This window comes from Sitophilus oryzae, unplaced genomic scaffold (assembly GCF_002938485.1).
Source record: "Sitophilus oryzae breed Bouriz unplaced genomic scaffold, Soryzae_2.0 scaffold_576_pilon_pilon, whole genome shotgun sequence".
Classification (NCBI taxonomy): domain Eukaryota; kingdom Metazoa; phylum Arthropoda; class Insecta; order Coleoptera; family Curculionidae; genus Sitophilus; species Sitophilus oryzae.
Genome location: NW_022147169.1, coordinates 1,277,928 through 1,566,285, shown reverse-complemented (window position 1 = coordinate 1,566,285; position 288,358 = coordinate 1,277,928). Strand labels below are relative to the sequence as shown.

At 32.2% G+C, this 288,358-nt stretch overlaps 10 protein-coding genes and 2 long non-coding RNA genes across 20 annotated transcripts; 4 read left to right on the top strand and 8 right to left on the bottom strand.

Annotated features, from left to right (window-relative positions):
* Window positions 1-27,917: 27,917 nt before the first annotated feature.
* LOC115887490 (biogenesis of lysosome-related organelles complex 1 subunit 4) lies at window positions 27,918-28,920 on the bottom strand. Of its 2 annotated transcripts, none has more exons than XM_030906947.1 (3): window positions 28,750-28,920; window positions 28,395-28,688; window positions 27,918-28,240 (listed from the first exon to the last, which is right to left on the bottom strand). In XM_030906947.1, exons 1-3 carry the CDS (start codon window positions 28,822-28,824, stop codon window positions 28,166-28,168), a joined length of 444 nt encoding a protein of 147 aa, XP_030762807.1. In that variant the 5' UTR covers window positions 28,825-28,920; the 3' UTR covers window positions 27,918-28,165. The 2 variants fall into 2 exon arrangements, with proteins under 2 accessions (XP_030762807.1, XP_030762806.1); XM_030906946.1 differs by having other exon boundaries at window positions 27,918-28,243; window positions 28,750-28,918.
* Window positions 28,921-32,452: 3,532 nt separating this feature from the next.
* Window positions 32,453-67,833, top strand: LOC115887525 (putative fatty acyl-CoA reductase CG5065). The gene is made up of 9 exons (XM_030906985.1): window positions 32,453-32,616; window positions 53,427-53,637; window positions 53,744-54,052; window positions 63,306-63,501; window positions 65,470-65,665; window positions 65,747-65,983; window positions 66,128-66,236; window positions 67,323-67,471; window positions 67,550-67,833. The coding sequence occupies exons 2-9, from the start codon at window positions 53,437-53,439 to the stop codon at window positions 67,719-67,721; spliced, it is 1,569 nt and encodes a 522-aa protein (XP_030762845.1). The 5' UTR covers window positions 32,453-32,616; window positions 53,427-53,436; the 3' UTR covers window positions 67,722-67,833.
* A 1,442-nt stretch (window positions 67,834-69,275) lies between these two features.
* LOC115887491 (CCR4-NOT transcription complex subunit 3) lies at window positions 69,276-88,275 on the bottom strand. 2 transcript variants are annotated; one of them, XM_030906948.1, is made up of 13 exons: window positions 88,050-88,275; window positions 87,638-87,870; window positions 87,432-87,587; window positions 87,198-87,377; window positions 86,920-87,058; window positions 82,086-82,270; window positions 79,544-79,652; window positions 78,345-78,488; window positions 78,177-78,286; window positions 77,585-77,734; window positions 76,184-76,528; window positions 71,211-71,420; window positions 69,276-69,389 (listed from the first exon to the last, which is right to left on the bottom strand). In XM_030906948.1, exons 1-13 carry the CDS (start codon window positions 88,072-88,074, stop codon window positions 69,291-69,293), a joined length of 2,085 nt encoding a protein of 694 aa, XP_030762808.1. In that variant the 5' UTR covers window positions 88,075-88,275; the 3' UTR covers window positions 69,276-69,290. The 2 variants fall into 2 exon arrangements, with proteins under 2 accessions (XP_030762808.1, XP_030762809.1); XM_030906949.1 differs by having other exon boundaries at window positions 79,550-79,652.
* On the bottom strand, window positions 82,491-84,475 carry LOC115887493. Its single transcript, XR_004051092.1, has 2 exons — window positions 84,348-84,475; window positions 82,491-82,584 (listed from the first exon to the last, which is right to left on the bottom strand). It is a non-coding gene; the product is annotated as an uncharacterized LOC115887493 (long non-coding RNA).
* A 294-nt stretch (window positions 88,276-88,569) lies between the features above and the next one.
* On the top strand, window positions 88,570-92,115 carry LOC115887531 (NAD-dependent protein deacetylase sirtuin-7). The gene is made up of 5 exons (XM_030906991.1): window positions 88,570-88,796; window positions 88,896-89,209; window positions 89,295-89,555; window positions 89,615-89,748; window positions 91,032-92,115. Exons 1-5 carry the CDS (start codon window positions 88,644-88,646, stop codon window positions 91,931-91,933), a joined length of 1,764 nt encoding a protein of 587 aa, XP_030762851.1. The 5' UTR covers window positions 88,570-88,643; the 3' UTR covers window positions 91,934-92,115.
* A 10,010-nt stretch (window positions 92,116-102,125) lies between these two features.
* LOC115887487 (putative uncharacterized protein DDB_G0291812) lies at window positions 102,126-145,632 on the bottom strand. 3 transcript variants are annotated; one of them, XM_030906939.1, is made up of 14 exons: window positions 145,571-145,632; window positions 123,230-123,350; window positions 118,038-118,176; window positions 117,853-117,982; window positions 117,608-117,797; window positions 117,287-117,464; window positions 113,996-114,197; window positions 110,065-110,203; window positions 109,689-109,923; window positions 108,224-108,513; window positions 105,841-106,019; window positions 104,326-104,587; window positions 103,707-103,859; window positions 102,126-102,656 (listed from the first exon to the last, which is right to left on the bottom strand). In XM_030906939.1, exons 2-14 carry the CDS (start codon window positions 123,320-123,322, stop codon window positions 102,489-102,491), a joined length of 2,358 nt encoding a protein of 785 aa, XP_030762799.1. In that variant the 5' UTR covers window positions 123,323-123,350; window positions 145,571-145,632; the 3' UTR covers window positions 102,126-102,488. The 3 variants fall into 3 exon arrangements, with proteins under 3 accessions (XP_030762799.1, XP_030762798.1, XP_030762801.1); XM_030906938.1 differs by lacking the exon at window positions 145,571-145,632 and adding an exon at window positions 123,572-123,686; XM_030906941.1 differs by lacking the exon at window positions 145,571-145,632 and adding an exon at window positions 123,572-123,686 and having other exon boundaries at window positions 110,065-110,200.
* LOC115887488 lies at window positions 129,636-140,212 on the top strand. Of its 3 annotated transcripts, XM_030906944.1 has the most exons (9): window positions 129,798-129,993; window positions 134,176-134,244; window positions 134,303-134,495; window positions 135,044-135,196; window positions 135,253-135,391; window positions 136,267-136,427; window positions 139,507-139,562; window positions 139,622-139,699; window positions 139,941-140,163. In XM_030906944.1, exons 3-9 carry the CDS (start codon window positions 134,386-134,388, stop codon window positions 140,141-140,143), a joined length of 900 nt encoding a protein of 299 aa, XP_030762804.1. In that variant the 5' UTR covers window positions 129,798-129,993; window positions 134,176-134,244; window positions 134,303-134,385; the 3' UTR covers window positions 140,144-140,163. The 3 variants fall into 3 exon arrangements, with proteins under 3 accessions (XP_030762802.1, XP_030762803.1, XP_030762804.1); XM_030906942.1 differs by having other exon boundaries at window positions 129,636-129,993; window positions 134,176-134,495; window positions 139,941-140,212; XM_030906943.1 differs by lacking the exon at window positions 136,267-136,427 and having other exon boundaries at window positions 129,636-129,993; window positions 134,176-134,495; window positions 135,253-135,315; window positions 139,941-140,212.
* Window positions 145,633-148,908: 3,276 nt separating the features above from the next.
* LOC115887495 (glycine cleavage system H protein, mitochondrial) lies at window positions 148,909-154,811 on the bottom strand. Of its 2 annotated transcripts, XM_030906953.1 has the most exons (6): window positions 154,604-154,811; window positions 154,419-154,541; window positions 154,221-154,300; window positions 152,731-152,794; window positions 152,543-152,674; window positions 148,909-149,187 (listed from the first exon to the last, which is right to left on the bottom strand). In XM_030906953.1, exons 2-6 carry the CDS (start codon window positions 154,534-154,536, stop codon window positions 149,087-149,089), a joined length of 495 nt encoding a protein of 164 aa, XP_030762813.1. In that variant the 5' UTR covers window positions 154,537-154,541; window positions 154,604-154,811; the 3' UTR covers window positions 148,909-149,086. The 2 variants fall into 2 exon arrangements, with proteins under 2 accessions (XP_030762813.1, XP_030762811.1); XM_030906951.1 differs by having other exon boundaries at window positions 154,419-154,805.
* Window positions 154,812-155,263: 452 nt separating this feature from the next.
* On the bottom strand, window positions 155,264-161,591 carry LOC115887494. The gene is made up of 4 exons (XM_030906950.1): window positions 160,884-161,591; window positions 160,689-160,821; window positions 160,504-160,633; window positions 155,264-155,620 (listed from the first exon to the last, which is right to left on the bottom strand). The coding sequence occupies exons 1-4, from the start codon at window positions 161,489-161,491 to the stop codon at window positions 155,535-155,537; spliced, it is 957 nt and encodes a 318-aa protein (XP_030762810.1). The 5' UTR covers window positions 161,492-161,591; the 3' UTR covers window positions 155,264-155,534.
* A 978-nt stretch (window positions 161,592-162,569) lies between these two features.
* LOC115887519 (prefoldin subunit 6) lies at window positions 162,570-164,102 on the top strand. 2 transcript variants are annotated; one of them, XM_030906983.1, is made up of 3 exons: window positions 162,570-162,777; window positions 162,838-163,173; window positions 163,251-164,102. In XM_030906983.1, exons 1-2 carry the CDS (start codon window positions 162,714-162,716, stop codon window positions 163,152-163,154), a joined length of 381 nt encoding a protein of 126 aa, XP_030762843.1. In that variant the 5' UTR covers window positions 162,570-162,713; the 3' UTR covers window positions 163,155-163,173; window positions 163,251-164,102. The 2 variants fall into 2 exon arrangements, with proteins under 2 accessions (XP_030762843.1, XP_030762842.1); XM_030906982.1 differs by having other exon boundaries at window positions 162,577-162,777; window positions 162,838-164,102.
* Window positions 164,103-165,986: 1,884 nt separating this feature from the next.
* On the bottom strand, window positions 165,987-275,086 carry LOC115887460 (dynein heavy chain 5, axonemal). Its single transcript, XM_030906895.1, has 66 exons — window positions 274,997-275,086; window positions 269,329-269,466; window positions 267,578-267,868; window positions 266,396-266,585; window positions 266,026-266,229; window positions 264,554-264,798; window positions 264,373-264,480; window positions 261,899-262,223; window positions 260,938-261,309; window positions 258,145-258,326; window positions 257,882-258,088; window positions 257,052-257,240; window positions 255,226-255,337; window positions 254,371-254,538; window positions 253,646-253,885; window positions 252,683-252,846; window positions 251,223-251,315; window positions 245,292-245,486; window positions 236,805-237,046; window positions 234,291-234,477; window positions 232,178-232,459; window positions 227,437-227,694; window positions 226,958-227,379; window positions 226,655-226,899; window positions 220,367-220,809; window positions 218,857-219,081; window positions 218,628-218,800; window positions 218,194-218,372; window positions 217,402-217,589; window positions 217,153-217,347; window positions 216,223-216,519; window positions 215,944-216,062; window positions 215,727-215,854; window positions 215,429-215,625; window positions 214,152-214,356; window positions 209,588-209,853; window positions 209,277-209,492; window positions 208,997-209,215; window positions 203,978-204,206; window positions 203,248-203,420; window positions 202,860-203,068; window positions 202,205-202,443; window positions 200,502-200,905; window positions 198,599-198,825; window positions 197,590-197,822; window positions 197,082-197,270; window positions 196,867-197,012; window positions 196,618-196,765; window positions 189,595-189,695; window positions 188,827-189,170; window positions 185,245-185,516; window positions 184,952-185,185; window positions 184,614-184,774; window positions 181,500-181,808; window positions 178,959-179,207; window positions 177,331-177,499; window positions 177,113-177,265; window positions 175,463-175,723; window positions 174,147-174,293; window positions 173,898-174,091; window positions 171,917-172,100; window positions 171,507-171,733; window positions 171,326-171,445; window positions 170,171-170,323; window positions 169,751-169,933; window positions 165,987-166,439 (listed from the first exon to the last, which is right to left on the bottom strand). Exons 1-66 carry the CDS (start codon window positions 275,084-275,086, stop codon window positions 166,236-166,238), a joined length of 14,061 nt encoding a protein of 4,686 aa, XP_030762755.1. The 3' UTR covers window positions 165,987-166,235.
* LOC115887461 lies at window positions 223,069-223,782 on the bottom strand. The gene is made up of 2 exons (XR_004051084.1): window positions 223,549-223,782; window positions 223,069-223,484 (listed from the first exon to the last, which is right to left on the bottom strand). It is a non-coding gene; the product is annotated as an uncharacterized LOC115887461 (long non-coding RNA).
* Window positions 275,087-288,358: the final 13,272 nt, after the last annotated feature.

The window sequence follows — 288,358 nt, the reverse complement described above, 5'->3', positions numbered from 1 at the left end:
CACAATAGGAATTGACCTCAGATCCAAGGAGGCAATAGAGAAAGTCAGATATATCCTCTACTATAGATTCGGGACAATACCGGTATTAGGTCTAAGGAGAGACCAAGTTAAAGAGGTGAAGAAAATGGAGACAGATCCTCCATCCTCCACCTCACGGGTATCCCAGCCGGATACAAGCTTTTCGACTGTGAAGGGAGTGGAGGTCGTAGGAGGTAGATTTCCACTCCTCAGAGGATGAATAGTTGTTGTCAGAGGAGAATGGGAAATACTCTGTCCCCCTGCAACAGGAAGATCCAAATGTATGATCTCCAAATGTATGATCAGTCATAGACTGTATGATGAGTTATAACGCAAGAAAGGGGGATACAACCCCTCTTCCACTTATTCTACATTCTAGCCATATTGAAACTCATTCGCAGAGTCACTAATTTTGATGATACTCACTCCTTAGTCATTTTATCCAATGCTTTAAAGTAGTACAATTTGTAAGAGCATTTTTAAATCCTAGAGTAAATTATCCTTAAATAATGCCAAGTGTGGCGTATAAAAATATCAGTATATGTCACTGGCAGGCTCCATTATAATATTTATAAACTTGATATGCCCTAGTTGTGTCATAAGCTGAAAATATTCTGTTAAATATCCACAAAGCAGGCCTGATTTTACAAATCCGATAACAATTTGATACGAACGCTACTAATTTTAGCATTAGTGCCTGCTTTCGCATTCTGGTTTGCAAATAATACGCGCGTTCTTGTATTACAAGATCGTTTTTCAAGCCAGTGTTTAACCTACTTTATTTACAATTAAAAGAAACGTGGAATAAAATAGTTGAACATATTTTACAAAGAAAAGGGAGTACGTGGGAAAGAGCAAAACAATTGGCACAAGATAGGAAGAAATGGTCTGCATTTGTCTATGACAAGAAAACATGAACACGTAACCCAGACACCCTCAGGGGTAAAATGGGTGTTTTTCGATTATATATTTAACAAGCTTTAACTCATAATTTTAAGAGATAGAACATGAAATCCAGGACCTGCAAAATACAGTAGTAGTACACAAAAAAAATGAACAATAAAGAATATTCCCATAAGTTGGTGAGAGATATACAGGGTGTCATTGAAATGGTGTAAAAAAAATGGGGAAGTGATAGTACTCCTAATATGAGTAAAAAAAGTTCCTATAAGTCTAGGGCGGAAAATGCATATTAAGGGAGCTAGGGGCACTGAAAGGGTGAATTTAAAAAACGGTTGTTTTAAAATTGTAGGCTTAAAGAAGGAGATAAAATTTCGAAAAAAAATCCTCTGCCATAAATTTTGACCCTAAATCAAATGGTGATACTGAAGAATTATTTGGAAAAGCGGAAAGGGCAGTTTTTGCAAGGGTAGGGGGTTGTTTCGTGAATAACTTTTTTGAGGTTATTTTTTTTGCAACGTTTTTGAAAACTACATACGTTTTCCTATAAAAAAGGTACTCTTGTTGCACATCGCCCAGAGCGATGGTTTTCGAGAAAATTGAAGGCAAAGGGTTTGCTATGACGGGTTGCTAACTGGTTAATCAACATAAACTTAGAAAGTTATGGCCGTTCAAAAGTAACCAAGTAGTTATTAAATAATTATTGAAAAATCAAAATTTCATGATTTTTAAAACATCTTATTGTTTTAAAAACGAAATAATCTTTTTTGGTTTTAAAAAAAATTGTTTTTCCCAGTCGATTAATACTGAAGAGCAACTACGGCAACGCATTTATTGACTGTTCCAATCAAATCCGGACAGCAACAAGGATATTCCACAGGGTACGCAGATCGTGGAGAAGAAGATCAGATATCTACATTGAAATGAATGGTGGTCATTTTGAACATTTACTATGAATGAATTAAGGAATGCATTATTTTAATAAGAAATTTTGGTAATTGGATTATTTCGTTTTTAAAGCAATAAGATGTTTTAATAAAAGTCATGAAATTTTGATTTTTCAATTAATTATTTGGAACTTTTTTTACTATTTTTAGGAGTATTATCACCCCCCGAGTTTTTTTACACCATTTCAATAACACGCTGTATGTATACTGAACACTTTAAGATGGAGCACAAAAACAAGCTTTTTGACGTCTCTCTGTTTTGTTCTTAACGAACTTTCAGCAAAGGGCTTTTTTGGTCTGCCCCTTTTTAACGTTGACAACTCTGTTCAAAATGAGTATGAGTAAATCAATCAATATGAGTAATTTGAGACAGCTTGAAACTACCTTTTAGCCACTGAGCATTCCTTTTCAAAGATCTTGGAAAGTTCAAAAAGTAAAAAAAAAGTTCAAAGGTAGGTAAGTTCGGCCACTAAATTTGTCTTTTACATAGTTTAAGATTCGTTCTTTGCACTTTGAAGAAGACAATTTAAATAAATTTTCTCCTTACAGCACAAGAAATAATTTCTCTCTATTTGCAGATAGTAATGTCAGACCAGGATCGTCACGGCTACCTGGAAATAAAAAGACTTTTATGGAAATAGGTTCAATTGGGATAGCTAATTTTTTGTATAATGAAATTTTAAGAATTAAGTAAAATTTTGAACCCACAATGCAAACGGTACTCGGTGGATCTTTTTTGTACCTCTTCTTAGGCAATAGGTATTAAAAATGTACTTAAAACTATACTTATTTACTATCAAACCCCATCTTAAAGATTAGCTAAAAACTGATTGTGTAAGAAAACATACCATGATTCAAAAATTTTCAGAAGTTTATTAATTTTGAGTTGTGCCGATTTTGTAGGAAAGCAGCGATATATACATTTGCTTTATCATTATAATCATTAGCGTTACTTTACGGCACCTAAAAGATCCTTGTATATAGAAAAAATCCGCACATGCACACACTTGAGATTTCATCATCGTCGACATAACAATTTTTCCTATCCGTTCTGGAATACGCAGTTTGCGTACTTGCTCGCTGTGCGCGAATACGAACCGTCAATGGTGTCAAGGAAAGCAAAATTAAATTTGTTCTATAGCTAAGCACCAAGGTGCATTCACGTGGGCTCGTTAATATTCTGCATACATTAGAGATTTCTTTAATACAGTTTGACATGCGATTTTAATTTGAAAATGTACTTAAATAAACTTAATTTTAAAGAAATTGAAACAATTTGAAGGAATATTAAATGAAAAGGAAAATCAAAAATTGTTAAAGCAGCTTTTTAAAAGTGAACAAACAGGTAAAAATCTCATTTGGCTTGGGGGCTGGAGTGTGCCAGGGATGTATTTTATCTTCCTAAAGCTTGATTTTCATGCATCCGTTATCCGACGATACGATATTAATTTTATTGATTGAATTTAAAGACTTCGATTGTTCAGAAAATTACGCAGTTTTTTGCATTTTCATGCCTCCGTTCATCGCATGTACGATTTGCATGTGATTGGTGTCATTGTATATTTTCATTTCCAAAACGATTTCACTGTTTTACTTATAGTCTATGAGCTAGCAACGTTTTTTCGAGAGAGGATTTTAAGAAAGCTGGTTCTTTAATATATCTTTTGCAATGCTCTCCTAAACGGGGTGTGGATCATCGGGCTGCCGGTAGACGTTGCATTCACTACTGCTTATCATATCTGTATTTTGTTCACTACTGCGCATCACAAATTCACCCTGTATTTTAGAAACTAAGGAGGCTAGGACAAACATATGTGTAGCATATTTAATTTCATAAAAAAAGTAGCAAAGTAATATGAAAATCGCATCATTGTATCTCTACTCATAAACGAGAAATCCCACAAATCCCACACACGAAAATGGGATACCCTGTACAGATGTGATGCGCAGTAGTGAATCCCAGTAGTCTACCGGCAGCCAGACGGGCCGCACTTTGATCAGGACAGCACAGGCACAGGAGAACGTAGCAAAAGATATTTTAAAGAACCCTTTCTTAAAATTATCATGTTCCCGACGTTGCTAGCATTTGTACTATTATATTTTTATTCTTATTTATAACTACAACTGGTATTCGCCAAGGCGACAGTCTAAGCCCTTTGTTATTCAACACAATCATGGATCAAGTAATAAAAACCGTCAAGAATACTGGATTAGGATATCGAATGGGAATGCATAAAGTAAACATATTATGCTATGCCGATGACGCAGTACTTATTGCAGAGTCAGAGGACGACCTCCAAAGAATGCTACAAGCTTTTAACAGACAGGCAGAAAAACTTAACATGCAAATTTCCACAAATAAGACCAAATCCATGACCATTACACAGGAGCCTCTACGGTGCAAATTGGTAATAAAAAACAAAACTATTGATCAGATAATGTTATTCGAATACCTCGGATGCAAAATTACAAGCTCAGGATTCCTGGAAGAAGAAGTAAGGAAACAAGCCAATAAAGCTGCGGCAATATCAGGACATCTTAAATATCCCATATGGAAAAACAAACATTTGAGTACAGAATGTAAGTCAAGAATATACAAAACCTGCATACGACCAGTGATGATATATGGTGCGGAAACCAGAGCTGAAACATCAGTAATAAAGAGAATCCTACGAACTACTGAAATGAAGACCTTAAGAATGATAACTGGATATACATTGAGGGACAAACAGAGAAATGTAGACATAAGAGAAAAGTGCCAAACAAACGACGTTGTCAGATGGATAAGGCAGAGAAGAAGAGAATGGAACCAGCATGTCAATAGAATGGGCCCCGACAGAATGGCCATAATACTTCGCAACAACGTATCCCATGGCAGAAGACCTACTGGACGACCACCTAAACGTTGGCAAGACAGTTAGCAGTCAACCTCGCAAGAGTTGCTTAGACGATGAGGAAACCGGAACTAAACAGGCAATACGCCTTCTAAAAGAAGAAGAAGAAGATTAAATTTATCAAAAAAGCGTCAAAACGTCCGTTATCGTACGATCTTTCTCCGTTGACGGGCTAGAGTAAAAAGTTTACTGATGAAAAGTGGCGCGAAAGCGTTATGACCAATCAGAGAGCCGTTAGACCATCGTATAAACGGATAACGGACGCATGAAAATCATGCTTTACTCTTCAATATTCGAAAATGTGGCTAATCATATAATACTGAGGGGGGAATGAGGGATAATCATATATATATAGATCATATATAGATATCTCGCTCGCTTCGCTCGAATGGGCAATCGACAACTTCGCACGAGTTGCACATATTATTTTTTATTACATATGCGGGGATAATTAGAGTAGTAATTTTAGTAAAAAAAAATAAAATAATGAAAAAGTTAAAAGATATTCATTTTCTCTTTTAAGAATTTCTGGGGATATAGATTCATCATTATCACTTTCATCAGTTTCCGGAATCCAGTCGGGATTATTACTCATGTTTTCTTTCTTTTAATTTTTAATTTAGCTTATTAAAAAGCGAGTACAAAATAATTTATTTAAAGGTCAACCTCACTTCTTTAATATTGACACTTCGAGACTCTTTTTTGCTTGTCAATTTGCGTGTGCCAATGAAAATTTGGGTGCGAGAAGTTTACTTGTCGCACTCAAATCGACATTAAATTTGCTCAAAACTCCTGTGGTAATTGTGAAGTGGGCAATTAGCGTCTTTTCGACTCCAAAAGGAAGCCAAAAGATACTACTTTCCCCGCATGAGAAATAAAAACGAATTTAATGTACGCAGATGATACACTTATACTCCCATCCCCCATGAATTAAAATCCATTATGCACAAGTTAGAGGTGGTCAGCGAGAGATCTGGGTTAATAGCAGATTTCGAAGCAGAAATAGTAGGTTTCAAAGTTGTAGATCAATTCATATACAGTACAGTACGTGTATCCGTTCTGTAGCTACCGGGCATCCGTAAGGGGGGAAACGATATTCTCTGTTACCGTTTAATCGATGTTTCGCGTAAAAAAAATTAGACGACGCGTTCCATCAATAAAAATTCAACAAATCTGCAAGTAGGCAATGAATTGAGTGGGCGGAGTGTTTTGCGGTGATATACTCGTTAAGTCCACGTGGACTCTCTGCCACTTCTATATAGTGAACAAAAACAATTGAATACGTCAATAAATCCTAATTTATGTCATATACTAACAGACCAAATCTCGTTTTTTATCTAAAAAAGTTATAGGGGTGAGCCACTTTCGAGACGCACCCAGTATTGCACTTATTCGAAAAATTCTTTTTAATGGCATTATCTATAAGAACTCATATGTTAGAGAGCGACGGAGAAGAGCTAAATTCTTGTTAAGTAGGCTACATTGTTTTTTTAACAGTGATGCATAGAAGTCGAAACGTTGTTTAATTTTATTTTGATATTAGAATATCAAAATAGAATTAAAAACAATTTCAATCCAAGATTTTATCTAAAAAATGACATATAGGTACATATTAAATCAAATTTAATATTATCCATGCTTTCTTTTCAGTTGATTATTGGTTCTAAAATATACAATACGGGTTTTACAGATGTCGTCTACGAATTCATTATCATTTATTACGTATGTAACAACGTCCCGTTGTATCTCATTAAGATTTCTCTTTAAATATGGCAACTTTTTAACAAACACTTGATAATAGATAAATTTTATCGTCTCAACTCTTCAAGCTACTTCCTCTATTTGGGACAATTTTTTCAAGGCAAACTTCTGGCATATTTTTGATTTATTTATTAATTTATTACATCATTACATTTGTTATATTACTATTTAACTCAATTACTTTATTTTTCACATAAGTATTGTAAATAAAAAGAATAATTAATATGGTTGACTCAAATTCTGGCTTATCTGTACCGTTCATGTTTTATTTTTTAAAACGTCCAAAAATATAATGGAGAGTACCTCACAAATTTTTTGGTAATATTTTACGTTGCCAATAACTATGATTAGTTATTAAAATTGTTAAGAAATTTAGTTGTATTAAAAATAGATTTTGCATTGTCTAGAAAAAATTGAAGAGATAGGTAAAAATGGTATAATACAACTTAATATCAAAGCAAACCTTTGAAGGAGGGTAAAAGGACAATAACTCACAATCTTTAAGTTGTTTAATTTAAAAAATGTTTAATACTTAAAAAAGCAAGGGGTCGACATGTTTCGGGAATTTAAAATATTCCGTCGCACATGTCGCCCCCCCTTGCTTTTTTAAGCATTAAATTTTTTTTAAATTAAACAACTTAAAGATTGTGAGTTATTGTCCTTTTACCCTCCTTCAAAGGTTTGCTTTGATAATATGTACTCACACTGGGTTAGAGAACGTTTAGTATCACAACTTAATAGACAATTAAATTGTGCTTCTGATTTACGTAAAATATACAGGGTGTTCTGTTTAAATTAAACAAGTTATTGCCGTTTAAAGCTAGTAATCTATACTAATATATAAAATCCTTAAGTGACTGACATACTGATTAATCATGATACTGCTCAAACCACTCAACGTAAGAAGCTCAATTTTGGCATACAGGTTGATTCTAGGATGTAGAGGTTCGATAAGAAGGGATTTTTCGAAATTCCAGTTCTAAGAGGGTGAAACCACCCCTGAAATATTACAATATTTTTTATTTAAAAAACGGGCAAGTTTCCGAAAAAACGCTTAAACACGTATATTTTATTTTGTTTTTTTACATATTTTAAGATTTTTTAAAAATGTATACAGTGTTTCGAAAAATCTGGTCATTGATTAATCACGATCCTGCTTAAAGCGCTTGACGTAAAAAGCTGATTTTTGGAAAACAAATTGACTTTAGGATGTAGAGGTTCAATAAGAAGGGATTTTTCGAAACTCGAATTCTAAGGGGGTGAAACTATCCCACAAATATTAAAATATTTTTGTATTTAAAAACCGGTGAGTTTTTCGGAAAAACTTCTTAAACACGTATATTTTATTTTGTTGTTTTACATATTTTAATATTTTTTATAAATTTATACAGGGTGTTTCATAAAATATGACCATTGAGTAATCACGATTCTGCTTAAACTGCTTGACGTTTAAAGCTGATTTTTGGCAAACGGATTGACTGTGGGGTGTAGAGGTTCGATAAGGAGGGGTTTCTCGAATCTCAAATTCTAAGAGGGTGAAAACGCCCCTCAAATATTACAATATCTGTTATTTAAAAAAACGGTTAGTCTTTCGGGAAAACGCTTGGACAAGCATAATTTATTTGGTTTTTTTACATATTTTGAATTTTTTAAAAAAATCATACAGGGTGTTAAAAAATTTGGGTAATTTCTTAACCACGATTCTGCTTAAACTGCTTGACGTAAAAAGCTTATTTTTGACAAACGGATTATTCGAAAGTCAAATTCCAACGAGATGAAACTACCCCTCAAATATTACCAAGTTATACAATATCGCCATATTGTTTTTTCTTATGCTGCCATAAATGTGAGAAAATTTTATCCAATTTGTATGTTAATGGAAATTCTTGCTTTGCTTTATCATCACTATTACAAATGATTAATGCGACGCGAACGAAGTCGCTGGTACACGCTAGTTAATTAATATATGATTAATATACATTTTTAGACTCTGTATACGGTAGTATTATGTTTATTATTGCAACACAAAATTTAGTAAATAGAAAAACCTCAGTACAATATTTGCTTTTAAAAACTTAAATACGCCTAAAGAAATAAAGCATTAAAATTGTTACTGCATTTTCACAAAATCGTAAATATTTCAAAAACGGTAAGATTAAAGTGCGGTAAACCTTAATCAAATTTACCTTTATTTTAATCGTAGAAACTAAAAATCTAATAATATACAGGGTGTTCCATTTAAAAAAATACAAATTTGATATTTGTTATTTATTTGAGACCCTCTCTGTACCTTTTGAAAATCATTTTAAATTGCAGCTTCTAAAAATCCAATCATATGGCTACAATACTCCGTGTCGAATGAGGTGAATAACCCTGTATACTAAAATAATTTTAAAAATCAAAAGAGACATTTTGATTAGTTAAATGTTAAAAATTTTAAAGGCGACACAGTAAAAAGATTCATTTTGATATTCTCTAAAGTTTTTGGTTTAGTTTCAGTAGCAATATTAGCCCACAGAAATGTATATGCCATGCTACTAGTAAAATATTATATTAATATTTAGAAAAAATCCAATTCTTTATTTCTTACTACTCGTTAACTTTTATATTTGCATCTAGGTTGATGCAATAACTAGTCTAGAAATCAGAACTACATTGAATTTATACCAGCAGTAGTAGCATTTAGAAAAAAAAAGACCTTCTAAATGACACCGTTAAGAAATTCTGTTAAATGTCAATCTAAAAACCTTAAAACCAATACAGCATAATCACATCATCTAATAGCCTAAAAGGAATTTCCAATCAAATAACATGTAACGTAATTAACCATAAAAAATCTTGTTAAAATACCAAAATTACTGAGTAACGTAATTTTTATGGCCATTCTTTTTCGTAAGTGATCATCGTATATATTTCGTTGTATACGACCCTGTAGAGTTAAAACCAACAAACAACAAAAATACCAATAGAGAAAATGCCTAGAATGTTGTTATTATTGCGGTGATGTATCTTTTCATGATATTTTGACGACGTTTCGTGCACTGGAAACCCCCGTCATCAACGGCAAAAAAATCGTCCGATTTAATGTGTCTTGGAAGCGTCGTAACCCGGGCCCTATGTGAACTAAGGGGCTGAAACTCGGAATGTAGATGGAACTTGAAGAGCTCCATCTTTTCATGATATTTTGATGACGCTTCGTGCACTACGAACCCCTTTAATCAATGAATCAAATCAAAAAAATCGTCCGATTTAAATGAAATTTGGTATGTCGATAGACTGGACCAAGAGCAACCTAACCTAACCTAACCCTGTACGACACGTATCACTGTGAAAGTTAGTTTTGACGTAAGAAACGTCAAAAGTTAATGTCGTCCGATCACGACTAAATTTGGTGGGTGGTGCACACGGTCCCATCCTGCAAATTTGGATACGTTTCGTTTACATCTTCATCGGGGTGGGACTAACGATTTGATATTGAAGAAAAATGTGGGTCGATTTCGGCATAATTGGGGACGGGCTACAGGATGACGCCCTCGACGTTTCGAACCGATGCCTCTAAATGGACGAAATCATCGGGGCATTGCAGGGATCATCGGTATCCTATCTTGGTCCAGAGCCAGTACTGGGAATACCCAAATGCCCGTAGTGCACTAAAACTCTGAATCAGGGAAAAGCACAATGTCCATTGAAGAAACATACAGGGGTACAGGCACAGCAAGGCTTTTATCCAAGGACCTAAAACCGCAAAAGAACTGCTAATGCTTAAGGCCGATTTCCACTAGGCGATCAGGTCACAGTACGCTCATGGTCCGCTCACGGTCAAGATTTTTCGACAGTATTTACACTCTTCAATCAAATGTCGTTCAATTTTGTGTGGTCGCGAAGTTGTAAAACTGATTTTAAAAAATGTTTAAAAGCTTTTCGAATAGTGAAATGGCTGCTATTGCAATATGTTTGGATGAAAAAGAGTATGAAAATAAAAAAAACGGATGATATGGGTCCATGATATGTTAAAAAAAACCGAAGGTGAATTTTTCACTTTACATAAAGAACTTGTCGATGACGAAATGAAGTTTTTTCAATACTTTTGTATGACGAAATGCGCATTTTATTATATTTTAAATAAAATTTCGTCGGACTTGATAAGAAAAAATACCACCTTTCGAGAATCTATCACACCACTGGAGAAATTATGTGTTTGTTTAAGGTAAGAAAATAATTTATTTTAATAAATAAAATTATTGTTAAAAACCAAATTGAATACAAATCGGATTATAGGCACCTACAAAACCCTTTTATTTTTAATAATACCTACAAAGCTGTGAAATTATATTTGTTCTTCACACGAGAAATCTTCATAATATGATGACGCTGCTGAGGAAAGTGGGGTAGACGTAGTTACAGAACCATCAGTGTTTGTTTGAAGTGGTAATTTTTGGTATTCTCTTTGGGGCTGCTCGATTCTATGAAAACTAGGACCAGAAGTAGACTGAAAATCACGAAGAGAGTCTTGTTGGTGTCTTTGGAGACGCTCGATGCTGTTAAAAGTTCGACCGGAAATGGATTGAGCAATATGGAGGGAGTCTTGAGATGTCTTTGCGGCTGCTCGATGCAAATGAAACTGGAAGTGGATTGGAAATCATGGACGGAGTCTTGTTGGTATCTTTGGGGCTGCTCAATCGTATTAAAAGTATGACGGGAAGTGGAATTTGAAGCAGGTTGATCAGCACAGCCTCGATCATTATTAGGGCGGCCACGCATCCAAATATATTTGTCTCCAATATCGGACACATAATTAAATATTTGTTTTTTAGTCGTGTGAATATCGGCGGGTGAAAAATTACGCACCGTTGCCTTAATACTATCGAAAAATAGACTAAATGATCTTTTTCTTTTTTGATTTTTCCGAATTTTTGCGTTCAACAATTCAATACAATTCTGCATTGTCACGCACTGCCTCTATCATTTGTTCGTCCATTTTATATTGAAAATTTGAAAAACACATTCACAGGGAAGAAAGTATTTACCCCAAACGCAGAATCAGAACAGAATTTGGCCGGCACCTGATCGCACTATATTCACACTGCCGTCCAGTCATCCGACAGTCAGGTCTCGATCTGTTCAAAATATTGTCTCCGAGAAATTACGCGGTCAAAGAGCGTGAGCGTACCGTGAGCGGATTTGCAAATGTGGATGCTCCGTATAAATTACATTGAATAATAAATTTTGACCGTGAGCGGACAGTGAGCGTACTGTGACTTGAGCGCCTAGTGGAAATCGGCCATTAGCAGGAATAAAGTGCGGATTACAATAGGCCTCTTGACAGGACACATGGCTGTCAAGTGTTACCTGAACAAGCTCAAGCTGTATCAAGGAAGTCTTTGCTGTAGACTCTGCGATAAAGATCCTGAAACAGCGGAGCACATAATATGTCGTTGCGAGGCTCTGGATCGCAAGCGATACTTTTTATTTGGGAAAGCTAGGCTAGAACTGGAGGAACTATGCTTTCATTCTATCAAGGACCTGCATAAGCTAGTGCAGGGCACAGGGATAGGAGAATGGGTGCAGATATAGAAGGGGGACAAACACAATAGGCCTCACAGGTCGCAGTGTTCCCGGCAGAGGACGGCCCCTTGTTATGGAAAAAAATGGACGAAATCATCAGGATTTTTCTTAATTATGGGTCTATTGGAACCAAACTCGGCACGTGGATAGAGGAACTCGAATGGAGTCCTCAGACGGATAGACAGACAGACGAAAATAGGAAGTTTCCCTTCAAATATGCGCATATAGTGCACACACAATTTTTTTTAAATAAATGGTGTTTGGAATGGTGGCTTTGGCCATCTTTGGAACAATAATTGACAGCTTATGTCACAAACATTTATAGATTATTTGTAATAATTGATGTCCACTGCAAATCAGAGACTTACTAGAATAGAAATTCAATAGAAAATAATGGAAAAATAGTAGAGAATAAAAAAAGAATAAATCTAGAGAAATATATTGAAATCAAATAAAAATGGCTTTAATTGAAATGTAGAAAAAAATAAAAAAAATTAACATTTTTATAAAAAATATATTTTTTAAAGGTAAACAATCAATTCATAAAATATGAGAATGCTACAAAGGAAGTACACTCAGATGCAAAAAAACGCAATGAAGAAATTTTTAGATAAATTTAAAATTTTATATTTGAGTTATTTTTAGCCCTATTTCCATGAAATTTTTAGCAAGCTGTATATAATTATATCAACTATAACTTATAAACTCAGTTTTTTATAAACTTTAGTATTTGGCATATTATACAAGGTTAATCGAGGAGTTATTTTTTTACACTAACTTTAAAACACCCTGTGCAATAATTTCGTTTGTAAATTTTCCTAAAATATAGTTTTTTGATTCATGTCAATACATGCTTTGGTTAATTTTTAAGAGTGAAATGAACTGATCACGATCAATTTGCAATTTTTTCAATTATCATTGATATCGACCATACCAACAGGTATGGTAGGCTATGATGATCGGCAAAAAAAAGTATTTTTAATTTCACTCAAAATGAGTTATTTGGCAAAATAAAAACACTAAATCACCACAATACACCAAAACACTTTTACTTTTACACTGGACGCGCGTTTAGCTAACCATGTTAGCATCATCAGCAGATGATTATAAACTAAAGTACAATCTACAAGTTGAGCGATTTTATACTCGCTCAGTGGGCACCGAGTGGGCGTGGCAAAATCTAGCCAACCGAGTTAGACCCCACTGAGCAGTGGATGAACAGTTAGATTTCCGCCACTAGAGTAGTAGGAACAAAGAACTTGAAGGAACTGGACCGTTGACTCTGTTCATACTATCTTTACATTTATTAATTCTGATGCTTTCATATGCATCTAATTGCCTGTAATTTGAGACTTGTTTAATTAATTTTAAATTATTAAGATCTATACAATGTTCTTTATCAACAATATGTTCGGCAACGCAAGATTTATCCGGTCTACCATATCTTATCTGAGCTAAATGTTCTTTAAATCTAGTTAATATTGATCTTCTAGTTTGCCCATCATATTTCTGATTACAATCTTTACAAGAAATTTCATAAATACCCGACCTTTCCAGTGGAGGTGTTTTATCTTTGGATTACCTAATAATTGTTGTAATTTATTATTAGCACTATACACAAGTTTATAATTGACATTCTTAAAAATTCCTTTTAGACCACGGGATAACTCTCTATCAAACGGTATCGAAAAATATTTAGACGTATCTTTCTCCACTTAAAAAGTCGAATTTTCAGAAATCATTAACCTATACCTACGTTTTCTAATTAATTTATCAACTAGTGCAGGAGAATATCCAATACCACTCAGCTACATCCTAATGTAATCTCTTTCTATTTCATATCTTTCGTTGGAAAGTCTATGAACTAAGAAATTTAAACTAGCCATTTTATGTTCAACACTTCAACTTCAAGTTCTTTGTTCCTACTACTCTAGTGGCGGAAATCTAACTGTTCATCCACTGCTCAGTGGGCTCTGACTCGATTAGCTAGATTTTGCCACTCGGTGCCCACTGAGCGAGTATAAAAAAGCTCAACTTGTAGATAGTACTTTGGTTTATAATCATCTGCTGATGATGCTAACATGGTTAGCGAAACGCGCGTCCAGTGTAAAAGTACAAGTGTTTTGGTGTCAAAATCAGTCAAAGTCGCAGTTTTTGAGATATTCCGTGTTTCCGTAGTACGTTTATGAAAAAATCCGAAACTCCAAACTCCCATCGGACGCGACCCCAGGTGGCGGATAGGGTAAATAAAATGCTCAGGAGACATGGTTATGATCATAAAGTTATATTTTAGGAAAATTTACACACGAAATTATTGCACAGGGTGATTTAAAGTTAAGGTAAAAAACAACCCCTCGATTAACCCTGTATAAAATATGCCAAATACTAAAGTTTATAAAAACTGAGTTTACGAATTAAAGTTGATATAATTATATACAGTTTGCTAAAAAATTCATGAAAATAGGACTAAAAATAACAAAAATATAACACTTTAATTTGACCAAAGAATTTCTCCCTTGCGTTTTTTTGCATCTAAGATTCCAAAACAATACATATTTTAATAGGGAATATATTTTTCAAATGCAAAATAAATTCATAAAATGTATAATATCATTTTATTGAAAATTAACACAATCCAATGTAACACAACACAGTAGAAACAATTGACTAAAACCAAATTACATCTTAATATATTTGTAAATCATGATTGATTAACCGAGACAAAAAACATGCAATAATACAAGGGAACATCATAAGTGATGCAACTTGTGTGAACCGATCACCTTCTACAGATTATGTTTCCAAGGCTCAATAGTGAGCGCATAGTCGTAAAATGCATCTGCCATATAATAAAATTATTCTAAAAATTTACGACGACCTACATATTAAAATATTGATTATAAACAATAATAAATATGTCTGTATAGGTTAATAACAAAAATGTGTAAATTTATATTACTGTAAGTATAGTCATTTTTTAAGTGTTCGTTGAATGGTTCAACAATACGCAACTTTTCTCTAATTCTAATGTAATCTATGTATCTCTTCAAGCTTGCGAGGTGCCTGTAGTGTGCATTCTTATATAATAAATACAAAATCAAATAAAAAGACTGTCATAATGTCATTAATTTTATCACAGTAGGTGAGAAATTGATAACTGATATGTAACTGAGTTTTTTTGTGATGTGTTTACAGTTGCTTAAGTTCTTGACACTGACAGCTATTCGTAATTGTTCTGAAGTTCTTGTTAACTGTTAAAACTACAATACAAGTTTTTAGAATATTTGTTTTCAAATTCTATACCCTACAACCATATGATTATAAAAAAAGGTGTCACAGTGGCCTTTGACAATTGATGACAATTTCGGTCAGGCTAACCTCTCTAAGGGATATTATGTTATTGATACGAAAATCTATTTTAAAAAAATATATATTTTAAAAAGAATATATATATTCTCGTCTACAACACTTCTACATTTTCTAAATTCTATATTTTTTTTTCATTTCCAGTAGTCTTTTGAATTTTATTCTCATTTCTGCTCGTGGAGGTATCAGGTACTTGTTTTTCACTTAAAACTCTTTTCCGGAATGTTGCTGCGAAGTGTTCAGTACACTGGTACTTAGTTTACATGTCAGATTTGACAAATTTTTACAAAAATTTGCAAATTGTCTCTTTAGTTAAACTCATCACTAATAATGTCAAGGTGTTTTTTGCACTAGTGCAAATAGTTATTAGTTATTTTTTGCACTAGTGTACAGTAGATGTACTAGTGTACAGTAGTATGTTATTAGTTATTTTTTGCACTAGTGTAGTGTAAATAGTAGCTACTTTTTGAACGATCGTAGAAAAAACTATACTTTTTTCAAAAATATATTTGCGTCTTTCCTAAATTAAAAAGTAATTTAAAAATACTAAAAATACTTTAGAATTTTTTTAAAAATGACAAATAAGGATTGGCCTGATTATTCTCGATTGTCACTTCAAAGACCATGTGACGCCATTTTTTCGAATATATTGTATTTTCAAAAAAGCAGTGAATTATTATTTTATATCCACATATTTCTCTCTTAATTTTTAAATTTGAAAAGCAGTTATAAGAAATTATATCAAATCCAAGCAGAAAATAAAAATGATTTTATTATAATTAAGATTCTCTGTCCAATGTATATGTTTCGAATTGTTTTTCTAGAGTTTTCAAAGCTTTTTTCTAGAGTTTCTTAAAACTGAAAACACTTGAATTTGCTTCTTTTGTTAAAATAAAAATATTTCAACGATGTTACACATAGAATCAACCACAGATTCAACATATTTTTCAACTTTGTTTCGATTTTTGATTGCTAAAAATTATTATTTGGAAAAGATATTGTATTTTTAATTACAGTATCAAGAATCATTATGAGTTCTTATTTTAGCTTAAGTCTTATTTTCGGAATTTTTGCCTAAAAATAAATCACGATCAAATGTCACTGCCAAGGAGAACTTCACGCCTTGGCATGAACATTTATATTTATTAAGGATTTCTACGGTACTATATTACAGTTGAGGGTTGGAACCTCTGGTGTTACAACAGCAAAATAAAACACTCATACACTACAATACACTAAAATATTTTACTTTTGTACTGGACTCGCGTTTCGCTAACCATGTTCATGGTTAGCAAAACACGCGCCCAGTGCAGAAGTAAAGTGTTTTGGTGTATTGTGGTGAATTAGTGTTTTATTTTGCTATGGTAGGTACTATATAAAATATAATCCCAAGTAAAAACTCGAAAGATTCGGTAAGCTTGATGAAAAGTAATTTTGAGCTTAGGCAAAAAGGCAAAAAATCATCAAATGAAGAAATAATTTTGGTTTTTTTCTAAATGTGTTGTTTTCAGATAAACAGATTTTTTGCTTAAAATTTCTAAACTTGATGTATTTTAATTATGTCAAGAGTAAACTGTAGTAAAATGTATTTCTTCACATGCTACCGCCAATTTTTTACGACTCTTTACATACAACAATCTATTTTAAGACATATTATAAGGTTTCGAAAAACAGAACGCTGCATGGAAAAGTTCAAAAAACGTTTCGATCAGAAATCAGAATACTGACAATATCTTATAAATTTCTTGTAATTTATACTTTTCTTTTGAGATTTAGAATATCTTAAGTAAAGAATATCTGTTAATTCTCTTTGCATAATTAAAGAATATATTAATCTAAGGGCGGTATTAAGTGCAACAAACTGAAGATGGTTGACTACTACTACACTTTTTTAAAATTAATCGTGGTTTTCTTTCGATGATTTTTTTTCGATTTTACATGTTCTTATATTTGCTTATAATATACGAGGGTTGTCATTTATATTTTGCATATAGAGGTAGAAAAAAACAGTTCTAGATAACTTTTAAACCCTATTGTTTTTCAAAGTATTCTCCACAAAGAGAAATGCATTTTCGCAATCGTTGGAACCTATTCTGAAAACAGTTATTCCACTCATTTGTTGATACCTTCAAAATTGCCTTTTTCAAAGACAATGAGTGCATCTTCTGGGAACCGGAATCTTTAACCACGCAGTTCATTCTTAATTTTTGGAACTTTAAAAAAGTCATTAGGACTTAGATCGGGACTGTATGAAGGATGGACCAATAATACAAGTTTTTTGCTTTAAAAACTGAATTGTTTTTCGAGCTGTGAGAAAACTTACATTGTCTTGGTGGAGGTAAGTAATTAGCATAAAGCATAAAATTAAATTATTTATTAATTAATTATTTTAAAAAAATTATTATTTATTAATAATAATAATAATAAAAATATTTATTTCAAAAATGATCTAAATATGTACAATAAAATTACAAATATATAGACATATTGAAATATTGTCAGCGGTGAAGAGACTTTTATATTAAGAATTCATTGATTGAGTAGGGTTCCAATTCAATTAAGAGTTTTTTCAATGATTTCTTATAGGTTTCTTGACTTTCAATTGCTCTTATGTCTTCAGGGAGGCTATTGTAAAACTTTACACACATATATACTGAATTTTTTTCAGTCAGGGTGAGACGAGGTAAGGGGAACTTGGTATCACTGGATCTTGTTTGGTATTAATGAGATTTTTCCATTTCAAATAAGGACTTACGTTTGAAGATGAATATTAAACACTCATATATATAAAGAACTGGAAGCGTCATAATTCCGAAGGATTTAAAGTGTCCTCGACAGCTTTCTCTGTACTGAAGTTTCTTTATAAGTCTTATAATTCTTTTCTGAATCACAAAAATTTTTGCAGTTTCTGAAAATTATTTTTTTATGTTTATTAAAAAGCATAATTAGGAGGTAGTAATCATTCGTCGTTGAGGGTTTTTTTTTCGAAACTCAGCAATTACTTCCGGCAAACAAATTGATATCTGATCAGTAACAGTTCTTTGATCTCGCAGAGGAATTGTTGCTACACGATTTGCTTTTGAGCCAAATGTCGCTACCATATTTTTGGAAACACTTCGAGAACGGATAACTTTCGGTTTGGGTTCATCTCGGAACACTGAAACAGCCGATTGACGTTTATTTTCGGGTCCGAAAGTTTAAATCGAGGATTCATCACCGGTGACAATACTGTATATATTTTTTTGAGTTTCCTGCGTTAAACCTTTAGGTTAAATCGGTGTAGAGTTTTTTGACACCAATTGACTCTAATTGCTTTCTATTCTTGCGTCAACAGATGCGGTATCATTTTGCGGTATTTTAGCAATTTTGACATTGTTATTAGACATATGTTGACTACTGTCGCCTACTATATTTCTGTATGCAAAATATAAAAAACAACCCTCGTACCAAAATTACAACACCCAGCTTAATCTCAATTTGGACAAATACGTTTACCAGGCAAAGCAAAGAAGTGTAACATTATGTCAAATTACTAGGTAAATTATATTTAAAATGTCGACAGGTGCCTATTACAACTAATGACTATTACGAATTTAAAGTGCAGTTATTTATAATGAGATTATTTTATTTATCCTTGTATGGGGCGTACTAATATGGCTAATAATACGCTGAATTGTATTTCTTTTCTTGTAAAAATAATAACCTCTTATAAGCCTCTTATCGTAAATATAGTACCGTATGATCAAGAAAAAAACAGCGTCAAAGACAGCAGGGGAATGACAATCGATGAGAATTTTGGCGAAGTCAATTTCTAGACGGCATTTACTAAAAATTGATATAAAACTTGTCAAAAATTAAAACATTAACACTATTTCTAAATTAACACTAATTCAAAAAAGATTAAAAAAGGATAGAACGTTTCCAGACACACAAATTAATCTATTTCCAAAAAAAAATATTTTTTTCGAATTTTAAACTTGTATATTCCATTTAAAAATAATTTCTGCTCAATATAAAAATAAACTACAACCTTCCAAGGCCAACTGGCAGTAAGAACTTAAGAATTAAAAATTTAAGAAGATTATGGTCCAAGAAATGACGTCTAGTGCTTCACCTCGCCAAAATTATCATCGAATATAATTCCCAGCTGTCTTTGACGCCGTTTTTTTTGATCGTATGGTATTATAAGTTAATTTCCATTTGGATCTTGGAAATTATTATTATTTACTTATTTCCATTGATTTGGAAACTAACGGGAGTGGCAAAATACCCAAGATTTTTGTTCAAAATGTTAAATTAGAGAACACAAAATAGTAAGATAATGGAAGGTGTTTGAAAATTATAATAAGCATTTTCATATAAAAACGTAATTAGGTTAATGACATCTACACGCCAAATTTGAAATTTTCAGTGTACTTTGAAACTAAAAGAACTGTCTACCAACTTTTTATTAACATATTTTAGTATGGGCGGCTATACGTGCCTCCCGGCGCCAATTTTTTTATTTTTTTTTAAAAAGCTATGAAAATTTGGAAAAGTATAAACGGCATTAACGATTTTGGAACAAGCAAAACTTGTTATAAAGAATGCATTTTTCTCAAAACGTCAATAATAAAAAAGTTTTTCCTTCTTGTAAAGACACTCCGGAGGACATACTGTTTAATAAAATTATAAAGATATAGTAACAAAAAAAAGTAAATTGGTTAAAGTTAAGTAAAATATGATTATTATCTACATATATTATTTCTAATACAAAAAATGTAAAAGTTTCAAAATGAAAAACCACTCAGCTCATACAGTAGTCTATTGTGGTTTTATTGCAAAATATATTATGTAGGTATATTTTGTAATAAATCGTATAAGAATGTAGCATTGAAATGTTTCTATTATTCGAATGTGCAAATGGACAAACGTTTAACATAAATAACATTAACATTATAAAAATAAAAATACCAAAATATAAAATAAAATATATTTCAGTTCTTATACACTAATGTTTATATTAGTTATTATATATTAGTAAAATTATATTAAAATATACTGACCTGTATTACATTTATAAACCAATCCAAGGAATAAAATGAAAAAGTATACTAAATCCATCCTGTACAAATAATTTCTTCCGTTTTCACTGCACTATATAAATCGTTCGACGAATTTGGCTCTGACTAATCCCAAAACCATATTTCCAGTCAGCAACCGCGGCCGATCATCGTATTCTCGTATACCGCGTGTTTCCCGCCGACTCGCCAAGCCAAAGTTACAAAAGAAACTGAAGACCGAAGAGAAAGTCAATGCGTCTACCCGATTTGATTTGGAATCTCCCACCCAAAAGTACTTCAATTCGCAGATATGTGTGTTGGAACGCGAGTACTGCGACCAGCAAGGTGCAGGATTATTTTTTTTGTATATTTTTTGTGTTATTTCTTTACTTGGTACCAGTACAGTGTGATCAAAAAGATTGATGATAAAGCGTATAATCTACTCTGTATGATGACATATCAACAATAATTCTAATGGGAGATCAAATTTGAATGTTTCTGTCAAAGCCAAAGGCCGCTTGATCATAAAACGTTTTGATCCTATGGTATCCTTAAGAAGTAAAACTTTAATAAATTTCGTGCAATTGAGTGATTCAAAGTTTAGAATTTTTTTTGTTTCAATGTGGACAAAGATTTGCAAAAATGGGCGATTTTTGAGAAACAAAAGAGTATACCGGGTGGTTTTTCTCAAAAGTGGCTCGCCCCCTATAACTTTTTTATTTTTTCAGATAAAAAAAAAGAAGATTTGGCACGTTCATATATGTTATAAATCAGGATTGATTGACGTATTCGATTACTTGCTTTCGGTCACTTCCTGTTTCACCAGAAATAAATACAACATTTAATTTTTAAATGATATTCTCGGTATTTTTTTTTACTTTATTCGATAGAAAATTACATTCTGAATAGAATGATATACAATGGCCCGTATGAATAAAAAGAAAGCAAATGCTCATGAGTATGAGCAAAAGCTCAAATGGGAAATCGCAAGAAAACCTTCATTTTATGATTTGAAGAAAGAGCGCCTCCTCTTCTTTCAAGATTTTCTCCCAAAAAGTACGTTGCCATCAATTTACATTTTCTTCTTAAAATCTGTAAAGAGATTTAAAATCCCGCCAATTAACTTCCCTTCGCACTTTGTATTGCTTCTATGCACGTAAATTCACGAATTCTGCCATTTTATGACCAGCTTATTGTAAGGTGCATCTCCTACTAACGAGATACAAAGACTTTGGAGCATATGCTCAACTAAGTAAACAATGCATACATTTTATTCATAACAAGTTGCGCAAATGCTTAAACGTGAGTAGATTCTCATACTTCATCTAATACAAAAGTTTGAGCAAAACCTTTTTACATTTTTATTCATAAACTATATAGCATATGCTTCAAATTTTACAAGTAGAAGGTTTTGCTCATTTTTATTCATACGGGCCCACATGTCAACTTTTGACAGTTTTCGTATATGGTTTATTTGAAATTGTAACATGCGGTTCATAACGACAATTTGACTCGAAATACCAAGTGTATGGTACCAAATTATTCGTAAAAAATGCTTTTCCAAATATGTTCCCCCGTTTCCAAATAGCCACCCCCGTCCAATCTGAAAAAATTGAGATATGATTAAAAATACGATTTGGTCATCTTTTAACCGGCGAGAACAAGACACGAAAAACATTAGACGATCAAATCTATTTTTCCAAGGCTCCTTGATTAAAAATTAGTATTTTAACATAGCTATTACATGGCATTCTAGATTGAAATTTAAAATACGATATTTCTTTAAGCGAAAATGTCAAAAGTTGTCATATGTCATTCTATTCAGAGTGGTATTTTCTATCGAACAAAGTAAAATACTACCGAGGGTGCCATTTAAAAATCAAAATTTGTAGTCATTTCCCGTGAAACACGAAGTGACCGAAAACAATTGAATATGTCAATCAATCCTAATTTATGTCATATACTAACATACCGAATCTCGTTTTTTATCAAAAAAAATTAAAAAACTATAGGGGTGAGCCACTTTTGAGAAACACCCGGTATACAGATTGTCTACTTCAGTTGATATTTCATTGCTATCTCCCAAACTGTGTTCCAAGATCAGTTAAATTAGAGAAAAGTTGCCTTTTTTTATGATTATCAGATTATTTTTTGATGATTTCTTACAGGGTGATTTATGAAAAACTCCTAAATACATTTTGTGAAATGTTTTATCTAAAGAAAAATTCATTTTCGAAAATTTTGTATTTTTTTTAGCGGTACAACAGATTTCACGTCTCATTTTCGACGCTTTTTATTCGGGTTACCACCACCAACTTTGATTTTTTTAAGTACGGACCTGAATTTATTAATTTGAGAACCACTGGATCTTTTCTCGATTTTCTTTAATTAAAAAAATTATGTTTTTCAACTAAAAACTGAAAAAAATTCGAATTTCCAATTTTTTTTTCGCAAAAAAGACCTCATCGGCGTGTTTCTAGGGTTATACCCTTGATTATGTATAAATAGATATACAATGAGGGCTTAGTAAAATCCTATCTTCTAGATGGCGCCTTGCCCGTTCTGCATTTTTGTATTCCCCTACGATTTTCTTTGAGGGGAATCCGTTAAACTCGCCCATCGTTCAAAAATGGAAGGGCGCGAGGTCACATCTATTGGGCTACTTATTAGCACGTTTCAGGCATGTTTTACGAAAATAGCTTTATCCTTGTTGTTCAACTGTGACAAGAAAAAAGGAAAAGAGTCGTATTCGTTTCTAAATTCGGCAGTTTTGTTTATCTTTCTCGACTTCTGATTTCGTGTCGTTTAGGTTATGTCTTAAAAAATAATTATTTATAAGCTTTTGAGTTGAAATATACCTTAATGCATATCTAAATAATTAAAAAAATCATTTTTTTCGTCCCTCACGAAGAAACGAAACAGTATTTTTGAATATTTGGATTACAAACTATTATTTTCGACTCTTTTTATTCGGGTTACCACCACCAACTTAGATTTTTTTAAGTACGGACCTGAATTTATTAATTTACTATTTAAAAGTTTAAAACTTATGACTTATGACTGCCAAATGCAACAATGTGTCACAAAAGCCGGGATCTCATTAGCCAACACTCGATGCCATGCCACGCTATCCCACGTGTTGCGACATGGGAAAGGGTGTACACATTTTGTAACATGCCTGCAATTTTTATTAGAGTTAAAAAAGTTATAAGTAGCCGCAATTTGTTTTTTTTTTCAAATATCTAGTAAGCCATAAACCTTTTTAAAAATCTAAATGGCGCATTTATGACCCCACAAAACTGCAATTCATTCTCCATTTAATCGACTCTATCTGCAGTAGTTTTCGAGATACCCATAGAGAACATCGTAGAAAACTCACCCTGTATAAATATCCTTAATTAACAAAAAAATGAGGGGTTGGATAACTCGGCTTCGCGAAGTCTACCTATAGGGCTACTCTTAAGCCGGTCCCACATGATGTAGCAAACACCAGTGGCGGATACAGAGGGGGGGCCCATGGGGCCCGGCCCCCCCTCTAAAACTTCTAAATTGTGTTAAATATTAGGCTTTTTGGTTAAAAATGGCGCCCTAAAAAGCATATTCTACATTACTTTTATTTTGGGCCCCCCCTAAAATAAATTTCTGTATCCGCCCCTGGCAAACACCATCCAACGTTGGACACATGAACATTTGCCACATCGTGTAGGAGACACACTTGTCAATTACTATAATGTCGAAACCTGTGCTAAATGTTGACTACAACGTTGGACGCATCGTGTAGGACCGGCTTTACTCAATGCTCGAGCGATTCGCGTATCTCAAGAATAAAAAAGAATGATATGTCAAAATTGTAAGCAAGTTACTCCGGATTGGGATGAAGTGGCAGAGACAGTATAAAAATTGTTAAAAATCTACATCACACCCTACTCATAACCAGTCTGCCGAAGAAAACCTAGAAATTCTAATGTCTATCTAAAGTTATGTAACAAGTCAGATTCTGAGCTCCATTAATTTTTTTTAAATTATCGAATTTGGGGCCACAGCTTCTTCATAATCAGCCGGCTGACTTCTTACGATCATTTGCGTAAAAATCTGTGTGGTTAGCTAATTATTATTAGCTTAGGTTATGCTGTTACTACTCCAGTATTTAAAAAAAATATTTAGATACCACAAAATAAATTTTAGTCAACAAGAATATATTTAATTTTATAGAAATATACAAATGCAACCCCAGAAATGATTTATCTTTAGTTATCATTAATTAATTAGGATAACAATATCAAACGTTGCTAAAAATATCACACTATAAATTTTTCTAAAAACTTGTGTGCAAAGGTTGTTATTAGAATTAATTAATAATTAAAAATAATGTAGTAATTTGTAATATAACAAAATTATACCCATTTAGAGAATAGTTACCCCAATTCAGAGAATAGTTAAAAAAATCAATTTGTTTAAAAACAAAACAAATATGCATTAAACCAAAACTAAAAACAAATATATACATTATTACACCACAGACTATACATACCAAACCTGATGACGATCATTTGCATGGAAATTTACGTAGAAGCTACCTAGATCTTATGTAACTAACTAGTTGGGTTCTGTGAACTGCACTAAAAGTTCGTTTAAAAACCCACCGAGCCTAGCGCTTTGGCTGCTGGTATGTGTATTATAACAGACGCGGCAGGTAAAACGCGAATATTCAAAAACAACGAAGTTGGCCAGCTGGTACTGACTAAGCTGTGTTGTTACCTCAGTGCATCAAAATCAAAATGTATTTGATGTGTTATTGTATTTTTTAGAAATAAAGTCTTATTAAATATTTTTATTTTATAGCTATAATTGGAAATCACCAAATATATAATGTATGGAATACTCAGTTATATACAGAGTGTCCCAGAAAAAAGTGCAAGTATTTTAAGGGGTGGGAAATCTCGATAAAAGAAACATATTTTCCCTTTATCGTAAGTCCAAAATAACGGAGTTATTTTACTTTGAAAATTTCAAAAAAAAATGATTTTTTGCTAATATTTTGAGAACCACTGGATCTTTTCTCGATTTTCTTTAATTATAAAAATTATGTTTTTCAACTAAAAACTAAAAAAAATTTCGAATTTCCAATTTTTTTTGCGAAAAAGACCTCATCGGCGTGTTTCTAGGGTTATACTATACTATCTACCAGTTACAGTACTTGCGCTTATTTCTGGGACACCCTGAATATTCAATATCTTCTTGTTTAAAGAGAATAAAATAAAACTCAATACACCAAAACACTTTTACTTTTGCACTGGACGCGCGTTTCGCTAACCATGTTAGCAGTTAGCATCATCAGCAGATAATTAAAATTGAAGTTTAAATGATTTGAATTTATTTGAGTTTTAATCATCTGCTCATGATGCTAACATGGTTAGCGAACTGCGCGTTCAGTGCAAAAGTATAAGTGTTTTAGTGTATTGCGGTGAATTAATGTTTTATTTTGCTGTTGTAACACCAAAAGTCCCAACCCCCAACCTGTGCCCCAACTGTAATAATAAATTTTAAAGTATATAGGTACTCTGTGTTAAAAAATAGAATAAAAATTATTTAATATGTAAAATATTGTCACTTATTTCACATTATAAGGGTCCGGCAATAGTGCGTCGGTCATCTGTAGCTCCTAGAATAAGGAACTTACGAATTTTGTTTAAGTGCAAACCCTTGGTGCAAACATAAAGTATTTTTAAATAGTAGGTACTGTATTTTTATTATTTTCAAACGATGTATTTTAGGAAGGAAGTATTCTATCTTTTCTTTAGGGTGGCTCAAAAACGTGTGAGTGGATCGGGATGACATTTTAAATGGAACACCCTGTATATTATTACATTTTTAGCTTCCTTTCAGATCACTTTACAAAGTCCTAAGATATGACTAAATATATTTCGATAGTTTGTTTTGGTTTGTATTTGTATATTTTTCATCCTTTTTTCAAAAAAATATTAAAAATACAAGACCTGTTCTGAAATCAAAACTATATAAGTATTTACTTTATATGGCCAGTACTTACTTTGCTATAAATATGGTAATCGTAAAACAATAGAGGATGTTCAAAATTCTACACCAAACTTTCTAAAATATAAAATACTTTTTCTTCGTTTTTTTTAATGGAACACCCTGTACACTATTTTTTTATTAGATGTAGCATTAAAAAATGAACATTTTTTGTATTTAGAGTATTTCAAAATTATTAACAGTTTCGCGGTTTTATATTTCATATGGCATTTTCCACAGTAAATGTTTATCAAAGCCACCCAATGATTTTTCTCTCGTATTTTACCGTTGAAAGAGCCAAATGAAATAATTTTTAACTCTATGGAAATAAAGCCGGAGTCTCATGCATCCGAAATCCGATGGTACGACATCCGAAATTTGAAGTTATCGTGTGAAATAAAAAAAGCCTGTCACATACATCCGAAAGTTCGTTCCGAAATTTGACAGTTTTAACATTTTTCTGCTGCGCTGAATAGAGATTCATGTCATGTTTTATTGGAGAAACACTTATAAAAATAACTTCCTCGCCAAATATCCCGAAATTGCCCATGTGATTGCCCACTTCCCACTAAACTTGTTTTTAAAAACAAATGTTTTCAAAAAAAGTGAGGTTAAAAACACACGATATCGTACAAAAGTTAAACAAAATTTAACTTTATACGACGTCGGATGATTAGTTAAAATTATCGGATAAAAATTGTTGTCAAAATATTTCGACCAATAGGAGCACCGTCGGATCGTCGTGTCATCGGATTTCGGATGCATGAGACTCCGGCTTAATACTACATGTATCTGCAAAACCATTAAAAATTTTAAATACTTTAAATGCAAAAAATATTCATTTTTTAACTCTCTATCTAATCAAAAAATAATATACAGGGTGTTCCATTAAAAAAAAAACGAAGAAAAAGTATTTTATATTTTAGAAAGTTTGGTGTAGAATTTTGAACATCCCCTATTGTTTTACGATTACCATATTTATAGCAAAGTAAGTACAGGCCATATAAAGTAAATACTTATATAGTTTTGATTTCAGGACAGGTCTTGTATTTTTCCTAATTTTATTAAAAAAAGTCTGAAATATATATATTTTTTATTTATTTATTAATACCTCTGAAACTATCGCAATATATTTACTGATATCTTGGGATTATGTAAAGTGATCTGAAAGGAAGCCAAGTTTATAAAGGGTATCTTTAACTCTAATTTTAACAGACAATTTTGTAAAACATTTCAAATACATTATAAAAAACTTACAAGGCCATAATAAGACTATTATTGGTCAGTATACCAGCTTGAAAATGTTAAAAATAAGATGAGATGAATATAATGGTACTTAAAATATGATCAAGAAATGTGTATAGATACAGGTATAATATACGAAAACTAAATTAGTCTTAAAATCTCCTTGTTTATTCTTAAAATATTGCACGTATTTAAAGCCTTATCTTTATCCAGCTACTAGGTAGTATAAGTTGAAAATATAGTTACTAGAAATAAGTAAAATACCAGGTAATTTTTTTATAAAACCTTCTCTGTACCCCTAACTACCAGTTTATATAAGAATTATTTTTTGTAAAAATATATAAATATAAAATATATTTGGGTATTTGTGTAAATACTAATTATACTTAATATATTATTGAAAGTAGTCTTCTACTTTAAACAATTCTGTCGTTGGAGGGGCGGTAGTCTTTTTCTCATTAATACTCATCTTCTAAAACAAACATATTTTTAATGAATTACTTATAACTTTTTATACCTACTAAATTAAAATAATTTATTTTAAACAATTTATAACTTAAAGAAATCTCAAACTTTGATATATATCAAGTTATTAAAATTTAAGTATCAATATTGGTACTTACAAAAAGTGGTGATAACATATTTGTAACTCTGCTTGCAGTATCAACCGCATTCAACTTTATTTCACCTTCCTCAATTCTCGATTCTAGAGCATCCAAGTTGCTTTTAATATGTTCTACTAAAAATTCTGTACTATCTATTTTCTCACACAACTGGTCAAATTCTGGTTTGTACTGTAACATCGATGATAGCAAATCACTCGAATCTTTAACATCTGGTTGAATAAAAGTAAACATTGTTTCAAACTCTTCTAATCGAGTTAACATATCGTCTATGGATTTATTAATAGGCTCTAACTGCAAGAAATTTAAGAAAAAACAAAACATCATAAAAACTATTTTTGATCTGCCTACTTACTTTTTTGGCCAAATCTATATCTGTTATATATTTGCTATAATCTTTTGCTGTCTTTTCAACATCTCCTTCCTTCATTGTTAACTGAAATTTTAGTAATCCAACCAAAAATCCAACTAAAATATGCTAAAATCTATAAAAATCAACAACAAAATCAACAACAACAACAATGAAACCTTAACCTAATTTAATTTACCCATTTTCATAATCGCAATTCGCAATGGATATGCAACACAATATACAATGCTGTTTTGTAGTATTTTACTGGTTGTAGAACCAAAGGTAATAAAATTCTTTGACTATACCGGGTGCGTTGACTATACCTTTGACTATACTAAACGAGATTTGGTATGTTAGTATATGACATAAATTAGGATTGATTGACGTATTCAATTGTTTTTGGTTGCTTCCTGTTTCACCGGAAATGACTACAACTTTTGATTTTTAAATGGCGCCCTAGGTATTTTTTCACTTTATTTGATAGAAAATGACACTCTGAATAGAATGACATATCATATGTCAACTTTTGACATTTTCGCTTAATAAAAAATCCTATTTTAATATTCAATCTAGAATGCCATCGCTATGTTAAAAACACTAATTCTTAATCAAAGAGCCTTGGAAAAATAGATTTGATCGTCTAATGTTTTTAGTGTCATATCCTGACCAGTTAGAAACTGCTCAATTCGTATTGTTAATCATATCTCAATTTTTTCAAATGGAACGAGGGTGGCTCATTAGCATAATTAGAAAAAGCATTTTTTTACGAATAATTTAATACCACACATTTCGTATTTCGAGTCAAATTTTCGTTACAAATCGTAAGTTATAATTTCAAATAAACCATATGCAAAAATGTCAAAAGTTGACATATAATATGTCATTCTATTCAGAGTGTTATTTTCTATGGAATAAAGTAAAAAAAATACCGGGGTTCCATTTAAAAATCAAAAGTTGTAGTAATTTCCGGTGAAACAGGAAGTGACCAAAAACAATTAAATACGTCAGTCAATCCTAATTTATGTCATATCATATGTCATATACTAACATACCAATTCTCGTTTTTTTTTTTATTTAACCCCGTTAAGGCGGGTTCTCACTTGTGAGTTTCGCTGACGCAGTCTGACTGATTCAGTGATACTGAACAAACAATGAACGTCAGAACACATTTTCATGTTAAATGATCAGTACATTCGTACTTTCAGTTAAAGTGAAAACCAGTTCTACTTTTTTTCATTTTGACTGATCATTATCGAATAATGAATAGAAACTGAAGCGTGAGAACTACATTTTCGTGATTTGTGCAGTTTACAAGTTAAGTTAATTAATTCTTTTAATATAGTTTCACTAGCACCCCGTTTATTTCTTCGCAATATCCAGGACCTGACCACCTACGACGTTTTTTTTTTTCTTTTCTGATTCACCAGAATATTCTGTAATTCATTTGCTAATTGTAAACAAACTTTGCGAACACCTGGTTTCAATTTTGTTTTAACCATTTTCATGTCTATACGAAATCACCACATTAGAATGTTTGGACCAACTGAATACTGAATGTAGCAAAACATGAAACGTGTGAATACAATCGTTGTTTTTTATTTTTCATTGATAATGAATCAGTCAGACTGCGTCAGCGAAACTGACAAGTGAGAACCCGCCTTTATAGGGGTGGACCACTTTTGAGACGCACCCGGTATAAAAAATCCAATAAAAATCAAACCACTTTTCAAATTAGTCAAAGCCTGTCAAAGCAATCGGGCCTTCAAGAAATATCGTAAGATCGAAAAAAATCGGCGTCCAGTTGGCTTGGAAATGACAATCGATGACATTCTCCATATAATAATTTTACCTTTTACATATAAAATGACAGCGATATTCATTTCATAGACATCGCTGACGCCGTTTTCTTTTCGATCATATTGTATCATGTGGGCTGCGGGTATTATTGTTGTCATAACAATTTTATATATTTTCGAAAAACTATTTTTTGATCGATTTCGTCTTTTATACAGGGTGTTTCAAAAATCATGTGCCATCTCTCGTGGGAGATTCCTCACGTAAAAATAAGATTTATTTTTCATATCAACATGGATCCGATTCTGCTTTGTTTCGTAGCTACAGGGTGTTAAAATCTTAATAATCTTTCGATTTATTATAATACTAGCGTGTACACTGTACCCGCGACTTCGTTCGCGTCGAATTAATCATTTGTAATGGTGATGATAAAGCAAAGCAAGAATTTCCATTAACATACAAACTGGATAAAATGTTCTCACATTTATGTCAGCATGAGAAAAAAACAATGTGGCGATATTATTATATAACTTGGTAATATTTGAAGGGTAGTTTCATCTCGTTGGAATTTGACTTTCCAAAAATCTGTTTGCCAAAAACAAGCTTTTTACGGTAAGCAGTTTAAGCAGAATCGTGGTTAATCAATTACCCAAACAAAACAACTTTTGGAACACCCTGTATGATTTTTAAAAAATTTCAAAATATGTAAAAAAACAAAATAAATTATGTGTGTCCAAGCGTTTTCCCGAAAGACTAACCGTTTTTTAAATAACTATTGTAGTATTTGAGGGGCGTTTTCACCCTCTTGGAATTTGAGATTCGAGAAACCCCTTCTTATCGAACCTCTACACCCCACAATCAATCCGTTTACCAAAAATCAGCTTTAGACGTCAAGCAGTTTAAGCAGAATTGTGATTACTCAATGGTCATATTTTATGAAACACCCTGTATAAATTTTTAAAAAATCTTAAAACCTGTAAAACAACAAAATAAAATATAAGTGTTTAAGAGTGTTTCCGAAAAACTGACCGGTTTTTAAATAAAAAATATTCTAATATTTGAGGGGTGGTTTCACCCCCTTAGAATTCGAGTTTCGAAAAATCCCTTCTTATCGAACCTCTACACCCTAAAGTCAATCCGTTTTCCAAAAACCAGCTTTTTACGTCAAGCGCTTTAAGCAGGATCGTGATTAATCAATGACCAGATTTTTCGAAACACCCTGTATACATTTTTAAAAAATCTTAAAATATGTAAAAAACAAAATAAAATATACGGTTACTATAAAAAGTTAAAAGTTACTATAAATGCTACATATTTTAATGCAAAAAAAGTGTCGACATATTCATCAGGGACGTGCATATGGTTTATCACTGGAATACGATTCTAAAAAACGGCGTCAGAGACGGCTGGGCAATGACAATCGATAATAATTTTGGCAATGTCACGCTCTAGCCGTCATCTACTTGGCTGGTACTCTTCTTTATATTTAATGGCGCTTTAAAAATAAATATATATACTTCATAAATAATTATTTAATGGCGCTTTTAAACGAATTCATTTTTATATTGAGTAAAAATGATTTTTAAATGGTGTAGTTGATAAATACTTTTTTTGAAATAGATTTATTGTATGTCTGAAAACATACTATCCATTTTTAATCTTTCCATAATTAGTGTTAAATTTAACAAGTTTTATATCAATTTTTCATAAATGACGCATAGAGAATGACCTCCCAAAAATTATTAACGATTGTCATGACCCAGCCGTCTTTGACGCCGTTTTTTTCGAGCATTTCTTTTAACGATTCTTTCGGCAAAAGTAAAAGCACCGAATATGAATTTTATAAACTGTGGTAAAAGTGGATCTAGGCGTATCGATGTTGAGGAGGTAGCAGAAATCGCAGGAGAAAGATTGTTTTTAATTTTCAAGTCTAGTGGGTACCAGTGTAGTACCACCGACTGCAGCAACCAGTTGGTTCGGTTATTGGGTACCATCAAGACCGTATTTTTCAGTGTGCTTTACCAAGTCCGCCGTCAGTAACCAGTTATTCGTGTTGTTGTCACCGTCTACGAAAATGTACGTAATTTATATTAAGTAATAAGGGTAATATTAATATTTTTTATAAATGTCAACTCACCAAATTTATAAATATGTACTTCAAATACAATATTGAGTTAGGTGTATACATATTAATTTTCATTAATTTTTAACAATATAGAAAGAAAACGGTTGTTGCTTTTTTTGACATACAACTTTTAATCGGCGTTAAACGGCCTATACAATTTTGTTAAAAAGATAAAAAAATGTCAGCGGCGCACATGTTTTTTTTAGGAAAATATTCCAGTGATAACCCATATGCACGTCCCTGGTGAATCTATCGACACATTTTAGAATTAAAATATGTGCACTTATAATAACTTTTGCCTTCAAAATTTTATTCGAATCACTAAAAGCACTTTGAAGAAAATTATAATAAATCGAAAAAAATGAAGACTACTCCCTTATTTTTAGGTGAGGAACATATTTTTTAAAACACCCTAAATAACAATTTACTTCCACAATATTTCACGTTAAGAATGTTTATATTTGAGATTTTATAAATGGCAAAGAGCTTTAAAAAATGTAGTGGAAATCTAAAAATGATCATAATTTACACAAACCACTGTAATAATATACAGGGTCTGGCAATAGAGTGCGTCGGGCATCTGTAGCTCATAGAATAGAAAACTTGAGAATTTTGTTTAAGTGCAAACCTAAAGTATGTACTAAGATGTATTTCAGGAAAATATTTTAACTTCTATAGGGTGGCCCAAAAAAGCGTGAGTAGATCGGGATGCTTTTTTTAAATGGAACACCCTATATATTATTGCATTTTTGGGTTCCTTTCAGATCATTTTACATAATCCTAAGATATGAGTAAATATATTTCGATAGTTTCAGAGATATTAATAAATAAATAAAAAAATATTTATTTTTAAGCCATAATCATAAAAAAAATATTAAAAATACTATCCCGAAATCAAAACTAATATTAGGTATTTACTTTAGATGGTCTGTATCTACTTTTCTGTAACTATTGTGATCGTAAATCATACAGGATGTTCAAAATTCTACGCCAAACTTTTTAAAATATAAAATAATTTTCCTTCGTTTTTTTTTAAATGGAACATCCTATATATTATTTCTTCAATAGATGGAGAACATTGAACATTTTTTGTATTTAAAATATTTCTAAATTTTTAACTGTTTTGCAGATATTCGCGGTTTTATATTTCATATGGCATATTCCACAGTAAATTTTTATCAAAGCCACCCAATGATTTTTCTCTCGTATTTTACCGTTGAAAGAGTCATATGAAATATTATTGCGTGTACCTGCAAAACCAATAAAAATTTTGAAATACTTTATATACAAGAAATGTTCATTTTTTAACTCTCCATCTAATAAAAATAATATACAGGGTGTTCCATTTAAAAAAAAACAAAGAACAATTATTTTAAATTTTAGAAAGTTTGGCGTAGAATTTTGAACATCCTGTATGATTTAAGATTACGATATTTATAGCAGCAAAGTAAGCCTAGACCATCTAAAGTAAATATCTAATATAGTTTTGATTTGAAGACTTTCTTGTATTTGTAATAACTTTTTAAGGAAAGTTGAAAAATATATATTTTTTATTTATTTATTAATGTCTCTGAAACTATCGAAATATATTTACTCACATCTTAGGGTTAAGTAAAGTGATATGAAAGGAAGTGAAAAGTGCAATAATATATAATATACAGGTTGTTCCATATAAAAAAGCATCCCGATCCACTCACGCTTTATTGAGGCACCCTATAGAAGTTAAAATATTTTTTTTTACATCCTCGTACATACGTTAGGTTTGCATATAAACAAAGTATTTTATATAAGAATTCTGGGTTTGAGATCATCTAAACCAATCACCAAAAATATCGAAAGTTGTTTTAAAAAGGGATATATGGTATGCTCATGAAACAGTACCAATTAGACCAAATTTAAATTAAAAAAATGCAAAAAGTAACCGGTTTGTTTCACCAACAAAAATGTAAACAACTTATTGGTAAGATAAATTTGGTTGGACAAAAATTCAAAACAACTACTTAAGGAATTTATTGATGAAATTAATTAATAATAATTAAAGTCTGCAAATTTATTTATTAGGTACTTTTTTATAATATCAAGAAGCAATCGTTATATGAATTATTACAAATAACTTGTAAAAACAATGTGTCAAGGTGGTTTAATTAATTATTTTTAATATTTTTATGACATAATAAATAATAGATAACCTACTTCATTTGTGATTAAAAAACGCATTAAATAAAATTAAACTTTGCACTTTTGGCTTTATAAATCCATAACGTTTTTTTAGCAAAACAAATAATACCTAAAAGTTAATTAAAATTTTAGTGGTAGTGCTAATTAGAAAAGTACGAGAAATAATAAACCATGCAAGATCAAAATAGCTTTAAGAAATCGTCCGAAATTCAAAATATTTTTGAAATTCTATTAGATTTCTTAATAGAAACCAATTTTGAAAATAACACACGCATCTGAAGTGACTTAATATGCAGTATTAACATCTGATTTTTCAAAAGTATCTATTACATTTAAAACAATATTCTGTAATACTGTATACTTGTAAAGAATATAAAACCGTAAGATACTGTTAATAATAATTTCTTCTAACGCGCTCTGGATTCAATGGTCGCAAGTTCAATTCCCGCCAGACGTACCAGAATAAAGTAATCATATTATGGAATTGGAATTTTGGAATTTATTAAATTTCCCAACAGAATAAAGTGATCATATTTTGTATCTTGAAAAAGCTCGGGCTATTTGCCACTGAAATGGAAATCTAAAAAATCTAAAAGTTATTTTTTGTAAAATGCTTTTGCGTTATGATCAAAAAAGAAACCAGCCACATCAAAATAATTACCGTCAAGCAAAGACAGCCAAAATTCAATTTATTTAGGTAGGTACCTATTTTTTAATGTTAATATAAATTGTCTTATATTACCAATTGGGTGGGTGGGGGGCGATTTCCTTATATTACCTTTACCTATATTATTAATTTATTGTAGGTAGACATAATGAGAACATGCATGAGATTAATACAACCATATACAGGGTGGTCCGAACTGTATTCCGGAAACTTCGACAGAATATTCTGTAGATAAAAATAAATAAAAAAGTTCGTATAAATATATGTCCTAAAATACAGAGAGATTTCGGAGATTTCGGAGATACAGGGTGTATAAGTTTAATTTTTATTTCAATTTTTTCCAAATAATTTCTGAAGTAACGCCAATATTTGGATGAAAATTGGGGTCTGTTAGTTTTTTGACATAAGAAACTTGATTTTGATGTCAATATGACTCCTACTTGTAGAGGGCGCCACATACATATTTTTTAACTGGTTTGAAGAGTAGGTAATAACTTTTCGTCCGTACCTGCGTATAAAACTACTGCGTTAAAAAATATACATTTACGACGTTTGCTACGTAAAAAAGATCTCTTGTTAAAAATCGCTATAAGTAATGGTTTTCGAGACATTTGGAATCGAAATTATCAATACCTGTCATCATTGACATAAATTAAACATGTTGACTAAATAGTTATTAGACTGAAATCATAAATTTGAAATGTTTTTGTGCCAAAAGTTCAACAGAAACTGTTTTATCATCATTTTTTCGCAGAAAAATTTATGAGTAATTTAAAAAAAAATAAAAGTTCCCAAATTTATTATTTCAGTCAAATAACTATCTACTCAACGTGTATATTTTTTGTCAATAATGACATGTATTGACCATTTCCATCCTAAATACATATCTTGAGAGTGGTTGCTCGTAGCGATTTTTACCAAGAGACATTTTTTTACGTAGAAAGTCAAGGAAATGTATATTTTTTCACTCAGTAACAGGTACGGGGTACGGAAGAAAAGTTATTACTCTTAAAAACAGTTAACACACATGTAGATGGCGCCCCCTACAAGTAGGAGTCATATTGACATCGAAATCAAATTTCTCATGTTAAAAAACTCTCAGACACCAATTTTCATCCAAATATTGACGTTACTTCAGAAGTTATTTGGAAAAAATCGAAATAAAAATGCAATTTCTACACCCTGTATCTCCGAAACTAAGCATTTTAGGACATACATTTATACGAACTTTTTTATTTATTTTTATCTACAGAATACGCCGCCGAAGTTTTCGGAATACAGTTCCGACCACCCTGTATAGGGCGGATACAGAGGAATTTATTTTAGGGGAGGGCCAAATAAAAAGTAATGTAGAATCATATATTTATAAGTATATGTGTAGAATATGCTTTTTAGGGCGCCATTTTTAACCCAAAAGCCTAATATTTAACACTCAAGGAGAAGAACACTCAGAATAAATAAAATTTTTGAAAAAGTTCTAACAATATCTATTTGGTTTATATACAAGAAATCTGTAATTGCATAAATCACTGCCAATTATAACGAGTTTATATTCAAACAGGTTAAAGTATTTGCGTAATTATTTTGTTCAATTAACTAAAGCATCAATTTAAACAGTAATTTGATTTCAAACTGGTAGTAATATTGTTTTTACAGTGATAATGCATAAAATAATGAGTCTAAGGCAATCATAAGTAAATATAATGATTCACGCTATAAAATTTCAATTTAGTGCAAATTTGCTCTATTTCGTAGATCTCTAGAAAGTCCCTTTGACAGTGACATTCTCTTATTAGCCTAGGTGAGTAATTAAACCACTGGACTAGAACCCTTTTCATATAAATATTTACATGATGGAAGTTTGCGAATTTGATTTTTTTTGAAAATTTTTATTGTTTCTGTATATTCACGAGTTTAAAGTTTTATAATATTGAAATTAAAAAAAGATATAAAAAATTATCTATCATTAAAACACCTCTTTGAAAATTATGTTTTGATATTCAAGATTTAATTTGTTTTCGAAAATATAAAGCTTTCCAGAAAAAAAATATTTATAAAAAATATACCGTATCATCGAAAAAAACGGCGTCAAAAATGGCTGGGAAATGACAATCAATGATAATCGATAAATCGATATTTTGGCGAGGTCAAATCTCTACATGTCATTTACTTAAAATTGACATAAAACTTGGCAAAATTAATACTAACTATATAAATTTTAAAAAAGAGTTTTCAGACACAAATTGAAAAATATTTCTGGAAAAATTTTTTCTCGTGTTTTAAACTACAACATTTAAAAATAATTTTTACTCAATATAAAAATAAATTACAAGAGCACGGACTAAGTATTGACATCTAGGGCTGGACCTCGTCAAAATTATCATCGATTGTCATTCCCCAGCCGTCATTGACGCCTTTTTTTTCGATCGTATGGTGTGTCATTTCATATAATTTGATTAAAAGCTTTGTTATTTGTTGTATCATTAAAAATCGCGACTAAGAGAATTTAATAAAAATACCCTGTACATTATTAAAACATATACAGGGTGTCTCAGATTTTAATGGGGAAAATTTAACAGACGATAGAACTTGCAAAAATAAAACAAAAAGTTCATATCAACTTGTAAGATTTAAAGCTTCCTTTTCGAGATACAGGGTGTTAAAGTTACTTAAAAAAAATAAAAAAAATTAAGATATTTGAAAAACTATTTAATCGATTTTGATATAACTTGACCCGTTTATAATACTTACTATGGGACTTAATTTGATGTAATTATAGATTTAAGTTTAATGGCCAGGGGCGGCGGTGGGTCATCACTGTTAAATTATTTTAAAGGAAAAAATAGGCACGCCACTGCTTTTTTAGAAGTTTAATATTATTTTTGGATTTAGTAATTAAAAATATGATTTTTTTGTCTCCAGACTTTTTTGTCTATCTTGCTTACTTCTGGCGAAAAAAATAAATTCTAATTGGTAATTAATATTATAATTAAACTTAAGCTTCAACTCATTACAAGTTGATATAAACTTTTTATTTTATTTTTGCAAGTTCTATCGTCTATTAAATTTTCCCGATTAAAATCTGAGACACCCTGTATTTAGAATGTTCATTATGCATTTCGTACTCCTTTATGGCTGTTTCAAAATTAGTAGAATTATTATGTACGTTATTTAAAAACCTGTATTTTTTTTCTTTAATGTAATATTGAATAAACTAAAGTCCATTGCGACATAATTTAATAATCTTTAATTAATAAAAACGCAAAAATATGGTTCAAACGGAACCAAGAAAAATATAGCCTCTCTATCTATCACAAGTCTATTTAAAACACAAGAAAAAGTAAAAAAAAATACAAATACTTTGACACTTTTTTTCCATTGCTTGTCCAGATATTCCCGGACTCGCTGGACAGGCTTCAAAACATAAGAATATTCAATATTGTTAAGTAAAATTGTATGAAAATGAAAACATTTATGAAATTAAGTAAGAATTTCGATAATCATGATCCTATTATTTTATTATTTCTATAGGTCTTATATTTATCTTTTCTCTTATTTTATAGGTCTTCTTATTTACCTTTTTCTAATATTAAATTTTTATAATAACTGCCATAAAATTAACTATAATATATTGACACATTGACTCCATTTCAACTCCATATATGCCTTTTTATTAATTTACGAATTAATCGTAGAAACTAAAAATGTAATAATATACAGGGTGTTCCATTTAAAAAAATACAACTTTGATATTTTTTATTTATTTGGGACACTCTGTATCTTGTAAAAATATTTTTAAATTGTAGCTCTAATAGTCCTTCAACGAACCCAAAACATACAATGTGTAAAAATCTAATCGTTTAGCTACAATACTCCGTGTTGTATGTGGTGAACAACCCTGTATATAGATCGGTATATATGATTTTATACCGATCTGGTCAACGGAACTGCGTGGTCTAGATTTTAACGTGTAAGACAATGATGCAAACAGCTTAATGAAAAATCAAACGTATTAAAACGAGATAAAAGTTGGATTAATACCATTTCTCCTATCTCCTATGCTCATACTGCCGGATTTTGCATCAAAAGTTCAAACTGCACAACTAGGCATTTACGAAAAATCTTCCATTTATAGTTGGAACTTTATTTTTCACAATTAGTTACTCATTTTACTACAGCTGTAATAAATTATAGCTTAGATATATTATCTTCATTTCAGAAATATATATAATATGAAAGTTTTTAAATCAGTTTATATTTGTCTACACACATTTTCCTACACACGTAAAAACCGGCAACACTGTATGCCGCTATTTATTTTGTCTTCCTGTCTGTCAATCGGTCATTTATATTTATCTCCCTCGCATGTATTAAAAACAGACCAGGCAGATGAAGTATCCAGGATGGTATAAATATCGAATGATCGAAAAAAAAAACGGCGTCAAAGACGGCTGGGGAATAACAATCGATGATAATTTTGGCGAGGTCAATCTCTAGACGTCATTTACTAAAAATTGACATAAAACTTGTAAAAAATTAACACCCGAAAGATTATTGTGAAAGACACACAAATATATTTCCAAAAAATTATTTTTTCTCGAATTTTAAACTACCACTATTTACATATCATTTTTACTATAATATAAAAATATAATACAACCCTCTTAAGGCTAACTGGCAGTAAACGCCGTTTAAAAATAAAGAACACAAGCCAAGAAATGACATCTAGAGCTTGACCTCGCCAAAACTATAATAGATTGTCAATCCTCAATCGTCTTTGACGCCGTTTTTTTTTCGACCGTATAAGTATCCTCATTTTATTTTAGGACGAAATTTTGCATAATAGTGATAACGACCTATTTCCTGTCAATTTTTTTTATGACATATTAAAATGAAATTAAGTGTTTAAGAAACGACCTTTAAAGTTAAAGTTAATTATTTTCCTTGCAATTTGACGATTTTATTTTAGTAAATCAAACATTTGTAATGGTACTGTTAAGGTCTTATACGTATATGTATTAACTATTGTATTTTCGTATATCTCATTATAACTATTTTATGATTGAGTTCGCATTGAACACTGGCAGCTAAAGATATTGCAATATAATGTTCTATAAGGTAATTTGTCAACAGTCAAAGCCCGTTTGGTCATATAACATATAGAAGTCAGAGATTCATTTACTTACTAAATTATTATAAAACTATTTATAAATAAAAAAATATATTAAAAAGTTTTAATCACCTGCTAATGATGCTAACATGGTTCGCGTGCCTAATGTTAATAAGTGTTTAGATGTGTTGTGGTGAACTAGTGTTTTACTCTGCTGTTGTAACACCAAAGGTTCCACCCCAACTGTATTCTTATAAAAAATCTAGTTGGTTAAAAACTCTGACGTTTTATATGGTACAACTATTTTAAATGACATTTTTTAATAAAAGAACTACATGTCTATACTTCACCAATTTGATTGCTCTTATTTTTCGTATAATTTAAGCCTTATCGTCGAATATAAATTTATTTTTATTAGAAGTAATAGAATTTTATGTGCAGTAAAATTCATCAACGTTATATCATAATAGGTCGCAGCGCATTTTCTACTAAGAAAAAGCTTATATATTTATTTTTCATCGTATTCATTAAGAAAACTGACATAATCTAATGAGTTTTTAAGTCTGTAATTACAATAATGGCATAATTCTACTTTCTCTTATTTTTTCTTCCTAAATATATATCTACTTATCTACTTGTGGTGTCTCGTTTTCACTTTTTTTATGCAAAAAAAAACAGTTCAAGTAATTAGGTACTCTATAATTATTTGGTTTCTATGAAATATAAACAATAATTGTGTGTCCTAATTATATTAATACACCGTAGTTTTATATACAAAAAAATAATACCAAATAAAAATGACCTACACATTTTAGTTCATATAAATAAAAAAATATACAGGATTGATCCAGCATTCGAAAAATAGTTGTTGATCTATTCTTTATTAAAGATCCTTTAATATTGAATTTAAAATATTTCGGGTATACTGGGTGTCAACAAAATCGTTATACTAACCGCCATTTGCTGTTTTATCGAATCAATTTGAAATTTGGGTTCAAAATATAGTTTCTCAAAACTTATATAATTACGATTAAAATCAATTGAATATAACTTAAATCGAGGGATAAACTCAGCTTAAGCGGAGAATTTTAGATACTGCCCTGTATATATCTAAATAAATAAAACAAAGTCCGGTGAAGCTTGATTTTCATGCATCCGATATCCGACGATACGATATTCATTTTATCGGTTGAATTTAAAGACTTTTTCGATTGATTAGAAAATTACGCAGTTTTATGATAATAATTGAGCAAATTATGATAATAATTGGAAAAAGAATTATACAGGGTGAGTCTTAAATAAGTGCAAATATTTTCAGAGCTTGTAGATCTCGATAATAGAAACATATTTTCTTATTACAAATATGTCCAAAAGAAGAGAGTTACTGGAATGAAAGTTTCACACGGGGGCCCTTATATACAGGGTGTTTCAAAAGTTCTAGATACTTTGTCGATTTCGATCTTCTTGATGACATAAATGCAATTGTATTAATCAGAATTCATTAAACTAAAATCAAAATAAACTTAATACATTATTTATTTTATCTGATTTATTATTAAATATTATTACCAAACAATTTTTTTTTTTAAAAAGTTTTGACATCCTGTAGATTTAAAACTATGCATTTCTAACCCATGATTATAGGCATTTTTTATATTGCCAGCCACTTCTTTATCTCATCAAGGAGGCCGAAATCGACAAAATATTGAGAGGCAACACTTAAACGGCCCATTAAACGACTACACTATTTCTCTAAAAAGAGGAAAACTCAGTGGTCAAGTCAAGTATTTCGACACTTTTTTAGTATTAAAATATGAACTTTTATCCATGCCTCCTTTCATCGGATGTTCCATTTGCTTGTGATTGGTGTCATTTTATATTTTCATTTCCATAAGGATTTCGCTGTTTTACTTTTACAACGTTTTCGGGAGAGAATTTTAAGAAAGCTGGTTCTTTAATATACATATATTTTGTTATGCTCGCCTGAACAGAGTGCGGACCGTCTGACTGCCGGTAGACGTTGCGTTCACTACTGCGCATCACAAATTTGTCCTGTATTTCAGGAAGTAAGGAGGCTAGGGCAGGACATACGTGTAGCATATTTAGTTTCATAAAAAAGTAGCAAAGCAATGTGAAAACTGTATTATTGTATCTCTACTTATAAACGATAAGTCCCATAAAACACACGAAAATGGGATACCCCGTACAGATGTGACGTGCAGTAATGAACCGCAGTAGTCTACCGGCAGCCAGACGGCCCGCCCTCTGGTCAGGAGATCATAGCAAAATATATATTAAAGGAGCAGTTTTCTTAAAATAAGTCGTTTTCCCGACGTTACAGGCTCTTGTAGTATTATATTTTTATTAAGGCTATAAATAATATTGATTATAACATACAGACAATGGTTATACCATTATTTATAATTATCAAGAATGGCAGGACCAATTTTAATGATCTGGTATTTGTTGGACTCATCTCCTCGAGTGGCAGAATAACTACTAAAATATCAGCAAATTTACTTACACTGAATTTTTTTAAAGTTAAGCGCGCTGGGAGTAAAAATTCAAGGCCGTGACACACGAGCTAGCGAGACGAAAAGTGCTAATGATCTGTGTCATCTCATAACAGCCTATACGGCTTAGAAATACGTAGTAACGCGACGTGTATTTGCGAGTTTATCAAAAATATTTGATAATGATCACAGCAAACATCCAAATAAATAATTGGTCATTAAATAAAATTACGTTTAGTTTTTGTTAAAATGTCAAAATTAATTTATTTTTTACTAGAAATAGAGAGGAAGGAAGAGACAGACAGTAGGAAGCAGTCCTAAAAAATACTAGTGTAGTGTATGTATTCTTTCAATCAAATATTACATGAAACTAAAATTTAAAAATGTATCTCTTATTACCTCTAAATCAGTCACAATTTCATCAAAATGCTAAGAGATACTAAAACCTAACACAGACACTAAAATGTTAACAGACAACAATAGTTAAAATATTACATAGTTTCATCTCTATTAACTTTAGACAATACTATATATTACACGCACAAGTAATAGCACCATTACTGCTAATTTTAAGTAGCATGTCTTTTGTTCAAGATGTTTCCTATTATCATATACCTAAAAAAATACCTAAACTTGAGACAATGTTTAACACTGAAGAAGATTTTATAGTCACTGCAATATTTATTACCTATTACTTGTAATGAATAAAGTCAATAACAAGCTTTCAATATAGATTTCTAGACACTTTTTTTTCAAACTCTATTTCCTTGTTTATCTTTGTAATTATGATCTTTAAAAACAACAAGGACAATCGTGTGATGTTTAAGATGGACTTGTCCACTAAATCATATTTTTTTGCTTATTTATATTTGAGGACTACAAAGACAAGATAATTAATCTCAAGGTAATCAAAATAAAAATATATATACCGGGTGCGTCTCAAAAATCTCTGATAGAAAAAATAAGATTCAATCCCCTGCATATCTAAAAATAATGACTTAAGAATGAATAAGAGAGCTAATATTAAGGTGCGTATTCACTATCCGAACGAACGAACGAACATTCGTCGTTGGTTCGTTCGGTAGTAGTATGGACGGGACCGAATTTTAGAACCGAACGAACAACATCTACCCATTCGTTTTCGAACTCCTTTGATGTACCGACTCGAAACGGATGGTCGAGCAAACGAACGAACGAACGGCCGCATGCGTTCGGTTCCCCGTCCAAATATACCGAATTCCATTCGTTCGCTCGTTCGTTCGTTCGTTTGTTCGGATAGTGAATACGCACCTTTAGAGCTTGTTCAAAGCAGCGGATCATCCTGGACACAAGGTAGTCCAAACTGTATAACAAAACGAAAACAAGTAAAACAGTTCGTATAAACGTATGTCCTAAAATGCTTCGTTTCGGAGATACAGGATGTATTTTTATTTTGGTTTTTGCCAAGGGAAAGGAACCAACATGTTTCTTGGTGCCTGACGCATCTCCACCAAAGGGTTTTTTTCGGTAAGGAAAGAAAAATACAGCCTCACAATATGAATTGACCTTAAATCCAAAGAGGTAATAGAAAAAGAGAGATATATCCTCTATTATAAACTTGAGACAACACCGGTATCAAGTCTAAAAGGAGACCAAGTTAAAGTGGAGAAAAATGGGGACAGTTCCTCCAGCCTCCACCTGACGGGTATTAAAGATGGGTAGGTCCGGATGTACATGCATCCACGGACCTCTCTCCGGTGCCGGTAGTGATGGATGCAGATCCTACTTAATATCGACCCCTATCCGCGGAACTGCATTACTGACAGCGAACCAGCCACGTCGCACAGTGCTTCGAACATATGGCTCTAGAGAACAAAAATCCAAAACTTCTCTTTTATTGTAAGCAGTTTATTCAAACTAGCTTTATTTGACAAAAATGATGAGTACTCTCATTGTACTAAATGATGATGTTCTTAGTCCCACGTTTATAAAAAAAAATCTTATAAATAATAATAATGTTGGAGCTGTGTTCCATCTAAGCAAATAATAAGTTATAGTATGAAAACGGTGTAAGTATTAAATAAATTCCTGTGATAAAAAAGAATTGAAATAACATTAGAACATGATTCCTACAATATAAGCCTAATATAAGATAAAAATGTTTTTCTTTAATGAAAAAGAAACATTAATGTTATATTTAATTAAAAAAAAAATTTAAGATATTATAAATTTACATTAAGACAACAAAATGCATAGATCGTAACTACTCTGATTCAGGAGAATCACTGCTGACAGAATCTTCCAAATTTATAGTATCCAAATCACAGGTAGATGAAGTATCCTCACATATAAGATATTTCTGTACATCATTTTCTAATATGTTACTTTTTCGCGTTGTTACTGTTCATTTTGTCGGTATGAGGGGTTCGGATGTTAATAGTTACCTCTTTAATAGACCATATCCATATATTATTTTTTCCTTTTCTTGGGTATGAGATTTTATAATAAATTGAAAGATGGACACTTTTTTATGCGACGTTTCGCTCCAACATAGTGGACTTTTTCAGGCACAAGTGGTGTCTCATTTGACTGGAAGGTTCATCAATATCTAATAAGAACATATTTTTGAAATACAAATAATTTTGAGTTCTTGTCCTTATGATCAAGCCAAGTATTAGCCAGATCGGCATTGCTTATCAATTTTACTCCATCTGAAAAGTATTATAAAATAAAGTTCGTCGCAAGCAGACGCAGGTGAACTATACAAAAATTAAAAGTATATGAATATGGCAACAAAATATTCAATAAATACGATATGTTTTGATATGTTTTTTTAAATGCCTTTTGAAGTTTGAAAACGTAAAATTTTTATACCCATTTAAGAATCATCTTAAAAATAAATAAAAACTAAACAATCACGAACTTGTTTAGAAATAAATTTAAAGTACATACCTTGTTTAACAATATCCATAGTGGCTTTCAATTAAGTACGTACCCGTTTAACTCCATAATATACAGAACTACTAAATGTTATTCTTTTCACTGATGAGATAATGATCGCAAAATTTATTTTTAGTGAAAATATTTGCTAACAAAAACGCTGTTTATGAAAAATAATATACAGGATGGTTGAACATTGCTATAAGTATAAAATTATATATTCAGATATTAGTAAATTTTAACTTATTTTTTGATTTTTGTCCATGGGACGAAGCACTGTGCGTCGTCGGCAGATAACGCAAACATAAGGATGCAGCAAAATAAATCAGTATTGGAGAGTATGGAGGAATCATAATTGGGCTGCTGAGTTATATTTACTGTGTTTTAAGTTTACTTTCGTGGAATCGTAACCATATTCGATAATATTTTGTATTATTTAAAATTAGTGTTATGTAGTGTTGTTACTTTATTGGTAAATTCAAGAAATTATAGAATGTGTTGTACAGGGTTCGTCAATTCAATCAGCAGACGAGGACTAGATTCAAATTTAGTTATAGTTTTTTTTGCAAAAAATGCCATTTTATTTCTTAAAAATATTGCTTCTAGCATGAAGCAATTTCTATGCGGCAGTCTCGACTAACTTTTTTTATTTATAGTATGTAAAGTTCGTAATGCTTTGCCTCATAGTCATAAATTTGAACCTTAGGGTACCTCTACGGTGATAAGCTCCTCGACTGTAAAGGGCACGGAGGGCCAAACCTCAACCGTGGAAGGGTGTATACGCTCGGAGGAAATAAGGAAAATACTCTTTCCCCCCTACAACAGGAAAATCCTCATGTATGATGCGTTATAGACAGTATGATCATAGTTATAACTCAAGGAAAGGGGACACAATAGATCTTTAAGAGGCCGCAGTGATTAACCCCCTCCTCCCTCCCAGTCGTTCTACATTCTATATTCTACAGGTACGGACGAAAAGTTATTACTCTTCAAAACAGTTAAAAACCTGTAGGTGGAGCCCTTTGGGATAAGAAGTCATATTGATATTAAAATCAAACTTTTCAATTTAAAAAACGCTTACACGTAATCAAATATCGAATTCAATAATTAATTCAGAAATCAGTAAGAAAAAATCGAAATAAAAATAAAATTTCTATACCCTGAATTTCCGAAACGAAGCATTTAAATGTTTACTTTTTTTATCTGCAGAATATACTGCCGTAGATTCTCGAATACAATCCTGTATACATTTAAATAATCAGTTAACTACCATTATTCTGAAAAGCCCACTTTATCGTGTTGTATATCAACATCTTCTAAATTCGGATACATAAAAATAAGTTTTATTATATCATAATATTACAAAATCCAGTTTATGTTAGAGATTTCACTAACGACAATTATGAGGCAACTTCAAAAGTTAGATATGTCTTACAATTTCTTGTTAAAATGTCGAAAACGCGTGTATCTCTGGCATCATAAATAATAGGTGTTTTTACCATGCAACTACCTAATATAGGTATAGTTTTAGGTATAGTTCGTGTAATAAATCAGAGAAGAATTCGACAGACGACATCTATAATATGACAGAAAATACAATTTTCTTGTGAATTAAAATGATAGACACAAGTGATATCTTTAAACATTCGTTTGAAGAAATATTTTATTTGAGTAAAGACGGTCGCACACGATGTGTCAAACACCTTCCCACGTTGGACACATGAATATTACCAACATCGTGTAGAAGACACACTTGTGAATTGCAGTATTGTCGAATTATATGCGAAATGATGCGTCCAACGTTGGTTCCAACGTTGGAAGCATTGTTTAGGACAGGCTTTTAAGAAATAAAATTAGTCAAAATGGGTTTAAAATAATCTTCTAATATATCATCCCCTATGTTATAGTACGAGAGCTAGCAACGTCGGAAAAACAAGTATTTTAAGACGTCTGGCTCTTTGATATACACGTCTAGGTGTCTGTTCGTCTAGGTGGTCACACTTGGTGTCTCACTTGGTTGGTGTCTCAAAATGTACATGTACTGCCAAATATCATTTTACTACCACTGACTGCGAATAAGACTGCCCATGTCCAAACCAAGTTGCAAAAAATAACATTCACAGTTAGCATTTATGGCAATAACATTAGATTGGAAACATATTAGTTAAGAGGAAACCACATAAAACTAACAAAAAAACATATTCGGAGTCTCTTTCCAGAGGCTGTAAAACGAACTAAAACGAATCTTTTATTTTGATTTTTTGGATAAAAACTAGGTAAAGGTCAAAGTAGAACATAATCATTTAAGGTTTTTTTGATAGTGGCATATATTCTATCTTAGAAAAGTTAAGTCAAAAAAATCGCAAAAAATCGCAACATTAAATTTATTGGAAACGGAAGCCTCCATGCGTATGTGTATAGTAAGATCTTTTATGTGGATACTTCTCATACATTAATTGTTATAGTAGCTAGAGAAGAACTTGAAATATAAAGTTACGTAATTTCTCTCAAGATTTCCGAAGAGGTATGTCAAAAATGTCAAATGACATTTTTTGACAAATTGACAAATTTTGACAGTACCTAATTTTTTAAATTAAATGAAATGGATTTTTCTTTCAGATTTAAAAATGTGTACTTCGTGACCATTGCTTTCAGCTGTTATAAAACAAAATATCAGTAAATAGTAATTTCAATAATAGTAGGTTCAACTTTCAAATTAGGTATAGGCTATGCTACATAAAAGTAGTTAGGATTTTTAGGAGAAAATAAAAATGAAATAAAAAATTGGGTACTAATTTGAAATAAGAAAGTTGGGCCATGCACAGGATTTCTAAGGCACCCTGTATATGCAAAGAAGACTGTTTTGAAAAATGTATTCGAGACCATTAAACTTTTATTCATGACACTTTTTTCGAAAACGTCGAATAAAAAAGATACAGAAGATGTCAATTTATAAAACAAACCCTGTATATGCCGGAGTTGCTCAATATTTGTCTGTTTCATTTTGGCTCTGCCAAAAATCGTAAAATTTAGTGAAATGTAAAATATTCGTACCGCATTTTGGTAGCTGTTAGAGATGAGCAGAAAATCGCAAACTGCGATTTAATCGCAGCGATTGTAAATTCGCAATCGCAACCTGTGATTCCTTTCCATAGCAAACTGCGACTTGCGATTGAAACATATATCTGCCGATTTTGGATTTTTAGGCAACCAATATTACACCAGTTGCGATTTGCAATCGCAGTGGGCACGCGAACGAAGAGCTGCGAACGAAAATCACAGCATTGCGATTTTCGTTCGCACCAGCGTTGCATCGACACAGCACTGAGAAGCCGAACGATGAGCTGCGAACGAAAATCGCAATATTGCGATTCTCGTACGCCCCGGCCGGCGGCGGCGCGTCTTCAACACGGCAGTGGACAGGCGAACGAGGAACTGAACGAAAATCGCAGCTCATCCCAGCATTGCGATTGCGATTGCGGCATCGGGGTGGGCACGCCAACGAAGAGCGGCATTGCGATTTTCGTTCGCAGCTCTCAACACATCGGCCTAGACTAGATCTCAAAATCACATTCGCGATCAGGGCCCCGTAATTTTTATGAAGCGTTGGAAAATAGGCTTATTTATGTTTATTTACCGCATAATATATATAATTTATTAGTTTTAAATTTTGATAATAGTTTTAGATTTATAATATAATTATGGATTGAGAAGGTTAAAAAAATTTTGTTTTCGGTTATGACTAATTATAGTTACAGTTGCTCCCAGGTAATGATTCAGGTAAAATATATATAAGGACAGTTTTGGATTCAAATTATAAAAAATTATCTATTTTTATCCTTTATTTACTAGAAGATATAGAGCACGGAAAAGAAACAGCCCTTTTTATTTATTATATTTTGTTATATATTATATTATTATAAACATTTTTATAACAGTCCATAATATAATATAATTTTCTGAATATACTAACAGTTGTGGATCCGCTGCTATGTTAATTTAAATACATCCTTTACAATCAGTTTTTTCATTTTAGAGAAATTTTAAATATAAAATGTGATATTGTCCTTTTATTTATCTAAAAGTTCGAAAGTTTGCACTTGCACTGGACGGGCCATATCAAAGCCGTCGGCGTCGGCTTCTTTTGAGTTACATATAAAGAAAATGTTTTTAAAAGAAAACAAGATAAAATAAACAGTTTTTTTTCTAGTTATCTGAATTAAGGTTGGCGGCAACCTTTTTTATAATAAATTTTTCGTTAGTATACCTACTGTCTAAAAGCACATTCGAATATTTTGAACATTTTATGTATTTTTAATTTCCCTTTTAAATTTATTCGGTCTCTGTTCCAATCAAAAATGTTTAAAAAAAGGAAACTAAGTTATTTGTGGATTTTTTTTTTGTAGGTAATTGATGAAAATTTTAAGTGCAATATGTGTGCAGCAAAAATATCATAAAAAACAGGCACTACAAATTTTAAAAGGCACATGGCATCGAAACACCCAACAGTTTCTTATTAAAAAAAAATTATTCCGCTATTTATTCTGTTTTTTATTAAAAATTTTGGGATTGAGCTTCCCAGATTACAGCGTACCAATTTAAAAATATCAAAATCGCAATCGCAGGTTACAGTCGCAGCGATTTATAAATCACAATCGCAGTTTCAACTGCGATTGGAAAATCGCAGTTTTGCTCATCTCTAGTAGCTGTATTAGTCAAAAGATGATTTTTCCCATTTTATGAATCCCCCCGCCACCCCCAACCACTCTCAAGTCAGCCAAAACTAACTAGGTTCACGGGCTACTGGCATAGAATGTTTTTACCAAATTTGAATGAAATCGTACAAAAAAAGAATTTTTGCAACATACTTCTGGATTTTTGCCCACTGTGCGGCAGTGAGACATGTAATTCCAACAGTGAGACACCCCTCGGTTATAGGTTACAGAACTTCATAAGATAAAAGTTATGCCTGTAGGGAAGTCCCAAATTCTGCTTTTACAGGAGATAAATAAGAAAATAAGGGACGATATACTTGGTGTCCCAACATTCCGTAGACTTAGAACTACTACATATTTTTGGAATCAAACTAAATTCATTGGACACAATTCACCTCTATACAAAAGTACTTTGTTTGTCTGTTAGAGGGCAGCAAAGTTTAAAAAAATATTAGGTTTTTCTTGATTTGTCAGATGTTAAAACATTTAGCAAAACATAGACCCCCAAAATCTCATTCAAATCAGAATAACGGTTCTTAAAATACCTGAGAAAATATGTTTATTTTTTTAAAGTTTGATGCCCTCAAATGGACAAACGAAGCACTTTTCTATAGAGGTAAATTGTGTCCAATGAACTTATTTTGATTCCAAAAAGACGTGTTTTATGTCCACGAAATATTGGGACACTCTGTATATAAATGTACTGAGTTCAAAAGTTTGCTCTATTGAGGAACTGAAAAATATAAGATATTCATCTATTTAGAAAAATAAGCAAATTAAATTAACTAACATTATTTTTTAGTCGACGATTTTTTTCTGTGCAGTAGCACTACTAATTTGATACCACTAAAGCATACGTATTATAAGAAACCTGTAATTTAATAGGCATATAAAGTACAAAAACTTTCTCTTTTTTATTCGTTCCTTCTGTAGTTAAACTGTATAAGGTATAACACACATATCTGTATATTATACAATAAGTAAATTAATATGCAAATTACTTCAGTATATTTTTGTAAAATTAAAAATTTCGTTATAGTAACATATTATATTATATTACAGAATTTTTAGTGTTTTAATATTAAACATTGGTATTATTGTGTAGTAGATAATATAATTTTAACATAATCATATACAGGGTGAGTTTCCTACGATGTTCTCCATGGGTATCTCGGGAACTACTGGAGATAGAGAGTTAAATGGGGAAAGAATTGCAGTTTCGTGGGGTCATAAATATGCGCCTTTCAGATTTTTTAAAAAGTTCATTGCTTACTAGATATTTAAAAAAAAAAATTTGGCTATTTTAAAAATAGTCCCTAATTCCGTTATAATCTATTTTAGACAAAAAAGTTGTAGATAATCACATCCTTAATGAGTTTGTGTTCTCCGATTGTTTCTAAAGCCTGTCATTTTTGATATATGACACAAACATATGTTTTTTTTTAAATTGAAACCATAGTTGGCTATGACTTCATAAAAAACGCCATTTTTTAAGCTTTTCAGCGATATAAGCTATATGTTTTTTTTCACAAAATTTCTGAGTTATAGCCAATTCTTATCTTTCTTGACTAATTCCACTTAGTTGGCATGGTGTTCTTATTTTGTTATGATTTATAACTCTTATAAAAAGACTTCTAAAATATATTATTAAACGGCTCTTTACAATTTACATTAAGCAAACTAAAACTTCTCCTGTCCGCCTCTTCGAGTGCCTCTCTTAATTCATAAGTTCGTTTGTAAACATTATTGTTTACCATACCGCAAAGAAAATCTAAAATGAGTAGGTCAGGTGATCGAGGAGGCCAATTGATCAACCTCTTTCTATCCCTGAGTCTATATAATTATGATATAAATAATTTTATAAATTTTAACATTTATTTCATTGTGGAGGGGGGGGGGGTGTCATAATGAAAGTCATGTTGAAACCACTCTATTAATGCGCGAGTATCTAAATTTAACTTTTCACTTTTCTAACATGTTTTGAAAACCGTTCTCTAAAAAACGTAAGTAACGTTCACCGGTCAACGTTTCCTCGAAACTGTATGGCCAAGAAAAGTTGAACCAATAATCCTACACGCTTTTCTTCATTTGAAAAAATCATATTTACAATTTTTGTTTATTTTAATTTACAAAGTTTCACATTTTTGAGAGCAACGACGATTGAACTTGTTTCCATGGTTAACTAAGTGAAATTATTAATCAAGAAAGATAAGAAAAAATAAAAAGTTAACACAAGTCCTAATTTCAGTTGCCTACATAACTTTTTTTATAAAACGTTATTTAAATATACTGGACATTCAATGATGATTTTATATCAAAAACATTACAACTACAAAATTTAAGGGGTGGTTGCAATAACTAGGTATCTCTAATAAAGTAATAATAAGTAAAATTTGGCCGATCGTTTCCTGCAACAATCAGTTCTCTCAATATAACAGTAAATAAATGGCGACGTTTGTTGAAGCTGCTGTGGGTTTGCAGTAAGAACCGAACAGCGCTTTTTCGATTTCCCACAAATTTATTAAAATGGAGCTGTCTGGTTATTGCAGCCACCCTTTCAATTATTTGTTATGCTTTATTAAATTTAATTAACTATAGGTTCCTTGTATTTCTATTTTTTTCTCTATTTTCTAATTTCTTTATTTGTTTCCTCTTTTAGAACCATCAGAATGGCAGAGAACAGAAGCAAAATAGCCGCTTGGTACGATGGTAGAAGTATATTTGTAACCGGAGGTAGCGGATTTATGGGGAAAGTGATGTTAGAAAAACTTCTTTATTCCTGTGATGGTGTCAAGAAGATTTACCTTCTTCTAAGGCCCAAGAGAGGCAGAACGCCACAACAAAGAATTGATGATATGTGGAAACTACCCGTAAGTATTCTTCCAAAAAAAAACTTATAATACTTTAAATCATATTGGCCTCTGTTCCACTCCATATCAATAAAATAGTATGCCATACATCTATGTATGTTTTCAGGTATTTGATAGATTAAGAGAAAAAGATCCAAACGCAATTAAAAAAATCATTCCTGTAATCGGAGATCTATTCGCAGACAACTTGGGTCTGCAACCATCGGATATTAAAGACCTTATAGAGAATGTCTCAGTGGTGTTTCACATGGCTGCTACTCTGAAGCTGGAAGCAACATTGAAAGACGCCATTCAACAGAACACTCAAGGAACTGCCATGGTTCTCGATGTGGTTAAGCAGATAAAGAAGTTGGAGGCTTTTTGTCACTTCAGCACTGCTTATTGTTCGGCTGATTTAGAAGTCTTTGAAGAAAGGGTATGTATTTAAAGAAAGAAAATATAATTTTAGAAACCCTGTTAGCATAATGAGTAGATGATTAAAACTAGAGTAGTATTAAGTCTGGTTGACACGGCCAGCGTGTAATTGGACCAAGTCAACCGGATGCTGCTATATTAATATAGTTATTCTTCTGATTCTAATATTCATTCTTTCTCTGCGTTAAAGCACTTCCAGCTCTTTGCTAAGTTCTCGATGTCACTGATGTTGACATCTGCTGCTTCCTCCAGTCTCTCCAAAAAACATTGCCCAAAAGTTTTAAAGCGTCGGTATTCCAGTGCCGGAAAGTGGCACAGCAGGTGCTCGGTTGTTTCTTCTTCCTCTCCGCGTTCTCTGCAGTAGTCGTCGTTGGAAATCTTTCATCTCACGAGATTTACCCCCGTGGGGCAGTTTCCAGTGACGACACCTACAATTATGCATACTAGTTTTTTTTTGTACTATAGTAGTTGTTTTGTCGTTTTACTATCTACCACTGGCCACAGTCTTCGAGTTGTATCGTACTGCTCACTGACGGTTGCCACGTCCTTTGCTGCATGGCCTTGATGGTAGTTCCTATAGCTTCGTTCAATGTGTCGATCGTCACAAGTGGTGGGTCATCTGCCACGGCCTCTCCCCTGGCTCCCACTTTGGCGAGTCTGTCCCTTCTTGGTTGCTCACCACGTTTCTGTAGCCTGGCAACCAGCACAGAGTGGTCCTGCCTTGACCCAGCTAGGACAGTGAAAATTCTCGGCAGCCCATCACAGTTTTCGATCTCACTGATTGCATGGTGATGCTTCTTAAAGCCCCCAAGCTGTCAGGGTATATCACGATATCTCCTATTGGTCTATCAGCGATTTTCCCTCGTATACAACTCGCCGCTTCCTTTATAGCTACTTTGATGTAACTTTGATGTTAAAAAGCCTTCTAACTCCACTTGGATAAAACAGTCAATATCAATATCAATAAGATACAAGCAGCGTACAATGAGATGTGCCTAATATTATTTATTGTAAGTACAAATATATGGCAGCATCTTGGACCATTGCAACCCGCTTTTTGTAAACTGTTGATTACGTTAACATATATAAAAAGATAAAAATATAGTGAAGCAGCAGCAATGAATGAATAATTGTAATCTAAGATTCATGCAATCAATTCATTCATGAACTTTTTTTGCAAATAAGTAAAAAATAATTATATACCACATATGGTTAATTTTTACATTGAAATTTCTTTCTTATTTCGGTTGATTGCATCTTTTTTATATTTATATTTTCGAACTAAACATTATCGTTTGCACAAAGGAAACGTACCTAACAATAAAATTGCAAAAACAAACTTTGCGAACATCTATTAACATAAATACCCTTCAAATAGGTAATAAACTGCCAGTGCTTGGCTATAAAAATATTATTTACATTAGCAAGTAAAGTTTAGTGAAGTAATTTTCATTTCATAAAGTTGTCCTCGAATATGAAGTAATAACAGTTATAGATCCAGTAAAAATGATATTACTCCACTTAGTAATGTAAAATAAAAGTAAGTTAGCTGTCATAAAATTTCATATAAAGAATTGTAATACTGATATTACATTGAAAACACTACACTATGAAAGAAAAAGTTAGTTATTGATTATTGATTCTTAAATTACAAGTACCTAGTATAAATTTGAGGATCCATTTCCTATAAATATATACGAGTATAATTCTGTGCTTTACAGGGTGTCCCAATATTCCGTGGACAGATAATTAATACGTATTTTTGGAATCAAAATAAGTTAATTGTACAGGGTGTCGCACTAACAATAGCTCTCGGCTGTATCTCGGAAAGTATTAGCCGTAGCAGCTGCGGAAAAAATTGTTTGTAACTAAAGAGACTATGAGAAATTGCTGGAAATTATTTTCAAGTTTGTAGAACAACCGCTAGGAGGCGCAACTGCAACAAAAAATAAGAAAATGTAGTTTTTATACAATTTTGCTTAGATAAGGTGTACTATAAGTAATAGCTTCATAATCTTCAGTAAATTTTGAATATTTTATGTTTGAGTCATTTTCCCCTATCTACCAAAATAAAGTGATGGGGGGAGGTTAAATCTGTTTTTATTTAAATATTAATAACTCCGGAGTGTATATATATTAATAACTCCGGTCAATATAGAGTAAGAAACGCTCTTTTAAACGAGCCCTCGCTTGTTGGATTCCGATCATCCAGTCCGTTATTAATATTTAAATAAAAACAGATCTAACCACCCCCACCACTTTATTTTAGCAGATAGGGGAAAATGGTTCTAACAAAAAATATCTAAAATTTACTAAAGACTATGAAGCTATTATTTATAGTACATCGTATTTAGGCAAAATTTATTATTATATTATTAGTTATTTCTATAGCAGTTACGCCCTCTAGCGGCCGTCTTACAAACTTGAAAATAATTTCCAGCAATTTTTCATGGTCTCATTAGTTATAAATATTCTTCCCGCAAGCTCTACGACTTATACTTTCCGAGATACAGCCGAGAGCTATTCTTAGTGGGACACCCTGTACACAATTTGCCTCTTTACAAAGGTGCTTCGTTTGTCCGTTAGAAGGCATCAAGTTTTAAAAAACAACCACATTTTTTAAGAAATTTTAAGAACCGATATACAAAAATATTAATTTCTTGTCGTGTCGAGCGTTAAAATCTGGTTGGTGAAAATGCGGAATGCTATGCTAGTGTCAGAAAAAAATTTTGACAATAGGTTTCATAAATTTTAATTAGCGTTTGGGTTTATTTTTGAATATTGCCTTCTAATTGAGAATTGAAGCACTTTTATACACATCAGGTAAATCATGCCCAATTAACTTATTTTGTATTCGTATTCCAAAAATTCGTAGTAGTTCTATGACGGAACATTCGGACACCCTGTATACATACATTTTAACCCAAGACTTTTTAACCCCCTAAACTGTTTAAAGTATGCCTTGATTTTAGATTTTAACATTAATACACTCACTGGCACGAAAAACGGGCACATTAAAATTATTTTCAAGTATTTTAAAGTTTTATATATTGTGTTGTTTGGTGATTTTTAAGCAATTTGTAGGCTAAATTATTTGACTTTTTAGTATCTCTTTAGCTTTGTACGGGTTATTATTATTACCGATTCTGAACTGTCCTAGAACTCGGCCGCACATGCGCTAATGAAATAATTTCTCCGTATTTCCTTCTGCGCATGCGTATCACAGTTCTAGGACGGTTCAGAATCAGTAATAAGAAAAACCTTAAAACAAGGAATTTAAGAATAATTTTATCATCTAGGTGTACCTTTTCTCGATAGTTTGTTTCTTGATTCATCTCAATAGCTTTATTTTTTTGGAGATATTCGCTTTTGAAGACACTAACATTTTTTCGTGTTTTTTACATTAAAATCATCCCTTTGCCTTTGGCCCTAGTGAACAGACCTATAAAATAGTGTTTATGATTTATGTAATGTCTTTGGAAAATCATATTATTATTGTCTGTTGGGCAGTTACTCTAGCTGATATGGTTGTAAGTCCAAAAGTTAAAATTAAGGCAATTAAAGCAGCAATAGGCGATACTTCAGAACTTAAAATCATCTCTACTAGAGTAAATGTCCATAAACAATAATAATATGACTTTTCAATCACAGTGACATTACAAAAACAATAAACACTATTTTATAAGTGTGTTGATGAGGACTCAAAATCAATGCTTAAATTACTGCAAATCGTTATTGTCTTATTCAAAACCCAATATCTCCAATAAAAATAAAGTTATTGAGATGAATCAAAAAACAAACTATCGAAAAAAGATACACCTAGATAACAAAGTATTTTTTAAGTTTCTTTCTATGTTAACATATTCCACAGGGTGTTTCAAACTTTCACCAAAATATCAACATTTTGTTTCCCCTCGTATAATTGACACATGAAAACTTTCATTTTTAATTTAGAAAGAGATGCTAAAAAGTCAAATAATTCAGCTACAAATTGCTTAAAAAATCATCAAAATCGGCCCACCGAACAAAATATATTAAACTTTAAAATACATCAAAATTTTAAGGTACCTACCCGTTTTTCGTGACGGCGAGTGTAGATATAATTTTTAAATTAGTTCTTTTAATTCTCACATAAAAAAAACTGTGTGATAGTCAAAATCATTCTAAATCTACTCATTCAGGCGTTTTTTTACCAATTAAAGTTAATAATTACATACTACGTACGCCAATTATACCTCCAATGAAATTACTTTGTTATTTCAGTTGGTTGCTTCAAGTGTATTTTTTCATTGAGAAAATGACGTGTGTAGAAAGGAAGTGTAGCCAGTATTATAATTTGAAAAATAACAATGCCGTACGTCTTCGGACATAAATATTCTTCGAATAGGCAATAACGTATACATATATTGGCTTGGCTGACAATAATTATTATTTATGTTGGCAAGTACTAGTTTATGTCTACAAAACATGAAGTAACACTAATTAATAATCTCGCAGGTATAATTTGGTACTTGCAAATAAACTAGTGTTTAAATATTTCATTTCTAATTTGTAAACAACCCATGAATAAAGTGGATTTTAAGAAAGTTCTTTAATTTTTGTAGTGCAACTTTACGCGCGCAGGGAGTAAAAATTCAGTTGTAAGGAAAAGTTGTAAGGCTTAGAAAAAATCGTCCGATTTAAATAAAATATGGTATGTCGACAGACTGGAACAATGACTAAAGAATATAAGGACATGTAACGCTCATATACGGGGTGCAGCAGAATTTGTGACCTTAAAGGCCATTCTTTTGATGGCAAACAATGAGTCATCATTTGGTCACCAGCGACAATTTTTAGCGATTTTTAATAGTTTGTGTGTAGTAAACTTTGTATAAATATTACAATGGTGATTAGTTGTTCAGCTTTCAAGAGTGTAAAAGCAGCAGCGATAAGAAAGAGCCAGGAGTTACGTTTCATAGGTAAATAAACAGTCCACTCCAACTTTTTAGCGTTTTCTTATTGAATTCCGATAATTATTCTTCAATTTCAATTAACATCTATATGTACTTGATATGTGCTATACGTCGATACTAGTTTTGTACCTTTTGTTAACATTTTAATACGTTTTTTTTCGTAATTAATTAGTATGATACACCATAGGCGTAGTCAAAACAATTATCAAAAAATATAAATATTGCTTCAAACCATAGACTTAAAATAAAATATAGACTGAGCATCTCATTCATAAATAGCTGGAACATGCGGTCAGACAATGTCTTGTTATTGTTGTGTTATTGTTTTAGGTTATAACGAGTGCGACACGAGCGATAGATAGGTTGTCTCTGTCGTAACGGTCGTTCCCTGACGACTCTGCCGAGAAACACAACACTGTCTTTCGTTTCTCAAGTACACCTGAACTCTCCGTATCATAGCCGAGTAATTTTTTTATTTTAATGAAGCTATAATTAAATTAAAAATATATCGTATTTAAACTTTTTTATATTTTATTAAGATTTAGGACAGGTTTTTTAAATAAAAGTTTAGAAAAAAACGTCTTAGAGCCCTTAGAAAAGGATAAAAATAATAAAATACACGTTATAGAAGAAATTTTATAATCGAAATTAGGTAATTTTTGAAATTAATAATAAATTATTAATTTTAGTCAAACATTTACAACCCCTAATATTAATCAAAACAGGATCTATTTCACAGATATAATAGAATCGGCGACAGCGAGAGAAAAAAAATATAATTGTTGTAGTTTTTTTTTCTGGTTAAGTGATGTCTTATTATGTAAATTAGAGATAACATAAATTTGTTCCATTAAAGCAAGGAAGGTGATAGGAAGTGGATAAAATGAAAACTACATTTATTTAACTCGGTACTGTCTTTATTATACCGGGTGTGTCCCAAAAGTGGCTCATCCCCCATAATTTTTTTATATTTTCAAATAAAAAAACAAGATTTAGTATGTTAGTATATGACATAAATTCGGATTGATTGACGCATTCAATTGTTTTTGGTCACTTCCTGTTTCACCGGAAATGACTATAACTTTTAATTTTTAAACGGCACCCTCGGTATATTTCTACTTTATTCGATAGAAAATGACACTCTGAATAGAATGACATATCATATGTCAACATCAATTGATAACGACAATTTGACTCGAAATACCAAGTATGTGGTATCAATATATTCATAAAAAAATGCTTTTTCCAAATATGCTAATGAGTCACCCTTGTCCCATTTGAAAAAATTGACGTATGTATGAATAAAAATACGATTTGTACATCTTTTAACCGGCCTAGACAAGACACGAAACCCATTAGACGATCAAAACTATTTTTCCAAGGCTCCTTGATTAAAACTTAGTGTTTTTAACAACACCATGGTACCCTGGATTGAAATTTAAAAGTTGACATATGATATGTCATTCTATTCAGAGTGTCATTTTTTATCGAATAAAGTAGCAATATACCGAGGGTGCCTTTAAAAATCAAAAGATGTAATCATTTCGGTGAAACAGGAAGAGACCAAAAACAATTGAATACGTCAATAAATTCTAATTTATGTCATATACCTACTAATATACAAATCTGTTTTTTATCTGAAAAAATAAAAAAAATTATAGGGGTGAGCCACTTTTGAGACGACCCGGTATATTAAAAAATATTGTTTCATAATGTAATATCATTTTAAAATTCTTGTATGTTATTTTAGATTCTGAAGATAATTTTAGAATAAACCGGAATATATTTTTAATAAAAACATTATTAATTATTAACAGGGTTATAATTATGATTTTGTTACAATATAAGTAAGTAAATAATGTAAGAGAAAAAATTCAGATTTCACATTTTACTAAAATATTATCTAAATAATCGCCTTTCTACAACAACGCCACTGACGGGTAAACAACAACGCCACTCCTAATGGGTAAATTGAGAGTTGCCTACCGGTCGAAAGTCGTTTCAAGACTTAAATGGATTATTTAAGTCAAATTTCTTGTAAATTTGGCACTGGCGAACCATATTTTATAGTTCTTGAACAGAAAAAGTCAATAAAATAAACACTTAAGGACTACAAGCTAAGAAAATGCGTTAATACAGCCGGGGAGATAGCGGCAACAAAGCTTTACCGCACACGTGCGACACGTACTACAAGGTAATAAATGAATGAATAGGCTCCCTCGCCTCTAATCGGTGTTGTCATATTGTAAAGAACTTATCCTTATTAAACAGTATCCGACTTATAATTTAGTAGTATAAGGACTATTTAATACATCTATGGAATATTAAAACCTACTTTATTAAACTGTAGTATTAATATCTCAATATATGTGTATAACAAGAAAAAAAAATATTGATAATATTAAAGACGTGACAACATAGGCTGGATGAGGAAGGCTCGGTCGACTGTACCCAGAAGTAAACATGTGTACAAAAAAGCTTCTTTGACCGCGTTGAGATGTAAATAGTGTAGTCTATATTTTATTTTAAGTCTATGCTTCAAACAGCAAGGTTAAGAAAAATATGTGCCACGGCACTGTTTGGTGACATCGGCACAATTTGCTCTCGGGTGTTATTTGTCCTTGGATTCTTTAGTCATTGGGTGGTAGCAAATACGTTTAAATAAAATATACGACGGCCTCCCCATAAGAGCAATGAGAGGATTTACGTCCCAGTATTAATAATTCTTTTAGTTATTGTTATCGAGTCCCGAAGGTACCGAAAGAACCGGGAATTAATAATTGCGAGTCCCGGTTCTTTGATATCTCAAAAGAACCGGGAATTTCCGGTTCTGAACAGTAGTTACCATATTATCAATAAATTATGTATTTTAACTAAAAACTAAAAAAAATTCCAGATTTTTTTTTTCAAAAAAAATTGCGCAGAAAGATCGTCATGTTTCTGGGGCCAAAATATACTACCCCTAAAAATATTTGCACTTATTTAAGAACCGGAGCTGTTTTTCGGAACCGGTAATTTCAGTACCATGCCTCGAAGGAACCGGGATTTCCAGTTTTTGTTCGGTACTTTCGGTACTAGCAAATTTTTGTTCAATGATGGTGCAGTTCGTTAAACCGCAAGCAAGGGATGGTTGCCAAAAGTAAAATCGATAAAAAAATTGTGGTTTAAATGAAAATAATATCAAATTATTAAGTAGTAATCAGTCACGAGAAATTAACCTGAACACAAACATGATCACAAATGACTCTCAAAAAAAACTCAAAGTACAATTTTTTGAATTATTACTACAACCAATAGCAGCACACAGTAAGGCACTCATTTTTTGTCAATCCGTCTCTGTGCTGGGACCCAACGCTCGAACCTCGCATGTCGACGGACGGAACTCAACTGAAACGCTCTGCAATCTGCCGATATTCGATAGATTGTAAAAACTGGCGGAAAATATTTGGGAGAGTGTAACTACTCTTCCTTCTACTATGATAAAAGTCTGTTTATTTCCAGGTCCTAAACCTGCAAACGCAACCTACAACATAAGAACGCAAATCTACCACATTAATACAGCAAATGTAAAATGGTTGAAATATAGAGACGTAAAAAATGAAAATGTTTATGCAATTCCATATTTAAAAACATTAAGCATAACAATTTACACACTCCATACATCTATTTTCGTCATTTAGTCATTATTAAATTCATTATTAAGTCATAATGAATTTCTTTAAGATAATTATAATTTCATAATTGTATTCTCGTAAAATTATATTTTCAAATATGAAGAAACGACTAATACGACTTTTAGTAAAACCTATTAAGCTAATTATTAATTTCCTAAGAAGATACGAAATTTCTATTAACAAATAATAAAAGCAATATTTTAGTTTGCTCAAAGTAAATATAAGTTAAAAGAAAACAAGAATAAGCACTACTAATTATGATAATTATGAATAGTCTATTTTTTCAAGCAAATCAAATATAAATTTAGAAATTGAAATAAGATCTGACGAATAATATATGGGTAAATTTTTTAGGTCTTAAGGCGGATTTGCATGCATCCGGCGATACGATTTTAATTTTATTGGTTGATGTTGTCATATTACCAAGAGTTTGTTTTTAATTAAATGTAAAAAAATGTCGAACAATTTTTTTAAAAAATCCAAAATTTTCAATTTTTTTTCGCGAAAAAAAAAACTCATTATCGTGTTTCTGGGGTCGAAATAAAGTACCATAAAAATATTTGCACTTATTTAAGACTCACTCTCTATATTATAAACAAAAATAATGTCATCTCATAATTTGTAGGTGTACGAAAATAAAGACAATCCTAGAGACGTCATAGATATAGTGAAATGGATGAACCCAGAAGCTTTAGAAATGGCAACCAAAAGTATAATAGCCCCTCATCCTAATACGTACACGTACAGCAAAAGATTGGCCGAAACGTTAGTTGCTGACGAAAAAGATAATATTCCAGTGTGTATTATTCGTCCTTCTGTAGGTAAGAAAGAAAAAGAAATATGAAAACTAACAAATAATTTTTGTCAAAAAATCCAATTGTTATTACCGATAAGTATCTCAATTCAAATATTATCCCTATAATCACAGATAACAGAGTATACCACCAATTAGTAATATAATATACAGGGTGAGTTTCCTACGATGTTCTCTATGGGTATCTGGTATCTGGGAAACTAGTGGAGATCGAGCGTCGGTTAAATGGGGAAAGAAATGCAGATTTGTGGGGTCAAAAATATGCGCCTTTCAGATTTTTGAAAAAGTTCATGGGTTACTAGATATTTAAAAAAAAACAAATTTTGGCTATTTTAAAAATTGTCCCTAATTCCACTATAATCTATTTTATACAAAAAGTTTTCAGATAAAAATTGTAGATAATCACATCCCTAATGAGTCTGTGTTCTCGGATTTTTTCTAAAGCCTGTCATTTTTGACATATGACACAAACATATGTTTTTTAAATGTAAACTATAGTTGGCCATAACTTCATAAAAAGCGCTATTTTTTAAGCTTTTCAGCGATATAAGGCATAATATGTTTTTTTTTTCGAAAAATTACTGAGTTATAGCCAATTCTTATCATTTTTAAACAATTTCACATAGTTAGCCATGGAAACAAGTGCAACCGTCGTTGCTCTCAGAAATGTGAAACTGTTACATCCAAACTTGTAAATATGAACGTTTCAAATGAAGAAAAGCGTGTAGGATTATTGGCTCAATTTTTTTTGGCTAATTCTTATTTTTCATGACTAATCTCACTTGGTTGGCATGATATACTTATTCTGTTATGATTTATAACTTATAAAAAGTCAGAATATATTATTAAACGGTTATTTACAATTTACATTACACAAAGTAAAACAAAAAAAAATAATATCACTACATGCACTTTAAGTTATTTTAGAAAATGTTCAAAAAATCCGCCATTGTTTTGAGTACATAAAAGCATCTTTTTAAAACTGAATTACTAGCTACTAGCTAGTCTCACAGAACGACCGGTCGACTTAATTAAACTTCTCCCGTACCGCTTCTTCGAGTGCCTCTTTTAATTCATAAGTTCTTTTGTAAACGTTATTGTTAACCATACCACATAAAAAAAATCTAAAATGGATAGGTTATGTGATCGAGGAGGCCCATGCAATTGGTCCACCTCTTCCTATCCCTTTTGCATAATTATGATATAAATAATATTTAACATTTCTTTCAATTTTTGGGGGTGTCATAATGAAAGTCATGTTGGAACCACTCGATTGATGCGGGAGTATCTAAATTGTGACAATGTGACACTTTCACATTTCTGAGAGCAACGACGATTGCACTTGTTTCCATGGCTAACTACGTGAAATTGTTTTAAAATGAAAAGAACTGGCTATAACTCAGTATTTTTTCGAAAAAAACATATTATAGCTTATATCGCTGAAAAGCTTAAAAAATGGCACTTTTTATGAAGTCATGGCCAACTATGGTTTCCATTTTAAAAAACATACGTTTGTGTCATATGTCAAATATGACAGGCTTTAGAAAAAAAATAGAGGACACAAACTCATTAGGGATGTGATTATCTACAACTTTTATGTGAAAATTTTTTGTGTAAAATAGATTATAATGAAATTTGGGACAATTTTTAAAATAGCCGAATTTTTTTTTCGTAATACCTAGTAAGCCATGAACTTTTTCAAAAATCTAAAAGGCGCATATTTATGACCCCACAAAACTGCAATTCTTTCCCCGTTTAACCGACTCTCTATCTTCAGTGTAGTTTCCGAGATACCCATAGAGAACATTGTAGGAAACTCACCCTGTATAATCTTCTAATTCACCAATATCACGACCAGTATATTTTTGTTGTATGTATATAGTTAAGTTCGTTTGATCTCTGACATATCTATGTAGCATCCTCGTTTTATCTATATCAAGCTTTAAAAAATATGAAAATAACTTCCTATTTTTAGTTTGTCCTGCTGGACTAGAACCTATACCAGGATGGGTCGACAGCTTAAACGGTCCCATGGGTCTATTGGTAGCTGCTGGAAAAGGCGTTTTAAGATCGATGCATTGCATAGGGGAAAACAAAGCTCAAGTAATACCTGTGGACTTCGCTATAAACGCCAGCATAGTTGTTGCATACAAACTGGCCACTGAAAAACCGTAAGAATCTCAATATAAAAGCTTCATTCATCAATTTTCTGATTCAATCTTGAATATTATATTAATCTACATACCTTTTAGCAAAGAGGTTCCTGTTTACAATCTGACTCAAGACGGTGTAATACCGATTACAATGGGGGAAGTATTAAACACAGGACGAGATATCGTCTACAGGAATCCATTTGAAATGCAGGTGTGGTATCCTGATGGTGACATTCGATCATCTAAATTGGTTCATGACATTTGTTGTATATTTATGCACTGGATACCTGCCTTGTTTATCGACTTGTTAATGTTTATATTCAGACAAAAAACATTGTAAGTATATTAAAAACATTTTTGAATATTGAGGTATATATTATACAATACTAATACCGACGCTGTATTTGATCTATTATTTGTCTTATTTGTCGTTACCGTAATTTTCTTTTATTTCAATTTGTTCTTATTACTTTTTTTCAGCATGATACGAATTCAAAAGAAAATACATCAAGGTTTGGAGCTTCTTCAGTTTTTCACCACTAGAGATTGGAACTTTGCTAGTGAAAAGTTCTTGGGCTTGTGGGATGAGGTAAATTTTCACAATACATCTTCAATATTTAAACTATCAGGCAAAAATCATATTGAAATTCATAAAATATTCTCTCTTTGTGGTCACAGTTCCTAACCAATTTTCCAAGAAATCCAAAATATAATGAGATGTAAATAAATCTCTCTAAAATAATATTATAAGCTTAGATTCAGTTAAGTTATTAAGTTAAGCACTTTTCTGAGATACTCTATTTCTATGGTGCACCTCAAAAGTGGCTCACCCTTATAACTTTTTATTTTTTTAGATAAAAAACACGAGATTCGGTATGTTAGTATATAAAATAAATTAGGATTGATTGACGTATTCAATTGTTTTCGGTTACGTCTTGTTTCACCGGAAATGACTACAACTTTTGATTTTTAAATGGCACCCTTGTAATTTTTTTATTATATTCGATAGAAAATGACACTCTGAATAGAATGATGTATCATATATCAACTTTTGACATTTTCGCATATGGTTTATTTGAAATTGTAACTTGCGGTTCATAACGACAATTTGATTCGAAATACCAAATTACTCGTAAAAACGAGTGTGGTACCAAATTATTCGTAAAAAAATGCCTTTTTCAAATATGCTAATGAGCCACCTTCGTTCTATTTGAAAAAATTGAGATATGATTAAAAATACGATTTGGGCATCTTTTAACAAGCCAGGATAAGACATTAAAAACATCGGACGATCAAATCTATTTTTTCAAGGCTCCTTGATTAAAAATTGGTGTTTTTAACACAGCCTCTAGATTGAAATTTAAATTACTATTTTTTTAAAGCGAGAATGTCAAAAGTTGACATGATATGTCATTCTATTCAGAGTGTTATTTAACCATTTAAGAATCAAAAGTTGTAGTCATTTCCGGTGAAAGAGGAAGTGACCCAAAACAATTGAATATGTCAATCAATCCTGATTTATGTCATATACTAACATACCAAATCTCGATTTTTTATCTGTAAAAATAAAAAAAGTTATACGGGTGAGCTACTTTTGAGACGGATCTGGTATATTAAAAGCAACGAACTACAAGAAAAAAAAAAGATTTAACTGGTTTCTGTTATATTTACTTAGATGGATGAGATAGATCGGAAAACATTTTGCATGGACTTCCACGCGATGCCGATTGAATGGTACCTAGAAAAATCAGTTTTAGGAGCTAGACAGTACTGCATGAAAGAACCGTTAATATCGCTGCCTAGATGTAGAGTACAACAAAAAATGTAAGCCTTATATCCATTTAATGTCTAAATGTCTTTTATGTCTTATACTAAAAAATATAACAATTTTGTATTTTTCAGATTATACGTCGTCCACAAGCTGTTCATTTTCACCTTATATTACTACATATTTTATATTCTTAGTTGTATATTTCCTCCTGTTAGAATACTTTACGATCTTTTCTGGGAATTTTTGGGTAAATTACCCGTTTTTAGTACCTTTATAACTCACAAAAGTACAATAGAGAGCTAATAATATTGTAATTTTGCTACATACATACGTTATGTTTAAGAATAATAAATTTTTGTATGGATTTTTATATAAAACAGCGTCTTTACTTGTTCGAATAAATTATTCAAGTTCATGAGTTGTTTCACTGTAGGCGTACCAAATTAATTACAACTGAAAATCATTTTCCATGAAAAATTATATACTTTTTATATATAATTTTTATGGTTTGAGGTGCTCAACTAATGTGTTGGGCACGCACGACTATGTGTGCACTCTAAGAGTAATGTGTGCTTACGTTATGTAAATAAAAACACAAATGCATGCGTGCATTCTCATATTATATCCATATTATATCATTCCCATATTATATCCTTCTAAGTTCTATCTATATCAATCTAAGAATTACTTGTACACAGCTTTGGCAAAGGCATTATTAGCAATAGGATATTTTCAATGCGATAAAAAAGATGACACGGCTGCAATCTACCCTGCAGTGTAACAAAGACAGATAACTCTGATTTACTTTCCACTGATTAAAAATGACACGATGAGTAAGAATAATTGCTTCTGGGAGAGAGGGCGGGGCCACAAGCGTCTGCCTCGTGTCCGCAGAGCGGCGAAACTTCGACAAAAGAAAAAATTAGCGGAAAAAACTAAGTAACGAGTGGTAGAACATAGTTGCCAGATTCGGCGGGTTCAACTTTAGTAGATGAATGAGACACAATATTTTCTAAAGATATCATATTCGGAAATGCCGGGAATACCGCACACAAGGGACAATAAGGATTTTTGGAAATGTCTCCGTAATTCTGAGACCAGATAGAACGATCACCTATAATTTCAAAACAAAATTTAATTACCAATAATATTTTCGAATGTAGGATTATACGGTTTACGACGCAATGGTCGCTTAATTTTTAGTCCAAATGTGTCAGATTTTCAAAAGTGCTTCTAAGACTAAAGACACAGTTGAACATATCGTTAAATTTTTGTTTAAATCGGTACCTACAACAGCTTACAAACGAAATCGGTAAAACTGGCAACTCTGTGATAGAGAATAATATTAATGGCTATAAAGGACAGGTGGTTGGGAGGGGGCGGCATTTCCCAAATTTGGTGTCTTATTGGAGTTTGTCTAACCTGTTAGCTTTTCATTTACCGAACGTGTATAGATGATAGACAATTCAAGGAGTATTAATATAATGGTAGAAAAAATCCAAAGATCTGATTCTAATTGTAGCAGCCACTTATAATAATTTAACACTCAAACAAAAACAATGCAGAAAGAGGAAAAAGCGCAGATGGACGATGACACAAATATTCAGAAGCAGAGAGGCATACCACAGAGACTAGGGTTGCCAGACGTTTATAACAATCTGGCAACCATAACATAGACTCAGATTTACTAAGCCATAGGCAACTAGAACTGAATACAGATCATTTTCAATGTTTTTATGGATCCTATTTTACTTTCCAAACTTTTTGCTATTCCCAAGCATTTTTATTTTTGGTTTCTGAAAAATTAAATCTTATTGGATTTAGCTGTAAAAAGGTTAGGTTGAAATAAAACACATGTTTTATAAATAGTATTTAATTAAGATCTCTATCCTCTAAATATTTATACTCGAAGGTGAAACCTTCCTTTTTTCTTTGTCCCCACTTCTCGTAATCGAAGTAAATGTAGGTGCCCTTAAACAAATAAAAATATTTTTAATACACATTATTTATAAACGACAAATTAAATTTTAGGTTAGGATATTCATATTTATAAATATCCTTTGTAAGATATCAATTTTCCAAAAATACATATTACAAAAAAAAAGAAAAAAAAAAGAAATAAATGAGTTTCTGCTTACCTACCTATATTTAAAATCGGAGAGAAAAAAATGTCTTTAAATTACTATTTATTTGTAAATAGCACACGAATGATGAGTAATAAATAAATTAAAACACAACATACAAAGAAACACTTTTAAAGAAATCAGAAGATATAAGCGATACCAAATAAACTTTTAGTTACGTCATCGACGGCACGATTTTTGAATTCATTGTTGTCAACCATGGACATATTCGACGCCGGACTGACTAACTGGAATTTAAATTTCCCGCTGGCAATTCAGGTGGTAGCTCTGCTGTAAAAAATGTCAAGTTGCCACATTTATTTATTTATTTCATAACATTATCATTCGTTTGGACACTTTAGTTTTGTATTACTAGTTTCTGATTTAAGTAAATTGTGTTGTGAATACTTTAAGTTTAAACATTTTTACTTGTAGACCTTGCAATCGAAAATTGTTTTACAACCGCTTTTAGTGCGAAGTACAAGACGCCAAAGCAGCTTAACAGCTGCTGGGAAAAACTCATCGCAACCTTATTAGAATATTTTGAATGGGAAAGCGGTAGTAATGGGTCTTTATGTCCCTTAAGTGCTGGTAAAGAGGCGATTTTTGTTGATGTAAATAACTGTTTATACATTTATAATTAATTCATTTTAGTTTCTTAAAATATTTGATTAAAAAAAATATAAAAAAGTCGGCAACGTTGAGTCTAAGCTTAATTACGTGATTAAAAGTTTATTTGGTATGATCTATAAATGCCCTAAGTGAATTATGAATTAAGTTAACAGAATTATACACTTTGCTTATAATTGATTACCAAAAAAATGATAAGAAATAAGTACAGGGTAAACACAATTGGAGAATTTCACCCTTGCGCAAAAATTCAATTTTGCCAAGAGTCGCCAAGAGAAAAGTCAAACGAGACTAACAAAAAAGAGGTTGCTATGACGTAGCTTCTGTCTCCCATTTTGTACATAAAAATATTAATTGTAACTCATTTAGTGATGGGATAACTCGAGCGAAAATTCGCTCGAGTACTCGATTGTTGAAATAACCGACATCGCTCGATTATGAACGAGCGACGAACGCAAGCGATCCTAGAATGATAGAAATTGAAATCCGATTTTAATGTGACATACTCGATAAAAAGCCGAGCTAATTTTCTACATACATTGCAGGTAGCAAATTTATACGACGTTATCCATTGCGTATCTGAGGGACAAAATTTTACGACCTACATCGACAATGCTTTGAAATAAACTAAATCTCTTCTGTGAACTAAATCATGCGATCAAGCAAATCGCTTGCTACTTGCCATTCATCACCGAAAGAATATGTGAACTGCGCACGCAACTCACTGCTTGGCGCTTGGCGTTAACGAGTACTTACAACAAGCGACGGGTGAAAAACCGTATTTTTAAATACGAGCGATCGCTCGGTTATTGCAATCGCTTGGAACTCGAGTACTCGATTATTGAAATTAATCGGTTTTTCCCATCACTAAACTCATTCCTTAGTTATTTTCCTTAAATTTTTTCACGAGTAGAAAATATTTAGATTGACACAAGTTTACAAAAAATTATGAGAACCAACGAAAAATTGGAAATTTTGAGCTTGCATGCATTTTTGTTTAGGATACCATTTATTTTAAAATCATATTTAAATAATTTACCTGTTCATACTCTTCATTGATGATCTTCGGCTCTTCGTGTCTTTGGAACCACATCATGTACTTAGTGTGAAACCTCCAGCTTTGTTTTTTTAAAGCTTTCGCGGCCAGGTACTGCGCTTTAGTCCCTTCCATGTAGTAAAATACAAAAAACAACGTCTCCGTACCCAACCGTTGGTAGAATTCTGGCGTATCAGAATTGAATAAGGGCGCCTATGAACAATAATTACCAACTAATATAAATTTGCCAAATGTGCAGAATTAGACATTCATTTAATAGATTTATCTTTACAAAATTTTTTAAAACGTAAACTGTACAGTCTAACAAAAATCGCCTGAAATATGATAGGCATCTTTGTGATGAGTTTATTGTATAGGTGAGAGTATACCATGCTGGCAACTCTTACTGTTGTGTAGGTGTTTACATGTGTGGAAGTAAATCGCGTAGGGATTTTATTAAGTAGGAGTGAGAGAAATGTGACGGTGTGCTGTTGTGGTGTTGCCACATTTCTCCAGTACGTCTTTCCCTACCAAGTAAAGTCACAATCGCAAGCCGCTTATTTTTGAAAGACTTTTCTTCGGAAAGATAACAAGATAAAATCAGTAGATGTTTGTGAACATCTGAAATGAAATTATAAGGATATCGTTAGGGTGTTTTTTTTATAACGCGAAAATGTCAGTAATCGCGATATTTTAAAAACTCTACTTTTACTTAACTCATGAACAACTTTAGATATTGAAACTTTTTTACTTTGAAGTTCGGCTCTTTAACAAGATGTTTAAATAAGAAAAAGATAGACTTGTTTTTTTTTCATTCAAAATTTATAAAAAAACATGCATTTACTTTTAGTGCATAACAATTTTCAGCAATCCTGTAACTTTTTATTTATAAAGATTTTCACATATATTGTCTGCGAACAAAAAACATAGCAGAAATAAGCAGAAATATTAAGAAAGTTTTTGAAAAAAACTACAATCAATTGTTTCTAATGGATTTCGAGATATGGATTTTTAAATTCAGAGTTCTAATAGCGCGACCACTGTCGAACACCAACTCAATTCGGCTTATATTTACCAAAACTTTTTTACGTTTATAACTTGCACTTGCAAATTTACAAGCTATAGGGAAAAATACAATTCCTTAATAAATAAACAAATAAAGTATCACGAGACGTAATTAAATCGTAAAGCTAAACGCATGATGTACGTATCCAAGAATTTTAAGTACTGATCACAGGCACTGATTGGGTTGACCCGTCGGCCGCGACGAATCTGCTATATCCCCTTCCACGTCTCTTAGCAATGTGCACAGTTTCTCAGTTTATTTCACACTTTGGCAACGTTTTTACTGTTCTCTCTTTGTCCAGTACATTATAAGCGCATTGTACTTTTCTTACATACGGAAATCTCGACCTAAGACTAACGTTTGCCAGCCCTTAGTATATTGGATATCAATATCAAATACACTCAAATGCAAAAAAGCGCAACGGAATTTTTTGTCGTCAAATTGAAAGTGTTTTTTAGCCCTAATTTCATGATTTTTTTAGCAAACTGTACATAAATACATACAAACTTTAGTATTTGGCTTACTATACAGGGTTGTTTTTTTACTTTAAATTTATAACACCCTGTGCAACAACTTCATGAGTGAATTCTCCTAAAACAGTATTTTTCATCAGGGCCCTGTTGTCTGAGCAATTTGTTTTTTAGCTCATGTCAACACATACCTACCTTGGTTAATTTTTAAGAGCGAAATGAACTTGCCACCAACAATTTGCAATTTTTTCAATTATTTATCATTACTTTTTGACATTTTTTACCATGACGAGGTGGTTTAGGTGACTACTGTCGTAATGTCACATTGACAGTTACATTTTGCATACCTACGATTGGCATTTTGCATACTACATATCATGGCTGGGAAACTTAAATGGAAATGACAGTTCATTAAAAATAGTTTTTCCTCCAAGATGCAGAGGCGCAAAATATTAAAACTGTCAATATTAACAATGCAAATGTCAATATCTGACAATAATAAAATTTGATTTTTAACTGTCACTCAGAGACGCTTTTGTTGTGATTTTACGGTTTGATTTCGTTTTGATTTGTCGAATTATTGTAAAATTAAATTCCTTCAGATTTTTTGCCAGTATTCTGTTTTAGACAATGTTTTTTAAAAATGGTGGGACAATTTGTGTTTTGTAATAACTTTTAATTATTTTTTATCATGGAGTTTAATTGTTGTACTCCTGGTTTCCGAAGGATACAATGGTAAGTAAATTAAACATATCTACTTACAGTTATAGATTTTTTAAATTAGTACTGCTAATAAATGCTACTTGCAGAGCAGTTATTTAAATTTTTTTACGGTGCATGTAAGGAATTAAGGACGCGCGTTTTATATTAGCATGATCAGCAGATGATTACATCTGATTTAATTTGTTTTTATTATTTCAGGTCCCAAACGGAAACAAACTGGGAATCTTGCCTACACCAAAATTATATACCTAGCCGTTTCCAATTCACTTCAAAGGGAGGAAAATTATGTAAAACTGCCTGCTATTTGCTGAAAACCGCCAAAGATTAAATTATAAAAAATAAAAAAAATAAAATTACTTTATTGAACAAAACCTAGGAATACAGAAAAAATATTCATACAGGCTCATCCTTTCATTACATCTATATCACAGATCAATCAAATATAATTATAGATAATTTTTTTTTTAAGATAAAGTTACACAACATGATAAAAGATACTTGTATTATTTTACTTAACCTTAGAATACATACACAATAAAGCTTACAAGTACGCAATTTACAAGTTTACAAGTGTACAAGTTTAGAACATAAATTCTATGTACAAATAAAAAAAACTAATCAGTCTACGAATCCTGTCAGAGCAAGTCTACTTTTATTTTCCTACCCCTTGTCCTTGAAAAATATATTTTTTGAGTTGTACTTTGAATGTTAGCATATTTAAATTCAACGTTAAAGAATCTGGGAGTTCGTTGTACAACTTAGCTCCATTATATGAGATGGAGGTTTGCCTCTTGCAGGTGAGCATTTTAGGCAGATTTACATCATTATGCCTCCTAGTGTTGTGATCATGCACCTGGGCCCTCCTATCAAATTTGAGGACAGAGTGTTTGGCATTTAAAATAATTCCATGTATACATTGACACACCTGAAACTTGTAGATACTATCAACCGACATTATATTGTGATTTGAGTACAGATCCATTGTGTGATACCTAACTGGTAGTTTGTATATATTTTTATGGCTCTGTTCTGCAATGTTTTTATTGGTTTTAGTAAAGTTTCATTTGCCGTTGACCATATCATATTTAAATATTGGAGATGACTATGTACCAATGAAAAGTAAAGTGGTCTAAGAAGTTGTATTGGAAGGACTGAGCTTAGCCTTCTGAATATCCCTATTGGAGAGACTATTTTTTTTCTTATGTAATTTATGTGCTCCTTCCACGACAGAGTCTCGTCTATCAGAAGGCCCAGGTACCTGATCACAAACATTATAACTGTAACAACTTAATATATACTATTTCTAGTATTTTTAATATATTTTTTAATTAATATCCGACATATAAGAACACTTTGTATGCTTTTAATTCAGTTGATTTATCGTTTATAATATGTTCGACCTAATTAAAAGCACACAAAGTGTTCTTACATGTATGTCTAAATATATTTTAAATTAACTAAAACAACCCCCCTTCCCCGCACCCCTCTCTTCCATTAGTATTTCTTCCTCCGTCTACCAGAGGCGCCCTTGTATAATATAATTGAAATGTATTATAAGTTGCCTATCTATTTAATAGTATAAGTCTTTTATCTATGCTACATATGGTCCTTAAAGTCGAAGATTGTACAAAAGCTGTTGCTCTTGTTCTTAAATAGAGTCGTTGTAAGTTTCCCTATAGCTGGTATATTTTTAAGTGCAAGTTAGAAACACTAGCACTTTTGGTAAAAATAAGTGGAATTGAGTTGGTGTTCGACAGTGGTCGCGCTATTAAAACTCTGAATTAAAAAATCAATATCTCGAAATCCATTAGGACAGATTATAAATTTATCGTCAAAAGCATCGTTTTCGTGGTTCCAATTTTCAGAGTCGCGCACTAGTTAGGTTACTAGTTTCCGCACATAGCACGCCCACTCATGGCCTCTAAAATTGTGCACAGCGCCTGACCGGCCCAGTTATTACGCTGTTTAAACGCGAGTGTATTTTTGCGCACAGGAAATTTTACTCGTTTGCTCATTGTCATAAAAATCAATCTTCGTACCATGAATTAGGGACAAGATTTTTATCTGTATACATATTTTATAGTATACCTAATCTGTGCCATTAGAAACAATTGATTGTAGTTTTTTTCAAACACTTTCTTAATATATCTGGTATATTTTTTTTGTAGATAGTATGCGAAAATCTTTATAAATAAAAAAGTTACACGATTCTTGAAAATTGCAATGTACTAAAAGTAATGGTTTTTGGATGTTTTTTTTTAATTTTGAATGGAAAAAAACAAGTCTATCGAATTTTTCTTATTTAAACATCTTGTAAATGATCCGATCTTCAAAATAAAAAAAAGTTTCAATATCTAAAGTAGTTCTTGAGTTATCGCGTGTTATGTGTTAAAAAGTTGAGTTTTTAAATTATCGCGATTACTGATGTTTTCTCCCTTTATATGCTCAAAAACATATCTAATTATTTTTATCTAGTTATCTTTTCAAAATATAAAAGTCTTTAAAAAATAAGCGGTTTGCGATCGTGATTTTACTTTAATTGATAGGGAAAGGCGCACCGCAGAAATGTGGCAACGCCGCAACAGCATACTTCCACACATGTAAATACCGATCCAAAAGTAAGAGTTGCCAGCATGGTATGATATTACAACAATAGTCACCAAAGTCACTTCGTCAATTATTGAACAAAAGCATCGAAATATTTTTTATAATCTCACCTGAATGTAATACGCAGGGGTATTGCACGGATTCCTCGGCAAGTAGGTCCGTATTCTTTCCGTATCCGAAGGATGCGGCATGTGGTAGTACGCTGGTTCCATCAGCTGGAACTGCTGCTGGTGTTCCTTCTGTAGGGGTACTGCTCCCAGGGGAGCGACGCCCAACAGCGGAGGTATGTGGGCTTCCGTCTTGGCTTGGCTCTGGCTGCGGGGCGTCTCCAATATCACCTGTTGCTGCTGCTGCTGTTGTTGTTGCTGCTGCTGTTGCTGTTGATTCTCTATCGTCGTCCTGTCTATTACCTGCTGGGCGATGGTTTTCAGCGTGGACAGCTCAGGCAATTGGATCTGCAAAGCAAAAGAAAATGACGAGTACAGGGTGTTCACAAGTAAGAACTTCTAACAGAATACTGTCTCCTTAACAAACACCTCATTAGATAGAAGATAGATTGAAGCTAAGAAACAACAGCGAATGCAGATTCTGTGGGGAAAATGGGGAAACACCAGAACACCTCATCACTGAGTGCACCAAGACGACGACAATCGTTCGTGCCATAAACTTTGGTACGACTGATGTCGGAAATGGAGAGCTGGTCTCTGTGGAGCCGTCTCCGATACTGGCTTTTATCAAAGCCCTGAGGGTGCATGACGAGTTACAACTCATATACATTTTTCGAAGAACGGGAACACACAATAGATCTGTAAGGTCGCGGTGATTAACACCCCTCCTAAACATTCTACATTCTACAGGGTGTTTACGTATATTTCTTATAAAAAAGTTTAAGTTTTTAGTTTAAATTTTTTTCATTTTTAACAAATGTTATTTTTCGAAATAAGGCCCGTTCTCAGAACTATGTTCTGTCGCTGGCTACACTGAATCCAATAACACAACTTTCCCAAAACATTTTATAGCTTCATACTTCATAGTTTCTCACACCAATTTGATCAAAAGCAAAAATGGATTTAAGCAGTTCGACGAAACAAGTGAGTAAACATAGTGCTCCTTACATAATAAAAAAATTAAATAGACATATATTATGAGAGGATAAAATATAATTTGCAATATTAATGGTTATATTTTTTTATCAACTAGTTATTAAATGTTTTATGAACATCTTCTAAAATTATAATTATGTACCTTTAAAAAAATTCGTTATAAGCCAAAATATCCCCAATTATGCCCCACTAGCAAAACCGGTGATTAAAACTATACTCGCTACCATAGTTGAACTCATCTAAAAAGTTTTTTAACTGGAATAATAAACGTTTTTTGTATGCTCGCTATTTAAACCCGTGTATTTGTATATAATAGTTGTTTACGATATTCACCGATGGTGGCAGCACCGACGGAGAACGCACCAAGCCTATACAGTAGAAGAAACATCTGTAGTAGGTGTTACTTACTTTTTCCATGAGGTCGTTGGGGATGTTTTGAGGGCCGTCAGGATTTGACAATGGCGACGGGCTCGAACTATTATTCGCTTCCGGCGTGCAATTATTTTGTACTGTACCTTCATTAGGCTTCTGGGATGAACTAGTAGAATTTGTAGATGTCTGGAATAATCAAAACAATATAAAAATACTATAGTCAACGTTTAAACTATAATTACAGTATCATAAAATAAACATTATCTTACTATACAGTGCGTCTGTCCGTTCTGTAGCTACGGGGTATCCGTGAGAGGGGAAACAATATGCTCTCGATGTTTTTCGTAAAAAATTGGAGGACGCGTCCCATCAATAAAAATTCGACAAATTTGCAAGTAGCCAATAAAGTGAGTGGGCGGAGCGATTTGCGGTGACGTACTCGTCAAGTCGACGTATAAAATATATTGCTGTTTATTTAAATGTTTTTTGTCCGCATTCCTTTCATAGACACAGATCCAGCAGACGCCCATTTTACGTTTCAAGAAATAATTTTAAAATATGTAGAATATTATGTAATATGTATTTAATAATAAAAATATAAATATAAACACAAAATTCGAAATAATACCTGTGAAGTAATGGATAAATTTACAGCTGATGTGTTGATGGAGTTTAATAAACTCTGTTGGGGTGCTTGACTAACATTGGGTATCACAGATGAGTTGCTTTCGCCACTATCTAAAAAGTAAATTTATTAAGATACATTTCTCATTTTTTACTAGTCAATTCGACTTACTAGTTATCAACTTCGAACTGAGGTTATTGGCTGCTGCAGCTGCGAAATTGCTGACCGTCGACATGCTTGAAATAATGGGAGAGTTCTCTCGCGCTGCTAGAATAATCTTACTAGGCGTACTACTGGTTAAAGTAGTCGTTTTACCTTTAAAATTGTAATAATGTAAATTATTCGACTTTCACATTTAAAATGCTGACTTTAACCATTCAATAAAAAGACTGCAGAAGGAGTCTGATACTATTTTATATTCATGTATTAGAAAACAGAGGCGACGGTGACGATGGAAATACCGTCTGTTGTCAGTTTTGTTTGATGTGTCACTTGACACGTTTGAATTTTACTTAAACTTTTGAGGGTTTGTTGCGTTTTTCTGTATTTGTTATGTTATTTCTTGTTTGGTTTGTTATTAGTTTTATTTTAAGCAATAATTAACGGATTTTTTTATAATAATAATACAGAATTTTTAAGACTTCATCTAGATGAAGTCTTCAATCATACTCTAGAGTATGATTGAAGAAATACCATGATGCGTCTGTTATCATCCGTAGAATTTTGGATTGACTCCTTTATATTAAGGCTATATTTAATTAACCAGCGGATTCCCAGAGTTTTGCTCCATACGCCCAAATAGGTATTATTATTGTTTTAAATAAAAGAAGTTTATTCTCTAGCGACTGTTTAGATCTTCCTATTAACCAATATAAATCTTTTATTTTCAAATCTATTGGTTTACGTTTCTTTACTATGTGTTCTTTCCAGGTAAGATTAGTATCCCAGTGCATACCTAAGTATTTAGTGGAGGAAGACTTGGGGCACTGGTCTCTATTTAAAGTAAAGGTTACTTGGGCCGATTTTGATGGGCTAATTTTTATTTTCCAATCACGTAACCATGCCTCTATTACATTTAGATGTCTTTTTAAACACATTTTAAAAACAATTAGGACGCCACTGATAAGCCTGAATTCAAGACAGCCATATTAAAGTACCCTCGCTGTCGCGCTTTTTTTTGTTGATATGCTCCATCCTTAGTCCTTTTATTCAATGACTAAGTGATTATTTTTAACATTATTAGCATTCTTAAAAACTAAAAATTGTCCTTTTATTATTAGATATTTCATAGATCTTTAAAATAAAAAAAAATTCAAAAATAAATAATTCTTTAAAGTGTATGTTTAAACAAAACAGCATACTCAACTAACCCTTACCAGATGGTGTGGACGTTGCACTAGCACTACTATAATTCAGTACCGAATTTGTACTACTGTTTAGAGATGCAGACGTAGCCCTAACAGCCATAGGCTTGACTGGCTAAATTAAAATAAAAAAATATATAATAGAAAACACTGAATACCTTTGTATAGTGTTAGCATTTTATTTAGTTCAAAAAACTCAATAAAAAAATCCCATTTGTTGCAAATTTTTCGGTACACCCTGTAATTTGAAATGTTAGTTATAAAAAATAAATAATAAAGTAAAACATAAAAAAAACATAAACCTGATAACAGAGGAAGAAAATAAAATGCTAAAACTGTACTGATATTATTTGTAAAACTTTTACATACGGTTCATATCAAATAAACTTTTAGTTACGTCATCGACGGCGCGATTATTGAATTAATTGCTGGTCATATTCGGCGCCGTGCTGACTAAGTGAAATTTAAATTTCTCGCTGGGGATTCAGATGGCAGCTCTGCTGTAAAAAATGTCAAGTTGCCGCATTTATTTATTAATTTCCTGACATTGTCATTCGTTTTGACACTTTATTTTTTTATTATGAGTTTTTAGTTTAAATAAATAATGTTGTGATGCTTTAAGCTTAAACATGATTACTAGCAGAATTTGCAATCGATTAGAACCTCTTTTAGTGCGAAGTGCACAAGATATCTTAATAGCCGTAAAAAACCCATCGCAACTTCATTAGAATATTGTGAACGGGAAAGCGACAGCAATGGGCGATAGCCCTTTATGTCCCTTAAGTGTTGTTAAGAAGGTGAGTTTTGTTGATGTAAATAATAACTGTTTGTATATTTATAATTAATGTATTTTTGTTTCCTAAAATATTTTGATTAAAAGAAAATACACACACCGGAAAAGTCTAGGGACATTACAATTTTATCCAGTTATCGCCAGTAATTTTATTATTTGCATTTCTGTAATATATATGTATCTTCTATAATAAAATTAAAATAAACAAATAGTTTACAGGACGTATTGGAAATAAAAATGCGAAATTTACCGAATTTTTCAAATTTACCTTGATTTTTATTGAACTCAAAAAAATACACACATTTTTTTTATTCTAAACTGTGAATTAAAAAAAAAAAAGATAAAACCAATTTTACTTAATAAAGGGTATAGCCTCCTCTACTGTTCATGACAGCCCTACATGGTCTCTCCGTGCTCCTGATCAGGTTGTCGCTCTCTTCTTGAGGTACAGCCTTCCATGCTGCATTCACAGCCCGAACCAGATCCCTACGAGTTTCACGAGGCATACCCATCCTCAAAATTCTTCTTTGGACCGCGTCCCATACGTGCTCGATGGGGTTGAGGTCAGGAAATTGTGCCGGCCAGGGTAAGATGTTTAATTGATGAGCATTGGTAAACTCACTTACCACTCTGGCTGTATATGGCCGTGAATTGTCATGCATGAGAATGAAGTTTCTCCCAAAATCATTGGCATATGATAACACAATAGGCTCAAGAATTAGATCACGATATGTGATTCCTGTTAGAAACCTTTCAAGAAAAACGAGATCGGTTTTTCGGCCTAACTGGACTCCTCCCCAGACCATAACTGTTCCACCTTGATAAGGGTGCACTTCCTGAACATGATCCAACCGAATAAGATTTCCTGGTTCTCTTTATACCCTAAGCCTTCTCGAATCCGGATGAATTCCAAAGCATGACTCATCCGTGAAGAGAACATTGGCCCATTGTTCATTCGACCACTGAACATGATCTTGAGCCCACAAATATCGTACCTCTCGATTTCCTCTCGTTAAGGGTTGAGCTCCCCAGGGGCGTTTGTTTCTTAAGTTGACCTCTCTTGATCTATTGTGAACAGTGTCAGGACTAACTGTTACATTATGTGTTTCCTGGAGAATTAAACTAAGCTCTGGTGCTGTAAGAGTCGGTCGGCGTCGAGCATTTAATTGTAAAAAATGATCTTGCTGAGGGGTAGTAATGCGATGTCGCCCTGTGTGCCTTAATCGCGATATTACACTTTGCGTTGCATTTAATGCTCTAGCTACGTCGATTTGGCGCATTCCAGCTTCGAGCATACCCATGGCCCTTAGCATTTCGTCTCTGTTAAGATGTCTACGCTCCATAATCGTTTAATACTAAACAGAGTTATTTGAATGAATTCTGGCCAGTTATCATAAAAACATAGCCAGTACAGGTTAAATTCGAACAATTGATGCTAGGTGCTTTTTATACATTTGACAAAAAATGCTGCAAATATAAGAAAATTTAGAAATAACTAGTGTGACTACTTCGTTTCAATCGAAGTAGAAAGAATCGGCCTACAAATATGTGGTTGTTTATTCAAAACATTTATTTTTAACTTTAATAAAATTATATCTCTAGATTTTTCCGGTGTGTGTATATAAAAATGGGCAACACTGTGCCGGTCAAGCTTAGTCAAGTGTCTAAAAGTTTATTTGGTATGAACTGTAATATCCCATTTTTTAAAAGATAAGCAAAATCGACATTTCACTAAAATATAAAATACAAACTTACTTTTGGCTGCTGTTGAACTTCTTTAGAGATGGCTTTTTTCTCCTCAATGGCATTGGTTTCAATGGAATGATTAAATGCTGTCGAATTAGCCAAACCACCTGAAGATGGCGCTGGGGACGGTATCGGAGACGAACCAGAGATCATTGACGTCGGTGTACCACCTGTATCATTACTATCCGTCGTAGCTGAAATAGGAATAATTAAATTACAAGACGAATATTAAGTAGTGTCATAATATAGTTCCCTGTAATTTGCATATGTTTTAGATATTTTTATTTTTTTGGATTTTCTTCAGTCGTGGCAGGTTCCTAATTATACAGGGTTGTTCCACAAAACATGTCGTGCCATCTCTCGTGGGGAGATTTCTCACGTAAAAATAAGATTTATTTTTTATATTATTTTTTCTGATTTATAGATCCGATTTTGCTTTGTTTTGTAGCTATGGGGGGCCAAAGTCATCATTTCTTTATCAATTTATTATAATTTTCTTCCAAGTGCGCTTAGTGATTCGAATGAAATTTTGAGGGTAAAAGTTACTATAAGTGCTAATAATTTTAATGCTAAAAAAGTATCGACAGATTCACCAAGGACGTGCATATGGGTTATCATTGGAATATTTTTCTAAAAAAATATGTGCGCCACTGACTTTTTTTCTCTTGTTGCCAAAATTGTGTTGGCCGTTTAATGCTAATTAAAAGTTGTATCTTGACATTTTGTCGATTTTCATGAGATAAATAGAATTATTTTTTATTATCGCAATTAGTAAATTAAAATAAAATTAAAAAATTATTTATTTGATCTAATTTATAATTAAATTTTATTAAAATTTATAACACTAATGTTCAGTGCTACCTACAGTAAATTCAAAATAAAGTAATGGTATTTAAGATAATTACAAAAGACCGATCTGCTCACTCGAAGACTTATACTACAGCGTGAGTCAACGATAAAGTCCATTATCTCATTTTTTCGAGATTTACAAAAAAAAAATTAAACAGAAAGGTCATAGAGAAGGTTAATATGCACATTTTAAAATTATTACAGGGTGCTTCAAAAAAATGCTGCGTATATAACATCCGTTTTTTTAAAATGCAACACCTTATTTTTCATGTTATTTTTAAATTTTGCGTAAAATTTTATAACTTTTTAGTATGTAAGGGTATACCATTAAAAAAATTTGAGATTTTTTAATTTTAAATAATCGAAATTCATAAATATATTTAGAATACCACGTAGTATCTAAGTCAAATATCTTTACATATACCTTTTTCTTCATATCTATAAAACTATCCTACCAAACTTTACTAATCCAATTTCAGGAACAATAGCACCACTGACAGTTTTTGACGGCTCTAAAATCCGACATTTCTTTAAACAAATTGAAATATTACAAAAACTATTAATATTAGGTATAGAACCACTAGCGTAACTTTAAATGTTAGGCCCCCGTAAGATTTTTTTGGGGCCCTTATATTAAAATAAAAAAAAACACACTAAAAAACATAATATAGCTTTATGTAGGTTTTACTTGGCTAAAAAATACGTGTTTAAAATTAGAACATACTACATTATTAAGGTAACAATGTAGCTTAAAAATTAAATCAAGTCCAAAATATTTTTAATTTTTGCCCTTTTATTTTTGGAGATTGTAGGGGACACTGTTCACATATATATAATGCATTTAGTAAATAAAATTGGAGGTCCCCCCGCCGTTGCGGGGCCTACGCTACGCTACTGTATATAACATTATATACAAACTTATACATTTTTAGGCAGAATCTAAAAATAAAATAAAAAATAGGGTGTTGTATTTAAAAAAAACATGATATATCTGCCACACTTTTTTGAAGCACCCTGTATAATCTGTAATAGTTTTAAAATGTGCATCTTAAGTTTCCTCTTGTAACGCTTCTATAACCTAACCTTTCTTCGTAAATCTCAAAACAAATGAGATAATGGACTTTACTCAATCCTTGACTCACCCTGTACAACATTTCATAGAGATAACCGCTTTCTCGTTTTTGGTGCTTTAAGAAATCGAACGGCCACTGAAGTTTCCCTTTGAAATCATCTAGAAGAAGTGAGAATTGTAAACATAAATGAGTGGACAGTTAGAAGGTGACTCCATCCTGCTGGATTAACTTTGCCAGGTTAAAATTGCGAGTTGTGTCAATTAAAATGAAAAAACTCAAAGTCTCGGTCTCATACATTAATATTAAAACTATGTGACACATGTTTCGCTCCATACGAGCATCGTCATACCTAAACTAATATAGGAAAGAACCCCTAAATAAATACTAAATTATAAAAAGTCGTCGTAAATTAAAATAACAGCACACACACAAGACGTTCACATTTTACACATTAAAACAACACCGAAATGAAGTTAAAATGGCTGGCTAATACTTGTCAACAAAAACAAAGAGGAACAAAAAATATGAAACGAAACACAAAAAACGCAATCTCAACAAATATGTTTAGGATAATAGTCTAGTCAAATTGTACCGAAAAAAGTTCTAAATTTCTTCCATTATTATTGTTTTTTTGGGGTGCTGAATTTGGGTTTCTGAGGTTTGCTAACAAAATTTCGTGACGAAACATGGAGAAAAATACGATAGAGTGAAAAAAAATGTTTTTTTTGTGCTTTTTTGTTTATAACTTTGCAAATATAAACTTTTCGTAAATAATCATTCTATATAAAATTAAAGTACAGACATTTTCCTATAATTTTTGTTATTTATTTTTTTTTCTCTGAAGAATAGCAGTGGGATTCTGTAAGATCCCTAGTAAAAAAAAATGAGTGACTAGACTAGAAAGAAAACATGTTTACAGAATCGCACTGCCATATGCCGTTTGGGCTCAACAACCAGTTGAAAATAAGTTCTTTCTTGTCATTTTTGACAGCTCTGAGAAGATTGTGTAGGCACCAAGAACATAGAAAGATCGACAAGAGTGTAAAGAAAGCAATCTGCTACAATATAATTTCCTGAGTCCATATAGTCTCATGAATCATAGTTTCCTGAGCCCTACTGTCTCATTGAAAAAGAAAAAATTGTATCAAATCAAACTCAGGAGGATGCCAACGTCCTTATTGTGAAAAGGGACGTATTTGAGAACGTAGTTATTTTTAAATCTGTTAATTCTGTTAAAAATCACGTCAACGGCTTTTATAGTTAGTTTTTATAATCACGTCAAATCAAACGTCAACGGCTTTTACAGACGTATCTAAAAAAAACTAAAGTGTTCTCGAATAGTTGCATTAAAGGTGCGTCCAGGCCTGACGAGACGAGAGCGAGGCAAGAGCGAGACAAGAAAGAGACAAAAGCGAGACAAAAGCAAGACGAGAGCGAGACATCTTCTATCTATTTTTTGAGGGAAGCATGCCACGAGACAAGCGAGTTAGATCATAGTGATAGGAACCCAAACACATTAAATTTTAATTGAATATAACAAACGATGGCCAAATAATAACGGATAGAGTAATAAATGTTTGTAACTCGAACATGGTATTTGGTTCGTCGTATTTTATTCATCGTCGATTTTTCCTTTTAACCCTTCATTTGTTTCAGGACACGACGTCTTTTACAAAATACGTATTTTAACGTTTTTTAGAACAAAATTTTAAACAGAAAAGTTATATAGAAGCACATTTTAAAATTACTGTAGAGTATACAGGGTGCTTCAAAAAAGTGTTGCGGATATAACATATATTTTTTAATGGAAATATCCTGTTTTTTATTTTATTATTAGATTCTACGTACAATTAGGTAACTTTTTTTTGCATATGATATTATCTAAAGTTAATAGATTTTGTAATAATTTAATTTGATTAAAGAAATGTTGAAGATTTCGGTACCCTAAAAATTATCAGTGACGCAAAATTTGTAAATTCTATCAGCAAAATGATAATACATACGGTGTACCATTTAAAGAATTTGAGGTTATTTAATTTTTAATAGTCGAAATTTATAAATCAGAGTTAATATCTCGCAGTCGAGCGAGCCTACCAAAAACACGTCCTGACTGTGCCGCGAGATTTCTTAGCATCGAGGCTCCGTTGGTTGTCTCGCGAAACCCGCCACACTTCGCAAATTTGGAATGTCTCGCGCTAGTCTCGTCAGGTCTGGACGCACCTTTAGATATTTTAAAAACAATTTAAAATTTTGTTTGTTTTTGTTTGCTACCGAAGACGGGAAGAGATACTTCCCGAAATGTTAAGCATTTTTTTGTCCGTTGGGTAAATTTGTTTATTAAAAAACCACTGCTGACAATTAGTTAATTTGGATTAACGCCAGCAGTGGCTACAAAAAATAACTAATTTTATTTTGTAGATTTTCTTACAGTGGCGAAATACCCATAGGATTTTTTTTTCTAGAAATGAATCCGCCAAAGAGGTATATACTAATAATAAAATGTCTTTATTTTAATAATCCTTGGCGAAGTTCAGTAAATATGCTTGATTAACCGAGTACCATTACAGTATAACTTAACAAATAATATCAATATAGATATAGATAATATGTAGATATTTTTTAAAATTGAACTTTTTCTCATCTTTTTCTCTGAAATTTTTATTTGAGACTTGAATAATTTTAAATTGTAGCTCTAGTAGCCTTTCATAGACACTCGACATTCACAATTTTAGCTACAATAGTCAATATTTAATTCAAGATGATAACAATGATTTTTTAAAGTTGATATCACTTATTTTTATGAATAAACACTGTTTAACTTAAATTTAGGGGTCTCCCAGTCACCGACTAAAGCTTATGTATTAAAAAAAGAAGCATCAACAAAACTCTAACAAATATGTTTTTGTAATATATAAAAGTACCCGATGATGGCAGGCCTACTCCAGATAACTCTACTTCATCCAATCCAATTATATCATCATATATGAATTCATTATCCTGAAAATCGGGTTCTTTCCACGATTCAATATAATAATCCACATTGTCTTTTATTGGTTTGATCTAAAACAATAAATATATTTTATCATAGTGTGTAAATATCAAGGATATAAATAATTAAAACACAATTAGATGTATTTCTTAAAAGCTCTTACAAGCTTCAATAACTCTATAAATATACATTTAAAATTTAAATACATACCTGTTTTACTTCAACAGATTCATTAACTAACATTCTCAATAACGCTTCTAATTTTTGTATGTGAAACCTATGCCTCTCTAATCTTCCTTTTAACTCATCCATTCGTTCTTGTTTGTCTTTATCCAGTTTCTTTTTGCCCTTTGAAAGCAATTGTTCTATTTCACTCTCAAAAGAGTCAGTCTAAAATTACATGACCTTTAGATTGGCTTCACAAATCGTAAAAATAAATTAAACCTGAATAGACAGCTGATCGATGGAATTGTTCAACCAATGTTGCATTTCTTCCTTTTCTCTTTGGGCTGGATCTAATTTTTGGGCAGCTCCCAAACCTTCTTTCGAATAAGCTTTTGTCTTTGTTTCTCTTTCGACTACTTTAAACCTCTCCATTTGCTGAAGGCCGACTGTCATTATTTAGCACAGAGTGAGGCAGTTATACTTACAGTTTCAATTAACTTTCGATTATCCATTAATATACTTTTGTCTTTAATTTCACCAGAAGCTATCCAACTTTTAATTTGATCTCGAAGCCTCTGCAGCTTCTTGATCTCTTTTTTAAGGTCGGCCTCATATTTTTCTTTTTGGTTGCTATTTGTCGCATTGTGAACCTTCTGCCAAATATCCTCAAATGTTTCTACACCTTCAGTTACTTTCTTCAAACAACGATCTATCTCTCCTTGAATAAAACAAAAAAAATAGTACTGTTTACAACTCAAATATTTTTTTCTCATAATTCTTATTACAGAAAACTTATGGGAGGACGAACCAGTGTATTTTTAGTTACGTTTATATTTTGATATTTTTTATCCAAAAAAAGAAAATAGAAATAAAAAACGAAACTACAAAAAACAATACCTTGAAGTTTTCTAGTCGCCGCCATATCTGTAAAGTTCAATGCATTCTATCGTTGTTTGGTCAAAATGAACAAATACCATTCAAAAATATAAAAGAAAATCAATCAAATCAAAAAGAGTATATCTTAAATTAGTTAAAATTTAAATCTAAGTTCAAATTCTTTTTGGGAAAATAAAAAACTTTGTTTTTCCTTGGACTTGCTTCTCTAAAAACTTCAACGAATAGAATTGCCAACTTAACAATTACGTTTTTGACGTTTTTGACAGTTAAAAGAATGTTCCTGTAAAACATAAAATCATGTTTAAAAATAGTTACCCAAGATAATTTATTGCCTACAATTAATTAAATGCAATTCTTATGTAATAAACTAGTAAATAGAGTTTTAATGAATTAAATGAAATATTGTTTTAAACATTTTATCCGTTATATTTAGTAGTTTTCTGAACGTACTTTTCAAACGTCAAATTATTTGAACTACTTTTGCCAACATGGAAAAAACTAATTAAGAAGTGAACCAAAACAAGGTGAAATGGAGCGATGAAAGGCATTGTTTTTATTTAATAGTTTGTAGAACTTATCTTGTTTTTCTCGCAAATGGATACCGAAATGGATTGCGACGACTATGCAGATAATGAGTCAGCTGAATTTGAGGAATCGGGCGCAAAAAGAATTCGTTTATTACGACCACAAAGTGTTCAACCTAAAAAGTTATGTGCCAAAGAAGAAAGAGCTGCAAATCTGAGAAAGGTAAGTTTTATATCTATTTTTATTATAGTACATTTTCTAATATGGAATCGTACTTGAAACGAATGATCAGTGATGTAATATGAAGATCAATTATTTTAGGTTTCAACAATTCTTCAAAAGTCAGAAGATAGTCGTACTAATGAAGATTTGAAGACCCTGGAAGAATGTTCAAACATTATACAGGAAGTACAAGAAAGAATGAAAAAAAGGGAAGCTTTGAAGAAACGTCTTGAAGAGTTTGAGGATCCAGAGGATGTTTTATTGCAGAAGTGTCAAATTTTGGCACAAGCCATAGCCCAGTCTCAACATTTGGTTGTTTATACTGGGGCAGGCATCAGCACAGCGGCAAAAATACCAGATTATAGAGGTCCTAACGGAATTTGGACAAGATTAAAGGAAGGCAAAGAAATTGGGTAAATATAATCTGATTTTTTATATGCTTATCTAATCATGTTAATCAGTTTTATATGTTATTAATCCATACTTATATTTTTTTAGAGATCACGACCTATCATTAGCTGAACCAACATTTACACATATGGCTTTGTTTGAACTATACCGTCAAAAAATTTTAAAATATGTTGTATCTCAAAACTGTGATGGATTACATCTTCGCTCAGGTCTACCAAGAACTGCATTGTCAGAACTGCATGGCAACATGTACATTGAAGTTTGTAAGAATTGTAAACCTCACAGGGAATATTGGAGAGCTTTTGATGTGACTGAAAATACTGCCAGATATTCACATAAGACTTACAGGTAAAGATTTTGTTTAACGCTGTTATACATTTTGAATAAATTTTAATAAATGCTTGTAGAAGATGTTATGTATGTAATGGGGCTTTAATGGATACAATTGTTCACTTTGGTGAGAGAGGCAGCTTGCAATGGCCACTGAATTGGAAAGGGGCCTGTAAAAATGCTAAAGAAGCTACTACAATTATTTGTTTAGGTAAGTTATTTTTATTTATAGTAGTAATTAGGGTTATTGTCTGTTCAAGTGTTTATATAAATTATACATCATTTATCAATATACCCATGGAATATTGACATTTTAGATTATTTTTAAAGATGTAATAAATTTTCAAAGAGTACAGATACTAATATTGTTCATATAATTCAAAAATAACTGTTTAATTATTTGTTAAAGAGAACCAATTCTATCTATTCAAACTACATTAATTGACTTTTTGCATTGATTAATAATAATTGCTCTAAAACTGGATTTTGTATGTGCATTAGACAGTGTGGTGAAAAGTAACACCTAAATTTTACGTCATTTTTTGATGAATGCTTATTTATGACAACAGTGATGACATTCATTTTCATAACTTATTATTATATTGATTTCTGATTCAAATCCACATTTATTTAGAATAATTTATTAACTAAAACAATTAAGTATGTATTTAACTAGTTTTTGGGCGGAAATAATGGTGGTATATTTAATTGATAATACTCTTTTATAAAGATTTAAATAGTTTTATTTTTGTAAACAAATGGGCTTGCAATATTATCCTTTTTAGTACTTCAAAAAAACCAGGGCCAGGGAAAATGTCAATATTCCCTGGCTGTATTGATAAATGAGGTCTAAATTATAAGAAAATGCATTTTCTACGAAAAATTGAAGAGACAGGTAAAAAATGGTATAATACAGTTTGAGAGACAATTAAATTGTGCATCTGATTCTCGTAAAATATATAGGGTGTTCCATTTAAATTAAACAAGTTATTGTCGTTTAAAGCTAATAATTATTTAAAATAAATTTTTAAACACTATATATAAGTATTGTTTTTATTATTACAACACAATATCTGATCAATAAATATACTTCAGTAAATATTTAGCATTAAAAATTTTCATACCATTTGAGAAAAGAAGCCTTAAAATTTTTACTACAATTTCACAAAATTGAATATATTTCATAAATGGCAAGGTTTAAGTGTGATAAACCTTAATAAACTTTACCTTTATTTCAATTGTAGAATCTAAAAATAAAATAATATACAGGGTGTTTAGTTAGGTTAGGTTAGATTTAAAAAAAATACAACTATAACAGTTTTTATTTATTTAGGACACTCTGTACCTTTTGAAAATATTTTTAAATTGTAGCTCTAATAGTTCTTCAACGAACCCAAAACTTACAATTTGTAAAAATCTAATCATTTAGCTACAATACTCCGTGTCTTAAGTGGCGAATAACTCTGTATATGCTATTTTTTAATATTTTTGCAGGGTCTAGTCTTAAGGTGTTGAAAAAATATCCATGGCTGTGGCAAATGGATAAACCAGCCAAGAAAAGACCCAACCTCTATATAGTCAATCTCCAATGGACTCCAAAAGATGAATGTGCCAATATAAAAGTTAATGGCAGGTGTGATGTGGTTTTTAAAAGGATTATGAATATGTTGGGAATAGTAGTACCGAAATATGACAAAGCAGTAGATCCAATATTCCATCATGTCACCGAACTGAACGAATTAGAAATGCATACCACAACACAACCAATGTTAAAGCTTGATCCAGACATTAAAGGAGAATTGGACTGTTGTATGGAAGTCAAAGTGCAAAAAGACTGTTTTAGTAATAGATCTGATCTCAATTTTCACTGTGATACTAGTAGTGATAGCTTCAAAACAATTCTGAGTGAAGTAAATCCTTCCTTAACTTTTTTTAGTATGTTCAGCCATTATACTGACCTATTTCTGTACCCCTATCAAACCAGCTTTCTGTACCCCGGACTTCACAGCATTATAAATCCACTTCCGGTCATCAAAGAGGAAGCGTTTCCTTTGAACCTGTCTCAAGAAGTGTTCGCCAAACCTTTGTGCGAATTTTGCCACAAGAAGTATAAGTCAGTGCTATGTTTGTTTTATAAGCAAAGTAATTCAGTCTTTTGCAATGAAAAAATGAGGTATAGTAAAGTGGAGAAAAAAGATAAACCGAATGTATGTCTGTGTTGTGATTATTCTACGGAAGAAGAGGACGTGGAGTTTACTACAAACAGTAGCAGTGACAAGGAGGCAAGCAGCAGTTCGTTTGACAAAGAACAAAAAGGGAAAACGCAACCCGGATGGTTTGGGAAGGGATATAAGAAGATAAGAAGATTCAAAAGAAAGATAGTTGAGTATAAGTGAGGGATAATGGGTAAAACCAGTCCAAAACAATTTAAGATTGTTTACAATTTATTGAAGCTCTGTAAAAGTACTGATACAGGGTGTGCTAAAAAGTTTACAACAAATAGGAAACTGACATTTTTTTGATATTTTGTCACTTTTTTTTGTTTACAGGGTGTCTCAATATTCCGTGTACATAGAACTACTATGTATTGTTGGAATCAAAATAAGTTCATTAACCTCAATTTACCTCTAGACAAAAGTGCTTCGTTTGTCTGCTAGAGGGCATCAAACTTTAAAAAAATAAACACATTTTTTAAGATATTTTATGAACCGATATTTCAATTTGAATGAGATTTTAGGTACTTATGTTTTGCTAAGCATTTTAACTTTTGGCTTTCACTAAACATGAGAAAACGTACGGAAAGAGTAAAAACTATCCCCACCCTTATAAATTTAAGTAGAAATATTTTTCAACTCCACCAACAACTAATTTTTGTTTCAGTATTTACTACATGTTTTGTCTCTTGTAAAAAAAAAGCTACATCACAGTTTTTGAGGAAAACAAATTTTGGAGAATTTTTTTTTTAAAGCCAGCTTACAAAACATACAGTGAGTTCCAATATTCCGTAGATATATAGAATTACTATGTATATCTTGAATCAAAATAAGTTAATTGCACACAATGTACCTCTATACAAAAGTGCTTTGTTTGTCCATTAGAAGACATCAATCAAAAATAAACACTATTGTTAATTTAAATTTATTTATTTATTTAAGCTTTTTATGAAGTCAAGATATTGTCAAATATAATTTGTTATACTAATATAAATTTTAATATATTCGCCAGCTAGATTATTAGCGTATAATAGACTGTATGTGTTACAGTGAAAGTCAGAAATTCAGTGAATGTTAACATTCACTAGGAAATGCTAGCAATTACGGATTGGACCAGCGAATGTGGTATTTTAAACAGATTTTTCGACTTTTCCTAATAATTTCTAACATTCACTAGTGAAAGTAACATTTACTAAAGGGTGCCAGTAAAAGTTATTCTATTGTACAGGGCGAGTGTGGTGAGGAAGAATGTTGATGGAAGTTAGAACAAATAAAACTTTTAAGAATTTTGGATCACCTCAATATTCAAGCTGATCCACATATCTTAAAATTACAAATTACTTCTTTGGTATATTTATTAAAACTTATGGAAAATAACATAACCTTCTAAATATTAAAAGGGAAATCATAGTAAACATTTTAAAGCCTACAAAACAATTACAATTACTTATTGGTACAAGGTTTTTTAAATAAAGTTCTTCATCGTGGACAAAATAAAATAAGCCCGAATTTTCTTCAACGGGAGCTATTCGTTTTTTCAAACCCACTACTTCAAGCATATCAAAACGTTTAATAAATTCATAGTCAGTAGGTTCCCTTTTATCTTTTTCTCTTGCATGGTTAATTTTTGCTCCGACTTCATTATATTGCAAAAATGAAAAACAGGCACTATTACATTCTTGCGAGTGCCTAGTTTGCCTTAATTTTTCATAGAAAATTTCTTCTATAGGGAAAATACCGCACATCACTTTTTACAACGATAACACAACAATTATACATAACCACAAAAAAACAAAGGGAATTTACGCTAGATGTCTGTCAACGTTGCCAACGTTTAGCTCAATATAATGTTATCCTTATATTGCCTATTATTCAACTTATCCTTATTTATCCCTATATTTTACAACATGTGGCAACCGCGCTAACTGAATTTTTCAGACTCACTGCTACCGTCCAGGGAACTAGTAAAAGTTGGTTTTAGGGTGGGTTCATACAGCCAAATAAAATAAAATAAGAATAAAATAAAATAAAATAAGAAAATTGGTTATATGGGATACCGTACATGCGTTCATACAGCCAAATAAAATAACAAATAAAATAAGAAGTCTTTATCTTTTAACTTCTTGTTTTATTTTATGTGAAAACGGCTTTGCGCACGCTTAATTCTAACCTACAATTATTTTCAGTTTGGATTTAATTTATTTTATAATTTCACATAAGTAAAATGTATAATATAGTAGGCAACTAATAAATAAATATACTATAAATAGTAAAATTACTATAAACAATCGTAAAAGTTAACTTTTATCCAGCCTCATCGTACTGCGCATGAGCAAATATATATTTCTTATTTTATTTTATTTGGCTGTATGAACCCACCATTAAAAATAGCTGTTGAACTTTTACTGGCGTAGTTTTAGCAAATCAGTGAATGTGAGCTTTTACTAGTAATTGTTAACAATCACTGATTTCCAACTTTTACTGTAACATATACGTCTACATAGCTTGATGTGACAAGAAACATTTTATGAAGGTCAGCTTCGGAAATTTCTTTTTTCCTCAAAAAGTATACGCAGTGGGTTTTTTTTACAAGAGACAAAAAATGTAGTAAATACTAGAAGGGCCATTTTGCGAAAAAAAATCGTTCGTCGGTTGAGTTGGAAAATATTTATACTAAAATTTATCTAGAGGTGGGGGTAGTTTTTACCCTTCCCGTACCTTTTTTTGATTTTTGTGTAAGTTAAATGTTAAAGCACTTGCCAAAATATAGATACCCAAAATTTCAGTCAAATCGGAGTAACAGTTCTTAAAATATCTGAAGAAATGTGTTTATTTTTTTAAAGTTTTGATGCCTTCTAACGGACAAACGAAGTACTTTTTTATAGAGGTAAATTGTGTCCAATGAACTTATTTTGATTCCAACAATACGTAGCAATTCTATGTCCACGGAATATTGGGTCACCCTGTATAGAGGATTTTTGTTATTTGCAATTTTCCTAATATTTTTGGCAATCATGACAGTTGTCACATGACATATATGTCAAAATTCTGTATAAACTTTTTTCAGTAAGTCAATAATAAAAAACGGTCCCATTTGTCAAGGACTGTATATATTCTAAAGGACTGTTCTATCGCGTCAAATCGCCGCTGTCGTAGTCGCCATGGAATGCTACGTCACGCGCTGACCAGAGCTCCACAGTGCGGCGGATGGTTATTCTAGCGGGACAAAATCTGAAGAGCAATGTTTGGGACTTAAAATCTAAGAACGTAGCAAATGGTCTAATATATAGCAACTATATGGTTAAATTTATTTATTTATTAACAACTTAATTTATTAATAAATAAATACAAGATAATAAAACTATGATATTATTCGTACATGACACACAAAAACCGTATTGTAAACTATTGCCAAATACATAAAATTATGATATCAGGTGAAATACTTACAAAAAAACTCTTTAGCAGTTATTTTTTAATTACTTTGTAATCTTGTGACACCCTCTATATTTTATTTTAAAAAATTATATTTTATTTTAAAAATATTAATTAAGATAGATATTTTAATTTTAACACTCGGTAATTGTAAATTCGTATATAGTAAGTATCTAAGACAATTTTATAAACTCAGTGCCTTTTGATGAAGTTGTTTTGTTTTTATACCATCCGATTGAAATGAAACTTTTTGGGCATTCATCTGTTGCTTGAACTCCCTGTGACTGTGACTACCTGTGTTGGTAACTATTGGTAACTCAAAAGATCTACATCATTCAATATATCGATATTTGAAAAAAAATGAAAGTTTCATATCTGCAGAACAAAGGCACAAAGAATTTTAACAAATAATATACGTACAGTAGAAAAGTACATACCTTTGGCAATCTTCAACATAATTTGTCTTTGGAATAAAATGTATAAGCACTTGTAAATATTTTGTTTTCGTATGATCTCTGCCTTGCTGAGCAGAAAACAACCAAATTTGGTTGATAAAAATGTATCGAAATACAAAGAATATTCATGCATTTTTATATCCATTGGAATGTCTACTATTTATTCTTACAGTACACATTTTTTGGCTTATTTCTAACCAAACGCTTTTGTCCCGCTAAATTTATCTTCCAACGCACTGTGCGCTCGTCCGTCAAATGCAAAAATAACTGTCACTGTCTAAAACTTTTGGCGGCAACTGGGTCATTAGATGACATAGAAAAACTGACAGTGCAGGAGGATAGGAATCGAACAATCCTTATCTCTATATAGTATCCTTGGCCATTTGTTACTAAATTTTTTGCACATCCTGTATGTGAAGTAATGAAACAGAAGTAAGGTTGTGTGAGATTAGGGAGTAATTAAGGTAAAAATCCTTTTTATTATTATTTTTTTCTAAGAAAAAATTATACAAGTACCTGGAATTAGTGACAGAACACTACATCACATATTCGTCGGATTCTGTAAAGTTATTGTTCAATTTTAGTTCAGTTATGACTCAAGAATAATGAATGTGACGATGTAAAATTTTAATGTTTTCTAGCAAGTTATTTTAAGACAGTATTTTCAAATATATGTTGTAAGATTAAATAACTGTTAAATAAGAAAAATGTCATGCTAATTATTTTTCTGCATTTTTTTATTTTTAACACATAGTAAATGTATTAAGTATTGGTTCCGTGTGTAACATTTTCGAGGAATTGATGGCGTTATTTTTAATATTTAGTGACTATAAAAACTAAGTTAATGGCAACTGAAAAAATTTCAAATTTTCTGCAAGTATTCTCATAGTGTCTGTGCATTTGATGATGCTTTTAAAATTGAATTATTGGAAAAAAATATTCCAATCCCTTTACCAACTTGTTTATATCCATACTTTATATTAACAATTTTTTAAGTTGATATATAAGGTCAATATACAGGGTGGTCCGAATTGTATTCCGAAAACTTCGGCAGCATATTCTGCAGATAAAAATAAGTAAAAAAGTTTGTATAAATGTATGTCATAAAATGTTTAGTTTCGGCGATACAGAGTGTAGAAGTTTTATTTTTATTTTGATTTTTTCCAAATCATTTCTGAAGTAACGTCAATATTTGGATGAAAATTGGTCTTTAGCAGTTCTTTGACATGATAAACTTGATTTTGATGTCAATATAACTCCTACTTGTAGAGGGCGCCACCTACATATTTTAACTAGTTTGAAGAGTAATAACTTTTTGTCCGTACCTGTACAAAACTACTGAGTAAAGAAATATACATTTACGTCTTTTACGTAAAAAAGGTCTCTTGGTAAAAATCGCTACGTGTAATCACTCTCGAGATATTTGGAATCGACATTATGAAACCTGTCATCAATGACATAAATTAAACATGTTGACTAAATAGTTATTGGACTGAAGTCATAAATTTGAAATATTTTTGTGCCAAAAGTTTACTAGTATTTATTTTTTGTAATAATGATATGTATTGACTATTTCCATTCTAAATATCTTGAGAACGGTTGCTCGTAGCGATTTTTACCAAGATACATTTTTTACGTAAAAAATCACGGAGATGTATATTTTTTCACTCGGTAGTTTTATACAGATACGTACAAAAAGTTATTACTCTTCAAAACAGTTAAAACACATGCAGGTGGCGCCCCCTACAAATAGGAGTCATATTGATATCAAAATTAAATTTCTCATGTCAAAAACACTCTCAGACACCAATTTTCATCCAAATATTGACGTTACTTCAGAAATTATTTTGAAAAAAATCGAAATAAAAATGGAACGTTTACACCTTGTATCACCGAAAGTAAGTCTTTTAGGACATACATTTATGCGAACTTTTTTACTTATTTTTATCTGTAGAATATGCTGACGAAGTTTCCGGAATACAGTTTGGACCACCCTGTATATGACAATGTTTAATTTTGTTTTAAAGATAACTTTGATAAACTGTATGTTCAAAAAAGGTTGTAAATATTATTGAGTTATCAAAAATGTTATTCTATTGTTAATGAAGTTGTCTTTGTGATTTTAACCATTATCAGGTGTATAGACACAATATTTTGACATTTGAAAGTTAGAACTTGTGATGTCGAAATGTTTTTATGGGCGGTAAATACCTATATGTTAATAAGTATTTGAAGAAATGTTTTTATAAGGTGGAAAACGTGTTGTGTTATTTGTCCCAGTATTACCTAATACAATAAAGTAAAAGTATTTTAACAAAAAATCGGTCTAAATTATCTAATATCAAAATAACTCTACAGTGACTGTCATAAATTTCATAACAAATGTTATTACAAATTAGAAAAGAACGTTTGTGCTATCTTTTCTGGCATTCGCTGTATAATTATTAAGATTTTTTTTCTGAACGTTTGGTTTTCATGTTAATATGCTTTTACACGTTCAAGGATGTTCCTTACTATTTAATAAATTAATTGTGAGTGATTTTTGTCACTCGTCCTTAGCAAATTTTATTTTTAAATTTATAATAGGCGAATGTAACGTACAGTTGATACCTTTTTTTCGGAACGGCAACTGGAAGTTTACAATGTTTTTTACAAATTTTTGTATGTGTTCTTTTTTATTTTTTATTTAATATATATTTAATTTTTTTACATATATTAAATTATTGCGTTTTTATTTCTATATCCCTGTTCTTTTTTAGAGCAACGACGATTAACAACCAGTGATGGGCGGTGGGTATCTAATGAGTAGATAAATAAAATCTGGGTATCTACCTAGACGGTGTAGGGTGTATACCCATTAAGAAGCATTAAAAATATATTCCTGGCATTATACCCAGTATTTACTATGCGGTTCTCGGAAAATCCCCTATAAAATTAGGGTGTTCATCTAAATAATTGCACTGTCAGTGATATGCTGACGTGTTTTTGATATAATTGACTGGTTTTTATGAACTCTTCTGTACATTATTTGACCAAGTGTTGGTTTTCTGACCATTTATTCAAAAATTTTAATGTTTAATTGCCATATGAAATATAAAACCGCATATATCTGCGAAACCGTTAAAAATTTTGAAATACTCTAAATACAAAAAATGTTCATCTATTAAAAAAATAATATACAGGGTTTTCCATTAAAAAAACAACGAATTTATTTTATATTTTAAAAAGTTTGGCGTAGAATTTTAAACACCCTGTATGATTTAAGATTACGATTATTATTTACAAAGTGCATAAGCATTTACATAAATGCGGCAAAGCGACAATAATAGTCCTAAATCGGCTCAATATTATAGAAGTATGAGCAGTGTGGGTCTGAAATACACCATAATACTTCAGAAACACCACAGCACGTTTTGTAAAATATACCATAATCTTCTACAAAGTGCATAAGCATTTACATAAATGCAACAAAGGGACAATAATAGTCCTAAATAGGCTCAATATTATAGAGTAGGAGCAGTGGGTCTGAAATACACCATAATACTTCAGAAACACCACAGCACATTTTGTAAAATATACCATAATATTTTACAAAGTGCAATTATATAATGACTACACAGTTACGATTTTTAATTAATAATTTGTTTAAAAAAGACCATGTTTTTAATTTATTTATTAATATCTTTGAAACTATCAAAACATATTTAAACATATCTTAGAATTATGTAAAGTGATAAAGGAAGCAAAAAATGAAATAATATATGCAGGTTGTCCCATTAAAAAAAATCATCCTGATTCACTCACACTTCTTTGAGCCACCCTATAGAGGTTAAAATATTTTCCCGAAGTACATACTTTAGGTGTGTACTAAACAAAATTCCCAAGTTTTTTTTATTCTAGGAGCTACAGCTACAGATGCCCGACGCACTATTGCCGGACCCTGTATACTAGGTGCAGGATCTTGGATATTTACTCGTAATTTCAATATACCGGGTGTTTGCCCATCGCTGTTCAACCCAACAACTAAGGGTAACAACTAAACAATTCGTAGTAGGGATGTCCAAAAATATCGACTTAACAAAATATCAATACTGAAGAAATTATCGATAATATCAAGCTCTACATTGCTGTGGAAGTTTGTTAGAATTTTAACTTCAGTCTTCAAGGTAACAATGACATGGAAAAATCCATTACGTATATTATAAAAAAGTATTAATATACAAATATATTATATGGAAATATTAATTTTTTAAAATAAACATTACTAATATAAAGTGAAATAAAACGCAACAGAGCTCCTTAAGCACTTTATTTTGGAAGAAATCCACACTAAGTTAATTACAATTAAGGAGTATTTTTTGAAATATAAAAACAAAAGTAAATGCGAAACTAAATTAAAAAAAACTTTTCTTGATTTTTTATATTTATATATAATTTGTTACAGCTTTGTCATTTTTCTCTACAAATTTTTATGATTTTTTCATAAATTTTAGTAATTGTATCTGGGTTTTATACACACTCAGAGTAGCAAATAAACATATATTATTTCTCATGAATATTTTTTGATTCTCGGTGTAAAAACAATTATATATGTCCGATTTTTAGTTAAAACAGTATTAGCAGAGTATTTTAAGACTGAATATTTTATTAATTAATCTAGTCCTACTGTATTGACATAATTTATGTTTACAAAATAAAATCACAACTTGGAAATTATCACAATAGAAAATATTATCACAAAAATATCTGTAAACTTCTAAAATATGCATTTTGAAAGCTAGTTAAATTTAAACAAAATTTACCCTTTTGCCAAAATAAAAATATAGAACCACAAATAAATATCTTCTTTAGATACATAGGATTTTAACATTAATTTTAGTTAACCCTATGTTAGATTATAAGAATAAATTATGTATTTAGAACTTTTAGATTTTAAAGGTCTTATTCTGGAATAATACTGGAATGCATTGTGTGTACAGAGTGTTCTAATAATCTTTATTTATCTAATAAATTATTGAACATTCTGTATATACAAAGTTAGAAGATTCTTATTATTCTTATACCTTATGAGAACTTTCTGACGTTTGACATTGTATATGCCTTGAGAATTTTACTGCAAAACATTTCAATTTACTTTTTTAATATTTTATTTAGTCCTAATAGAATTTTATTCTATTAAGTGTTATACAGTGCTTCCAACAATTTTGTTATTTCGTAAATAAAGAATCTTTGTGAATATAAAATTCACTATAAAACTTTTGAAGCTCCCCTGTATATCGAGTATTTTTTTAGCCCACCCCTCTTTCAACGGAAATGACTACAACTTTTGATTTTTAAATGGTACTCTCGATATTTTTTACTTTATTTGATTCAATTGTCAAATTTTGATATCTTGCCTTAACAAAAATAGTATTTTAAATTTTAATATAGAGTGGCACGACTGTGTTAAAACCACTAATTTTTAATCAAAGAAGCCTTTGAAAAGTACTTCTGATAGTTTACGTAATGTTTTTGTGGCGTTTCCTGGTTAGTTAAAAGATGAGCCAATTGTATTTTTTCTTTATAACTCATTTTTTTCAAATAGAACAAGGGTGGCTCGTTAGGATATTTAGAAAATGATTTGGTTCCACATACTTGGTATTTCGAGTCAAATTGTTGTTATGATCGAACTATTGCACTCTAGATTGAAATTTAAAATAATATTTTTTAAGCGTAAATGTCAAAAGTTTACATATGAGACTACTATGAGTTTACTCTTCAGAATGTCATTTTCTATGAAATAAAGTAAAATACACTGCAGTTTTCTCATCAGAAGTTGTAGTCATTTCCGGTGAAACAGGAAGCGATCGAAAATAATTGATTACGTCAATCAATTCTGATTTATGTCATATACAAACATACCAAAAGTTATAGTTGCAGTGTATCGAGCAGTAATAATCCCCACCATGTTATACGGAAGCGAAACCTGGGTGCCATGCCGTACTAAGCCGCCGGCACACGAGCGCATTAAACAAGTTGCAACAGAGACACCTTAGACAACTGTTAAGAATCAAACGGTACCACCATGTCTCAAACGTATCAGTCCTTGAAAAAGCAAGCTGCGAGAGCGCTGAAGTCATGATTACTAAATTTCGCTTTAGGTGGGCTGGCCACGTATGTAGGATGCAAGAAAACCGCCTACCGAAATCTCTCCTTTACGGTGAACTTGTAGAGGGTAAGAGGAAACCGGGTGGTCAACTCAAAAGATACAAAGATGTTTTTCATGAAAACTTAAAGGGGATAAGTATGCAGCATCAGTGGGAGGAAGCAGCGCACAATAGAACGCAATGGAAGAGAATTGTAAACTCAGTTAACAACTACAACCAAAAAGTAAAAAGGCAACAAAGTAATGAGATTTTTGAATGTCCGGAGTGCGGAAGAGAGATAACATCACGTATCGGGCTTTTCAGTCACAGAAAAGCTCATGACAGGAAACGCCTTGCGTAACCATTTTCTGATGCGTGTCAAATACTCGTCAGCGAGTAATGGCAGTAAGTATGTAAGTAAAAGTTATAAGGGTGAGCCCTTTTTGAAAAACACCCGATATACAAAGCAATATTCTGAAATTTGACAGTTTATTTTCAATTTTCTGGACTTATCAGTAATAAAAAAATTCTCAGAAACTTTATATAAATCATTTTTCTCACTGTTGATAGTACATAGACGGTATCTCAAGATCATACGCCATATCAAGTTGTCTCTAGTTTTTATACATCAAAATAAAATCTTATCACTTTGAATATCTTTAGAGTTCCTATAGGACATACTGAGATCTACTCTAGTTAATATTCTTATTTTATAATAATTTATTACACGTTTACTCGTTTGGTTTGTGTAGCGGCGTTGCAGTGCTTACGTAACTCAGTTTCTATGTTGTCAGGTTCCGGTGGTGCTATTGCATTGTTGGTTTGCACCGAAAGATCTGTCACTTTTTTCTGTAATGACGTCACTGTTTCCTCCTTATTTTCCAACTGAACCTGAAATAATTATATTTTACTATCTGATTTTCTTAAAATCTGTTTCCGTTAGAATATTTTTAGTGTAAACAATAAAAAGTAACAATTTGAATCATTGTTCAAGATACCTATATGCGAGGGGTGTCTCACTACTGGAATTACATGTACATTTTCTTGGCAGTCATTGGCAGTCTTATGGCAGTCGCCTATAATAATTACATGGCTGTCATAGGCAGTCTTCTTCATAGTCATTGGCAGTCGCTTAGCAGTGGAAGGATATTTTGGCAGTACGTGTACATTTTTTACCCGAGTGAGACACCCCTCGCCTATATGTCATATGCTTATTTTTTTTTGTCTGCGTGTATGTTTTTATCTACATATATTCCTTATTGGTGGAAAAGTTAGAAGTAAAATATTCATGTCAGATAATCAAAAGAAAATCAGTCTTACTTTATTCCCGTGTGTTAGTAAACTGTAATTCTCTTTCTTTACAGACTATGCAACTCTAATTCGGATTATATTTTTAACCAATAATTGAAAGTAGCTTTACAAATTTCCTTTTTTTTCGGACATATTTCTTCTTTGTTTATTCTTATCTTTGTCAAAATGTTTATTTGTAACTATCTAATGTACCTAACAAGTATTTATTACCAATCAAAAATGCCTAGTACCAAGACCTACAGAAAATCGCTATCTCGAAAGTAACTTAACGACTGTAACGGGAGCATCAACGCCAATAGCGACCGACCAAAGCGCGACAGACGAAAACTCGACCCAAGGAGCGCTCCAGCAGTCGCGTGACAACTGGAGCGAAACACGTCGCGGTCTAGGTCGTTACCAGTTACATCTGTCCGCGACAGAAGAAACCGCGACTCTAGGAGCGCGACGGCTGGAGCGAAACACGACGCTATGCGGTTACTGCGGTTTGAGCCAACTCCAAAATTATTATCTACTATTATACTTATATATTCACTATTCTGAATAACAATTATCAAATCTGCCAAATGTTCATACCAGGATCAGTTTTCATTTGCAGATTGTTTATAAAACTAACGAATTAAGGTATCTTACCTGCAAAAATAATACTTGTCTTCTGAGATCGGCTAGCTCTTTTTCTATCACATTGCCATTATCAACATTTTCGTTGAGTCTGTCTGATTGATCCTCAAAATAGTGGTCGTCGTTATCAAGTATGGTGTCTCTAAATGGATTTTGAGTATCGGTCTAAAACAGAATAGAAAAAGTCTTAAGTTAGATATGCATTAAACAGGTAATACCATTGGAAATCTTGCTTTAATATTTTCCTGGTTTCAAATGGATGGCTGATCATATAAAAGATAACTCTTATTTTGATATTTTAAACGACCAAATATGACCGTTTAATTTAGACATGAATTAAATAAGTATAAATAACGTTTATGTAATGGTGCAAATAAAACATTATAGTTAATCACTGTTTAGTCTTTAAACAAAGTTTATACAAACGGTGCAAGTGGGCATTAAAATTCTATGTTAATAATAAAATATGTTAAAACATTATTTGATTTAATGGAAAATCTCTTGTGAACCACCCTGTATAAATCCGAGTATAATAATTAGGCTTTTTAATTAGGCACACAATGATTTTGTTTTTGTTTCTGTGGTAATATTACAAAGAGTTGAACTTAAAATACAAAATAAGCAAACTTACGTCGTTTAATACCATTTTCAGCTTGATCAACATTTTCTTTATATTCCTCACATCCTTTTGAAGAGTGGGTGATGTTGGTTTAGAGTTAAAGTTCAGCGTAGAGAATGTTGTATTACAGTTATAGTTTATCGAGTCCAAGTTCCTTGAATCGGATAAATTGGAAGTGTACGAAGGGTAACCCAATTCTCTCTCCAACCATGGCGAATCTGTACTGTTTCTATCGTTAGATAATGCGATTTTTTCAGATAATTTTGACAGCGACCTGAAATTTTGGAACAAAAATACTTGAATACTTAAATTTAATCTTAAAGCAGCAGTTGTGTACATAATAGTCCAGTCATAGAATAAATATAGTCTGTTTAACGAGAGGATCCCTGATATTGACCGCTGTGTCTGTCATTTTAATTCATAATAAATTATATTTTCTTTAATTTTTTTAATATCTTCTGTCAAAATCTTCCCCGTCTTCTTTGACAGAATATATAAAAATATCTAGTGTTTATAACTCTATCTAACGATAAAATTCTGACAGTAACAATTGTTTTCTCTAATTTTAATTAGGAAATAATTTTAATAAATAATTTTTTTGTCAATTTTCGGTTGTCGTCTGTCGAAATAATCTCTTCCATTGTTGGACAGACTATAACAGCAATGAAACAGCGTGGTAGCATTAATTTTAACTGTGACAATTCCTCTGTGATGTAGTATTTGACAGGAATTTACAATTACTTTAACTACATGCCATGGCAATGGACTGCTTGTAAAACTATAGCTTTAATAATTATCCTTCTGATAACAACAACAACAACAAACAACGCTTTATTGTAAAAAAAGCCAAAACAGCTTCATCGACAAAGCACTCACAAACAACAAAATCACAAAAAAAATACAAACAAAAAAAAATACACAATACAAATAATACAATTGAAAAAAATTTAAGTCTTTAAAATTACAAAAAGAATATACATGGACAATTTTAGAACAGTACGCAGTAAATAGATATAATTTTAGAGTTATAATATATTAAATACTTGACTTTTGACCAGTGTGTGAGATGATCAAAATTTTAAAATTCAAAATTGTTCATAATTGAACATCAAGTAAAATGTCGTTTACAGCATATAGGGCTCTCTCCAGTAGGTATGATTTGAGAGCTTTGCGAAATGCGGGAAAGAATGAAAGCGACTTGATATTCAAAGGCAGATGATTGTACATTTTTTTGGCATTGTAAAGTATTGAACCTTTAACTAGTTCTGAGCTCGGGGTTGGCAGATAAAGATCGTGTTCTGCATTCCTAAGTGGATAGTTATGAGATGGCCTTTCGGGAATAGCAGATATGTGCTTGCGGATTAAGCAAACGGATTCAAAAATGAATAAAGAAGGAAGAGTCAGTATTTTCAAATTTTTAAAGAAATTCTGGCAGTGAGTTCTACTGTTCAGTCCCAATAAATATCGAACTGAAGTCTGAAAACACGATCAAATTTTGTTGCGCAGCAAGTACCCCTTTGAACATACCTTTGAAGATCGTTTACTTCGTTGGCATGGCTTGAGTCGTAGTCCATTATAAAATCGCTGCTACAGAGACTCTCACAAGATGACAAGCTGTCTAGACTTCCGGTAGATTTTGTAACAGCACGTCGGCCTTTCATTGGACTGGACTCCATACTTTTCATTTTCTTCTGATTTTTGAACAACTGGAATAAAAATGGTGTGTTTTTTTAGGTACCATTAATAAAGTGCTTTTTCAATAAAAATGGAAATAAATAAAAGTGATTAAATATAAACTTATTTAATTTAAAATCTCTGTGATGAGTTCTGTGTTAATCGTACTAGACCGAAACTAACACGTTTATATAATATCCTGTTTTATCAAAGATAAATATTTCAAAATAACAAGAAAGTGTGGTTCATATCATTCCGAATTATGAAAAGCGCATTGAAAACTTTATTATTATTTTAAGTATTCTGACCTTTAATTTAAAATTAAATTCTATTTTCTGACATTTCTTATGTTTTCTGTCAAAATCTTCCCTGATTCGTTGTAAAATTCATATAGAAATATCTGACTTTTATCTCTTTTAAGTTCCCACACAAGATAACTGATTTTTATCCTTTTTAAGTTCCCACAAATAATAAAGAATATAAATTAAAAGCGTAAAGAATATGGACGAACTCCTGCATGTTATTAAAATAATGTATTAACTGTAGGTTTACAAATTAAACACAATACAATTTAAAATATTAAAAAAGATTATCTAACTTATAAAATATTACTGTAAAGGTTTATAGAGGTCATACAAATCATATTAACCAGTCAGAGATACTTTTCAATGGATAATAATCGTTGAGACATATCTCTCGCAGAGTATTTAATTTTGTGACTTTTAAGATAATCGCAAATGACTGAAACAAACACGTTTATATTGAAAACTGTTTTATCAAGTAACAAGAAAGTGTAGTTCATACATATTATGAAAATTATGCAAATTATGAAAAGCGAATTGAAAATTTAATTTTAAGTATTCTGCCGTCTTAATTCACTATTAAATTCTATTTTCCGTCATTTTTTAAATATTTTCTGTCGAAATCGCCGGCTAAGTGGACACACTATAGCAAAAAATTCATATTTCAATATCGATGTAACCACCTTAACATTTTTAACAATTTTCAAAGTAACTTAAAAAATTAAAAATACGATTTGGACATCTTTAAACCGGCCTGGACAAGACACTAAAAATATTAGAGGTCAAATCTATTTTCCAAAGATCCTTGATTAAAAATTAGTGCTTTTAATACAGCCGTGGCATTCTAGATTGAAATTTACCGTTCAAATACAACTTTGTTTTAAGCATGTCATTCTATTCATTGCGAGTGCCATTTTCTATTGAATAAAGTAAAAAAATATTGTCACATTTAAACATTAAATGTTGTAGTCATTTCCGGTGAAACAGGAAGTGGCCGAAAATAACTGAATACGTCAATCAATCCTGACGTATGTCATAATAACGTACCAAATCTTGATTTTTTTATCTGAAAAAAAGTTAAGGGTGAGCCACTTTTGAGACGCACCAGTATGGGAGACTTTTCAATAGATAGTCATTGAGTCATATCTCTCTATCTAAAGTGATAAGGTTATCAGATATTTCGATAGGAATTTTTACTCAAATCTGTCGAACGAGTTAGGAAATAATTCGACAGAAACCATACAGAAAATGACAGAAATTAGTAAGAAAGTGTAGTTCATGTCAGTGCAAATTATGCGAATTGAAAATTGAAAATTTAATTTTAAGTATTCTATCATTTTAATTCATAAATAAATTATATGTTTGTTCCAACCGGACAGGAGAACCGTCATAGAAAGGTAATTTCCTATCAGTCAATTCATTTGTTAATCTTGACAAACGATCAAACTTTTCAAACAATAAGTGGGCGACTAAAAATTACCGTCCCAGGATCGGTTCTCGGTCCGGTTGGAACGAACCTACTATTTTCCCCCATTTTTGGACATTTTGTGCAGAAATCTTCCCTGGCTCATTAGACAGATTTAGTAAAAAGTCATATCAAAATATCTGACAACCTGATTACTTTATTTATGGATGTTGTGTGATATATTTTATATGTTTTAAGTTCAATTTTAAATCAAGGCAATCTCTAATTATTTCTAGCATTGAATATTTTATAGGTATGTCTTTATAGGTCAGTGTAATAATTTAGAGTATCTTATATAGTTCGGAATCTAAAATTAAACGAAAACGCATCAAAAAAGAGGAATGCACTATAAAATAAGTGTTCTATTATAAAAAATGCATCGTTAAGCAAATATTTAAAAAGAATCTAAATACAGACAAAAACTGACATTAGCAATGACACAAACTCGACATAACTAAGCAGACTCTACCTGGTTTCTCAGCGGCTCTTCACATTTATACTTAATTGATGAATTGCTGCTTCTTTCGTCTTTTTCTGTATGCTTGAAGGTCAGTCCAGGCTGGTCAGCAATCTCGTCGTCGATAAGAAAATCTTTTTCCTCCACCAGAGACATGGAACTGATGTTCGTTGGAGATGGTGGAGTGGAATCGGGAGACTTATCGTTGGTATCTTTATAAAGAGAACTTTTCGTGTTCGGGTCTGCTTCGGAAATTGAGAAACTTTCTATGGGTGACAGGATTTCGTCGTCTAAAAGCATACCTGAAAAATAGTTATTTTAATACCTACTATGTGAAGATAAATAAGCATATTTATATAAGTACGTTATAAGTAAACCAGTCCATAAAGGAAAACTTGCAACGGATTTTTTTTTGTAAAATATAAGGTGTTATATTGTATTTTTGTATTTTTAGCTCTATTTTTATGATTTTTTAGCAAACTGTATATAAATAAAATATATACTTTAATTCGTAATGTCAGTGTTTTATACATTTTAGTATTTGGCTTATTATAGAGGGTTCATGGATTTTTTTACCGCAAATTTAATACACCATGTGCAAATTTTCCTAACATTTTATTTTTAGCCCAGAACCATGTCTCCTGTGCATTTGGCTCATGTCAACACAAGTTAATTTTTCAGAGTGAAATGAATTTGCCACCAGTAATTTGTAATTTTTTTTAATTATTATTTCTTTTTGATGTTATTTTTCAATATGACGAAGTGGCTTAGGTGACTACTGTGAACTATATACTATTATGAACTGGCCAGCATGTTCGACAGACCTGAACCATATATAAAGAATGGGAAAAAATAACGCGATATAATACCGTATCATAAAAAAACGGCGTCAGCGATGGCCATGAAATGAAGATCACTGTCATTTTATATGTAAAATTGTATGGGGAATATCATCGATCGTCATTGCCAAGCCAAAGGGACACCGATTTTTTTCGATCATATGGTATTTGCATCTTCAATGTCAATATAAACAGACATCTAAGGGCAGTTGTCGCATCCTTCTCCCTTGACTTATAAAATAATAATTTTAAATATAATTCTTTACAAGTTTTTTTTCTGATCGTTAGTTCTGTTATTGTTGTTAATGATTATCAAGGCACGTGTTGATATGACTATCAAAGAAAATGCTCAGGAGACATGGTTCTGACCAAAAAATACTGTTTTAAGAAAGTTTGCTTACGAAGTTATTGCACAGGGTGTTTTAAAGTTAGGGTTGACAACCCTTCGAGCTCCTTCGGACCCCCCTAGCAAAATACTAAAGTTTATAAAGAACTGAGCTTACGAATTAAAGTTGATATATTTATATACAGTTTGCTAGGAAAAATAATGGAATTTGGGCTAAAAATAATAAAGTAGAACACTTTAATAATTTGACGATTTTTTCCGTTTATTTTTGATATAGTTAATTCTATATTACCGTTGCTACTAGCTGTAACAGAAGCTACAAATCCTAGATCTTCATTCAAAAGCGTCGAATCGGGAGATTTAACTGTTGGCAATAAGTTTAAAGGACTGGAAGTTCTTGGAGATGATGAAAGTGGACTATGAAATAACGAAGTAGGAGCAGCAGTAACTGTATTATTATATTTTGGCTTTTTCTTGATTTTTTCTATCTCGCTTAGATCCAATGCCATAGCTTCACCAGCGTTATCCTATATAATAAAAAATTATCTGTTAGCATCATACTCCATAATGACAAAATTAAATACAATAAGAGATGGGCAGCTAGGATGTATCCTCTCAGAATTACATAGTACTAGCTATAACATTATTATAGTATTAAATTAGCATACCCAAAGTTCTACTTGGTTGTCGTTCTTTGCTATTTCTTCCAATTTCATTTTGAAAAAGTTTTTTTGAAGATCAGGCTCGTAGAAGGAATCATGGCCGAAGCCCGTACGTGGCTTGTCATGTTTTTCCTTTCCTGTACTACTGAAATAACACAAAAAAATATTGAATTAGCAGTGGTAATACCGTGTTATGGAATTAAAAGACAACCTTTTAAAATACGACGTAGGCGAAAAAATATTTAAGTTCGAACTTTACCGTACCTGTTGCCGAATTTCTTGACATAATGACAATGAATAAGAGTTATTTGTTGTTATCTTCAACCTACTCTAAATTTCATTTAACACAAATACGGTAAATATGTATTAAATAATGCACATATACACTGTCTTCAATAAAATGTCCACATAACAAAAAAGATTGTTTTTTATTTTTGTTCTTATTTGAATTTGTAGAGATGGGTTGTTGTTCTTTGATCTGTTATTTCACAAATCTGTACTAATATATAAAATCCTTAAGTAACTGATATACTGATTAATCACGATCCTGCTCAAACCACTCAACGTAAGAAGCTCAATTTTGGCATATAGGTTAATTTTAGGGTGTAGAGGTCGATAAGAAGGGATTTTTCGAAATTCCAATTCCAAGAGGGTGAAACCACCCCTCAAATATTACAATATTTTTTATTTAAAAAACGGTCAAGTTTCCGTAAAAACGCTTAAACACGTATATTTTTTTTTTACATATTTTAAGTTTTTTTAAAAATGTATACAGGGTGTTTCGAATCTGGTCATTGATTAATCACGATCCTGCTTAAAGCGCTTGACGTAAATGCTGATTTTTGGAAAACAGGTTGACTTTAGGGTGTAGAGGTTCGATAAGAAGGGATTTTTCGAAACTCGAATTCTAAGGGGGTGAAATTATCCCTGAAATATTAAAATATTTTTTATTTAAAAACCGGTGAGTTTTTCGGAAAAACTTTTAAACACGTATATTTTATTTTGTTGTTTTACATATTTTAAGATTTTTTATAAATTTATACAGGGTGTTTCATAAAATCTGACCATTGAGTAATCACGATTCTGCTTAAACTGCTTGACGTTTAAAGCTGATTTTTGGCAAACGGATTGATTGTGGGGTGTAGAGGTTCGATAAGGAGGGGTTTCTCGAATCTCAAATTCCAAGAGGGTGAAAACGCCCCTCAAATATTACAATATTTGTTATTTAAAAAACGGTTAGTCTTTCGGGAAAACGCTTGGACAAGCATAATTTATATGTTTTTTTTTACATATTTTGATTTTTTTTAAACCATACAGGGTGTTCCAAAAAGTTGGGTAATTTCTTAACCACGGTTCTGCTTAAACTGCTTGACGTAAAAAGCTTATTTTTGGCAAACGGATTTTTCGAAAGTCAAATTCCAACGAGATGAAACTACCCCTCAAATAGTACCAAGTTATATAATAATATCGTCATATTGTTTTTTACCACGCTGACATAAATGTGAGAAAATTTTATCCAGTTTGTATGTTAATGGCAATTGTTGCTTTGCTTTATCATCACCATTACAAACGATTAATTCGACGCGAACGAAGTCGCTGGTATACGCTAGTGTTATTTATAAATAACAGTTCTCAAGGTTTGTGGTTTCCAAAAACCAATAGTTATGAAAATAACAGCGCTGGCAGTTATAGCTAGCGATGTGAAGTCGACATTAACGCGCTATAAAATTTTACTAAGCTCGACAACAGTTTCTGTAAACAGGTCTGAAAATAATAAAGAACTAACAGCGATGACTTGGGTTGTGATATCGACATAGCTGCGCCATAATTCTACCATACTCTCAACAGTTCTTTCAAAAATAACAGATATGAATAGTGAGATAGTCTCGCAACAGTTTTGGTAATTCCATAATATAAGAGTACGCTGACAACTTAACAAGTTTTTCTTATATGTAACGTTGTGATATTGATATACTGATTTTATATTTTGACTTTCTTTTGCTATTTATTATTATTGTTAACAGATTGTAGGTAGAAATCTGTCATTATTGTCATATTTATTTATTTATGAATAATCCATAAATAAATAGGAAATTACAGATAGGAAAAAGTGTTTATTAAAATATAGGTACTTGTTTGTTTATATTTTCACTGTTTGAGAACAGAAACCTGCTATTTAAAAAGTTTCTGATATTTATTGGCTTAAAATTAAGATGTTATAATAACAGAGTTGGTTTGGTTGCTATCATAAGATTAAACTACTGGCCGAGATCGCTGAAAACAACCGAAATTATAATGATCCCAAAACACGGTAAAGATTTAAACAGAGTTTCCTCATATCTATTCTATTACAACCAAACCAAACCAAAACACGGTAAAGATTTAAACAGAGTTTCCTCATATCGCCATATTAGCTTACTACCATTAGTTTCCAAAATGCTTGAAAGACTGATACTTCGTAGAATCAATTCAGATCCAAAAACCGAAAACTGGATACCACATCACCAGTTTGGGTTTCGAGAAAGACATTCTACTATTCAGCAGATACATCGGATTACCAGCAATATAACTCAAACTCTTGAGGACAAAAGGTATTGCACATCAGTGTTTCTTAATGTTAGTCAGGCTTTCGACAAAGTATGGCATACGGGACTACTTTACAAAATTAAAAATAATCTTCCCATGTCCTACTTTTTGATATTGAAATCCTACCTAAATGGTAGAGTGTTTAGAGTCAGAATAGGTGACGATGTATCTGAAAATTATAGCATAAATGCAGGTGTTCTACAAGGTAGTGTCCTAGGGCAACTACTCTATCTCCTTTTTACAGCAGACTTTCTCACAAACAATGAAACAACAACGGCTACTTTTGCAGATGACACAGTAATTATGGCTGTCAACAAAAAAACGGAAACAGCTTCCTTGATATTACAAAGACATCTAAATGTAATAGAGACATGATTATGTGATTGGAAAATAAAAATTAATTCATCAAAATCGACCCAAGTAACTTTTACTTTGAATAGAGACCAGTGCCCTCCAGTATATTTAAACAACACACTAATTCCGCAGTCTTCCTCTACCAAGTACTTAGGCATGCACTTGGATACTAAGCTTACCTGGAAAGAACACATAGTAAAGAAACGAAAGCAAATAGATTTAAAAATAAAAGACTTAAATTGGTTAATAGGAAGAAGATCTAAACTATCGCTAGAGCATAAACTTCTTTTATACAAAACCATAATAATACCTATTTGGACATATGGAGCAGAACTCTGGGGATGTGCTAGTATAATAAATCAAATATAGCCATAATACAAAGGAACCAATCTAAAATTCTACGGATGATAACTGACGCACCATGGTATGTCTCCAATCATACCTACTCTACATGAAGACTTAAAAATTCCGTACGTCAAAGAAGTCATCCAAACTTGGAGCAAAAAGCATTTCAATAGACCACATGATCACAACAATACCTTACTTCAACCTCTACTTGAACCAGTACCTAGAAGAAGACTTAAAAGACAATAGCCATCTGATTTGAAAGAATATTAAGGAGGATTTTTCGCTGGAGAAGACCTCTGAAGTCATCAAATTAGCCCATTCCTTGCAATTATTCTGATTGCTAATAAATCATAATAAAAAAATAATAATAACAGAGTTCAGTTATTGTTATTTAACGTTATTAGCTATCTACTTTAAAAATATATTGAAGAGTCTTTTATTCACAACCCTCAGTATTTACAACCAGCATCTATTATTATCTTAGTTGGATGCAAAGTTGTTTTTTTGCAAAAACTCAAACATTTCTGAGAACTATATAAAATGCTTTTGGTTATGAACAATTCACTTGGATATATCGTATATGAAAATCCTATTTTTATTTTAATATTACTTAAAACTAATAATTTTTTTTCTTATCACACTAACTCACCTTGCTTCATTTCTCCATGTTGTTGGCCTTTCATGCGCTTTATTATAGTTATTAGAGACTTTTGTAGTTGTTTTCTCCTTTTCTTCGAATTGTGTATTATTATTGAAACGTTCTTCCATTCGACGACCAACATGGGAGGCATAACTTCTATTTATAGGTAACTCATCGTATTTCTTGTAATTAATCTCATTGTTATTCTTAGCTAAAAATTAATAAAACTTGTAAAATACGAATCTGCTAAGAAAAAGTCACAAGCGTCATCCCATAGTCGTCTAGTCTGTCTCTCATGTATTGGCGCATCCATGACTGATCGAAAATAGAAGGAGATTATTGCTGGGATGACGCTTGTGGCTTTTTCTTGGCTGACTCGTACTTTACCTATTCTCTAAGTAACTAATTCTTAATTATGTATAGATATTTTTTGCTTTATAATAAATTAACAATGCATAATACACTCAGATGCAAAAAAAACGCAACGGAGAAATTTTTGGTCAAATTTAAAGTGTTATAGTTTTGTTATTTTTAGTCCTATTTTCATGAATTTTTTAGCAAGCTGCATATAATTATATGAACTTTAATTCGCGTATTCAGTTTTTTTAAAAACTTTAGTATTTGGCATATTATACAGGGTTAATCGAGGGGTTGTTTTTTTACCCTAACTTTAAAACACCCTGTGCAATAATTTTGGGTGTGAATTTTCCTAAATTATAATTTTACGGTCAGAACCATGTCTCCTGAGCTCTTTGTTTTTTAATTCATCTCAATACATGCTTTGGTTAATTTTTAAGAGCGAAATGAACTCATCACGATTAATTTGCAATTTTTTAATTATCAGTACTTCTTGATGTAATGTTTTAATATGACGGGATGGTTTTGGTGACTATTGTGTAGTAAAACTATGACTGCGAAAATGTCGTATTAATTGCATTGGATATGAATAAAAAAAAACGTTAAAAACTAACGATACACTCCGGATTTTAATAAATATTAATAACGATAACAGAACTAACGATATTAAAGAAAAAATCTGTAATACTCAAGTATACAAACAAAAAACAAAAATTGTAAAAAATACCCTAATTCTTTGTATTGCCTCCCTTGGCTGCTATAACTGCCTGTATACGTCCGTTCATACTGTCATTGAGGCTGCATACAGGGTGGACCATCGAAAACGTTCCGCAAGACAAAACGGCCAGGATATTTTTTTTTCAAAAAATCCAAAAACACGTCAATTTTGTTTGTGAGGGGGACAACTTTTGCCCCAAAAATGATTGCAAAATCTTCAACCCTCTAAGCGGGGGTGTCATCCCCCAAGTTTTTTTAAATGGGAAGGGGGGTCAAGTGGCGCCGCAATGAAAATAGCTTTCTATTCTCTATATTTCCCCGCTTCGTTTTTGAAAATCGGTCGAGTCATTGAGAAAATATGAAGGATTGAAATTTGAAAAGTTTATTTAAACATTTATCAGAGTAAATGATAATGATAAATTCCTTCGACCAATTTGCTGTTTGTTGCCACAAGGTTGAACGATCAGGTGCGGTCTCAATATCGTTAAACTGACCCACAATAGAATTTCCAAAAATACCAGCCCGCGACGATCAAAATCGTCTTCGTTGAGTCCTTGTACCAACTGAATTTTGTATGGGTGGAACTTGTGTTTTTTTTAGTATCGTTTGGACACTTGTACGATTCACGCCGGTCGCGGTCTCATTGGCTAATTTTCTTGTACTCAGCGTACTACCTATGGCAACTTGGCCCAATACGAATACCTCCATAGCTTCATTTACTACAGGATTTCCCTCTGCCTCTTTTTATTCATAACGGAACCAGTTTCGTGAAATTTTGCTACTAAATCGCGAACAATTTTGCCATAAAGGTGTTTGTCAGGATAGCATTCATTGAATATCTGCGCAAACCGATTGCTACATTCATTAACCATTATTTTTAAAATAAAGTTCGATTATATCTACTTTTTCTGCTGTAAGTGAGTACACCATAATTGTTAAAAAGTTTAACGATATTGAGAAGAACTTCAACGCACAAGTCACAGAACAGCTATCTAGCAACTACCGCACCTGATCGTTCAACCTTGTGGTAAGTGAAAAAATAGCGTAGAAATAATAGAAAGAAAAAACAGCAAATTGGTCGAAGGAATTTATCCTTATCATTCAGTCTGATAAATGTTTAAATAAACTTAAACATTTTTGGGGCAAAAGTTGTCCCCCTCACAAACAAAATTGACGTGTTTTTGGATTTTCTGAAAAAAAAATACCCTGGCCGTTATGCCTTGCGGAACGTTTTCGATGGGCCACCCTGTATATCATATTGCTTTATATTTTCCTATTATTCTTTAAGGACCAAGTGAAGTTCATTATTTAATGCAGATGGTAACGCTTCGCGACCTCTAACCCTTTTACCAAATATTTCCCAAACTTCGACATGATGGTCAGTTCATAGTAGTGTATAGTTCACAATAATCTTGTCATATTGAAAAATAACTTCAAAAAGAAATTATAATTGAAAAAAGTTACAAATTGTTGGTGGCAAGTTCATTTCGCTCTTAAAAAATAACCAAAGCATGTACTGATATGAAACAAAAAACAAAATGCTCAGGAGACATGGTTCTGACCGTAAAATTATAGCAAAATAAAAACACTAAATCACCACAATACACCAAAACACTTTTACTTTACACTGGACGCGCGTTTCGCTAAGCATGTTAGCATCATCAGCAGATGATTATAAACTGTCTGAATTGGCTTTGCATGATTTAAGAAACCAAATATCTGCTCCTAATAACCTAATCTTAGTACTAAACTTACGATAAAGATTCAGTTCCGTTGACCGTAATCATCAGCAGATGATTATAAACTCAGTTTATAATCATCTGCTGATGATGCCAACATGGTTAGCGAAACGCCCGTCCAGTGTAAAAGTAAAAGTGTTTTGGTGTATTGTGGTGATTTAGTGTTTTTATTTTGCTGTGTAACATCAAAGGTTCCAACCCTCAACTGTAATCGTAAAATTATAATTTAGGAAAATTGACACGCGAAATTATTGCACAGGGTGTTTTAAAGTTAGGATAAAAAACAACCCCTCGATTAACCCTGTATAATATTCCAAATACTAAAGTTTATAAAAAGCTGAGTATACGAATTAAAGTTGATATAATTAGATACAGCTTGCTAAAAAATCATAAAAATAGGGCTAAAAATAACAAAAATATAACACTTTAAATTTGACGAAAACTTTCGCCGTTGCGTTTTTTTGCATCTGAATGTACAATAAATTACTTGAAAATGTAGTTGTATTTGTAAGCAAATTGTCACTATTCAAACTCCTCTCCTGTTGCTGTTTGTTGTTTGCGCTCTTTCTTCTAGTATTAATTATTGTTTTCTCAATTTTGCTCTCTATCACTCTGACTGGCTCAAGCTGTGGCAACTCTGTGCTTTGCAATGTATATTTTCCTAACTGTAAGAAAAATATCTTTACTGACATTATTTGACTTAAGACTTTGTTGCAGCTCTGCCTGAAGACTAATAATTAACAACACTATGAAGCACAATAGGGCTGCGATAGCAGATCACAGTATAAAAACAGAAACAATATCTTACCTGTTGTGGTTGTGTGTTTGTCTTCGCAGTTCCATACAAAAATTCGATTCTATTTACATTTCGAGCTTTGGATAAACTTGCAGTCTGTTCTATGGAGGTACGAGTTGGTTGATAGGATGAACCACTTTCATCCTTGGTAGTAATATCGAATCTAACTTGGTTCTGAGGTTTATTTCCACGAAAACCAAACCTATTCAGAGATATTTAAGTATTTAGAAACATAAGCAAATAAATTTGGTTTATACCTCTTTGCATCAACTTTAATATCATTTTGTTTAGGGGTAACTGAGGAAACTTCTTCTCGCTCTATAACGGGTTCTTTTTTAATAATAGTTCTTTTGGGTAACACGTGCTTTTCTTCTTGCTTTTTTATATCTAAAGGAAAGTCTCATTTATTGTAAATTAATATTGAATTTTTATTGTGGGTTACCAGTTGATATTGATGCAGGTCCACTTACTGGTCTCTTGCGAAAACCGAAAGACATAGCCACGCCTTTGGTTTGAGTTGCTTTCTTCGGTACAGTGCCATCTTTGTTCTTCCCGTTAGTCTCTCCTTCAGAATTATTCTTCTAAAACAAAGAGGTGCTCTATGAAGTATATTTATAAAAACATAGTGATATTAAAGGAATATGTTATTTTTTATTTTCAAAGGAGTTATACTTTCCTCTTTTTAAATTACAATATAACTGTTATTTTGTTTTATTAATTATTTAGAGTATGTCTTGACTTTTTTGGTAAAAAAGAAAATTTAATTTTAGTTAAACTATAACTGCAAAGTCGGTAGTCGGTGTATGTTTTTAGAGTCCATTTCACCAGTCCGAAAAAGTAGCAAAATAAGCGTTTTGCATTTAACGTTTTATGTAAAACTGGCTAGGTATTTTTACACAAATGAAGAAAGAAATTAAAGATAAAGGATTAAACTATATCCGTATTGTGGCACATTTTTAGATAACTTCTTCATTTTTAAGATTTTGATGGTCAAACATCAACAAAATATACCTTATGTTTGGACTAAATTTTCTCGAAAATAAAGACATAATTGAAATTCCGTTACAATAGATGGAAGTTTTGTGATTACAGTGATATACAGGGTGTCCCAGAAATAAGTGCAAATATTTTAAGGAGTGGTAGATCTCGATAAAAGAAACATATTTTCTCTTTATCGTTTTTCAAATAAGTCCAAAATAAGGGAGTTATTTTACTTTGAAAATTTCCAAAAAAAAAATATTTTTTGCTAAAATTTTGAGAACTACTGGATCTAATATAATATTTTAAAATTGATTTGCTTCAGAATGGTTACTCTGAAATGGCCCTTGACAATATTATATCGAATTCTAAGACAAGCTCATTGATGCATCAACCTGAAGATGATGCTCTATATCTCGATTATTTCATATACAGGGTGTTTCAAAAAACATGTGCCATCTCTCATGAAGAGATTCCTCACGTAAAAATAAGATTTATTTTTCATATCAACATAGACACTTTTATAGCATTAAAATATGTAGCACTTACAGTAACTTTTACCCCCAAAATTTCGTTCGAATCACTAGCAGTACTTGGAAGAAAACTATAATAAATCGAAAGATTATTATTAACCCTGTAGCTACAAAATAAAGCAGAATCAGACCTATGTTGATATAAAAAATAAGTCTTAGTTTTACGTGAGGAATCCCCCCACGAGAGATGGCACAAGTTTTTTGAAACATCCTGTATAAAAGGAACTGCTTAAATTTAAAGATGCCCGTTTTAAAATCAAACTACAATATCTTCAGTAATCCAAGTAAAAAATGTTTTACGATATGATAACCACTTAAACTGGTAACCAATAGAAAATTGCTGTCTTCACCCAACTCCACACTGGGTGAACACCTTGCTTTAGACGACGCGACGAGAAATTAACAAACAAGACGAGAAACATGAGAATTTAACCAAGAAACCCACTTACCTTTTAAAGACCTAGAAAAAGCCGTCGATTATGTAAATAGAGACAAGATATGGAAAATAATGATAAAAGAAAGGATTCCCCTTGAATGCATGTATTAAAGAGCTGTTATCACAGATATATCCTCTATTATAGATTCAGGACGATATCGCGGTATCAGATCTAAGGAGAGACCAAGTTAAAGAGGTGGATAAAATGGAGACAGATGCTCCAGCCTCCAACTCAAGGGTACCTCAGCCGGAGTCAGGGTCCTCGACTGTGAAGTGCACGGAGTCAAACCCTTACCATAAGGGTGTATACCCTCGGAAGAAGAACATCTGTTGTCAGAGAAGGATGAGTAATACCCTGTTCTCCCTACAACAGAAAAATCCCCATGTATGATGAGTTATAGGTTTTACAAAGTTATATGAGAATGGAAAGATATGATATGATAATTTACCAGGATATACATGATATCCCAGGAGGTATCCAAATAGACTTACAATATTTTCTGAATATACTACTATTTGCAGACCATCATGTGATAATGGCATCAGTTTGTCGAAGAATAGCAAAAACTTTTAAAAACAAAGCACGGCTAGAAACTCAGGTAGGACTATACAGGGTGGGCCACTGAAAACTTACAATGGCTATAATTTTTAAACCAAAAAAAATAAAAAATACCGTTTCTATAATATCGAGCGGGAATACATATGACGTATTTTTTTAACCACCCCGACCTAGCCCTAAGGCGGCACCACTACTCACTTGAAAATCTTAAATGGCAACACCCCACTTGTGGCGCCTTTTTGGAAAGCCCATGAAAAATGCTAAACGATGATCATAAAGTTTTTAGGGTGAAATTGAAAAACTACCCCTTACACTAAAAATTAGGTAGACATTAATGAGGAAAGTGATTTTTTCAGCATAAGTTACAAATTGGGACCCAGCTAAATGAGTTATTTTCAAACTACCCCAACCCACCCCTAGGTGCCACCCCCTCACTTCTAACCTCAAGATAGGGATACCCCACTTGTGACACCTCTTTGGAGACCGTATAAATAATGCTGAACGACTGTCATAAAAAAGAACGAAAAAAAATAGAGCCTAAAAATAAAACAAAAATGTCAAAACGTGTCAAAATCAAGAGAATGAATTATTTTCGTATCCATGAACCATTGTGAGAAAAAAAAGCTGGTACAAAGAAATGTATTATAACTGTTAATGAAGAACTCATACACTTTCAGCAAGATGGAGCCCCCTTCGCATTATTCTATTGTCACAAGGCGGTGGTTGGATAAATATTATCCAAGGCAATGGATTGGCAGAAGGGGTCTAATCGAGTGGCCGCCAAGGTCACCTGATCTCACTCCTTTACACTTTTCCTTGTGGGGTTACACTAAATCCATAGTCTACAAGACAAAACGAGGAGAACTGAAGCATGTCGAAATATTCCGAGAGAGACTTTCCAAAAAGTGAGAGAAGAATTTGAAAATCGTTTGTATTTTTGTATGGAACAAAACGGCTGTCATTTTGAGCAATTATTAAAATAAATTATCATTTTAAGTTTATTTCAAATTGTCACACCTACATTTTTTGTCACTAACCAGTAATTAAGTTGAAGTCTGTATGACCATCTTTTAGCAATTTCTTCTTTAGCAATTAGCTTTTCAAAGAAGTGTCACAAGTGGGGTATCGCTATCTTGAGATTAGAAGTGAGGAGGTGCCACCTAGGGGTGGGTTGGGGTAGTTTGAATAATACTTCATTCAGCTGGGTCCCAATTTGTAACTTATGCTGAAAAAATTACCTTTTTCATTAATGTCCACCTAATTGTTCGTGTAAGGGTAGTTTTTCAATTTCACCCTAAAATGAAAAATGCTAAATGATCATCATTTACCATTTTTCATGAGCTTTCCAAAAAGACGCCACAAGTGGGGTGTTGCCATTTAAGATTTTCAAGTGAGTAGGGGTGCCTCCTAAGGGCTAGGTCGGGGTGGTTCAAAAAATACGTCATATGTATTCCCCCTCGATATTATAGGAACGGTATTTTTTTTATATCTTTTTTGGTTTAAAATTATAGCCATTGTAAGTTTTCAGTGGCCCACCCTGTATAATACATTAGTGGTATCGATAGCATTATATGAAAGAAAAGTTACAAAGACTCATGACAACGAAGATGACATTCTTACAAAAAATAAAAGGAATAAGTAGAGAAGATCAAATAAGAAATGACACAATAAGAAACGAACTACAAATACAACCGTTAAAAGAAAAATTTAAAATATATAAAAACAAATGGAGGGAACACGTAGAAAGAATGAGAGATGATAGGTGATCCGAACTGTATTCCGGAAACTTCGGCAGAATATTCTGCAGATAAAAATAAGTAAAAAAGTTCGTATAAATGTATGTCCTAAAATGCTTAGTTTTGGGAATACAGGGTGTAGAAGTTTCATTTTTATTTCGATTTTTTCCAAATAATTTATGAAGTAACGTTAATATTTGGATTGTGCCTGGGAGTTTTTTGATATGAGAAATTTGATTTTGATGTCAATATGACTCCTACTTGTAGAGGACGCCACTAACATATTTTTTAACTGGTTTCAAGAGTAATAACGTTTCGTCCGTACCTGTATAAAACTACTGAGTAAAAAAATATACATTTACGAAGCTTTTTACGTGAAAAATGTCTCTTGATAAAAATCGCTAGGAGTAATGGTACTCGAGATATTTGGAATCGAAATTATCAATACCCATCATAATTGACATTAATTAAACATGTCGACTAAATAGATGTTACTGAAATCATAAATTTGAAAAGTTTTTCTGCCAAAAGTTCAACAAAAACTGTTTTATCATCATTTTTTCGCAGAGAAGTTTATGATTAATTTAAAAAAATAAACATTTTCCCAAATTTATTATTTCAGTTAAGTAACTATCTACCCAACGTGTTTATTTTTTGTCAATAATGACATGTATTGACTATTTTCATTCAAAATATCTTGAGAACGGTTGCTCGTAGCGATTTTTACCAAGATACATTTTTTACGTAAAAATTCATGGAAATGTATATTATTTTACTCCATAGTTTTATACAGGTACGGACGAAAAGTTATTACTCTTCAAACCAGTTAAAACACATGTAGGTGGCGCCCTCTACAAGTAGGAATCATATTGACATCAAAATCAAATTTCTCATGTCAAAAAACTTCTAGACACCAATTTTAAAATCGAAATAAAGAATAAAGATGTAACTTCTACACCCTGTATCTCTGAAACAAAGCATTTTAGGACATACATTTATACGAATTTTTTTACTTATTTTTATCTGCTGCTGATGTGCTGCTGAAGTTTCCGGAATACAATTCGGACCACCCTGTATAATAAGTGGAAAGCCAGACAGAAGCTATATTGGTTCTATACCCTAGGTACCATAAAGGTATACGAATCACTAGTAATATTACTTTTGTGTAAAGTTTTCGTGTATACACTCTGTATATAGTTAAATAATTAAATTTTACCAGTTTAATCCCAGATTAACTTGTAATTCTATTAAACCTCATTGTCATCATGACCTTTAGTACAAACAGAATTATAATCTAACTAAAACTATCTATTTATAATATAATTATAAATATAAATATAGTTTATTATTAAAGCTCATGTTATAAAAGTATTTTAAAGACATAAAACTTACTGGAAAGGTTTCCATAAATCCAGGGGATGCTTTTGGAAACACTAGAGATTTTTTGTTCCTCTTGATGAACTTACGAGATTCAGTTTGGCCCATGAATACGTTCTAGAGACCTTCTCCACATCTAAGACACAAAAATAACTTTAATATACATATAATACATAATGTTTCACACATTTTTCAGCCAATCAATGTAAAATAAGTACTTAAAAAATATAAGAAAGTACGTAAAAATCTCTTGTTTTATCATAGCACTGACAGATCATTTTTTTTTCATTTCATATTCATTAGCTTGAAAAGTTGCATATAAAACATTATAAATAGATTAGTGATCACTAAACCTACATTTTCGAATGTCACAATTTGTTTAAACACTACAACGTTAAAATATCATCATGATTCACCAAGATTACCGAATACGTCGTGAAAATCTTCGGAAAATGCACTTTTCCAACTGGATTTTCACCTCATACGCATGACGGAGCTTCGCGGAAAATCAATAACAAACTGATGAGCTTGGACATTGAAGAAAACATTAATCGTTTTTTTTATTATCGTTTTTAAAATGATAGTTGAAACAAAAATTTTTAGTCTATTTTATAATAAGTTTATAGATATTGAAAGGTTTAATGTTTATTGACATTTTAAATTATTTTTAAAAAGTAAACAACAATAATTATTGCAGTGTTCATTTTGAAATTATTCATTTTTATTATTGCTAGAAATATTTATCACTTATTTTTACATTGTATTTTTTATATTATAAGCTCTACCCAGTGTTTTTTAATATAACTACTACTATTTTTATAGTGCTGTCTAAAGTTTCTTTAATATTGCGAAACAGTGCATTATTGATGTTTTCTAAATGACTTTGTATTTTCAAGCTTATTTAACTTAAATATCTTTCATTGCTTGGTATTTATACGGTGGGTAAAAAACAGGTGTTTTTTTCTCAACTAAGTAAATAAGATTGAACACTCTAGATTTCATAAAAAAATCATAATTAGTATATAAAACTGCATAGCAAAAAAGACATAGTGCTTGTTGAGTACCGGTATACAGGGTTGTTCACCACATACGACACGGAGTATTGTAGCTAAACGATTAGATTTTTACAAATTGTAAGTTTTGGGTTCGTTGAAGGCCTATTAGAGCTACAATTTAAAAATATTTTTACAAGATACAGAGTGTCCCAAATAAATAAAAATATCAAAGTTGTATTTTTTTTAAATAGAACACCCTGTATATTATTGCAGTTTTAGTTTCTACGATTAAAATAAAGGTAAATTTGATTAAGATTTATTACACTTAAACCTTACAGTTTTTGAAATATTTTCAATTTTGTGAAATTGCAGTATAAATTTTAAGGGTTCATTTCTCCGAGGGTATCAAAGTTTTTAATACTAAATATTTACTGAAGTTTATTTATTGATCAGTTATTGTGTTGCAATAATAAAAATTATACTACCTTATACAGAGTGTCTAAAAATTTATTTTAAATAATTACTAGCTTTAAACGGCAATAACTTGTTTAATTTAAATGGAACACCCCGTATCTTTTATGAGAATCAGATGCACAATTTAATTGTCATCCAAATTGTATTATACCATTTCTTACCTATCTCTACAAGTTTCCGTAGAAAATGCATTTTCTTGTAATTTAGAACTCATTTATCAATATACCTATGGAATATTGACATTTTAGATTGTTTTTAAAACAACAAATGTACAAAATGTACAGGCTAGTAATATTATCGTTTTTAGTAAAACGATAATATTACTAGCCAATTTGTATGCAAAAAGAAAACTATGTAAATCTTTATAAAAGAGTATACCATTAATTAAATATACCACCAGTATTTACGACTAAATACTAATTAATTACGTACTTAATTGCGTTCATTAATAAATTATTCTAAATAAATGTGGATTTGAATCAGAAATCTATATAATAATAAGTTATGAAAATCAACGTTTCTGTTATAAATAAGCATTTGTCAAAAAATTAAATATCATTTTTAAGGTGTTGGTTTCTTACCACACTGTCTAATACACATACATAATTCAGTTTTTTAGTATTTGGAGCAATTATTATTAATCAACGCAAACAGTCAAGTAATGTAGTTTGAATACTCGAATCATATTAATTGGTCCTCTTTAACAAATATTTAAACAGTTTTTTTTATTTTTTAATGAAATAAACGAACTATATCGACAATATTAGTATCTGTACTCTTTAAAAAGTAGGTACATCTTTAAAAATAATCTAAAATGTCAGTATTCCATGGGTATATTGATAAATGAGTTCTAAATTACAAGAAAATGCATTTTCTACGGAAACTTGAAGAGATACAGGTAAAAAATGGTATAATACAATCTGATAGACAATTAAATTGTGCATCTGATTCTCATAAAATATACAGAGTGTTCCATTTAAATTAAACAAGTTATTGCCGTTTAAAGCTAATAATTATTTAAAATAAATATTTAGACACTCTGTATAAAGTAGTAAAATATTTATTATTGCAACACAATAACTGATCAATAAATAAACTTCACTAAATATTTAGTATTAAAAACTTTGATACCCTCGGAGAAATGAAGCCTTAAAATTTATACAAATTTCTAAAAATTGAAAATATTTCAAAAACGGTAAGGTTTAAGTGTAATAGACCTTAATCAAATTTACCTTTATTTTAATCGTAGAAACTAAAAATGTAATAATATACAGGGTGTTCCATTTAAAAAATACAACTTTGATATTTTTTATTTATTTGGGACACTCTGTATCTTGTAAAAATATTTTTAAATTGTAGCTCTAATAGTCCTTCAACGAACCCAAAACTTACAATTTGTAAAAACCTAATCGTTTAGCTACAATATTCCGTGTCGTATGTGGTGAACAACCCTGTATGTTTTCTATAACTTTTCATTGTTGATGAAAGGTTTTGCGCGGTAAAATAAAAAAACGCGTTAAAACCAAACCCCCACCTAATACAAAAATATTATATTTAACGCGTATTTTTTATGTACTTTATTTATTTAAAATTATCGTTATTAAATGTTTTTAAAAATAGATCTTTTTCAATCAAATACAAAAAAAATCGGCACTATAGATATATCTTGTATAGAGCAAGAGTTATCTCGCTTATCAGTAGAAACTTAAAAAAAAAGATACTTTAAAAATCGATAGACCGATTTGATTGAGATTTGGAATGTCTATGTTTTGCTAGGCCGCTTTAACATTTGATTTTTACAAGAACATGTACGGGAAAGGTGAAAACAACATTTTCCAGCTCCACCGACGACTCTTTTTTCGTCCTTCTAGTATTCACTACATTTTTTCTCTCTTATAACAGAACGCCAACGCGCATACTTTTTGAGAAAAAAATGTTTTTCCGAAACTGACTTAAGTCAGACAACAAAAAATATTTCTTGGCATATTAAGTAGGCGCTATAAAATCTAGAATGCGCTAATATTCTAGTTAGCAACAATATGGAATATTATACTCGTATTAGTATCACAAATTATATTTTTGAATCTTTTTGATTGGAACTTCCTGTACATTTTGTACTTAGGTTTACTTTGGAAAAATAACTCCTAATAAATACTCGGACGTCAGAGCCTTGTTTGGGTAAACAGGGTGCACCGCGTGAAGGTGAGGTTGACTTTTGGGTAAGCTGGACTATACAGACCGGACCACTGTAGTAGTAACATAGGCAGAACCGGACGAATTAGCGTATGCCCGTCCGCCCGATAAAAAGCAGGAGAAAAAATGCGATAAAATAAAAATAGGTCGATATGTAGTAAGAATGTTTCAGAATTTGTATTTATTCGTGTTTTAATAGCCAAAACGAATACGTAGATTCTCGCAACAGTTCTCGTGTAAAATTTATTTTTTAAGTAAAATAATGGATGTTTATGAAGTTCGTGAGAAAATTCAAATTGTAAAATGGTATTTCCAAAATAGGTCTTATCGGGATATACAAACAATTTTTCCACAAACTTTTGTAAACAGGCCAATTCCATCTTTATCTACTATATCAAGAGTTATTAATAATTTTGAAACACATGGGTGCGTGTCGCCACAAAAACACAAAAAGCCTAATGTGTTGATTAATGAAGAACAGGAGTTAAAGTAAGTGTTCGTTTGTGCTACCGCGGATCAAAATCCCACGTTTTCAAGTAATCAAATTGCTGAGGTGGATGCCCTGCACAATGCCCGTATTGTTCAAGCATATTTGAACAATACTTTTCCCAACCATTTAATTAGTGGACATGGAACTATTTTGTGGCCCGCTAGATCACCAGATCTTTCTCCCAATGATTTCTTTTTGTGGGGTTATGTAAAATCCAAAGTGTATGGTCATAATATGGCTAATAATCTGGATGAGCTTCAAGTAAAAATACGAGAGGCTTTCCAAACTATTAGCCCTAATATGTTAGCCAATGTCAGACGGGGATTTTACGACCGCCTAGGCTTCTGTCTAGCACAAGAAGGTGGTCTTTTTGAACACTTGTTATAACTTTTTTTTATTTAGAGTAATATTATAGTTTTTTTTGGGTTTAGAGAATTTATTTATTTTTAGTTTTGGCTTGTAAACATACTCAAATAATAAATATTTAAGTATGTTTATTTTAAATGTTACCTTCAGTGAAGGTAAACACTTAAAATGAAAATAATAAATACACGGCACTCCTCGCGTCATATTCCTAGTCTGTCACGACCGACCCGTCCAAGCACAACTGCAACTGCGTACTGCCTGACCAGCCGACTAGCCGGCAGTGACTCTCGACTCTCGAGTACGAACGCAAAACGGGTAAACGTAAATTCGTCCGGCAACTTCCTATGTTACTAGTAGCCTGGTCTTCTCTGTATAAATTATATATAGGAAACTACCTTCGTTTATGTTGTTTCGTCTTGTGTGAATAAAACATGTTTTGACTATTATTTGTTTTAATATAGTTTCCACACCCTGTTCCCGCAAATGTGGAAGGGGGTGGTGGGGTGGTGATATGTACTTTTTAGAGTTTGGCCGTTTTTCTTACTCTCTTTTATTTGCCCTTCCGAAATTCAGCTATAACAATCTGGCAATCGTAAGCGAAACCCTGACAAACGTTTGTAAACATTTGCGCACGTTTGCGTGCATTTGATGACACACCGATCATGCAAACCGTTTATAAACAATTTGTGTGTTCGGTGAACACGCCTTGGGAGACGTCGACCTGTATATATTAATATGAAGTCCGCTAACACGAAAAAATAAATAATTAATAATTAAGTTTATTAAGAAAAAATGCGTACGATTTATCGAAAACAGGAAATAGCCATCTTATCCGATGTAGAATGTAATGAGAGCTGGCCTCTGTCGAGCCGTCTCAGATACTGGCTTTTGTTAAAGCCTTGAGACTGTATGATGAGTTATAACTCGTTATGACTCAGGAAAGGGGAACACACAATAGATCTGTAAGGTCGCGGTGACTAACTCCCCTCCTAAACATTCTACATCTTATCCGATAGTCAAGGAACCTTAAGAGAGATCAACTCAGTCACCATCAATTCGAAGTTGACCAAAGAATGCTTAGAGAAGCTGAACACGATTAGGCAAAGAAAATAATCTCCTCCTATTCTGGGTGCCAGCCCATCAAGGGATAAAAGGTAATGAAAAATAAAATAACCTATAGCTAGAAAAGGAGCGAACATTCCACTAACTGGACCAGAACCGTTCTGCTGGAGGAAGACTTCCTAATCTGGAATAGGAATCTTCCAATGGTCTAAGACACTCAATTACGAGATTCAGCCAACGAGAAAAATCAAAGACTTTCCTTGATTTAAGTAAGAATAATCTTTGGATTGTCACGGGTTTTTATAACAGGATACTGTCTCCTCAATGAACAACTCAGTAGATTGAAGCTAAAAAAAGCGCGAATACAGATTCTGGGGGGAAAATGGAGAAACACTAGTATGTGTTTCATCACTGTATGCACGGAGACGACAACCATTCATGCAATAAACTTTGGTACGATTGGTATCAGAGATGGGGAACTAACCTCTGTAAAACCTGTCTCAGATAGTGGCTTTTGTTAAATCCCTGAGTCTGTATCATTATACAGACTCAGGGATATTAGGGATATATATTATTATAACTCATTAGTTATAACTCAACAAAGGGGGACACAATAGATCTATAAAGGCGAGATGATTAACTTCCCCCCTTCCATACAATCTACAAGACTAAGACTATTCGACTGGAAGACCAACACCAAGCGAGTCTTGGTTTTGGTCTTGCATTTGCTAATTACAAATAAAAATCCGCCTGTAATGAACGGTTTGTGTGAAAAACCCTGTATAATCAGACTTTTCCACGAGACAAAAATGACAATTCCTTTTGCTTTATGTCGCGTCATCTGTCAACTTTCCACGTATTACATTATCGATCGGTTCTGATACAATCGTTTCATGTTGGTAGCGCGCTCTGTCTCTGCTGATTTTACGATAAATATAGAAGGAAAATACCGGCTAAAATTAGACTCCGGCGACTGGGACTGATATTTTTTCGAATAGTTCCCATCGCACAGATAATGGTGCGACACCGAAACAATGTCGCAGACCGTTTACGAAATGCTCGCTTTCGAATTGACCCCTGTGCCCCGCGCAATTAGCGACCTAATCGGCATCAAAATAAACAGCGGCGTGTGGAACGGCGCGCTGTGGATCTTCCTCATTTGGTCTGTTTTTCACTTGGCATTTGACGTATCTTTTAACGTAAGTACGTTTGGATGTTATTACTTAAGCGGTCTCGGAGTGATGTAAACATAGATGTACACGGAGAAAAATATTGTGTTAGTAAATCATTCAAATCCCAAATTCAAACAACAAAACTTTTTTAAACATCTGAGTTCTGATTAAAACATTTAAAAAATAAAATATTTAAGCTTGAAAAGTTCTTATCTTCTATTTTAATTGATTTCTTCTATTCAAAATAATACCGGGATCGGGAATAGATAGTGGATAATACCGGGATCGGGAATAGTGCCTTAACAATCTAAGATTCCCTGATGACCTAGTCCTAATCGCCCAAAGTTCTGAATAACTACAAGCACAAATTAACTAACGAAATACAGCCAGCAATAAAGTAGGTCTTAAGATGTATATAGGTTTGATTTCGGAAAAGGCCAATATTGACTCTGAACTTCAGCACAGGATTAGCAGTGCCTCAAGAGCATTCTGGAAATTAAAAGACAGGGTTTTCTACAATCATAACTTGAGTACAAAAACGAAACTTGCAGTGTACCGAGCAATTATAATCCCCACCATGTTATATGGGCGCGAAACCTGGGTGCCGCACATTGGTGCAGATTCAATAAAATCGACGCATAGGGATCAAGAAAAAAATTTCGAAAATTTCAACAATGATATTATTTTCAACAGATGATGGGTCCGTTTATTCAAATTTATCACGATCCACTTTTTAATCGTAATAAAAAAGCGTACAGGAATGTTGTTTTCGTTAGATTTTGTAGTTTAAATATATCAGTTATTTGCTGTTAATGGTTTTGTGTTGCTAATATATTTTGGTTCTTAGTTCAGAGACTTGGAAATAAATTTAATTATAATGGATTTTGAAGATCAAGGTAAGTACTTTTTAAGAGAATTTTATTAACTTAAATATTTTTTTATGAAGCTAGTGGTTACCACAAACATAGCAGAGCGTTCTTCTGAAAAAAATTAAACTTTGAAATTGCGTACCTTTAGAACTCTGCAGATCTCCGCTTCTGTATTTTATAATTTTTGAAACGGTATTATACCAAGTTTAATTTACCACAAGTATCTTACCCCAAGAGACCCCGAGGTAGATGATATATAAATTAAAATTTTAAATTGACTAGTAGTCTGATTTTTGTTCCATGGATAATTTCTTAAATTATTATACTAATATTTTTTGAATAACTCTGGAGTGGTAAAAGTGTAACTACAGAGACTCACATGTTCCTCCCGTACTCTATTCCTTTTATTTTTAGGAACAATAAGCCGCATATCAATATGTGAGCGGTTTTTGAAAATGGGTTTTAATAATATAATAGGTCAGAAGCGGATATTATTGATGAAATTATTTCATTTTTGTGTGATAATTTCCTAACATATTATCGAAAAATAAGCAAATTGAAAATTTTGTTTATAAATGGTCAGAAAAGTGGAGGAAATGTAGTTATACTTGGAGCAGTTTTATTTCCAACAATTGTCTCTGGCTGAATAAAAATTTACTTCAAATGGAAGAGAATCAATCTTTTGATGACCCTGGCCCTTCAAGAAGAATTTTTTTTTCAGAATTGTCCAAGTCCCAAAAAATAAGAGACCAAAGGAATTAATTTATAAAGTCTTACAGAAAAAAACATGTTTTTTTATCTACATAATGCTGCAAATATTGCATTAATGCTTTTAATTAATGGCAAAGATTAAAAATCAATTTATTTCTAGAAATTAGAGATTCTTACACCTCGGAATCTGGTTTCTAATTTAAGGAAGGAACATAACAATAAGACGGGAAAAGCAGTCCAACTAGGGTTTGAATTTCCAGAGAAAGTAGTCTCCACTAAAAATAGGTGAAGATTTACCCGCAGATGACATTCATATGGCAACAGAATATTATTGTCAATCAGATAGTGAAGAAGAACTAGAAGAAAGTGGTGGTGAATCATGTCATGAAGAAAATGAGTTTGAAGACTCCATTTAACGCATATTGCAATTTATGTTTTTTCCTGTAATTTAGACCAGATAGGTAACCTAATGGGTATTCTTTTTTTGACTAGGTTCGAAGCATTTTTCAAACCTTTTTAAAAACTATAATTTTTGAATTAAATTCATAGAAAATCCCCCTTTTTTAATATTTTTATACTAAAAAAACATAGTCTGAAATATATTTTGTTTATTCTTTGGACTATCTTTGTCATGTTAATAAATCCGCGATTAAACCTAATAAGTCTAGAATTTGTAATAAAATTAAAAATATCCTATGCGCCACTTTTTGGCAATCTGAACCACTGTGTGCCGTACCGCCGATACATGAACGCATTAAACATATTGCAACAGAGACGCCTTAGACAATTTTTAAGAGTCCGATGGTTCCATCATGTCTTAAACGTGTCGGTCCTTGAAAAAGCTAACTGCGAGAGTATTGGAGTCATGGTTACAAAATCCCGCTTAAGATGGGCTGGTCACGTATGCAGAATGCAAGAAAACCGCATACCAAAATCTCTGCTTTACGGTGAGCTTGTAGACGGCAAGAGAAGGCCGGGTGGACAACTCAAAAGGTACAGGGACATTTTCCACGAAAACTTAAAGGGGATTAATATGCAGAATGGGTGGGAAGAAACAGCTCACAATAGAACTCAATGGAGAAGAATTGTAAACACAGTTAACAACCACAACCAAAAAGCAATGAGATTTTTGATTGTCCGGAGTGCGGAAGAGAGATAACATCACGTATCGGGCTTTTCAGTCACAGAAAAGCTCATGAAGAAAACGCCTTGCGATCTTCTGATGCATGTCACTCGTCAGCGAGTAATGGCAGTAGTAGTAGTAGGTCTTAAGATGAATTTAGCAAAAACTAAAGTAATGTACAACAAACTAGTAGATAGAAAAGACATTCGAATAAATAATACAACACTGTGTCAACTATGCTTTAACTCTAAGATTTTTAGGTAGTGGAGATTCTTTATACATCAGTGTGGGATACTTATTTAAAATATATAAACAACCTGTAAGGTTAATTATTATTCCTCATGTGTGTGAAGCTATAATAGAAGTTTATATTTTAGTTTCGAACTGGCTAGTAATATTTTTTATTTTACGTTCAATTTCTGACTATTCAATTTGCATATAGCGTCTCAGATTGACATCATGTATTTGAATCTTTTCTTAAAGTTGGCTATGACAGTATTGGCTATTGAAGTAAATAGTTTTTGATAGTAACTGAATAGTTTTCTCTGTGTATGAAGTGTGTTAGATATTATCATTTATTTTAATTGAAGTAATCATTTTGCATAACTAATTAGATTCGCTATAGTAAACAGAACCATACAGTTCACTTAATCGAGGCAAATTTATCAGTTTTTGTCCATTGATTTAATGTGTTCATTACTTGTATTTAAAGTATTGAATAAATTTTTATTTTTTTTAAACGATTTATGTTTATTACATAGTTAAAAATATGATGGTTTTTGAAATACACTAACTCCAGAAAATCCTGTTATTATTCAAATAAAGAATGGTTTTTATCAATTCAAATTGTTGTTCGATAAGTAAACGATATGTCAAAACGAATGACAATGTCAGGAAATAAATAACAAAAAATATACTTGGAATATACCAAAATAAATAAATAAATGTGTAACTTAATATTTTTTACAGCAGAATTACCAGCCTTTCTACCACCTGAATCCCCAGCGGGAAATTTAAATTCCAGTTAGACAGCCCGGCGCCGAATATATCCATGGTTGGCAACTGCAAATGAATTTAAAAATTGCGCCCTCGATTACGTAACCAAAAGTTTAATTGGTATCAAATATATTCCCGCCTCTCTGTTGAGTTAAGAACTAAAAATTCCGCTTCTACAAAAGTAATTTTTTTAAAATGCCTAAATATGAATTTACGTATACTCTGTATGCTGATTGAACCAGTTTAACTGCAAAAAATATGAGCAAATGATAGAAAAACTCTTTTTAAGACATTTTTGTTAGAATTTTATTTTTTCTTCTTAAAATAAGCTTTTATCGACTGTTAAAGCTCAGCTGGAAATACTGGACGACTCTGTATATTTTTTAACATTTTTGAACTACTAATTTTATAATAATAGCGATATTTTGTTATTATGAAGACACAAACATGTTTAAAGTTATTTGTAAACAGTTAAGTTGAGTTATTAATATAATTCTTATTTTTTTACAGAAGATCCTGAGAAGAAATGACTACAAACCGCATATTTGCTCCAGACTGACCAACAGCCTCTGGTTGCTGGTAACGTACATCTTCTTCTTTTCCTATTTCTTGAAGCTAGTTCTTAAATACCATCTAGACGTGTTCAATTGGAAAAGCAAATTTCTACAACCGTTTTCAAATGCACCTGCTGACATTTCAGTAGGAATCCTAGTTTTAAGCATGTTTTATCTCCATATGCTGTTGTACCAGATCACGAGATTGGACAAATCGGAATCAGTATTGAGATATTTTCTAATGTTTACTATATACACGATATATTATTCTAGCGGGTGAGTAAAGTAAATGTTTAGAATGATACAGGTTGTCCTATTGGGAAAATAATATAGTATAAGAAAACTAGTAGCTTCACTTATAGTCAAATCCTTTGTTCTTTTTCCGTCGCATTCTATGATCTTGTTCTCGCGATTCGCGATGCGCGATTACTGGCAACTACAGATATATCCGAATTGTTGCGAAAGTTTCCGAATGAGTTGAACTGTTACATCAATTGATTGAAACTGATTCAAAATGACGTGTAATGCATCCGTGTGCCTTTAAGAGTTTCATTCTAGTTGAAAACTGATTGTAACTAACTAGTAAACTAGTTTGCAACTTTTGGTTCAAAATAGTCGCACCGTTGGCGCTGGGCCTTAAACTTCGTAGGCCAACTGACGGATCTACAGGCTGCCAACAATCTGCCGAATTTTGTCGGCTGGCAGAAAATATTTGGGACAGTGGAGCTACTCGTTTCCTTATACTATGGAAATACTTATGGATTATATAGCAAAAATATTAATAATTAAGTATACATTTTTAACGATGATCAATTTTTTTTCAGAAAAATAGAAATGCCTTTAGTTTTAGCTGTTTTTATTAGTGGTGCTGAGATTCTGACTGAACTAATAAGGGTAGTTTTCTGTCTATTGACAGAAATAGATACGTGGCCTAACAAATGTATAAAAGGAGTGTTTCTTTTTGATCATCTAGTCTGGTAAAATTATATTTTTCTGTTAAAATTTCTTGATTCTAAAATTATTTTCTTTTCAGGATTGTAATGTATATTATAATAATTCCTTTGCGTTTGATGCTTACTCCAATGAAAAGACTATGGTATGATTTTAAACTTTGCCAGGCTGTAGTAATTTCGGTTTTAGTGGTTTGGTTTGTTAGTAATTTATACGAATCAGTGAGTAGTTTATAATTTTCTTGATTTTATTGGCAATTTCAGTTCAGATATACTTTGTACAAATATAACAATTCAATTCTAAAAAAGTAGTTAGTTGGATTTTGGATTACTATTTCTTCGCATGGACGCACTCAGAAAGAGCAAAACAATTTTAGCCAAAAACTTTTTTGATTAAATATGTTTTCATGTGATGCTTCAATGCAAATTAAATTGGTTAAGTTCATTTAGTTACAGTAAGGCAATTGGCTATAACTCAGTAATTTTTCGAAAAAAGCATATTATAACTTATATCGCTGAAAAGCTGAAAAAATAGCGCTTTTTATGAAGTCATGGTCAACTATAGTTTCTATTTAAAAAAAACATGTTTGTATCATATGTCAAAAATGACAGGCTTTAGAAAAAACGGAGAACACAATCTCATTAAAGATATGATTATCTACAACTTTTATCTGAAAAATTGTTGTCTAAAATAAATTATAATTGAACTAGGGACCATTTTTAAAATAGTCGAAATTGTTTTTTTCGAAATATCTAGTAAGCCATGAACTTTTCAAAAATCTGAAAGACGCATATTTATGATCCTACAAAACTGAAATTCTTTCCCCATTTGACCGACTCTCTGTCTCCAGGAGTTTCCATAATACCAATAGAGAACATCGTAGAAAACCCACCCTGTATTTTCACATCATTCATTTTTAATTTTTTCTAAAACGGTATGGAAATTTGGATAAGTATAATCGGGATTAAGCATTTTAGAACAAGCAAACATTTTTCTGAAGAATGCATTTTTTTCAAAATGCCAATAATAAAAAATGTTTCCTCTTGTAAATACAATCCTTGTCTTAGGGACATACAATATATTTTTATGTTTTAAGGTTTTATTAAAATGGTTTTCTCACTGGTTGGAAAAAAGCAAAGAAGAAAAGTATTCCATGTTCTCGGAAAACGCCATAGAATTTGCTCTGTTCGATAGGCGTACTGATTCTGCATTTTACTATAAAATTTTGAGAAACGAAATGAAAATTAGAGAAGACGAGTTAAGTATCAAATCTTAAGCGCCGTCTACACATACCATTTTACCTGTCCGTCTTACCGGGTGACTTAAGGGACCATTTTACTTGAACCGAAATAAGATGGAAGACCGTTTAGAGAAGTTACAGGATCGTTCAGTTTTAATCTCAGGTTTTACAACAAAACTATTGGTTTGGATACACTGAAAAAATATATGTAAATTTACAAAAAATAACATGGATATCTGTGTGGATATATTACAGCATGTTTAATAAGGAGCCCTAACAGATATTTTATGATTATTATTAAACGAATATTATTTTCAAAATTAGCTGTGCCGTGTTCACAAACGAAATTTAAACTATAAATTAATATACTTTTAGTAAATATCCACTTTTTTTGAACTTCACTAAACGCAATGCTATAACTGATAGGACAGGTAAAAATTGAAGTGTATAGGGTAGTCTTTAATCCGTGTTACATGACAGTTGGAGCCAAGACGGAAGACCGTCTACCAGAATTGTCGTTAGTTCTTTAGACACGGTACTCCGTTTTAACTGACAGGTAAAACGTTGTGTGTTGATGGTACTTTACGCGTCGTTCCTGTGAATAAGTTGTTAAATAGAATAATTGTGACGAAATTGTAATTACTTTAGAGTTTTAAGATTTAACAACTTATTCTTGGTGAACATATAATATCTACTTAGTTATGCCGGGTGCGTCTCAAAAGTAACCTCTCACCCCTGTAACTTTTTTATTTTTTCAGATAAAAAAACCAAATTTGATGTGTTAGTATACAGGGTGGCCCATCGAAAACGTTCCGCAATGCATAACGGCCAGAGTATTCCTTTTTTCAAAAAATCCAAAAACACGTCAATTTTGTTTGTGAGAGGGACAACTTTTGCCCCAAAAATGATTGCAAAATCTTCAACCCTCTAAGCGGGGCTGTCATCCCCCAACTTTTTTGAAATGGGTAGGGGGGTCAAGTGGCACAACAATGAAAAGAGCTTTCTATTCTCTATATTTCCCCGCTTCGTTTTTGAAAATCGGTCGAGTCATTGAGAAAATATGAAGGATTGAAATTTAAAAAGTTTATTTAAACATTTATCAGAGTAAATGATAAGGATAAATTTCTTCGACCAATTTTCTGTTTTTTCTTATTATTTCTAGATGGTTACGCATTTTTTCACTTGCCACAATGTTGAACGATCAGGTGCGGTAGTTGCTAGATAGCTGTTCTGTGACTTGTACGTTGAAGTTCTTCTCAATATCGTTAAACTGACCCACAATGGAATTTCCAAAAATACCAGCCCACACGTTCAATTTCTGAGGGTTTTGTGTGTGCACCTCGTGAAAAACCCTAGGGTTGTTCTCGGCCCAGTACCGACAGTTGTGCCGATTAACTACATCGTTCAAAAAGAAAGTACACTCATCCGAAAAACACACATTAAATAGGAAATTATTATCATTCGCCACTCGTTCATTCATAGTTTCACAAAATTGCAAGCGACAATCAAAATCGTCTTCGTTGAGTTCTTGTACCAACTAAATTTTGTAAGGGTGGAACTAGAGAACAATTTTGCCATAAAGGTGTTTGTCAGGATAGCCTTCATTGAACATCTGCGCAACCCGATACATTCATTATTTTTAAAATAAAGTTCGATTATTTCCACTTTTTATGCAAGTGAATACACCATAATTGCTAAAAAGTTTAACGATATTGAGAAGAACTTCAACGCACAAATCACAAAACAGCTATCTAGCAACTACCGCATCTGATCGTTCAACCTTGTGGCAAGTGAAAAAATGCATAAACATCTAGAAATAATAAGAAAAAACAGCAAAATGGTCCAAGGAATTTATCCTTATCATTTACTCTGATAAATGTTTAAATAAACTTTTCAAATTTCAATCCTTCATATTTTCTCAATGACTCGACCGATTTTCAAAAACGAAACGGGAAAGTATAGAGAATAGAAAGTCCTTTTCATTGCGGTACCACTTGACCCCCCTTCCCATTTGAAAAAAAATTGGGGGATGACACCCCCGCTTAGAGGGTTGAAGATTTTGCAATCATTTTTGGGGCAAAAGTTGTCCCCCTCACAAACAAAATTGACGTGTTTTTGAATTTTCTGAAAAAAAATTACCCTGGCCGTTATGCCTTGCGGAACGTTTTCGATGAGCCACCCTGTATAACATACATTAGGATTGATTGACGTATTCAATTGTTTTTGGTCACTTCCTATTTCACCCGAAATGATCATGATTCACCGGACAATTTTTGATTCTTAAATGACTTCGTTTTTTTTTCTTTATTCGATAGAAAATGCCACTCTGAATAGAATGACGTATCATATGTCAACTTTTAATATTTTTGCATATGGTTTATTTGAAATTGTAATATGCGGTTCAGAAAGACAATTTGACTCGAAATGCCAAGTGTGTGGTACCAAATTAATCATAAAAAAAATGTTGTTTTCCAGATATGCTAATGAGCCACCCTTGTTCCATTTGAAAAAAAAGAGATATTATCAAAAATACTATTCTTTTAACCGGCCATGATAATTCACTAAACACATTAGACGATCAAATCTATTTTTCCAAGGCTCCTTGATTAAAAATTATTAGTGTTTTAGCACAGTCATGGCAGTCTAGATTTAAATTTTAAATACGTTGTTTTTTAAGCGAATATCATTCTATCCAGAGTGTCATTTTCTATCGAATAAACTAAAAAAATATCGAGGGTGCCATTTAAAAATCAAAAGTTGTAGTCATTTCCGGTGAAACATAGCATTCTAGATTGCAATTTAAGATACGGATTTTTTAAGCGAAAATGTTGACATGTGATACGTCATTTTATTTAGAGTGTTATTCTATCGAATAAAATAAAAAATACGGTGGGTGCTATTTAAAAATCAAAAGTTGTAGTCATTTCCGGTGAAACAGGAAGTGACCGAAAAGTATTGAATACGTCAATCAATTCTAATTTGTCATATAATATCCAATCTCATTCTTTTATTTGAAAAAATAAAAAAGTTATAGGAGTAAACCAGTTTTGAGACGCAATATATAAAAAAACTACAGATTAATGTATTTATTTTTAGGATGATGTCCAAAAGAAAACCTAAAAGCAGAAATGTGCTTTTCCAAACAATCAAATGTAATTCAAAATAATATATGCCCATCTCTACTTTATTTATTAATTTTTGCTTTTTATAGGTATGCTAGCAATTAAAAGAAAAAAGAATGAAAAGAAAGATAATGCTGATGAACTAAATAGCGACGAAACAAATGAAGGTATATTTTTTAAATAACTATTGCATAACCTTTTCATAACCAACCTGTTGACTTATAATCATTTGCATAGGGATCTGCGTTAAAAAGAATTACTAATATATTAGTTTACTTTATGATGAGTGTCATAGATCCTCATTTCTAAGTTTACTTGATCCCGTTTTTTTTTCATATATAAAGTTCATGGTAGTTACAAACATATGTCATTTGTATGTAAAAAAACATTAAAATTTTTATTTACTAGACGAAACGGATGAAGAAAGTATTGAACAAGATATCGAAAATTCTTACAATGAAGAAGATAATTTCCAAGAAGGAAAACTCGTGATAAAACTACAGAAAAGTGAGAGTACCATTGAAGACATCCCACCTTCAGAATGTCCAGATACTCAGATCTCTATTCAGAATGATATCTCTGAACTAGATTCAGAAGAAAAACTTCTGTAATTTGATCTTATTGAAGAAAATTATAAAAACTATTTTTGTGAATTTGATTAACTAATAAAGTTGTATATATTCAAATTATTGTTTTTATTGTATTTCATTTTTTAATAAAAATACATGAGACACTTTTAATACTTAGTAATGAATAAAAATACTAAGAAAGGTTACTAAGTACTTGTAAAATGTGAATTTGAATGAGTTGGTTGTGCTTCTCTATTTATTTTGTATTACTTCTTCATTTTATAATATTCCTTTGTATTATGTGTACAAGCAAAATAAAACACACAACATTCCAAAAAAAACTTTATTTTCAACACCGAACGCGCGTTTCTCTAACTATATTAGCATCATCAGCAGATACATACATACATACATACATACTGCCATTACTCGCTGACGAGTATTCGACACGCATCAAAAGATGGTCACGCAAGGCGTTTTCTTTCATGAGCTTTTCTGTGACTGAAAAGCCCGATACGTGATGTTATTTGCCTACCGCACTCCGGACATTCAAAAATCGCATTGCTTTGTTGCCTCTTTACTTTTTGGTGGTCGCTGTTAATCGAGTTTACAATTCTTCTCCATTGAGTTAAGAAACACTTCTCCATATTGTTAACTGCTTCTTCCTAATGATTCTGCATATTAATCCCCTTTAGATTAGAGGAAATTATTGAGAATCCAATGAAAAAAATGAAAAAATGGGAAACGAAACTAGTCGTAAAAACACCCGCATGTGTATGCCTTTGTATTGGCATGTGGTGTATACCTTTCCATTCGCCTCGATGGTTCAAGAACGCGATACTCTCATTCCATTCAATTGAGTCATAACGTTCAGAACTGTTCCGCGCCATATGGAGGCACCAGACTAACGCGCACAGCTCCTTTCAGAACCGTTCTGAGTAGCCCAGGGCGTAAGCTCTGGAACTTGAAATCCGCGCATGAAGGATAGCAAATGTGAAGCAAAATGAAGCGGTATATGCTGGCGGAAGGAATTGATATGTTACTAGTGATTTTATTTTGTGAGGAAAATTGCTTGTTGGCCTAAAGGGTTTATGCTCAAAGATATTGAAATAGGGATTTTCTTGACAACTGTTCCTTTGAAAAACTACTTTTCCTATTTCGCAGAGCTGATAGTGTGGTATATGAAAAATTAGGCAGAAACCTGTCGTTGGAAGTGAAGAAAATGAATTTGCCTTAATTGGGTCTTTTATAGAAAATTCAATATATCTACAAGTCATCCTAACATAAATCAAAGAACTATATACTTCTTCGTTTTTCTTAATAAAATAATAAATACTTACTTATTGAACTATTGTAGATAAATTAAACAAAAGTATGCTGTTATAAATTTAAAGTCCATAAAGTAATGTCGATTTTGAAAATAGTTACTAACTGTCACTAGAAAATTGCCATGGCGACACCAGCCATCTTGATTGCTATTTTATTGAAAAATCGCTTTTTATTCCAAATCTGAGCCAGATAGGTATAGGAAACCCTAATATAGTTTGAAAGAGCATTTAACTCTTTCTTGCTTCGACTTATTTAAAAAAATACATAGAGTTGCATTTGAAATAACGAAGTTTTTATGTAAAATAAATATTTAAAATACACCAGAAATTTTTGATACCCCTGTATATATTTAAGGAAGCAGTCAAATTTTTTAGTAAAGTTTATTTCTCTGGCTTAAAAGTTAGCACAAGAATTAATTCTAAAAAGTAATGTACAGGGTGGGTCAAATTCGACGCTTTTAAATGGAAACACCCTTTTCTATAGGAGATAGACAAAAACTAATATCGGTGTCTGGAGCTCAATTTTTGTCAAAAACATGATGGTGAAAACCGCACATTGATATCTGTTACCGTTTCGGAGTTACGGGGTGTTTTTCAAAAATATGCATTTTTAACAAATCGCTGTAACTTTTTTGCTATGGAAAATTTTGTATTTTTATGAAAACATTTCCAAAGCACCTTTTTACGTAGAATTTAATAGTTTAAGTATAATTTTTTTAAAATTAATAATTGAGAATTGTCAACAGAAAATTTAATTTTTTATATGGGACATATTGCATATTTTTAATTTATTGAAAAGAATTTAAAATTACCTTTCCAAAAATATAACACACTTGATATTTTGCTCGATTCCTCTTCGAGATATAGAGTATATAAAAATTCGCCTGCTTTAAATAAGTAGGCTTTGAACGGCACCGGCTGTAATGCAAAAAAAATTCTAGCTGTGAGCGTCAATTAAAACGAAAATAATATTTGCTATGAGAGATGCAGAATTTTCTAACAATTTAAAATATATTTAACACACATCAACACATTTAAACTATATCTAATAACAATAAAAATAAATAGCAAATCAAGACATGAGATTTTGCTACAGGTGTTCGACATATCGACCGTCTTCTGTTATGGACAGACGGGGCAGTTTTTGAACATTTCTCGCGGAATTCATTAACTCAGTGGGGGTGAAAGATACCCTATCATAACTGCTAAGTACCGTATGATCGAGAAAAAACGGCGTCCAGTTGGCTGGGAAATGACGATCGATGACATTTCCCATATAAATTTACATTTAAAATGACAGCGATCTTCATTTCCCAGCCAACTGGACGCCATTTTTTTTCGATCATACGGTATTTTTAATTCTTGTCTAGATTATACGGAAGAATAAGGAACCTTTATTCTTCCGCAAATATCCATAGGATTAGATCCATGGGCACTAAGTCAGGCGGCCTCGACGGCCAACGGCTAGGATCTGGGTTAGCTATCCAATTATTCTTGAAATTGGCTGCAAAATTTTGCTGATAACTTCAGCGTTCAAAGGCGGTGCGTCGTCTTGCTGGAAAAATATGTTTTCGAGTTCCATTAAGGGCATATCATCAATAAGGGGTCCAAAGCCTACTAGTTAAAAGTGGCGAACTTTTTAAAATTCTGTATTTCGAAGGGGATTATAACAAAATATCAAGTGTGCTATATTTTTGGAAAAGTAATTTTGAATTCTTTTCAATTAATTAAAAATATAGAGGGTGTCCCAAATAAAAAATCAATTTTTCTGTTGATAACTCTTAAATTATTAATTTTAAAAAAATTAAAATTTAAAGAAGGCATCCATTTTTCTCAAAGAGACCTGGTTCAAATTAAAAAAGTAGAAAAAAGACTCAAAGTCTCGGTCTCAACGTTTATACAATGTTAACTGCTACACGTGTTTCGCTCATATACGAGCATCATCAGACAAATACAATTAAAATTAATCCAAATACACCGTTCACATTTTACAATTAAAACAACACTGAAGTTCCAATCAAAACAGTGTTGTTTTAATGATGCTGAACGTATATTTGAGCGAATTTTACGTGATAGCAGAGCGAACATTGTAACAAACGTTGAGACCGAGACTTTGAATTTTTTTTCTACTTTTTTAAATTAAAAAAATTATACTTAAACCATTAAATTCTACGTAAAAAGGTGCTTTGGAAATGTTTTCATAGAAATACAAAATTTTCCATAGCAAAAAAGTTACAGGGATTTGTTAAAAATGCACATTTTTGAAAAACACCCCGTAACTCCGAAACGGTAACAGATATTGATGTGCGGTTTTCACCATCATGTTTTTGATGAATATTGAGCTCCAGACACCGATATTAGTTTTCGTCTATCTCCTACAGAAAAGGGTGTTTCCATTTAAAAGCGTTGAATTTGACCCACCCTGTACAGGGTGTAGGCAAACTTTTTTATGCATGCATATTTTAAATATTTCAAAAACCAAAGCTTCCAAACATATTAAATCCTTATATAATGCCTTATTTTATGTCCAGGAATTCAAAAATGAAATAAAATACCGGGTGTTCCATAAGAAAAAATATAACTTTGGTATGGATCTTAGTTCTGACACACCCGATACATTTTAAAGTCATTTTAAATTATGCACATTGTCTTCCCACATATACCAATAAAATATTTTGTTTCTACATCTTTCCGTTTTTGTATAATTAATCCAGGCGTATGAGGTGCGTCACCCTGTATGTATTATTGAGAATCAGAAGGCTAAAACAGAAGCCCATCTAGAGAACTGCTGTCAGTTCTATAAACGTTTTTTCGTTTTAAATAACAGACAAAAGGTAAGGTAAATATTAGTATGTTTAGACGGGGTTTTAGTCCTTTTGGAACATAGGACGTACGCTTGGAATAGCCAAAAATTATTAAAACTGATCCAATTGCAAAGTTAAATGTAATATTTTATTTAATTATTCCATAAATATACGGGGTGGTCCGAATTGTAGTCCGGAAACTTCGGCAGCATATTTTGCAGATAAAAATAAGTAAGAAAGTTCGTATTAATGTATGTCCTAAAATGCTTAGTTTCGGAGATACAGGGTGTAGAAATTTCATTTTTATTTGATTTTTTTCCAAATAATTTAGGAAGCCACGTCACTATTTGGATGAAAATTGGTGTCTGGGAGTTTTTTGACATGAGAAATTTGATTTTGACGTCAATATGATTCCTACTTGTAAAGGGCGCCACCTTCATATTTTTTAACTGGTTTGAAGAGTAATAATTTTTCGTCCGAACCTGTATAAAACCTTAGTATAAAACTACTGAGTAAAAAAAATATACATTTACGACGTTTTTTACGCAAATAAGTTCTCTTGCTAAAAATCGCTACAAGTAATGGTTCTCGAAATATTTGGAATCAAAATTTTCGATACCTGTCATCATTGACATAAATTAAACATGTTGACTAAATACTTATTAGACTAAAATCATAAATTTGAAATGTTTTTGTGCCAAAAGTTCAACAGAAACTGTTTTATCATAATTTTTTCGCAGAAAAATTTATGATTAATTTAAAAAAAATAAAAATTTCCCATATTTAATATTTCAGTCAAATAACTATTTGACGTGTTTATTTTTTGTCAATAATGACACGTATTGACTATTTCCATTCTAAATATTTTGAGAACGGATGCTCGTAGCGATTTTTAACAAGAGATATTTTTTACGTAGAAAGTCACGGAAATGTATATTTTTTCACAGTAGTTTTATACAGGTACTGAACGAATAGTTATTACTCTTCAAAACAGTTAAAACACATGTAGGTGGCGCCCCCTACAAATAGGAGTCATATTGACATCAAAATCAAATTTCTCATGTCAAAAAAACTCCCAGACACCAAATTTCATCCAAATATTGGCGTTTAGAAATTATTTGGAAAAACTCGAAATAAAAATGAAAATTCAACACCCTGTATCTCCGAAACTAAGCATCTTAGGACATACATTTATACGAACTTTTTTACTTATTTTTATGTGCAAAATATGCTGCCGAAGTTTCCGTAACACAGTTACGACCACCTTATACATATATTTCCTATTTCCTAATAATACTGGAACATATTTTTTATAAATTATTCTGTTTTTCACTTACCCCAACAACATTTAAATAATGTCGTTAGCACATAGACTAATTAACTCCGCCTTTGTTTCAAGACATACTCTAAATGACAAAATGTAATCAAAACACTTGTACTTGGGTTCATTGGTGGCGTTAAATCTAATTACATTTTTTTTAATTAGATAACCTAAAAGAATATATTTATTTTTATTATAATTATTTTACTTTATTCATCCTGTAGTTAGTTCCATGTTCTGTACAAAACGTAGGTGACCTCTGGAATGAACATTTACAAACTTATATGGTGACATGATCAAAATCAAAAATTTAAGAAATATACATAATTAGTTAAATTGAGTTTCAATGGAGACATATGGTGAAAAAAATTGAAACGCTAATGGCGTGTGAGTCAATGTTTATTTTTGATATGTTTTAATCTCAGAAAAGAAATTGTCTAAATTTTAAATTACTTGTGTTTGGAAACAGAAAGTAATGATAATAAAAAATCGATTTTGCTCTATTATTGTCTATTTTTAAAATTACTACGACATTTCTTTGCTATAATTTTTTTTTGTTGTTTGTCAATTAGCATAATAATTACGCTTGTTTTTAATCAATACAGGGTGATTCAGATTTTACTAGAATAACTGCAGGTATCTCGATAGAACAAACCGAAATAATGATAGTTTGTATTATAAACCATACCCCAAAAACGCTTCCGCTTGGAGTAAACTGGCGCCAAAATTTGAATTATTTTTAGGTTTTTATTTTATTACTCCTAAGCCAGAGGATCTAAATACGCAAGTGTTTGGTTAAATACTAAGGACAACGTGGCTGATATGTGTGAAAATTATATAATAATAATAATAAATTTGTATTTTTTTCTGATACCTTCCATCTTTTTGCTAACTTTTCTTGTTCTTAAATTTTTTTGATATGTCGCTTATTAGTTTTCGAGATACTCCACAAAATTCCGGACAAAGCTCAACTGCGTTCGAAAAATGTTACTTAATTAGCAGCATGCCGCTGTATGAAAAATAATTCAAATTTTAGCGCCATTTTATTCCAAGCGGAAGCGTTTTTGGAGTATGGTTTATAATAATATTATAATAAAAAGGAAATACCACTCCTGCAACTCCCAGTGGACGATTCCAAGAACGTACAACTTTGAGCAATAAAAGTATTGAGCAATAAAAAGATTGGAAGAGCGAAACGCTTGCCCAGCAGTTAAAAGACCATACCATAACTTGGTATACTGATGCTTCCAAAACCAATACGGGAACAGGGATCGGAGTATTTGGGTCGAGAGCTAAATACTCCGAACCAATGGGCACTTACCCTAGTATCCTACAGGCAGAAATCTACGCTATCGAAAGATGCGTACAACTTATCTTAGATAGGAACTATTGGAGACAAGAAATAGCCATCTTGTCTGATCAAGCAGCGTTAAAAGCGATCAACTCAGTTTTATAATCAATTCTATAATTGGTTTTAAGAATGCATCTGAGATGCTGAATAAATTAGGTTAGCGAAAAAGAAAACAAAGACCTCCTACTCTGGGTGCCTGCTCACCAAGGGATAGAAGGCAATGAAAAAGCAAATAATCTAGCTAGAAAAGGAGCGAACACTCCACTAACTGGACCGTTCTGCTTTCCAAGTGGTAACCAACTCAAGGCGGAACTCAAGAACTTGGAAGATTCCTCCTCACTACATTCATGTACTTCTGCCTCAGTTATATTTGTTAATATTAAGTCAAGAGTGTTGCCCACCTGGTTTTTCACATTGTTAATTGAATACAGATCTTCCTGGTTTAAGTAAGAACAATCTTCGGATTGTCACGGGGTTTTTAACAGGACACTGTCTCCTCAATGAACACCTCAGTAGATTGAAACTAAGAAGAAACGGCGAATGCAGATTCTGTGGGGAAGATGGGAAAACACCAGTACACCTCATCACTGAGTGCGCCGAGACGACAACCATTCGTGCCATGAATTTTGGTACGACTGATATTGGAGTACTGAACTACCCTCTATAAAACCGTCCCAGATACTGGCTTTTGTCAAAGCCCTGGGACTGTATGATGAGTTATAACTCAAGAAAGGGGGACACAATAGATCTGTAAGGTCGCAGTGATTAACCCCCCTCCCACTAATTCTAATTCTAATGGTTTATAATACAAACTATCATTATTTCGGTTAGTTCTATCGAGAGAGAGATTCCTGAAGTTATTCTAGCAAAATCTGAATCACTCTGTATATTTTGAGTCCGGTCTTGTTTGCATTTATGCCTTCTTTATTTTTCTTTCGCATTTTTTACTAGTAGGCATTTATTATTAAAAGAGTAAAAATCATGCCTATCTAATTTTTTAAAAATGGACATTTTTTAAATTTATAGTATTTTAAATTTTTATTCCGCAAATATTTGCATTTTTATTACATATCTATATGGCTCTTTCAACGGTAAAGTACCAGACAAAAATCATTACAAACAAAAAATACTGTTATAATTTAAAACCCATATCTGAACTCCAGAAGCAAACTAGGTATGTTAGGTCACAAAACACAGTTTTGAGAAAAACGAATTGAAATGAAGAAAGAACGAAGTTCCCCCTCAAAAAATGAAGCTCTTTTTTGAGGTTCCTAATTACTCAGTTATTTTTAATTGTAATATTGTAATATTTGGTATATGACTAACTTATATTTTGAACTTAAATGAAATAACACAGTTTTTTAAATAAATTATACAAACATTTTTTGGAATGACTTAAACATGCCAATTTTGGACTTAACGCAGTTTGCTTCTAGGGTACAGATATACAATATCTAGATCTTTAAGGTCGCAGTGATTAACCCCCCCCCCCTCTCATTCACTCTCACTCGTTGTTCATTTTCAATTATTCTCCATCTAAATAAAAGAATAATATACCGAAACGATAATAAAAACGAAGAAAATTTATTTTAATTTTAAAAAGTTTGGTATAGAATCTTGAACACCCTGTTTGGTTTAAGATTACAATATTTATAGCAAAGTAAGTACAGACCAACTATAGTACATACCTAGTATAGTTTTGATTTCAGGACATTTCTTGTATTTAAAAAAAGGTTGTAAAAGATATTTTTTATTTATTTTTTAATATCGCTGAAACTATCAAAACATATGTAAAGTGATCAGAAAGGAAGCCAAAAATGCAATAATATACAGAGTGTTCCATTTAAAAAAAAATCATCGCCATCCACTCAAACTTTTTTGAGCCACCCTGTAGTAGTTTTTTATTATAGGATGATGCCCGGCACTAATGCCGAACTCTGTATATCATACGATCTAGCCAAAAAATAATTTAAATAAAACAAGATAAAAACTTTTTAAAACATATATATCCTATAACTATATTTAACAAAAAATGGTAGTTTTAATAAATTTAATAGCTTCTAGTTTTTATAATATATAAACAAAACATGATAACCTCTCTTAACGCTGAGATAAGAATAATTGTACTTATTAAAATAATTTATTCACTGAGTAGAAAAAAACGCACGTGTATATCGTGTATCAATGAGATTCTTCCGTTTTAAGAAATTCTTTGTACTTGTCTTCTTTCATCAGCTCTGATAGTTCAGTCTCGTTGGTCAACTCCAATTTAAACAACCACCCTGTAACAAATTACGTATGTTTGGTTTGGTTTGGTTTCGTTTTTTTATTAAAACACAACTGATATTTTATTATCTAAAATAATTTACTATAATCGGCAAACACAGCCGTACTATCCTTTTCTCGAAACAATTCACAACACTCTTTTTGACCCCCTTGTGTTTCTAAAAAGTGGCTCATCCCTATAACTTTTTTATTTATTTTTCAGATAAATAAACGATATTTGGTACGTTAGTAATATGAGGTAAATCAGGATTGATTGACGTATTCAATTGTTGTCGGTCACTTCCTATTTCACCGGAAATGACTGCAACTTTTGATTTTTAAATGGCACCTTCGATATTTTTTTTACTTTATTCTATAGAAAATGACATTCTGAATAGAATGACATCTCATATATCAATTTTTGGCAATTTCGCTTAAAGAAAAAAAAATAGTATTTTAAATATTATTCTAGAGTGTCATGGCTGTGTTAATACCGAAAATTTGACTCAAAATACTAAGTATGTGTTGTACCAAACTATTCAACAAACATTTCCGGTGAAACAGGAAGTGACAGAAAACAATTGAAAACGTCAATCAATCCTAATTTATGTCATATACTAACATACTAAATCTCGTTTTTTTTTCTGAAGAAATAAAAAAGTTACAGGGGTGACCCACTTTTGAGACGCACCCGGTAGATAATAAAACAATTATCAACCCTCTCCGGGGAAATAAAATTAATAAACATCAAATTACAAAAATATTTTTACGAAATATTTCCATGTTTTTTCCTCATTTAATGAGAATAAATCAAATTTCGAAAACCAATACATCATGTTGCGACAAAATATTATTTAAAATGTTTTGGCAAAGCCGCAGGGGGTCATCTCATATCAATCAATTACATCACAATCAAATATTTGTAGACCGCTTAAACAAATTACTGCAGCAATGAACTTTTCAACTTTACCAAAAAAAATATTTGTTCAGATTATTCCATCGCTAGTAAATAAGATAACATAATGAAGAAAAATAATTGTTTGGTTCGTTTATTAAATGGCGTGTTCCCAAATTATTACTACAGTATATCCGGTGAAAGAATATGAATCGTGATTTGTTAAATGGGCATCAGTCACCATTCAGCCATTTTTGTGTTTTTAATTTTTTTTAATCCTACATTAATCGTACTACTTATTAAAAGGGCCTCCTCTGTCCTGACTGACTAAAGATGAGCAAAATTGCGATTCTCCAATCGCAATTGAAACTGTGATTGCGATTTTTAAATCGCAGCGACTGTAACCTGCGATTGCGATTTTAATATTTACCAAACCAAATTATTCTTAAAAAATGCTTTTTCTAAATATGCCAATGAGCCACCCTCGTTCCATTTGAAAAAATTGAGATATGTTAAAAATACGATTTGAGCATATTTGAACTGACCAGAACAAGATGCAAAAAACAATAAGCGATATTTTCCAAGGCATCTTGATTAAAATTAGCGTTTTTAACACAGCCATGACATTCTAGATTGAAATTTAAAATACGATTTTGTAAGCGAAAATGTCAAAAGTTGCCAATGATTGCTATTCTATTCGGAGTGTAATTTTCTATTGAATAAAGTAAAAAAAAATACCGAGGATGTCATTTAAAAATCAAAAGTTGTAGTCCTTTCCGGTGAAACAGGAAGTGACTAAAACAATTGAATACGTCAATCAATCCTAATTTATGTCATATACTAACATACCAAATCTCGTTTTTTTATCAGAAAAAAATAAAAAAGTTATAAGGGTGAATTACTCTTGAGAAACACCCGGTATATTATGATCGTGGCCCTAGAAAAATAATACCTTCTCTATAAATAAATAATATCAAAATTACATTCGCAACAATATCGCAAATCGAAACTCCTAAAAATTCAAACTCTCAGATAGAAATCCCGGTATTAACAGTTTACAAAATCACAATCGCAGCAAAATCGCACATCTCAACAAAGTCGCAAATCGCAGCTATAGTGATACTGGTTGCCTAAATTGAAACTCGCAAATAGAAGAAATCGCAATCGCAGTTTCCTATGAGAGACAATCACAGGTTGCGATTGTGATTTTAAAATCGCTGCGATTTAATCGCAGTTTGCCATCTCTCCTGACATTCACAATGTTATTATAGCTCGCAAAATTTTCGGAGATATTATAAAGCCGTTTTTTTGTGATCATACGGTACAAATCTGGTGAAAGCGAATAAAATTATTTATTAATATTATCTACAGGGTGGTCCGAACTGTATTCCGGAAACTTCGACAGCATATTCTGCAGATAAAAATAGGTAAAAAAGTTTGTATAAATGTATGTTCTAAAATGCTTAGTTTCGGAGATACAGGGTGTAGAAGTTTCATTTTTATTTCGATTTTTTCTAAATAATAATTTTTCTAAATAAGTAACGTCAATATCTGGATGAAAATTGGTGTCTGGGAGTTTTGTGACACGAGAAATTTGATTTTGATGTCAAAATGACTCCTATTTGTAGGGGGCGCCACCTACATACATGCATTTTGACTGTTTTGAAAAATAATAACTTTTCGACGGTACTTGTATAAAACTACTGATTTAAAAAATATACATTTCCATGACTTTTTACGTAAAAAATGTCTCTTGATAAAAATCGCTACGAGCAACCGTTCTCAAGATATTTAAAATGGAAATTGTTAATACATGTCATTATTGACAAAAAATAAGCACACGTTGAATAGAGTTACTTGACTGAAATAATAAATTTTTATTTTTTGAAATTAATCATAATTTTTTCTGCGAAAAAATGATGAATAAACAGTTTCTGTTGAACTTTTGGCTCAAAAAGATTTCAAATTTAATATTTCAGTCTAATAACTATTTGGTCAACATGTTTAATTTGTCAATGATGACAGGTGTTGGTAAATTCAATTTCAAATATCTCGAGAACCATTACTCGTAGCAATTTTTACCAAGAGACCTTTTTTATGTAAAAAAAATCTAAATGTATATTTTTTTACTCAGTAGTTTTATATAGGTATGGATGAAAAGTTATTACTCTTCAAACCAGTTAAAGCATATGTAGGTGGCGCCCTCTACAAGTAGGAGTCATATTGACATCAAAATCAAATTTCTCATGTCAAAAAACTCCCAGACACAAGATTTCATCCAAATATTAACGTTACTTTATAAATTATTTGGAAAAAAAACGAAATAAAAATCAAATTTCTACACCCTGCATCTCCGAAATTAAGCATTTTAGGACATACATTTATATACTTTTTTACTTATTTTTATCTGCAGAATATGCTGCCGAAGTTTCCGGAATACAGTTCGGACCACCCTGTATTTACTATAAACCACGTACCTTTGTCATAACAAGATGAGTTAATTAAAGATGGAGTCTCTTCCACTGCTACATTTTTCTCAACAACTTTCCCACTGAGCGGACTGTAGATTTCGCTAGCTGCTTTGACACTTTCTAGGGCCCCACATTCATCTGCCAAAGACTAATTTTAAGAATAAACGAAACGAACGACATATGGCTTGTTTTACCTTTCTGTTTAACCACCGTTCCTACGTCGGGTAGCTGAGCATAAACTACGTCACCCAGGGCTTCCTAAACCAAAATCATCAAAATTTTCGTATACAGGGTGAGTCAGGACCCCAGTGTATCAAAAAAAGGTTATATCAAAATTCTATATATGTTTGATATTTTTACTCCTATCTTGTTTATAAAATAAGCTGGCAATAGTAATCTACATTTTAAAATTATTTCATAGATACATAAGTTATATCAATAAGTATAATAATAAATGCAGGAAGTTTCTCGAAGCTTGAAATTAAGAAATAGTTCTTTTTTATAAATTTTTTTTGTATGTGGTGTTTTGTTTAAAATACATCCTTGTTTGCTTTGTATTATTACATACTGTTTTTTTTTAAATAAAATAACTCAATTAGTTTTTTTAAGTTTTCAATAGTTTTTTCACAATATTTTGGAGTAATCACTTGTCTTTTTTTCGCAATATTTTGGAGTAACTATTAATTTATTTCTTTGTAAAATAAAATAAACTACTTTGAAATTAAAATGACACATCTATAACTGTCAAGGATTTTGTAGTTATACATAGTTTTAACGATACAGGGTGTTAAATTATTCAAAAATTAGACGACCAAACCTATTTTTCCAAGGCTCCTTGATTAAGAATTATTAGTGTTTTTAACATAGCCATGGCACTCTAGATTGAAATTTAAATACGATTTTTATTAAGTGAGAATGTCAAAAGTTAACATATGATATGTCATTCTCATGATATGTCAGAATGTCATTTTATGTTAAAAAAATACCGAGGGTGCCATTTAAAAATCAAAAGTTTTAGTAATTTCTGGTGAAACAGAAATTACTAAATAGATAATTTATGTTATATACTAACATACCAAATCTCGTTTTTTTATCCGAAAAAATAAAAAAGTTATAGGGGTGAACCACTTTTGAGATGCACCCGGTATAAACATCAATTTTATATATAAAAATTATTTATCAAAACATAAAATTGGATGAAAACTACATTCATTTATTATTTATTAAAAAAGAGTGTAGAACAAAATATGCAGCATTCTCTTAAAAAAAATGTATGATCCCTGTAAGTCAATGATTTTTTTTTAAATGTGCACATCTATACAATACACATTTCCAAAATAATTGGATCGAAAATCTCAAATAGAAAACTTGATATAGAGCTTTTTGGAACACTGGGTCACCTTGTACATATGAACTATTTTTGATTACCTATTGAAAATTTATGCAAAGTTTAGAGAACAAAAAACCTCCAAGATAATTATTGTTATGTAATGCAAAACTATGAAGATTGTAAAATACATGCAATACTTATTGTAATACTGTTTTTATTTATTAGAAACTCCTGCAAACTTAAAATTATGTGGATAAGAAATTCTAATTTTAGCACACATGAACATCTACATGTGCTCAGAATTATCTTGAATTAACAGATTAATATTTACAATAGCTTTTAGTTCTTAATTACCTGTGCATAATCTGAGATCCCTACAGTTCCAATTTTACCATCTACCTGCACCCATTCATGCTTTGCGGTGAATAGTTTCTCTAGAAAATATTTTCTAAATTAAACATGGCAAAACTAGAATGTACTACAATAAGGCATCTTATTATCATGCTTAAAATTACGACACATCTTTAAAAAGACGAACTCGTGCTTCCTCACCTGAAAAAACTGATAAAGAAGTATGAAACGATTTCAGGTTAGAAGATTTCGTAAAAAATTGGTTGTTGTGGAAAACTCCCTTTGAAAAACTGCACCAAATACGTGGAACCACTGCCATTTTAACTGATAAGAAAACCAGAATTAAATTTTGACCGCTTTTATCACAAATTCGTTCAAATACTGACCGATTCTCGGATTCCGTCTAGTTGGTGTAGCAAATTTAAGTTATCTTAACAGCTCGGTGTCATAAGTCGTTTATTTTTAAAATGACGAAATTTAATTACTTAATATATTATTCCGCCTTAAAATTATGTTTAGAACACGAGAACGTCTTCGATAAAAATTTAAGAAAAAAATAAATTCAATTTAATAACCTCTAAATTTAAAATCTTTGACATTCTTGACCTGCGCCATCTTTTAGAAACTTTTTGTATTTTATAGTTGAGCAACGCAGAGGCGTAGCAGGGGGTATGCTTGTTTAAAACTAGTTTAATGGAAACAGAAAAATAATAAATGGAGAACGATAAAGGAAAAAGTAAGTAAAATTATCTTTTTTAATTGTAGAAATTGGTAGAAATTAAAAGACATTTTAATATTAAGTAAAATATTTATTGATAAAACTAAAATAAAAATAAATTAGCTGCATGGCAAAAAAATGGCACTACAAACAAAAATAAATAAATATACGATGGCATACAAAATACTGGTAACTACAAAAATTGTACTCTACTGACAATAAACTAGTATCGCTAAATATGAAAATTATTTTTTAGACTAGAAATAGGTGAATAATAAAATCTAAAATAAAAAGTTTTAAAATAAAATAGTACTTATGTAAGCTTTGGTATAAAGATAAATATTTGTCGCAATCACTTGGTATATTCTACGATTCAAATAAGTTTTATATAAATATTAACATATTGTATAGAAATGACATAATTTGGGGTGATGGCAAGACTAACTTTACAAAGAAGTATATATACATTTTAAATTCATAATGATCAAAACTTGGATATAGTAACTGAAATGTTCAAAATACAAAAAATCAAAAACTATTTTGATAAACTATTTTCATTCTTTACTTAGTACTTGAAAATGTTTTATATTAAAAAGAAATTAACCATATTCAGATTGTACTGAGAGGCTAAACTGACCATTGGGAATAGTAGTGGCATGATACCATACTCTGGTATCCACCAAAACTGAAAAAAAAATATATTAATAAAAAAATACTTTAAGAACTATACATACAGGTATTTTTTAAGTGATTTAATTTTTTTTTGGGTGTAATTCCTCATATGTTTTTAAAACAAAAAGATTATATGAACATGTGAAGTCTACAAGTAAATAATGTTCTATGTGATAAAAAATCGGTTTGTAAAATTTTTTTGTAAAATGTTCCATAACACCAACAATATATACAGGGTGGTCCGAACTGTATTCCGGAAACTTCAGCAGCTTATTCTGCAGATAAAAATAAGTAGAAAACTTCATATAAATGGTATCGTAAAATGCTTACATTCGGAGATACAGGGTGTAGAAGTTTCATTTTTATTTCGATTTTTTCCAAATAATTTCTGAAGTGACGGCAATATTTGGATGAAAATTGGTGTCTGGGAGTTTTTTGACATGAGAAATTTGATTTTGATGTCAATATAACTCCTACTTGTAGAGGGCGCCACCTACATCCGTTTTAACTTTACTGCTTTGAAGAGTAATCACTTTTCGTCCGTACCTGTATAAAACTACTGAGTGAACAAATATACATTTCTGTGATTTTTTAGGTAAAAAATGTCTCTTGGTAAAAATCGATACGAGCAACCGTTCTCAAGATATTTAGAATGGTATTAGTCAATACATGTCATTATTGACAAAAAAAATGGCCTAAAAAACCATATTTTCTCTTTACCGTTTTTCAAATATCTCCAAAATAACTGAGTTATTTTACTTTAAAAATTTCCAAAAAAAAATATTTTTTGCTTAAATTTTGAGAACCACTGCAGCTTTTCGGATTTTTCTGTCTTGTAAATTTAATCTACTGCCTATCTATGTTGCCATATTATCAACAAATTATGGTTTTTAACTAAAAAAAATTCAAAAGGTTTTTCAAAAAATTCCAAACTTTCAAAAAAAAAATTCGCGAAAAAACTCATAATCGTGTTTCTGGGGTCAAATATACCTACTACCGCGAATAATTGCACTTATTTAAGACTCGCTCGACAAAAAATCGATATTGTTATTTTTGACTTATTACATATTTTTTACTTAAAATTTATAAAAAGCCGTCAATTCAAAATTTCAAGAGCATTTTTATTCTCTTTAAATATTATTATGTACTTAAGAAAATTCGAAAATTTAAAAACCGTTTTTTATTTTTTAATCGCCTGTATATGACTTTATGACACACTTTGTATACCAAAAATAAAACTTTTGATTAGAGCCGTCTGAAATACAAAATCTTAATAATTCTAGAAGTTATCGAAATCAAAGTATTTCAAAGAAGTTCAATTTTGGCCACAAAATGTTTGTGAAATCTTGCTTTTTTTAACACTTTTTTTCAATTTTTTCTAATTACTTCCATTGACTGAAACTAATTATGTATGGTTGGATAGAGGGTGGATGGCGATCTTCCAGGGCGGTTTTTTATTTCTTATTTATATATAGATTATTTTCGAAATCGAACCAAAGTCAATTTCAAAGAAATTTTGCAAAATCTGAAAAAATAAAATCTCTCCAAAATAATAAATAGTGAAATGATTATTTACCCTCTATAGATAGAACCCCTACCTATGGTCCCATATAAACTGTGTTACTAAAATAAATAGTTTTGAAATATGAAGTTTTTTTTCAAATGAATATTTGAAATTTTCAATTGTGGCTTTACTTAATATACTCCCTTGATATTTTTTTTATTTTTCATCTCTTTCTTTGGTTTATTAAGGGCACTAATACTTTATTTATAGTTATTTTTTATTCCTTGAAGGATAATTGAAGAAGAAATATTTCGTTTATATTATTGATGTGCAACTAAATAAACCCTTGTATAAAATTTTATACTGCTAGATGTTATAGTAACGCATTTTTTAGTACAGCAAACTTTCATTCCCTATTCTACTCCCTAAGATTATAAATTTCATAAAATCGCTTTATCCAAATAATTAACTCATGTCTTTTAAATGATCCTTTGTGCCAATTTTTATGTGTATAATCCAGAGGTCACCAAGTTTTATATAAATCTTTACTAACTTTACCCATTTGGTTGATGAATTTCAAAAATCTCTTCTAATTCTTTTTGTAGGATTTCATTCTTCTAGACCACATAGTAAGGAATTTTCATACAACAAATTGTTCCGACATAATTTTACTCTCTAAGAGGATGAATTTCCTAAAATCGCTTTGTGTAGCTAATTCACTAATGTCGTTTAAACGAACCTTTGTTCTAATATTTATGTATCTAAAGCTGGCTGTATGAACTGATCCCTAAAATATCTAAAAACTTGATATATAATCTAACTGACAAACCACTGACAATAACAAATAATTTATTTTTGGAGGTATTGTGTGTAGGTGTTTTTCAGGTATGTTTTAATATTTAGTCGATTTACACAAAGAAATAGCCATTCAACAATTTAAAAATACTTCATAACAAATCTAGACATATATACCTTTCATTTAAAAAAATAATCATCAAGATTGGTAAAGCAGTTTCGGCGGGATGGATGTAACAAAAAAACCCTTTGAGCTTTTATATATGTATGAATTTTGTTGCAAATATTATTCCTAATCTTAATTTGAAAACCGCGTTTTGCTAGCTACTGTAATTTTGGAGTTACGATTTTTTAAAATTTTTAACCCCCTCCCATACCCCCTTACCAATCCCCCACCCCCACCAAAAACTAATGGCCAGATTCTCGGGTGCCACAATATTTTTGTGCCAAATTTGGTTAAAATCGGTTCAGCGGTTTTTAAGTTATCGTGTTACAGACGGACAGACGGACAGACAGACAAACAGACAGACAGACACCATGAAAATATTTTGTATTTAGGTCATTTATGACCCAAGTAACTCATTTTGAGTGAAATTAAAAAAACTTTTTTTTTGCCGATCCTAATAGGCCTAGATCCTAATATGGTCGGCTAATAAACATGTTGAGTAGATCGTTGTTTGACTGAAATGATAAATTTGAGATTTATTTTTTATTTCTTTAAATTAATCATAAATTTTTCTTCGAAAAAATGACAATAAAACAGTTTCTGTTGAACTTTTGGCTCAAAAACATTTCAAATTTATGATTTAAGTCTAATAACTATTTAGTCAACATGTTTAATATATGTCAATGATGACATGTATTGATAATTTAGATTCCAGATATCTTAAGAACCATTATTCGTAGCGATTTTTACCGAGATACGTTTTTTGCGTAAAAAACATTGTAAATTTATATTTTTTTAATCAGTAGTTTTATACAGGTACTTAGGGACGAAAAGTTATTACTCTTCAAACCAGTTAAAAAACATGTAGTTGGCGCCCTTTACAAGTAGGAGTCATATTGATATCAGAAGAAAGAAGGAAGAAGGATTTTATATAAGCCGCATCAGCTGCTGGGCCATTTAGCGGCATCATATTGACATCAATATCAAATTTCTCATGTCAAAAAACTCCCAGACCCCAATTTTCATCCAAATATTGACGACACTTCAGAAATTATTTAGAAACAATCGAAATAAAAATGAATCTTCTACATCCGGTATCTCCTAAACTAAGCATTTTAGGACATACATTTATACGAACTTTTTTACTTATTTTTATCTGCAGATATACTGCTGAAGTTTCCGGAATACAGTTCGGACCACCCTGTATAGAGTGCTAAGTGCCACGGCTATTAAATTATATTGAAAAAAATTCTCAACAGAGACACCTCCCTTTCTTATACATTGATTATATAACAAAAAATATTGTTTATCTCGAAATAATGATTTTGGCAAATTATTTACTGCATTTGGTCTAAACTACCCTTTTTAACAACTGTAGATGAAAATCTACAGTTGTTAAAAACACAGTTGATCTAAAGTGTTAAAAATAAAAAAAAATCGAATTTAATCGGCTTAAAATAAATGGTACGCCACTGCATTTTTTCGAGAAAATTTCATTTTTGAATTTTTAGCAGAAAGATCGATTAAAACGGTAGTAGACCGAGCTTGGAGAACAGTGCAGTCGTTATCGTTAAAATAGTTGAGTGATTTTATTAATTTTTTATTGTTTTTCTTCTAAATAATAATTAAGAATTTTCTAATTTTTATACGTGGAAAAAAATTGCAAAAAAAACTGATTTGGTATTCTTCTGCAGATATAGCCTGTGAGATAAGATATGTCTAAAAAAACGAGCAAAAGGACTTTACCTTTCGGACACTTTTTCTCCCTAAGCGAAAATACCGCAGTATTTGTTCAGATAAACATTTAGCTATATAAGAACTATTTACAGTTACAATAATGTCGTCAAACATTTAATAATTCATCTTAATTCTACTTAGTAAATATATAAGTACCGTATGATCGAAAAAAAACGACGTCCAGTTTGCTGGGAAATGAACATCAATGACATTTCCCATATAAATTTACATTTAAAATGACATAGCCATCGCTGACGCCGTTTTTTCTCGATCATACGGTATTATATTAATCATTAACAATGAATAAAAAATCAACTCTTATTTATACAGTTTGTCCCACAAAGCAACAAATGTGTTTCAAGTTGTTTATTATATCAATCCCGGTAATATAAAAAATTATAAAAATATAGTAGTTGGTCTCTTTTCTGGAACTCTAACTGGAAACCACACACCAAAATTAAATAAAATATCGTTAAAAAATAATAGTTTCCAACACATTGCCAGAAATTCAAGTTTTTAATCTTTTTAACATCCTGTAGATCAAAATCAAAAAGGAAGTATTTTAGACCTCATGTTTGTATGAACTTTTTCTAAAATCACATGAAAAATCATACCCTTATTTTTAGACTATTTAGGAAATATAGATCATCCTGTATATCACTACAAATTGTCAATTTTTTCAAATATTACTAACCTCCATCACCAGGATATACTTTAAACTCTACTGGTTTACAGACTGCTTGGCACTCTGGAGGTGGCAACAAATTCCATAATTTCTCCCCTTTTAGTTGAGCTTGCCACATTAATCTATTTATAAAATCCAACTACAAAACATTAAATTTATAATAAACAATATTTCAAATCATAGATTTTTCCTACATGCATAGTTGCACCATCATCGTATCCCATGAAAACATACTCTTTATGAGGTATTTCAGAATCTGCAGGCAAGAAATTAGGCTTAGAGTAATATTTCCTCATTTCTTGTAAAATTACTGGATGACAGTTACCCCTAAAAATAAAACAGATTTTATAAACTTGTAGTTTTTAGCAAAAAACAATTTTCTTGCTTACCACCCAACATACCAACTTCTTTCACCAGGCTTATTATTACTTCTAGCTTCACTCATACTAAACACATCCTTTATAGAAATAAAATCAGATTTAAAATGTAGAAATTGGCACTCCTCCTCCACACTTTTATAGGAGTCTTCTATGTCAGCATAAAGTTCTTTAAAAAAATGCCAGCTGAATTTTGTCTTAGCTGGCCAATATAAAAAAGCGCCCCTTGCAACAATAGGTTGTGAGGAATATGCATAAGGATTAAACGTTTCTTTACTAACATTATGCAATATAACAGGTTTGGTAACATTTGAGCAAAAATTACAGTCTGAAATTGGTCTTGTTGCTTCCCAAATAAAATAATTGTTCGGAATAACGCATCGTATTCCAAATATAAAGCTGAATATATTTAACTGGTAGATTATCGAAGTGAGCAAAAACGTTAACGAGACAATTAATACTATACGTTTCTTATTAAATTCTTGTTTTTCTTGTCTCCTAGAGAATATAGAAACTTGTAGCTCTTCTAGTGAACATTCCAACTTGAGGTAGTGTTCCAACACATTATGTATCTCTTCTTTGACTACATTTTGTAAAAGTTCCTGAGAAATTTCAGGCATATTGTTTTAAACATTTTTAACTTAAATATAATTTAATAAACAATTTTTGCAACAACTGTTTATTTTTGTGAAACGTCAACATATCCACAGAACATATCAGCTGTTTGTTTAGCCTACGGAGATATGTAAGTGAGGAGAGGGGCGTAACATCAGCCAGCCATATTGGTAGTAGTTTTGTGTCATTTGCTCTTGTTCATGTTTTTCTGTGATTTTCCCCTAAATTAAATATTTATTTTTCATGGATAATTTGAGTGTTGTTTATTAATAAACCATGACGTCGTGTGTTGTACGCAGTTGTAGGAGCAGGAAAGGAGCCGAAGAAACTTACCAAAGTAAATTTTACAGTTAATATGCACTGGACAGGTCCGTAACGCAGCTACTACAAAATTATCGACAAAAAAATAAAAATTAGGTAACGGAATTACGAGGCATAAGTTTACTACAGCTCTTCTACACAGGGTTCAAAAGTAATTAATTAAGACGTAATTTACCTGATTAACTAAGTGTAGTTTTTCTTCAAAAACTACGTCTTTTCCCGTTCATTAACTACATGAAAACTACGTTAATAAACTATGTATTGATATTATGAATTGCTTGTATGAGGGGTCTAAATAATATGATGTGTGAATATTATATTTAAAGCCATATTTCTTCTGTTTTCTTAAATACACTGTGTTTTCTAAAGCTTCGACTTATTATAACCTCAACTCAAACCTTTGATATTTGAAAGTTACATACATAGATTACATAAACTACACCCTCTACATAAACTACATTAACTACATGTAATATAGTTTATGTAGTTTTTAAAAGTAACATGTAGTTTTCCGAACCCTGCTACAGCATGACGGATATACATTTAGAAGATTGTTATTACGTTAGCTCCAGGCAAATTTAAATTATTGTTTGCTTTTATTATTTGAAGTTTTACTTAATCCGGTTCTGTCTAAATAGCCTTTTGCCCCGCCCGCTGATACCGTTTTTATCGAGCGAATATTATACTTACGTCTCCCCTCTCCTATCCCTCCGTGGTTTAGCCACAGAAGAAAAATATGAATAGATTTTTTCTCGGTCTGCGTGACAGTGACAACTGACAACTGCCCAACCACTTGACAGAAAATTGTTCTATTTTTAAAAGTTTTTAAATCACATTTTACTTTTTTTGGTAAGAAAAGTGATCTAGAGTTTAGTGATTTATATTTCACTTCTATATCATTCGAATATGGGTGAAGATATTCAAAGAAAACTTCAATTAGAGCTGGACAGTTTTAAAACTGTGCAAAAAGGTAGCACACAAAATAAAGCTTTAACCTAAGTAAACACCTGATTTTTAATTTCGTTTTTAGAACTACAGAAAGCAATTTCTACAAGGCAACAACTAGATGGACAATTAAACGAAAACGAAATAGTTAAAAAAGAACTAGATCTTTTGCCAGCTGATGGTAAAGTGTTCAAATCAGTAGGGCCTGTGTTAATCAAAACCGAGTTGGTTGAAGCGAAGCAGAACGTCTCTAAAAGAATGGATTATATAAGTAAAGAACTGAAAAGAGTTGACGACCTGATAGCTTCCTTAGAAAGGAAACAAGACACTCACAGAGAAGGTTTGCAGAAACTTCAACACCAGTTTCAACAGGCTCAAGTGAAAGCAGCTTTACATGCTTAGTTTTTATTATACAATATAACTCCTACTGTTAGGAGGAGTATACTACTCCTACTGTTAGGAGGAGTATACTACTCCTACTGTTAGAGGAGTATATTTATTATTATTTTATACTAATGCTTTCTTTCATTTAATTAAGATGTTAATATATGTAGAAATATAAGAGGTGTTTTTTTGAGGATGCTCAATACATATCATTCTCATCTATAAACTAATTATTATACATAAGGTTTATTTACGTTATAGGTAGACTGTTATTTACGTTATAGGTAATCAATCTCTTGGATGGTTTTTGAAATTATGGCAAGATCTTGTGCCTTTAGTTTTGTATCTGCTATAAAAATTAGTTTTTCTAATTGTGTTAGTTACATCGTAAAGTATTTTATGTTTAATGCTTTCTTTGATTTAATTAAGATATTAATGCATAGAACGATAACAAATGTTTTATTTAGGGTGTGGAATACATATCTTTTATTCTCATCCATAGATTTGGTTTATCTATGTTATAGATGGTTTGAGGTGATAGATAATTTTTCGAATTCTCAATTTTCCAATATTTTCTCAAGTTCTCCATGTTTTTAAAACATTTCTCCCTTTCTTTTGCCGTCGTATTTAAAATATAATGATTTTCTTGGGCTGTTTTTGATATTATATCCAGATTTTTACTTGTTACTTCATATGAGGTCTTATCTCGAATTTTGTATCTGCTATAGAAATTGTTGTGCTCTAATTGTACCGTTTCAAGATAAGACGGTGGGTCTCTTTTTTGAGCCTGCTTTTCAATGACTTTTTTCATATCTTCAAAAACGGGTGCCCTATGTTGTAAAGTATATCGGAAAATATTCCTTAAACTTGCAACTTGTATAGGGTTAACGTGGAACATGTTTGTGAATGAAGAATGAATGGAAATATGAACGAATGAATGAATAAAATGGAAATGAATAAAAAAACGGAAATTTGTAATATATGTGACAACTGCCTTATGTCTAAAGTATTTCAGGTGCATAAATGTGAGTTGAAGTTTTTTGGTGGGCAAATGTGTTTTATTTGTTGATTTCTTGTGTTACAAAAATATATTGTTGTTTATACAGAGTATGGTCAAGGACATAGGTACATTGGCGTAAGTACAGGGGTAATTTTTTTTAAAATGATTGATGAATTTTCATATTTTTTTTAAATTTTAAAATCGCAACCTGCGATTGGCTCTCATCAGGGGCGCATACACGGGATGGGTCTCTCTCTTCAGTCCTTCACTCTACGTGAGAGTATGGTGACATCATATGTTGATTCCCCTTACTTCCTCGGACAAAGTTGTTCGACACTGCGCCATATGTGAAGCTTCGGGGAGGTTGTGGCCCACTAGGGTTTCGACTTGGTCTACCTACCTCTTAGGTGACCTTCCACGTGATCGTCTTCCCTCTACCTTCCCCTCCACCAACAGTCTCTCAATTGAGGTGCCACTCCTGGCAATATGGCCAAAATATCGGAGGATTGACTGATTTAATCTGGTAACCAGACGTGTCTCAATTTTTAGTTCCTCTATAATGGAAATGTTTGTTCGATGAGCCGTCCATGGTATTCGCAGCAGCCGTCGATATACCCACATCTCCAAGGCATTTATTCTTTGCTTATCACTTTCCTTTAGTGTCCATGTTTCGGAGCCATACATAGCTATGGGGAATATGAGGGAGTTCGCAATGCGCAGTTTAGTTCTTCGTGTGATTGCTGAAGTCTTCCATATCTTAGTCAGCTTTGTTGTTGCATTCCTCACCATTGCCACTCTACACCTGATTTCAGCCTCGCATCCTCCAGAGTTTGCTATCATGGAACCTAAGTAGTTGAACTGGCTCACAACCTCGTATCCAGCCACGGTTCGGACATCAGGTTGGTTATTGCGGAGGGGTAATGGGGGTAATTACCCCTCCTAGGAAGTAATTTAAAAATAAGATAAAATGTGGCATTAGATAAAACGTCATAAAAGAAATTAATAATACCAATCAAAATAGAAAATGCAGGCCAATCCAAGTTTATTTTTTTCCACACTCACTACTTCATCGTAAATTTAATTTAAATCTAAAATATTGCCACTACCCACTACCCCTTCCACACTCAATCTCTAGATGCGCCACTGGCTCTCGTAGGAAACTGTGACTGCAACTTTTTTTTTCTATTTGGGTGTTTCAATTTAAGCAACCAATATTACTATAGTTGCGATTTTGCTGCGATTTGCGATTTTATTGCGATGGGGAATATATCCTAGTTTACAAAATCACGTAAACTAGGACCATGATATAACCATCTATCTGCGAATTTAAATTTTTAGGAGTTGCGATTTTGTTGCAAATGTAATTTTGTGGTCCATTGAAGCATTTTATAGTAAACTGCGATTGAATTATTTTTCTGATTTTATTTATTTATAGAGAAGGTATTATTTTTCTAGGGACAAGAACATAATATACCGGGTGTTTCTCAAGAGTGGTTCACCTCTATAACTTTTTTTATTTTTTCTGATAAAAAACCAGATTTGCTATGTAAGCATATAAGATAAATTAGCATTGATTGACAAATTCAATTCGTTTCAATCACTTTCTATTTCACCGGGAATGACTACAACTTTTGATTTTTAAATTGCACCCTCGGTATATATTTCTACTTTATTTGATGAAAATGACAATCTGAATAGAATGCCTAGTAGGTACACTATTAAAATATTAAAATCGCAATCGCAGGTTACAGTCGCAGCGATTTAAAAATCGCAATTGCAGTTTCAATTGCGATTGGAGAATCGCAGTTTTGCTCATCTCTAATAGAAACTGTGAGAAATTAAAAAACAATATATTTTTACAGTAGGCTACAAGGAATTATTTACTAAATAAAAGACATATATACATAAAGCCTGTCCAAGGAGTCGATATTACTTCGATAGACGACATCCAAAAAATGATAGAAAATACAATTTATTAATGAATTAAAATGGCACACAAAACTGACTGTCAATATCATGTATCCTCTCACTGGACAGACTTTACTTATTTTATATTTGTTTAATTTTAATCTTAAATTATGATATACATATACATATTATTATTTTATATCGCATAATAAAGCTACCCCTCGCAATGTCCAATGCCTAGGGTTGTGGTCGGTCTCAAAATCGATGCTTCCTACGTACTTTTGATCAGTTCTTTGGGGCTTTCTATAAATTGGACATTCGTAGAGTCTTGGATCCTTTCCTGCTGTTGTATTAATTGCGTAAATGTAAATTACAGGCATCTGTTCATAGAGGATCTGTGAAAAAAAACATTAGTACCTATAGAAAATAAATAATTTAATTAATATACTAAATTTAAGTCAATTAGCTAAATAATTGTGGGGAAAATTTTTATTACACCAAGTGCGTCTTAAAAGTGGCTCACACTTATAAATTTTTTTATTTTTTCAGATATAAAAACAAGATTTGGTATTTTAGTATATGACATAAATTAGGATTGATTGACGTATTCAATTGTTTTCGGTTACTTCTTGTTTCCCCGGAAATTACTACAACTGTTGATTTTTAAATGGCACCCTCGGTATGTGTCTACCTTATTCGATAGAAAATGACATTCTGAATAGAATGACATATCATATATCAACTTTTGGCATTTTCGCATATGGCTTATTTGAAATTGTAAAATGCGATTCATAACGATAATTTGACTCGAAATACCATGTGTGTGGTTCCAAATTATTTGTAAAAAAATGCTTTTTCCAAATATGCTAATGAGTCACCATTGTTCCATTGAAAAAATTGAGATATTAAAAATACGATTTGGGCATCTTTTAACCGACCAGGACAAGGCACGAAAAAATTAGAAAAACAAATCTATTTTTCCAAGACTCCTTGATTAAAAATTAGTGTTTTTGACACAGCCATGGCACTCTAGATTGAAATTTAAAATACGATTTTCTTTTAAGCGAAAATGTCAAAAGTTGACATATATGATGTGTTATTCTATTCAGAGTGTCATTTTCTATCGAATAAAGTAAAATACCGGGTGCTATTTCAAAATCAAAAGTTGTCATTCATTTCCAGTGAAACAGGAAAAGTGACCAAAAACAATTGAATACGTCAATATCAATCCTAATTTATGTCATATACGAAATCTCGTTTTTTCTCTGAAAAAATAAAAAGGTTACAGGCACAGAACAGATACAAATTTTGTATCTGTTCTGTGTTACAGGGCTGAGCCATTTTTGAGACGCACCCGGTATAATATGCCGTATGATCGAAAAAAAATGCTTAAATCGTACTGGTATGAAAGGAGCAACAACACAGAGGTAAGTTTAGGCAACATTATCAAAAATAACAAAATACATTATTTAACGGTCTTTTTAGAAATAAGATGGTGGTTTAACCATGTGGAATGTAAGGTAATATTCTCTAGTTTGAGAAAAAATAGACATTATCAATTACATTCGCTGGAGCTATACAAAATCCCTGACCATAAGGCATCCAACTGTTAGAGAACAAATACAAATAATCTTTGATATGCATTTTTCTAGAGGAAGTCATGCTACTTGTAAAAGGTCTTAGGAATTACTGAACACCTTACTGAGCTTTCTAAATATACCACAAGGTGTCCCGCCATTGCAATTATACACTACAATTGCTATAATTTTACTACACTAAGCATACTCGATAGCACTAAGTGTACTCGATAGCTCTAAGCGTAATCGATAGGCATTTTAAGGTAACTTAATGCCGGTCATTTTTCGATCATACAATGTGATATCACAGCTTAAGTAAAAAACAGCTCGGACAGTGTAGCGTACCGCTTTGATCTTTTTACGCTCGGATTTGCGATTCGAAAGAGGTAGAACAGTAGAGCGGCGAGCTCTCTCGCCACAACCAATAGCCGCGTAAGCGGCAGTCAGCCCAGAGATGTTTAAAAAATTTTTACACGTGACGAAAAAAATTATTCGACTGGTGCTAGAACATAATTTAGATACACGTTTTTTAAATTGTTGACTTTAAATAAATATGCATTCTCAAAGAAAAACATTTAAAAAACAAATTAATTAATTTATTTCTAGAAATAACAGCAAAATGAAATAGGTACATTGATTACTTATAGTTATTTACGAATGTTTCCAAATTAGGAGCTTTCGGTTTTTGTTTGCTACATTTAAGTTCTTATTAATATTCTTTAAGGTATTAATAAATTAACTTTTGCGTATAATTTTAACAAAAAATACATTATAAGAAAATTTTGACAAGGATGGTTGAATTTAATTGTCTGAAATAATTTAACGAATTTACATAATATATTTTCATTTAAGGAAAGTTCTACAAAATTGTTCAGATAAATTTTATAAAAAACTTTTTTAAAAATAAGTTTTTATTTAAATACACTAAAAAGAATAAAATAAACTTTTTCTTTAAAACTTTTATTATGAACTTATAACGTCATTACACAATTTTAATATTAATATACAAAAGCTTGCCGCGAGATTTGAGTGTACAGTTGCACTCATAAAAATCTGGTACGACAATTTTATCTTGTAATTCCTGGTTCCGGTTGACTTTGAAATTTTGACATGTCATTAAACTGTCATTTTTTCAAGATGGCCGTCCATATATTTTTTTCATATGTATATACCCACAATATACCTATATATATAACTTTAGCCCGATCCATTCATAAATAGAATTTTAAAAAATCAAAAACCTCAAAAATGCCGCCATTTTGACAGCTGTCAAAAATTCGGGTCATGCCTTGCAAAAAATGGTCATCGGGTCTGAACCTACATGCCAAATTTCAATCTCCTACAATAAAAGGAAGTGGTTCTAATTTAGCTTACAAGATTTGCCCCGCAAAAACATACATTAATACATAGATAGTTACATACGACGCTTATAAAAATAGCCTCCAATGAGGACACTAAATAAAAAAATGGTCACTTGGCATTAGCAAGCCTCCAAATAAGTGGTCTTTATCGTTTTGAAAAGCTCTAAAGTGTGAATACTTTTGAATTCAATTGAAAATTAAACAGACTATATTTTGAATTATTTCCATAATTATTTGTGTAACCAGCAGCCGCACATCCCGGAAAACCTTTTCCCATTCCAACAATAAAAATAAAATTGAAATAAAAGCACAAATACCTATGGTTAAATATAAGAAAAAATCGAATTAAAATCTTCCGTAATACGGCCCTACACGTCACCGGTGGATGTTATGCATCGACTGAATGAGGGTGACTGTCGCTCGCTTAATTCAGTTAAGCATCGTCTGAGTGGGGCGTTTTAAATTCGAGCGTGGGAAAAATTGGCGAGTGTCCAAGCTATATTATTCTGTAAGCTGTGGTGATATAATAATATTAAAGTTTTATTATTAATAAAAATTTTATTATTAATAATAATAAAGAGGAGATTAGAAATTCAATAATGCTAAGAAAGTTTGTAAATTTTTCATGGCTCATATTGAAATATTGAAACTTTTTTAGTTAACTAACCCAATTAGAACAGGAAAACTTTGATGAGGAAAATTTTGTAGAAAAGGAAGATATTTTTGGAATTGAAGTGGGTCATCTATTATATAAACATATGAACGTACCTTAGCCTTACTTTCACCTAATTTTCCAGTTCTTCGATCCAAACTTGCTCCTTCCAGGAATAATCCATGAACATAAACCCCTTCTTGAGGCCCTTCTTTAATTTCATCTTTATTGTAACGTGTGATTAAGTTTTGCAAAACCACCGAATCCAAAGCCCAACCTTTATGCGCTCTAGTTACATCCTAAAAGTACGAAATAAGTTTTCATTAGTATTTAACTTCTGACTATAGTCTGTCCGACGAATCTACAAAGATTTTGATAGACGACATCTAAAAAATGGCAGAAATTACAATTTGCCTGTGAATTAAACTGACAGACACAAGTATCACTGTCGTGGACTCTCTCGTTAGACAGATTATATTATTGATTATTTCAAGATAACTATATGGAAATACATATTCATAATGAAATAATTTTACCTGTCTCATTGCAGTCAAAAATCCTTGAGGATTGAAAAATCCAGTCATCCAAAATACGTTTGGTTTCCCACTATTGCACCAAGTTCTAAATTGGATATCCCGTTCTAGTAGTTCTGTGTACCAAAAGCCTAAAGTAGCTGATTCCCAAGATATCTGAAATATTTAGTTTTGGTTAAACAAGTAAGTGGTCAGATTCATTCATATTTAATAATGAAATAATTTTAAGTTCGCTTATTATATCACACTGTTTAAACAAAAACTTTTATAATCATTGGGGTTCAGATGATTTTTTAAACGTAAATGTCAAAAGTTGACACATGATATGCCATTCTATTCAGAGTGTAATTTTTTATCGAATAAAGTGAAAAAATACCGAGGGTGAAATTTAAAATTAAAAGTTGTGTCATTTCCGGTGAAACAGGAAGTGATCGAAAGGAATTGAATACTTCAATCAATCCTAATGTATTTCATATGCTAACATACCAAATCTCGCTTTTTTATCAGAAAAAATTAAAAAGTTATAGGGGCGAACCACTCTTGGAAAATAATACCTTCTCTATAAATAAAATCAGAGAAAAAATTCAATCACAGTTTACTATAAAATGCTTCAATGGACCACAAAATTACCTTCGCAACAAAATTGCAAATCGCAACTCCAAAAAATTCAAACTCGCAGTTAGAAGGTTACAAAATCACAATCACAGCGAAATTGCAAATTGCAGCAAAATCACAACTCGCAACAAAATTGCAACTCGCTACTATAGTATCTAATATTAGTTGCCTAAATTGAAATTTCTAAATAGAAAAAATCGCAGTCGCAGTTTCCCATGAGAGCCAATCGCAGGTTGCAATCCCGATTTTAAAATCGCTGCGATTGAGTCGCAGTTTGCGATTTGTTGCTCATCTCTAACCTTAATTATGTTATATTTATTTTTATCCCTTATATTATTTTTGTGACACTAATTTCTATAACGTACAAACATTTCAAAATATTTAGGCAACAAGCTGAAATGTTACATGGCGAATTTGGAACTTTACAGTAGTTATATGCAAATTCCAAAGCTGTTCTTACTCACACAATTTTTTGATGATCGATATTTATTTTTAGGAGTTCAAAAGGAATAATTAGTTTATCTATTTTTGAAGTTTTAATACCTTTTGCCATTTTTCTGGTATCCTAGCGTCATACATCGCATCCAATGCTGTCCTTAAATTGAAACTCATCACAATTGTACCGTCTATGGCCAGTTTTAAATCTGATAAAGTCACTTTTACCTAAAAATTATTAACATTTACTGAGGATTCTGATTAAAAAAAACTTTTATCTGATTTTTACCTCTTTAATAACTTTTTGCATTCTGTCTATTTCTTGTCTCAAGAAGATGTTCATGGGTAAAAGAGGACCCATTCTATTTAAAGCTTCTTTTACCTCAAAACTGTTATACAAATTGGGAAGTTTCTCTAACATATCTTCTGCTAAAGCATAAACGACGCTTTCACGTGTTTCACCTCCACCGCCTCCGCCTTCTTTTGGTTGTACACTCAGTATAGTATCAAGGATACCTGCAAGTAGTAATAGAAACACACAAATTTTTAAAGAATAATTATTTTCTTTAAATGTCAAATTATTATTTACTAAAATGTCTAAAGGTACGTCCGTATTTAAATATATAACAAAAAATTTAATCACAAATATGTATACATTTTCTTGCTCTTTTGTTACTGTTTGTCATCTGCATTACTTACCTTTTGCTGTATTGATCTGGTACGTTATATCTGCATTTGAATGAAGTCCAAAAACTTCAGGAGTATCCGTGGTAGGTAGATTGTTTATATAATCGAGATATCCAGTTAAATTTCTCGTTTGCGGTACTCTGTATCCAGTGTAAAATTCAAAACCAGGACGAAGAAGTACATCGCAGAACCAAACCTAACCATAAAAAGCTATTATTTAGTTTATTAACCATAAAAAGTATTAAAATATTGTGAACCTACTCTTCAAGAGTGTCTTTTACTAATATTTAGTTTATTAATCATAATTTTTTTTTAAATATTGTGTATATCTCTTTAAGGGCGTATTTTTCTACTACTAACCAAGATTTTCAGTAAAATAGTATATTGTATATTATATATAGTATATTATATATTAGGAGTAAAAATGACACTTTTTGTGACGAGGTTGTACGTTTTACATACAGGCGAGCCATAAAAAGTCATTTTACTCCGAATAGAACATGCTATTTTTTGTTATGTTCAAACATTCCAAATACTATAAAAAGATTTAAAAGTAATACTTTGTATGTAATTATATATCGAGAAACTATGGTTACGCTAGTTGAATTTGACACTTTATGTCAGTTTAATACTATATTTTCGTACTTTTGTGCTTAGGCGTAAAGTGCTTTACTTTTATGCCTAGGCGTTAAAATAACTTTTTAAATTGTCAATCACGTCGCAAAAATTAATACTTTTGTGATTGAAAAAATATACTTTCGGTTATAACCTTTGATATTATGATTCACCTTTTATTATTTCTGATACATGAACAAAGCTAATTAATATCTGTTGCGCAAGACTTCCCATCAGTAACTATTTAACTATTTAGAGCTGAAAGACAGGCAAGTTTAGAGAAGCAGATTACATAAAATAACAATGGTTAACTATCCAAGTACTGAAATTCCAGCACTGACTATGAACCATATTATCACGAGTATCTACTATCTACTGTCTCTTATTTGTTTTGTTTCTTTTTTGACAATTTAGCTTTAGCTTTTACTTGAAATCGGTTAGTTACGATTATCTAGCCCAGTGATGGCAAACCCTTTGGGTTCGGTGTGTCAAAGTTTAAAAAATCGAAACATGTGTGTCACATATCACAAAATTAAATACTAAAAAAGGTAGAGATCTGTTGTTTCTGTCAACAATTCGGTACATTCGGTTTTGAAATGGACGGCTATACTTATATTCCTTAATCAATCAATTATCGATTTTAATTTTTTTGATTCTCCATCACAAGTATGCAAAAGGAAGTCAATATAATTCACGGAATTATTTTTATAAAAAGTTGATAGGTTTCTTCCTTATTAACTTTCTGGAATATTGTTGCACTGATTACTGGTATCATAAGACTCAAACATACCGAAGATATTTCTCCTCTGTGTCGGAGAAATATCTCGTAGCGTATGTCTCGTACGTGTTATGATTTTTATGAGTACCTTGTTTATATAGTGTATTGTTATGATTAACAAATTGTGGTTTATGTATATGTCAGATTGTATTATTTATAATGCATGTTTTTTATGTTACGGGAGATAACAGTGTGAGTGAGGCGCCCGCCGCAGTCAGTCGGTACCGTGCGCTCGCACGATACACATGTTTGTGTCGTAATCCTAAGTACTAAAATGTAATAAAGGAGTTTTGAGGGAAATCCAGTCTTTTATTTGAAAATACAAGTTGTACTGTTACATACGTCTGGTTCAGAATGAAATTATTAATTATTTTTTATTAACGTAAGTAATAATATTATTATTAATAACCAATGCGGCCCTTATGAGAGAAATATTTGAATTATGAAATTTTATGTCTTTGAAAATGCGTGTCAACAGAAATGAGCTCGCGTGTCAGCACTCAGCGTTTCATAGGTTCGCCATCAGTGATCTAGCAGAAACACAGGGTGTTTAAGCAATATTTTAGAACAAAGAAACATCACTTGTGTTAGTCTACTCACGTGAGTAAATGTTGTCAGAAGTCTCTTATCGAAATCATCCGTAACCCTACCGCCATATTGAACTTCGCCCAACATATAGCAAACAGTCGGCCAAGATACTCCTTTTTTAGGGTCCATATCGTCTAAATGGTTTTGGATGAATTGGACGCTGGCTGCAAAGTCAGCTTGATTGAATTCATAGGGCACATTCCATCCTAAAGTATTGACGATTATTATTTTAATTAAAAGGGAATATGATCAATGTGTTACCTAATGGTCCAAATTTCCTTCTTTCTTGGACCACTGTGTGTAGAAACGCGACGGCAAATAGTAACGGTGGCCATTGGGATTGTGAGGAGTAGTCTAGGAAGTCCTGCGTTATGTTTTGGTAAGTTCTTTTCAAGCTTGCCCTAATCCCTGAGAAAACAAATAAACCACTGTGTTTTTTTAAATGTATTTTACAATTAACTGTAACTAAGAAACAATAAGTTTTACTAAGTATCTACAGTAGAAGAATACTTTAAAATAAAGTTGTCATAATATATGAGGATATGATTCACTTTTTACTATTTTTGACAAATAAAAAAATGAAGACAGGGGTTAAATAATGCTATCCATGTATTCATACATTATAGCCGTAATTAACATCATAAACTCCCATCCTAGATAGTTCTGTTTGACGTTTCAATTGACACATTTGAATTTTATTTGAAATTTTGGAGATTGTTTTGCTTTTTTGAGCTTATTTTGTGTTATTTTTGCACTTATTCTACATTTTGTTTGGTTCAAAGGTAGTAAATCCGTATTCGATACTAATTAAACTTTTAATTACTTAATCGAGGGCGCGATTTTTAAATTCATTGTTGCCATCCGTGAACATATTCGGCGCCGGACGGACTAACTGGAATTTAAATTTCCCGCTGAGGATTCAGGTGATAGCTCTGCTGTAAAAAATGTGAAGTAGTCATATTTATTTATTTATTTCCTGACATTGTTATTCGTTTTGACACTTTGGTTTTGTATTATAAGTTTTTGGTTTAAACGAATTGTGTTTGGTTGATACTTTAAGTTTAAAAATTTTTTACTAGCAGACCTTGCAGTCGAAGTACATTGTTCTTTTAAAACCACTTTTAGTGCGAAGTGGTACAGGATAGCTGAATAGCCGTAAAAAAACTCATCGCAGCTTTATTAGAATATTTTGAACGGGAAAGCAGCAGTAACGACCCTATATGTCCCTTAAGTGCTGTTAAGGAGGTGAGTTTCGTTTATGTAAATAATAACTGTTTATATATTTATAATTAATTTATTTTTGTTTCCTAAAATATTTGGATAAAAGAAAATATGTAAAAGCGGGCAACGCTGGACCGGCCAAGCTTAATCACGTGACTAATAGTTTATTTGGTATGAACTATAGAAGGATAATGTGTCAGAATTTAAATTATCAGTGAGATTATTGCGAATTCCAGAAAAAGACTGAAATGATAATTTTCGAAGTAAATTAAGTAATTATTATATCGTATCTATTTTTATATTAAAAATATATGAGTTTTAACAATTTTAATTACTAATAAAATTTATTAGTTTACCTTGTGGTGGTTCGTTAGTAAATTTGATAGCCATTTGAAGTAAACCAATAGGAAATTGTTCGTGCACCTCAGTTGTCAACCATATCCTAAAACTGTCGTTGACATGTTCGGCATCCATCAGCATTGTCATTGTTTCAGTGGCGAAGGGCAACGACAAATGAATATTTTGCAGTAAAACCCAACCGCCATTCTGTAGGGCGAATTCTATCATGTCTCTGGCCACTACTTCTTGACCTTGTCCCATCGATACGGCTTTCAATGCTGAAATAAAAAGAATTATGTTTCATTTTAAATACTTTTTTATCGGGACGGGAGATACACCTCCTGAAACGTTAAACATTTTTTTTCGGTTAGGGTCAGACTTAACCCAGACTTTTTTGAAGAAATAAACCCGCCAGAAAGATAGAAATATTAAATTTACCTACCAGGAAACTATGACAAATGAGAACTGGAACTATTTTCAGAAAATAAAATACAAAATAAAGCAAGAAGTTGTCTTCAATCAATGTTAAAATCTTTTTTCTAACAGGGTAACAAACCAAGGCAACACAAACGAGATTTAAAACTTCTGCGTGACTATAGAAAAGTATTAAGCCCGGACCCCATTAGCCAACACGCTACGCCACGTGATGCCATGCTACCCCACGTCATGAAGATATGTGCGTATGTTTTTCCATTTAATTAAATGTATTGCGTATACACTAGGCAACACGCGACGCCATCCGACGCTATAACACGCTATGACACGTGTGATGGTCGATTCGTCGGTCCCAGATCTCACCGACGTGTGTTACGGCGCGGCGTGTTATTCCCCGCTTGCCTCTCTAGTCCCGCAGCTATCTACTTTTGAAGTTGATGTAGGAATGCCCCAAAAATAAAATAAATCGACATTTTGAATCGATTTAACATCGGATATAACAAGATAGATCCAGAAAAAATCGGCAACAAAAGATTGATCCCCAAAAGATTGATTTAATAATATCGATATTCGATTCTGAATATATTGGTGTACTGGTATTATGATTATAATCTAATATCGGTATGGGTATCGATATTTCTAGTATTTTTGTAACCCTTCTGATAACTTTTTAACTCTAATAAAAATTTCAGGCGTGTAAACACGTGTTACCTAATGTGTACACCCATTCCCACGTCGAGTGTTGGCTAATGGGGTCCCGGCTTTAATATTTTACATATAGTCCAGCAAGTGTTTAACAGATTAATGAATGAATAAGGACTTAAAAGTACTGAAAACCCCCCAAAAGAAGGAAACTGGAATTTATTGGATACATTGAGGAACAAAAGAAAATATTTTCTGAAATCAGTTTTCTCTTAAGTATAACAATATTATAGGACCAAGAAGGATATTACACTAAAAAAATTAAGAATATGACTAAAATAATGACTAAAAACCTATTCAATATGGATATCATTAGGAAAAGACAAATATAGTAGGTGTATATTTTGCACGTTTTGCATATTAAACGTATTTTTCTAATTCTTCAAAAATTGCCTATTTTGGTACCTAATTTCAGTTGTGAAGTGCGTTGTTGAAGTTACGTTTTTGAAGTACGTGAAAATTAAATCTTAAACACGTACATTTTTGGCTTGTATCAAGCTTTGAAAATTTTGGTATTATATATAACTTACTTATTTCCTTAGATTTTGCCAAAGCAGATATTTGAGGTGATGGATCAGAACCTATAGATAAAATACAGATAAGAGGTGTCAAAGGTTCTGACTCCATCCAAGTTGCCTCCAAATCTAGAATAGTCGGCTCTCCATATTCTGGACCCAAAGAATCTGAAATTTTATTAAACTAGTTAATTGATTGTTTTCTTATAAGTTAACTATTTAGTTGTTTTTACCCATGATATACTTCCTTGCTTGTGACAGAGTTCTGTCAGGACTCCAGGATCTTATCAATAACAATTTTCGAAACACGTCTAGATTTTTTTGGTAGCCACAAGGAATTTCTTCTTCCTCTGGTTTCTCTTTTTCATACCAATTTCTCCATTCTTTTTCGTTTGATTCAATCTATAATATAAACTACTGTTAATTATTTAATTATTATACATAATGTTAATTTCATGTAATTTTTTTAAATTTTTATGTATTTTAATTCAATATGCAATATATCCCCAGATTGTCTTTACAAGAGGAGAAACTTTTTTATTATCGACATTTTGACAAAAAAATTCTTCACCAAAAAATTTACTTGTTCTAAAATAGTTAATCCCTTTTATACTTTTCCAACTTTCAATAATATTTTAGAAAAAATTGAAAAAAAATGTGAAAATATGGTTTGGTTAAGTTCTAAAGTTTAGTTCTTATTCTTTGATAGATTGTTATTGATATACTTTTAATTAACGTCATATTTTTGCTATCTTAAAATGTTAAAGAAGTACAAAATTATTTAGTTCAATGCTACGTAAAGGGTAATAATGGGGTAATAATAGGTAGTTATCGGAAAATGTAATACTTTAACAAAACCAAAAATTATGACCAAAATATGACTTCAAAAAAATCCTTTATGGGTATTTCGACACTGCACTGCAAACAAATCTACAAAATAAAATAGTTACTTTTTGTAAACACTTCTGCGTTAAACCTGAACGGACACTGCTTGTCAGGAGTTATGTTTACAGTTATACAAATTTGCCTAACAAAGAAAAAAATGCTTAACGTTTCGGAAAGTTTATCTCTTTCCGTCGTCGGAACCAAAAAAAATACAAAGAATAAGAAAAAGACTATGTATTTAAAATATTTAAATTCAAGTATTCGAGAACACTTTACTTTTTTAAAACAGAAGCGTCTACAAGAAACCGTTGACGTACTGTTAAAAAAATAAAAAAACATAAAACCGTAAAGGATTTTTTTGGACACATAATAGGTATAGACATTTTTTACAAAATATGACATTAATCAAAATTAGTAACTAATGAAATTAAATCGAAATTATATTACCGTAGAAACGTCTTTTAATTTATAAGACTTCAACCATATACTTCAACAGGAATAAATAACAACTAAAAACCAATACAACCAATAAATAACAGGCAATGATTTTCACGTGTTTTTCAATTTTCTCTAAAACGGTAAGGAAATTCGGAAAAGTATAAACGGGATTAATCATTTTCATTTACATCAAGAATGCATTTTTCTCAAAATTTCACAATAAAAAAAATCCTCTAGTAAAGACAATCCGAGGACATGTACGGGGACTGTACGAGGACATGTACGGGGAATTGTATTTTGTTCTAGTGGATCGATTTTGATAATTTTTTATGCAATGTGTAGCTAAATTATTTCACTTTTTAACCTTCTTTTAATTTCTAAAATTAAATTTCTCATCTGTACCTATATTATACGAGGTGCATCTTTTTTCGATAGTTTTTTTCTTCTCAATATCTTTAATTTTATTGGAAATTATTCATTTTATTCCAGTGTAGATATTTCCAGAAGCATATATTACAAGTACTTAAATTACGTTTACCTTTGTTAATATTTCAGAGAATGTTGCTAGTTTATTTATTTCAACTAGATTAAGCCAAGTAATATCCAAAATCCATTTAAACGGTTTGGGCTGAACAGCGTTTAAGTCTAGTGAAGCTCCGCCTTTAATAAATACCATAAATTCCTCGTGAGTGATGACGCAGTTTTGCAAGTCGATTTTCATCGCCATCATCAATGTGAACAGGGCTTTGTGACGTTCGTACAGACTTCTTTGAGTAAAGGTCCACACCTATGTTAATAATAAATATAATTATTTATAATATAGAGGATGGTGCGAAAAAGCTCTATATCAGCTTTCTGACTTAAGATTTTTACACCACCTATTTTTATAAAGTATACAGACAATGGCAGTGTACATTTTAGCAATATTTTTGTTAAATTACTCGGCGATTCAATCATAATTTCAAACTCAACTTGTATTTTTTAAATGGAATGCTATACATTCTTTCATGTGCCATTCATTTTCCATTACAAAAGTTCCATAAAATTTTTGACCATTTTTGACTAACTTTGTCGCAGAAAATTGTCGTTACAGTTGTTGTGTTGTTGTTAAACATTGTAAAAATAATAAAGATCGATGAAATTGTGGGTAAATATTCTCTGAGGAATGTAATTTAGTAAGAATCAGATTCAATAATTTTTTTAAATTTCATAATTTTTCATTTCAATAATTTTTAGTTTCATGTGTTTAAGTTGTAGAAAAAAATCTTAAGTAGTACACGACAAAATAGAAACCAGAGACGTACAAAAAATATTTCAGAAGAGAACTTACATAAAATTCAAAATCAAAGTAACTAAGCGTTTTGAAAAAGTCTAACGTTTGAATTTTATATTAATTCAATAGGGAAGTTAGGGAATATTGAAACTTAAATTAATTTGAAAGTTTACTACGATTGTTATATATTACGAATTGAAAATGTAAATTAGTTATTTGATCATGGTTCAATGTTTATTCATTCTTTTAGTATTCCTAAATAGTTTTAATATACAACTAATTACTACAGGATTCAAGCTGACGTAACCTAATTCAAGGCATTGACAGACGAAACAGGGGGTTCACATAGAACATTTATCAATATTTACGGAGATAGATAAGAAAAAACAGAAAGACAGTTAAAACTGTGTTGTGGGACCACTAACAGGGCAGTGTAAGCTTAATAGGCATCTAAAGGTCATGGGATTAACGGATAAAGCCATGTGCAGATTCGGTCAACAGTGATGCCACTTCTACCGATTTTTCGGTAGATCTATCGATTTGGCAGTCCATCTACCGATCTAGCGAAAAGACTATATTTTCTACCGATTTTCATTCTTCGGAATATTTTAGTGTCATAGATATTAAAAAAGAATTTTATAGTACAATTTGTACAAAATTTCTAAAGGTGCGTATTCATTATCCGAACGAACGAATGAAAGTGCGGTATATTTAGACGGGGACCGAACGCATGCGGCCGTTCGTTCGTTCGTTCGCTCGACCATCCGTTTCGAGTCGGTACATCAAAGGCGTTCGCCAACAAATGCCTCCGGTCTTCTCGTGCGGTTCTATCGTACGGTCCCCGTCCATACCACTAGCGAACATTCGTTCGTTCGTTCGTTCGGATAATGAATACGCACCTTAATGAGTTAAATTTTCTTGACTCACAAATACGACCAATGACATATAAACAACCGTAGGGAAATTACCGTATACCCTATCAGAGAAATTTTCATTGTTTTGTTGAGGGTAACCTCTTTACTTTTTACACTTATTTTTGTATAGATGTTCCTAATCCTAATTATTCCATTACGGGAGGAAATCTAGATCTTTGAAACCTATAAAGAAGACTAAGTAGAGGTTGTGCTTTTTTAAGGATAAAAGGATGAAAAAGTCTCAAATTTCCAAAAAATAGTTGTATTAGTAGTAAACTATCTATGTATCTAGTGAATTCCACTGTTGCTAAACGATTATTAACTTTGAATTATTAAGTACCTAGGTTAAAATTAAAATTCCTAAAAGTATCCAAAAATATGTTGGAATAATTTTAGGCAATGTACCTATATTTGGAGGGGCTTTGCAAGACGGTCTATAGGAAAAAATTCTGATTTTTTGGAACTAAAACGATATTGTGTTGTTTGTATTTTTCAAGTATCTTTTTTATACCCCAAAAATGACTTACTTTTAGCACATCTTAATAGAAATACGTGTTAAATATCCCATCTACCGATTTCTACCGAATTTTGACCAAGTTATCTACCGAAAATAAAATTTTGGTAGTGGCAACACTGTCGGTCAATCTGTAGAAGAAACGACAGAACATATTTTGTGCCAGTGTGACAGCCTGGCAAATGAGCTATATGAAGGGTTCAGTCTCCAAGATACGAGATTTTTTTGAAAAGGATAGGAGTGGATAATTTAACCTAAAGATTAAAAGAGGAACAGTAGATGTGAAAAGATCACAGTGGAACCTGTTGATAGCCACCTTAAAAATTTATCTATCTATCTATTACTACAGAAAAAAAATATTAAAGTTGTGTTGATTACCTCGTGAGTTAAATATCTCAAAATTATATTTATCCTCTCAAACGTATCAGCATTCTTTTCCGATTTAGTAATGGAGCTATCGAAGATGATCAAAAATTGCTTCAGGGAATTTTGGTACATTACGTTTACATTGCTCATTTCTACTATAAGAAAATACAGGATAGATCCTCTAGCAGCAACTGCGCGAAACTCTTCTCTTGCTATGTTAATTTTCTTTTCAGTTTGCGCAGAGACGGAAAGTTTCTGGGTGACTTCTTCTGCTGTTGATTTTGTTACTTGAAGAACGTTGATTAATTCTTCATCGTCGACCTGGAATAATATACTTGAGCTAATTTTAGTAAAAAAAAATAATAAGACATTTAAATGCACAAACAAAAAAAAACAGATGCCTCTAAAATATATTTATTTATTAATTATAACTTTTAATTAAAGGCATCTGAATTTGACATAAATAAGTTATTATAATATTTTCAGGTTTTGTGAAATAATTGTATTTTATGAAATCTTATAACTAAAGTATTCATAAGGGCATTATTTGAATATTATCTCAGAATATTTTCTAAGTAAACATTGTTGATATTATTTTCCAATGTATGCTCTAAAAGGACTTGCTCTATACAGGGTGAGTCTTAAACAAGTGCACATATTTATAAGTGTGGTATATTTTGATATATGTATTGCTCATGCATCTGTAGAGTTAGTAATGTATGGCAATCGCTTCGTTGATTTTAAAGAACATAACATAAATAAACATAACATACGTAAAATTTAAAAATAATCATACAGAAAGTTTGGGCTTTTTGGTTTTATCTTATTAAGTAATTGTTATCAAGTAGTAATTGTTAATTTTGAAGTTTAACTTAATATAATGTCATTTTAACAGAACGTCAACGATTTCTTGTAGACGTATCTGTTTTAAAAAGTAAAGTGTTCTCGAATAGTTCAATTTAAATATTTTAAATAGTTTTTTTTCTTGATTCTTTATATTTTTTTGCTTCCGACGACGGAAAGAGAAAACTTTCCGAAACGTTAAGCATTTTTTTCTTTGTTAGGCAAATTTTTATTACTGTAAACACAACTTCTGACAGCAGCGTCCGTTTAGGTTTAACGCCAGAAGTGTTTACAAAAAATAACTATTTTATTTTGTAGATTTTTCTTGCAGTGCAGTGGCGAAATACCCATAAAGGATTTTTTTGGATATATTTTGGTCCTAGGAACATGTAAAATAATCGCAAAACAATTTCCGGAGCACGTGATCAACTTTGAGTGACAGTGACGATGGCGACAGCGCTGCCAGATTGTGATGAATTAATGAGATGAATCTTAAAAAATATTCTTGTAACAATATATTTATTATATCATTTTTTTATTTTTAATTTAATAATTAATATTTTAGTAATTAACTTATTTATGAACAGTACTCACTAACACTCACAGTATAAATATTTAAATTTAAGGTAGCAGCTACTCGCGAGAAATCGAAATAAGTAGAAATAACTTTGAAAGTGATATGCTGTGCTTATCAATCAGATTTACTTCTCTGACTGTAGTCAAGGGTAATAAATGACTTTTATTGTCACGTTCCCGTTCAAAATAGTTTATCAGGAAAAATAAAAGCTCTTTGCTTCGACTGTTTAAATGCTTCGGCATATTTTCAACACACAAATTTCAAGAAATGCAATACAAAAACTCGAAAATTTGCGCTTAAAACTACGACTTTAAAAAAGACTATGAAAATTGGCAAAAACGAGAATTACTCCTAAAGATTCAACAACAATACGATATTATACAAAATAATGACTGGCATTATGATAATTGACAAATAATAAACGACAGCGATGCTTATCGCGGTGCAATGACACCAACATGGCGATAATAAAAATCGCCTTAAACTAATTTTTGTAGTTTTAATCTAAATAAAATATCTATTACAATCATTTGCTCTATAAAGTAAAATGATGAGCTGCTCGGTATCTTAAATGATACAACAAATTTAAACATTTTTGGCAAAGTTTCATTTAGTCAGGTTTGTAGGCTTTAGTGTCCATTTCGATATGAGTGATGACGCGCATTGGAAAATGTTTTGCGATTACCGTATTAATTTTGCCCTTTTTGTTAAATTTAAGGATTTGTTTTTAATTTTCAGTTAAAAAAACATAATATCTTGATACTATGGCAAAAAAACCCAGTAAAAAGTCCGAATAAATAAATAAATAAATGCCTTTATTGTCAAAAAATGTTTCAATTTGTAGACAAAGGTAAACAAAACAAACAAAGTAAACAAACAAGGTACACAAACAAACAAACAAAAGATAATACAAAACATTATAGAAATAATATTGTCAGTCTTATTGTTTAAAATAAACATTTATAAATGTTTACAATGTCAAAGAACAAAAAAATAAAAATAACATTCAAAAATATTTAGTTAGTTTATAGTAAATATCAATGACCTCCAAATAAATTTATTTCGATGTCATTAGTAAATATAGCAATAGCAAACATTAGACCAGTGTTTACAAGATCAAATTAGATTTTCAAAATATAATTCATTTAGTAAAGAAGCGTAGAAAGCCTTGTCTAGTAAATAAGAGTTCAATACTTTGCGAAATGAAGAAAATGATGTTATGGATTTGATTTCAAATGGCAGGTGATTGTGCATTTTTTTCGAGTTGTATAATATTGAACTTTTAACTAACTCTGAGCGTGGGGTAGGTAGATAAAGATCTTGCTCCGCGTTCCTGAGTGGATAAGTGTGAGATGGCCTTTCTTGAGAAGCTGATACATGCTTACGTATTAGGCAAACGAATTCAAATATAAATAAGGAAGGGAGAGTAAATATTTTTAATTTTTTAATAAACAACCCTTCACCACATTTTTTTTTTAATTTTCAAAGATAAAATAACTCAGCTATTTTAGACTTATTATTTGGAAAACGGTAAAAAGAAAATATGTTTCTTTCATTCTGATCTACCAAACCTGGGTGTGTGAAAATATGTGCACTTATTTAAGATATCCTGTATACTAAAAGTTAATAAAAAATATATTTCCAACAATTAAATGAAATCACAATAATCTGAGTTCTTGATCTAGATAATACTTTTTTATACCAACCAATGAGCCTTCTGTAGAATTCAGTCTGCTTAACAAATTCGTTTCCAGTTCCTTCATACGTTTCTGATTTTCCATAACAGATTCAAACAGAGCAACTCTCTCAGCTTCCAAGTCTGATTTCTCCATAAGGATTACTCTTCCAAGAAGTTGATCTTCCAAACCTACATAAGTAATAAAATGTTAAAATGATAATACTGACAATAGTGAAAACATTGAAAAAAATAGTTATAAATTTAATTATTATTAATAATTTAATGACAGTTTTTGAGTAGTTATGTTGATATATGATACTGCTAGTGCGAGTAACAATTTCGTAGATATGTTTCTACTTTATTTACCTAACATAGTTACTGTAAAATCTATAATAGACGTCTTAGCGCTGATCTCAGGTGAATACGGAGGATTAGGCAATTTTGTAGTGATATACAGCATAAATCCTTTTAGAACATCACATTCCTTATCACCCACAATCACCTTTTCAATACTTCCAGATTTTATAAAGTTCTTCTCAAGTACATTATCCAATACTGGATCTAGTTCAACATCTATGTCTTCAATTAACAGCGGTTTACCTTCAAAGACACACTCACATATTTTGAATTGCTTAAAAAATAACAGAAAAAATAGTTACCCAGTGACAAACAATCTTCCAAATGTGTCCTAAAGTATTTATGATTCAGTTTTGTAATCTGTAAATTGTTGTTTGCCTCTTTGTTTTTGATCCACATTTTGCCTTGATTTTGTGGGTCAATCAGTAAAGGATATGATCTGGATTTAGTTACGATCAAAGCATTTTGTACTGAGAGTTCATCATTAGGTAGTCCTTGCAAGGTCCATTCTGATACAGTAGAGCTTTCCACTAACATGTTTGTAATGTTGAGTTCTGTAGTGAATGGAATAGCTCTAAAAATAAAATAAATAAATAAAACCAAAATTAGTAACGGCAACATACAGTATGTCCCCGGATTGTCTTTACAAGAGGAAACTTTTTTATTATCGATATTTTGAGAAAAATGCATTCTTCATAAAAATTTTTGCTTGTTAATCCCATTTATACTTTTCCAAATTTCCTTAACGTTTTAGAGAAAATTAAAAAAGACATGAAAATATGGTTGAATTTGAATTTTGATGTTGGTAATATGGTAATATAATTTCGATTTCATTCTTTAATTATATTTAGTTATAGTTATTAGCAGGGGGGTGACAGTCATGTGACAGTGAATTAATTCATTCCGTTTAGTTTCGTTTTGGAAGTTCAATTTAATATTTCGGCTGAAATTTATAAATATAAAGGTAATAAAGTATATAAAATATATATTACATGAAGAATTCTGGAGAAAACGACGTTTCTGCAGTAGTAGGTGTGCCCATGTATATGAAAAATAGGTAGTAAATAAACACTGTTTTTACATTTTTTAGATGCAAGAAAATGGTGTTATAATCTCTTTGATCGGCGATTTTTTTGAAAATGTAAACAATTTACAGCAAGGTAAGATCATTTTTAACTATAGCCAACATTAGTTATCTCCATTATGTGCGCTTTATTGTCAATAATGCAATAAATCGGACTGATCATCTGATTATGTTATCCGACTAAAAGTCTCTTTTTGATTCTTTTTGATTTATAAGCCACGTCTCTTTGGGAATAATGGACGCTTTTTTTAAACAGTATATGTATTTATATTTTATACCTTGATATTTTTACATTGTTAATTTTAGTATAAAAAAAAATGTTTTTCTGTTTTCAGGTTTTTGTATAAGGCTTCCGTTTTCATGTTCCTGCCCCCGTTTTCTGTCCCTGATGGCTATGAATACGTGTATTTATTTACAAATTACTGTAAGTCATGCTTATACCTTACTAAATTAGGTTAATTGCTGCAGAAATCATTCAATTCTTTATTTTTTATATTTATTTAGTCACGTTGTCTCATATTTCAAATAAATATGTTTGAATAAAATTTTGTTTTGTTTTATTTATGATAAGAAAGAGTACAAAATACATTTAAACTAAAAGAGGGCCCGCCATTGAATAACCGGAAATGGAAATAAAAATGAAGCCATTATGTCAACCTGTCAATTGGAAAATTAGTTCTCCAGACGACAACGAAGGCTTTCGGTGGCGTATCGTGTTTCCACGATTTAACACAGAGTTGACACTTCTTTCTAGTTAATTATTTTATGGTTATTAGGTTATAGTTAATTTTGATTAACGTATAATTAACGTCATACTTTTTGCTATTATTACAGGTTCACATTTTCCGATAACTATTATCACCTTTTCCGTAACATTGAACCAAATTTTGTGCTTCTTTAACATTTTAAAACAGCAAAAATATGACGTTAATTAAAATTCCATCATAGATAACCTTCCATTAACAACAATCTATCAAAGAACAAAAACAAAATTATATTTCCATAAAAACGCGTTTAGGCCTTCAAAAATTCAACCATATTTTCATCATTTTTTAAATTTTCTATATGGTATAAAATTTAAACTAAAACTAAAACGGAAATTTGGAAAAATGTAAACGGGATTAACTGTTTTAGAATAAGCTGTTATGTTTAAGCAAGTTTTTATGAAGAATGCATTTTTCTGAAAATGTCAATAATAAAAAACTGTTTCCTCTTGTAAAGACAATCCGGGGACACACTGTATACAATTAATTTTAGTTTAGATTTCTATTTACTGTAAAATTAAAAAAAAATCTATACTAATATATAAAATCCTTAAGTGACTGAACCACTCAACGTAAGAAGCTCAATTTTGGCATACAGGTTGATTCTAGGGTGTAGAGGTTCGATAAGAAGGGATTTTTCGAAATTCCAGTTCAAAGAGGGTGAAACCACCCCTCAAATATTACAATATTTTTTATTTAAAAAACGGTCAAGTTTCCGAAAAAACGCTTAAACACGTATATTTTATTTTGTTTTTTTACGTATTTTAAGATTTTTTAAAAATGTAAAATCTGGTCATTGATTAATCACGATCCTGCTTAAAGCGCTTGACGTAAAAAGCTGATTTTTGGAAAACAGATTGACTTTAGGGTGTAGAGGTTCGATAAGAAGGGATTTTTCGAAACTCGAATTCTAAGGGGGTGAAACTATCCCTCAAATATTAAAATATGTTGAAATAATAATTGACGTTTAAAGCTGATTTTTGGCAAACGGATTAACTGTGGGGTGTAGAGGTTCGATAAGGAGGGGTTTCTCGAATCTGAAATTCCAAGAGGGTGAAAACGCCCCTCAAATATTACAATATTTGTTATTTAAAAAACGGATAGTCTTTCGGGAAAATGCTTGGACAAGCATAATTTATTTGGTTTTTTTACATATTTTGAAATTTCTTAAAAAATTATACAGGGTGTTCCAAAAAGTTGGGTAATTTCTTAACCACGATTCTGCTTAAACTGCTTGACGTAAAAAGCTTATTTTTGGCAAACGGATTTTTCGAAAGTCAAATTCCAACGAGATGAAACTACCCCTCAAATATTACCAAGTTATATAACAATATTGTTACGTTGTTTTTTCTCATGCTGACATAAATGTGAGAAAATTTTATCCAGTTTGTATGTTAATGGAAATTCTTGCCTTGCTTTATCATCACCATTACAAATGATTAATTCGACGCGAACGAAGTCGCTAGTACACGCTAGTGTACTTATAAAAGTTTAATTTTAAAATTGAAAATTTCAAAAAAAGATCAACAGAATATCTGCGCATGAAAAATCATATAACCTAAAACTTAATGAGCATTACAATATGCCTTACAGAGATGTAACGTCCTATAAATTAAAAAAAAAAATCTTAGTCTGTACATAAATAACAACTCCTTTAGTTCAAATTTTAGTTGACACGGTTTAATCGATATATCCACAGATAAATAATATAGAAAGAAAGAAGGAACAACCTGTGGATTATTTTCACGAGGGCTGAAACCTCAACATAATTGTAGCATTTAAGTATAAGACAATGCAAATCCCCCTGGGGGAGGACGTCCCCCTGGGGGAGACGTATATCATCTATATAATCAACAAGACTCAAGTCCTCTCGGATAGCACTCCTTTCACCAAAAAGAGAACAGCTGACAGGCATCATTTAATTATTAAAGATGTTTGTGTAATTAGGATTCCTTCGTTTCCTTCTTTTGATTTATTTAACCATAAATTTGCTTTGTGTTTTTGGAATGGAAAATTTTGAAAAATAGAATTATTACCTAGATTGCAAAACGTCCATCCAAGCATTAACCAGCCCCGCTCTAAACTCTTGGTTATACGGACCGCAATAAGACAAGAATCCAGTAGCTAACAACACATCTCCAACGAGTCTTCCTAATTGTTCTTTGAATTCTTTGCTCTGCTGTGTCCATCTGACTTTTTCTCCACCTAAACCTTTAATTAGTGTTGTAGCAGTGTTCATTTTCCTCAAACACGTATTAGCCGCGTCAGTCAATCTTTGTTTTTCCATTACTGCGCAATCGTATTGCTCTTTGACTTGTCTCAAAGATTGTTCACGTTCTTCGAGTTGCTGTTCGGCTCCAGCGAGGTCTTCCATCGCGATCTAGTACAAAATTAATAATAAAATATAGTAAAACCGGTTTATCATATTATTATAGTCTTTAATTTTGACAAACAAAAATAATATCATATTTTAGTTTGGTTAGTGTCCAACGTTATTATATTCTATTGAACCTGCTGGGTGAGAAACTTAATCATTCTAGTACAACGAAACCGTATTACAGAAAATCTTTACATCAAGGTAAGTAAAATGTGTAATGACAACATTTTAACAATTGAAATATCAATTATATGAATGAAATCCAGTTATTTAAGCAATATTTTTAAGATAAACATTGGTACTTTTCAAAAGGTATGTAATTTTTTAAATAAAAACAGTGGAAATTAAAAAAAAATGATTATAAATTTTAGGTAACCAACTATGATGAGATAAATATTAGTCAAAACAAAAAGATAACTGGCTTTACCTTTAATCTAGCTTCTTGCATAGTTAAATTAGCTTTTAGGGGTAGAACTTCTCTGTTAACACTATGGAAAAATGCCATTGCTTTAGTCCACGACAGAAGACCTGCATTTAATAAATATATTTATGTTTAAACTCTCGCTTGAATGTAATTCTAAAATTGTTTAAATATCTACATAAATTAGTTTTAGAAATAAGATGTTAGAGATAAAGTCTTAGTTGTTTAAGTAAACCTGAAAAATTGAAATTGTCATTTTTCATAACTTATGTTGATATGATCAGCATTTATTTATTGGTCATTTTATTCAGACGATTTTGTTTAATTTAACCAGACAAAATACATAGGTTTCTGAGCGATCAATAAATTAGAAAGCCGGCCTCTTAATAAGAAGTAAACTCATCGGCAAAAGTCTTGCACCCCCTTACTATTTTAATAAAAAATACATTTCAAACTAATTTTTCGTGGAAATCAATAGATGTTAAAGTTATGTTAAAAAATAACACAAAAAAGGGAAAACTTTCACCAAGTTTAATAACATATTTTGCCAAAATACAAAAAAATGCAGATTCCATCAAGAAAAATGTTTGACAAAAAAGAGAAAATAAATAAATAAATAATAAATTCTGACAAAATTAAGGTTACTAATAGAAATAATGCCTCCTCGATTTATTATGAGTGCATCAAGTCGTCGGGGCATCCCCACTTTACGGTTGTTTATGGTTTCTTGAGGTAAGTTTTAATATTCCTCTTGAGCGACAATGATCAACTCCTGGCGATTTCTTCGTGGGTTATTTCTGCGAAATACAGCTCTGGTGATGTAGTCCTAGACATGTTCAATAGGATTCATGTCGGGGGAGAGTGGAGGCCAGTCCAGATGAGTTATTTCCCCTTTATTTAATGCTTCCTGTACCATCCCAGCTCTGTGAGGACGAGCGTTATCATCCATGAGAATAAAATTATGGCCGATTTCTTCTCGCAGTGGATAAATTATTGGTCTGATTACAGTTTCCACATACAAATGGGCATTCATCACCTCAGGAATATGAGTGAGCTCTGTTCGCCTATTGTGCATGATGCCACCCCAGAACATCTCAGTTCCTCCTTGATAACGAGCAACAGCAAGGGCTGTATTCAAGCGATGCTGCCTCCCTGCCTTCCTCCACGCTCGCTGACGATAGTCATCACTGATCAAACCTATCCTGGTTTCGTCAATAAAAATTGCGTTTCTCCACTGAGGTAATAACCAGTTCTGGTGTTCTAGAACTACTCTAGCCTACTGTAGCCTCCTTTGCCTATGGTGTAAAGTTAATAGAGGGACTCGCAGTGGACATCTATGCCGCAATCCAGCATTAGAAAGTCGCCTGGAAATGGTTCGGCTTGATATCACTCGGTGGTAAGTTCTTTGAAACTGAGATCGTAGCCCTCGAATTGGAACTGACCGATTTCTTCTGGCAAATTGAGCCAATTAGCGATCCTGTCATTCAGTCGTTACCCTTGTACGGCCCAACATAGGACGAGATCTTACATTTCCGGTGTCCATATACCGTTGTATAATTCGGCTTACAGTACTTCGCACTAAATTTAAACGATCAGCAATTTGATGCCTGCTGAGACCTTCTTCATGCATAGCGATAATTCGGGCCTATCGAAGGCAGAAATTTCGTGCACTGGTATTTTTGTCGCCTTTCACAACACTTACTACAAGATTGACCTCGAACTGAGAAACAAAATTTGACCGTAAATAGCTAAATCATACACATTCCATCGATAAGGTTTTCTTTCATTACTTTTAGGACCTATTTTTTGTAGACACATCTTAAGGTATTTGTACACATAGCCACAACAATATGCTATGCAAAGAAATAAATTTATTTGGGGGGTGCAAGACTTTTGCCGATGAGTGTATTAATTATTGTAATTATATAATACAGGGTGAGTTTCCTACGATGTTTTCTACGGGTGATGTTTTCTCGGAAACTACTGGGGATAGAAAGTCGGTTAAATGGGGAAAGAATTGCAGTTTTGTGTGATCCTGAACACGCGCTTTTTAGATTTTTGTAAAAGTTCATGGTTTACTAGATATTTCGAAAAAAAAACAAATTTCGGCTATTTCCAAAAATTGGCCCTAATTCCATTATACTCTATTTTAGACAAAAGGTTTTCAGATAAAAGTTGTAGATAATCACATCCTTAATAAGTTTGCATCCTCCGTTTTTTTTCCAAAGCCTGCCATTTTTGACATATGACACAAACATAAATATGTTTTTTTTTTAAATGGAAACCATAGTTGGCCATGACTTCATAAAAAGCGCCGTTTTTAAGCTTTTCAGCGATATAAACTGTAATATGTTTCTTTCGAAAAATTACTGAGTTACAGCCAATTCTTATCATTTTTAAAAAATTTCACTTAGTTAGCCATGGGAACAAGTTCAATCGTCGTTGATCTCAGTAATGTGAAACTGTCACATCCAAACTTTGTAAATTAAAATAAACAAATATTGTAAATATGAATTTTTCAAATGAAGAAAAGCGTGTAGGATTATTGGTTCAACTTTTCTTGGCCATACATTTTCGAGGATACGTTGACCAGTGAACGTTACTTACGTTTTTTAGAAAAGTTAAATTTAGATACTCGCGTATCAATAGAGTGGTTTCAACATGACTTTCATTATGACACTCCCCCTCATAATGAAAGAAATGTTAAAAATTATTTATATCATAATTATGCAAACTCAGGCATAGGAAGAGGTGTACCAATTGCATCTCTGTCACCTGACTTATCGATCACCTGATCCTCGATCACCTGACCTATCCATTTTAGATTTTTTTATGCGGTATGGTTAACAACAAGGTTTACAAAAGAACTTATGAATTAAGAGAGGCACTCGAAGAGACGGAGCGGGAGAAGTTTATTAAAATCGACCGGCCGTTCTGTGGGAAAAGCTTGTAATTCAGTTTTCAAAACAATGGCGGTTTTTTTGAACATTTGCTAAAATAACTTAAAGTGTATGTAGTGATATTAGTTTTTTAAAATTCTATTTTGTGTAATGCTAATTGTAAAGAACCGTTTAATAAAATATTCTGTCTTTTTATAAGTTATAAATCATAACAGAATAAGAATACCATACCAACTAAGTGAAATTATTTAAGAAAGATAATAATTGGCTATAACTCAGGAATTTTTCGAAAAAAAGATATTACAGCTTATATTACTGAAAAGCTTAAAAAAATGCGCTTTTTACGAAGTCATGGCCAACTATGGTTTTTAAAAAAAACATATGTTTGTGTCATATGTCAAAAATGACAGGCTTTAGAAAAAATTGAAGAACCCAAACTTATTAGGGATGTGATTATCTACTGGAAATTTGTACTGAAAACTTTTTGTCTAAAATAGATTATAATGGAATTAGAGACAATTTTTAAAATAGCCAAAAATTTTTTTTTGTAAAATCTAGTAAGCCATGAAGTTTTTCAAATCTGAACGGCGCATTTTTATGACCCCACAAAACTGCAATTCTTTCCCCATTTAACCGACTCTCTATCTCCAGTAGTTTCCGCGATACCCATAGAGAAAATCGTAGGAAACTTACCCTGTATAAAAATTATATCTGTTAATACAGTAGATTTATTTTTTTATTTATACCTTGTAATATCTGTAAGGGGAGTTTGGGATAGGATGCGTCTCAAATAGCCTCTCCTATTCAAATGTCAACCTCACCTTCACGAGTGGTAATTAATTACCCGGTACTCCCTGTTAGATGACTGACGAGGCTCTGACGTCCGAATGATTGCCGGTATAAGCAATCCCCCATTTACTGGCCAACAGCCTCGGGTGGAGGAGCTAGTAAATGGAACACTCTTTGTCCTGGGTTTGGGAAACAGGACCTAAAGGCGGATGAACCATGAGGCAGGTCAACGGCATAAGAATACAGAAGGCAACGGGAAACCACTGTATTAAAGATCACCAAGATATCCCAAGAGAATCAAAATGACCTCATTTAACTCGAAATTTTCCGGAGGTAAAAATAGTTCCCCAATCGGATCTCCGGGGGGAACAGCGTTAAATGATAAAAACAATGAAATCAGGGTGAATTTAGGAAATAGGATGAAGATTGGTACATGGAACGTACAAAGTCTATATGAAGCTGGGAAATTGGCTAACTTAATGCAAGAAATGGACAGGCTGAAAATAGATATTCTGGGGGTGGCAGAAACATGGTGGCCAGACGTAGGAAAATGTGTAACGCAGGGAAAAGTTCTTTTCTATTCAGGAAACCAAGACAAAAACCATCGTAAAGGGGTTGGAATAATAATTCCAGAAAAAATATCCTCGTCAATAATTAACTTCCTGCCACATTCCGATCGCATTGCGCTGCTTAAACTGAAAGCACATCCAGTCAATCTTCAGTCAGACGCACCAGAAGATGAAGTCGAAGGGTTTTATGAAGAACTAAGACAAGTAACACAGGCAAACGTTAAAAAACATGAAATGAACCTCATATTGGGTGACTTCAACGCCAAGGTTGGAAAAGGAATACGAGACGAACTGGTTTGGTTTGGTTGGTTGGGCCCTTATGGATTGGGAGAGAGAAATGAACGAGGCGAACGGCTATACCAATTTTGTCAAGAAGAACAGATGAAAATAACAAACACCTGGTTTAGACTGCCACCCAGACGTCTATACACATGGAGAGCACCAGCAGACAATCCCGAACACCTAATCAGAAATCAAATAGACTACATTTTAATCAATAAACGTTTTGGAACATCAGTAACAAGAACGTGTACATACCCGGGAGCCGACGTCCCATCTGATCACGTCCTTCTTATAACAGAAATAAAAATTAAAATCACCAACGGAAGAAAACAAAAGCAAGAACCAAGAATAGACTATGAAAAACTTAAAAACGAATGCATAAAAGATAATGTAAGCAAAAAATTAAATGAAGCGCTGGCAACATTAGTCATACCACAGCCAACTGAAGAGACGAATCCTAATAACACATGGGACAGCATGGAAGAAATAATGATGAATACAGCAAGAACGGAAATAGGATATAGACAAAACATCAAAAGGAAAAATTGGATGACAAATGAAATACTAAAAATGTTTGAAGAAAGAAGGAAGTACAAGAATCAAGGCAGTCGAGATAAATATAGAACGCTGCAAAATACTATAAGAAGGGCAGTAAGATCAGCAAAAAATAAATGGCTGAGAGAACAGTGCGAAGAAATGGAACGTTTACAAAAGCAGAACGATGACTATAACCTACATAAGAAAATAAAAGAAGCAGCTGGAGTATATAGGAAGCAGACTTTCTCCAACATACAAAATGAAAAAGGACAAATGGCACAAGATAACGCACAGAGAAAATCTATCTGGGAACAATATATTGGCAGCCTCTTTGCAGATGAAAGACCTCAGCTGAAGGATAACCTAGAAGATGATCTGACTGGACCGTCAATCACAATAGAAGAGATTACTAGAGCAATAAATAGCTCCAAAGATAAGAAGGCGGTGGGACCAGATCAAGTGCCTGTTGAACTGCTCAAACTACTGGACAACGAAGGTATTAAAATAATGCAAAGGCTCTTCAACCAAATTTACAATACAGGAAATTTCCCATCTAAATGGCTTACATCTCTTTTCGTACCACTTCCAAAGAAAAACAATACAACAAGGTGTGAAGACCACAGATTAATCAGTTTAATGAGCCACACTCTGAAAATATTTCTGAAGGTCATTCATTACAGAATTTCCACAAAATGCGAAAGTGCTGTTGGATCCTCTCAATTCGGATTTAGAAGGGGCCTAGGTACAAGAGAGGCACTGGTCGCAACCCAGGTGTTGGTCCAAAACTGCTACGACCAGAGAAAGGACGTAGCAATGTGCTTCATAGATTACGAAAAAGCGTTCGATAGAGTACGACATCAGAAACTCGTTCAAATACTGAGACGGCTAGACATAGACCAGAAGGATGTGCGCTGTATTGAGAACTTGTACTGGAACCAATCAGCTGCAGTTAGGGTTGACAATGAAATTACAGGAGCACAGCAAATTTTTAGAGGCGTAAGACAGGGATGTGTCCTCTCCCCACTCCTGTTTAACCTATACTCAGAAAACATCTTCCAAGAAGCGCTCGAAGGACAAGAAATAGGCATCAAAGTAAATGGCATACGGATCAACAATATACGGTACGCAGATGACACAGTCCTGATAGCGGATAACATGAATGACCTCCAAACACTCTTGGACATGATTGGAATACACAGCCGACGTATGGGAATTGACATCAACACAAAAAAGACAAAATTCCTAATAGTTACCCGCAAACCAGATGACTACCAGAATGCAAGACTAACGCACAATGGGGAAGACATAGAACGGGTAAAAAAGTTCAGCTATCTGGGAACTTGGGTATGTGAAGACTGGTCTTCGGACGTGGAAATCAAGTGCCGTATAGAAAAAGCGAGGAGCGCATTTATGAAATTTAAAAACGTCTTAACCAACTCTGACTTTGACCTTGACCTTAGAGTAAGATTTACAAAATGTTACGTATGGTCCGTGTTACTATATGGTATGGAAGGCTGGACATTGAAAGTCAGAAACATGAACAGGCTGGAAGCGTTCGAGATGTGGGTCTACAGAAGAATCTTGAAAATCCCATGGACAGCAAGAGAGACCAACGAGGAAATCCTGAGGAGGATGGGGAGAGAGCGTGAACTGCTAAGCACAATAAAACGCAGAAAAACAGCGTACCTGGGACATGTTATGCGCAATGAGAGATACCATTTACTCCAACTAATAATAGAAGGAAAGATAGAAGGAAGAAGGGGATTGGGCATAAAGAGGATGTCGTGGCTCCGAAATGTTAAACATTGGACGGGAATAAGAACTACAGGAGAATTAATTCACGCCACCGGAGAGAGAGAAAGATGGTCAGAACTGATCGCAAACATCCATTAATGGATAGCAGCAGAAGAAGAATATCTGTAAATATTCAAATTAACGATAAATATTTATACCTGCAACATCTCCACAAACTCTTTTAGCAGTATCCATATTATAATCTTCCATTTGAAAATATGGCTGAAGAAGCTCCACCATTTCGTTATTGATGATATCTTTCGGATAATTTTGGAGTTGTAATAAAAATGTGGTAGAAGCCATCATCTAAATATAAAACATAAAAATAACTTTTCCTTATATAATCAGTAATATTTTGTATCTGTAGACGACATAGTATGATCCTATATGTTTACTGTATGCTGTACCTTTAGTGATTCGGCCCATGAAGGTTTAGGACAAGGAGCAGCTGTGTCAAGTATAACTGGATGCAGCTTTCTTTGAAATAATATCAATACACAATCCATAATTCTCATGATCAGATGAGGAGGCCTACCTAACTTTCTGACAGTAGCTATAAAATAAGTAAATTATCGAAAACAAAAATTTCATTACATATTTCCATAGTTCCTTTTTTAATTACCAATATGGGCTGGCTTAATAGTATTCAAAGCAGCTTCGGCTTCTTCAAGCGCTGGCTTGGCTGCTTCTAATTTTTCTTCCGCTAAAGCTTTTTCTGCTGCTATTGAAGAGACCAGAGCTTCAGCTTTTTCCTTTACTTTTTGGACTTGGTTCTTCACTATTTCTGCTTGCATAGCTCTTTCAGTTACCTCTACAAAATATAAATATTTACATACCACACATTACATACAAATTTGGAAATCTTTAGCTTACAAACATATATTTTTGTGTATGCTTCAATTACAAAGTTCTAATCAAGAATAATGCTGCAGTTAATTAAATCAATTTTGAAATATTAATAACCAAAAAAGTTATCACCGAATTTAACAAAATAAATATCTCAGTAACAAAAACTTCGGGATATATATACATTTAAATATTTTTTAATTTCTAATCAAAATATCTGTCTCTAAATATTTTAGTAATATTAATGAATCATCTAATATAAGAAATGCATACAAGATATTAACCTGTCAATACTCTTTCGGCCTTCTGCGAAGCCTGTACTAACTCCTGTTCCATAACTGCCAGTTCTTTCTTCAAAACAAGTACCGAAGAAGAAGCTTCGGCCAGTTTTTCTAATCCGGTATCCATTCTTAATGCTCCATCGCTCAGTTCCTTCTGTTTGCTGTTGTAAATGCTTTTGTAGCCGGCGATGAAGTTTAAATATGATTTTGGAGTCACATGGGTAGCTCGGCGAAATCTGTAAGAAAATGTAATAACGTAATTTATACTATCTGTGTAATATTTCTAATTGTTGTAAATGAAACTAATAAAATAGATATTTCTATTAGTTCCAAAAGAAAAATATCGTATATTTTTATTTTTATACTTTTAAGTTTTTAACATTTATAAGAATACAGCTGTCATTGAAAGCGTTGGCCTTGGCAAATGCAAAATGATACTAATATACCATAGTACTTTTGTTTGAACTTTGGACTAGTATTTCGTCAACCATGTTAGTATTATCAGCAGATGATTATAAGTCAGTTAGTCGTTAGTTTTAATCATCTGTTGAATCAAGTGTTCAAAATGAAGTATTTTGGTGTTTGTGATAAGAGATTTTTCTTTTTTTCATCCATCGCTACTTAAATATTGACCAACAGTGTGTTTAGTAGCGGAACTTTACACTGACCAAGAAGAAAACTAAATTATAATTATTCTAGAAATTAAGTAATTTTCTTAGGTTTTACAACACAAAAAGATCTTTACATCGACAGTCTGATAATATGGCCAAAAGAAATCCATCGAAAAATAAGGATGATTGTTATCCGCAATCCTTTTCAAATACAATTATCTTTACAGTTTGGTGTTAGGATAGTTAGGATTGCCAAATTAGAATAGTGCAGTTTTATTACTTAAAATTTGGATTCCTTAAAATAACGTTGTTTTTTACCAATAGCGAAAATGTTGAATTAAATTCAATTAACTTTCATTAATTTAAACTGTGACGAACTTTTTAAATATTATTAGTTTTACCGTTGGAAATATTCAGTTGATGTAGCGGCCACAATATCCTGTATAGAACCCAGTGCTGTTACCAATTCTTCTTTGACTTCTGAAGTACAAGCAATCTTAAATTCTGTAAGAAAATGTCTGGCAACCAGTACCAAAGCGTCTTTTGGCCAAGGTTGGAACCAATCAATGGTACAACCTGATATCAGCGCTGGGAATCGTAAAGCTCTATTTCGGAATTTCTCACCCACCTTAAAAATATGTTATAAAACTATATTTAATAATGAGCAATTTCTATAGCCTTGTGTATGTTTATTGCGAGAGTATTCTGGAAATAACACCATAAAAACAAAATACAGTGACTATTCACTAATTGTTTCCTACACTGTTATTATAGTCCAAGATCCCAGAGCGATCTGACATAACTTATTTTCACAAAGATGAAACCTTAGGCTCTCAGTAGTGCTCTCATGTGCTTTGAATACCGGCGTGTTTGGGGAGTTCGCCCTGTGACAGACTTTGGCAGATACCGGGTGTGAGAAAGATAACTAAAAATAAGAGTTACTTAACTTAAATTTGTATGGCTGACTTTATACTTTGCATTTATAGTCAAATAAGATGATCTTTTTTATTAAATCGAAAAATTTCTTGCAGTATAGGTATATAATAAAATTATATGAGGATTCTTGCCACTTAACTGCTGATATAGAAATTTAATTCTACGCTGTGTTTGTCATAATGCGGATCAACCTGCTCTCACTACCGGTTTCGGAGCCCTACTCTCTATATCAGCAGTTAAGTGGCAAGAATCCTTATATAATTTTATTATATACCTATACTGCAAGAAATTTGTTTTTCTATTTTATAATTTGGCTTGCCTGGAAAAAAAGCCTTTTACCATTCTTTTACTATCGATAGTCGCGCCTCGGTGGTACGAAAGTACTACCATTGCACGCAGGCCGCTATCTCCCGTTCGGGACTTAATATCTAACGGACACTTTTCGACAAGTAGGAATTAACTATCTCTGCGCTGTGGTTGTCATTTTGTGGATCTGCCCAAGCTCACCCGATGAGGAGTAGGGCTCCGAAACCGGTAGTGAGAGCAGGTTGATCCGCATTATGACAAACACAGCGTAGAATTAAATTTCTATATTAGCAGTTAAGTGGCAAGAATCCTTTTATAATTTTATTATATACCTATACTGCAAGAAATTTGTTTTTCTATTTTATAATTTGGCTTGCCTGAAAAAAAGCCTTTTACCATCCTTTTACTATCGATAGTCGCGCCTCGGTGGTACGATAGTACTACCATTGCACGCAGGCCGCTATCTCCCATTCGGGACTTAATATCTAACGGACACTTTCCGACAAGTCGGAATTAACTATCTTTGCGCTGTGGTTGTTGTTTTGTGGATCTGCCCAAGCTCACCTGATGATGGAGTAGGGCTCCGAAACCGGTAGTGACAGCAGGTTGATCCGCATTATGACAAACACAGCGTAGAATTAAATTTCTATATCAACAGTTAAGTGGCAAGAATGCAATTTTTAGTCGACCGATTATTTAGTTGTAAAAGTGAAAACAATACTTACTGGAGCCGATCGGCCGACTATTATTTGATTGCATGTGAGGGCGGCTCCATAAGAATTCTATTGGTTAGAAATCTGCAACTAAATAGTTGACCGACTAACCAAACCAAACCAAAACTCCCTAAACACGCCGGTATTCAAAGCACATGGGAGCACTACTGAGAACCTAAGGTTTCATCCTTGTGAAAATAAGTTATGTCAGATCGCTCTGGTATCTTACTCTATTAAGAAATGAAAGTTCAATAATATTGCCACTTAGAGAAAAAGTACCTAATGATTCCCCTCAAGAATTAGACGAGATGATTTAAAAAAAGGAAACGTTTAAAAAGATAAAACTTACCGGCGAAAAGCAAAATACTACATGCAAATTTTGACAAGTCCTATTCATAAAGAACTCCATAACGATTTCTTGGTTCAAAGTCCTCTTTGGATTTTCTCTCTTCATTATAGGCGTCAGTTCTTGGATGATTTCCGCCTGTTCGTCCTTGGTAAATAAATTAGAAATAACTCCGGAAGATAGGATGTTATTCAGGTACTCCAAAAATCCTTCTTCTTTGATGTCCAGATCTGTGAAGATGAAGGTGGTACCTTTACCTTGACATCCGCATGAGCGATACAGGACTTTGAGGTCTTCTAAAAAGTTTGCTATGTTATAGGAACGAGTTAGTGCTATTTGGAAGGTTTTGTAGCCAGCGATGAATGAAGAGAGTTTAGTCAAAGATTGTTTTCCACTACCACCGACACCTGAAAGAAAAATTCGTTTGTAATTTTCCGTATTACCATGGCAAATTACCGTGTAATGGGTATTATATTATACCAGTACAGGTGTAATATTAAGAAAATGTATATAAAGGTAATAAAGTGTGGCGCCTCTCATACGAAGCTGATGCTCAAAACAGAACGAAAATTAAATTAAATCCTACTCTAAATTAAATTAAAATTTGACGCGAAAAGATATACAGAGTGAGACGAAATTAATATTGAACATTGGTCACTTTTAAACGTAAGATACTCTTTTATTTCAAATGGAACACCCGGTATATTACTTTGGTATTGAATTCATATTTCTTCAAAATACTATGTTGCCTGACCTTCAGATAAATATTTTCCTAGATATTTAAATTTTTAAGATTTAATGTCAGTATATCTTTATTATTTGATAAAATCTTGGTGACTGTGTAATGCCTGACGTTAATTTAACATAGCTGTCAAATTAGTTCAACTTTAGCAACTAGTTATCAATTTGTGTCAGTTAAAACAAAAAAAATTCTCAGAAATTTGCCGAAAATGCTAACTTACCCTACATCAGAGAGAACTGATATGATTCTATTAACTGGTGAATGCAGTGTTCATTCACCAATAAATAGAATGCTGAAATGCTTCTGATTTATCTAGTCTGAACTTTTTTGGGGAATATATTAAAGACTGTATTTATAAAACTCCACCAACTACTGCCTATAATATGAAATAAAGGATTTAGGTTGCTTTTCGCTATAACTCCACATATGCCACTTAGCGTAAAATGATCGGCTTGATTTCATCTAGCTAATTTTTCTCATATATATCGAGTTCTACTTCTGTAATATTTAAAATATGTTTGAAAACATGTACCTATTTATTACCGTTGCATTTTTACTCTACATCCTTTAATTTTTGTACACCTACTGACACTGAATCATAGAAATGATCGAGATGAAAATATCTAGGAAATTATTTGTCTGAGTGGTAGGGAAGCTTAATAGAATTTTTTAGAGACATGCATTTTTTATCAAATATCGGAAATATACCGGATATTCATTCCATTTAAAATAAAAAGTAATTCACGTTTAAAGTGACAAATTCTCAATTTCTTTTCCACCCTGTATAACTTTTCGTGTCAAGTTTTAACAGTTTTGTTTATAAAATCTAGAGTCTAGAGTCTAGGTATTTAGACTAGGTATAGTCAGTCTATAGTATAGGTATTTAGACTTATTAACTTATTAAATAACAAAAAAACATGTAATAATGTATTGGGACTCAACTATGCTATACAAGTATGCTTACCCACAAGCATGACGTTTCCTCTCGGATGCCTTATAACCCTGGATACTTTCACCAAATGTAGCATAGCGTCGGGGAAGAAGACCAGGTCCATACCATTTCCTCTAACCATCTCGTTAAATTGAGACAGGAACATCTCAAGTCTTTCTTTCAGTTCGTTTTGATTACTAACAGGTTCGTAAACTTTGGGTAACTCCATATCTGTATCCTCTCCTTCTTCACCTGTTGGTTCTGGAGCATCTCTATTGAAAAATATAACACTTAATGTAGTGATGATACTGGTATAATAATCAAGTACACAAACTCAATTAAAATAATGATCCTTACATTATATTTGTGTATATTTATCTACAAGATTTGGTACAGCCATGTATTCTTATCTACGCCAAAGCATAAAGAAAAATATTATTAAAGAAAAGTATAAATTAAAATAATTAAAGACAAAAAAGACAAATAAAAAAAAGGACAAAAAAGGGGAGACAAAGAAGAATAGAAAATAAAAAAAATAAAAATTAATAGATGATAGCTTCATCTGATGATGGAGACAAAGTCATTGATTAACACATATTTTATTATGAAAATTTTGGCTACTTAAATTTTAATGTCTATTTTCTTTTGTATTTGTTTTGAATTTTCAATTATTTTAAATATAATTTACCTCATAAAATCAACAAAAACTGGATTTGGCTCGGACTTTTTCCTCATCTCTGGACCCAGTTCTTCTTCGACTAGTTTGAGAATTTCTTTGTTAAACCATTCTTTGTCTTCCTCGATGGTGAATCTGTCCGAAAATACTCGGGCACATTCGTGCTTCCAGAGTACCATCATGCAGCCTTCAGATTCGATCACAGTTGACAATGTGCCTATCTAAATATATCAATGAAATGGTTTCAAAAAAGACCAATTTTACGTCAAATATTGACGTTAAACATAAGATGGCTAGTGTAAATTTTTTATTTTGGTTATTCTCCTTTACTAGTTGATAACATATTTATAAAACATAATTTTACGATTTCTGCGAATTCGAGTGGTTAATATCAACTTACCATGCCTTGCCAAATTCTGGATAGGTCCCTTAAGGAAAATACGTAGTGAAATTTGGCTGGTGTGGGCAACAGTTTGGATCTAGTACTTTTCCATAAAATTCTAGTTAAAGGAATGAGTTTCTTAACCAAATTTCTCACTTCTAACGTGAATCCTCTTTTGGCATTGTAATGTCCTGGAAAACCAGTGTAACATAAATAACGGTCACCAACTCTGTTTCTTATTAAATAAAAAAATTAGTAATCACGAAAAATACAAAACAGATCTTGAATCAAAATAATTATCAATCGATAAGGCATTAAAGATTTTTTAGAACATTTCCCAAAGGATAGATACCGTATGATCGAAAAAAAGGCGTCATAGACGGCTGGAGATTGACAATGGGTGATAATTTTGGCGAGGTCAATCTCTAGACGTCATTTACTAAAAATTTACATGAAACTTGTCTAAAATTAACACTAATTATAGAAAGATTAAAAAAGGATAGAACGTTTGCAGACACAAATCTATTTCCAAAAAATAGTTTATCTCGAATTTTAAACTACACAATTTAAAAATATTTTTTTAATTTTTTACTCAAAATTAAAATAAATGAGAACCTTTTTAAGGTCAACTGGCAGTAAGCGCCAAAATTATTATCGATTGTCATTCTCCAGTCGTCTTTGACGCCGTTTTTTTTCTCGATCCTATGGGTTTTTATTAAAACAGAAAACGTTTAATTAATTTGATTACCTTGAGCAATAACACCGAAAATTTTATCGATGGATGCCTCAATGGGTAAAGGACAATTAAATATACAGAACTGACGTTTCAATCTAGAAGGAATATCATTTCTGCCTCCACCAGGTTGACCCATAGCGGATACAAATTGGACGTCCACTATCGCAGTGAATTCTCCCGGTTTTTCCAAACTATAAAATCCACCCATATCCATGGTTTGTCGTACTATTTCGTTGGTTACCTAATACAGACGATGACTAATAACTACTGAGATACAAAGATAATAGATATTGCTTACTGTAATATTATATTTCTTAATTTAAATTTATTAATCAAAGAAAAAGCAACGATATATTTAACTGAGTAGAAGAAGAAAATTCTCAGAAAATATTTATTAAAATATAATTTTTCCTCATCAGCTGCTTATTCCACAACATACACGACAAAGATCGGCTTGGATTGCCGATTTTCGTGTGTGCGAATAATACAGCCAATGTGTGTTCAGTGTTTTTTTTAGATTTAAGAGGTGAAGGGGGAAACCTGCAACAGGTACTCGCCTGGGAAAACCTACTATATGCCAGACGAGTTATGTGGGATTTTTACCTCACTAAAACCTAACCTATACCTCTGTCCTCTCTCCAGGAACGTTCTTTCCCCGGCGACACTCTTTGTAAATACTACTTCGCCGGGGCGTTCTTATTTGGTACTACTGCTGTCTATTCTTCGTAGGTGGTGTGAAGATCCTTGAGTATGGTCTCAGCATACTCCGCTACCTTGTTCCACGCCGATTGACTCTTCAGCATGCAGTCCATTATATTTTCTGGGCTGATGGACAAGCCTAGATTTCTCTCGAGTTCCGTCCTTATCTCCTCGTATAGAGGGCATCGAAAGAACACGTTCTCCGCATCTTCGGTCCCCACGCGGCAATGGTGACAGTTGGGGGAGTCATTTCTCTTGAATCTGTGCAAGTATGCTCGAAAGCATCCATGCCCAGTCAAGAGATGGGTGATGTAAAATCCAACCTCAATGTGCACACGAGTGATCCATTTGGTGACATCCGGGCTTAGTCGATGTGTCCATCGGTGGTTGAGCTGTCCCATCTCACTTGCCAAAGACGATGACTTTCAGGCCTCTCTTCTTCACAGAAGACCTGTCGCTGCTCGGCTTTCTTTTTGCGGTGTTGTCGCTGGCATTCTCCCGCCAAGATGTCGATAGGCAGGCATGATGCCACTACACTCACTGTATCCTGTGATACCGTCCGGTATGCTGACGCCACTCTAATCGCTGAGAGTCGGTGGACTGATGTCATTGTCCTGCGATATGTTTTTAGTTCCAGCGATTCTGACCACACCGGTGCTCCGTATAGGAGGACGGAGGTAACTACTGTTGCAAGTAATCGTCTCCGGGTTTGCCTGGGGCCTCTGATATTGCGCATTATCGGTGAGAGTGCGCCCTGAACTGCTCCCGCCTTCTTGCTGACGCTGGAGATATGCTCCTTGTAGTAGCCTCTCATCCAAGACCACTCCAAGGATACCGGATATGGGGTTGCGACTGGATATCATGGTCGCCTACTCTGATGGTGATGGTCTTCATTTTCTTCCGGCTACTCACTAGGAGTGCTTCAGTCTTATGCTCCGCCAGCGACAGGTCTGCCGATTGCATCCACTGTCTTATCCTCCTGATGGTGATGGAGAATGAAGCTTCCAGCTCCTCCAAGTATTTCGCCACAAGGACCGCCACGTCGTCCGCAAAAGCCACGAGTGTTGTGTTGGCCGGTAATTCAAGGTGGAGCAGACCGTCGTACATAACATTCCACAAGAGTGGCCCCATGCACCGCTGCTCCCTGCCCCGTCTCGTAAAGCAGAAGTCGATCGCTGAAATATGATCTGACCATCCTTCGTAGGTAGTAGGGTACACCCATGTGCTCGAGAGCCTCCAAAACGCGATCCCAGCGGGCTGAGTTGAACGCGTTCTTAATGTCCAAGGTGGCGATGAGGCAATACTTTTTGGAACCGCCTTTCCATCTCTTTCCTGAGATGGCTTTCTTTGCGATGTTCGTGACGAGTTCCAGTGCGTCGATGGTCGATCTCCCCTTCCTAAATCCGAATTGGAATTCAGAAATTTGATGATCGATGTATTGCTCCAATCTGTCGACCACTATCCGCTCCAAGTTTTTCCCCTCTGAATCCAGCATGCAAAGTGGACGAAAAGATGCTGGGTCGTCCGATGGTTTCTTTCCTTTTGGGAGAAGAACCAGTCGTTGCTGCTTCCATCGGGTCGGAAATACGCCTTGCTGCAGGCAGGCGTCGTACATGCTTATAAACATATCCGGTCTCGCGGCAATTGTACTTTTGAGTGCGATGTTGGGTATGCCGCTTGGTCCTAGTGCCTTGCCATTCTGCAACCTAGTACAGGCCTTCTTGAGCTCTTCTATGGTCACTCCGGGGATATCCATTTCTCCATCCTCTGGGTGGAATTCGGGGAGTTCTGGTTTTTCCGGGTATAGGTGTACCACTATTCTGTGCAGCATGTCGGGACAAGTTGGTGTTGTTGAGGGTAGGCTTTTAATCCTATGCATGACCGGTTATACGGTCTGCCCCACGGGTCCCGGTCCACTTCCGCACAGAGTTCCTTCCAGCATTCTCGCTTACTCGAGCTGATGGCGTTTCCCAGGAGACGGCTTTTCTCTTCATAAATCTGTCTGAGCTCCTCTGTCGTGGCCCTGTCGCGCTTTAGGGCACGCTGGTGTTGCCTTTTTCCCTTGAGGCACTCTCGCCGGTGCTGGGCGATGGTCGCGTTCCACCAGTGAGCTGGTGGCCGGCCGTTGTTCTGTCCACTCCTCGGCATCGAAGCGTCGCAGGCTGCCCCCAAAATGGCTGCTACTTCTTCCGTGATCCCCTCTGCAGTTGTTGTTCGGGGTACTGGTGAGGCCCTCATCATCAATTGTAAGGTTTCCACATCCAAGCGTTTGCTGTTCTAGCCTGATGGCTGCCTCCTTGTGATCCTCTGGCGCCGACCGCTGCTGGGATGGGTGTTGATTTCCCAGATTATAGCCTGATAGTCGCTATTTGTAAACTCCTCATCGACTCTCCATTCACAGCCTCCTTTTAAGAGGACACTGCTAATGAATGTTAGGTCGATGATTGAGCACGCGGCGCCTTTGGGGTAGGTGCTCGTATTTCCCTCATTCATATGAATGAGGTTTAATGATGAGAAAGCCTCTTGAATGGCTTTACCTCTTCTGTCCGTCTCACGGCTGCCCCATTCAATGGACCGGGCGTTAAAGTCACCAGCGATTACGACTGGGTCGTGTCTCCTCCTCACGTCTTCCACGAGAGTGTCCAGAAAGGTCTCGAATACTTCGATTCAAGCACTCGGCGGAGCATAGCAGCTATACAAGTACACTCCCCCCATAGCCCTAATGAACCATGAAGTAGGCTTAGTTGGTAGCTGCTTTGGGGGGCAGTCTACCGCATGCCCATATGGCTGCTTTTTTTGTACTGTCTGAGACCCACGGTTGGGTTTCTAAGTCGTAGTATTGCTCACAAAGGATGGCTACGTCGGCTTGCGCTTCTCGCACTCGTTGTGTCAGCAGGTCTTTTGCTGCCCTGCAGTGGTTCAGATTAAGTTGTAGAACTCTTATTTTCCGTGCTCTGGACAGCTCTTCTAGCATTCTGGAAGATGGGACAATTCCATCCCCCCGCCGTATGACTACAGTTACTCTTAGGATCTTTCTCTCTGCATAGAATGCAGCTAGGAGTTTTCTTGCAGGTTGGGGCCCTGTGGCCATCTTGTCCGCATCTAAAGCAGGTTTTGCTGCGATTCACTCCCTTCCTGCAGTCGAGAGCTTTGTGCCCGAAGTGCCAGCACTTGTAGCACCTGTTGGGTGATATTTTCTCCCGAATGCGGACTGTTCCCCAGCCCACTTTCATCTTCCCCAGAATCGCCGATTTTCTAGCGTAGATGGCAGGAAGGCAGACCACCGCGGTCTGCATCGAGGCCCAGCTTTTCCTCAGGGATTTCACCTCATCGGTAGTGAGGCCGTTCAGGTTTGGAATGCGGTCTTTTAGAAGTTTCACTACCTCTTCTTTGTGTGTCCAATCGTCCAGGTCCCTGATTTCTATTTCCGACTCCGGGATTCTCATCTCTACTTTCGCCTTATCTTTGAGTGTCTCCCTAATAGACGCTCAGTAGGTCTCCATCTCCTCGTCCTTCGCTTTCGCAAATACGATGAGCAGGTTGCCATTTGCCGTTCGCAGTGTGTGTGTGTGTGTGTGTGAGTGTGTGTGTGTGTGTGTTCAGTGTTCAAACAAAGAGAGAAGAGCAAGTATTTTTTCAAATATTTGTAATAAATACTTTTTATAATTATCTCTCCGACATACAAGATTGCCTTAGCGATTCGCTCATAGATATATAAATGCCGACTCAAAACTCTCTTGTCAACCCAGAATATTAATATAGCTGAGAATATATGGTACAACCAAACCAAAACTGACCATTAATAATTATATTATTATTTATTAATTATTCCAGTATAATAGTAATGGGTAACCGCCAACGCAAGGGTCTAAGACACTCGAAGAAATTTCTCAGGACTGACGGAGAAAAATCGAAGATTTTTCTCAATTTTATAAGAACAATCTCTGCATTGTCACGGGATTTTTAACAGACCGCGAGACGTTTAGTCTCCTCAGTGAATACCTCAGTAGATTGGAGCTAAGAAACAACGGTGAATGCAGATTCTGTGGGGAAAATGGGGAAACCACAAAAGACTTAATCGCTAAGTGTGCCCAGACGAACAACCATTCGTGCCATAAATATTTGTACGACCGATATCGGAGATGGAGAACTAACCTCCAGAAATCCGTCTCAGATACTGACTCTTGTAGTAGTCTATCATTTTATAACTCAAGAAAGGGAAGAACAATAAATTTAGATACAATAGATAATTTATAATCTGTTTGGTGCATAATTTTTTAGAGAAAGTGCCGCATTGACTACTGATATCAATAAATATATATGTAGTATTACTTGATCTCCCCAGCAGTTGATTTCCGGTAGATTAATATCATCTATAAAAATAATTAGTTTCTTTCCATTGGGGGCTCCAAAAGTGTTTCCCATACGCTTCTCCACATAGCTCTCCACAGTTTTTTGGAACTGGTAAGGAGTAGTTGCGCTGGAAAAGTTAAAAGCTCGATGCAAGTACTGCTCAGGGTTTGCTTTCTTCATATAAGACTTGATCATAACCTACAAAAATTATTTCTCAGTTTATACATTACAAATTTAAAGTCACTTTTTTTGTTCTTACTGTCTTTGCTGTTCCTTGTTCACCAATCAACATAACTCCTTTGTCCTGTTTAGCTATCGTGTCAATCAAATAATTTATTCTTACGTTATCCATAATGGGTATAAGGATTGTGGAATATTCCGGAGTTGCCAATTCTGGATATACGTAATTTGTTACCATCGTAGTCCAGAGAACCCATTCGCCATCATAATTCACTACATAATCAAAGAGAGTAGCCTAAAATTTAGTGAAAAATATTACGACCAAGTTTCCAAGCAAAGACTTTTATTTCGGTTTTGTTATTTTTTTTTCAAAATATAATTGAAACTTACATCAGGATTTTTACTGGTGTTTACGGGTAAATCCAAGAATGTAAGGTTTTCTCGTACATACGAGTCATATTTTTGTCTATCTTCAGCCTCTAAGTAAGCACCCGTACCCCAGGTTAACACAAACACATATAACTTCTCTAGATGTTCCGTAGTGAAAATTCTTTTTTCCTCAGATTTGTCTACTTCTTCTAAAAGGTCTTCATCATCGAAATCAGATTTTGATGCGTTGGTATCATCAGTACTCTCCATTTGATTTGGTATTAACCCTAATAGAATAAGGACAAAATATAAGTAAAAGGCTGGATAACTGATATAAAGTAACAAGTTAAAACGTCATAAATTATACAGGGTGGGCCACTGAAAACTTACAATGGCTATAATTTTTAAACTAAAATAGATATCAAAAAAAAATAAAAAAATACCGTTTCTATAATATTGAGGGAGAATATATATGACGTATTTTTTGAACCACCCTGACCTACCCTTTAGGCGACACCCCTACTCACTTGAAAATCTTAAATGGCAACACCCCACTTGTGGCGCCTTTTTGGAAAGCCCATGAAAAATGCTAAACGATGATCATAAAGTTTTTAGGGTGAAATTGAAAAACTACCCCTTACACGAAAAATTAGGTGGACATTAACGAAAAAAGTGATTTTTCAGCATAAGTTACAAATTGGGATCCAGCTAAATGAGGCAAATGAGGTATTTTTCAAACCACGCCGACCAACCCCTAGGTGCCACCCCCTCACTTCTAATCTCCAGATAGCGATACTCCACTTGTGACACTTTTTTGGAAAGCTAATTGAAATTGCTAATCGATGGTCATACAGACTTCAACTTAATTATTGGTAAGTAGTGATAAGAAATGTATATAGGTGTGACAATTTGAAAGAAATTTAAAATGATAATTTACTTTAACAATTACTCCAAATGACAGTCGTTTTGCTCCATACAAAAATACAAACGATTATCAAACGTGACATTTTTGTGCGGATTTCTCTCATTGAAAGCACGGGCCGTTCTCAAATAGCACATACCTTCAGCACCATAAAGAACAACTATTTGAATTCTTTCTTCCACAGTATAAACTATTTTTCTTTCAAATAAGCGAATCAAATAAAGGTTTAAAATACCACCAAATTTGCAAACGATTGAAAATCGATAGAAGCTCCGTAGCAAGAAATTTCCTGTCTAGCCTATGCTATTTGTATACGATTGATGAGTCACTAGACAGGAGAAATGTTTACAGAACCGCTAAGCTGTAGTGATGTAAAAATTCTGAGTAATCGTTACAAAGTAACAGTTACTTTACGAGGACTCGAAGTAACGCTTACTATTTGAATTTAGGACTCGTTACTCGTTACTAAGCTAATTCGTTACTTTTGCGCCGGCAGTAATCGTAATCCCTGGAAATGCACGAACCGAGGACTCGAAACTCGATACTGAAATATTCCTTACTTCGACGTAGGTCTAGTTGTTATCAATATGTTTATGTTTAAAGTGTTGACTTGACGCCGGCCGGTGTTTTGGATGGCAAATGTGTGATATTTTTATTATCATTATTATGATTGGCTCATGCCGACCCGGAGGCAGTCTGTCCCTTTGCCGTTTGTTGTCGCTTTTTATTTATAGAATAGAATTGTTTATTTAGATTAACATGTCTTAGATATTAATTAAAAATGGATTCACGTTAGTCACAAAAAATGTTAACATTTGAAAAAGCTGAGCAACTATTTTTCTTCTTCAAAAGAGAATAGATATTTCGCCACTTACACTGTTAGAAAATCTACAAAATAAAAATATTGTTACGGATTCCGTGGGTCCACTATTTAAACTCACGATAAAATACTTAACGAATTTATTTGTTTCACTCTGTACACACAACTTATACTATTTCCAACACAACTTATGCAACATTGATTGTTGCTTTTTTTCCATTTTTTCAAAACTTTTCTTGATACGGTCCTGCTCTTCAAGTTTTTCTTCTTGTCGACGCACTTCAAAACCTTGTAAAATTTTCTCGAGCCGGTCCTGTTCCTCTTGTCTTTCTTTCTGATAACGCGCCTCTAAGCCTTCCAGAATTTTCCCAAGCCGGTCCTGTTCTTCTTGTTTTTCTTGTTGTCGTTGTAATTTTTCCTCTTCCTTATCTTTACGTAGTCTTTCTTGTTCTTCTTGTTTTTCTTGTTGTCGTTGAATTTTCAAATCTTCAAAAATTTTCTCAAGCCGGTCCTGTTCTTCAGCTTTCTCTCTTCTCATATTCTCCATAAAATCGCCCAATAATTTGCTTACCTCTTCCATTTTCTTCGCTTGCTCCCTTGTACCAATCTTCCAATCCACTTAATTTCTTCTTAAAATCCTCTTGAATCGCACTTCCGACACCAATTGTTACGGATTCCGTGGGTCCACTATTTAAACTCACGATAAAATACTTAACGAATTTATTTGTTTCACTCTGTACACACAACTTATACTATTTACAACACAACTTATGCAACTACTATTACTCTAACGGTATTTCGCGGTATTTTCAAACTTCAGACTATCTTCAGACTTCCCAGCTGTCAAAGCGCGGGCCTTATATACCCCCTGGCGATGGTTTCTGGAATTTTCTAAAGAATTCTGTAATTTTCTTTCACTTTCTGTCGAATTCGCCAGGTTCCTCAATGCACCGTTGCGGTTATGCAACCAGTAATACACCTTAACAATATGTTATTTTTAGTAAACACTGCTGCGTTAATCCAAAGGACTTTTTTGAAGAGATGAATCCGCCACAGAGGAATATACATTTTTTTAATATTTTTACGTTTTAACAAAAATATATACATTTTTTTTAATTTTTACTCTTTAATGTTTGCCTATTTATTAATGTAATACAAAGAGAGAGAGAGAGAGAGAGAGAGAGCGAGAGTATAAAAAATACTTTATATTTATTATACACATATTTTCTTTGTTTGATTTGTTTTCCTTTGTTTTTTATTTATTAATAGTACATAGTTTTATTTAACATATCATTATTAAAATATTATACATATTATTAAAAACATATTATTCAGTACTTGAATACCGAGTATTGAAATTATCCTATTAAGCCCTTACACTAGAAGAAAGTAGAAACCCCTTATAGGTTAAACCGAGCATGCAACGAAGATCGCCGCGCACAATAAGTAACGAAGTTCCACGTCAAGCCCAAGTCATCCAACCTAGTACACAAAACAACGATTATAAAGTAACGATACTAAGTACCAAAGTAACGAGTAACTAAAGTAACGAGTCCAAAATAACGAGTCCTATTACCAAAAGTAACGAGTCCATAAAAGTAACTAAAGTTTACATCACTACTAAGCTGTTTGTTGAAAGTAAAAAATAGATAATAATGAAGAATTTGCGTTATCGTAAAATTAGGCTGAACGATTAGTAAAACATCTTTGTGTTGCCTTTGTAACATTGAAAATGTTTCTGTTATCCTATATAAGAAAGCTCAAATCGAATTAAAATGCTACATTTGCCACACCATGACGTCATCACGCGTATATGTATAGGAAATCTCGGCGCAGAGCGGCGCGGCTGCGGCAGTCGGACATCGCTAATTGTTTATTGATATATCTTTATTAGTTTAAAAGCAAAAAATATGGGGTTTGCTTTGATACCTTGTCAAGACATAAGCGAAACTTATAAATTGTTTCTTTTTTTCATTTAGGCCTTTGTTTTTCGTTAAATGAAAGTTATATTTAAAAAAGTCCATTTTTAAACCAAATTTTCGCATGATTGAAATAAGTTATTCATGTTTAAAGTTTTTTTCGGTCATAAGCGCTAATGGAAATGTTTTTTTTTGTAAATAATTATAAAAAATTACTCTCTACGAAGACTTTATTTTGTACTGGATCAAAAAATAAGTATTTGTTTTCTCTATACGGTGGTATTAATATATCGATTTTTGATGATAGTGCCCTTTTCCCGGTCTAATTTTGTACTACTTTTGGAATAAGGGTTCCCATATCATGTACTTGTACTTCCTTCCCTGAAAAATTCAGCTTGTGACACCGAAGTGGGATACATATATAAAAGCTCAAAGGGTTTTTTTGTTACATCCATCCCGCCGAAACCACCTCACCTCCTAAGTTTTCAGTGGCCCACCCTGTATAGGACAAGACAAATTAGTTGGCACAATCCTGTAATAAATAATTGATCTGTTAAATAATTGATCTGGATAAATTTTATCTTTAAGAAGCTTCCGATATTGGTTATTCATCTACAGTAACGAAATATAATAATATGAGAGTATTTAATTTTGAAATTAAAAATAGAAAATTGGTCTAGAGATAATACTGATTATCAAAAAATTATTGGAGATCTATATGAGTGTATATATTATCTTTCATATTTTTTATCTGGTTTAGACTTATGGATATTGTGGATATATAGTTGGTATCAAATTCAGAACTCGGAAACTCGCCAAAAAAATTTTAGTAATAATACGAATATCTGTTATGCCTATTCAACATTTTATTTTAGCGAAAAGGTCTTTCTGTTGATATACTTAATGAATATTATTGTAAAGTACCTTCTAATAATGTAGTAATTTGTAGTATAATATTGCATTCCAAAACATCCATTACAGGTGTTAAAGCTTGAGCCCCCCAACTTTGCACAACTCCAAAAGACTCCTCAAATAGTTTAGTAAATATTTCCTGTTCTTTGGGACTGCGTTTCTTTAGCCAAGCTTTTACTATCGGCTTCCAGTTTAATCCAGAAGAGCTCATGTAAACCTAGTATTTCAAAGTAATATATAATGTTTAAATAAGGTCTATTAGCACTCTTGATTTTTTAATAGCGCTAGTTTAATATAGTGCTATTAATGGTATAATAAAACCCTACTAAATTCACGTCAATGGTGATAATTTTGTAGGTAAAAGAAAAGAAAGAAAGTACTTTTATTATAAATGAACTATGGATAAAGATACCAATATTCTACAGAAGGAACTGATAGGCAATACCGTGACAATTAGAGAAATATTCTACAGGAAGATAACTTATAATAATCAGAATATCGACAGATAGTAAGCTGTATCTACTACTCCTATGAAGATTTAAAATAATTACTGATTCTTTATGGGCATACCATTAAGTGCTCAAAAAGGTGTCGTGTGACAATAAATCATGTTGAAGTAAGTCAGAAGACATGCGCAATATGATGTTATCAAAAAACCGAAGGTTTGTTGAATACTTCACTCACTTGAAGGCTTATAGCTATCATAGCTTAAATATTTATCTATCCAAAAAACTTTAAGAGATATTGTGATGCAACTGCTTGCAAAGTTGCAACTGAACTGTAAAATCTTTGCAGTTTTCCAATAAGAAACGAACAGTAATATTATTTTGTTGTCGAAAAGCAGTCTTCAAACTGTGACTGAAATTCTAATCGAATATCAACAAGTCATTGAACGTCTTAACACAATGAAGCTGAAACCAATTATTCTGCAGAGGATATGAGCAATTGGACAACAACTGGACAATCTCGTCAATTAGCCAATTCTGTATAAAATTATCGTTACTATTTTTGACGTATGGGAGATTATGTTTGGCTGGGGTGCAAGAGAGCCAATGGACAGCTGCAGTCCTTTCACACTGCTTTCCCATCTCCTTCTACCAATCAAATTAAATTAGGAAATATGTTTTAATTCTTGTTGAAAATACCAAGGTCTATTTTCAACAAGAATTAAAACATTATTCTGCAAAACGTAGTTAAATCAAGATTTAGAAAAAAAACACAATTTTATTCAAATATACGTTTTATAAAAATATAAAAATTTTATGTTGATATTTATAGAAAATACCCACCATTCCGTTTCTAGATACGGTGGCTGGAGAAGCATTATCAATATTTTCGGGTTCAAAAATAATTTTGCAAGTTGGAGCCATGGACAATCGATCACCATTTGCTAAAGTTAAAGTTTTATTATCGTCCAATACGGAATTTAAGTTCTCTATCCAGATACTATCCACTGGACCATCCAAAACCAACCATACATGTTCGCCTAAAAATATATTTTGTCTTACCTCTCGGTTTTTATTTTGCCAGTAACAATTAATTGTTTGTCATTAACGATAGTTAAAAATACAAAAATAGAACCCTTACCAGTTTTCATTTTCAATGTTTTCCTCCATAAGGCCGAAAATATTCCATCCGTCCAATCGTTAGTGGCTACGTCCAATCTTCCAAACATTTGAGCTGCTGTTATGGCCTTTGGATTCATTCTCATTTCCCTTAAATGACAAGATTTAGTTATTTCAACGTATTTTCTATTTATACATCTAAAATAACTAAATAAGTAAATTATTAGAATATACTTTACTTATGAACAGTTCCCATTTGGGTCAGAGCTTTCATTAAAATTTGGATGCAGCTGGTTTTTCCGGCTCCTGAAGGTCCCAGGGTCATAATTCCATGTCTCACTCGTTGTGTTTCGTATAACTACAGATAAATACATATAAATGCAGAACATATATGTCTAAAATTAATATGAATATTGTCTAGACTTGTATTTATATCAATATGGGAAAAAGCATGTTAAATATAATTTCAGTAACGTGATGCCTACGTAATGTGGCATTTTCTATATATTTATCATTACTTGAATCAATTTCAAAGACCATGATGGATGGTTAACCAGCCCCACTTCTTCCACCTGCTGGTTAATAGCTTCTTCTAATTCCGGATAAGTAGTCTTCTCCAGCACCAAATTTGGAAAGAGATCGGCTATGAGTGAAATAAAAAGCGGTTCGTCTTCATCTATTAATTTGGACAAATTCATATCTCTAAGTACTCTCATTACTATAGTACTCTCTGAGTCTTTGTTGTTTACTCTTTTCGCTGCACCTAAACTCCTAAGTACGGAGAGGATGTTTCGTAAACCAAAATCATAATGAACCTAAAAATATTACCATAGATAAATATAAAGTAGTCTAAGCAATCTAATTTTTAATCAATCATTCTTAAAAATTTTAGTGACTGACTGCTTACTAAATTTTATTTGAAACTGAGAGTGGGTCGTACTTATTTTTGCTTATCATTTTTTGACATATTTGTTAAGAATTTACTTATTTTTCAAAAAAGATGTTGACACTCCAATGTAAAATCAATTTAAAAACATAAAAGCGAAAAACTTCTTACTTCTTCTTACACTTCTATGTTCCGTAAACAGTAGATATATAAATAATAATAATAATAAATAAGGCTTTATTGTACAAAAAGCCAAAATAGCTCCATCGACAAAGCATTTAAGAAACAAACAAAAGCACAAAAAATATACAAATAAAAAAGATGATAAATCGCCAAATTAGTATATTTTTTTATTAAAAGCTTGGGATTTTGGCACAATCTATAAGTATGTTTTTCAGAAAAAATCTAATGATGTCCAAATTACATGTAGCTACTAGCCCTAAACAGTTAAATGTTAAGAGTACGTTTTTTGGGTAGCATATAGTTTTTAAAATGTAATACCTATATTAAATGTTGCTTAATAAATATGAATAACTGGATTTAAAGAAATCTATTAAATTACCTGTTTTGTTAGTTGTTCTTCACATAATTTATACAGGGTATAAAATTTTCTTGCCAATGTTATGTTCTCTAGAAAACCACAACTAGCTAACTTCACTCTAATAATGATTTGTCTATCAGGCACCATCATAGCTACGGTTCTAAACTGAATCTTTAGATTTTCAGGTAATTCCTTTCTACCAGCATATCCAGGGTTCTATAGAATCGAATTTGTCTAATTTATGGAATAAAAAACAAAATTATATTTTACCATAGTAATGAAAATTCCAAACTCAGGACAGAGTTCAATCATGTCCCCATCAGTAAATTGAAAAGTCTTCTTTTTCTCCTTTTTGCTTGCTAAGACTACTGCTACTTGTTGAGCAGCTACTGATAGAACTGGTAGTTCGATCCTGTTAAATTCGTCAAAGCAACCCCAAGAGCCAGATTGTGCCAATCCTTAATAAAAAATACCACATACATATTAATATGATATAATAATTCATATAAAGTTTAGTTATTGTCTTTAAGAGAGAAGTATGTACGTAATTTTATGTTGAATCCAATTCTGTACATAAAAATAGGACAATTTTTAAAAAAAAAACTCATCATTGCTTTTTTGGGATACCCTGTATATAACAATCAGAGCTGCAAGCTCAAAGAAAATTTAACTCTTTTTTTGATTTAAATCATTTTAATGACTTAAGTCATTTGATTTTAAGTCATTTTTCGAAAGCTGAATTAAGACTTAAAATTTAAATCTTTTTGAAAATGATTTGTGATTTAAATCTTTATTCCGAAATACAAAAAGATTTAAGTCTTTTTAGAAAAGACTTAAGTCATTAAAAATATTTAAGTTTTTTTTAAAGGCTCAAGTCAGATTTTTATTTATTTTTAAGATACATTTTTAATAGCAGCATTTCTAAAAAAGTTTAGTAATAACCAGCCTTTTTGACTTGAATTTACTGAACAATTTGATAGATAGAAGGCAGGTATTTCTAACAGTTAAAATTGAAATTAAATTTAGATTTTGAATAATTATTTGATTATTAATTATGTATACCTTTGTAAATCCTTCCTAAACCTCTGTAATCCATTTGGTCTGAACAGTTGAACACTACGACGTATTTTGCTAGTGTCTTTCCCATATCTTTGACCGTTTCCGTTTTACCTGTACCAGCAGGACCACATGGTGCACCACCCATACTCATAGCCAGAGCTTGAGCCAGTGTAATATAACATCTGAAAATAATTAAAAATTATAAGATACTCCAACTGAAACCGCCCAAGGTGAATTAAAATTGTAAGAAGCAACCTATTGTTCTTTGTTAATATTGAGCAACTTTTCGCGTACTGTAGATGGAACTTTACGTAGTTGTACCGGGAAACACGACATAGGTTAGTTATACAATTATTATGTTACTTCGTTAGTAATGTAGTGAGTGTTTTAAAATATAAAACTGAATATGAATTTATGTTAATCTAAGTTTCACATACCTATCTGTTAAAGGTGTTATAACCAGTCGATCAGTACATCCTAAATATTCATTTTGATATGAAAAAGTGACATCTGTAATAATTATGAGAGTCTTATCCTGTTCTTCTTTAAAATAGAACCTGCATTGTTTTAACCATTCGAAATCGTTGATATGACGAACGTTTAATCGACACTAAGAATTTATCACAATTCAATAAAGTATGAAGCTCATTTTTATATATAACTTACGAGAATATCAAAAATATCTCTTTGATGCACGTGGATGGTGATCAGAGTTTCAAATTTGGTTCTTTCAATTCTGGTAAGGTCTCTTGTGGTTTGATCAATAAGGGTATTTAATAATTCCAAGAATTTATTGTTAGTATCAGGCATGATTTTCTTGTCGTGCCTAGCTTGAAGTAGTGCTACCTCAGCGTCTCTGGTCCATATCATTTGTAATCCCAAGATACCAATCTAAAATCAGATAGTATGTTTTTATACAGTGTGTCCCCGGATTGTCTTTACAAGAGGAAAAACTTTTTTATTATTGTCATTTTGAGAAAAATGCATTCTTCATAAAAAATTTTGCTTGATCTAAAATGGTTAATCCCGTCTATGCTTTTCCAAATTTCCATACCCTCTTAGAGAAAATTAAGAAAAATATGAAAATACGGTTGAATTTTTCCTAAGTCCCAAAAATCAAAAGGCGTTTCTATGGTAATATCAACTCGATTTCATCGTCAGTGAAATGTGTTAACCAGGGGGGTGACAGTGAAATAGGAAAATTGGAAACAGTCATTAGTGTCATTCCTGTCATTCTCCTCACGACAAGTATGGCCGCCTAGACAAAGACAGCATTGATTTTGTCTAACTATTATCTAACTTCACATTTTAGAATTGACAGATTTCAGTTTCAGAGACAGCTTCAGATTTGTTCTAGAACAAATTCGAAAATATTCGACGTCATTTTAATTCATTCCGTTTAGTTTCGTTTTGGAAGTTCAATTTGATATTTCGGCTGAAATTTATAAATATAAAGGTAATAAAGTATATAAAATATATATTACATGAAGAATCCTCGAGAAAATGACGTTTTTGCAGTAGTAGGTATGTCCCATGTATATGAAAAATAGGTAGTAAATAAACACTGTTTTTACATTTTTTAGATGCAAGAAAATGGTGTTATAATCTCTTTGATCGGCGATTTTTTTGAAAATGGAAACAATTTACAGCAAGGTAAGATCATTTTTAACTATAGCCAACATTAGTTATCTCCAATATGTGCGATTTATTGTCAATAATGCAATAAATCTGACTGATAATCTGATTATGTTATCCGACTAAAAGTCTCTTTTTGCATCTTTTTGATTTATAAGCCAGGTTCTTTGGGAATAATGGACGGTTTTTTTAAACAGTATATTTATATTTTATACCTATTGATATTTTTACATTGTTAATTTTAGCATAAAAAAATTGTTTTTCTGTTTTCAGGTTTTTGTATAAGGCTCCCGTTTTCATGTTCCTGTGTCCGTTTTCTGTCCTTGAAGTTTGCGAATGTGTGTGTTTATTTACAAATTACTGTAAGTCATGCTTATACCTTAACTAATTTACGTTAAAAGTGCATATAATTAACTAATTGGTATTGAAACAATACAATCCTCTATATTTTTATATTTATTTAGTCATGTTGTTCCATATTTCAAATAAATATATGTGAATAAATTATTTTTTGGTTTTATTTATCGTCAGTCATACTTACTTGTGCAGGTAATTTCTCTAAAAATACTAATAGCTGAAAGTTCGAATCGTTAATTAAGACATGAGCCTGCCGTATAATCGAATGCAAAGATGCTTGAGACGTCTGCAACAACTGCGTCAACCACGTCTCAACACTCCCTTCAGCTCTCACCGCTTTTTCCAGTTGAATCATTTCACCTTCCGATGAAATAATAGCTGTGATCTTATTATATTCAATATCATGGAATTTCACGTATCTGGTGTTATCGAATATAGACAGTAAGTGGTTTTGGATAGTGTGAGAATCGCTGGCTTGACCTAGAATTTCTAAAAGGGCAGGATCGGATACGAAGAAAAATCTTGGGAACATCATTCTCTTTCTTTCTAGATACCCGCTGAGTGATTTTTGGCATAGTTCTAGTTGCTCCTGGAGATGGGGTAAGAGTTGTTTCAGCATGTCATCGCCTAAGAAATGAAAATAAGTAAATGTGTGAATTATCTTACTTTGTAATAAGAGATACAAAAAATTCATGTGCAATATTATTTATCTATCATCGTAAAAAATAATATTTTCAGAAATTCGATTATTAGAAAGATACCAGAAAGTTTGTCTAGTTTTTGAAATCATTGGGGGATATACTAGTAGCAAGGATATATAGAATAAGGATATTCGACTGGCCCAAAAAAAACGTGCCGTATTTTGTCGAGGAAGACGATTTCGTCACGACCAATGGGCGTCGAGTATTTGAAATTGAAAACATATAAATTGACGGTAACCTATGTTTTTTGACTCATTTCACTGACAAATGTGATGAAATCGTAGGATGAAATTGTTATTGTAATTTATAGATCCAAAATCCAAACGTTTTTTGAATAAATAATTTATTTTAAAGTTATTTCCTAGAGGTTTGGTTTGGCCTTCTATATTCTGGTATTTGTCAACTAATAAATAATATCTTATTTTGTATTTCGATGTATGGAAATCCGCAAGTTTTGTATCTGAAGCCGCAAAAGAAATTTCGCTCTATAGTGAAAAATGTTATATCTTTTTAGACGCGTAGAATAACAAAATTTCTTATTTCAGATGTTCTAAATGTGAGTGCTTAATGTCAAAAATTAAAATATATACTTGAAATATTTCAAGTTATACCCTTTGCCCTTTGGAAGTAAACAAATATTGAAGAAAGTGTTGTGCCTTCACAGAATTTAAATTGGCATTAGGAATAGATTTCCTTGATTTAGTAATGATATTGCTCATAGAAATTGGTAATATACTATTTTATATTCACTTGTTCAAGTGCTGATCTATTTTTAAATTGAATATTTATGTAAGTATTATGTATAACACGATATAAATAATTTAAGGACATAAGAAATTAAAATTTCAAATGCCAATATTGATTATTTTTCCAGTTTTATTCAAATATATTAAAATTAATATGGAAACAAAAGTTCATAAATATTAGTTTGAAAAGCCATGTCAGAAGAGTAGGATTAAAGACAAAGTATTAAGGTAACATATATTTGCATACAGTTTTAATAACACTGACAATTTTATTTGTTTATGTTTATTAATTAAAATTTAGTTGCAATTTATTTCATATTCTAATATTTTTGAGAAAATTTTACTTAGATACATACCTGAATATTATGCTGCTTTTTTATTTTAAAGTGTGCCGACTGTGCTGTTATTTTTATACTAGTAATATTGTATACTGTAGGTATCGTATTCATATATAGTTTATATGAATTTATATTATATTATATATATATATTATATATATATATATATATAATATAATATATTATATGTATATATATAATATATATATACATATTATATATATTATATATATATATATACATATATTTATATATATATATATATATATATATATATATATATATATATATATATATATATATATATATATATATATATCATTAGTATAGATACTTACTTTCTTTCTATGTGTACTTATATCCTTTATAGTCTTTCTAAGTGCATATAATACTACTTTTTAAGAGAAGGCAGTTTTTAATAATCTATTGTTAATTCCCCCTAATTCTGTGTCCCCTGGTTCTGCTATACAACAATTATATATTTTCTTATCATTACTGATTTTAAAGTTTTTTTCAAAGAATTTGACCATATATTTTTTTTTTCAAGTAATTGGGCTGTTCCTGAACAATATTGAATATAAATATTCAAAAAATATGATTGATAACTGCATATTCTACTAAGTAGATCAATACCAAAATCCCATTAGAGAAATAAGTTAAAATTATGTTTTACTTGTATAATTTTCTTGCTATTTGTCCACCATTATTTGTGACTTAGAAATTAAATAGTCAAAAAGAATTTAGTACCAGTTTTTATTTCCCAAAAAAATTGTTAAATAATTACATATTGCTTCAGATACAGTATATTATATTGTGTTTATAGTTGATAATTCGTTCTTAGTTGTTTATAGTTGATAATTAACAATATTTCTGATGTTAGATATTATAGGTATTAGATAAAAAATTTAATTACCAATAGCTACCTACCTATGTAGCTGCAGATTATATATTGTGTAGTAGGTACTGTATAATTCTTTAGTTCAAGAAACAAATATCAGTACAAGTATATAACCAAAAAATGTTGATGCAAAATTCTTTGTATAACATACGTACCCCTATGGTATTCAACTTTTCATTGTTCTTTTAATTAGATACACAATAAGCACATTAATTCGTTTATTAAACAACCAAAACTCTAACTACTTAAATTCACAATATAAATATCACAATAAATGTATAAGCTTTGATCAATTCCTATTATTAATACCTGACGACTTCATACTTTATAACTACCAATGGCTATCCTACTAACACACTAGCCAACTAATAATAAATCTGTTCTAAAAAAATACAACATAAAGACATCGTTATTGCAATAATATAGAAATATATTCCATGTATCATTAACTACCTAGGTATAAATACAATACCCACATCTTCTTTTAAGCGAATAGTGCGTTAGGAGGCAGAAATATTGCCTGCATTGTACATCGTACAAATTGGCTAGAATTTATTAATATCCATTGCAAACATTTCTCTTTCAAAGGGTCTAAATGTTTTGTCTTTTTACTGTGTCCCTGTAATATGTTATCAATTAACAACAGTTATCAAATATGACCTGGACAATAATAATTGTTTTACCTTTTTTTCAAACTAAACTCTTTAAACAAACTATATAAATAAAATTTATCTCATAACCTAACTTGCTGCTAGAATTTCTTTCTTGTTATTCTATGTTCCTGTATTGTTATTCTTCACATTATCAATTTCTATGAGCAATATCATTACTAAATCAAGGAAATCTATTCCTAATGCCAATTTAAATTCTGTGAAGGCACAACACTTTCTTCAATATTTGTTTACTTCCAAAAAATGTCAAAGCATATAACATGAAATATTTCAAGTATATATTTAAATTTTTGACATGCACTCACATTTAGAACATCTGAAATAAGAAATTTTGTAATTCTACACGTCTAAAAAGATATAATAACATTTTTCTCACTATGGAGCGAAATTTCTTTGCGGCTTCAGATACAAAACTTGCGGATTTCCATACATCGAAATACAAAATAAGATATTATTTATTAGTAGACAAATACCAAAATATAGAAGGCCAAACCAAACTCTAGGAAATAACTTTAAAATACATTATTTTTTCAAAAAACGTTTGGATCTATAAATTACAATAATAATCTCATCATATCTGTCAGTGAAATGAGTCAAAAAACATAGGTTACCGTCAATTTATATGTTTTCAATTTCAAATACTCGACGCTCATTGGTCGTGACGTAATCGTCTTCCTCGACAAAATACGGCATATTTTCCTACATAGCCCGCTATAGGGAGTTGAATATCCTTCTTCTATATATCCTTGACTAGTAGCTAGGTATTTTGTCTACATAATATGACATTATAGCTTTACGGAAATAATAAAGGCATTTGAAGTTTTTCTCAATACTGGTATAAAGGCATTTAAAGTTTTTAATATTAGCGTTGAAACAATTTTTTAGGGGAATTTCAATTTTAAATTGCTTTTTATATACAGGGTGTCCCATGTTAGTATGTTTTACAGAGTTTCTCGTTTATGAGATGCAAAGATGAGGTTTTCGTGTTACATGCTACTTTTTTATGAAACTAAAAATGGTACACACATATTTGTCCTAGCACTCTTAGTTCTTGAAATACAGGGCGAATTTGAAATTGTTGTATTTTTCAACTACCCTCGTATCTCGGTTATCTTACAACTTATTGAAAAGGTAAAAACTGGGTGCCATAGAGTTTTTCGCGTAGAATTCAGTTGCGTAACTATACGTTTGCTAGGTGCTGTCATTTTTTAAATATTACCTAAATTTATGTTTTTTTAATAGGGTACTATACGTATTAATTTTTTCTTTTAATTACCTTTGTTATGAGCTTTCTAAAAATATAATATATTCTATTCTTATTTTCACAAACAAGGTAAAAAATGCATTTGCAAAATGCAACTTTTTAACATAGGAGGCCAGTTTAAATTAAATCAAAATAATAAAATCATGAATCATGTAATCTAGAGGTGTGTAGTTCGTGAACGAACTAGTTCCGACCCCGAAATAACGGAATGGGAATCTCAAAGAACTAGTTCCTCAGGACCTATTCCGGGATCGAGACTGTGACCGATATACATACAACAATATGCGACGGCGACCGATCTAGGCAGGAGTGGGTAGTGCCAGGCGTATGCTATCGAATCCGGACCTAGAGGAACTAAATAAAAGACTAGTTTACGTATGGATCGGCCAGCGCAATCGATGCTAGGCAGGAGTGGGGAGTGCCATCCGTATGTTATCGGATCCGGACCTAAAGGAACTAAATAAAATACTAGTTTACGTACGGATTGGCCAGCGTGATTGATGCTAGGCAGGCGTGGGGAGTGCCAGCCCTATGTTATCGGATCCGGACCTAGAGGAACTAATTAAAAGACTAGTTCACTGGAATCTATTTAGTCGGCAGATCCGAAATACAAGGCGACGACGATGGATTGGGCCTTGTCTATTGCCACAGCCGGCATAATTACCACAGAAAATTGTCGTGTATACTGTTTTTAATTTTTAGTTTGTTCTTTAAATATTTATGGGAATGTTTCACTTTAGGTCCCTAAAATTAAGAAATATCTTATAAAACGAAGCAGATATCTGAATTTTTAGACAAAAACAAAAAGCTTGAAGTGAGGAAAAATGCAATTTTTCTTAAAATTTTCGTAATGTTTGCTCCAATTGATTTATGATATAGTTTTTTAAACTCTGATTTGAGTTTCTTTTTTAATTTTTTCATCTGCAATAAAACTTACCTATATATTTTTAACATACACAATTATTACACGTCTCGTTATATTTCGTACATTATAAAAATTATATACAGATCATACTGTCAATAATTTTGCCTGACATCCAAAACCAATTAGCAAGCAACGGGGATGTCAATGTTAGTCGGGAACTATTTTGAACTAAAGACCTAGTTCAAGGAACTATTCCTCTGGAGGAACTAGAATTAAGGAACTAGAATTTCGACCTCTAATATAATCATCAATGAACAAATTTGACGTCAAATTTTTGTTATTGGCTATTCCAGGCTAGTTTCTGTGTGAATTATTGCACAAGTGCATCAAAAACATTAAAAACTCTGATCAACAGTGTGTTATCTAAAAGCTGCACAAGTTCATTTTAGTGTAGTTTATTAAGATAATATGATGGGAAGCAAATTTGTCTGGTTCAATTAAGTTAAAAAAAAAAATAATAATACTCTTTTAAACAAGGTTTATTTACGTTAAATAGGTAAATAATGCAATTTTTACCTTATATATGAAAATAAGTATAGAGTATATTTCATTATTAGAAAGCTATAAAAGTCAAATAAAATAAAAAATAATATACAGGATGTCCCATTTAAAAAACATTAAAAAGTTTTAAAAAACATATTTTGAAAATGACAGCTCCCAACGAAAAACTAGTTATTCTACGTCAAAATATCTACGGAACTCAGTTTTCACCTTTTCGATAAGTTATAAGATAACCGAGATACGTAAAACCTACGAGAGGAAAGTCGAAAAATGCAACAATTTCAAATTCGCCCTGTATTTCAGTAACTAAGAGGGTTAGGATAAATCTAAGATAGTTTAGTTTCAGTTGAATAAACAAAACATTATTATAAATGATTAGCTAAATTATAAAATTAATAATATTGAAAACCACATAAATAAATTCTAACCAACGCAGCAAGCTACAACTCCTGGTGTTTCATGAGCTCTCTGCATGATCTTTTGCCAGGACTTGTCAATTTTCGAAAACCTTTTTGCTTCTTTAGGGAGTTGTTTAGCTATGTCACCTCCAACAAACACAGCTTCCAGATATACCCACATATTCTGAACTAAAAGCCATCTCTCTAGTATTTCATTTGTATTGGACAAGTCATGTACCCATTGCTGAATTTGTTTCTTAAATGGTGCATTGTATCTAGAGAATATTTAAACTATAACCACAAAAAACTCAATTCGAATAAATAATACGTTACCTGTTGGATAACAAAGATCCCAATACCATCAAACTATCCTCCAATTGTCCAATGGTTTCAGCTGTAGTGTCACCTCTCAATAACAACTCCCCTCTATTATTAAATGTCATAAACGTCAGCTCATGCACGGACCACTCGTTGGTAACCTGTCTTAATTTCGCTTCGATATCTTTCTCCTTCATAGCAGATATACAGATATCTTCTATATCTTCCTTGTGCTGGAGCAGAGGAGCTTCTAGAATATTTTTCAAACAGAACCCATCACTTTCTAGTTCGAAAATGTGCTGTAAAGAATCCATGATGCGTTGCCAATGGCGAGGCTTCATAGCCTTGTTGGCCATGAGTTCCAACAAGGGACACATGTCGTTGAAATCGTCGATGGTTTTTTTCAGGGCAAAGAAAGCCGGCCATTCTTTCAAACCCTAATTAATCATTGGATTAATTTAATTAATTTGATTAGATAATAATGTATTTTTTACTTTTGGTAATTTTCTGCATCTGTTTTGAAACTCCATAAGTTCGTTGTTAATTTCTTCTATATTGACATCACCCCAAGGGATGTCATAGTAACTGTTTACTCTGTCGATGACATCATTATATAATTTATAGAGCTTTTGAAGCAGATTTAGTTCTTTACGTATTTGTGCTAAATCTGGATAATCAGTTGTAGGTAGCCCAAACAAATCTTCACCGCTTTGGTATGTTTGAAGTTTCCTCCACATTCCATCAAAACGATTCTATATTTCAAAATATATGTTTAATATGCATTACTTAATTAAATCAAATATATTCGATACCAATTAAACTTTTAGTTACGTAATAAGCCAACCATGGACATATTCGTCACCGGGCTGACTAACTGAAATTTAAATTTCCCGCTGAGAATTCAAATGGTAGCTCTGCTGTAAAAAATGTCCAGTTGCCACTTTTATTTATTTATTTCTTGACGTTTTGGCATTAGTTTTGTATTACGAGTTTTTGGTTTAAATGAAAAAATAAAGTGTTGTAATATTTTAAATTTACAAAATTTTACTAGCGCACCTTGCAGGCGAACATTGTTCTTTTTAGAACCTTTTTTACTGTGAAGTGTACAAGATAGCTTAATAGCCGTAAAATACTCGTCGCAACTTTATTAGAATATCTTGAACGGGAAAGCGGTAGTAATGGCCCTTTATGTCCCTTAAGTGCTTTTAAGAAAGTGAGTTTTGTTGATGTAAATAATAACTGTGTATATATTTATAATTAATTTATTTTTCTTTTCTAAAATATTTTGATTAAAAGAAAATATATAAAAGTGGGCAACGCTGTGCTGGTCAAGCTTAATCACGTGACTAAAAGTTTATTTGATATGAACTTATATACAAGGTGGTTCGAACTGTATTGTATGTATGTATAAATGTATGTCTTAAAATGCTTAGTTTCGGAGATACAGAATGTAGAAGTTGCATTTTCATTTCGATTTTTTCCAAATAATTTCTGAAGTAACGTCAATATTTGGATGAAAATTGGTGTCTGGAAGTTTTCTGACATGAAAAATTTGATTTTGATGTCAATATGACTCGTATTTGCTGGAGGCGCCACATACATGTATTTTAACTGTTTTGAATGAAGAGTAATAACTTTTCGTCCGTACCTGTATAAAACTACTTAGAGATAAAATATACATCTTCGTGACTTTTTACGTAAAAAATGTCTTTTGGTAAAAATCGCTACGAGCAACCAAGGAGCAACCGTTCTCAGGATATTTAGAATGGAAATAGTCAATACATGTCATTATTGACAATAGTATATTAAACAACGAGTTTCGAAAACGACGGCGACTTTTTGCGCACGATTTGCTCAGTTTGTTGGCTCGAGCCGCAGGCAAGAGCCACAAGTCGAACGAGTGTACAAAGAAGTTTTCGAACGAGTTTTTTACGCTATTTTTTCTACGACTCCAAATTAGCAGCAGACTCACTCAGTTTTTGCCAGTTTTGTGAAAAAATTTGCGATGTAATGATGACACTTTTCTGGCGGCTGCGTTGCGTTTGGCGTTTCAGCTAAACATTGGAGGTTAAAAATGTTAAAATTGGCACATGTCTTGTGCAAAATGACACACATAGTACACATAGATAAATGCAACAAGTTTAGATTGGAAAGCCCGTAAAAATTTTAGGTCGCGAAATTATTTTGGGTCGCGACCGTTATACGCGATCTGGCGCTGCTATAGCGGTCGCTAAGAACAACGGCAAACAAAAACAGAAATAATTTTCTCTTGTCAAAGTCAGAATCTTCAAAAATCATAATATTCTTTCAAAATCTAAACCGCTCTCATTAAATAAATCCTGAAAAGTGTTTATAGCGTCCATTTTCAAAGTAATTATTGCTATCTTGTGAGTTTAATTCAAGTTTTATTTACTCCAACCGGTGATAATTGTGAAAAAGTGGCATTAAAAACTTAATAAGCTGTGCTGTGAACTTTGAACTGCAAAAACCATCGTGGATTGTGGCATAACGTCGGTTTCCAATGTTTCATAGGTATTCGTACATGCGTCCTTATATAAAATAAAGTTTCTTGTATGCAACACACTGTATTTTATTTATAAAATTAAACGAAAATAATAATAAATTTGAATAAACAATATTTGGCGATATAATTCCGGAAAAAGCCGAACCGCTCCGAAATTTTCAAAAGTTTTGGGTCGCGACCGTTGCAAGAATAGCGCCAAATAGTGTTTACATTGTCCTTATGGGCACTTTCCAATCTAAACTTGTTTCATTTATCTATATTAGCACACAACAGTTTGCAAAACGCGAATTTCAGATCGAGTTTTCCGCGTGTCAAACTGTATTTTCTAGACTAGTCGTAGAAAAATATAGTTATTTTACTGAAAAAATAAATTTGAGAAATTTTTATTTTTTTAAATTAATCATAAATTTTTCTACGAAAAAATTATGATAAAACAGTTTCTGTTGAACTTCTGACACAAAAATATTTCAAATTTAATATTTCAGTCTAATATAGTCTGTGAAACGAATAACTTTGAATTTGACAGTTCCCGCGGGCTCTTCTAGTGTTTTGGTTAGGTTAGCAAGGTTAGCAACTTGCGGCCATGCTGATGCAATGCCGTCTCTAATAGAACAGCTACGGAGCGAGATTTATGACGTCACGCTAGTTAGATAATACGGATTAATACATATGTTGTAAAATACATGGAAAACATAATTATTCCCCGTATATGTAATTTTTTGGATTATATTCACTATTTTTTTCATATGACACAACACTAATGAAGGCTATAAACGTTAGCTATAACGTTTTTTTTAAACCAAAAAAATAATGAAAAACCAAATGAAAACTTAATCAGCGTTTTTCTCGAACCTAAATAAATAAAAAAAAATTTAGAATAATTTTACATATAAAATGACAGCGATCTTTATTTCATAGCCATCGCTGACGCCTTTTATTCTATGATATTGTATTATTTGCAAATATAATTTTTCGAACATTGATGCTTGCCAAATATACATATAAATTTTGTGAATGCAAATAATAATACATCACTATTAGTAGATATTGAATGTTTTTTGTTAAATTAGATCGATTTTCAAACCCCATTGTATATTGTAAAACATTTGCTGCATTTGTATGGTTCTTAGTTTATTTGCCAAAGTATTTATTACTATAAATAGGTATATATATATATATATATATATATATATATATATATATATATATATATATATATATATATTGTATTTATTAACTGTATATTATGTATATTTCATGTAAACTATATCATTTTTAAAATACAAACCAAAAATACGAGGAATAATTATGTTTTCCATGTCTACAACATATATCTAACTAGCGTGACGTCATAAATCTCGCCCCGAGGCTGTTCTATTAGAGACGACATTGGTTTGATATTTAGAAATGTCAATAGCTGATGACATTTTACTTTTGTCAATTATTACATTTCGCGTTGATTTTTGCAAGAAGAGGAAGAACTGTCACTTGTTTTATTATTTTCCTTTTCTATTTCACGAAAGTAAAAAGAGTTACCTATCTGATTCGTTCAGGCACTCATTTTAAATAATATCAGTAACTTTTTGGATAGAGGGATTTTATATTTGCCATGTTGGTAAAAAATAACGGTCAAAATTCAAAGTTATTCATTTTATAGACTATAACTATTTAGCCAACATGTTTAATTTACATACATACATATATACTGCCATTACTCGCTGACGAGTATTCGACACGCATCAAACGATGGTCACCCAAGGCGTCTTCTTTCATGAGCTTTTCTATGAATGAAAAGCCCGATACGTGATGTTATTTGCCTACCGCACTCCGGACATTCAAAAATCTCATTGGTTTGTTGCGTCTTTACTTTTTGATTGTCGCTGTTAACTGAGTTTACAATTCTTCTCCATTGAGTTCTATTGTGAACTACTTCATCCTAATGATTCTGCATGTTAATCCCCTTTAAGTTTGCGTGGAAAATGTCCTTGTACCTTTTTAGTTGTCCACCCTGTCTCCTCTTACCGTCTACAAGCTCACCGTAAAGCAGAGATTTTGGTATGCAGTTTTCTTGCATTCTGCATACGTGAGCAACCCATCTTAAGCGGGATTTTGTAACCATGACTTCAATACTCTCGCAATTAGCTTCTTCAAGAACCGATACGTTTGAGACATGATGGAGCCACCGGATTCTTAAGAGTTGTCTAAGGTGTCTCTGCTGCAACTTGTTTAATGCGTTCATGTGTCGGCGGTACGGCACCCATGTTTAATTTATGTCAATGATGACAGGTATTGATAATTTCGATTCCAAATATCTCGAGAACCATTACTCGTTACTCTTTACCAAGAAACCTCTTCTACGTCAAAAACATCGTTAATGTATATTCTTTTACGCAGTAGTTATTACTCTTTAAACCAGTTAAAAAATAAAAATATGTAGGTGGCTCTCTCTACAAGTAGGAGTCATATTGACACCAAACTCAAATTTCTCATGTCAAAAAACTCTCAGACACTAATTTTCGTCCAAATATTGACGTTATGTCAGAAATTATTTGGCAAAAAACGTAATAAAAATGAAACTTCTACACCCTGTATCTCCGGAACTAAGCATTTTAGGACATACATTTATACGAACTTTTTTACTTATTTTAATGTGCATAATATGTTGCGGAAGTTTCCGGAATACAGTTTGGACCACCCTGTATTTATTGTACCTGGAATAAAATTAGTCTATCAGAAGCTTCTCTTGGTGAGAGTCCAGGTTGCATAGGTCCAGCTGTTCGATATTCGTTACAATAATCAATTTTGTCTTGCTTGAACTTGTCCAGGTTGTTTTTGAGGTCGCTTTGGAATTGTGGTTGCATGTCCAGAAGATTTACTTGAACTTTTAGTGCGTTATCCAGGAGTCTTTTCCAGGTGTACCTGAGACTGTCCACCTGTTCGATTATTTCATGTTCAATGGTTACGTCGAATCTACCAAGAACATTGAATGCGTCCTAAAAAGTTTTGGAATATTAAATTAATACGCTCAAATTAGTTTGTATACAGGCTGTTTCAAAAAACATGTGCCATCTCTCGTGGGGATATTCGTCACGTAAAAATAAGATTTATTTTCGTATCATATCAACATAGGTCCGATTCTGCTTTGTTTCGTAGCTACAGGGTGTTAAAGTCTTAATAATCTTTCGATTTATTATAATTCTCTTCCAAGTACTTTTAGTGATAAGGTAGAGGGTAAAAGTTACTTCATGTGCTACATATTTTAATGCTAAAGAAATGTCGACATCAGGGACGTGCATATGGGTTACCTCTGGATTATTTTTCAAAAAAAACATGTGCGCTATTGACTTTTTTCTTTTGATATAACAATTGTGTAGGCCATTTAATGCCATTTAAAAGGTATCTCTTGATATTTTGAAGGTATCTCTTTGATATTCGAATTCGGCCTCCTTGATGAGATAAACGCAATTTTATTAATCTCAATTAATAAAATTGAAATAAAAATAAAATTAATAAATTATATATTTTACCTAATTTATTATTAAATATTATTACTATTAGTTATTATTACTATTAGTCCAACATACAGCAATTCCAAATAAAAAAATAATAGTATTTAAAATAATTACAAAAAACCTAATTTTAAAAAGTTTTAACATCCTGTAACTCTAAAACTATGCATTTCCATATCCATGTTTATAGGAACTTTCTTTCATATTTTTTGATGAGGAATCAATGAATACTTATTTAAAACTTTCGCAAGTTAATGACATTAAATTTTTTTAAAGGTTTTTATTAGACTTGGATCAAGGCAAATTAATAAAATTGCGTTTATCTCATCAAGGAGGCCGAAATCGACAAAATATCAAGAGACAACTTTTAATTGGCATTAAACTGCTTACACTATTTCGCTAACAAGAGAAAAAAGTCAGTGGCGTACATGCTTTTTTAGAAAAATATTTAATTAATAACCAATATGCACGTCTCTGGTGAATATGTCGACACCTTTTAGCTTTAAAATATGTGGCATTTATAGTTACTTTTACCCTCAAACTTTTATTCGAAACGCTAAAAGTACTTCGAAGAAAATTATAATAAATCTCCCCACGAGAGATGGCACATGTTTTTTGAAACACCTTGTATATGTTACACAGGGCGAATCTTAAATAAGTGCAAATATTTTCAGGGCTGGTAGATCCCGAAGAAAGAAACATATTTTCTGTTTGCCGTTTTTCAAATCAGTTTAAAATAACCGCGTTATTTTACTTTGAAAATTTGAAAAAATACTTTTTTTCTTAAATTTTTAGAATCACTGAATCTTTTGTGGGTTTTCTTTCTTGTAAATTTAATCTACAATCTATGCTGTCATATTATCAAATAATTATGTGTTTTAAATATAAACTAAAAAAATCTTTTTTTTTTAAATGCGTAATTTTTAATTTTGCAAAAAAATACATCACAGTACATATTTTAGGTTTGCACTTAAACAAAATTTACAATTTTTTTATTCTAGGAGCTATAGATGCTCGACTATTGCCGGACCCTGTAGATATATACTATAAACAAAATAGCTAGATTTATAATATTAATAGAAGATATTTGTGAATAATGAAGTCTTATGCTCAAATATAGTTACTGATCTTTGTTCAAACTTGTCGACAAAAACGCCACCTATTGAAAAACTGTGACACCTCCCAACATTCAAATAAACTAGGAGATGTCACAGTTTCTCCCAAGAAGACGTTCATAATTTTTTTCCAATTTCCTTTAAATTGATATTGTCTTAAGTACTAATTCTTTATTTAAAATTAAAATTAAAAATAGTACCTCTATAGGATCGATCTTTAATTCCATATCAACTTCCTGTTCTCGTATTTTCTTCAATGTGTCCATAATCATTCTGACATCGTCTAAATCGCGAATGGTTCTGTCTAGTTTGCGTTCCATCTCGCTTATAACAGCATAAACGTAATCCATTTCTCTTTTGTATTTCTTTTTCATAGCCTGGCCAACTCTGAAATTAATAATGTTGCGGTGCCATTTTGTTTTGGCAAGTCATAATCCTACATACCATGAGACGCATTTCTTTAAAAGTTTTATAACTAAATATATTTAGAACTATTAAGTTACTATATGTTATATTTGTAAAGGACGGTCCACACTTGCTATATAACACTGTTATATAGCAAAGTTATATAACATGTTACATATTTTTTAGTCATATTTAGCAAATTTCCCTGCTATATAACTTGCTAGATGTTATCCATTTGTAGTCGGTAAAGATCAAAAGATGTTGCGCAACACTGCTATTCTAACATGAAACAACGCGTCCAGACTTGCTAAATTTCTAGTTTAGCCGCTCATATTTTCAGGGACGTACGCGACAGAATCTTAGTGTGTTGAGCTGATATTGGTTCGTTTATTTACTGGTCAATAATACCGTATGATCAAAAAAAACTACGTCCAGTCGGCCTCCCGTCCAGTTGGCTTGGATATGACGATCGATGACATTCCCATATAATTTTTCATATAGAATGACATTGATCTTCATTTCATAGCCATCGCTGACGCCATTTTTTTTTCGATCGTGTATGGTTCTTATATTATTAATGGAGTAGAACCAAGAGCAGACTTGTCAACTAATTAAACTGTATACAGAGAAGACCAGGCTACTAGTAACATAGCAAGTTGCCGGACGAATTTACGTTTACCCGATTTGCGTTCGTAGTACGAACTTCGTACTCGAGAGTCACTGCCGCCTATTAGGCTGGTAAGACAGTCGCAGTTGCAGTTGTGCTTGAACGGGTCTGTCGTGACACTAGGAATACGACGCGAGGAGTGCCGAGTATTTATTATTTTCATTTTAAGTGTTTACCTTCACTTAAGGTAACATTTAAAATAAAAATACTTAAATATTTATTATTTGAGTGTGTTTACAAGCCAAAACTAAAAATAAATAAATTCTCTAAACCCCAAAAAACTAAAATATTACTCTAAATAAAAAAAGTTATAACAAGTGTTCAAAAAGACCACCTTCTTGTGCTAGACAGAAGCCTAGGCGGTCGTAAAATCCCCGTCTGACATTGGCTAACATATTAGGACCAATCATATGCTCCCATACAAAACCACCCCAAACACTTAGCTTTTGAGGATATTGCGTGCGTACCTCAAAATATCTGTGCAAATTTTCCCAAGACCAATATCGTACTTGTGTAATGACGACTCAATAAAGGAAAACTTGATTCGTCGGTGAAAACTATACGCCGAATAACAAATAAATCTAAATTGACCTTTTCCATTATAGATTCACAAAACGCCATACGCCGAAATTGGTCTTCATGGAAAATTTCTTGAGTTTTGAGCGCTTTATACCATCGGTATCCATTCTTATTAAGGACTCTTTTAACAGTGCTAGGTGAAGAATCTGTTACCTCAGCAATTTGATTACTTGAACACGTGGGATTTTGATCCGCGATAGCACAAAGGAACACTTGCTTTAACTCCTGTTCTTCATTAATCACCACATCAGGCTTTTTGTGCTTTTGTGGGGACACGCACCCATGTGTTTCAAAATTATTAATTATATAGTAGGTAAAGATGGAATTGGCCTGTTTACAAAAGTTTGTGGAAAAATTGTTTGTATATCCCGATAAGACCTATTTTGGAAATACCATTTTACAATTTGAATTTTCTCATGAACTTCGTAAACATCCATTATTTTACTTAAAAAATAAATTTTACACGAGAACTGTCGCGAGAATCTATGTATTCATTTTGGCTATTAAAACACGAATAAATACAAATTCTGAAACATTCTTATCACATATCTACCTATTTTTATTTGATCGCATTTTTTCACCTGCTTTTTATCCGGCGGACGGGTATACGCTAATTCGTCCGGTTCTGCCTATGTTACTACTACGGTAGCCCGGTCTGTATATAGAGATCATACAGTGTTATGGGACATCCCTAGTCCCTCATTTAAAGTGAAATAAAAAAAGCATGATAGTTAAAAATTGCAAAAAGTATGTATTTGGAAAGAGAAAAAGTTGAGAAAAAAATGCGTTATCTAATAGGCCAGTTCCAGAGGGAACAAAAGAAATGCAAATCAGGTACTGGTTTAGATGAAGTGGATAATTCAAAATGGCTTGCTTTTAAGATATTAATATTTTAATGAAAGTTTTATAGAAAGTTTAGCAATTTTGTAGACAGACATTAGGCTACTGATGACACACTACATGACAGTGTCTTAATTCATATTTGTATCATGTCATCAACATTTTTTAAAAACTAGATAATTTTTATTATTATCGACTATAAATTAATTTCAAAACTTCTTACCTGTGAGTGCAAGACTTAATTTCAGTCATTATTCCATACTTCAACTTCTCCGTGGATATAGCCAAACAATTGGCTATGGTACACACGTCGGGCTCGGTGGTCAATCGCTCGTTGAGCTCTTCGTGCTTCCTCAATGTGGTCTCGAACTCTGACAGTTGGCAGTTGAGCAGTTCGCGCTGAGATTTCTCGTTTCTCCACAAGATGCTGTACAGTCGCCATCTTGAAAGAAACTGTGACATCTCCTGAGGACAAAAAAAAACGCCAGGAGATGTCACAATTTTTATAAAGAGGCGTGTTATGAAGAAACGGAAAGTTTGGATCCTTTAAGCGTATTCCTACTGCTAATGTAAGGCTTGTGTACAAAATAATAGTGTAAAGAAGACTTAAAAGTCTCACTTCAAACCGACACAGTCAGGAATTCAATTTATATAGCCTTATTCTAGATTCTTAAATTAAGTAGTGTATTTTGGAATAAAAATGGTAATATAGTAGACAAAGGAAGCGATCGACAATGGTTGAAATGATTTGTGGCGATACTGTGGTAGAGAATTTTAGGATTAGTACTGATGTAGAATATAGAATGTTTAGGAAGGGGGTTAATCACCGCGACCTTGTAGATCGATTGTATGTTCCTCTCTCCTGACTCATCATAATCTCAGGGCTTTGACAAAAATCGGTATCTCAGACGGATTCACAGAGGCCAGTTCTCTATCTCCGATATCAGTCGTACCAAAGTTTATGGCACAAATGAGGTTGCAGTTGTTTTCCCATTTCCCCACAGAATCTGCATTCGCCGTTGTTTCTTAGTTTCAATCTACTGAGATGTTTGTTGAGGAGACAGTATTCTGTTAAAAATCCCGTGACACTGCGAGTGTCTTCAGTTTGAGTCTTACTTAAATTAAGGAAAATCTTTGATTTTTCTAAGTCATAAGTTCTGAGAAATTTCTCCGAGTATCTTGGTATTTTGAGAGATACGTTTCGGGTGGAGTGTTCCAGGTTCTTGAGCTCTGCTTTCAGTTGGTTTTCACTTGGAAAGCGGAACCTAGTTCAGTTAGTGAGGTGAACACTAAAGAAGCTCCTATTCGAAAGACTGGGGATTTAAAATGAAGATGAAACAATATAATAAGCCATTACATTACTGAGCCCCGCAGATACATTTTATCTTTTGAATTTGTAAAACTATGCAGAAATTCTTGCTACTAATTTCAAATGTATGTTATTCCTCCAAAAAAGTCCTATGGGTATTTCGCCAATGTAAAAAAATCTACAAAATAAAAGTTATTTTTAGGGTTCTGTACCCAAAGGGTAAACACGGGAACCCTATTACTAAGACTTCGCTGTCCGTCCGTCTGTCACCAAGGTCTATGTTATGAACCGTTATAGCTAGACAGTTGAAATTTTTACAGACAATGTATCTATGTTGCCGCTATAAAATCAAATACTAAAAACAGAATTAAATAAATGTTTATAAATAAAAAAGTACTTTCACTAAACATTATCTTTGAAGTAAGAATTTTACATAGAATCTTTCAAGTCCTCGGTGTCCGCGTGGTTGAGGCGTTAGGACTTTACGCTGCTATGACGTTGGAGCCGTAGTAAGGCAGGTTCGAATCCCAGTCAAGGCGACTTTTTTAATCGTTTTTTTTTTAATTTTTACATATTTTTACATATTTATTTTTACTTTTTACATATTTATTATTGATTAATACAATTTTTAGTAATGTGTTTCTTCATTTTTTTGAAATTACCTATACGCGCATTGAAAATTTCAGCTAAATCGGAAAAAAAGTTTATAATAATATAGTGTCTAATGTTGTATAGATAATGAATGGTACGGAACCCTTCGTGCATGAGTCTGACTCGCACTTGACCAATTTTTTTGTAAACACTGCTGCGTTAACAACGGAGAATAATTGTCAGCAATGGTTTACTAATAAAAAAAATTGCCTAACGGACAAAAAAATGCTTAACGTTTCAGAAAGTATGTCTCTTTCCATCGTCGGAAGCAAAAAAGCACAAAGAACAAAGGAAAACACTATTTAAAATATCTAAATACAACTACAACAATAATAATAATCTATACTAATATACAGGGTGGCCCATCGAAAACGTTCCGCAAGGCATAACAGCCAGAGTAATTTTTTTTCAGAAAATTCAAAAACACGTCAATTTTGTTTGTGGGAAGGGGGAAAACGTTTGCCTCAAAAATTATTGCAAAATCTTCAACCCTCTAAGCGGCGGTATCATCCCCCATTTTTTTTTCTAATGGGAAGGGGGATCAAGTGGCACCGCAATGAAAAGGGCTTTCTATTATCTATACTTTCCCGCTTCGTTTTTGAAAATCGGTCGAGTCATTAAGAAAATATGAAGGATTGAAATTCGAAAAGTTTATTTAAACATTTATCAGAGTAAATGATAAGGATAAATTCCTTCGACCAATTTGCTGTTCTTTCTTATTATTTCTAGATGTTTACGCATTTTTTCACTTACCACAAGGTGGAACGATCAGGTGCGGTAGTTGCTAGATAGCTGTTCAGTGACTTATGCGTTGAAGTTCTTCTCAGTATCGTTAAACTTTTTAATAATTATGGTGTACTCACTTGCAGAAAAACTGAAAATAATCGAACTTTATTTTAAAAATAATGAATATGGCAATCGATTTGCGCAGATATTCAATGAACACCATCCTGGCAAACACCTTTATGGCAAAATTGTTCGCGAGTTAGTAGCAAAATTTCGCGAAACTGGTTCCGTTATGAATAAAAAGAGGCAGAGGGAAAATCCTGTAGTAAATGAAGCTACGAGGTATTCGTATTGGGCCAAGTTGCCATGGATAGTACGCTGAGTACAAGAAAATTAGCTAATGAGACCGGCGTGAATCGTACAAGTGTCCAAAGGATATTAAAAAAAAACACAAGTTCCACCCGTACAAAATTGAGTTGATACAAGAACTCAACGAAGACGATTTTTATCGTCGCTTGCAATTTTGTGAAACTATGGGTGAACGAGTGGCGAATAATAATAATTTCCGATTTAATGTGTGCTTTTCGGATGAGTGTACTTTCTTTTTGAACGGTGTAGTTAATCGGCACAACTGTCGGTACTGGGCTGAGGATAACCCCAGGGTTTTTCACGAGGTGCACACACAAAACCCTCAGAAATTGAACGTGTGGGCTGGTATTTTTGGAAATTCTATTGTGGGTCAGTTTAACGATATTGAGAAGAACTTCAACGCACAAGTCACAGAACAGCTATCTAGCAACTACCGCACCTGATCGTTCAAACTTGTGGCTAGTGAAAAAATGCGTAAACATCTAGAAATAATAAGAAAAAAACTCAAATTGGTCGAAGGAATTTATCTGTATTATTTACTCTGATAAATGTTTAAATAAACTTTGCAAATTTCAATCCTTCATATTTTCTCAATGACTCGACCGATTTTCAAAAACAAAGCGGGGAAATATAGAGAATAGAAAACTCTTTTCATTGCGACGTCACTTGACCCCTCTTTCCATTTAAAAAAAGTTGGGAGATGACACCCCCGCTTAGAGGGTTGAAGATTTTGCAATAATTTTTGGGGCAAAAGTTGTCCCCCTCTCAAACAAAATTGACGTGTTTTTGGATTTTTTGAAAAAAAGAATACTTTGTCCGTTATGCCTTGCGGAACGTTTTCGATGGGCCACCCTCTATAAAATCCTTAAGTGACTGACATACTGATTAATCACGATCCTGCTCAAACCACTCAACGTAAGAAGCTCAATTTTGGCATACAGGTTGATTCTACGGTGTAGAGGTTCGATAAGGAGGGATTTTTCGAAATTCCAGTTCCAAGGGGGTGAAGCCACCCCTCAAATATTACAATACTTTTTATTTAAAAAACGGTCAAGTTTCCGAAAAAACGTTTAAACATGTATATTTTATTTTGTTTTTTACATATTTAAAGATTTTTTTAAAAATGTGTACAGAGTGTTTCGAAAATCTGGTCATTGATTAATCACGACCCTGCTTAAAGCGCTTGACGTAAAAACCTGATTTTTGGAAAACAGATTGATTTTAGGGTGTAGAGGTTCGATAAGAAGGGATTTTTTGAAACTCGAATTCTAAGGGGGTGAAACTATCCCTCAAATATTAAAATATTTTTTATTTAAAAACTGGTGAGTTTTTCGGAAAAACTCTTAAACACGTATATTTATTATGTTGTTTTACATATTTTAAGATTTTTTATAAATTTATACAGGGTGTTTCATAAAATATGGCCATTGAGTAATCACGATTCTGCTTAAACTGCTTGACGTTTAAAGCTGATTTTTGGCAAACGGATTGACTGTGGGGTGTAGAGGTTTGATAAGGAGGGGTTTCTCGAATCTCAAATTCCAAGAGGGCGAAAACGCCCGTCAAATATTACAATATTTGTTATTTAAAAAACGGTTAGTCTTTCGGGAAACACGCATAATTTATTTTGTTTTTTTACATATTTTGAAATTTTTTAAAAAATCATACAGGGTGTTCAAAAAGTTGGGTAATTTCTTAATCACGATTCTGCTTAAACTGCTTGACGTAAAAAGCTTATTTTTGGCAAATGGATTTTTCGAAAGTCAAATTCCAACGAGATGAAACTACCCCTCAAATATTACCAAGTTATATAATATCGCCATATTGTTTTTTCTCATGCTGACATAAATGTGAGAAAATTTTCCAGTTTGTATGTTAATGGAATTTCTTGCTTTGCTTTATCATCACCATTACAAATGATTAATTCGACGCGAACGAAGTCGCTGGTACACGCTAGTAATCTAATATAACGTTAGGCAAATTTGTTTATTTAAACCACTGCTGACAATTAGTCTCCGTTGGATTAAAGCAGCAGTGTTTAAAAAAATAACTATTTTATTTTAAATTAAAAAAAGGTAGAAAAAAGACTCAAAGTCTCGGTCTCAACGTTTATATAATATTAAACAGTGACACGTGTTTCGCTCATACGAGCATCATCAGACAAATACAATTAAACTAAAAAAAATATTTTATTTCGTAGATTTTCTTATAGTGGCGAAATACCCATAGGACTTTTTTGGAGAGATGTAGATCCGCCACAGAGGTATAGACAGTTTTTGTATTTTATTTTATACGAAATACCTTCTAACACACTTTTTTTTAGAAAATTAGTGTTTGATAACTTAATATGTGTTGTATAATCAAAATTTCTTACGAACATGTAACCTAATCTATATTTTTTAATTCGCATACTCAATAATTAAATTAGAAAACCTTCAAAATAAATCCATTTTTTCTCATTCAAATTAATCACATTATTTAATTTATGGTTTATTTTGACGCTAGTGATAACAGCTGAAAAATAACTGAATTTCTTGATTTATTGCCAATCAAAATTAGAATAGTCAACTATTTCAATCATGGTTGATCGCTACATAGTAACATCCGCCCCAATTAAGTTTACAGTTAACTATATTTATCAGTAAAGTTTTTGACAAATATAGTGAAAATTCTAGACCTTGTTAGACGGTAAAACTACTTATAAAATACATAGTTTCTGTAATACGTGTATTTTCTCTAGAAACAATTTATATTCGCATGTGTCTAGGTATTTTGTTCTAGATAGAAATAAATAGAAAAATGCCTGTGAAAGTCCCGTAAACAAAGTCGTGTGTATTAACCATAACAAATGTCATGTTTCCATGAATAATTAATATCCAAATACTACTGACATCTACCAGTGCTAAACGAAAATATATTTTTTTTATATTTTTCGTACACAATTCTTACTTGACTAATATTTATAACTAAACTATAACCTTTAGATACATTCAACTACTTCTATGATGTATAATATAATTTAGAAAATATTATTGCTACAAATTTTTATAAAAAAAATATAATAAAAATGTTAAAATCTGATACAGTAACGTTTCGAACATATGCTAATCGCAAAACAATTTTCGATGCACGTGATCAACTTTGAGTGAGCCAGATTGTGATGGATTTATGAGATGAATCTTAATTTAAAAGTGACAAAGAATATGTTTATTATATTATTTTTTTAAAGATGTTTACGTTTTATTTTAAATTTAATAACTAATATTTTAGTAATTAATTGATTTATTTGTTTTATAGCTTATTTTACTTATTACATATTGGCAAAAACTAGTCCATTATGAAGAATATTCTAAGCGTTATTATGGGTTATTTATTTATTGATGTAAGTACATCTTACAACGCCGTAAGTGGTAATAAGTAAGAGGGTGATATTAATTCACAATTTAACAATCCCAGAATGCAATAAAAACTAACGTAGAAATAACTTTGAAAGTGGTGTAATGTGTTTATCAATCAAACTTACTTCTCTGACTGCAGTCAAGGGTAATAAAGGACCTTTATTGTCACGTTCTCGTTCAAAATACACACACCGGAAAAATCTAGGGATATCATTTCATTAAAGTTAAAAATAAATGTTTTGAATAAACAACCACATATTTGTAGGCCGATTCTTTCTACTTCGATTGAAACGAAGTAGTCGCACTAGTTATTTCTAAATTTGGGATATTTGCAGAAGTGTTTGTGCATTTTTTGTCAAATGTATAAAAACACCTAGCATCAATTGTTCGAATTTAACCTGTACTGGCTATGTTTTTATGATAACTGGCCAGAATTCATTCAAATAACTCTGTTTAGTATTAAACGACGTTATGGAGCGTAGACATATTAACAGAGACGAAATGCTAAGGGCCATGGGTATGCTCGAAGCTGGAATGTGCCAAATCGACGTAGCTAGAGCATTAAATACAACGCAAAGTGTAATATCGCGATTAAGTGCACGCTACCATGAAAGTGGTGATGTTGCAGAAATTGCACAGGGCGACATCGCATTACTACCCCTCAGCAAGATCATTTTTTACAATTAAATGCTCGACGCCGACCGACTCTTACAGCACCAGAGCTTAGTTTAATTCTCCAGGAAACACATAATGTAACCGTTAGTCCTGACACTGTTCGCAATAGATTAAGATAGGTCAACTTAAGAAGCAGACGCCCCTGGAGAGTTCAACCCTTAACGAGAGGAAATCGAGAGGTACGATATTTGTGGGCTCAAGATCATGTTCAGTGGTCGAATGAACAATGGGCCAATGTTCTCTTTACGGATGAGTCACGCTTTGGAATTCATCCGGATTCGAGAAGGCTTAGGGTATGGAGAGAACCGGAAAATCTTATTCGGTTGGATCATGTTCAGTAAGTGCACCCTTATCAAGGTGGAACAGTTATGGTCTGGGGAGGAGTCCAGTTAGGCCGAAAAACCGATCTCGTTTTTCTTGAAAGGTTTCTAACAGGAATCACATATCGTGATTTAATTCTTGAGCCTGTCGTGTTACCATATGCCAATGATTTTGGGAGAAACTTCATCTCCATGCATGACAATGCACGGCCTCATACAGCCAGAGTGGTAAGTGAGTTTATCAATGCTCATCAATTAAACATCTTACCCTGGCCGGCACAATCTCCTGACCTCAACCCCATCGAGCACGTATGGGACGCGGTCCAAAGAAGAATTTTGAGAATGGGTATGCCTCGTAAAACTCGTAGGGATCTGGTTCGGGCCGTGAATGCAAGTGGCAGGCTGTACTTCAAGAAGAGATCGACAACCTGATCAGGAGCATGGAGAGACGATGTAGGGCTGTAATGAACAGTAGAGGAGGCCATACACTTTATTAAGTAAAAATGGTTTTATCTTTTTTTTTAATTCACAGTTTAGAATAAAAAAAATGTGTGTATTTTTTTGAGTTCAATAAAAATCAAAGTAAATTTGAAAAATTCGGTAAATTTCGCATTTTTATTTCCAATACGTCCTGTAAACTATTTGTTTATTTTAATTTTATTATATCAGAAATTCAAATAATAAAATTACTGACGATGGCTGGATAAAATTGTAATATCCCTAGACTTTTCCGGTGTGTGTAGTTTATCGGGGAAGCTACAAGCTCTTTGCTTCGACTGTTTAAATACTTCGGCATATTTAACACATAATTTCAAGAAATGCAATACAAAAACTCGAAAATTTAGTTCTTAAAAGAATTGTTTGTGCTCAAAAGTACAATTTAAAAAAAAAGACTATGAAGATAGGCAAAAAAACGAGAATTACTCACAAAGATTCAACAACAGCTCGATATTATTCAAAATAATGACTGATAATTGTCAAATAATAAACGACAACCTTGCTTAAAACTATTTTTTGCAGCTTTAATCTAAATAAAATATCTGTTACAATCATTTGCTCTATAAAGTAAAATGAAGAGCTGCTCGGTATCTTAAATTATACAACAAATTTAAACATTTTTGCCAAAATTTAATTTAGTTAGGTTTATAGACTTTAGTGTCAATGTCGATATGATTGATGACGTGCATCAGAAAATGTTGCGATTACAATATAACTATATTCTAAAATTACATTCGCAATTAATAAATTAGACAAATACTCACACAGCGCATATCTTGCGTGCAAGATGCCAACAATGACAGAGTTTTGATCACTTCTTTGTTTTCCATGACGTGATTGTAGAAGTTCCGTTGTTGCATAGGAAACATGTCTTTTTCCTCGGTCATCAATCTATACAACTTCCTACGCCTCATTCTCAAGTCATCCTCTTTTGTTCTTATGCAGCTTTTACTCGGCTTCTAGGAAATTTATATTTTATTTTTTTATATCATAACTTATTTGTATAAAAATTAGTTATAATTTTATAGCTATGTTGCAATTATATGTGTTATAATTTTATAGCTATGTTGCAACTATAGGCTAGATCAAAAGTTCTAGGCATTATGACGTCTGGTGCACAAAACATCCCTCTTTAGAACATTTTTTCTAATGGCAATGACTGGTAAAGTAGCTATATGTGCGAACAAACACTGGAGGGGCTGCTAGTCATTAAAAGATTAACAAATATTCATTTGTTTTTTGAATATGTCAATATTTTTATTTCGTTGTGTTTTGTGAATATTTGGTGTGTGATTTTGGCAATTCCCTCATTAATTACTGGCGTATTTGTACTTACTTTATCAAGAACATTTTATTTTAATTATTCATATTCAATTGCAATGACATTTTTCGACCGAGAACGCAAACCTGCGAAGAAAAATTGCAGGGTTCCTAATTGCGACAACAAAAATGGCAGTTTTCTTCGTTTTCCAAATCCCCGAAAAGATTCGAATTGTTTTGTACGTTTTTTTTTTGTTTATAGTAGTAAAATATATAATTTATAATAACATCAATAGTTGTTTTATTTTTATAAACGTTCGATCGGGTATAGATATAAACATTTTTTTTAATTGTAACGAAATAGGTATATAAGTATGTGTTATATATAAATTACAATTTTTTATTGTAATATTTAATATACTCGTATAATGTAATTTTAATAATTCATCATTCTATTTCGTTACAATTAATAAAATGTTTGAGTAATATTCAATAAAAATTAAATTAAATATACGGATCGTGATGGATTTAGTGCGCGAACAAACTCGAGCGCATCACTGATAAAAAAGATAGACTTGAACTAAAGTCGTCATCGTTCTTGAAAAAAAAATTTAGTGGCAAGAGAATTTATTTTAGCGTAACAGAAAATATTTTGCCTGAAGGAAAACTCTCTTAACTCAAGAAAACTGGTTCTCTTGAACAATTCGAAAATTTCTCTTGAATCTATTTTCATTCAACCAAGTGCAAGTTACTTTCTTTTAAGATAATAAGAAAAATACGCTAGAAAGTACTTCATTCAAGAAACATGGCCATTTTTCCAATAGCTAAATACTCTTTTGATGAAAAATAATAGCGACACGCAAAGACAATGACGAAGGATGGTATATACAATCAGTCGGCAGCCCGATCAGTCGTACGTCGCATTTCATAGGTCGCACATCATAGTACGTACGGGTTTTGTTGCTTCGAATTTTCCATTTGGAATTTTGCATAATTTGCTTTTTAAACGCATATCGTATAACAAATTAGTGATCGTTATTAGTATGCATTTGTCATTTTTTATGGACAAATTTTAGGATATATGGATTCTTTAAAGGAGTTTCTGAAAAAATGGAAATTAGAGCATTTATTTGCTATATTTGAAGGTAAGAGACATTTATCTAATGCACCTGTTTAGATAATGCATGCGTGACTATAGATAGAATAAGAATATAGGTATGAATTTTTTTATGCAAATAATTACAAAAATTTTAGAATTTCAAGTCGTTAAAAAAATTCAAAATGTGACCAAAGCTTATAATTTTAATAATTTATTTGCTTTACTTTGATTAATCGTGATGTAACATTTTTTTGTAATTTGTAGTGATGAACCACCCCAAAAAATACCAAGGAGTGAAGAAGCAGAAATAACTACTATCGAGGAAAATAATATTCACTTTACCAAAGTTTACAGAATAAAATATAAGTTCGGTCACTTAGCATCGGCACTTTGAAAATCGCGTATCAAAAGCCAGAAGCCGCCTCGTCCGATACGCCGGATTTCGATGAAAACAGGAGTGGAAGCCGGGGTAAATAGAAGCCGCATTTTTACCGATCGCAATGTGCGACAAGGTGTAGGGGAACGTGGGGTATTTCAAAAATACCTAATAGTAAATCTACAAAAGAAAAAATATACTATCAGTTTATTGGTGTATTACATATAAATATTTAGACATGGCAAGATAAAAAAAGATATAGCAAAAATAAAATAAATTTTAAAAACAAACACAAAAAATAAAGCTACACAGTATCAACAGTAAATAATGTAGTATAAAATGTATATAAAATAATAAGTATATTACGTAACGAGTGTTTTGGAAAAAATAATATTACGCACGAGTGCAGTATTCCATGATTGCATAATATGGTTTTCCAACACGAATTACGTACACTATAAAATTCAAAGCTGAAACTATTAAATGTCAACAACTTTTGATGTTTAAATGGTATCCTCGGTATTTTTTTACGTTATTCGATAGAAAATGATACTCTGAGTAGAAAGACATATCATATCAGCTTTTAACAGTTTCACATATGATTTATTTGAGAGTGTAACACGCGGTTTATAACGACAATTTGACTCGAAATACCAAGTGTGTGGCATGAAATTATTCGTAAAAAAATACTTTTTCCAAATATACTAATGAGCCACCTTCTTTCCAATTGAAAAAAATTAAGATATGGTTAAAAATACCATTTGGGCATCTTTTAACCGGCCAAGACAAGACATGGAAAACATTAGACGATCAAATCTATATTTCCCAGGACTCCTTGATTAAAGTTTTGTTTTTAAAAGAGCTATGACACTCAATATTGAAATTTTAAAAGATTTTTTTTAAGCTAGAATGCCAAAAGTTGACATATGATATGTCATTCTATTGAGAGTGTCATTTTTTATCGAGTAAAGTAGAAAAATGCCATTTTCGGTGAAACCGGAAGTGACCGAAAAAAATTGAAAACGTTAATCAATCCTAATTTAGGTCATATACTAACACACCAAATCTCGTTTTTTTATCTGAAAAAATAAAAAAGTTATAGGGATAAGCCACTTTTGAGACACACCCAGTATATGATTTTTCGTGTAAAAAAATAAAGTGTTCTTGAATAATTCTAATTAGATATTTTAAATAATTTTTTTTCCAGTGGCGAAAAACTCAATATTATTTTTAAGAAATAATAAAAATAATTATGCTTTTTTATAATAAACTAATAAATAATTAACTAAGGCTAATGTTATCAGTAACACTTTGCAATGAAAATTAAATAACCACTTGAAAAATAATTCCATATGCATGCGAGACCACTCTGTAATAACGCCAAAATCAAAGTAATACGCCGAACGTGATCCGCCGTGTATGCTGGGTCCAAAGTCCACACACCAGTAATACACTGGGAAATACGTGCGTGAAGCGGCTTTTGATACCTGCCGCCGGCACAAGTGACGGAACTTATATTTTATTCTGTAAACTTTGACTTTACTTACTACAGAACAGGAAAACCTAAATTTATCAGAAAATAATATACCTCGTAATATGCCTGTATATGATGTATAGACTTCTCTTAGATCATAATAAATTTTAGTTGAGTCAATAGTATGCGCTATTGGTTTAAGAAAAGTGTCTCTTTAATCAAGAAATGTCCCTTTTCAATCAAGAATTTTTGCATGAATCAAAGAGACTATTGTTCTTGTATTACAGTTGAGGGTTGGAACCTTTGGTGTTACACAGCAAAATAAAAACACTAAATCACCACAATACACCAAAACACTTTTACTTTTACACTGGACGCGCGTTTCGCTAACCATGTTAGCGATATGTTTATAATCATCTGCTGATGATGCTAACATGGTTAGCGAAACTCGCGTCCAGTGTAAAAGTAAAAGTGTTTTGGTGTATTGTGGTGATTTAGTGTTTTTATTTTGCTATTGTTCTTGTAGCAAGAACTTCTTTGCATATTCATTTTGGACCAAGAGTGAAATACTTTGGACAAATAGATTCTTCTATTCTCTAAAGTAATTTTTTAAAACTTATGAAAAGATAGTTAATGCTTTGGGCAAAGAAACGTCGTCCTTGGCCCTATTGAAAAGCGCCAATCTTTTGGGTCAAAGTCATATTCATTTCGACTGAGAGATCCTTTTTTCGGCGCTTCTACTTTCATTTTATGGCATATAAGTCAAAATTCTATAGGGGGATGTTTTGTGATCTGGTGATAAGTAATCGTTACACAGACTGCAATTTCGTTGCTCTTCATACAATTATTAATTTGGTTTCAAAACAAAAATTCGCAAAAAATATGAATATCATTCCGATATAGCTGGAGAATATTAAAAGGAACTCTGTAAATATTATACATATTTTCATAGAGCTTAAAATTCTCCTTTTAATGTATTTCTACACGGTTGTTATTATTTTTCAAAATGGCGATGAAAAGCGGTTTTAATTCATACCAAAAAAACCCTATTATCTTAACATAGGGTTTATTTAATGGCAAATTGTGATATTATTGTCAAATGTAGAAAATAATATATAATAACGTTCTACGTAAATATGCAAAACAATATAGAGAATGATGCTTAAAATTCTACATTTAGGCTCATATTCAGTTAGACCGGAAGTGATATTCAATTCTGGTGAAGAAAATGTGAAATGTTGATGACCTACATTTTAAATTAAAGTCTCAAATTTATTTGCTAAAAACTAATGAATTAAAATAATAAAGTAATCAAATACTATTTTTCCTGTAATAAATTTGAAATGTTGTGGACTTGTTGGGCTTTTTTTAGAATTGTTTGGACTATGTTTTGTTTATTTTATAATAGGTTTTATACAAGGTTTATAAATCTGGGAACATATTGTAACAGAAGTAAATTAAGAATTTACGAGGAATAAAGGCAAATTACGAAGAAGTAAAATTAGAATTTAAATAATAAGTAAAGAATTGGTCATAAATTAAGTAAATTAAGAATAGTAACAGAAGAATTATATTGAGATTATTATGAATCATATCGAGATAAATGCAGAATCGTCAATATTGTTCATATGCTCCTACATTAGTCTTTTTGTTTAAACGTAAAAACCGATGAAATGTCAATCTGTGCAACGTTTTCTATATTGGGACCTACCATATATTATTGCCAACCCTATTTTATACATTGTTTAAAGTGATTCATTATTTCTGAATCCAAATAGCATAGAGCTTTTACAAAAATAGTATCATCTTTATACTATTTAGTATACTAACTTATAGAAATTTAGCAAGCGACAACGTGATAACACCGGGAAAATTCTTTCTTTGTCACCGAAATTAGAAATTTAGGGATTCCCCAATATACTTCTTCTATTTTAGAGACATAGCTACTGATTTGCCGTTTTAATTTGCAAATTGCTGTATTTAATGCAATTTTTTCTTCTATTAGTTCTAAATGTTCTCAAAATTCTTTTTTTTGTCGAGATTGATAAGAAAAAACGAGAAAATTCCGAATAAAATCTAAAAAAGTAACCGACTGATTTTCTAGCCTGTCTTCTTTCCGCTAATTTTAGATTAGAGACATTTGCTCGTTTATTGGTGGTTTATTCTAGATCGTTCTCGGAAAACGATTGCAAAATATAAATTTTCGTGCATTTTGTAACACTATCCATCAGTATAGCAATAACACCTATGTGATAAAACGTAATTATAGACTAAAATCCGGCGGCCGTGGAGGCACTATGATATTACTTCCGGCAGGAATTTTTTTGAGAATCGGTTTCGGGGACGGTCTCTCCAATTCTCAAAATTCCAGCCCGAGGTAATATTATAGTATCTCCGCGGCCGCCGATTCTCCATCTAGTATGCACTGAAACAGTTTAAAGTTCATAAATTAGGCAGATAGGTTCTAGTAACTTATTTCTAACTACCTGTTGGATCATTCTGGACCGATTGACCACATCCATAAGATTTGGAGACGGTCCTGCAATCTTTTGCCAGCCAGATTTTCTACTATACTCCTTCTTTAATGCATGCATAGTTGTGTATAGTGAGTGTAGTAAAGTATTTAAGTAAAGTGGTAATCAAAAGTAATGCGTAAAGTAATCAATATTGGTGGTAGTGGTGTGAACAATATAATAGAAGTTGTGCAAGTATATATATATTTTTTCATTGTAGTGTGTATGAGTAAAATAAGTGAAACAGTATAACAGGTAGAGTAGAAGGGAAAACAAACAAAAGAGAAAATTAGTAATTATTTTTTAAATATATAGTTGCAAAGGCAGTTGTAAAAGTTTACTTACATAGAAACTATTACAACTATCCTCTCTGGATGTTGCCTTAAGCTAAAGGTTTTCGAAAAAAAGTGTGTTTAGTTTAATGTAAATATATTTAACGAGAAATATTAATTAGAATCTTATTTACATTAGCTAAGATGACCTACATCATGTATTGTTATTATAGAACATTAAATTTCATAATCTGAAAACTCTGTTATTAACGGCAAAAATACATCTGTTGAGCAAAGTCGAGCACAGCCGTACCATCCTTTTCTCGAAGGTATTAGCGGCACTTTTGACCACCCTGTAACTTCGTTGTGGATAAAGCAAGAATATTAATTTTCACTATACATGAAGACATACTATAGCTAGCTAAGTTACCAAAATATCTAATAATTATACCTCATAGTTTATGAATTATCGCTTGTCAAATTTCTTTAATTTCGACAGATCAGACGAATTTTGACAGATCATCAAAATTCTAAGGTACTTCTAGATGTGTCACAAACTTCAAATTTCGAATTTTAGGTAGATTTAAGCTTATAATGAAAGAAAAAAATGAAAAATCTCGAAATATCCTTATGAATTAAAAGTTAGCTGTCTAGCTGCTACCGGTCATTGACTTTCCAGTCGAGAACAAGATAGAAAATTAGAATTAAACCAAGCGGTCTCTTCTGATTTTATTTGTATATCAATGTTGACCTAACCAACAATAATTCAAGGATTATGAATTTTTTAAAGTTGATATTTAGGTTATAACGAAAGTCGGAAACACAAGTCTTTAGAAAACTAGAATTAATCCATTTGATATTATCTGACTTTATACGATAATTCAAAGTTTATAAGTTATTGCCCCTAGTCAAACTTCTTTAATACTATTTTGAAAGATATATTACCCGAGAAAAAAATAGATCAGATAATAATACTAATAATAGATGATAATACTAATAATAGATGATAATACTAATAATACATGAGCAACAAAGTAGTTAATAGACATATAAAATCAATTGATTAAACCGCAAGAATAATAACATGATGAATGTCATCTGTCAGTTCTATATAGTTTACGACTAATAAAATATCACGAAAAACTGTAAAATAATCATTACCTCGGCATTTCCAGCCCATTGCCCAACACCTTTTGAAACAGATGTGATATTTTTACCAGCTAGATTCAATACTTCTTGAACCTCTTCCAAATTAGGTCGAATTCCTACTTTGGGTATTAATAAAATGGCGTTGAGAACAAAGACCGACTCGCGTTCTTCTTTATCTGAAAATATTAACATAAAAACACTATACAACACATATAAACTATGATGATTAGAGAAGATTAGATTAAATCAAGATTGTGATTAAAAGTAGTCACAATAATGAGTATACGCCATTATAACGGTAAAAAAGATACAGAAAGACATTTATTTTATTTTAATAATAATTATTTCCAGAGCCCTTTTTGAACGTTTTCACAATTTGTTTGTACACGATTACATTTTCCTTTTAGTTTTGTTTTTAGTTAATATGTTTTAACAAAAATGCTAATATTTTGTCTTTAACTTATTCGTCATAAAATAATTTTTAGACACTAAAACCATCCTCAAATTAAACATACCTTTTACTAACATTTGTAAAAAGTATTGCATATGTAAAATATACTTTTATTGTGATTAAAAGTAGTCACAATAATGGCCACAAATCTCTAGAATCGTAGAGCAACTCACCAGGGCAGAGAGAGGCGAAAACTTACTTTACGGCTTGATAAGCAAAGACAGAAAGACTGTCAAAGATGTAGTGGGTCTACTAAAAGAGCATTGTAAGCTTAATAAGCTGATGGGATTGACGAACACATATGAAGTTTTTGTCAATCTGAAGAAGAAAAGACCGAACACATTTTATGGCAGTGCGATAGCCTGGCAAAATATGCGGTCCTTTATATTAGGCAATGATAAACCATAGGCAAAGAATGTTCTGTTCAGTCTCCAAGTTGTTAGATTTTTGAAAATGATACGACTTGAGAATGTAATCCTAGAGATCAGAAGAGAACCACAAAATATAAATTTATTTGTACTTACATTCGATGCAAAATCTCCTCCTTAAAGAATCTAGGGAGGTTCTGGTAACTTTAACCAATACGTCAATGACCTTTCTGGTGTAGTACCGTCTCATTTCGCTCACAGCACCTTTAACAACGTCTTGCATTGCTTTGCTCATGCCACCGCTGAAGAGTAAATGGGGTTTTTCAAAACATTCCCATACCAGCGACCAATCAGATTGCTGCTGAGGTGCTGCAATATCAGGCGGTTTTTCCTCTTCTAAAGAAATTTAAATAATAACTATTAATTTAAGTTAACCCCAGTTTAATAACTGAACTATACTTGTGAACTATAACTATACAATCGTAAACAAATTCTGTATTTCTAGATAATAGACCTCAGTCATATGTAAAACTTTGTATTAAAACATTTTATCCAAAAACATTTATATAAATTTAAAAAATGAGAATCGTTTTTATTTTTATTAAAACTAATACCAAAAAATAAATTAAGATAATTTATTAAAAATATTTTCACCCATTCATTTTGTTTTTGTTGAGTTTTAAATGCGTTCAAAATCTGTTTTAAATAATATATCTAATAAAAATGCATTAATAATTCAAAACCATGTAACCAAACTATCTTCGATTTTATAAACTTGTATTTTAAAAAAGATAAATCTATCTAATATAAAGCAAGTCCAAAAAATTGATACAAAGAAATCAGATTTAATTTAATTTTGATTTGGTTTGGTTTAAACTTACCTTCGAATACGAAATCATCCCCTTTTTCAGTAGACTCTGCATTATCAATTTTAGCTCTTTTTACCAGAGACAAAATTTCTTCTACTGCTTCTTCAATCATCATCGATTTTTTGTGCAATTCCGATGCTGCATAGCAACAAATGTCATCTGTCTTATCATTAAACGTATCTAAAATAAATAGCAATTTAAACATGCATACAACGTAAATACAAAATGATCGAAAAAAACGGCGTCAGCGATGGCTATGAAATGAAGATTGCGCTGGTATTTTATATTTAACAGTGCTTTCGGATGGAGTGGACCGTTCGCGACGGAGCGTCCGTCGTGTTCTTTGAAGATAGCCGTCGTACGAACTCCTTCGGACGGTCCGCTCCATCTAAAAGCGCTGTAAAATTATATGGGAAATGTCATTGATCGTCATTTCCAAGCCTTATGTCACCTAAAATTATAAATACTATTTGAGTTATAATGTATGCTATGTGTTGTTAAATAAGATATAGACAAAAACATTTATTTTATTTTAATAATCATATCAAACTCCTTTTGAAAATTTCCACAATTCGTTAGTCTATGATTGTTGGTTCCTTTTAATTTTGTTTTTAGTTAATTTCTTTTAACAAAAGTGCTTTATTTACGTTGTTTTTAATATCTTCATCATGATCATTTAATATCTTCATCAAATGATCTTTTTGATAATAGAACCATGCGCAAAAAGTGATACTTTTACTGACATTTGTATATACAACATGTTTTCAGTTTATTTATAGTATTGACATAGAGAAAATAAAACTATGACATAGAGAAAATAAAACTACTATGTATTTTAGAATCGAAATTGAAAGTAAAATAACTTACCTAAATCCCAAGGAGATTCGCCTTCTTCTGGCAAAGCGTGTAGCTGAATTGCTTGCATACTGGTTAAAACTTCCAGAACTCTATTTATGTATATGTCATGAATTCTGTCAGTCTACAACACAAGCATCACGGGGGTGTCACTTGTATGGGAAAACAGGCAACAGTCAAATTTAAACGTGCCAGGATAAACGACAAAGAAAACAACATCTGCCAGGCAAGTGCCATGCATTGGCTTTCTTTGTCACTCACATTGCTTAAATCATGATACCGCAGCCATTTTGCCAACAAAGAAGCTGGCCGGGCTGTCCTGGCAAGTGATTTAAAACAATTTTGCTTTTTTACAATATTAAATTACCATTTGGATGTATTTAATGCAATTATTCAGTTAACTGGTAAGTCAGAAATTACACACAAATACTTTATTCGTAAATACAACTAAGATGTAAACGTATTTTTGTATTTTTCAGATTTCAACTTTTGCAAAGACCCGCCGATAGAACTTGCCTGGCAGCGTACCTGTTTAACTAAACGTATTATTTCCTGATAATAATATCAAAACACGTAAGTACCTCTATAATTTATGATGAAAAATGATTTTGATTATGTTTTAAGTTATTTAAATACTTTCTAACCTCAAATAATAGTAAGATCCTTGTTTATATCGCACAGCCCGTTCAAAACTGTATTGTCTTCAAAAAATGTTTACAAAACAAACAATTATTACAAAATCAATGTCCTTTTAATCTGATTTATACCTTAGAAGGATGCCAGTAAAATTTTATTAAATCAACATTATATTATTTGGCCATTAATATGCAAAAAGGAGCATTTGCCTTAACTTAAATTTTCTTTTATTTCTCTTGTGACAATGTTCTCTATATTCTCTATTTTGAGTTAGTAAACTTTTGAACGGGATGTGCGATATATAAAATACAAAAATACATAATATATCCATTTTTTGGTTGTTTATGCACATTGGCTTGGTTTATGTTTTATCCAGCTTATATTTATTTGGTATAATAGTTTTTTTGCTTTGGAATGGCATGCATTGAGGCTAGATAGTGTTTCATTAGATCATTAAAGGAATTTAAATTAGCACATATTTTTTGTGATATTAGTGTGTTATTATGATACAACTGCTAGGTAGTTGTATCATAGTGCCTTATGCATCTTATTTACCTATTATATACTTATGTATTATCAGTAAATAGATGATAACATACTACTAAAATGTATTTTTAATAGTATGTTTATCTTTCCAATTCCCTAGTTATTTGCAAAATGTATTTTGAACTAATTTAAGTCATTAATTGATCATCTTTCTTTTTCAGGTTCCCGGATATTCTTTTTCATTGTTAAAAAAATATATATATTTCAATATTATTGTAATATAAATATTATTATTATTGCAGCTCTAAAAAATAAATGATATTGTTTATTGAATGTGTAATTTATTTACTATGAATTTTCTCTGAAAATAATAAGTCTTTAATAATATCATTGATTTGCTGTATAAAGTTAATAGACATATTTTTTAATACTTTAAATTATATTAAAGTAATAAAAAATATGTTTATTAACTTTAAACAGTAAATCAGTGATACTTATAAAAATATTTTTTTTTAAATTTCCCCTCTTTTAAGCCCCGCCCCTCCAATTCCCCTCAATTTAGCTAGTACTGCCAGGCTATACCAGGTGGCGTCTGTTTCCATTTTTTAACATGAAGTTAGCATTTCTTTAATGTTGCTATTCTCTGACAAGCATGTATGTTATATTCTATTTAGAATATTCTGAATTTTAAATTATTTATAGATTGCAAATCTTACCAATACTTTAAAGTTATGAACCGACTCGTTAGCTGAATTCACGTACTCTTGCCAGTCTTCAGACACCCAATCCAACTGTGTTAGCCCTGGTTCTATTTTAGAGCATAACTTGATCAGATGAGGTAAAAACAAAGGTCTTACTTCAAGTTTAACATTCTTGACTACTTTTAGAAAATCGTTGATAAGAAACTGTAAACGAAAATATAAAAAATACTGTGAACAGGTTTGTTTAGATTAGCAAAATATAACACTAATACAACAAAATACTTCATTTTTAAAACTAGACACGCATTTTGCTGCAATACTAGCAACAAATCCGAGTTATGCAACCATGTTATCATCAGCAGATGATTAAAACTGAAAAGTCGCGTCTAGTGTTAGAAGTAAAGTGTTTCGGGTGTATTGTGGTAAACTAGTGCTTTATTTTGTATTTCCAAAGGTAAACCCACTGTATTGTTTAAAGTAGGTAAATACTGACATATAATGATTATTAAAACTTAGAAGAAAATTCTTGGGGATAGCGGTCTGAAAGCAAAAGTTAAACAACGTTTTACATACGCCAAGCTTTCGAAAATTTTATTTCCTTTTTCAAGATATTATAATGATTTGGTTTGGTTTGGTTTGATAATAATACATATTAGATGTTATTGTTAGTTTGCCTTTAATATGTTTGAAGATATTTGTGAAAACTAAATTGCCTTGATGTAATTTTTCTACATTTTCAATTTTACAAACATTGAAAGCTTGACACAACTTTTTTAATCACAATAAATTATATCGTCTCTACTTACTATTGGATTTAATGGTTATTGTTATATTTTTATATCTACCTGTAATGAATCTTGTACAAGACTGAAATGATCTTGTTTAGCGTACAGTGTAAGCGCAACCATAGGCACAGGCAGATCCATTTTAATCATCAAGTCAGCTTCTCTAATAAGAAGTGGAATAGTTGTATGTAAATTGACTTTTAATTTTTGTTTCTCGGGGCAAACCGCTAGAAGATGTTTGGTTAAACAGCGATCGGCGTCTGATACCTACAATATATTTTTTTTATTTTTAAATAAAATTTTAAACGACTGCATTTGTCTACGTGTTGGTTCATCCATAGAGCCACCATATCAGTTTCGTATATTTTCAACATATTTTCAGCTGACCTATGTCTTTTTGATAGTTCAACGGTAGCAGGTAAGTTTTTCATTACGTGGTGAGTGGTGACGTTAGATAGTAACTCATCTAAATGTGAAGATAAGCATCTAGCCCATTTTATTCTCCCTGGAAAATTAGTTTTATTTTACAAAATTAATTTAATTAGTTTTTAGAAAAATTTGCTTTATTTCAACAGAACTATAAACTAATAAAATAAAACACTAAGAGAAACAATACAGCAGAATTTTGTAAAACAAGTGATAGCTAAATTAGATCAAATAAAAAATCGGAAGAATTTTGGACAACTTAATTATATTTTATAATTATACAATTAAGGCTTGGTAAAACCGTTATTTTTAAATATCAGTTGAACTGTTATGCATTTATATAAGCACCTGGAAAGTATACATATACCGGGTGCGTCTCAAAGGTGGCTCACCCCTATAACTTTTTTATTTTTTCAGATAAAACAACGATATTTGGTATATTAGTATATGACATAAATTGGGATTGATTGACGTATTTAATTGTTATCGGTCACTTTCGGTTTCACCGGAAATTACTACAACTTCTGATTTTTAAATGGCATCCTCGGTATTTTTTTTACTTTATTTGATAGAAAATGACACTCTGAATCGAATCACATATCATATGTCAGCTTTTCACATTTTGGCATATTGTTTATTTGAAATTGTAACATGCGGTTCATAACGACAATTTGACTCAAAATACCAAGGGTGTAGTATCAAATTGTTCGTAAAAAAATGCTTTTTCCAAATATGCTAATGAGTCACCCTCGTTCCATTTGAAAAAATTGAGATATGATTAAAAATACGATTTGGGCATCTTTTAACCGGCCAGGACAAGACACTAAAAACATTAGACGATCAAATCTATTTTTCCAAGGCTTCTTGATTAAAAATTAGTGTTTTTAACACAGCCATGGCACTCTAGATTGAAATTTAAAATAGAATTTGTTTTTGAGTGACTATGTCAAAAATTGACATATCATATGTTATTCGATTCAGAGTGTCATTTTCTATCGAAAAAAGTAAGTAAAAAAATATCGAGGGTGCCATTTAAAAATCAAAAATTGTAGTCGAAAACAATTGAATACGTCAATCAATCCCAATTTATGTCATATACTAACATACCAAATCTCGTTTTATCTGAAAAAATAAAAAAGTTATAGGGGTGAGCCACTTTTGAGACGCACCCGGTATATATTTTTCTTTGATGGATTCCTAAGTTACAATTTCTTGATATCGTTATTGCTGATAAGTGGGTATATTTGATTTTTGAAGAACTTCAAAAATCATCAAGAGCAATGAAAGTACATATATAAAAATAGTAACAAAAATAACCAAATATTACTGCACAATAAAATCTTTAGAATGTAAATAAATATTTAACATTAAGTTATCCAAAAGTAACTAACTCATGACAACAAATGTCTGAAAACAATTATTCTAATGCCAGAAACTTGATTAAGGCAATTCTCTCTAGTTCAGTTATTAATAATAATTATTATTTCCATTGACATTTTTATATTCAATGTTTTTGCTACAGCTGTTAACATTTTTTCTTACCATGGAGTATTATTGATGCTGAAAATACAGAGAAATCCAACAAAAATATATATATAATACCTACCTGCGAAAAGACAAATTCGGGTAATTTGAGCTTATTTTTCCACACATTTGACACTGTCCTACAATATTAAAAATTTGCAGATTCAAAAGTACGTTAAACAAAAACAAAAGCTACTGAAAACCACTGAAAAGTTCACTTCGGCCTTGATTCCGACTTCAAACACACCGTAAGCTAAACGTAGTACGCTATAACGGACCAAGGGCTGTCGCGAGGGGTGGTGGGACGGACGGCTCATTTCATTCAGGAAGACTAGCAGCGATGTTGTCAATAGTTCTAGACGTTTCAGCACATTAAACAGTAAACATGTCCTTTAATAGTAACGCATATATCCTCTGGTTAATAACCCCCATATTATTACGCATGCTTCTTTAAAAATAAACTATTAATTTAATTAAGAAATTGAGATTTATTGATATCCGGTGAAGGTTTTAAAGTCACCTTTTCTGCAAATCAAACTAAGTAGATAGGCGCAAATTTGAGATGTGGCAATGTCGCCTTCTCTATCTCAGTTGGTTTTTACAGTACGTAGTCAACCTCCGATTGTTTGATCGGGTTAAAATGCACAATGTGATATCTGTTCTTACTAAATCTATGCAAACGACCGACTTAGCTATTGCGAACCACACTTCCCCTCCCGAAAGTAGCATAATTCGCTATTACATACCAAACATTAAAAGAAACTGTTACTTTTCATCTCTACTATATCGGTTGTTGCGCGGTGATGACTGAGCCTACAGCTTATTTATGGCAGTTATTTTAGAACCTGTTTCTAGCCTAAAGCTACCACAAAACCGCAATAGAGCGACACAACCAAAAAAAACTGTTAATTCCTGGCTGCTATATCTCCACCGTCGAGCATTTTCGTTACAGGTAACTTATTTTTTCATTTAGGTTATTTCTTTAAACTTTTGTGCGCCGAAAGTGCACCGAATACATATCACGACCCATTGATCTCTAGTGCTGTTACTTTATACCTGTTATTTTTTTGAAGTAATAACTGTTGTGCCATTATGTTATTTCTAAATAACTATTGTAAAATAACAGATAGTTAAATAACGACTCATCTTTTTATACAATACTCTACCTGCTATAGGTGGAAACATTCTAGGCACAGGAGGATCGTCCCTCTGCTTCTTATACATTTTAATAATCCTATCAACTTCTTTTTCACAATACTTCAATATACGATCGTATTTTTCTTCTAGTTTCGCCAAAGGAATTTTTTCACTGACTTTTTCGAAACGTGTTAAGAATCTTATACCTTGGGGCGTTTCCCATACGCTGTCAAAGTTTATTTCGATTATTTCTGCAATTTTATCTTTCAGTTGATCAGTGTTGGACAAGAAATTGTCGAAATCTTTTTCGAATTCCATGTTGCGCTGGTCCAGATAATCGTATTGTTTATTCATAACAATAGATTTAATTTCTGTAAATTTCTGGATAGATTCTTCAAGAGCTGAAAAATGCAATCAAACCAATAAAAATATTCATTAAAATATTTTTATTGAAATATATACTTTTACTTATATAAAATTGCACATATAGGGATCTCGTAAACTAGAAAAGATACAAAGATGATTGAACTAAAAAAAGTTGCGCTTTGCTAAATACCACATATTATCGTGTATTGAAATCTAAAAAAATGATTACTTTCGGAGATATTTAGGAATAATCGAATTCTTCCGATTTTATTTTCATTTCTTCTGACTATACAGGATGTTTAAAAACATAACATGTGTTATCTCTAGTGAGAAGATGAAAATAAGGCGTAAAAATAAGATTTATTTTTTATATCAACATAGGACCGATTCTGCTTTTATTCGGGTTTAGTTACTTAAAGTTCTCTTCTTTTTCGATTCATTATATTTCCCTCTGCCCTTGGCGATTCGTAAGAAATGTTGAGGGTAAAAGTTATTATAAGTACCGCATATTTGCTAAAAAAGTGTCGCCAGATTTGCCAGGGATGTGTATATGGGTTCGTATTCGTATTCAATAATATGTATTTTGAAACTAAACCCATGTGTCTAAAACAACTCTTAACATACCATCGCCAAGCAGTAATCCTTCCATTCTTCGTTGAAACAACCCAGTATAGTCATCAATCAAATCAAACATCGAAATTATTTTTGATAATCTCTTACAGAAAGAGTCGAATTTTCCAAATATGTAATTTTCCGAAAAGTTAAACGGCCGATTTAAAGGCAAGGTGACTTGGTTTTTCACCACTAGATATGTTTTTCGATAAACTTTGTTTAAAACGATACAGTGGGTGAGTTTCTCTTTCATAAGGACCCTGTCTTGGGACCAAATCGTTTCTTGGCCTCGACAAGTAACGTATCCTTTGCAAGTTTCAATCATTTGGTTGGTTATCTATAAGTAGAAAGAAATACACAAATTATATATCTTAGGATTTTTTATTATTTGAAAATTTTTCAGCATTTCGTTATTTGTGTTTAAATTTTATTAAATATTTTATATTTATTGTGATTTTACAACAACCATGTCAAAATCATATATTTTTAAAGACCGAAAACTATAAAAGAATTATGTTTGATCTGATAAATTTTTGTAACAACGGGATGATATTTAATATTGTATAGTTATTTGTTGTTCTTTAGTAGGTATAGTAGGTAGCTCGATTTTGAATTCTGAAATTCTATTTTTTAACAACAATAGTTAATTTTAAGATTAAATAAACAATTATCGCTTGCAGTATTTTAAAATATTGCAAATGATTATAGATACTACCTAGATAAATATGTTTATAACATATTGTATATATTTTAGCTTAAAATTAGCAAAGATTAACAAATCTCAATTCTATTTGACAATATTTTTATTGTCTGTAGCGCAAATTAGAAATGTTTAGGAAAAATATATATAAATTAAACGGTGCATAATATATTGTGTCAGGATACGCACATTTTTGTTTAAAGAATATTATATTGCGTTATTTCTAATAATTATTTATTATAAAATTTTTTTTATTTATTATTTTGTTTGCCAAAATGAAAATGAAAATTATTTTTCACTATAAATTTTGAGTAAAAAAGTTTTTTTTAGAATACGTCCAAAAGCATTCTTTATTATAAATAATCCTTTAATTGAAGTATAGTTCTATTGTCAATAATATTTTTTGTCACAAATATCTTAGTCTCAGATTTAATATAAAAATATAATAAGTTGTTATCAAAATCATAAAAAATATTAAATTAAGCGTAAGATTAAAAAACAGTCAAATATTTATTTACAAAGACGCATACATATAGTATTTTTAATACCTATTTAGAGGTACCAGCCGTTTTAGTAACTTAACGTATGCGGCTTCTTGCACCATCTAAACCCGCATGAAAAAAATTAGGTTATGACCTTTGTCATGTCAAATGCTTGACATATTTCTTATTGCATTGGCGGAGTGACTTGAAATTTCATATTATCAGTGGCGGTTTATAATAATAAAAATTAATTTTATGAAATTCTAAAGATGTTGACGTAATAAAAAAAATATAAAAGAAGCGCACTAATTTTAAAAATATTGTTTTAGTAACTAGATACCGAGTTTTCTTAAAAAAATACCTATATTATTTAAGATCTCGATTTAAGGCTTATACCAAAGAATATCTTAACTTATACTTATGCTTAATGTAGTAAACTATATTCAAAACGATTTAGGATCTCGATTTAAGGCAATTCAAAAGCGTCTGATGCACTAAAAGTATAATAAATAATATAACAAGAAGTCGAGCAAGCAGTAATAATATTTATTTAAGGGCTCGTTTAAGTACAAATTCTACAGAAAAACAGGTTTAAAGAGCTTTTCGCTTTTAGCAGCATGGTATTTGTTCAAAAATAATATTCTTTTTAATCTGATTCCAGGCATTTCCAATAACTGTTTTCTTCCATCCCGTTTTTTGAAATGAAAACCCATTTTTTTAATTCCCAAATATAACGAACTTTTGGAAATCTTAGTTTCTGGAGACTCTTCGATAAATTGCCGGAAAATAGTTTCTGTGATTTTATCCTTTCGCGCATACATTTTGTAAATTACTTCCCTCAAACAATGTAGGGTATTCTTTGTAATTCGGATTTTGCTCCGGGAAACGCTTGCAGACATTTTTCTTTCTAAATTCGAAATCTGTAGCTCTGTTTGGTTTTTCAAAGATTATATAATGTGCATTCTGGAACTTTTAGTGCTTCGGACGCTTTTTGAATTGCCTCAAATCGAGATCCTAAATCGTTTTGAAAATAGTTTACTACATTAAGCATAAGTTTTTTGGATTCATCAGAATATCGCATTTTTATATCTTATTTTGCGTTATGACATTAACATGAAATGTAACTTCAAAAACGTGACATCTAACAAATTATTAATAATCGACGTTCATTTTTGTTGGTAATTTTTTGTTTCAACTGATTTATTAATAATAAATAAGGATGGTGTTATTCTAAATGGGTATTAAAAATACTATAAATATCAATTTTTGTTTTTATTTTTTTATAAACAGCAAATTTATCTTACCTTTACCATTAAAGCAGAACATCTCTCAGAAGTATTATAGAACTGTGACACATTAAATATCAACTTTACCGTTTGTAGCAAACCTGTGATACAATCTTTCATTTTAACCTGTAATAAAGACATTATGACATATTGTCCTAATTTTGTTTTAGAGATTGGAAAAAACGATTTTAACTCTTACCGGATCATCTAGATACAAAGAATGACACTTAGTCTCCAACGCTTGAATAAATTTTGCGTTATCCTTGGCTTCGTTGTAACAAAACGAAATCTTTTTGTCTGTTTCATTCCAGTCCTTTAGAATTTTGGACCGGGCCAATTTTAAACAGAAAACCGTCATTTGAACTTCTTTTGAGTTAACTTGACTGACTATCTGTGAGAACCGAGCTCCCCTTTTCTTCCAGTACTCCAATTCATCTTGAGGTCCTTGAAAGATGATAATAAAAATTCAGCTTTGTATTGTATACAATGGACAGTTTGCATGAATTTTTAATTTCCTTGAAACATCATCTTCCTATTTCTATCAAATGTTTGAAAGTCTTTAGCCAAAATATTTATTCAAAATTACTTAAAATATACTAGATAAAGCTTTATTCAAAACCTTAAAATTAGTGGAATAAATTAGTGGTTTTAATTAGCGTAGAAGTTTGTTCCTCTAATATTAATGTAAGCATTCACAACGTCTAAATTAGTGGTAGTAATCTTCAATTAGTGGAAAATGTTAACAAACTTTTAACTTTTCTACTAAGCTTGATTTTCATGCATCCGTTGTCCGACGATACGTTGATACGATATTAATTTTATTGGTAGAATTTAAAGACGTTGATTGGTTAAAAAATAACGCAGTTTTTAAATCTATTGCATTTTCATGCCTCCGTTTATCGGATATACGTTGGTGTTATTTTATATTTTCGTTTCCATAACGATTTTGTTATTTTACTGATACTTTTATTAAGGTTAGATTAAATTTGTCAAAAAAGTGTCAAAACGTCCGTTATCGTATGAACGGGTCCATTGACGGGCTGAAGTAAAATATTTACGGATGAAAAGTGGCACGAAAACGCTATGACCAATCAGAGCACCGTCGGACCAACGTATAACAAGAGTATAACGGATGCATGAAAATCAAGCTTTACACTTCAAAATTTGCAAGGAATGTCATTTTGGCCTTTTATTATCAACCGTCAAGAGAAATTGTGGTTAGAAATGAAAAGTTTATTGTTTTATAAGCTAAATATTAGGCTTTCTCTGTGGATACAACTGACATGAGCAAGCTGTTGCTGGGATATTCTATTAATTTTAATTGTGTTTTTAAAGACATTGTTGTATATGGACATTGAATGATTCTAAAATAAAAAGTATAATGTGTAATTGAAACCACTAATTTATTCCAGTATTGCGAGGTTCTGAATGAAGCTTAACTGACTAGTTTAATCGTCCGGACACGCCCATTTAATCACGTGACTGAAAACGGGGCGTTCCGAGCTGTGACGTCACTCCGCGGACGCGCTTTCTCATTTAGATGACTAGTGAGTGAATTTGTATTGAATATTTTATTTGTTTTTCTTGTTATTTTGTGTTAGGGATTAAAAGAGTTAGAACAATATGGAACCAGGGTTTTTACAAGCACAGTTTAAATTAATAAAAATTTACCAGAAGAATCGTTCTCGCGTCTAATCTGTTCGCTTTCCTTAAGAATTTCATCCAGCTTTTTACACCAACTTTTCACTCTTTCCTCGCAATGCTGTACTTTTTCCGGAAATTTTGACATTTCTTTAACTTCTTCATGTGTTACTTTCTTCATCATCGTCTCGCCATCGTCGAATAAATTAATTTCTGTAGCTACTTCTTCACAAACTTTAACGAGAGATATTTATATTGAGATAATTATATCACAATTCATTTGTAATCTAAAATTTTGAAATTTGAGACCAATCTACTGTCTAAAATATTGAGACGAGTCATTACGACAATATTTTGACAATTATAGATCTATAGTCAGTAGTAAATAAGCATTTTTTACCTTTCAAAACACTGCAGAATGATCTCAGACTTGGTAACAGCTGGTTTTTGACCATGGGACAGTTAGCTGCATCATCTTCGCAATCCAAACTCGGATGGGCTAGTGCCTCCATAAAAACATGTTCTATTACTCTTTCGATGGTAGTTACTAAACCTATCCTTTCAGCATCAATAACTCCGCAAAAAAGATCCTGTAAATAAACAAATATTCGATAAATAAGGAATGGAATAATACAACAAATGTAATTACAAACTTACTAACGGAAATATGTAATAAATATATCGATTAATTGAAAAAAAATACTGTTTTTTTAAGAATAAATTTTACTAAATTCCAAAACCTCTAACGAGGGTTAGGGGACTCAAAACCTCACAATCTTTTCAAATATTTATTTCAAAAAAAAAAATTGTTTAAAAATGGGGCAACACGTTTCAATCAGTTACTTTCCATCATTCAAAAAGACAGGCCCAAAAAGACAAAAGTCATGCCTGACTTTTTGGGTACACATCAAGATGTGGAAAAAAAATTGGCGCCGGGAGGCACGTATAGCCATATAAAAAGCCCATACTAAAATATGTTAATAAAAATTTGGTAGGCAGTTCTTTTAGTTTCAAAGTAAAGGCATTTTTCCAATTTTTTTTATCTCAAAAACTGCGACTTTGACTGTTTTGATATTATTACAAATTTTGTTGCAAATATTATTCCTAATCTTAAATTGAAAACCGCGTTTCGCTAGCTACTGTAATTTTGGAGTTACGATTTTTTAAAAATTTTAACCCCCTACCATACCCCCTTACCAACCCCCTACCCCCACCAAAAACTAATGGCCAGATTCTCGGGTGCCACAGTATTTTTGGGCCAAATTTGGTTAAAAAGGGTTTAGCGGTTTTTGAGTTATCGTGTTACAGACGGACAGACAGACAGGTACCATGAAAATATTTTGTATTTATGTCATTTATGACCCAAATAACTGATTTTGAGTGAAATTTAAAAAAAAAATCTTTTTGCCGATCTTAATAGCCTACCATACTTGTTAGTATGGTCGGCTAAAAATTTGCCTCATCTACAAAAGAAAATGTTTCTGGTTGCCATGGTAGTAAGTCAAAATAAAGGCATCTTATTGATTTTAATGATGCTTTGAATTCTGATAAATCATTTAGTCAGGTGCCTATTTTCTCTTACCTTTTGAAACCCCTCTTCGGGCAGCTGCTTGCTACTGTTCGTTCGAAAGATATAAATACAGACACCTGTGAGTCCCACCTCCCAACCGTCAGTCAGAAACAGCCGTTTCTTGTAGATGGGTGTGATGCTAGGATTCAGATTGGCTCTGCTGGTACTGGCTTGGAGCTGTCGACTGATGCTGGGTTTGCTGGGCTCCGCAGCGGCCATGGCTTCGGTGTCCAGCATGTCCTGGTAGAACCACATCAGCTTGGTCTTCATGTGGGGCAGGAAGAGTTGATTGATTTCGTCTAGCTAAATATTTAAACTATTTATTAGCGAATATTATTAATAAATATGACATTATGATAATAAAAAAAATAATATAATAAAAAACTTGTAAGTGTTTTTAAAACTAAATAACGGTAATATCCTCTAAAATTTAAACATTTTTACCTATAACATGTTTGCTAAAGCTTATAGGTTAAGCTTTACGGTAGTAAGCTAAAACCTATAATTTTTAGTAAGGCAGGGCGCCCACCGAAGTAACGTGTTTTACAACATGGCGTATGATCTAGCAAGTGGCATGCATCTGACGTGCTACATCAAACTGAACCAACGTAAACAAATTACAAGAACACACCAAAGTGACAAAGCGAGCAACGCGCATGTCGTGACACGTGGCATGTCATGCGACTGCATTTGATCGTTCAACTTTGTGGCAAGTGAAAAAATGCGTAAACATCTAGAAATAATAAGAAAATACAGCAAATTGGTCGAATGAATTTATCCTTATCATTTACTCTGATAAATGTTTAAATAAACTTTTCAAATTTCAATCCTTCATATTTTCTCAATGACTCGACCGATTTTCAAAAACGAAGCGGGGAAATATAGAGAATAGAAAGCTCTTTTTATTGCGGCGCCACTTGGCCCCCTTCCCATTTAAAAAAAGTTGGGGGATGACACCCCCGCTTAGAGGGTTGAATATTATGCAATCATTTTTGGGGCAAAAGTTGTCCCCCTCACCAACAAAATTGACGTGTTTTTGGATTTTTTGAAAAAAAAATATCCTGGCCGTTATGTCTTGCGGAACGTTTTCGATGGGCCACCCTGTATATTCGTAGAAAGCAAAATTTTTTATATGTTATCATGATGGACTTTTTCTTGTAGAACATTTGGTTAATTTTAGTATTAATTTTAGTTCTGTAATTTCATAATACATTGATGAACATATAAGTATCTAATTTGGTCCCCAATTGTATCTCTAAAACATTAATTAACCATGGTAGAGATCAACTTCTAGGTTTAAACCCTCTCTGCTAGAGTAACTTCCAACAGATAATAACAATATGATTTTTCAATGATAGTAACATTCCAAAAACAATAAACAGTAATTTATATCGTCTGTCGATTAAGATAAAAGCATACTTTTAATGCTAAAATTCTTAAGCTTTATTGTCTTGTTCTAAAGCGAATAAAGATGAATGAAAAAACAAACTATCGAGAAAAATAGTTTTGCTAGAAACTGTTTAAAAAATCTTTAAAATCGGCCAAATAAAACAAAATACATTGAATTATAAATTACTTAAAAATTTTAAGGTGATCATTTCAAGGTGTCAATTTAATCGGACGGATCTCTTAAAACATTCCTAAAGAACGAAACAACAAGAGAATAAAAAATTCTAGTAAAAAAGCAAAATGAAAGAGTATGCAAAGTGGTTTATTTCTTACTATCCAACTATTAACCATTACAGAAAAACTAGTAGTATTACCATATCTCCTTCAAAAACGTGATCCATGATCTCGTGCCTAGGTAATCCGGTGGCATCCATGAGGATTTGGAAGGTGAACTCCAATCTAGGGTCCATCTCCCCTCTCCTCGCCTTTCGTTCGCATTCTTCCCTTCTTCGCTGTTAACAACATCATTTAGTTAAAATATTAAATTAACACAACAATTAAATATACTGCTTAAACAGCCTCATTCCATTTGAAAACATTGAGTTATGATTAAAATTACAATTCGCTCATCTTTTAATCGGCCTGGAAAAGATACGAAAAATATTAGAAAATCTAATTTATTTTTCCAAAGCTCTTTGATTAAAAATTAGTGGTTTTAACACAGCCATGGCACTCCAGATTGAAATTTAAAATACTATTTTTTAACTGAAAATGTCAAAAGTTGACATATAAGATGTTATTCTATACAAAATATCATTTTGTATCAAATAAAGTAAAAAACTCTAAGAGTACCACTTAAAAATCAAAAGTAGTTATTTCCGCTAAAACAGGAAGTGACCGAAAATCGAATATGTCAATCAATTCCGATTTATGTCCTATACTAACACACCAAATATCGTTTTTATCTCAAAAATTAAAAGTTATAGGGGTGAGCCAGTATGAGAGCCAGGGATTTTCAAATTTGACTTTCAACATTGAGATCTCGGAAACGAAAAGAGATACAGGGTGGTTCAAACAAATTAGCCTGTCGATAAGATCAACGATAATCAGTCAAGTAGTTCACCTTGCCTTTGTCATTTACAAATATGCTAGAAGAACCGAAATTTCCGGTTTTTAAAACTTAATATGGCAAAAAATGTTACCAACTAGATCAAATCATCCACTGAAATATGAAGTAAACGTGATATTTATATTTATACAGTGTAGCATTTTTTATTTCCTTTAATAAAATTGAATTTAAAAATCTATTTTTATTTAAATTTCTTAGTATTGGCGCCATCTATTTGCTAGATGCCAAAGATACCAAACTCCATTTGTTACAGCTCACTTGTTTCGATATTTAATTTTTATTAGCGCATCTATTCGCTAGACGTCAAACTTCATTTCGTACAGTTTACTTGTCTTGTTTATTAGCGCCATCTATTCGCTATATGCCAAACTTCCTTAATTGCATTTCACTTGTCTGAATCTCACTTCGCTGTGGATTGCGATTTTCTGTTCTAATGATTTCGATCATATGATATCACTTTTTTCTCTCTCTTTTTCTTTCTTTCTGGGAATTTGGATCTGAAAAAGACGCGTGTGTCGGCGTCCGACAAATTTTCCAGTGAAAAGCACTCTGAATCCACTTTTCGATTTCGATTGCATGGGTATCCGATTTGGAGATTTGAAAACCTTGTAAAGTATGCAATTCAGAGTATAGATCGTATTTGTTTGGTTTCTTCTTGGAATGATCACCGTAAGTTTATCCGCCATTTTATATAGCCCTATCTAACTAAATTTTATTTCAGTTATTTCCGTTTGTTATTTCGTTTACTTGAGTATTTAATTACTGGTTTGGATCGGCATATGGTTTGAATATATTTATGTAAAGCTGATTTTCAGACCGTAAGTTGTTTTTTTTATTGAGTATCTGTCCTGAGAACTATTTTTTATTTATAGAGTAACTACCACATCGTACTCAGTAACTACCACATGGTACTCAGTAACTACCACAGTAACTACCACATGGTACTCAGTAACTACCACATGGTACTCAGTAACTATCACATGGTACTCAGTAACTACAACATGGTACTCAGTAATTACCACATGACCTTAAGACAGTGTTCCTGACATTACAATCGTTCTTTTGGCTGATATCGAAGACTTCTCCTGCCATAGTCATCTGCATCCACTTCTGTTAGTCTGGAGAATACCTAACTACCTGTTTACATCATAAGAAACTATATACAGATAAGTCTCTCTTAAGTTTGATACACAAGGTACGCTTTTATTTTATAATTTTTGAGACAACAGATTTAATAACCTGGTAAATTATCACTATTTATCCCACATATTGTTGTCAAAATTATTTTTTATTTAACATTATAAGTTATAATTTGATTCGTACAGTAGACTCTTACTTAGCTATGATATTTTATATGAAAATTATTAACACGTATCCATTTTAAAGGTTTTTGTACACGACATGTTTCGAAACATCATCGTATTGAGACATACATAAATTTCACCTGTTTTTATATTAAGTAGCTTACTTAGTTCAAAGAATACAGTTACTAAATTCGAATCTATTTAAAATAACTTGCGGTTTTATTGGGATCACTGTGACTAATTGATGATACTTGTGTTCGTTTTCAATAAATGTTTAATGTAGGATAGTTATTTCTGACTTTTATTCCTGATAAACATAATAGACCCTTACAGCTGTTGATTACTTTATTTTAGCTATGTTATGATATCGTATTTTTCTTTTTGGTTTCTTACTTTACCACTCTCATAAACAAAGTAAGTGGCGCCTTTTTTCACTGTCTTTGACCATACCTATTTGAACTCTTAACATCAATATTTAAATCTCTGCAGCCTATATATTATCATTTTTTTATTTTAATATTTAACAACATTAGAAAGTCACTGTGAGTCAGAAGCCTTACCTACGAACCCAGCTTTCCTCTAACCCTGAGCAACGGATTTTTTTTTCATTCTATTTGAGTAACGACAGAAAAGTCGTCACAACAGACTGGACCACCGTAGTAGTAACATAGGCAGAACCGGACGAATTAGCGTATACCCGTCCGCCGGATAAAAAGCAGGCGAAAAAATGCGATAAAATAAAAATAGGTAGATATGTGATAAGACTGTTATAGAATTTGTATTTATTCGTGTTTTAATAGCCAAAACGAATACATAGATTCTCGCTACACCTCTCGTGTAAAATTTATTTTTTAAGTAAAATAATGGATGTTTACGAAGTTCGTGAGAAAATTCAAATTGTAAATTGTAAAATGGTATTTCGAAAATAGGTCTTATCGGGATATACAAACAATTTTTCCACAAACTTTTGTAAAAAGGCCAATTCCATCTTTACCTACTATATCAAGAGTTATTAATAATTTTGAAACACATGGGTGCGTGTCCGCACAAAAACACAAAATGCCTGATTAATGAAGAACAGGAGTTAAAGCAAGTGTTTGGGGTGGTTTTGTAGGGGAGCATATGATTGGTCCATTTTTTATAAAGGGTAATTTAACTGTTGCAAAGTATTTGGACTTGTTACAGCAGCAGATTGTCGCTAGAATTCGTGAGTTATTGGCAGAAAGATTCCACAATGTCTGTTTCAACAAGATGGTTGCCCTGCCCACAATACCCGTATTGTTCAAGAATATTTGAACAATACTTTCCCCAACCGTTTAATTAGTGAACATGGAACTATTTTGTGGCCCGCTAGATTACCAGATCTTTCTCCCAATGATTTCTTTTTGTAGGGTTATGTAAAATCCAAAGTGTATGGTCATAATAGAGCTAATAATCTGGATGAGCTTCAAGTAAAAATATGAGAGGCTTTCCAAACTATTAGCCCTAATATGTTAGCCAATGTCAAACGGGGATTTTACGACCGCCTAGGCTTCTGTTCAAAAAGACGGTGGTCTTTTTGAACACTTGTTATAATTTTTTTTTTATTTAGAGTTTAGTTTCTTTCGGGTTAAGAGAATTTATTTATTTTTAATTTTGGCTTGTAAACACACTCAAATAATAAATATTTAAGTATTTTTATTTTAAATGTTACCTTAAGTGAAGGTAAACACTTAAAATGAAAATAATAAATACTCGGCACTCCTCGCGTCGTATTCCTAGTCTGTCACGACCGACCCGTCCAAGTACAACTGCAACTGCGTACTGCCTGACCAGCCGACTAGCCGGCAGTGAATCTCTAGTATGAACGCAAATCGGGTAAACGTAAATTCGTCCGGCAACTTGCTATCTTACTAGTAGCCTGGTCTTCTCTGTATAAATATCGTGCCTCGTTGCATTGTTTGCTTCCTGGTTTTTTTTGTGTTTTGGGATCGGTTTCATCGCTTTCTAATGCCTTACCGTACTGATGAAGCCTGAAGGCAGTTACATCAGTATACACTAGTGTAGGTGTGGTTGTGTGAGTGTGCGTGTCTGCACTGGTGTATACGGTTACGAGTTGTTGAGGGCTGAGCCGTTTAATCTTTTTCTTCTTTTTTATATTTATATATTTAGACTCAAATAGTAGACCATTTGAAAATGATTCATTTTTGAGCAGTTTTTTTGTCGCTCTTTTGTGAGCAATCATTCTCTTTTTTATAAATTTAAGTAATTTGCACATAAATACAAAGAGTATATGAAAATTTTATATTCTCTAAAAAATATAGAAAGCGACAACTTTCAAATCTTTCAATTAGCAGTAAGTAGTTTAGGCTTTAGAATATTGTGGCGGATTTATAACAAGTTGTAATGATATCGTAGTTATACAGGGTGTTTCAAAAAACATGTGCCATCTCTCGTGGGGAGGTTCCTCACGTAAAAATAAGATTAATTTCTCATATCAACATAGGTCGGATTCCGCTTTGTTTCGTAGCTAGAGGGTGTTAAAGTCTTAATATTTTTTTGACTTATTATAATTTTTTTCAAGTTCTTTTAGCGTCTCGAATGAAATTTTGAGGGTAAAAGTTAATATAAATGCGACATATTTTAAAGGTAAAAAAGTGTCTACATATTTACGACGGACGTGCATATGGGTTATCAGTTATCACTGAAATATATTTAAAAAAAATTATGTATATTTTATACTTTCCTATAAACATAGGTATGGAGAGGCATAGTTTTAGAGTTACAGGATGTTATTTTTTTTTTAATTAGGTTTTTTGTAATTATTTTAAATACCATTATTTTTTATTTGAAATTGCTGTAGGTTGGACTAATAGTAATAATAACTAATACTAATAATATTTAATAATAAATTAGGTAAAATATATAATAATTTATTCATTTTATTTTTATTTTAATTTTATTATTTGAGATTAATAAAATTGCGTTTATCTCATCAAGGAACCCGAATTCAACAAAATATCAAGAGATAACTTTTAATTGGCATTAAACGGCCTACACAATTTTGATATCAAAAGAAAAAAGTCAGTGGCGCGCATGTTTTTTTTTTCATCACGTCTCTGATGAATTTATTCGACACTTTTTTAACATTAAAATATGTAGCACTTACAAAATGTAACTTTTACCCCCAAAATTTCATTCGAATCACTAAAAGTACTTGGAAGAAAATTATAATAAACCGAAAGATTATTAAGATTTTAACACCCTGTAACTACGAAACAAAGCAGAATCGGATCTATGTTGATATCAAAAATAAATCTTATTTTTACCTGAGGAATCTCCCAACGAGGGATGGCACATGTTTTTTGAAACACCCTGTATAAATTAAAGACTTATACCTATCCAGTCATAAAGTTCATTTGTCTCTAAATATAATTCTTTGTTTCAAATAATTTTATCAGCAAATCTTTATAATTTAGTTTATTTTTATAATTAAGAATATTTTTAGCAAAGCTTATGTTAAAGTTAGCTATTGTATTTTGGATTATTTACCAGTTATTGACGTTTGTTATTAAAACATGTTTTAAAATTATGAGATTGAGTTATTTGAAAATAAACAAGTAATATTACCATAAGCAAGTCATCTGAACTAGTTTCATCGGAATCCGCCGTTTCATCATCAGTCGATTGCTGAACTACTTTCAACGAATGGACAAACATTTTCTTCACCCTTCAACTACGCTGCCCTTATCCAGTTTGATTTATTTTATTTTGTAACATTTTCACTGCAAATTTTGCGGCTTCTTTAGTTTCACTTTCATTTTCGAAATGCGATCGTGCAGAACGTGCACCAAGGTATAACCCGATATGCGTTTTAAGACACTCTAAATGAGCTTAAAGTGTTCCTATTCGTTTTATATCGCCCTTTGGCCGTGCCAGGCCGTATCAATCTTCGGGCGAAAAAAAGGAAGAAAAAGAGCCGTTTTGCGTGTTGATGGTTTTCCATGTGTGTGATTTTTAAAAGTATCGGTGAAAAGTTTATAATCTTTAGTTTGGATCTAGTTTCTTAGGAACCACCGTGCCGTTTCTGTCCTTTGGAAATCGATAATAAGGTTTTTTCTAATTTTAGAAAAATATTTTTATAATTTTAAAATTTTAATTTTAATGCAATAGACACACTTTCTATATAATAAGTATTATACTGGGTGATGGCACCTTAAATGTTATTCATCGGTATCTCGGATAATGCGTAAGATACAAATTTTGATTTTTCTTTCCGAGGTTTTTGACAAAAAAATATTGAACAAAGATTGTTTTAAAGGCATTTCTGGAAGAAAGTTTTGGTTTTAAAAACAAATGAAATAAAAATACAAGACTAACTAGTGTAGACATTATTGAAAGTCAATTTACACACCTTAAAATGTTTTAGACCACGACCGTAAAAATACGGCTGTGTAAGTAACAGTTATTAAAGAAAGAAAACTTGTCAACTGCTTCTAGACATTCACTGTCTATGGCCAATAAGGATAATAGATTAACTAATTACTGTATATAGAAAACCATCGAAAACAATGCAGTATTTTAGCCTCTAACTTACCAATCTCCCACTTACCAACACGAGTTTAACCAAGGGTCATCAAGGTTAAATAGTGAAAGATTAGTTATGTAATGACATAGAAATCTTCTAATTCAGGACCACGCAGTGTTAAAAAATATTTGGCATCAAAGAAAATTGCAGAAGAAAGGCAAGTAAAAAGATGGTGCATTCCACTAAAACTTGGCCATCAAAATGTATAAAGACTGTTCAGCCATAGTTCACAGTTACGTCATCATTATTTGTCAAATATGAGGTTTAGGATGTGTCTGAAGTCAGTTCATATTGTTTATTTCGGCATTTATTCATTTTTTCTTGAACTCTTCATCAGTTACGATCCCTTTAATTCCAATCTTTTGGACTGTTGAAATTCTTATTTCTAAAGCATCAACAACTCGGTATATTATTTAAAAGCGCTATCAATTTGTGTTTTACATAGGAATATTACACATTTGCATTGTACTTACTTCATACACAGCGTCCACGGGCAAGAGTGTTCTACCAACGTCTCTTTGTCAAAAAAATAATTTATGTTTTCTTAGCAATGAGCTTTTGTTCGTTTTGATTATATCTTTGAGGCATTTTTGCAATAAAAAATTGAAATTTGTTTTACAGCAACAATTAGATTTTAATTTTGGCATTGATCGATGTCCGTCAATAAAATTATAACCTCAAATCAAATGACAATGACTGTTATACAAAAAAAATGCCGTAATGACGTCACTAATCACTTTTATCTGATTGGCAAGCGATTGAGAAAGTTTGACATTATATGACGTGACCAAGACCTGACTTTGAACGATGGCTGAACATTCTATACCATTCCTCGCTACACAGTCGAAAGAAAAGTCGCACACCACAGGTGTTATATATTTCAATATATACCTAATATAACGTATATGATAAATTTATAATTAAATATATTGTTATTATTAAGTTATAAACTAATCATATGTTATATTATTGGACATATACGGGGTAAGTCAAAATTATATCTTTTATTTTTTTAACTGCTTCAAATGACACACTCAGACTATTTTACCTACCTACATAATCAAGGGTGTTGGCAAGGGCGGGCAGCTACCACCCACCCCTTCTAAAGATTCAAAAATTGCTTCAAAAGCCAAGATTTCAAGAAATTTACAGAAAATCCACGAAGATTTTGTTACACTGAACTTACTTTACATATCTATCATATTTTTTTAATAGATACAATAATTTTGTTTAAAAATTTGATTTGCCATACTCCCAATTTATAGTTTCTTCACCCTCCAGTTGCATCAACTTAGCCCATTTAGGCTATTAACTGGCCTATGCCCTTGTATATAACATAGTTTTTTCAAATTTTATGTTTTGTTAAGTGATTTATACCGGGTGCATCTCAAAAGTGGCTCAGCCCCTATAACTTTTTTATTTTTTTAGATAAAACAACGAGATTTGGTATGTTAGTATATGACATAAATTAGGATTGATTGTCATATTCAGTTGCTTCCCGTAACTTCCGGTTTCACCGGAAATTTCTACAACTTTTGATTTTTAAATGTCATCCTTGGTATTTTTTTATTTTATTCGATAAAAAATGACACTCTGAATAGAATGACAACTTTTGACATTTTCGTATATGGTTTATTTGAAGTTGTAACATACGGTTCATAACGACAGTTTGACTCGAAATATCCAGTGTGGTATCAAATTATTCGTAAAAAATGCTTTTTCCAAATATGCTAATGAACCACCCTCGTTACATTTGAAAAAATTGAGATATGATTAAAAATACGATTTGGGAATCTTTTAACCGGCCAGGATAAGACACTAAAATCATTAGACGATCAAATCTATTTTTCCAAAGCTCCTTAATTAAAAATTAGTCTTTTTAACATATCCTTGATACTCTACTCTCTTCAAACGAAAATGTCAAAAGTTGACATATGGAATGTCATTCTATTCAGAGTATCATTTTCTATTGAATAGAAAGTAAAAAAATACTGACGGTGCCATTTAAAAATAAAAAGTTGTAGTCATTTCCGGTGAAACAGGAATTGACCGAAAACAATTGAATACGTCAGTCAATCGTAATTTATGTCATATACTAACATACCAAATCTCGTTTTTCTATCTGAAAAAATTAGAAAGTTATAGGGGTAAGCCACTTTTGAGATGCACCCGGTATAGGCACATAACCTCAATATTTATTCAATAATTTTCTAACTAATTATTATAGTTATGAGTTGAACCAACATAATACATCGAATGTATTGACACGTAGAAAATTAATCACTTATAAGAATCTAATAAATAGAATAGTTTATGATGGGTGAACAAATATCACACTTTTAATGAAGAATGCATAACTGATAAAAAAAATATTGATTTTTTTAAACAACCAAAAATATCACAATAAATATGGTTTTTAAATTATAAATAATTAATTTGGTATGTAATTATATAATTAACGATGTAACAACGGTAAAACTAACTTACCAAAGCCGACTCCTCGCTGAACGATCTACTTGGCATCGCCAATTTTCTTATCCCTTGCAACAAAATCAACTTATTGCAAGCCTTTTTATTATCCTGCTTATTCTTCTCCCCCCTCAGCCGCTCCGACACCCTTTTTTTCGCCCCGTCCATTATTCAAATCGGATATTCTAATCAGATCGACGCATATCCATATTTCATATCAACCCCAAACGCCAAAAAAAGAATCGGAATCGGCATAAAAAAGCGATATAGCATGTAGAGGCAGTTTAGAGGAAAACGATAACTGTACAAATGACACGGTGATTCTGGTGTCGCGAGCGGGGCTATAATATATTTGGCGTGAGGCGTGACTGTATATATATTGAATTTAATGACATCGATGTTTGATCGAAGCCGATGTCTTTGCCATCCTATTCGACGACGTCAAAGGACGACACGGACGGTTTTAGAATCTGGGTGGTTTTTTCCCTTTTCGTTCTGTTCGGTAAGATCTACTTTAGTCACGGAAACTTAAATTTTTCCAGGGTGGGATGTCGATATTGTGTTCCTGAGAACACGGTAGTTTTCACATAAGATTTATAGTTTTTAGTTTGAACAAACTAACCCACTTTTGAACTAATATTTAATTTTTTGTATCATATAATGAATAATCATCATTCGTAAATTTTGACCACGTGACCACTACACCAAAGGACCCAGTAGGTATTTTATTCCTTTAAGGAAAATGTGTTCTAAGTGACGTGGTTGTTACATACAATAAAACGCATATACGTAACTGTTCCCTAATATTCCCTAAATGTGACAAAAATTTGCTCAAGTATTAATTTATTACTGTTAAGCAAAATGGGACAATATAGCAAAACTTGATATTAAAAGAGTATCTTCTTCTTTTAGTGCAAATCCATTAATGGATCGCTTCTCTGTTCCTGGCAGTGTTTATTAGCGACTGTACATCGTGTAGACCTGTCCACTGTCTAACATTCCTCAGCCAAGACATTTTCTTCCTTCCGATACCCTTCCGGCCTTCGATCTTACCTTCGATTAACAGATGCAAGAATTGATATTTGGGGTCTCGCATTATGTGCCCCAGGTATGCGGTTTTTTCTTCTTAATCAATTCAAACAATTCGCGCTGTTTGTCAATACGTCTCACAACTTCTTCATTTTTTAACCTAGCCGTCGAAGGTATCTTCAGAATTCTGCGATATAGCCACATCTCGAAAGCCTCTAATTTATTAATGGCAGCTGCTTTTAATGTCCAACCTTTCATACCATAAAGAAGCATCGACAAATCTTAATCTGAGGTTAAGGTCAAAACCAGAACAGACAAGTACTTTTCGAAACCTCAAGAATGCCTCTCGAGCTTGTTCGATGCGACATTTAATTTCCTAGTCTGATGTCCAATCTTCGGAGGGCCATATACCCAAGTACTTAAATTTATCTACCCTTTCTATGGGATGTGTATTAAATGTTATAATGGAGTTTATAAACACATCTGGATTTCTGGATATTATCATAAATTAGGTTTTCTTGATGTTCGTGTTTAAACCCATTGCTTTCCTCTGTTCTCCTACCTTGTTGACCAGTTGTTGTAGATCATGTATATTATCTGCAATCAAGACCGTATCGTCGGCGTAGCGGACGTTATTAATCCACACTCCGTTAACTTTGACTCCCATTTCCACGTCCTCTAGAGCCTCTTACCAAAAATCCTAAAACTATACATACATACTGCCATTACTCGTTGACGAGTATTTGACACGCATCAGAAGATCACGCAAGGCGTTTCCTTTCATGAGCTTTTCTGTGGCTGAAAAGCCCGATACGTGTCGATGCTATATGTCTACCGCACTTCGGATATTCTAAAAATCTGATTGCTTTGTTGCCTTTTTACTTCCTGGTTGTCGCTTTTAACTGATTTTACAATTATTCACCATTGCGTTCTATTGTGAGCTGCTTCTTCCTACTCATTCTGCATGTTAATCCCCTTTAAGTTTTCGTGGAATATATCCTTGTACCTTTTGCGTTATCCACCCGGCCTACTCTTACCGACTATAAGCTCACCGTAAAGTAGAGGTTTTGGTATGCGGTTTTCTTGCAGTCTGCATACGTGAGCAGCCCATCTTAAACGGGATTTTTTAATCATGACTTCAATACTCCCGCAGTTAGATTTTTCAAGGACTGATACGTTTGAGACATGATGGAACAATTTGATCCTTAAGAGTTGTCTAAGGTGTCCCTGTTGCAACTTGTTTAATGCGTTCATGTGTCGCCGGTACGGCAAACCATATATTCCTTATACATACATATTACATATAAACGGAATTTGGTTAGTATATCATACTCATTTCTAACTACAGCCTATTGCTGCCTTCCTGTTATCATATGCCACACGTGTCAATTTATGGCGTCATCGGCTTCTAGATTACGAGCTTCCCTGGTTTTCTTTACCGTTGCGTTCCAGGATTTTCTGGGTTTACCCCCTCTTTCTTTTTCCCTGGTGAGCCCATTGAAATACTTTTTTGACCACCTGTTATCCGTCATACGCAGGAAAAAACACTTTAAGCTGCCTTTTTCAATTCGAACTCTTCGATTCGATCTAGTACTGTTTTAAAACCTTAAAACTACTGGCCTTATACCGGGTGTTTCTTAAAAGTGGCTCATCCCTATAATTTTTTTATTTTTTTAGATAAAAAATCGAAATTACGGTGTAGTACGTTAGTAGTGAATGGTACGATATTAAATAATATAAATTAAAATTGATTGACGTATTCAATTAGTTTCCTTCACTTCCTGTTTCACCGGAAATGACTACAACTTTTGATTTTTAAATGGTAACCTCGGTATATTTTTACTTTATTTAATAGAACATGACATTCTGAATAGAATGACATATGTACCTATATTTGTCGTTTTCAATTAAAACAAAATAGCAATTTAAATTTCAATCTAGGATGCCATTGCCATATATGTAACGAAAATTTGACTCAAAATACGAAGTATGTGGTTACAGTTGAGGGTTGGAACCTTTGGTGTTACACAGCAAAATAAAATCACCACGATACACCAAAACACTTTTACTTTTACACTGGACGCGCGTTTCGCTAACCATGTTAGCATCATCAGCAGATGATTATAAACTAAAATACAATCTACAATTGGAGCGTTTATATACTCGACCAGTGGGCACAGAGTGGGCGTGGCAAGATCTAGCCAACCGAGTCAGAACCCACCGAGCGTAACAGTTAGATTTCCGCCACTAGAGTAGTAGGAACAAAGAACTTGAAGGAATTGGACCGTTGTCTCTGTTCATACTATCTTTACATTTATTAATTCTGTTGATAAAGAACATTGTATATATCTTAATAACTTAAAATTACTTAAACATGTCTCAAATTACAGGCAATTAGATGCATATGAAAGCATCAGAATTAATAAATGTAAAGATAGTATGAACAGAGACAACGGTCCAATTCCTTCAAGAGATCTAAAAAACAACGACGCGCGATGAATGCAGATTCTTTGCAATCAATAAATAGTTGATTGCAAGTGCTTGCAATTGAACATTTTAAAATTGTATGTGTACACTAGTCAAGTTATTGTTCAAGAACTATGGATATCACAGAGATTGTTAAATATGGTGTAAATACTTGTCATAACGTGGTGAATTGCGTACTTTGTTAGAAAAAAAAATAAAAAGCAAGAGTATCTATGGGTAAAACCTGTGGAAAACCCATGGATAAAACTGAGGAAAAATTATTTATTCCAAAACGCTTTCAGAGGCAGCATTTCTCATATTTTGATTTCTATAGTGTACACTAAGGTGTGCACTTCTAATGTTCATGATCAACAGTATGATTGAAAAAGCGGCGTCCAGTTGGCTGGAAAATCGATCGATGACATTTCCCATATAAATTTACATATAAAATGACTGCGATCTTCATTTCATAGTCGTCGCTGACGCCGTTTTTTTTCGGTCACACGGTACAAACATTCGTGCTTTTCGTAAATTGTTAAAAACCTCATAGTTTGGTCGTCAGACAACCCGCCTAGTGTCATTTTTCGTGCAACTGCTACTGCAAGAGCTTGACAACATATTACATATCAAATTTCTGCTCTGCAGGTCCTAGCCCGCAAGAAAATTAGACCTGTGGCCAACTTTACTTGCAAACTCATTATTCTTGTACAAGTACTTGGAACACTGTTTACATTGTTCAATCACTTGAAATCAAGTACCGCGCAAGCAAAACTTGCATCGTGTAAACGCCGCTTAAGGTCGCGGTGATTAACCCGCCTCCACACAACACCACAAACTATCAGAAAATAAGAATAAATAAATTCACTAACAGTTAATAATTTAGTAAGATATAAACCCTGGTAAGATCTTATTATTGGTCCGAAAGGTAACAGGTCTGTCATGTTTTGAAAATTATATATATTTGTTAACCAGGAAATACAACAAAAACTGTCTCATTAAAAAAACTTAAAATGAAAATCCAGTATTCTATTTACTTACTAATAGTAATAAACGTAATGTAAAAGTTCAGCATTAAACTGATAATTTTTGATTAAGTGATTGGTATATTATATTACGCATGATAGCTTTGAATTATTTTTCAAATTTAATTCCTTTGGAAATAAGTGCAATCATCCAACCATCTTGCTTTCAGGTAAACCCCTGTATACAACATAAAAATTACCAAAAACTAAACACTACATAATATATTTATCTAAAATTTTCTCTGCTTAATTATAACTCACTTTATTAAGTTCATCTTCGTCAGCCATTTAATTACAACTCCATATACCAACTCCTCAACCATCATATCCATCCATAGAGCACCCAAACGAGAAATTTCAATCACTCTCCTTAAGTAAACAGAAAATACATCTAGACCTAGATCGTAATCTGATTTTATATCTTCCCCCACCACAGTACCTTTTATCATCCGATAATTTCATCAAAATGTAGTCACGGAACAGTAAATTTTCATTGATTGATGCATTTAATAATTGGCCGAGTTAGCGTACCGCTTTTATGCCCGCTTAAGGGCATTATTCGCTTGCTAATCGGGATTAAGTAAGGTTTATCATGCCACAGAATATTTCATTGCTCGTTAAAAAGTTTATGGATATATCTACGGACGATTTTACTGTTTGCTTGTGTCCCAAGGTCAAAATATTCTACAATTTTCTTTCAGATTTATATATCAATATTTCACCATACCAAAAAAAAATAAAAAAGAAAAAAACTGTCTTTTAAAGATGGACTTAACTACTAAAACTCGTTAAAGCATCCTAATTCTATTTCAATCCACGCTAACTTATCTGCTCCTCTAACCTCGCCCTAACTTAGCCTTTTTAAACGAAAAAAAAACGTAAACATGGACATGGACAATAACCACCACTATTCACAACTGTGTTTGCATGCTTCATAGACTTCATAGACACTTCATAGACTTCATAGACACACTTCATAGACACACGAATGTATTTGCATGCTTCATAGACTATCGTAAGGCGTTCGACTGTGTTAATCATCAGAAGATGATCAAAATTCTAAGAACAACCGGAGTTGACGAACAAGACCTATGTTTCATATCAGAACTTTATTGGCATCAAACGGCGGTAGTTGAGGTGAAGCAGTCAACATCGGAAGATATACAAATCAAACGGGGTGTTCGGCAGGGTTGCGTCTTGTCTCCGCTCCTGTTTAACCTGTACTCGGAGACTATATTTAGAGAAGCACTGGATCGAATCCAGAGCGGAATCAAGTTCAATGGAATCCCAATAAACAATATCAGATATGCCGATGATACGGTTATAATAGCCAACGATATACAAGAACTGCAAAGCATTATAGATTCCGTAGTCCACTATAGTGAGATGTTTGGACTGCATCTCAATGTCTCCAAGACCAAACTATTGGTCTTTTCTAAGACTCCAATAAATGCACACCTGCGTGTCAAGGGACAAACAATCGAACAAGTGACCTCAATAAAGTATTTAGGAGCTAACATCAATAGTCAGTGCGACCCGAAAAGAGAAATATTTTCAAGAATTGAGCAAGCGAGAAAAATCTTCGTGAGAATGAAATCATTTTTTTACAAGAAGAGACCTCAGTGCGGATCTCAGAACTCGAATGGCCAGATGCTACGTCCTCTCTGTGTTACTCTATGGATGTGAGAGCTGGACACTGGATACACACACCGAGAAAAGAATAGAAGCCTTCGAAATGTATATACAGACGGATGCTGCGAATCTCATGGGTATCACGTTGCAAAAAAAATAACCTCAAAAAAGTTATTCTCTAAACAACACCCTACCCTTGCAAAAACTACCCTTTCCGCTTTTCCAAATAATTTTTCAGTATCACCAATTGATTTAGGGTCAAAATTTATGACAGAGGATTTTTTTTCGAAATTTTATCTCGTTTTTTAAGCCTGCAATTTCAAAACAACCGTTTTTTAAATTCACCTTCAGTGCCCCTAACTCCCTTAATATGCATTTTCCGCCCTATACTTATAGGAACTTTTTTTTACTATTTTTAGAGTACTATCACCCCCTGATTTTTTTACACCATTTCAATGACACCCTGTATACCTTTGTGGCGGATTCATCAGAAGACCCACGGGTATTTCGCCACTAATTTACCTTTATACAAAAGTGCTTCGTTTATCCGTTATAGGGCATCAATAAAAAATAAACTCGAACACAATTAATTTAAATTTTTTTATTTTTTTAAGCTTTTTGTGAAGCTTATTGTCAAATATAATTTGTAGTACTAATATAAAATCGCATATTTTCGCCAACTAGATTATTAGAGCATAATAGGTTTTATGCGCCTCCATAGCTTGATGTGACAAAAAGCATTTTTAGCCGACCATACCAACAGGTATGGTAGGCTATTAAGATCGGCAAAAAAAAGATTTTTTTATTTCACTCAAAATGCGTTATTTGGGTCATAAATGACCTAAATACAAAATATTTTCATGGTGTCTGTCTGTTCGTCTGTCCGTCTGTAACACGATAACTCAAAAACCGCTAAACCGATTTTAACCAAATTTGGCACAAAAATACTGTGGTACCCGAGAACTGGCCATTAGTTTTTGGTGGAGGTGGGGGGTTGGTAAGGGGGTATGGGAGGGGGTTAAAAATTTAAAAAAATCGTAACTCCAAAATTACAGTAGCTAGCGAAACGCGGTTTCCAATTTAAGATTAGGAATAATATTTGCAACAAAATTTGTAATAACATCAAAATCAGTCAAAGTCGTAGTTTTTGAGATATTCCGTGTTTCCGTAGTCCGTTTTTGAGAAAATACGTGTGGAGAACTCCAAACTCCCATCGGACGCGACCCCAGGTGGCGGAAATAACCACCGACTAAAATTGGAAAAATTCCTTTACTTTAAAACTAAAAGAACTGCCTACCAACTTTTTATTAACATATTTTAGTATGGGCGGCTATACGTGCCTCCCGCCGCCAATTTTTTTGGAAGTCAGCTTCGGAAAAATATTTTTTTCCTTAAAAAGTATGCGCGGTGACGTTTTTTTTACATGTAGTAAATACTATAAGGACCATTTTACGAAAGATTTCGTAAAAAATATAGACATAAAAATATATGAAAAAGAAAGAAATAGTGAGGGAAATGTATAAAAAGGAAGAAAAAAGATTAAACGGCTCAGCCCTCAACAACTCGTAACCCTATACACCAGTGTACACCAGTGCAGACACGCACACCCACACACTCACACAACCACACCTACACTAGTGTACACTGATGTAACTGCCTTCAGGCTTTATCAGTACGGTAAGGAATCAGGAAGCGAAGAAACCGATCCCAAAGCACAAAAAACCAGGCAGCAAACGATGCAACGAGGCACCGTGTGCAACCCAGGAGATGGAAAAAAAAAATGATGAAGAAACGAAAATAAAAGATGGAAAATAAAAGGAGCAAACGGGAGCCTAAAGCCCCAATTTGCAGCCAAGAACCAGAGTCGCCCAGGATTGTGGGCTTCGTCCAGAACAGCCGCGGAGGTAGCCAACAGCAACCCGCCGCAATTCTTTTTCATATTGGCACCATGGCTAAGGGTATTGCGGCGGGTTGCTGTTGGCTACCTCCGCGGCTGTTCTGGACGAAGCCCACAATCCTGGGCGACTCTGGTTCTTGGCTGCAAATTGGGGCTTTAGGCTCCCGTTTGCTCCTTTTATTTTCCATCTTTTATTTTCGTTTCTTCATCATTTTTTTTTCATCTCCTGGGTTGCACATGGTGCCTCGTTGCATCGTTTGCTTCCTGGTTTTTTTTGCTTTGGGATCGGTTTCTTCGCTTCCTGATTCCTTACCGTACTGATGAAGCCTGAAGTCAGTTACATCAGTGTGCACTAGTGTAGGTGTGGTTGTGTGAGTGTGTGAGTGTGTGTGTCTGCACTGATATACACTGGTGTATACGGTTAAGAGTTGTTGAGGGCTGAGCCGTTTAATCTTTTTTCTTCCCATAAAAATATAGATATAAAATATCCTTCGTCGGTTGAGTTGGAAAATATTTATACTAAAATTTATATTGGGTTGGGGGTAGTTTTCACCCTTCCCGTACTTTTTCTTGATTTTTGTAAAAGTGAAATGTTACCTAAAGCACCTTAGTAAAATACAGACACCCAAAGTCCCATTCAAATCGGAATAGCGATTCTTAAAATATCTGAAACAATCTGATTATTTTTTTAAAGTTTGATGTATAGAGGTAAATTGTGTCTAATGATTATATTGATTTCAAAAATAGGTAGTAGGTCTATGTCCACGTAATAATCGGACACCCTGTATATATATATGGAATAGTTTGAGACCCATGCTATCATTAGCTCTGGAAATATCCAAAAAAATACCACATTAAAACTGTCTTTAAATCTTAAAATCACATGTAAGAAGCGTCCTAACAAAAACAAGGCCAAAATCATTGAAACAAGAGAATGGATGGATCTACCGGGTAACCTACAGGGTACCTTGTGAATGCGGTGGAGAATATTGGAGAGACTAAACGTCCTCTAAATGTACGACTTAACGAGCACAAAAAACATGTACAACAGGGTGACACAATGAAGTCAGGTTTTGCGGACCATGTTTGGTCAAAACAGCACAATATAGAGTGGTGGGAAGCTCGGGTTGTCCGCAGGGACCTCGTTGGGAAAATAAGCCGGTTTTCTAGCAAACAATAAAAACATCTTTAGCAGTCCTACAGTTCTACCACAAAAATATCTACCATATGGCAACCACTGATAAAAGGCACCAATGCAGACCTTCTAAATGGACAACCTCACGGGTGACTACATCTTCTTCACTGGTGAATACCTGGCCTAACCTAACCAACTGTAGAATAAAAGGTCTGTAGTTTTAGGAACCAGATTAATTTACATTTGATAACGGTCAGTGATCCTTCTGATCGAAACTTTGTGTTAATAAAAATAAATAGATAATGGAAGTCCGAAATCCTTTTAGTTTTAATACTGAAACATTATCTACCACATTCAAAGAAACATTTATTTAGATGTTACAGTTAATCTTAATTTTCAATCAAAAGAGGTCCTGAAAAACAGAATAGGAATGTCTAATCAATATTTACGAATACAAGTAGATTTGCAGTTACGGTAGCAGTTATTCTACAACACTACAATAACTAAGTCAGACCTTTTGTTATTGTATATTCCTACAATGTTTTTCAATGAGGTCATTAAAGATGCATATCTGTTATTAAATTACACAATAAAATATTTTTAAATGCCTTTAACTGGTTACTATTGCGGCTTCCGAATTTAAATATTATTTTAGATATTCCTTAACTTACAGTTGGGGGTTAGAACCTTTGCTATTACACAGCAAAATAAAAACACTAAATCACCACAATACACCAAAACACTTTTACTTTTA

Excerpts from the sequence above, each read along its gene's own strand:
- LOC115887488 (XM_030906942.1), top strand. The coding sequence starts at position 129,829 with ATGTCGCAGACCGTTTACGAAATGCTCGCTTTCGAATTGACCCCTGTG. Across the intron at positions 134,496-135,043 it reads ACGATATATTATTCTAGCGG|AAAAATAGAAATGCCTTTAG; the intron begins GTGAGTAAAGTA and ends ATTTTTTTTCAG. Across the intron at positions 135,197-135,252 it reads CTTTTTGATCATCTAGTCTG|GATTGTAATGTATATTATAA; the intron begins GTAAAATTATAT and ends TTTTCTTTTCAG.
- LOC115887491 (XM_030906948.1), bottom strand. The coding sequence starts at position 88,074 with ATGGCGGCGACTAGAAAACTTCAAG. Across the intron at positions 78,489-79,543 it reads GTCCACACCATCTGGTAAGG|GTAAAACGACTACTTTAACC; the intron begins GTTAGTTGAGTA and ends ACAATTTTAAAG. Across the intron at positions 69,390-71,210 it reads TCAATGAAGAGTATGAACAG|GGCACCTACATTTACTTCGA; the intron begins GTAAATTATTTA and ends TATTTGTTTAAG.
- LOC115887519 (XM_030906983.1), top strand. The coding sequence starts at position 162,714 with ATGGGTGAAGATATTCAAAGAAAACTTCAATTAGAGCTGGACAGTTTT. Across the intron at positions 162,778-162,837 it reads TTTTAAAACTGTGCAAAAAG|AACTACAGAAAGCAATTTCT; the intron begins GTAGCACACAAA and ends TTTCGTTTTTAG.
- LOC115887531 (XM_030906991.1), top strand. The coding sequence starts at position 88,644 with ATGGATACCGAAATGGATTGCGACGACTATGCAGATAATGAGTCAGCT. Across the intron at positions 88,797-88,895 it reads GAGCTGCAAATCTGAGAAAG|GTTTCAACAATTCTTCAAAA; the intron begins GTAAGTTTTATA and ends CAATTATTTTAG. Across the intron at positions 89,749-91,031 it reads TACTACAATTATTTGTTTAG|GGTCTAGTCTTAAGGTGTTG; the intron begins GTAAGTTATTTT and ends ATATTTTTGCAG.
- LOC115887487 (XM_030906939.1), bottom strand. The coding sequence starts at position 123,322 with ATGGGCCAAACTGAATCTCGTAAGTTCATCAAGAGGAACAAAAAATCT. Across the intron at positions 117,798-117,852 it reads ATTAAAGTTGATGCAAAGAG|GTTTGGTTTTCGTGGAAATA; the intron begins GTATAAACCAAA and ends ATCTCTGAATAG. Across the intron at positions 114,198-117,286 it reads AAATACAACTACATTTTCAA|CTAAGAATAACAATGAGATT; the intron begins GTAATTTATTGT and ends ATTAATTTTTAG.
- LOC115887490 (XM_030906946.1), bottom strand. The coding sequence starts at position 28,824 with ATGAAGGAAGGAGATGTTGAAAAGACAGCAAAAGATTATAGCAAATAT. Across the intron at positions 28,689-28,749 it reads ATATAGATTTGGCCAAAAAA|TTAGAGCCTATTAATAAATC; the intron begins GTAAGTAGGCAG and ends AATTTCTTGCAG. Across the intron at positions 28,244-28,394 it reads ATATGTTATCACCACTTTTT|AAGATGAGTATTAATGAGAA; the intron begins GTAAGTACCAAT and ends TGTTTGTTTTAG.
- LOC115887525 (XM_030906985.1), top strand. The coding sequence starts at position 53,437 with ATGGCAGAGAACAGAAGCAAAATAGCCGCTTGGTACGATGGTAGAAGT. Across the intron at positions 65,984-66,127 it reads ATATTCAGACAAAAAACATT|CATGATACGAATTCAAAAGA; the intron begins GTAAGTATATTA and ends ACTTTTTTTCAG. Across the intron at positions 66,237-67,322 it reads TCTTGGGCTTGTGGGATGAG|ATGGATGAGATAGATCGGAA; the intron begins GTAAATTTTCAC and ends ATATTTACTTAG.
- LOC115887494 (XM_030906950.1), bottom strand. The coding sequence starts at position 161,491 with ATGCCTGAAATTTCTCAGGAACTTTTACAAAATGTAGTCAAAGAAGAG. Across the intron at positions 160,822-160,883 it reads AGAAGTTGGTATGTTGGGTG|GGGTAACTGTCATCCAGTAA; the intron begins GTAAGCAAGAAA and ends TTTTATTTTTAG. Across the intron at positions 155,621-160,503 it reads AGTATATCCTGGTGATGGAG|TTTTGGTGGATACCAGAGTA; the intron begins GTTAGTAATATT and ends TTTTTTTTTCAG.
- LOC115887495 (XM_030906953.1), bottom strand. The coding sequence starts at position 154,536 with ATGGCAGTGGTTCCACGTATTTGGTGCAGTTTTTCAAAGGGAGTTTTC. Across the intron at positions 152,795-154,220 it reads GGATCTCAGATTATGCACAG|GAAGCCCTGGGTGACGTAGT; the intron begins GTAATTAAGAAC and ends ATTTTGGTTTAG. Across the intron at positions 152,675-152,730 it reads AACGGTGGTTAAACAGAAAG|ATGAATGTGGGGCCCTAGAA; the intron begins GTAAAACAAGCC and ends AGTCTTTGGCAG.
- LOC115887460 (XM_030906895.1), bottom strand. The coding sequence starts at position 275,086 with ATGTTTGTCCATTCGTTGAAAGTAGTTCAGCAATCGACTGATGATGAA. Across the intron at positions 255,338-257,051 it reads TTCATAACTTTAAAGTATTG|ACTGACAGAATTCATGACAT; the intron begins GTAAGATTTGCA and ends CTTGTGTTGTAG. Across the intron at positions 171,446-171,506 it reads TGCAAAAAGTTATTAAAGAG|GTAAAAGTGACTTTATCAGA; the intron begins GTAAAAATCAGA and ends AATAATTTTTAG.